Genomic DNA, 224,883 nt, shown 5'->3' with positions numbered 1-224,883 from the left:
GTTGAACATGGTTCTGCAATATGGATTTCTGCTAGTTTTGTATTGGAAGTGTTATTGTTACTTGGCCTATTGTCTCCTTAGTCATGGAGATTCTGCAGATTTTTGAAACCCTATAAAGTTCTGCAAAAAAATTTAAAAAAATAAATCCATTGTTTGTTCTATGTCTACTGCTACTGTCCCATAGCTTTTTAAACAGAATTTACTGAGCTTTTTTGAGATTGGAATTGTAAATCTTATGTGGAATAGGAAGGGTGACTAAAATATTACAGAACTGGTCAAAACACAGGCCATAAAAACCATTATTTTCTTTAACCCTGTGTGATTGTGTGTATGTGAACTAATGGCCGGACAATATCTTTTCAACCCTGTGCAAATCGGAAATGTCTACCATAGCTACTTCCATTAAAAAAACCCTCTAATGCAGATTAAGATCCCCATCTCCTAATATGACATACTCTAAATAATCTTAAGTAACTACTGCAAAAAATAATAATAATAGTGGGCACTACATTGCTTACTCCTGGTTCAAAACTTTAATCACCATTTAAAAATGGCAAATGTGGCGAGTTAGTCTTCTCACCATCATTGTTCCTTCTCTGTAATATTCTCCTAATTAGAGTACAAGACAACATGGCTAGATGGTGCCCGTGGGGCCCTTTTAACATGATAAATAAAAAACAAACCAATCTTTGTAAGTATATATACATCATGATATCAGAATCTCTCTTCCCAGACTTTTACTATTATCCTTACCAAGTGTGAATTGGCGGTGTATTTCTTGACTGCTGGTTTTACAGTTGGCAGTCAGTACTAAAATGCAGAAGTCATCTACTTTCAACGTCTTCATTGTTGTTATAGGGCTAGTTGTGGTATTTGTCGTCATTTGTTTGGTGTTTTTTAGATATAATCATTCTTTCACTATGTTCCTTGGCTTTCATTACTAGGGTCCCAGATGCTTTGCATTGCTTACCTTTTAGAGTAATGCCACCAGCACTGTACTTGGATTTCAAAATAATGCTCACCTTCTTCAATCCAACTTCTCTTGATATATATTCAACATGTAAGTAAGTTGACTAAATAAGGAGAGAATATACAGCTTTGATTGTCTTTAAGTCAGACTTCCGTTTGGATTGTGGCTTCCTGCTCTATATATACGTTTTACATGAAATATTCTGGAATTCTTATTTTTCTAAGGACCTCCCACAGCTTCATATGGTCAACAAAGCTGAGGCTCTTTCTGAAGCATATTGACTTCTTGGAATTTTTTGGTTTTCTCAAAAATCCAGCAATAATGCCTTCCCAGGAAAAAAAAAGCTTGAATATCTGGCATCTCCCTTTCCATGTACAGCTGTAATCTGTATTGGATGATCCTAAGTATTATATTGCTAGCATGAGAAACTAAGAATTTACACATTCTGTTAATTCTCCTTTCTCTTGTAGACTGTACATTTTCAATCTGTTAGCCACTGGATCATTCCCTAGAATTTGCTGGCACAATTTAGTCGAACATTTATTAATTCTTCTTTGCTTGCATTATTTCTGCAAATACACCATTAATTCCAAGAAACTGCCAAGGTTTCTTGGGAGATCACCAAGAAACCTTAAGTAGTTCTTCTGATTTGGTAATGACAACAGTGCTAAACCAACTTTATCTTCAGCGTTAGAGGTATTTTTTGTTTGTAAAATCAGAATATCTTCTAGCAATATTATTATTTACTCAGTAAATGACCAGCAACGTAAAATAATAAATAGGGTATAGAAGATAACAAATACAATCAGGATCAACAAAAAGAAATAAGTACAATGATATATTGGCAACTCTAAAGTAAATCAAATATGGTATACTCTGGACACCCCTCGACAATAATATTTATTTACCTAACATTAATAAATCTAATATATTAAAGTTATACTTTAACCTAAATGTCCTCTACAATTATTTAAAATAACTGAATAAGATGTTGATGAAAATAGAAGTCTTTATTTCTTTAATTGGCTTTCCCTTATTAACACCTTGGGAGCATAAAATTTGACTACTGCACGAATGGTGGCTGGATTGGAGTCTTCCAAGATGTGTTGAATGTTGACAACCTTAGTGTGCAGAATTTCAGAAGTTCCACCTTTGATCTTACTTGAACCCGTTACTGCGGTCCATTGACTTCCTTCAGCATGCAAATTTGAGAGCTGGAAGATTTCTTGGATGACTCTGTTGTCTGTGTCTGTTTTTAATGTCTTTATTTGTATAGATGTAATACTGCTTCTTGTCTCTTCTCATTGGTCTTTAAATTTTATTTCATTTTATTCCCTCTTGATATCTTCGCCTTTTGTGTCTTTATCCAATTCCAGACTATTTTAATTCGCTGATGTGTAAGACACCAATGTGTGTTTGAACCGTTTAATCTTTTTTACTGAGTTTCCCTGTGTGTTCATGCTGTTTCCACTGTAATCTTGCCTTTAGCACAGCCTGCATGACTAGTGACTAAATGACAGGTACCCAGCAAACTTGGTGACCAAACCTAAATATCATCAGAGCAAATCCAACACAAGAAGGGATAGCGGTGGGTTGCTAACAGAGAAAGGTAAAGGTAAAGGTAAAGGTTCCCTCTTGCACATACATGCTAGTTGTTTCTGACTCTAGGGGGCGGTGCTCATCTCTGTTTCAAAGCTGAAGAGCAAGCACTGTCCAAAGACATCTCAGTTGTCATGTGGCCGGCATGACTAAACGCTGAAGGCGCACAGAACACTGTTACCTTCCCACCAAAGGTGGTTCCTATTTTTCTACTTGCATTTTTTACATGCTTTCGAACTGCTAGGTTGGCAGAAGCTGGGACAAGTAACGGGAGGTCAGTCTGTTACGCAGTGCTAGAGATTCGAACCGCTGAACTGCTGACCTTTCTGATCGACAAGCTCAGCATCTTAGCCACTGAGCCACTGCGTCCCTAACAGAAAAAGAAACCAACTGGAAGAAAATGAAAAGATTTTTTTTTAAAAAAAATAAATAAATGGGAAAGTTGGAATGAGGAAAGCAGCCGGATCTTGTGGGGAAATTTACAATAATTAGTATTAGGCAGAAAACAATCTAGACAGGGATTATATATATATATCAAAACCTGGGCAAGATTGTTGTAAGCAGATCTTTGTAATGGCATAATATGAAGCATCAAGAAAGGAGCCCTTGCAACAAAAGCTATAAGAGACGGGAAGGATTCTGCAAATACTCTGATGCTGGTATTGGATATTGTTTGCTGTCCCACTTTACTTAGAGATACAAAAGGCAACATTTGGGATTCCATTACATACCGTATTTTTCAGAGTATAAGACGCACCAAGATTTTGAAGAGGCAAATTAAAAATAGTTTTTGCACTCTGCAGACCTCCCCAAAATGGCCCGTTTTTCACGAAACGGGCCCGTTTTTGGCAAAAAAAAAAAGGGGGGGTACACATAGCCTTTAGGAGGCTTGTAGAGTGCTCCTGGGGGCTGGGGGGGGGGCAAAAACAAGCAAAAACGGCCAGTTTTTCACTCATTTTTGCCTTCCCCAGCCCCTAGAAACTCTCTGGAAGCCTCCTAAAGGCTATGCACAGCCATTTTTGCAAAGGGGGCGGGGTTTTGGGAGGCCAAAAATGCTGTATTCAGTGTATAAGATGCACCCAGATTTTCACCCTCTTTTTGGAGGGAAAAAGGTGTGTCTTATACTCCGAAAAATACGGTGCTTTTTTTTAATCTACTTGCAGAAAAAAGCAATAGTGAAGTATTCTGGAAAAACAATTCTTGCATCCAGTCCAATTAACTGGATTGCCTAAACGTCCGTGTAACCTCAATGGTAAGTATATCCCAGTCATGAAACTAAGGCTGGTGCTTGATTGACAACAGCCCCCTTAGTAGAGAATCATGGTCATAGGCAGACATAGTGCAGTTTCAAATGTTGTCCACAAACCTTTTCCTCTGAAGGTCATTGTAGAAAGGTGCTAGTTAAATATATTGAAATTATTTGCCTTAGATTAGAATGATGAAAAAGTACAGCAAATGCACACAGCATATCCTCTTATTGACAGGTTACAACAATGCTGTGGCACTGTGTCCTCCTCTAACACATAGTTTAAAAACTAAAGAGTTGTGCTTGCACAATGACCGATCTTCCACATCTATCTTGGTATTACAGCACTGGATATATCTGGTGATAGCCTTCTGTGTCACTCATCCAGACAACTACTCATTTCAATTTGGGGGAACCTAGTCCTGGAGATTAAAAGTTTTTTGTGGCCAGAAAAATCCTCTTGGCAGCAGCACTGCAACCCCACCAGGCAAGCCTGTAGGCCTTCTGTTCAGGTTAGCTATTTCCCTCTGATGCCTTTAGCCACAGGGTCCTGACTGGCCATCAAATGCACCTCCCTGGAGCATCTCAACTTCCCTGTGTCCCCTCAGAGCTTAACATCGCCAGTTCTTCCCATCTTTGCCAGGAGGGTTTGCCCCATTCACTGTGACATAGTTCAAGCGTGGAGGGTATTGACTGGGCTGGCTCGTTTTCTTGGAGATGCCACTTTGATGGGAAGCAACAGAATGAGAGGAGGCCTCACTGGGACCTGAAGGAATAAAACCAGAAATGAAAAAAGGGCAACCATTAGGGTTTGTATATGGCTGCTTCACAAGCTGGGGAATAACTGCATAGCCCCTTAACAGTTATCATTCCTTAGGCTGACCTTCAGTACAGCTGTGTCATCCCCAAAAATCAATCAATCATCAATCAATCTCTATCATCTCTCTCTATCTCTTTCTGTCTGTCCATCCATCCATCCATCTATCTATCTCTATCTCTCATCTCTCATCTATCTATCTATCTATCTATCTATCTATCTATCTATCTATCTATCTATCTATCTATCTATCTATCATCTATCTATCTATCTATCTATCTATCTATCTATCATCTATCTATCTATCTATCTATCTATCTATCTATCTATCTATCTATCTATCATCTATCTATCTATCTATCTATCATCTCTCTCACTCACTCCTTTCTTTCTTTCTTTCTTTCTTTCTTTCTTTCTTTCTTTCTTTCTTTCTTTCTTTCTTTCTTTCTTTCTCTCTCTCTCTCTCTCTCTCTCTCCCTCCCTCTCTCCCTTCTTTCGCATTCAAGTCACTTCTGACAACTGGACTAGTCCCTGCAAAAAATTTTTTTGTCAATGTTTTCATCAGTGGTTTGCTATATTGAAAAAGAGAGTGACTGGCCCCAAGTCACGCATCTGGCTTGGTACCTAAAACAGAACTATAACTCATGGTCTCTCAGTTTCTAGTATTGACCACTACACACCACTACAGCTGGCTTTCAACCTTCAAAGGCAAGCTGGTATAATGATTCCAGACCTATTGCTCTAAAGTGAAAGTAAAAGAGGTAGATCTAGTATATGCAACTGCAGGACAGACTTATCTGCTGCAATCAACAGAGACTTTGCTATAGTGAGGAGCAATAACAGGAAATTGTGATTTGGTTGATCCTGACATACCTGAGGAAGGCTGGGCTTGTAGAAGTCTCACCCTGGACAACTGCACGGAAGCTCTTCCAATGCCACGGATATTGTGCATCCCTCCTGCTGCTGTTATCTTGTGCTCAGAACTGCTTTCCAGGGGATGTCGTCGAAAGGCATTGTTCTTTGGGCCCTGGAGCTGCCAGGGGGCAAGAGATGAACACACTGGTACAGAGGGTATTTCAGGGATAAGGAAATTCTTTTACCCCACCACGAATTATTAAAGCACAGGTTAGGCTCCATAAACCAAGAAAAACACTCCAAATTTCTTCTAAGCAGCTTGCTTTATTGTTCCTCACTTATAAACAGAAAGTTTGCCAAACTGAAGCAGACTACTTGCACTATTAAATACAAATAAATAAATAAAAGAACTCCTAGGGAGGAGCAGTCTTAACACTCTTCCTCCCAACCAAACTATCTAAACTTAACTGTCTCTTGTTCCTCTAGAATGCAACCCCTCCCTCCCTCCCTCCCTCCCAGGAATTCAGGCTATGTTCCACCACACCTTCTGCATGGAAGATCTGAGTGGGAGGATTTGATACCAGCTGAGAACAGGGACAAGTGTCCGCTGGAGTGGAGATGGTGTGCCAGTCTCATGTACTCTTGAAAGACCCATTTTCTGATTTGCTACAGAAAGGAAAAGTGGTCAGATTGATGGCTGGACTTTACTTGAACAGAAGGCACTTCCTTCCTCCAGGTGTGCATGACTACCATAGCCCTATCCAGTTGATCTTACGAAGGACTGTGAGGCTTATGCAATAAGAATTCTGGTAGAAACCAGTTCAGAGGAAGTTATTCTATAACTCCTATGCTTCTGATTTTGCACCTCTGTGCTTTCATTCACACTTGTCATTTATAGTTCCCAAAGTTACCCTATGCTGATCTCAGGAGAACTGTAACTAGGGAAGGGGCAACATTCATTGCACACTAACTCACGGCACTAATAATTCATTCATGTAATTTCTGAGATCTCGGAATTGAGGTGGACCTCACATGAGCTTTGGCAGCCTGCCTTTAGGAGAAAACAGGGGAAGCCTATTACCTCTTCGGATGTTTAATCTGGAGTTTATTAGGAGAAATAATTAGCTTAGGGCATTGGATAGCATCACTGTAGCAGAATAAGGCTTCCTAAGTGGACCTTGAAGACAGCCGCAGAAGCTCAGCAACTGAGTTCTCAACAAACCTATACTTGAATACTGCTCACCTGCCTGGAACCCACACTGCATTTCAGACATTAAAACATTAGAGAGGGTCCAGAAGTATTGTACAAGAAGAGTACTCAACTCCTCTGCTCATAATAAAATTCCTTATACCACCAGGCTTGTAATTTTAGGCCTGGATAACCTTGAACTACGCCGTCTACATTCCGACCTGAGCTTAGTACACAAGATTATCTGCCATAACGTCCTATCTGTTAAGGACCACTTTTATTTCAATGGCAATAACACAAGGGCTATCAATAGATACAAACTAAATGTAATCTGTCCTAACCTTGATTGCAGGAAAAACGATTTCAGCAATAGAGGAGTAAATGTGTGGAACACCCTACCTGTTCCTGTTGTTAGTTCCTCTACCCCCCGTAACTTTTACCTCAAGCTGTCTACCGTGGACCTTACGTGTTTCCTAAGAGGCCCCTAAGGGGGCGTGCATAAGCGCAACATCGTGCCTACCATCCTTCTCCTATTGTCCCCATTTATATGTACTCTTTTATCTGTTTATGGCTAGGTTTTGCTTATTTATATCCATTTATTTGTGCCATTTTTCATGTGTCCGTGTCTATGTCTATACTGATATTTGTTTCCTTGTAGTTGTTGACAAATAAATAAATAAATACATAAATAAATAATAAATAAATAAAACTGGGATTCTGATGCAGCCTGCTAGTGAATTCCTACTTAGGCCTGATTATAGCAGAAGCAATCTGATGGAAGTTAGCTTTGGCCCTCAGCTATTGAAGGGAAACCACCAAGATACTGTCATTGATTGTTCTGCTGTGAATCTTAAACTTAGCTAGTCATACTGTTGGGACAGGGGAGACATACCCTCTGGCCAGTAACCTCGAACGAGCGCGACCGCCGTCTCCTCCTCTTGGCCTCTAGTGATTCTTCCCTCTTTTCCAGGTTCTTGCTTCCCTTTTGGTTAACCCGCAGCCAGGGACCAGGGGAGCGTCTGGGGACATGTCTCCCAGGAGCAGTATCCCCAGTGCTGCTCGATAGATTGTCCTCGCTGATGGCATGTTGCAGGCTGGGGCTGGCGGGCAGAGGGCAGAGGGCAGGGGTTTCCCGGCAGAGGGTATCCTCGCTTTCACTGAGAGAATGGAGGGAGAGGTTGCTGAGCTCCTTGGTTGGCTTCTGCAGGTTCAGCCTGTCGGATTCCAGCACTCGTGAACGGCGCCGGGCGGCCTTCACCGCAATGTTTTTGATGCCGCTCGCCATCTCCTTGTGCTCTGCCAGGGGTGGAAGCATGTGGCAAAATTAAAAGCTTTTCCTGGGTTCCCTTTGCTTGGGTGCCAGCGGCCCAGCAGAAAAAAGGAAAAGGCGGAAAATGCCAGAAAGCAGCTTACAGTCTTTTCAAAGTGGATGGGAGAGCCTCATTGCATTGTCTTTTTCTGATCTGATACAGAGGTGGTATTCAGAAGGTTCTGACCAGTTCTGGAGAACCAGTAGTGGAAATTTTGAGTAGTTTGGAGAACCAGTAAATACCACCTCTGACTGGCCCCACCCCCATCTATTCGCTGCCTCCCGAGTCCCAGCTGATCGGAGGGGGGGGGAATGGAGATTTTGCAGTAACTTTCCCCTGTGGTGGGGAGGGAATGGAGATTTTACAGTATCCTTCCCCTGCCACACCCACCAAGCCACACCCACCAAGCCACATCATGCCCACCAAGCCACGGCCACACAACCGGTAGTAAAACATTTTGAATCCCACCCCTGATCTGATGGGTAATTGGGAAGAATGAGGAGGAAGTAAGAGTTCCCAGTAAGTCAATAAAATAGGCCTCAGCTGCAGACTGCTAGCAGCCTAACTACTCATGGAGCTCCATGAGGAAACACAGAACCTTTACATATTTAACGATAGGATTTGCATCCTGCCTTTATTTTGTACAACTCAAGGCGGTGTACCTAATGTCCCCACCTATTTTTCCCACCTATTTTTCCCACATGAGCTGAGAGAGAGAGTGATTGGCCCAAAGTCATCCAACTGGCTTTCAGGTTCAAGGGAAGACTAAAACTCATGATCTCCTGGTTTCCAGTCTGGTACCTTAACCACAATGTCAGCTTGGCTCTCAATAAATACCTTGCATACGCTATACCTCACCTCCATGCATCAAGATGCTGTCAGAACAGTGATCGCTGCTGTCAGGGGAAGAATTCTGGTGGCTGCCCAGGATAAGCAAACTTTCCTGGGGGGTATACTGTGAAGAAGGAAGGAGGCAGGCCATGTTAAATTATACAGAGCTTTCCCAGGAATGTTATAGCTCCTCCCCTAGTGAAGTGGTGAGATCATGTTTGAAGCCAACCACCATATGCATGTCAACCCCCCCCTTTTCTTTACTCTTCATACCTCTTGACTGATCATGCCATTGACATGGATAGGGGGTGGATTCATCACAGCTGAATGCTTCATCTGCCGGGCCCGAGGACTCGCCTTGAACACCTGAACTGCTTCACTGTTGAGAAAAGAAAGATAAGTATCTGCTGATTCCGGCACAGCACTAGGCAAACGGTTTTCACGTAGCTCCAAACTCCCTTTTTATGGGCTGCTGAGCCTCCACCCCAACAAATTGAACTGCCAAGACTGCTTAAAAATCAACAGCAGGCTGATTTTTAAAGGGAAAACTCACAAAAAAATGTGCTATAAGTTCTAACAAGGCTTGAAAGAAACAACTCTGAAAATAAAATCCCTGTCCTGTATGTGTATATGATGCACTCCTATCCATTGGGAGATCTGGTCTGAATTAGATCTGATGAATACCCCGATTGTGACTGAATGGGCTTGGATGGTAGTTGTTGTTTTTAACCCATTCTCCCAACCTTAAAAAAAGAGGAAGTGGCCTTTACGACAAACCATTTCAAGAGAAGTGGGGATGCATATGGGTAGAATGGAATAGAATAGGAACAGGAACAAGAATAGAAGAGAAGAGAAGAGAAGAGAAGAGAATAGAATAGAATAGAATAAAATAAAATTCTTTATTGGACAAGTGTGATTGGACACACAAGGAATTTGTCTTTGGTGCATAGGCTCTCAGGGTACATAAGCAGAATAAAATAGAATACACTAATGAAGAATCATAAGATACAACACTTAGTGATAGTCATAGGTTACTAATAAGCAATCAGATTATACTAGGAAACAAACACAACAATCTAAATTGTAAAAATACAAGCAACACGGTGATAGTCATGTGGGATGAGATAGGTACTAGGAAGGATGAGAATAATAATAGAAAGACTGTATTAGTAAATAGTTTGACAGTTTTGTGGGAATTAGTTGTTAAGCAGAGTGATGGCATTTGGGAAAAAAACTGTTCTTGTGTCTAATTGTCTTGGTGTGCAGTGCCCTATAGCATCGTTTTGAAGGTAGGAGTTGAAACAACGTATGTCCAGGATGTGAGGGGTCTGTAGCCGTGGTGGGTTACAGGCAGTACACCCCGGTACGGCTGTACCGGAGCCTGCTTGGAGCACCAGATACCATTTTGGTATGGTGCTCCGGAGGGCCCACCTGCCCACGCGAGCTCCTTACTGGTCTTTTAAGTCTTTGGCGCTTCCTGCACGTGCACGGCCCGTACAGCACCTGCGCAATGCTCCGCTGAGCAGCTGGAGCATTGTGGAGGCTCGCGGAGGCGGTAAGACACATGTGTCACGCGTCCATGTGGACGCCGCCGGACCCGTTCCAACCGGTACAGTTGGAACGGGATCTGGAACCCACCACTGGTCTATAGATATTTTCACAGCCCTCATTAAGGGATGAATTGAAAAAGAAGGGAAAAATGATTAAGACAAAGTAAGAGCAGGGAGGCCGAGAGCAGTGATGGAGAGAAGCATGAAAAGAAAAACGCGACATCTAAGAAAATGAAAGACAAAAGAGAGTGGAGAATATCTGAACGCCTGTGGAAATTTGCACTCGTTCTCTTAACTTGGCTTTGGTTCCAGGAAGCCTTTCATGCCTTTCACTCCAGAGTTTTCAAAGACCCGTGTTTCATACACGTAGTCCTCATCTTAACAACAGCTCATTTAGTGACCGTTCAAAGTTAAAACAGCACTGAAAAAAGTGACTTATGAGCATTTCCCCACTCTTACGACTGTTGTAGCACCTTCATGGTCCTGTGATCAAAATTCAGCTGCTTGGCAATTGACTCGTATTTATAAAGGCTGCAGTGTCCCTGGGACTGTGTGATCCACTTTTGTGACCTTCTGACAAAGAAAGTCAATGGGGAAGCCGCATTCACTTAAGAACACTGTTACTAACTTACCAATTGCAGTGATTCACTTAAACAACTTTGGCAAGAAAGGTTGTAAAATGGGGGGAAACTCACTTAAGAACTGTCTCACTTGGCAACAGAAATTTTGGGCTCCACTGTGGTCATAAGTCGAGGACTACCTGTATTCTGTTGTGCGTGATCCATCCACATTGGAATGCCACTCTTCTACCTCCCTTTTGAAGAGTACCGAACAGTTCTTACCTGTCTGATGCTGGAACAAGGGGTGGGAGGGTAGTCTTCCGAGAATCCCGCCACGGCAGCTGCTGACCCTCAGAACCCAACGTCTTGACGCTCTCTTGGTCTGAGTCCAGAATGTTTTCTGCAGGGAGCGGGGGAAGCTTTGGCACAGAAGACTCCTGCACATAAACATTTTCTTCATTTTAGAAACTCTTTCAGAAACACGTTTGATAACAAAAAATAAGCTAACTTTAAAAATAATTGGAGGGCAACGAGACTACCTGAGAGATCCTTCAAGCAACAAAGTACGGAGAGAAATCTATAAAAACCTTATGAAGGAGATAAAAAGAAGACTGACACCACAATTGGCAAGAGAGATAAGACTGTTTTGTTATTGGAAAGATACAGGTTGACAATGAAGGTTGATAATAAAAAATTAGTTAATCTTGGTTGAGCAATAAGTAGGAATTTAGTAATTTTTAGATTGTTTTAGATTGTTATTCAATGTTTATTCGTCAACAATTAAATAACTATAGTTAACAATAATGGAATGATAATAGATACAACTTAATGATATATACTATGTACTGTTAAACTAGTAAAAGAAATCTGGATACAGATTGCAAATTGTGACCTGGGAAAAAGACCTATAAATTTTACCAACAAACTTCTATTTAGGTTTTGTCATAAAGGTGCATTTATTTTTGGGGGGTTTGACGAGAGGAGTTGGGATATAAATAGTAAATGATTTTTAGCTAATTGTAATAACAACAAGGAAATGTTAATGGATATTGTTTAATAATATATACATGCTCTGGTATTGGCAAAAGCAACTTGGATATAATATTCTAAACAGCGAAAAAAAAAAAGCTTAGAAACTTTATTAATTGATTTTTTGTCAGAATATGTCATAAAAGTGTAATGTTATTGGAGGATTTTTGAAATAGCTAACAAGTGCCATTATGTGGTTGTGTTTTTAAGTATGAATAAGTTCAGGCAGAAGCACGTTCAAATAATTGTAGTCAAATGAGAATTGTGGTATATTGATAGTAAAATACATAAAGATTTTTGATTTAAAGTGTATAATCTATGATGAACTACAAGTAATGACTATGGAAGAAATGCACGAATGTTATTTGTAACCAATCGACACGCTTTCTACAAGATGTATTGAAGGATGATTCTTTTTTGTGTGTTTTTGTTCAATTAAAATAAAAAAAATCTTTTATTTAAAAAAAAAACATTTTCTTCATTTTAACTGTTTTTATATTTATCTTTTTACCATTTTGTCAGTCACCCAGAGCTACCTTATTGATGAGGTGGGAGGCATATAAGAATAGAATAGAACAGAATTGAATTCTTTATTGGCCAAGTGTGATTGGACACACGAGGGATTTGTCTTTGGTGCATAGGCTCTCAGTGTACATAAAAAGACAAGAGACATTCGCCAAGAATCATGAAGTACAACACTTAATGATAGTCATAGCAGAAGTGGGTTTCTACCGGTTTGGCAGAGTAAGTAGCAACTCAGCCTGCCATGCCCCCAAACCGGTTCTATCAGTGGCAGCACCATCTTGATTTTCAGTTCTTCCCCATGCGCAGAACAATCTTCATTGCAAAAATTTATTTTTCCCCCTTTTCTAATGTTGTGCGCATGCGCAGAACTTTTTAGGTGCAAGTGTGCACACATGCCGAACTGTCAGTAACGCCAGTAGAAACCCACTCCTGAGACATAGGGTTTAAATAAGCAATCAAATCATACTAGGGAACAATCACTATAAATCGTAAGGATACAAGTGACAAAGTTAGTCATACAGTTATAAATGGGAGGAGATGGGTGATGGGAACGATGAGAAGATTAATAGCAATAGTAATGCAGACTTAGTAAATGTAGTTGGACAGTGTTAAAGGGCTTACTAAACTTACTAAATTAAAAAAAAAAAACTACCGGTAAATAATAAAACAAAGAAATAAGTGAATAACAATTTGGAATGAAACGGAAATGGGGCCAATGTAGAAGAAATATATTTTGGAGATTTTTCTGGGAACAATAGTGAAGGGCGGAATTGAAACAAATGCTACAAAGGTTTATGTCCAAGAAAAAAGATGGATGAAAAAGAAGTCACAAATCCTGTGAGAATGTTGAAAAACTCTACGGCTCCAGGTGTAGATAATGGAAATGTCAAAATAAGGAAATGGTTTGTTTATATGCAATAAACACATAATGCGATTATTATTGTTCATTGTGTGTGTGTGAGAAGACCCATCTGTTCTTGACCATGGGAAAATACTGTCACTGGGGAAAAGTTAGCAACTGAATGAAAAAAAAAATACACAGGTTATTTGTTAAATATGTCTAGGAAGATGTTTGACAGAATTCTAATCAAAATGGTAGGAGAGGTAACAGTGTGCAAAATCCAGGAAGTCTAATAGGGCTTTATGCAGGGCAGAGGGTGCACATGCCAATTTTTTTTATTTTTCAGCAAATCACTGAGATATGTATGAATGTGAGAAAGATTATTGTAGAATGATTGATTTAGAAAATGCATATGATGGGTGCCTTAGGGTTTGGGCCTCTTGATCGCCTCTTCTCTTTAACATCTACATGAAACTGTTGGACAAAGTCATTTGATGGCAGGGGTGTAGTATTATCAGTCAATTGGCATCCTTCAGTCTAAAAAGACTATTGTATTGTGCTCTGGAAAGAGGTCCTAACGCAGCATCTGGTGTGGCTAAAAAGTCTAATTCGGGAGTGGCAATCCATTCCACACTGAGGGAAAATACACTCTTAACCCTGCCCAGCCCCCAAATTTCACTGGTTCCAGGACAGCCTCTTTGCCTCAGCCTGCTGAACAAATGTCTCTTTGAAATGGAGAAAGCCATGCTGCGTCTTTAGCCTTGACATCTGAATGATCAGAGGTCAAGGTTTCCCAGCTGTTAATGCCCATTCCCAAGGCCTTTAGATTCCTCTTGCAGATATCCTTATATCCAGCTGTGGTATCCCTCTGGGGCGCTTTCCCTGCACTAATTCTCCATACAGAAGATCTTTCGGAATCTGACCATCAGCCATTCTCACGACATGCCCAAGCCAGCGTAGATGTCGCTGTTTCAATAGTGTATACATGCTAGAAATTCCAGCACGTTCCAAGACTGCGCTATTTGGAACTTTGTCATGCCAGGTGATGCCAAGGATACGTTGGAGACAGCGCATATGAAAGGTGTTCAACTTTCTCTCCTGCCATACGTAAAGGGTCCAAGACTCACTACAGTACAAGAGTGTGCTCAGGATGGCAGGCTCTGTAGACCTGGATCTTTGTATGTTTCGGAGGCTGGGAGGGTTTGAATGGGAAGGAACCGGCTCCAGCTCAATTCTGGAAAGATGGAGTGGGCTTTGGTCCTCAAGGTCTGGTCATAAGTCATCTTTCACAATGGGTGGGGTTACATTTCCCTGGACCGAACTGATCTGCGATTTAAGGTTATTGCTGGCTTCCCAGCTCCTGCTCAAGGAGCAGATGACTGTCAAGGCTGGGTCGGGGGAAATCTGGACAATCAAAAAGCATATCTTTTTTGAAATGTCTTACCATTCCGTCTTACAGAACAGTAAGAAATTTATCATGATTCCTTTCTTGTTATATCACGTTTTCCATCTTGTTGGCTCCTGTGCTCTACATAACATTGCTTATCTTGAAAGGGATAATTGAAAGTGATAGACAATAAGGGGGGAAAACAATTCAGTAATAGTTTTTATGTCCAACATTCATAGAAGATGACATGAAGAGATTTTCAGGGTGGTTTAATAGGATTTTTTAAAAAAAATCTATACACTCTTTGCTTTGCCTTGCCTTTTATTGGAAAAACTGATTGGTTTCTTGATACTCAGGAGTTTTTTTTTTTTCTGGATGCATCGTTAAGTGCAATGATGGGTTCAAGAATAAAATGAGAAGTGAAATTAGGTTTTCATTCAATATTCAGAAGAGAAAAATGTGAGACAGACAGCAGAAGAACGAATGAACTGTAAAATTGATATTTATCACGGAATCTAAATGACTTACTGGAAAGGGTGATGGGCAACTTGGACCCGAGGGCCTTCCCTTTCCTTGATTTAAAAGTCTACCCTGACCCCCATACTGCATTTTCTTTATCCAACAAGGATAAAGATGTAAGAGCAATGGTGGCGCAGTGGTTAGAAGGTAGAATTGCAAGCTGACTCTGCCCACTGCCAGCAGTTCGATCCTGACCGGTTCAAGATTGACTCAGCCTTCCATCCTTCTAAGGTGGGTAAAATGAGGATCCAGATTGTTGGGGGCAATACACTGACTTTATAAACTGCTTATAGAGGGCTGTGAAGCACTACAAGGTGGAATATAAGCCTAAGTGCTACCCTGTTTCCCTGAAAATAAGACCTCCCCGGATAATAAGCCCAATCGAGCTTTTGAGTACATGCGCTAAAATAAGCCCTCCCCCAAAAGTATTGCAACACAGCAGCAGCCATGAGGTGACCACGCTCGCCACCTCCTGCAGCTCAAAAATAATAAGACCTCCCTGAAAATAAGGTCAAGTGCTTATTTCGGGGATCAAAAGAAAATAAGACACTGTCTTATTTTCATGGAAACACGGTATTGCAATTGTCATTCTCTGCATAATAGGACACCTAGGTTTCCTCTGCTGGTGCAGACAGTTTGGTCTAAATGTGGATACTGCTGAGGCCCAAAGATATTACTTTTGGGTGAGGTGAAAGGATTTCAGCAATGAGAACATCGATGTACCTTAAGAGCTCTAACAGTTGCTTGATCCATGACTGCCATTCGATCTAAGGCCCCTTCTTCCAGCTCATGCAAGTAAACCTGATACAGTTCCTCCAGATGGGATGGCACCACTAGGTGAGACTCTGGCAATGAGAAGGGCAAGCAGAAATGAGGTCACACAGGAGAGGCAAACAGACCACAGAAGCTTCAACACTGGTCTACAACTGAGATGGCAATCCCTTGTAGTATGAAGGGAATGGGACAGATGCTATGGTTAGGAAGGTATTAGAAAGACACCGAATTCTTTTGATGAGAAAAGCATCAATGCCATGATTGAATAAGCTAAGACAGGGTGTCAAGCTGCAAAATAATCCTTGGGTCGCACACTCATGACCTGTACGTGGCCCTTCAGGATGATATTATAGAGCCAGCATCAATACAGATAAACCAGAAAAAAGAACACCCCTTGTTTACATATAGACAAGTATAGCAACTAAAACGTTCCATCAACTTCTATACTGTTTGCTCCTAAGGCTACTTACTCACTAGAGATTTGAAAAGACTCCACTACTGCAATCTTCAGATTAATGAACTAGTGTTGATGCTTCTCCCATTAAGTTTTGCGTTTGAGACTCCTGAGCATAATACTGGGGGAGGCCACAAAATTGTGAGGCAAAAAGGTTTTACTATTACGTTTGAGAGAGGCCATCAATAGATTATAAGCAAAGGTAAGGCATGTGAATCTGAAAGAAAGGATAGAGACCTCTATTGTGCCTCAGAGAAGTCTGGGAAAGTAGATGATTATTATATAACATCTTTTATTTTCTTACACACAACTTCCTCGATGAAAGAACTGGGAGCACAGAGCCCTGCCTCTACCACATTGTATCAAGAATGTATGTGTGTATGTGTGTGTATCCCTGTGCCCATGACATACACATATACACATCCATCCATCCCTCCCTCCCTCCCTCCCTCCCTCCCTCCATCCATCCATCTATCTATTTCCCTCCCTCCCTCTACCTACCTATCTAATCTACCTATCTATCTACCTAATCTACCTATCTACTTATCTATCTACCTATCATCGTCTGTCGTCTGTCTATCAGTCTGTCTGTCATCTGTCTGTCTGTCTATCCATCCATCCATCCATCCATCCATCCATCCATCCATCCATCCATCCACCCACCCACCCACTCACCCAACCAACCAACCAACCAGTAAATCTACATCAGTTCTCCTCAACTGGGTATTAGAATCCAACACCTCTGGAGGGCACTAAATTGTGAAAAACTGATCTGCAATAGGCAATGTAGGTAGTCATACCATGAATTATCTGTCGTTGTTCTTGGATGATGCGGTGACAGAGGCTGCGATAGCGCTCAAAGCGACGCACAGCTCTCTCCTGATGACGGATGAAGTTGTCCTTGAGAAACGTACTCGACTGTATGGCTGTATTCTCCACTTCCAGTTCATGTACCTTACACAGCAAACTCAGAACCTCCCTCTGCTCTTCTGAGCTGATGCACCACGGCAAGGTCTCCTCTAGCCGCTGTCCACGCTGCCGTATTTCCCAGAAGCGCCTTTCCAGCTCTGCCTGGCACAGAGAAGAGGTACAGAGTCACAGAGCCAGTGAAAGCCATGGATAGCGGATGGGAGGAATGTTGCTGACTGCAGACTGCTCCACTCTATAAAGTTGCAACATCCCCATTCTCCCTTCCCTCCCTTCCTTTAGCTAATATTCTGTCCATCCCACCGGCTTTTGACACCTTCTGCTTATGAAGTTTATCCTGTTCCCCCAGGAGAATAGCGATGTGTTCCCGAGCTGCTGCTACTTCTTGGGGCTCTGGCACATCTGAGAGTTCGTCCCCAGTGTCAGAGTCCTTCTCGTTTTCATCTTTGTTGTAACTTTCTTTTCTTTGCTCCTCTCGCCACTTTTGTGCTCGACGTGTCTTCTCCTGTTCCCAACTGCAAAGGGGGGGAGGGGGGGGGAGAAGGGAAGGAAGAAAGGTTGAAGAAATGCCTTAGGGTCAAGAGCCAGCAAATGACAGGCAACTGGCACATCTGGTCTAATCTCTCAAAATAAGATGATGGAAAACAGTGAATTGCACAACCAAGGTCCTAGGAAGGTGTCCTGTTTGTTCTCTACTGTCTGCTTACTCAGCAATGGTGAGGAGATGGCGAGAGCTCTCAATCTGTATCTCCATGTAATTATTCTCCAGCTCCATGAGGTGGCGACGCACATCCATCTGTTCCCGAAAGGTGCTGATCAGCTGTTCCCGGAGCTGATCCATCTCCTGCCTCTCAAAGTGATTCCCACGGAGCTGTACTTCAGCTATACAGAAGGTGGAGAAAAGAAGTGTAACTGATACGGGAAATCCAACCAAAGTGCTGAGAGACAAGAAGCTACAGAAGAGCCAAGTTTTTGCTCCCTTTCTTCCATGCCTTTCGGTTTCAACCATGTGTCTAATTGCCTGCATCTGACTTTTACAAAACTTTCGGGTGCCTCATCAAACCTATCAATCAGGAGATCCCTTTGCAATCTGTAAGACAGAAATATCAACCTTACTCAATCCATGGCCCACCCACACACATACATACATATACACACACACATACATCTTTCATATTTCTCTTTTCTTCTTTTTCTACAGGTGTCAAGATGCCATGGCAGTGATATTTCTGGAATGCTTGAGGAATGGGTAATGTAAGACTTTAAACTCAATTGTGCTGGATCAAGCAAAAAGGCTGTATCTTTTAGTGCCCAGTTTATCATAGTGGCCAAGCAAGTATCAACAAGGACAAACACAAGCAGGATGTGACCAATGGATCTCTTGCTAATGTTCCTAAGCAATTAGGCATTATACAAAGGAATGTCACTTCTAATATTAAAAATAATGCATAGCTGTGCATCAAAGTGATATGCCTCTGTATAATGCCTAATTGCTAAGGAACATCAGCAAGAGGTGCCATTGGTCACATCCTGCTTGAGGTTTTCCTGGTGGATACTTACTTGTCTGTAGGATTCTTGGAAGATTAAGTTATCCACACTTCATATATGGATAGCCTCATCTTCCAGGCATCTTCTACAGTTATCTTCATGCTATCACAGCAACTCAGCCTACCTTGAATACTCCGGATGTCTGACCGCATTGGACGGGGCTCTTGTTCCTCAATTTTGCATTGCAGCCGATGAATTTCACGATGGAGTTCAGCAATGATACTTGTGTACTGAGCAATGTGGTAGGAGACGTTGAGATGGTTGCGCTTCACCTGTCAGGCGAGTGCGAGAGAGAATTACTCCGAACAAATGTTGTGTGTGCAAGGAGACTCTGGCAGCATCCAAGACTGGTTAATTATTTAAGACTCATGAATCCAGAGTCTTACAACAATTAAACACTTTGTTGTAGTGAGTAAAGAGAATGCCCTTGAAAAATAGAGAAAAGATCCATGACCAAGGCAACAATAAGATAAATGAGACTTAAAACTCAGACTAGGAAAGTAAGTTTGAAAGGATCTCAGAACCACCATCACCGTCTTCTATTAATTCTCATGAAAAAGCACACAAGACTTGCAAGATTCTATTGCTATAGTTGTTCGAATACAACTTCAGGTCTGCACAGTGTCTCTTAGTGTGGTCTACTTTATAGGGCTGATGCTTTTCAAATACTAGATCATTCCATAAAATAGTAAAGATGCAAGAGTCAGAATCAATATATAACATAAAAAACATTGGTTAGAAAATCAACTGTTTAATTTAGTAGAGTCAAACAGATCAAGACTTTCTATTATCTAGTAAACAGGCCAGAAGAAACCAACTGAGTCTCAAAGGGCAAATAAGTCTGTAATTTGATTGTAATTATGAGGAGGATTTTTTTTTCTTTTCTTTTTTTGGCAACTGAATCTGAGCATAAAGAAGGATTTCTTTGTCACATTTTTGCTGCAATTATCGATGGCATCCTCCTCAATCAACTCCATGAACCAGGCAGTGTTACAATGAGTTTCTGCTTAAGTCATGAGAAGGATTTTTAAAAAAAGATTGCAGGTTGATGTCTAGAAGCTTGTTGTACAATATTTTAAGCTATTGCCATGTCTCCAAAGCTATTTCATGTTTATGTGTTCATGTAGCAATAAATCTTGACTCCTAATTCTCAATCCTATACTCGGGAACTTGCTTAAAACTTGCTCAAACAGGAGACCATATACAGTGTAGTGATATAACACAGCTAGATAAGTTGCTTTGTCACAGATTAAGACAGAAGTCACATATATACATAACATCTGTCAATTGTAGAACATAGGAATCAAGTTCCAATTATATTGTATCTGCTCTGAGATTTCAATTTTAGACCTTTTCCTCCTGCCTAAAATTAAATCTCTTCAAATTTGGCCATTAATTACTTATTCTTCTAATTGGAAGGCATTTCTTCAATGCTTATATAATGGTGTGCCCAATTTTTGTTCCTGCCTTACCAGCTCCAGCTCCTGCATTGATTAGAAAATATATTGATGATAAGGCTAAATTAACTAATGTTTTGATGACCAGATGGTTTCAGGGTGAAACAAACTGTGTTATCTGAGCAACTTACAAAAGTTGGAATTCTAGACAAAGCAGAAGAAGCAATAAAATGCCAAGAATGCGGCCTCCTACCGTGGTGCGGATGTTCTTAGCACGTTCCGCATAGGTCAAGGTGCTGCGTGACTCCTCAAAAGCACTACTTGCGGGGCTGATGTGAGCAATCATGACAGTACGGCTGTTCCCACCTAGGGAATCCTGGAAATAGAAACCACAGGACTGAATATATACTGTATGCAAGGAAGCCATACTGGACTTTCCGCAGCAATCAGAACTGTCTGCAGAAAAGGAGGAACCACATACACCTAGGTAAACCATGATGATTCTAAATCCAAGCTCTATTACAAAAACTGATCTGACTAGCCAGGCACCTTCCTTCAAGCCCAATCCCATCTTCAGCGCACATTTTTAAAGCCAGGTTTGCTTAGGGAACCATGCTCTTCATGCTAGGTATTTGAATATTCAGTTTTCACCTATGGACTTTTTGGGAGTCTAGTTCGAGAAATATAAAAGCTTTAACTTGAACCCTTAAGTTTTAGCCATAGTTACCAGTATCTGCTTGGAACTCTCCAAGGTCCTGAAACTGTAGCTTGATCCATCGTATCTGTACTGCACAATAGGTAAGCGTGAACATTGCCTTGTCTTACACAGGTCCAATAGATCAACTCTTATCTCTTCCCCATCTCCCTCAGTTAGTTTAAATTATTCTTGCAACATATGTTTCCTTTTCTACCTCAGAAGAAAGTGGGCTGTACCAAACTTACAACCAAACCAAATAAACCAGATTGCTATTTTGTTCATTGGAACTTTTAAAAAAAACATTTCTTTTCCTTTATTTTAGCTACATGACACTTTAATGAGGAACAATATTATTTATTTAACTTTTTAAAAAAAACATATATACAAAAAATACTGATGAGTAGCTACATAAAAAATAAGAGCAATACCACATAATACTACAAGCAGATTCATCAGCAGCTCTACACTCAAATGATGTTGCATATTTCTCTCATTGGAACATTTCATTCAACTTTTAGGGGTAGTACAATTAAGCACATATTAACACAAATACAGCCCCCCACAAAAAATCTTTCTATTCTGTTTTGCCTATATTGAAAATACATAGCTTCTTTTAGGCTATTCATACTCACTGCTTATTTGCCAAACCTGCAAAGGAGCAACCTACCTTTAGAAGGCGAGTAAGCTTGCTGTCCCGGTAATTAACATATTTGACGCCTGTCCTGTCGCTGAGAGCATTGATGCAATTGCCAAGAGCCAGCAGAGACCGGTTGATGTGAGCGCCCTCCTTCATACGCTGCCCTCGATTCTGCGTCTATGGAGGTGGGAAAAGTAGAATTGACATGAGAATGAAATTGGGGTTCTAACACAGACCACTCTTGAGGCAAGCCCTATTTTTCTGAGATATAATTCTGAGGTCAGATTGAAATATATTTTCTCTGTCATCATTCTTCTGGCACTAACATTTAAGCAGCTTTCACCAAAGGGAAAAAAAACTGATGGAAAGTAGATGTTATCTAGAGTCAAATTAAGTTCCTGATTTAAGACAAAACATGGTGAGCCACAGAGGACATTGAAGCAAAGTGGTCTTGATCCAAATATTGGATGCATACTATATCATTAATGACATTCCCATAAAGCTCTATAGAATGATTCTTTTAAATGACTAATAGTTGTGGCACAGTGGTTAGAATGCAATTACAGGCTAACTCTGTCGATTGCCAGGGGTTCTCTCCTGGCTCAGCATTTCCATCCTCCTGAGGTCAGTAAAATGAGGATCCAGATTGTTGGGGGCGATATACTGATTCTGTAACCTGCTTAGAGAGGGCTGTAAAGCACTTTATATTGCTAGTGCTATTCTTGCATATAGGAAGCCTGTGTTCACTGAAGAGAGACATGAATATTCTATCAAGTTCTCAGTCCCAATACACTTTCATTAGTATTTCTCATTTCAAACTGGTCATTTAGAAGTGTCATTAAAAAGGTAAAGGTTTCCCTCACACATATGTGCTAGTCGTTCCCGACTCTAGGGGGCGGTGCTCATCTCCATTTCAAAGAGCCAGTGCTGTCCAAATAAGTCTCCGTGGTCATGTGGCCAGCATGACTAAATGGCGAAGGCGCACGGAACGCTGTTACCTTCCCAACAAAGGTGGACCCTATTTTTCTACTTGCATTTTTACATGCTTTCGAACTGCTAGGTTGGCAGAAGCTGGGACAGGTAACAGGAGCTCACTCCATTACGCAGCACTAGGGATTCGAACCGCCGAACCAATAATAATATTGCACTTATGAGACTTAAAGCAAAGTAATCATACAAACCCAGCCCCCAAATTGGAAGTTAGCCAGTTTCCAGTTTGCCACTGCAAAGGCTGTTTCAATACTGAGGTTTCATCACCAAGTGCTTCCTATCTCACTGCTTCCCTAATCTCTCTCTTTCTCTCCAAAGGAGTGTTTTCATTTTTGAGGTGACTGGCCTTTTCTCCCCCACATCCATACCTGAGAAGCCCGCTCTGAGCCTGCTAAGTCAATCATGAAGAGTCGGCCTATGCGCACCTCCTGCATAATATTTTTGATGCGGCTCTTTTGGCGCACGGTGACCTGAAGCACTGCATGGGAACGTGAAGATGTTCGGTTGGCTGCTGTCGGCTCCTGTGTCCGTTGCTTATTGCCCTTCATCAGCAACTGCATTATCTACAAGAACAAGAAGAATGCAAGTCTGACCAAAACTGTTTGGTGTAGGTTAAGACAGCTGAGGTGCCTCCAGTTAAGCACCAGGGGGAGGAACAGAGCAAAAGGGCAGGTTTAGCATAGTATTCAAACTTTCCTAGCACATGAACAAAAGCCAAAGAGTCAGACATATTATTGGGTGTTCTTTGGGAATATGCATTTTACTTCTGAAATTTTATCATACCTTAGTATCTCACAGCATATTATTTTCCAGTGAAATGATAAACCTACATAGTCTCCTGTCTTCTCTGCTTTCCAGAAAGATCATCTATCTCTTTTTCCCTTACTGGATTTACTGCAACAGATTTTACCCTGGTAGCAATAGTTATATGAAGGGACAATTCTGAAACAGAAACACCTTTTTCCCTTTCCTCAGTGAGGGCAGGATATGGGCTAGCATATTGAAGACCTGATAATGGAAAGTAGGTAATTGTGAGCATTGATTAGGCTTTAGTCAGCAAAAGGCCTTCTGTCTCTAATAACTTTTCAAGCCAAAGTGACTTCTATCTATAACGGGGAACTGTGGGTGGAGAAAGACAAACAGACATCACCACCCGGAAAATACAAAAGGGAACTTTGAGTCCTAGAATGGGGAATTTTATGGAAGTTCAGGGGGATTCAAAGTAGAAGAAAATGGACAATTGAGGAAGCTAAGCTATACAGAAGAGCCACAGACACAGAATAACACAGATGGAAGGGATCTTGGAGATCTTCTAGTCCACCTCTTGCTCAAGCAGGAGACCCTATACCATTCTGGACAAATGGCTGTTCAATATCTTAAAAACGTCCAGCGATGGAGCACTCACAACTTCTGAATGCAAGCCATCCCACTGGCTAATAATTGTTCTCACTGTTAGGTAATTTCACCTTAGTTCTAGGTTGCTTCTATCCTTGATTAGTTTCCATCCATTGTTTCTTGTCCTGCCTTCAGGTGCTGTGGAGAATAGGTTGACTCCCCTCTTTTTTGTGGCAGCCCCTCAAATATTGGAACACTGCTATGCCTCCCCTAGTCCTTCTTTTCACTAGACTAGACACACCCAATTCCTACAACCGTTCTTCATATGTTTTAACCTCCAGCCCCCTAATCATCTTTGTTGCTCTTCTCTGCAATCTTTCCAGAGTGTTAACATCTGTTTTATATTATGGTGACCAAAACTGGATGCAGTATTCCAAGTATGATCTTACTAAGGCTTTATAAGGCTTTTTTTTTTTTTTACTAATTGCTAAGAGAGCAACTTCAATATGTTTCTCCCAAAAGCCTGTTGCAATGAAGTGAATACTAACTAAACAAATTTGGTCTACAATGCCCATTATTTTTAGTTCAAACGGCTTGGGGAAGGTTGCCCCAAACAATCTTCTTTAACTGAAGAGAAGCTAGGTTACGGGATTTGCAGCAGTGTTTTTTGTAACTAAATCAGTTAAAACTGCACATTTGCTTGGGGTTACTACTTGTGAGATGGACTTTTAAACAAGCAAAAATTACACTTTGGCTGTCTGTTCTTTGAAATGTCTGTGCTACCAGTTGCTAGGGAATACTGGTCTGCTTTTAATTCTTTTCACTAATATACAGTGAAAAAGACTGAATTTCTTGTTCCACCTCAATTGTACTTCCCCTTGTGTTTCTTCTCCTGCCTCCAAACACAAACAAGAAGCCGTGTCATATTTCCCAGCTTAAAACATGTCTTATATCCCACCAAGTGACAAAAAAACCCAAGTGAAGTTCCCAGCTCTAGTCACGAGATATAGTATGAGAATTAAAAAGGGAAAGGAAAGAAGAGGTTTTGATTTTATTTATGGGACATTAAACAGAATGCTTTCCGGGGATTCTGGGTTGACAACGTCCTCTGAAGACGAGTCAAGGAGTCACAGTCATTGTGAGAAACAAAAAAAACTGGGTTAGGAACTGTTACTATAACCAAATTTGCCAGTTGTTTAAACCAAATGGACTGATTTGGATTTTTAATCAGAGCAGACTAGCTATCCATGGTGACAAATCCATGGTAGTCTCTTGAAGAAAGTTAAAGTAATAATTATCTTGCAAGACTGCATTTGGCAACAATGGATTTTTTTCGTAACCTTTGCAGGGTTTATGAGTCACAGTTTGCAGTGGTTAGAGTGCAGTACTGCAGGCTCCTTCTGCTGTTTGCTGCCTGCAATTTGGCAGTTCGAATCTCACCAGGCTCAAGATTGACTCAGCCTCCCATCCTTCCGAGGTTGGTAAAATGAGGACCAAGATTGTTGGGGGCAATAGGCTGACTCTGTAAACCGCTCAGAGAGGGCTGTAAAAGCACTATGAAGCGGTATATAAGTCTAAGTGCTATTGCTATTATTCCAATTCACCTCCTTAGCATTGATGGTTGAGACTTCTGTGATTCCGGCCACTTGGATGAAACCTTTAGCATCTTCACGCAGATCCAGGTAGCCCAAGGAAGGGTTCAGGAGGTCTCGGATCATCTCATTGTAAATCTAATTAAAAGAACAAGAGAAAATGTCCATGGTAAGAGCTGGGGAATTATAAGCAGCTTGGAAAAAAATTATATACTGGTAGGCTTCAGAATAGACAGAAATTGGTTTCTTGGTCACTGCCTTCTTAGATGCATCCTTCTCTTCTCAGAGATGGGGGGGAACACCTTGTTGGAGGTGAAGGGAAGAGCTCAAAATGTCAGTGCTTAAACACTCTATGAAGCAAAATCACAGAATAGAAGCATCTCCACATTCGGGTTCCATATCCTAGTACCAAACATCTGGAATCCCATCAACAATAACTTACTGCCATGATGACGAACCTATAGCATGCATGCCACAGGTGGCATGCAGCACCCTTTCTGTGGACACGTGGGCCACCACCCCAGTTCAGCCATGCTGCACATGCGCTTGCGCCTCCTGCCGGCCAGCTGGTTTTCGGGTCTCTGCCGCGCAGGTATGGGGATGGGGCTGCATGCACATGTGCAGGGAGGGGGGGCGCATGTGCATGCGTGAGGTGTGGGGCGCCTGTACAGGGGTCACGTGGGCTTTGCATTTCGGGAGTTCGGGCATGAACGCATGCATTCACGTGCACGCACGCTTTGGCCACTCGGTCTGGAAAAGGTTAGCCATCACCGTCTTACTGGATTGGAGAGATTAGCTGGCAATCAGGCAGCACCACCATTACTTCTTCTGGGCATTGAATGCAGCCTGGATTTGGTATCTGAAATGCTGCTGAAAATGCTGAATAAAGGTCACAATCTGAATCACATCGTCAACTAGATTCAATGCGGTGCAGACATATGTAAACACGAGAAAGTTGATTCGAGAGAGAAGAAGATAGAAAAGACTGGATTTCCAAAGTATAGTGGAAGCAAAATGGAAAGATGATCACTCCCCTTTCAAACATTTGGCCAGACTTGAGGAGAAGGAGAAAGAATCCTTCATTCCTTCAGGAAAGACTTGTTGTGCTCAGGGTTTTCTTCCAGCCACTACTTCTTGCCTTTCCTGTTTTGTTGCTGAGTGCTGCTTGTTCCAGGCTGCTAATGTGAGTCAATATTATACTAGCATGAGTCCTAATGGGTTGCTATGGAAATTATCTCCACATACCATATGAAGTATACATCAGCCTGTAAAGGCGGAAAGGCTGGAGAGGACAGGATATATTGGACAAAGGAAACAAAAATGGCAGAGTCCCGTATAACCTTTCATCATTCAGGCAAAGCAGAAGGAAATACGGGCCACTTAATGTGTAAATAAATATGAATTCAATGCATGCCTGGGACACTAGCTACTGGGAAGTATGTCACTTGGTATACATGTCCCTTTGTATACAGGTAGTCTTCAACTTATAGCTGCAATTGGGACCAGAATTTCTGTTGCTAAGGAAGGAAGGTATTAAGTAAGTCGCACCAGATTGCACAAAAATTAATGGTAAAGTCCTCAAACTTAGGAGCATGTTAAAAACATGCACAAAATTAACAGAAATTGGGAAATCAAACATGGCATAAATGAAGGATTCTCTCTCTGTTCCTTGGGAAGATAACTGAGCAGTTTCAGACTTTCTTATCATTCATTCATTCATTCATTTTCCTTTCTGACCCCTTCAAAGTGACGTACCTCCAGATAGGACATGGACACTTGATACTCCATGTCATTGCTGGTCTCCTCAATAGCATGGAAGAGGTCATTGAGTGTCTGGACATAAATGCCAGGCTCGTGATCAGTGCCAAGCATGGTGTAGGTCTTTCCACAGCCTGAGATGTAAGGAGAGAGATGAGAAAAGAGATGGTTGATAAAATGGGGGAACATTTCTATTCTGGGATGATCTAAAACTATCATTACATTTTCTTTGAAAGGAGACTTGCATTCTTTTTTACTTTTTATAAATTCTGTCTTTATTATTTTTATAAATTATTCAAGATGATGAACATACTTAATACTCCTTCCTCCTCTTGTTTCCCCCTCAACAACAATCCCATGAGGTAAGTTGGGCTAAGAGAGCTTTCGTGCCTAAGAGGGGACTAAAACTCACAGTTTCCCAATTTCTAGCCTGGTGCTTTACCTACTACAATAGCTGCTAAAAATGTTTGTGTTTTCTGAGGTAGGCTAATCTATGAATGAAGGTATGGAACAGAATAAAGGTCAAATGAACAAATGACTTTGTTTATGAACAGACATTTATATCTTTGTGTTTCCAGTTATCCTGCAATTAATCAACTAGGGAGTTCAGTTTTCAAACAATATTGAGTTACCACATGGTATCACTGTAGCACACAAACCAATTAAAGACCTCCAAAACATCCTAAGTAAACCAAAAGACTCAGCAGACCTAGGAAAAAAGCCAGGAATTATCTATAACAGTGGTATCCAACCTTCCTGGACCAACAGTGGCAGTAGCAGTGTGTGTGGGGGACGGACGGACGTGTTTTAGCGCAAGTGTCTGCCACTTGTGCATGTGGCATTTTGCATGCTCACCCGCTGCTTGCATAGCCCAGTTCCCAGCAGGTCACAGATCAGTACCAGTCCACAGACCAGAGGTTGGGGTTCCCTGATCTCCAATATACAGGACTGTTAACAGCCACTACATTAGACAAACAGGCAGAAGACTAGCAGAACGCATCCATGACTACCAACTGGTAGTCAGAAGACACGGTGGAAATTCCTTAATTTCACAACACATGGACGGACTTAACCATAGTTTCGAATGGGAAATCATGAGCATCCTAGATCAAACCAAATCCAAAAACTCTAGAGAATTCCTGGAAGTCTGGCACTCAGACAAATTGTCCATCAAGTTACATAGCGATAAATAATATCTATGTGCCATTCAAAAATGACAATAAAAAAGCTAAAAAGGAAACAAAAAGACCAAAACACCTGACCAGAACCAACACCTAAATGAACAGAGATTAACACCAAGAGTAACGATTGACTAACAATTAAGAAGCAAAGAATACCCCAATCAAGGAACTACCAACTCAGACAAGTAAGTTAATCATAAGCAAATAGTCCAATTAAGGAACCACCAATACCACTCTCACTGACAGTAACAAAGCAAGCTACCAGTATATAAAATGAGAAAAACTTCACTCTCTCCTCCCCACCGCGAGGAGGCGGAACCAAACTGTCCAAGTTGGTACCGCCCCAGGCGCCTGATGGAACCGGATAGGTTCCAGATGGAGCTTGGGCCATTCCCTGTAGCCCTGACCCGCTCTCGCTCCGAGAACCTAGTGGCCGCCTGGAATAGGGCGGCCGCTGGGGCCCTGGACCGAGTTGCGCCTTTGCGGCCTCTCCTGCGGCGACGACCCATCAGGGCTCCTTTGTTCACCGAGGACCTGAGGGTGATGAAGCACCATAGGAGACGCCTAGAGGGCAGGTGGAGGTCTTCACGCTCCGAATCTGACCGAACACAAGTAAGAGCCTTTTTACGGACTTACCTTGTGGCATTAAGAGTGGCCAAACGCAGACATTGTGCCACTCTTATTGCATCCGCCGATAACCGCCCTGCCGCCCTGTTTTGGGTGACCCGCTCTCTCTTATCACAGGGGACGCGGGAAGCCCCTCTACAGGGCAGAGCAGAGGAGTTTGGGGAATATCTGCAGGACAAAATTGCTCAGATCCGGAGCGGATGGACCCCCTTCAGTGGACCAGAAGAGCCGCCAACAGTGAGTCTTGTGAGACCACTCTGGGAGGAGTTTGCGTCTGTTGCCCCCAAGGATTTGGATAGGTTGCGTGGACGGCTGCGACCGACCACATGTTTAATGAACCCGTGTCCCTCCTGGTTGGTACTGGCATCCTGGGAAGTGACACGAGGCTGGCTACTGGGCCTGGTGAACGCCTCTTTGAGCGAGGGGTCCTTTCCTGCCGCCTTGAAAGAGGCGGTGGTGAGGCCCTTACTCAAGAGGCCTTCCCTTGACCCGATGGAGCTATCTAATTATCGTCCAGTCTCCAACCTTCCCTTTTTAGCGAAGGTTGTAGAGAATGTGGTGGCACAGCAGTTTCCACAACACCTTGAGGAATCCGAATATCTAGACCCACACCAGTCCGGCTTCCGGCCCGGACACAGCACGGAGACGGCCTTGGTCGCGTTGGTCGATGATCTCTGGAGGGCCAGAGATAGGGGTTGTTCCTCTATCCTGGTCCTATTAGATCTCTCGGCGGCTTTTGATACCATCGACCATGGTATCCTATTGCGCCGGCTGGGGGGGATGGGAGTTGGAGGCACCGTTTTGCGGTGGTTCGGCTCCTACCTCTCCGACCGGACGCAATGTGTGTTGGCAGGGGGGCAGAGGTCGACTCTGAGGCCACTCACTTGTGGGGTGCCTCAGGGGTCGGTCCTCTCGCCCCTTCTGTTCAACGCATATGTGAAGCCGCTGGGGGAGATCATCCGTGGTTTTGGGGTGGAGTATCATCTGTACGCTGACGATACGCAGCTGTACATTTCCACCCCAGACCACCCCAACGAGGCTGTCGAGGTGATGACCCGGTGTTTGGAAGCCGTCGGGGTCTGGATGGGGGACAACAGACTCAAGCTCAACCCTTCCAAGACTGAGTGGCTGTGGCTACCGGCACCCCGGTTCAGTCAGTTGATTCCATCGCTGACCATAGGGGGCGAGCAATTGCCCCCTGTGGAACGGGCGCGCAATTTGGGCGTCCTCCTAGATGCCCGGCTGTCAATGGATGACCATGTGGCAGCCGTGGCAAGGGGGGCGTTCCACCAGGTTCGCCTGGTGCCCCAATTGCGCCCCCTACTGGACCGGGATGCCCTACGCACGGTCACTCATGCACTGGTGACGTCTAGGCTGGACTACTGCAATGCCCTCTACATGGGGCTTCCCTTGGGACGCGCTCGAAGACTGCAGCTAGTCCAGAACGCAGCCGCGCGGGCTATTTTTGGGAGTACTAGGTACTCCCATGTAACACCGCTCCTGCGCGAGCTGCACTGGCTGCCTGTGGTCTTTCGGGTGCGTTTCAAGGTGTTAATCACCATCTTTAAAGCGCTCCATGGCTCAGGACCTAGGTACTTGCGGGATCGCATCCTACCACACACTTCCCTGCGACCGATTCGCTCTCACAGGGAGGGGCTCCTCTGGGTGCCGTCCACTAGGCAGTGCCAACGGGCGACACCTAGGAGTAGAGCCTTCTCTGTGATGGGCCCAACCCTCTGGAATGACCTCCCCCCCGATATCAGAACCACCACTGACTTTCTCTCCTTTCGACGAAAACTGAAGACTCACCTGTTCCGTTTAGCCGGCCTGGACCATTCATAATCTCATTATACCTCTTGGCAGATATATTTTAACTGGGTAATTTTAATTGGGTATTTTTTAGGATTGTTTATATACTGTTTTTTATCTGCTTTACCTGTACAGTGTTGTATTGCCTCCTCTTCTATGTTTTTATGTTTCCATGTTTGTAGTCTATTTTATCTATTTTATTTGACTGTACACCGCCCCGAGTCCCTTTGGAGAGAGGGGGCGGTATAAAAATCGAAATAAAAGGTAAAGGTAAAGGTAGTACTGATAATGCTACCTTGTTTGGAAATGAAACATCTGCAAAAAAACAACTGAGCTCATAGAACACCAAGGACCCCACAGTTCAACCCTGAGCTACACAAATTCTCTTCTATGAATCCTGGGGTATGCATGCCTGAAAAAAGCCACAAGTTAAAACACTTGGTCCAAATATGTTTCCTTTTTGACCCTCTTCTATTTCCCATGCAAAGAATATTGCTCCGCATTCATCACCGCAGAGGAAGCAGCATTTCTCAGTTGAGTCCAATTGCTTCCAGGACTACACAGTCTATGCTTGCAAGACTACAACAGCCCACAGCTATAGCAACCAGAGCTTGGTTGTTACCAACTCATTGGAAAATGAAATAAGACATCTTCAATCAGAACTGAGCCCATGTGTTTTACCTGTTGGGCCATAGGCAAAAATGGTTGCATTGTATCCAGAGATGATCCCTTCTATGAGTCCTTTAGTGGTGGCATGATAGACCATTTCCTACAGGGAGAGATGAAGAGGTATGAATAGATGAAAAACATGAAATAACTTACTTTTAGGGAAGAAGTAATTGCCCTAAAGATAAAAGGATGGATGGCAAAGAACCTTATCAGAGGCATCTACAAAAGGGATAGGAAAAGTCAAGATGGCAGTTACAAGTGCACAGTTGAATACCTGTGTGTGAAACTGACACATGTATAATAGAGGTGAGGCTTCAACTGCACAGTCATGATTGCCAACTTGACGTTTTAAACTCTTTACTATGGATATCCTTGAACTTTATCTATTCCTCTTATGCCAGCAGCTCTTCCGTTTGGCTTGGCCACTGCCTTGCTATCTGGCGTGCAATCTAACCAGTCTGCCCATTGATCATTGACTGAAGAAGCTGGAATTTATCTTGAGATGCAAATAAATAAATAGCACACAGAGCAACTATTTGGGACAGTCCCACATGTCAGATTTATTGTTTTGGGCTTGACAGTGGTTAAGCAGTCCAAAATGAACTAGATTTATAGATCTGAAACAGCTGAGTTAAAACAAGTCAACCTACCCACACTTCCCTTTGGCTGGATAGTCAGTAAGCTGAAACTCTGCTTCTGAGCTAAATCAATAAAATAAAAGGGACTTGATTCTCTCTCCCCCTTGGCACTTGTCGGCTCTTCTCCTCTTGAAATGCTCATATCTCTTCTTTAACAAATTCTTGGTTTAAGAAACACGGCATGTTGATATTGGCTATATATACATCAACACAAAGTGGGCCATGATGACTCATAAAAGGAGAACCACATCTTCTCTTCAAAAACATCCTGAGAAATGATCAATGGTTGCAAAAATATGTTCACCCAAAAGGCAAGAGATTTTGGTTCTGTATTTCCAGTCATCTATATCTCACAAAGCTCTTCTTACTCTACTCCTTGTCTGCTCCCCTCTCTGATTCTCAGCCCATGAATAACACTTGGCAGAGGAGAAAAAGATCTCACTCAGAAGCTTCAGTTTCAGTCTATGTGCAAATTATTTCAAAATGGAGCTCACAGTTTGGCCAAGCCGTCCCACCAGATACTTATACCACCTCTGACATAAGCAGTAGCAGGCGTTAAAGCAATAAAGTTGAGCAAATGGAGTCCAAGACAGAATTAGGGTTAGGGCATCATTTGCCTTGTTTTGTATGATTCCCCCCCCCCCCCCCCCGGAATATGAGATTAGAAAAAGAAGAGCTGTGTGAGAAACTGTTTATGTGTTTTTCTTCTAGCAATGTCTGGATGTGCTTCTTCCCATCCCCACAACTGAGTGGGCCAAAGTAGATGGGACTCCCTAAATGTTTCTCAAAAAGAGAAGTGTGATTTGTCTGAAAATTAATAACCTCCCCACACAAAATAACAAGCATAAACATCCACATATTGTAAGGGGGAGGAGGCAAATATGGCCCTTTTATGACCTTTAACTTTAACTCCCAGAATTCCTGAGCATAGCCGGCTCGGGAATTCTGGGAGTTGAAGTCCACAGGTCTTGAATTTGTTGAATTCCTCTCTCTGTCAATCTGCTGCCACAAGTTCTTGGCCTCTTGACACTGCTTTTCATCTATGTATTTTAAAAAGACTGGGTTAAAAACAAAAAAGTCCTCTTCTGTTCTGAATGCCTGGGGGCAGGCCTCACCTGAGTAGCAGCAAAATCAAAGGCTGCATCGAACAGATAGGATTTCTCTCGTGACCGGTTGGCACGGAGCACATCATCAGGGTCATCCAATGGGTCCATTAGCACAATCATCTGCAGGAATGGATTGGGATTTTGATAAATTATGTTAGGTGTTTTTACTGAAGAGGCAGGAACAAATCTTAGCAAGGGAGATAAAGAAATGAGGAGTATGCCAAATATTTTTTTTTTATCGAAGGGCAACATTTTGCAGTCACAGCCCATTTTTAATTCCTTTTTCTTGCCCTTCTGTTGCAAGGGAGCAGCAGATAAGATGCATGCCAGAACTCGCAAACAGCAGACAGGAAACAGGCAATAACTGGGACACCAAAGAGTAAAACGGAAGGAGATGTAATCACAGCACAAGGTAGGATGTTTGTTAATAAATTCTCTTCCACCTTTGTCTCTGGCCAAAGAGAACTGGCAGCATTTCAAAACTCTGCAAATTGGTTTGCCACTAGAAAAGAGAAACAAAGAAAGAGGCACATTATAGTGGCAACAATGCTTCAATCACAGATCTGGATTTTATACTATATTCATCTCTGGCCTTATTTTAGAAAGATTCTGGGCAAAACGTTACCTTGCTTCAGGACTCGTTATACGTAACCATGAAATGTAATACCCTCAATTGCAAGATTTCCCCCTCAAGCTCAACGCTAGTTGCCTAGTAACTGGTTTGCTGGCTCAAAGGGAAGCAATTTAATGTACCTCAGTAATTATCCATCACCTATCACGTTGCTAGGGATTTATGAAAGGCATAATCCAAAACATATGGGGGGCAAAGCCTGCCTACCTTTATGTTAATTCCTTCTAATCCAAGACTAAATATACCCTACTTTAGGAGTCTATATTTGTTCTTTAGACTTTATGACCTCAAGGGGAAAGAAGCCAGTAGGTTGAAAAGTAGAAATTGGAAAAAATGGCGGGGCAGGAAGGTTTCCAGGATTGTAATATGTGTTCCAAGTGGTCTGGATTGCCATCCAGTTATTTTATCTCTCATCATCTCAAAGGTATGTACAGGTACAGGTGATCCTTGACTGATAACCACAATTGAGCCTGAAATTTCTGTTGCTAAGCAAGGCAATTGTTAAGTGAGTTGTGCCTCGTTTTATGACCTTTTCACTACAGCTTATAACTCAGTAATAGTGTCCAATTTTCTTCACTTAATGGTTCAGTAGCGGGAGTGTGCGTGTGTCTGGGCATGCGCGGAACCTTCTGCGCATGCGCAGAAGGTCCGTGATGACATCATGGTGGGTGGGCGGAGCCTTGCACCACTGCCACTACCGGTTTGCCTGAACCAGTCTGAACCGGCAGAATACTACCTCTGTTATAATTACTATCTAGTTTTTAACTGTATCATGGTGAGTTGGCCGCAGTGAGTTGTCTTAGACTCATGGTGATCTAATGGGCAGAAATGGGGGAGGAGTTAGTAGGTAGATGGGGAGGAGTTGAAGGGTAGGCAGTCCCTTGCCATGGAAAAACTGAGGCTTGAGGCTGGGAGGGGCCAAGTCAGAAATCGCTTGGCTTGGGGTGGGTCTTTGCCTACTGACCATGTGGGTTTTGTTCAATAATGGCAACAGGTACTGCCAGAACAGCTGTCCCTAAGCGAGGAATGTAATGTGATGTTTTGCTTAATGACCACTTCACTTAGCAACAGATTTGCTAGTCCCAGTTAGGGTCATTAGATGAAGATTGTCCTTACTTCTAAGAGAAACTTCCTGAGTTCTTATAAAAGTAAAGGCTTCCCCCTGTCTAATCATTTGCAACTCTAGGGGGCGATGCTCATCTCTGTTTCCTAGCCAAGGGAGCCAGTGTTGTCTGAAGAAATCTCTGTGGTCATGTAGCCAGCATGACTACACGTCAAGGCACACATAACATTGTTACCTTCCCACCAAAGTAGTATCTATTTATCTATTCGCATTTGTATGCTTTTGAACTACTAGATGGGCAGGAGCTGTGACAAGTAAGGGGAGCTCACCCCATTGCGCAGTGCTCAGGCCTCAAACGGGGGTTTTAAGCTTTCCAGATAACAAGCTCAATGTGTTTAGCCGCTGAGCCATTGTGACTCCTTGAGGTCATATAAATAGAGTAATCTTCATTTACCAATGGACTTGTTTAGCAACCATTTGTAGTTACAATGGTGATGAAAAAGTAACTTTGCAGCCAGTTCTCGCATTTATGACCTTGGCAGGTCTGTAAAGCAATGGAAGAAGGAAGATCATAAGCACAGTCATGGTTTCTCTTAGCAACTCAACAACCAAATTGCTGGTCCCAATTATGGTTGATAAATGAGGATTATATTTATACTAAATAAAAAACAAACAAATCATACAGACGACAGCCAGTTTGGTCTGGTGGTTAAGGCACTAGGCTAGAAAGAGGGAGATTGTGAGTTCAAGTCCCACTTTAGGCATGAAAGCTTGTTGGGTGACTTTCAGCCAGTTACTCTCTCAGCCCAAAGCTCAAAATGAGAACCTAGCCTCAATGCAAGCTTTGATATTAAGTTAATTTGGGAAGCTGATGACATCCTAGTCATTACAACTATATAACTTTCATCTTCTCCAGTAACTACTTGTATTTTCTTTGTCTTTCTTCCTGACGTCATCCCCACAAGGTATAAAGGCTATTAATACCCAGGCAAAGGGCCCGTGGATCTCTTGGGTACTCAGTCTGTGGCTGTGAATTGGCTTATATCTAATTAGACAGCCTAGCTATAATAGGAGAAGATGTGCTGGGAAATACTCGGAGGGAGGAAGGTCAAGTAACTGGAAGCTGGGATGATATTCCATTGCATCTCAGAACTATGGGTAATGTTGAAGATGCTAATCCTCAATTCAAGGACAGGTCAGGTCTCAGATGAGATTATTTTGATTGTGGTGTGTTAACATCCATCCCTTATCATAGACAGATCACTATTTCTTGTATCCAGAGTTCTCTGTACCTGTTCCTCACTTCAGAGAGGAAGGATCTAAGCTACTCCAGGTGTTTGATAGATCCATTAACGTTTCAGAGGGGCATTATTGCTGAATCTCTGGCACAGGAACTTAGTTGCAGCTTGGAATGAGTATGTAATGAGGGTCTTATATTGGATCACACCTGTACAGATTCTCTGTGATCATGGATCCTAGATAGCCCCCTGATTTATGGACATCTGGGAGATGATGTGATAGACATCTAGAACAGTGCTGGAGAAAAACAGAGTGAAATCAACCAATCATATTTGTGATGATAAGAATGCTTGCTTTTCTGCTTATTGCACCCACAGACAAAATAGCCAGAGGCCCTGTTCCTTCTGTTTAAGGAGTAACAAGACAAAATACTCACAGAATTGCTGTGAAGGTTATTCTAGGTTTCTGTTGGACAAAATCACCCAGTTTCACTTGGAGTTTAACTTGGTTGGGCATGTCCTAGCTCATTATCTAGGAAGGTTTGAGTTGATTGATCTTGAAGAAGTAGCATAGAGTCCTTGTTCTTGTGAGCATAGCCACCTGTGTTCCAGAGCCATGCCCCTCATGATTGCGGTAAAGCCTCCCAGAAGGTTGTATGAAGTTGGGTCCAAGTAGTAGTCAATGCCTCTTTGTGGGAGAGAGTAGTTCTACTCGCCTGGAAGAAAGTGGTGGATTTCCTTCTCTAGAAATGATTCTTGGACTTGACAATATTGAACAACTTTTGTCCAGTTCCAACTGGAGATGGTGGTAAGTGCTCTTTTTAGATGGTCCTGGATGACACAGGTATCTAGACCCTTTTCAATTAGGGTTCAGATTTGGTTATAGCATTGAGATAGCATTTGTTAGCCTTTGAAGAGATTGGGACGAAGATGGTATGTCCAATCCTGACCTTCCTGAATTTAACTTTTGTAATATTGACCATGCTATCCTTCTGGATTGGTTTCAATGGTTGGAAATGGGGAGCATTATTTTGCAGTGGTTCTTTTTTCTCCATAGCTGGTTCCAATCACTGTTAATTGGTGCAGGGAAGATCTACCCCTAGGTCCTTTTATGTGGGATGCCTCTGGGCTTGGCCTTCTCAACAGTTCTGTTTATCATTTGCATCAGGGGTTCCCAACCCCTGGGCCACAGCCCACTACTGGGCAATGGCCTATTTGTAACTGGGCTGTGCAAATGGTGGGCCGATGTGCACACAGGTGCAGCTGAACTTGTGCAAGCAGCAAGCTGGTGCACACACATGTGTGTGTACAGCTCAATTTACACAAGTTGAGCTGTGCATGCATATGCATGTGCGCCAACCCACTGCTTGCACAAGTTCAGCTGCATCTGTGTGTGTGTATGCACATTGGCCTTGTCCCCCCCTCCACCAGGCCACCAAGCCGCAAAGTTTAGGGAATGCTGATCTACATGAAACTGCTGTGTGAAATCAATCAAAAGCATGGAGGCGGTATCATTAGTATGCAACATATACTTCTTATTGACTTCTTACCTTTGTCTCTTAAAGGGGTAGGTTTCCCCCAGAAAAAGTTGGGTTGCAATTTAGGGGTTCTCCTAGAGTAGACTCACAGCTCCTGCTCAATGAGTAAATGGCAGCTCTGGCCAGGAGGTTTTTGGTATAAGTTCATCTTGTGTTCTGTACCAGGAGGTCTTGCTCACAGTCACTCCTGCCTTAGTTACTTCTCAACTGGATTATATAGCATTATCTTCATGGGACTCCCCTTCAAGACCATGTAGAAGCTACCACTAGTCTAGAATGTAGCAGACAGCATAATCACTCCCTTTTAGTCCAATCTATCATACAGCAAGTATGAATCGAGGGAGAACCCCATGTAAACTGTCTTGAGTTCTGGAGTAAAAGTAGAATATAAAACAATATATACTGTAAGAATGTTAGTTTCCATTAGCGTCTTGAGAAGGAGTTCCATTATGAGACCATCTCAAACATCTGTAAATACCACTTAAAGTCCTCTCAAGAGTCCTTCAATCATAGCACCCTTATACTGGATCAGATTTGTCCATCACTGACAGTGGCTTTCTGGGTCGACCCTATCTAGACATTAACATAATGCAGTAAACATCGATCACAGAATAGCCCATGACCTAATTATAGCCAGCATTAACGAATGGATTAATGAGTTGTCCACCCATCTAATCCTTTTAGGGATAATTAATTTTCTTTTGTGTTGCTCCGATTCCTGTCAACTTTAATCTGGAATGACAGAAAGGACAGGTCCATACTAGCCAAGGGACGCTACTGATCAGGTGTCTCTTTATTAGGCTTAACTCCCACAAGATCAGCAATGAGAGAGTAAGAGGGGGCAGGAAGACGAAGGCATGCGTTTAAGTTGGTGGGTCAACAGTGTTGCCATGGGACACAACTGACTTCCAGCTGCACAGTTGGGGTTTCTATCAATGCTGCATATTTACTGTATGTTTTGCAGTGAAACTTCAAAACATACAATGCAATGTAAATGTTAATATATTTGAATATTTTTATGCTTTTTAAAAAACACAAATAATACAAACAGCACATATACAACTGAATACAAAAAAAGAAAGACAAAGGAAAAAGAGAGAAAAAAAACATATTACAATGCACTCCCATCCCCTGGAGACCTTTCCCCCCCCCTTTATATTTCTTAAGATATACAATATATTCCATTGTGCCCTTATACCCTCCAAAACAACACATATTCTTGAGTAGGTTTATTCCCTTTGCCTTCCACCAACTCTGATTTTATTTTAAAAAATCCATATTTCATTATAATTATTTACTTTAATCACCCCTTTTTAAAGTTTACTTTTTGTTGTTAATTTATCATTTGTTGCCATACTCCAAATTTCATTATACCACTCATTTCTTTGAATATATTTGAATCTTGGGAACATTTGCTGTAGGGTTGTGCCTGATCTTTTGGATAGAATTCTTAGGTTCTTATCATAATATTTGCTCCAGTAATATCCCCAATAGCTGTTGAAATCGATTCTCTACCCGTATATTCAGTAGATGCTCAGTGCTTTCACCGAGGATTGAACAGTGGAGAAGTAGAACTGGATACCTGCTATAGAAGCAGCTACTAAAGGCATAGTAGATGTCAGCAAGTCTCCCCCTCCTCCTTACACCCTGTGAGCACAGCCTGTTGCCTTTGTGTATGCAGAGATCAGATTGCCTTTGACAGCAACATTGGGTTGGGTTTCACCATTTCCAAGAGGCCTTTAAAGGGACTCTGTGTAAGGCCATCATTAATATCAGGGAGCAGAGAGGCTGGTTTTAAAAAAGCACAAGAACAAAGTAACCAGTGGGACAGAGTGGTTAGATCTCAGAATAGTACTGTAGAAACCTGAATTCATGATATTATTTAGTCTTAAAGATATCTCACAAGGGTTCTCGATTTTTGTGAATATTCAAAGTCAGATATGTGAAGCAAATGATGAATAATGCCTTACACCACCACTCCAAGACAGGTGTAGCTAGTAAATTATGTAACTGGTAAACTATGGAGGATATCCTGGGGCTTCCCTAATATATTATATCTAATAACTGCTACAGTCAATAATCACTTTAAATCAGGCATGTCCAAAGTGCGGCCCGGGGGCCAAATGTGGCCCTTTTTCAAATTTCAAGCGGCCCGCAGCCTCTTCTCCCCACTGGAGTTATTTGTTTAGTCTTTCATAAAATACTGTATTTTTCGAAGTATAAAGATCCATCTTTTCCCCTCAAAAAAGAGGCTAAAAATCTGGGTGCATCTTATACACTGAATACAGCATTTTTTGCCTCCCAAAACTCTGCCCGCTTCACCAAAATGGCTGTGCATAGCCTTTAGGAGGTTTTCCAGAGTGCTCCTGGGGGCTGTGGAGGGCATAAATGAGCAAAAAACGGGCCATTTTTTGCTCAACTTTGCCCCCCCCCCCAGCCCCCAGGAGCACTCTAGAAGCCTCTTAAAGGCTATTCATGCCCTTTAAAAAATAGGCCCATTTTCGTGGGAGAGTGCAAAAACTTTTTTTTTAATTTGCCTCTTCAAAATCTTGGTGCGTCTTATACTCTGAAAAATATGGTAGTTAATTCACATTTAATGTTAAGGGTTCAAAGAATGTCAGGCTGAATGATCGGCCCCACACATTTTCACCTCACCAAATCTGGCCCTCCTCGCAAAAAGTTTGGACACCCCTGCTTTAAATAGTCAAAAGCTCCACCTTATTTACACTATGAGCTACTGAATAACATTTCAATAACCGTCAACTGATTTAAAGTATGAGAATGAATGAATGTATGTTAAAGGAGGGAGGTAGAACATTTGGCTGGGCTGAATACCCCTTGTTATAGGATTTTGTGCTATAAAGGCAGTAATAGATAACTTACAGCTACCACCTTTTTTTTGAGTCCCTAAACCCCATAGAAACATGCTGTTAAATTTTATCAGTAAGCAGCCCAGCTGAGTTTTAGAGAATGTCTGAAAATTATTATATAATTGGTCCCTTTGGCCATTGGAAGAGGGGAGACGGAATTGCACAAACTGACTATAAACGGGAAAGGAGAGAGTTGTTCTTGTTAAAGGGGTCCAAGGCTACTTTAGTTTTCATATGAAGCCAAACATTGTTCTGTTAGGTTCATATTCATTCTGTCATCACAGGTGTGCCAAGGACAGGATTTCTACAGCAACACTGCTGCATGAAAAGGAATAATGCACTTCTTTGTAATGAATAAAAAGCTCTTTAAAGAGAAGCAAGAGCCATTTGTTGTAGTGGTTAAGGCATCAGGCTGGAAACTGGGAGACTAAGAGCCCTAGTCCTGCCTTAGGCACAAAGCCAGTTGGATGACCTTGGGCCAGCCATTTTCTCTCAGCCCTAGGAAGCATGCAGTGGCAAAACACTTCTGAAAAACCTTGCCAAGAATTTGACATGATTTAATGGAAGGAAAGAGAGAGAGAGAGAGAGAGAGAGAGAGAGAGAGAGAGAGAGAGAGAGAGAGAGAGAGAGAGAGAGAGAGCGAGCGAGCGAGCATCTTTGGTAGGGAATATATTGGTAAACCCTCAAACAGGTATGGCACCTGCATTTCAAAAAAAAACAGTAGGAAGGATCCAAAGAAAGGGTTGAGTGGTTGAGAAACTGATCTTTTCATGTGAAGGCATAATGACGATTGCTTCTATGCAGAGAAAGTAGAAGGACAATTTCCATTCACTGCATGTAATTCAATCCTCACAACAATTCTCTAAAATGGTAGTAAGGATGCTGTAGCAGGCAATAAATAAAATGAGGCCAAGGATTCACGCAACTACTTCTGTTCCTCCTTCCCACTTCAGCTCATTTACACTGCAATGTCTCTTGTCCAATCAGTCATAGCAGACAACCATGAGAAACCAAAGGTTCCATATGCAATCTGCAAACTTCAAAAATCTGATGCGGCTTTTAACCCATGTAAACAACTTTTCAAAACCAAGCAGATTATATATTTATAGATTATATAATTATAACTGATTAATCCAGTGGTGGGATTCAATTTTTTTTACTACCAGTTCTGTGGGTGTGATTTGATGGGCGTGGGATGGCATGGCTTGGTGGGCATGGCTTGGTGGGTGTGGCAGCGGGATACTGTAAAATCTCCATTCCCTCCCCAGCCTAGGGGAAGGATACTGCAAAATCCCCATTTCCTCCCGATCAGCTGGGACTCAGGAGGCAGATAAAAGATGGGGGCGGGGCCAGTCAGAGATAGTATTTACCGGTTCTCTGAGCTACTCAAAATTTCCGCTACTAGTTCTCCAGAACTGGTCAGAACCTGCTGAATACCAGCTCTGGATTAATCTTAATATACTAAAATTTACACACGTACACCTACATAGACAGGGCACATAACTGGTAGCTCACATTGATACTTGTGATGTAATTTAATATTGCATTCTGGCAATGCAGCCTTCTTGTCAAGCTAACTGAGTTTTGAATGAAGTGTCATTATTGGACAATTAGGCAAGGTTTCATCTCTTAAATATGGTAACCAGAGGCATTCACAAGCTCTGACCTTTGGTATGTATGTTCATGTGATGCCATGATGCATACACAGAAGAGGAGGAGTTTGTAATGGTGTAATATTGCTTCTTCTTTTTTATCTTTTGTCTCCCTCTGCAGATGCCTATACTATATTTTGCAACTCCCAAAATGTCCCAGGGTTATGCCACTGCAATCTGATAGCAAATCATTGTAGCTTATTTGGTCAGTTTTGTGTTATTTATGCAGATGTATATTGCCCCAATCAATTGATATTAAAACAGAAAACAATGATCCACAGTAAAAATCTAATCCTCCATATAAATAGCTGGAAATGGCTACCCAATTCAGGGGGGAAATGATCACTCAAAAAGGAGTTTTTTTCAATTTGGGATTTCTTAACAACAACCATGCTGGTGCAACCATGAAGAAGGCCTGACTTCTGGTCTGCATTTTCTTTATCTGTCACAATCATAAGAAGTTGACTATTTAAAATGTAAACTAGGAATGTTGAGCTTGTTAAACACCTTGCTGTTGTTCTTACCATTTATTATCCCGTTTGGTTGTGGAATCTTCTTCTGATTTTGCACTGAGGTTAACTAGTCCTTATAGTGAAGCTTATCAAGGCATGTTGCAAGGCTGAGTTTTTTCAGCCTGCTAATTTGGGCTGAGAGGGAGTAAATGGCCCAAGAACGCACAACTTGTTTTGATGCCTAAAGGAGGATTATAACTAGATCTCCTTGTTCCCAGGCCAGCACATTAACTAATAGACCGCCCTGGCTCTATCTTGTTGGAAGATTTAATGTGCTTAATTTGGGCAAAAAAATAATAATCCTTCAATCACCCATATTCTCCAAAATTGGCTTAAACATTGGCTATCCGTATATGATTGGTTACAACTCTGCAGTCCTTAGGGGCCAAGAAACAATTGAGGCCAAGGCAACGCTTATCCATTTCAGTCAGCTAAAGTATCTTTTTGCAGAGTCCAAATTTTCTGGTTTCCGAAATATCAGATGTACACCCTTTACACTCAGCCCTTACAGGATGCTGATATGAATAATTATTTAGCAGAGTCTGCATATCTCTGTATTTTAGTTTCAAAAGGGGATTTGTACAGATTGATATACACTATTAAATATCAAAAAGAATGCTACTAGTCTTAAACACAATGAGGGAAGTTATTTAACATTATCAATTTTGGATTCTAAAGTGGACTTGATACGCTATAGAGCTTTCAATTAAGTTGAAGGCAAATACCCTGGGGGTAGACCATCTGTTGCCATGTAGGAACCAATTTATACCTCCCCTCGCTCCCCAGCATGCAGAGACAGAATCACCCAAATATGGTGGCAAAATAACCAATTTCTGACTGTATAATGCCTCCTCATAAAAGCAGAAATAAAAGGTCTCCAATCCATTCCCAAATTGCCTGAAATTGTATTGTGGTAATTCAGCGGCAAAATCAAAATGCTGAGCCTTTGTAAACTTTTCAGTTTACAAGGTAAACTTTGTAGACTTCAGAGTTGTTGCTCTGTTTACTAGCCCTTTTGGCGCATAACAGTGCAAACAATCTTTTTTAGATCCTGTTACTGGAAGCATTCCTAAGAAATTCTTACCATTTTCACAGCATTAAATTAACCAAGGATCAAAATGTGGAATTCCACAATAATGCATAGCCATCTACTTACATGAATAATTCTTACTTTTATGCCTGAAAATCAATGTATTTGCACACTAGAGTGAATTTGGGTATCTTTTCTGCTATTGGGGATGGGGAAAAGAATTTGTTAGGTTTGTATTTTGATATTAACTGACGTAGCTTGTGCTTCTAAAACTAATAAACTATTATACTTTGGTATTTATACTTCTTCAATTGATGCGATTTCATTTTTTGATTTAAAAGTATTTTAATCAAAAGGCTCAGATAATGGACAATTGTCTACCAAAATTAAACCAAGTATGGAATTAGCCATTTTTGTATATATAACAATGAATACAAAATGACCTCTGCATGTTCATGGACTCTAGTACACCTAAAGAGCTGAACAATTGAGTTAATCTTACCTGAGGCAAAGCGCATATTAAAAAAAATGCATGTTTTTAAATCATCATAAACTGAAAAGGGCTAATTATCCTTTTTATGTGGATATAGTGATAAAATAAGCAACGGAAAGACCAAGCTGAGAAACGCCCAACATATTTTCTTAATTTGGAAAAGGGAATCTGATACTACTTGACTGGAAATAATTTCTATTGTGGATATAATGTTAAGTGTGTTCTGACACTTTGGAATGAAGCTAGCAAGCACCAACAAAGACTGCTTGGTAACTTTTACTTTGTGGCCCTGAAAATTACTTCTGATTAAAATGAAGTCCTGGCTCACGGCCAGACCAAAAAGCATTAGTCTTGAGGAAATGCACTTCAGCTCCAGACAGGGATGTGGTTGTATATCTACTGCCTGATATCAGGCCCGGAAGCAATTCTGGTGTTGTTCCTTCTTACTGCTTAATTCCAACCCTGTTTTGAATCCAACACCTCATTGTCATGACGACAAATCACTCCTGTAAACAATTTTCTGGCATGGTCCATAAAGCATTGTCCTCAGCTGGATGGGGCAGTGAGAAAGCTGTCTCCATGGCAACCTTAGTTCTAAGAAATAAGAAGCGACCCCTTCACACTGTATTAATAGGGGTACACAAATAACTATAGTAATCAGTTCAAATTTGCCTCTTTTTTTTTTAAAAAAACCACATGCTCCTGTTCTTAAAACAACAACAAAGATCTACATGGTTTCTTTTCATAATGTTGTCACAGAAACTCCCTCCCCTCCTCCACGTACACTGGTCAAAGAGCCACGGAAATAGTACTATAAGGCATGATAATTGAATACCTTGGAGGAATTGTTAGATATTTGCCATTTATCTTTGATTCCTTATTTTCAGACTTGCCCCAAACTTTGGGCTACCTCAACAACCATCAGTTTTGCTAATTATTTCCTAAATGAATATTATTTTCATGATAGCCCATACTTATTTGTTTCACCTTAGGCTAACAGTGTGGACGTACAATAGGAAGCTATAACTAATCAGAATATTTTGCAACCTTCCAATTAAAAAAAAAACCTTGAATACATCAATGTGGCTGAAAGCATGTTATAAACATGCCAATTAATTTTAAAACTGGATTTTTTTTCTGATGGTCTAGAACTGAAACTTCATGGCAGTTCTCTATTTTTAGTTTCTTCCGTGGTAGTTTCATTATGAATAAATCAACTATCTGGATGACATCATTTAGAACAGCTGCCTTTTTGATGACTAGACATAAATCGTAACTTTGGAAAATGATAAAATAATATAATAAAGTATTCTGCTTCTTGCTAACTGCAATTAGCTATCTTTTGAAAGCATTAAATCCAAGTCACCAAACGCATCTGCACAATTTTTATCTTTTTCAATTGCTAGCATTTTTATTTAATCCACAGTTTATTTGTTGTTGTTGTTGTTGTTATTGTTTTTATTCATCTACTTTCCTTATTAACAGATTGCCTAACTAAGAGTATAGAAAGGACTGATTTGTTTGAAGAAACTGGAACTTTTATTGGTATCTTTCAGATTTTTAAAATACTCCCTTTGCTTAATTCCATTCCATTTTTTATTATTTTGTGTACCAGTATATATTTGTAGTAATACGACATGCTGCCCCTACGAGACACACATTTAATCACATAGTTTTGACCTGTAAATCTTAGCAGTAGCAGATTATTAAAATGCTTTGGCTCTCTTCAGTGGACAATGTATCAGAAAATTACCCTCACTCTTAAATAACAAGATTTAGTTCAACTGCTAACTCACTTTTCCTTCTATAGGGAACTCAATCAGCATACACAATATTATTTGTTTTGATCTGTTACTGCACCTACAAATCCAGCCAAAAGTGTACAACTCAAACAAAATCTATAATTTAATCTCAATTATTAAAATTATAGTTTAGTCTAATTTCCCCTCTTCATGCTAACTGGGTTTCAGCTTGTCCCTCCTCCCTAAATACTGGGTTAGAATTGTCCCATTTTGCTTGCTAGATATGGGGGGAGGGGGAAGGCAACAGATTCCCCCAAGAGATTAAAAAAGACCAACCCATGGTTTGATAAGATCCAACAGTGGCAGTTGACACTTGTTTTTAAGAGTTTTAGAATTAGCATACCATGGCACACACACAACAGGTTTGTCTGTACAATAAATACAAAGTAGACTTACAAAACTCATTTCCCCAAACTGCAAAAACTACCTGTCACAAATGTTGAGCCATGATGTAATTTCTGCACCCTAACAAATATAGCATGTAGATACAACATTGTGGGTCCCACAAGGGATTGTCTGGGTCTCAGGAGTCAGACTTGTTGGGTCAATCATAGTCAACTCTTCTCATTAGTTCTCAAGAGAAGAGAAAATATATCCTTTTAATCAACATACTAATTTCCCTCCTGACTTCAGCAAATGGGAACTGAGCAAGGCTACTTAGCAGTTGCTAATAAGATATATTTCCAAGAGCTTTGATAGCCAAGAAGAGCCTCAACTAGCTAAGTTCAATTTTGGAAGAAAGTGAGAATCAGCCTTTAACATCCATGCTCTGAAGAACTTCAGAAAAGCTTAACAGCCACCCAGAGCTAAAGAGGAAAGCTACGTAGGACACATCATTTGGGAAAAAGTAAACATTCTCAAAGTTACAGATGACAAGTTATTTTCTTCAAACTCCAGTTCAAAGGATCAGACTTTGATCCATTATGTGCTGCTGTTTTTTATTTGCCTGGTTGCTGCCAGTCAGAGTATACAATAGCAGGTTAGATGGATGCATAGTCTGAGATCTATAATAAAGGCGTTTTTCGTGTATATGCCAAGATCGGCAATCTAGTATCAGGCTTTGGGCTCTGTTCCATTAAAGCCTTGCCAGAATAGACAGCGGCAAAAAATTATAGACTGTAACTCTGAGCTCTGAACAGGACAACTTTTTCCGTGGATAGAATACCTTTTCTTTCCTCGTCTCTGGAATTTAGGATAACTTTCGGATGAGGGGGTACTAACCCAACAAACTTTATTTACGTTAAATGGTAATTCCTCCCCTCGCTACTGGCGCCTGTATAAAATCTGAACTTGAATGTCAGAATTGCATTATACTGTATTGATGTGTTTTTAAACAACTGAAATGTGTTTCCGCCTCATGTGGGAGAGGGAGCATCTCCTGAAATTCATTTTAATTTTAACTTCAAAGATCAGTTCACAAAATGAGGTCTCAACTAAATTCTACTCATTTATCAGAAAGGGTTCTCACAATACCTGGTCATCCACTTTGTGAGCAATGAGTGTGGCTCCTTCTTCCAGCTCTGCCATGCTGATTGGCCGTATGCGAAGTGCCACCTAAAATATAGCAAGATGGATGAGTGGCTGAGGTATCTCACCATTCGTGAAATAGCCAAAGAACAAAAGAGAGAGAAATGAGCACCTGCATGGAAGTCCTCAGTCTCCGTGCCCTGGCCATCCAAGGCCCAAAGTGTAAGCAGAGTTTCTTCAGCTCCCAAGTTCTTCCCTGCCCAGTGTGCCTCAACTGAGTCCTTCTATCACCACAGAGAGAAAACCATCAGTGTCTCTCTGAGGCTCTGGCAGGTAGCCGCAAACAGACAATGAGAGGCTTTTTCTTTGGGAGGAAAGGAAACACCACCTGGATAGCAGCATTTCTGGAACAACATATCCAGCTACAGCCACGTCAGCCTATAAGATTCATCCCATTCAAACTCTAAAAAAGCCTCCAGAGATTTAGTGACTTCAGTTCACTGCTTCCCATACGGACAACAAAGGGGTGAACTCCAAAGCACAACTCCCTCGTCCTATCATCAGGGCTTTTATCTGTTATCCTGAGATGAATTTTAACACAGGATCTCAACCCATGGAAAATATCTTGCTTTCTGTTCCTCATGCTGTTTGAGTAGAAACTTCTGGCCATCAGCCAAAATTTGCTGAACCACAACTATTAATTTCACTCACCATTGGCAATTCTATAGTCTCTGTTCAGAGTTGTTCAAAAATTGCAATGAAGGGTCCGGACAGTTTCCCTGCTCCAAACCTAGAAAGTACGTCCCATGGCATTGTTGATGTTAGAGACAATTAAACTATTTCTTGTGAAGCTAGGCAAAATTTCTATGATGAATTCATTCTTCCTTGATGTACAAATACCTCGGCAGCTCTGAAAGGATTCTTTAAGGAGTCTTCTTTTACTTTTGAAATCTATTCCATACACTTTACTCCACACACACACCCATCATAGCAGTCCCAAAAGTGCTTTTTCAAGAAGCAACTGAACTTTCTGGTTTTTCTTTGAAGACGTTGTGCTTCTCATCCAAGGAGCTTCTTCAGCTCTTCTGAAGCTTCTTGAATGAGAAGCAAAACGTCTTCAAAGAAAACCAGAAAGTCCAGTTGCCTCATGAAAAAGCACCTTTGGGACAACCATGATCTGGATGACTGAGAATCTCCATAGATATCCCCCGTTATAGCACTGATGATAAAACTAATCACTTCCAATGCTCCAGTACAATAGCAATAGCACTTAGACTTACACACCACTTCACAGTGCTTTACAGCCCTCTCTAAGTGGTTTACAGAGTCAACATATTGCCCCCAACAATCTGGGTCCTCATCTTACCGACCTCGGAAGGATGGAAGGAAGGATACAACACATTTGTATTCCAATGCAATATATTTTCAAAATAGTTTTACAAATGTTGCCCTTGAACTGAATGTTTAATTGTACATTAATGTGCAACATTTACTTACAACTTTCATTAAAAGGCAGCTGAGTGATTTAAATTACACAACACAGGTTACAAACCATGTTTGAAAAAGCTATACACATCCTCAGCAAGAGATAGCTATTTCCAATTTATACTTTTTTAAAAAACTCTAGTGAGCAATCAAGACACATCCTTTCCATTCATATTTCTTCTGGATTCTGCTGTCTTCGACAACTGCTTTATTCTACATTGGAAGCTCCAGGGAATGAAAATCTTTTTTTACTTTTCTTCCTATTGCTCAACTATATGTACTAAATATGCAAAACATAATAAACTGAATGACAGCAACACTGAATCTGACCAGGAAAGCCCTTTCTTATCTGAGCATCAATTTATAAAGATAAAATTGTACAATTAACATTTGTGCTTATAACATACATTCCATGAACACAGAATTATGATCTGAAAACGCCCACTATTTTTGAAAGGCCCAGCTAGGAAAAACTTTAAAACAAAGAAGCTGAGCGTCACTGACTCCCATTTTTTGGCACTAATGACACAGATCATTGATTAGCCATACAAATCCAAACAACTGTGTCTAGGTAACAAAACATCATAATATGGAGAAAATGTGAGTATTGTTCTCTTGAGCTGGGCATTATTTCTAGTGCAGTTCGACCACTCTATGGCAGTGGTTCTCAACCTGTGGGTCGGGACCCCTTTGGGGGTAGAATGACCCTTTCACAGGGGTTGCCTAAGATCATCGGAAAACACATATTTTCGATGGTCTTAGGAACAGAGACACCAATTTTATGGTTGGGGATCACCACAACATGAGGAACTGTATTAAAGGGTCGCGGCATTGGGAAGGTTGAGAACAACTGCTCTACGGCATAAGATTTAATTGAATTTTAAGTATATTGCTATTTCAATTTATGGGACAGATTATGTTGATGGAAACAGGTAAGGCCAGATCCCTCTTGAGATGGGACAGCTCCCTTAAATCCAGAAGACAGCCTGACAACCATCTAATCTCTTAGTTTGTGTACTTATTAGCAAACAAATCAAATAATTTCATTCTTCTGCATTTGGTTGTTTCTTCTTGCCACTAGAATGGAAGAAAGCAGTTTTAACAAAAACCCTATTAAATGTTCCTCTCCGATTTCTAATACAATTCCGCCCGCTCTCTTTCTCAAGCTACACCAACTTCTTGCTTTTATTGATCATACTGGCTGGGGATCCTGGGAATTAAAGTCCGATCCTTTGGGGTCTCACTCTCCAGGCTCCCTAGCTTTTTTGCCCCCGTTCTTTTTTGCTGCCCGAAAGAGGCGAGGAAGTCACTTCACTCACCGTGAGCTGCTGATCCTTGGACTCTCTGGTCTCCTTCATGATGGTAACTAAGTCGGCCAGACAAGGCAGGCTAGGGCAAGCGAAGCTACAGCACGTGTGGATCCCCCCCGCGCACTGCCAAGATTCCCGGGACTCCTGGATCTCGTCGGGCGCGGGTTCCACTCTGCGCTAGATTAAATCTCCCCGCGAAACCAATGACAGGTGTTTGGGCGCCGCCATTCAATGGGTACTGGAGTCCCCCCCCCAACCCAATTACATCGCCCTCCCTTTGGAGACACAGCTGGCAAGCGGGCCTCCGGGCTGGGTCTCCCCTCGGAGACGTCTGCCGCCGCCGCTCTCCATCTGGGACCTGTGTGCAGGGAATCTTCCAGTGGCCGGCCGCCGCCTCTCCTCGCCTGCCTCCTGGTGTTTCGAGTCCCCTGGAGATCTTTCCAAACTGTACACAACAACCGGGCGCGCGGAAGACTTCCTCCGACTCATTCGGTAGCGCCCCATTGGCTGAGTTGGGGTTTGAGCGGCTCTCCGTCGCTCTCTGCCGGCCGGCGTGGAAGGGGAAGGCCGAGATCGCCTGAGTCCGACCCGCGACTTTTGCAGTGCAGGAACCGGAGGCCGGAAGGTTTGACGGCGCCGTCGATACCATAATTATTGCTCTCTTAACCTGCGCCAGGACGCCCTTCTTTCCCCCCATAAATCCAGAGGAAGATCCCGGTGAAGGGATGGAGTTTACGGGTGGGAGCTCTTTAATGTGTAATTGGCGCAAAAAAGGTGAATGGTTTACAATAGTCCTTTTTTGGTTCATTACAAATAATTTCATTAGGGATGTTTTTCCTTTGATGCATTGTTTCCCAAACTTTCTTGGGCTGAATAAACTGAATAAACATTTGGGAATGCAGGGAACCTCCAGTGACGCCAAGAGTCCCCTTTCTATTATTTTTTGTTTTGTCTTAAAGAGCATGGGAGTTCACACTTTTTGGTGGTGGAAGAAATGTCCTTCTGGGTTCAATGGGAAAAAAGACACTGGAAACATGGAGGCTGCTTGAAAAGATGGTTTTAATGATGGACAAGACCACAAAGTTTGAGGTCCTGGGGAAAAAGGTGACCACATGGTTCCAGATGTTGGGTGAAGAAGAAAAAGAGCCAGAGATGCTGAAAGTCCCTGATTTTGTGCCCTCTCTGACCTTTGATCTTGAGCTTGTATTTTGGTTGGTTGTCAGACTCCCATAGGGCCTTGCAGGGGGCAACTCTGCAGGCTGTGCTTTGAGTCCAAGTTTGGTTGAGCATTGCTTCATCCCAGGTGCCCTGTAGTGAGATGGATAAATGGCTAATACTATCATGCCTTAATCCCATCACCCTGGAGCTGAAGGGGGGATCTTTGTTATGTAGAATACACTGACTGAGGCATTTTAATGGCTCATTGACAAAGGTGGGGACTATTAAGAGTGAGTCGTTTCTCTCCTAAAAAACATGTTTCTCCATTTCTTATCTAGGGAAATATAATATTCTGCCTTTTCAATATTTCCCAGGATATTTCATTTTTCTAGGAGAGGGGTGGTTTTTAACTTCCTACATTGAAAAATAAGATAATTATGGTGGCATATATGTACACTTCCTCTAATATAAAGGCTTTTTAAAATAGATTTTATACCCAAAATGAAATCTAAAATTAAGTTTATTTTGAATTTGAATTATTGTATGTAAGGGATGTGGTGGCTCAGTGGCTAAGATGGTGAGCTTGTCGATCAGAAAGGTCAGCAGTTCGGCAGTTCGAATCCCTAGCACCCTGTAATGGAGTGAGCTCCCGTTACTTATCCCAGCTTCTGCAACCTAGCAGTTCGAAAGCATGTAAAAAATACAAGTAGAAAAATAGGGACTACTTTGGTGGGAAGGTAACAGTATTTTGTGTGCCTTCAGCATTTAGTCATACTGGTCACATGACCATGGAGACATCTTCGGACAGCGCTGGCTCTTTGGCTTTGAAACGGAGATGAGCACCGCCCCCTAGAGTTGGGAACAATTAGCACATATATGCGAGGGGAACCTTTACCTTATGTACCTCTTGGTATAACAACAATATTTGTTGGGGCAAACTTGCTGGTCATGAATATTCTTTAACAAAAGGAGCCAGGGCAGGTGAAATCCTCATTCATTGTATTTCATATTTGTACTTTTTGTAGTGATTGTGGAATAAGGATGCTATGGAAAAAAAACACTTAAAATAAACACCTGAACACCATATGGTTGATAATAGTTTCACTTGAGAATCCCTGCTCCAGTAGTTTAAGGTATACACACCATACACATAATTCTGATTTTTCCCTCAGGTTGAGAGGTGTCAGACACAGAGAGATTTGTACTTAGTCTAAAGTCCCCATACTTTCCATGGGGGAACCTAGGTCTCCCTATCGTAGTGCAAGAGGTCCTGTGGGAAGCCCCTCAATTTATGCTAATTCAGGGGAAAGAAACTTAAAACAAGAAATGGATACCTGAGGAGGCAACATGGTAGTCTGACTTAACATCTGACAGAAAAGGGGGGCCTAATATAATCTAAGGAGACTCCTGTTCCACCACACAGAAGATCACACCTGCTATACTAATAATGAGATTGTGCTCAAACACAAAGGTATTCTGTAGTGTGGTGAGATGTTCCCATTGTATCACACAGTGGACATACAATAGGCACAGTCATCCATTAATTGGGCTGATCCTCTTTCAAAGCCAAGTCTGGGCACAAGAAACCAGCTGAAAAGATCCAGACACTCCCACTGGCCAGAATAGTCAAGGAGGGTTGCATCCATGGCTAAGGAGGGAAAATGCTAAAACAGTTGGAGGACATAACGAAGGCAACATTGTAAGAAAAAACTTGTAGCAGTATTTTGTGTCATTGGGTACAACAGTGGAAAAATATGAGAGCTAGGGTGATATAGTTATTCATTTAGAATAACAGAGTTGGAAGGGACCTTGGAAGTCTTCTAGTCCAACCCCCTGCCTAGGCAGGAAACCCTACACCACTTCAGACAAATGGATATCCAACATCTTAAAAACTTTCAGTGTTGGAGCACTCACAACTTCTGGAGGCAAATTGTTCCACTGATTAATTGTTCTGTCAGGAAATTTCTCCTCAGTTCTAAGTTGCTTCTCCCCTTGATTAGTTTCCACCCATTGCTTTTGGTTCTACCCTCAGGTGCTTTGGAGAATAGTTTGACTTCCTCTTCTTTGTGGCAACCCCTGAGATATTGGAACACTGCTATTATGTCACCCCTAGTCCTTCTTTTCATAAGACTAGACATATCCAGTTCCAGCAACCGTTTTTTATGTTTTATCCTCGAGTCCCCTAATCATCTTTGTTGCTCTTCTCTGCACTCTTTCTAGTGTCTCAATATCTTTGTAGTAGCATTAGCATTAGATCCCTTTTCTTAAAAAGGGAGCCTAACCTATTTGCAGTACTCAAAAGACTTGTAGAAATCAGATGTCTGGTATAACTCAGTTATGAATAGGTGGAGAAAAGAGGGAAAACAAGGAGGTGTGTAACATCAAAGGGCTAAAGGAGGACATATTTTTACCATTTCTTATGGTCTGTAGAGATTCATCCAGGTCATGGTTGTCCCAAAGGTGCTTTTTCAGGAGGCAACTGGACTTTCTTGTTTTTTCTTTTGGAGATGTTTCGCTTCTCATCCAAGAAGCTTCTTCAGCTCTAACAGGATAGTGGGGAATGGAAGGATTTATATTACTTGCAGACAGCTGATCATTTGTATCCTTTTAGAGGGTCATTGAAGCACTTGGAGGTTTATCTGTGTCCTCGGGGTCACCGGAGTAGTGCTCCTAGTTCCTGTAGTCTGCAATTTTTCCTCAAAATTCTCTTCAAAAGAAAAAATAAGGAAGTCCAGTTGCCTCCTGGAAAAGCACCTCTGGGGCTACCAATTCTTATCTTTGAATAGAGTTATCACTTTTTTCCAATCACAGAAAATCTGGTGCCTTTTAGAATTGAGTGTCAACAAATATTACTTTCTTGCTCACTATTATCTCGACAGTATTTAGGCCCTCGCTTGGTGAGTGTGTGTGCTTATTTTAAAAGTATAAGAGCTTTGTCATTGTAAAACATGCACATAGGTATATGAAAAAAACCTGGAGCATGAAGGGAACAAGGCTCTTGATATGGTCAGCTAGCAAATGAGTTAGTTCAGAGTGGAGAAATGGATACTCTAAAGTAGAACTATCCAAACAGTGGTACTAAGATTTGGTTTATTTTTAGAAGACACTCCAGGAATCTCTGATCGCTGTGACAGTATCAGTCAATGTCAAAGTATCTTTTAGCTATCGTACTACCAACCAATGGAAGAGTCTAATGGCTTGAGTTGACTTGGCTAATTAGCAGTTTGAAGTTAGCCTAAATTTGTATATGTTTATTTTTTTGGACCACCATTGGCCTGTTAAGGTAATTAATCTGCTACCACCACCACCCACTCCCAAAAGGGGATTTATTATACAATGCTGGCAGGGGACGTTGGGAGCAGAATTTCAAGGAGTTATACCACACTGGTATTCAGGGGAAGTTTGCCTTTGTGTTTTATAGTGGGGCCACAGATGCCTTTCTGGAGCATCTGATGATGTTCAGGATCTTCTACAATGAAATATCCTTACATATTCAGAAGAGGCCAACAAATCCCATATATTGCCAAAAGCCAATAGTTCCCATGGCATTTCTAGATAGTTTGGTGCTCACTGGAGGTAACTAATCAAATATATACTTGAGCTTTTTACAATTCACTCCAATGTCCATGAATGCTTAGGTGAAATTATCCAGGCCAAATGATGTAACAATAAGATACGCCAGTGAAATAAGCATGGAGCAAGGTGAGTGTGTATGTGTGTGTGATATCTTACAGGTTTCACACTGCTGGCTAGAGCTACTGGAAATTGTAGTTCATTCGGAGACTTACAGGTTTCCTACATTCAGTTACTTGCTTGATAGGTTGTATGATTGTCACCCCAATGCCTCCACTGTGGTATTTTACAGAGAGTTTAATTGCCATTATCATTACTCCTAGGCAGAGAGCTGGTTGGGAGTGTTTCCCTCCAAGCATATTTTATGGGTGGTAGAGTGAGGGATGCTGTCTGTTCAAACATTACCTTGTCCTTTGAGAAAAAAGGTGTTTTCCTGTCATTCTGGAAACAATAAATATAAAAATTACAGATGGACCAGATGCTTTAATATAGTGGTGGTGGTGGGAAACTTTAAAAAAAACACATAGTATAGGAAAGGATACTGCCTCTCCCACGTACTGTTGATACTGTGATAGATAGTCCTGTGAATGGGAAAAAGAGAAGATAATTATTGTCCCCCCAGCTTCTCATTTTCTGTGGTCAAAACAAAAAGAAATTTTACCCCTTCTTCTTGGGGAAAAAAGTGTCTGTAATGCTGAAAAGAAAACCTATCTACTGGGAACCATAATCATCAACCAGGACTTTACATATCAATCTTTCAGGTTAACATTTATAAAGCAACAGATGGGCACCGTATAGACTGCCAAGCTACTCCTCTCCCTATTGCCCTGTCATTCAATCCTAGAGAAAAGTAGAGATTATCTTTCTCTTCTCATTTCTGAAGCTGTGCTCTCTTTATAGAAGTTTAAATACAGTAATAATTAATACAAAGAGAATAATGCAAAAATAATAACTAATACAAGCATTTTTCTAACACTCACGGGGAGAAAGATTTACCAGCTCTACATATCCAGCTAGCAGAATCCAAAATAAATTAAGGGGGCTCAGGATGGGGATATGGGCAACTAGCAGTCATTCTGCCTTTCAAAAGCTGTTACTCTACCTGTTGAGAGAATCAGCTCTGGAAAGAATAATATGATGTACAATTGGCGGAAATCAGTAAGGGGCAAATCAAATTCAAAACATGGCATGCAGTTATAGTTTAGAGGGCAAGCCCAATTTGCAGATTTCCGGTTTGGATGTGATAATAAATTACAGTTTGCCACAAGCAAAGAAGGACTTAATGAAGCAGAGATAAGGGGAAGCATTAATCATTAAGTCAGATGGGGTTTATGTATTACTCTAATTATGAGATTTGTATGGTTTTATGGTAGCTGTGTGTGAATACAACACTATGGTTTGTAAGCCATGATTTATGGCCTCTTTGCTCTAGTGAATATAACATGAGTCCTCAAACTATGGCCCGCGGGCTACATGAGGCCCACCAAAGCCATTCATCCAGCCGAGACTGCCCCATCCACATCGCTCCGCCCACCCTTCGGCCGAGCGCTGGACTTGCCTTCACGAGCCCTGTGGGCTGGAACTGAAAGGTAAGGCCAACAGTTTTGGCCTGCAGAGACGTTCTGGAGGTGGGGAAGGTGAAAAATGGGGTGCATGGATGCCCCAGGAGACCATAAAACAGATGAAATTGGCACATTTTTGCCCAAAAAGTGGGTTTTTTGCCCATTTTTTTGCCTACAAAATGCTTCTGGAGGTGGGGGAGGTGAAAAACGGGGCACACAGAAGCCCCAGGAGGCCAAAACCTGGGCCCATTTTTCACCTTCCTTATAGTAGATAGATAGATAGATAGATAAATAGATAGAGACAGACAGAGAGAGAGAGAGAGAGACAGACAGACAGACAGACAGACAGAAAGAGAGAGTGAGAGATGGGGAGGCGGGAGAGAGAGACAGAAAGAGAGAGAGAAACAGAGAGAGACTTGTCTATTTTAAGAATTGTTGCAAAACTGAGTTTCCTGAGTTTCCGCTAGACTCCTAAGCAACTGAAAAAAACTATCTAGTAAAAAGAAAAGTCAACCAAAAGAGCAACATGCAAACAAAAGCAAATAAAACACCCCCAGGAGCAAAACAAATTAAAGTTTAATTTGTGTGCATTGTTTAATGGACTGTTAAATTGGCCACTCACCTAGTCACATGACCTAGCCACTCCCACCCAGTCACATGATCACCTAGCCACGCCCACCCACCCAATCCGGGGCCGCCCCAACAGTCTGAGGGACCGTGAATTGGCCCCCTGTTTAAAAAGTTTGAGGATCCCTGGAATAGAAAGTCTGCTAGAACAATTATAATCACATAGCTGACACATATTCAGCTTGCTCTTTTCTCCCACCCCACCCCAATTCAGAAGCGCTAGCTTGTTTTCCTATTTTGTATGTGTATGAATTTGGACCAATGGGGGGGGGGGGGTGTAGATTCATGTGGATGCTTTCTGATCAATTGACTAATTACACCTTGTTTTTATTTTTTTCCCCTTTCAGATTAAGAATTAGTGTGTTTCCTTGGTAGAGACATTTAAAGCTAAGTTTGCTGGCTCCCATTAAGAGTAAATGGAGGAGAAAAAAAGTACAAATGTTATTACTTTTATTGAGTGTACTTTTTATGTAGAAAAAAATAACAAAGAGAGAAAGTAAAGCACCAAAGGAAATGAAAACTTCATGAAGGTAAGACAACATTCACTCCTCCTCTTCTTCCTTTTCATCCTATAGAGGAAAAAAAGAATTATTTCACTTCCCAAATTTTTACTAATCATAATGACCTATCAAAAGGAAATACCATGTTTTGAGTTCTAGATTAGTCACAATTTTTTTCTGAATTTTCCATCATAAAAAAACTCACCACCAAAAAAAAATTAGAAGCCACAAATGGTTTTATCATCTTTTAAGTGAGAGTTGCCAAAGAAAATTGTTTGAAAATGTGAGCAGCAATACACTGGAAAATGAAATACCTGGAGCCTTAGATAACACTACCTTTGATGTTGTATAGATCCGGGATGGCGAACCTATGGCACACGTGCCACAGGTGGCACGCAGAGCCATTTGTCAGGCATGCGAGTTCACTCTTTTTTAAAGCCATTTTTCGCCCTCCCCAGGCTCCTGAGGCTTCATAGGAGCCTGGGGAGGGCGAAAACAGCCTCCCCGCATCCCCCGGAGGCTTCATGAGCTTCCCTGAAGCCTCCGGAGTGCAAAAAACCAGCCCTATGGGCAAACCGGAAGTTCAGGAACGAACTTGCTCTGGTTTGCTCGGAGGGTCGTTTTAAGTGCTCCGGGGACTTCAGGGAAGCCTCCTGAAGGTCCCTGAAGCCTCCAGAGCACTCAAAACGACCCTCCAAGCAAACCAGGAGTCACTTCCGGTTTGCTCATAGGGGTATTTTTTGGCCCTCTGGAGGCTCCAGGGAAGCTTCCTGAAGGTCCCTGAAGCCTCTGGAGGCCCTCGGGGGGGGGGGAAGGCTTTTTTTGCCCTCCCCAGGCTCCTTTAAAGCTTCTGGAGTCTGGGGAGGGCAAAAAAGGGATGCAAAAAATGGGGGGGGTCGCACCTGTAGTGCGCACGTGCGCACTGGTGAGGTGCGCATTGCATTATGGGGGCGGCACACCCGTGCACAACCCCCCTGTGCTCCTCCCACTTATGGCACGCGAGCCAAAAAAAGTTTGCCATCGCTGGTATAGATGGTTTCACCTGACTTAGCTGAATGTGCTGTTCAGACGTGAATGACCACTGGGGCTATATTAATAGGCAGAATGGAAACAATACTAAGTATAGGTAATCCTTGACCATTCTTTTATTGACTGTTTGAAGTTTGAAGTTACAACGGCACCGAAAAACATGACTCATGAATGTTTTTCACATGACCATTGCAACATCCCCATGATCACACGATCAAAATTCAGGTGCTTGTCTATTTTAAATGTAAAAAAATAATAAAAATATACTACAAAAAAATTCAGGTGCTTGTAACTGGTGGGTATTTATGATAGCTGCCCTGTCCTAGGGTCATGTGATCACCATTTGTAACTTTCCCAACTGGCTTTGAACAATCAAGGTCAATGGGGGAAATTAGATTCACTTAATGACCAAAAGATTCACTGAACAACTGCAGTGTTTCAACTGGGCCAAGAAAGGTTGTAAAATGGGGCAAAACTCATTTAACGACTGTCTTGCTGAGCAACAGAGATTTTGGGCTTAATTGTGGTTGTAAGTCGAGGACTACCTGTAAGGCAATTCATACCAAATTTCCAGTAATGAGAGACTAAGAGGGCACTCTCATCTAGTGTAACAGTTAAGATATTGGGTCTGAACTGTACACACAAACCCATACATGTAGTATATGCATCTATGCCCACATGTAGCTGTATAAGCCTGTATATACACATGTGTATGGGCAGACATATCAATTTTGTACAATTAAATGGCACTCTTTTCCTCCCACTTACTCACATGCCTAATCTCCCCCCTTGCTTTGAGAAATCCTGGTCCTGCCTATTAACACAAAACTTTAAAAAGTGTCAAACCTACTAACAAACGGTTGGTCTCCTGTACCAATGAAGGAGAATATTTGTAGCTCAGGGTGTGAAATGTGGGGTCCTTAGTGCTCTCTGAGCTTGCTTGTTTTCTGGCAGACCTTTCATTACCCAAACTAGGTAACATCATCAATGCTGGTTGTCTCCTGTGTTCTAGATAACCACCGATTGATACAAGTCTGTATCCTAATCAGGGTGATACATAAGTATATTGATTCTACTTGAAGTAGTTTTTTATTATTTGGTCAGTCGGCCTATCTTCTAAAATTCTGTAGTTATTTTCTGTAGTTATTTGTTTTTTTGAAAGAGCCACAGCGTAGTTATACTCCACTTTGTATCAAGGCTGCAGTTGTGGAGGTGGTCAATAGTATTAGTATCTGGGGGTGTAGATAACTAACTACCTGACTTGGTCTCTTCATACATTATCTTTAGTGAAGCGTGCAAACCAGCATTTGCATTTCCTGTGTCGGATGAGGAGAACAAATCTTTCTCCTCCTGTTCTGGCCACTTTTTACAGAGGCACAATTGAGAAGGTTTTAACAAGCAGCATCACTGTTTGGTTTGGTGGCAGCAGAGCCTCAGACAGAAAGTCCATACAGAGAGTGGTAAGGACAGCTGAGAAGATTATAGGAAGCTCGCTTCCTGTCATTCAGGATACTGCTTATAAGGGCTATGTGCTTAGAGCTTTGTTAGAGACCCCACACACCCACTTCACAGTTTGTTTCTTTCTGTTCTCCCCTCTGGGAGGAGGTTTTGAAGTATTTCTAGCAGGACTATTAGATTCTGTAACAGTTTTGTTCCCCATGCCATCCATCTTATAAATTGACAGGTTTCTTTTTTCTTTTGCCATGCGTATGTATACTTTCGAACTAATCTGTGATGTTTCTCTTTGTCATATACTGTATGTATGTGTATGTGGGTATTTGCATAATGGTTATCCTTTGAGAACTGAATGCAGTGAAATTTCATTTTAAGGTATGCTGATTACTGTACATTTAAAGTGACAATAAAGTATTCTATTCTATTCTATTCTATAGATTTGAAACAGCATGAACAGAATCTATAATCTGCTTATAGTGTCCTTCAGAAGTTTTGGAGTGATCTCCAGGGAAAGTTCTCAATTATTAGAAGAATGATTCATCACAACATGTGGAAAGGGATACCAACCTTAGGAAGAAATATTTCACTGTCATCATCTTCAAACTCCCGCTCCTAAAACATAAAGAATTTTCAATACACGAAGTAACATGAAACTGATCCATACATTTTTCTTCATATACAGCACTTTGTTACTCCTGAGCTGCCAGGAACCTCACTGCCTACAGGAATACCTTCACCCACATGAACTTGCTCAAATTTTAAGACTGCAGTCCCTCCTGTTTGATCCCCCGTTAAATTAGCCCTGTTTAGTGAGACCTAAAGAACACATTACCCAGATTACAGAACTAACTCTTTGGGAAATCCAGCCAATCCATTATTTGGTGCTTTTAAGCAGGCATAAATTTAAATAAAACTCCCAAAGATGCCAAGCATAAACAAATGAACAAAGAAATAATTGAATATAAAGTATTTCCAGTTTTGCTGAGAGAGATGAAGTTTTAGCTGATACATATTGATGCTTTTTATAAACTTTATAAATCCTTTGACACTGAGACACCATCTTCTCTCATATGAACAGTTGCCAAAATCATCATTGTAAGCCGTTCATGTTTGCAGCACAGGAGAGTGCCTACTGGAAACCTGGTTTTTTTTTTCTGAGTGCATCCTGATGTTAGAATTCTGCCCAAAGGGGGATTTGTTAGATGCTGTATTTTGCTAACGGACAAAACACATCCTGTTCTTCTGAGCTTTAAAGTGATTTATTGTGTGATTTGAATTACAAAATGGTTTAATAATAATAATTTAATAATTTATAATAATTTATTTAAGCAAATGCCACAGTCATTAAGCAAATCCATTGTCTCCAATGAGTGTTTTTTTTGGTCAGAAACTGAATGTTAATGCTGGGTTTTTGCAAAAATAAAAACTATAATAAATCGTGGTCACATGATTGTGGGATGCCGCAAATAGCCATAAAAGTGGGCTGGTTGCCGGGTGCCCAAAATGCAGTCACATAATAGTGGAGGAACTTTGATTCTGGGTGGTAAGTACCTTATTTCTGGCTCCGCTGCAACTTCAAATGCTTATTAAGAAACCAATCATAAGTCGCGGGCTACAAATTCTCATCTTTCCTCAAGAATATAATTAAATAGTTATCATAATTATGACTATCTTTAGAGTTCTACCCTTTGCTTTGCAAAAATGCTCCTGTATCATACAGTAATCTAGAGCAGGGGTGTCAAACTGAAGGCTCGGGGGCCACATCCGACCCCCAAGATGCTTAGATCTGGCCCGCGGGGCCGCCCTGGAAACAGCAAAGGACTGGCCCACGGTGCCTCTGGCAGTGAAAATGGTGCTCAGCCCAAGCTCTGCTTTAATTGGCAGAAGGTTGCAGGAGGCTGTTGCAGCTGGCAATGGAGCTCATGAGTGCTACAAGTAGCCCTCCCTAGCTCCGTTTTCACTGGCATAGGAAGCCATCACAGCCACAAATGGAGCTTGGCAGCCTGTTTTTGCTGGTAGAACACTCGGGCTTCCACAGGCGCCCCCGAAACAAGTGACATTGAGCTGGCCATGCCCACCCCAGCTCCCCAAGTTCAAACAAAACCGTGATGCAGCCCTCAATGGAATCGAGTTTGATACCCCTGATCTACAGTATTGGGAAATTGCCTTTCCCATTTTCATTCTGAGATGGGATTAAATACATTATAAGTACCACCCAACAAATATTTTTGTAAGACACTCCTTCCTTTTTTGGTGTTTTGATTTGTACCAGTGGTGGGTTTCTACTGATTTGGCCCGGTTCGGCTAAACCGGTAGTAGCTTGGGGGCCTGGGTCGTTGGAACCAGCAGCGACCCAAGCCTGCCACGCCCCTGAACCAGTTCTCTTGGCAGCGCTGTAGGTGCCACCATCTTGTTTTTTGCTAGAGCAATTTTAGTTGCACAGCACGCCTCAAGCGTGCACGTTGCATCCCTGAGCGAACCAGCAGTAGTCTTTGCTGGAACCCACCCCTGTTTTGTACCCATTACATCTGCCACCGAGCTTCCTGTTACCAGTTGCACAGTTACCGTTTCCATTTTTAATTTTGCTTGAGCTCGCTCCCGGCGCCGGAGTTCTCCTTCAATTATTTCAAAGAACTCTTTATGCACTCGTTTCATAACTTCCTGTGGCTTTTCTTCCTCAACATCTTCTTTGGCCTCTTCATCCTTGCCTTCCAGCTTGGTTTTCTCCTTGAGACGCATTTCACGGTGGCGTGCCTCCAGAATCTTCTCTCGCTTCGTCTCCCGCTCAAACATCTGAGATGCACATTGTTACAGGTAAAAAGTATTCAACTAAGTTCTGCCCATACTTATTGTGATAGTAACACACTTCTATTCTACAGGGTACCAACAACAGGTAGATAGTGGGAAAATTGCCTGTCCCAATAATATATTATTGAATGTTTGTATTCCACCAGCATCAGCACTCTTACCAATGGAAGGGATCTGCTGCTCACTTACTGGCTCATAAAGCAATAATTTGATGAAACACTGTTGCTTGTACACAGTGGCTTAATTCTTTTGAAGTACAGTGTTAACAGACTATCTTGGCCAGTTTATATCAGTAAAAGTAAAGGCTTCCTCAGGCCGAACTTGATACCTGATAGCCACATAGCATTTTCCCCCCCTTGGGAGCAAGATGGAAATGTTCATTTCTCTTCCAAATATTAATCAGCTCTGATTCTGGTTAGCTTTTTTTTTATAGATCCAATCCAGATTGGCTAGGAACTATCATATGTTATGGCATTTATGCTAACAATATTTTTTTTAAAAAAATAAGGATATAGAATACATAGATGGAAAACTAGAATTCAACCCAGAGAAGGAACAATCTCACTCCAGTTCTCAGAGGTTTGCTTGCCTGGCACTCTGCCCATTTGTGACAAGCAGGAGATACTCACTGCTGAGGCCAGGTTCTTCTCATTCCGTTGCAGAGTACAGAGGCCAGAAGAAAATTCCAGAAGCGTTACTGTGCCCAGCTTGGATCCACAGCCAATAAAACGCCCATTATCCTGCAAACGCAGACTGAAGAGAGGGTCATCGCAAACCTGGTGGGGGGAGACCAATTCAGGAAGCAAAAAATATATATCCACATCAACTGTTTCGCATCTTTAAGACAACATGTAGACTTACCATAAAATATATGTAATGTTTATTAGAAGGACTCATATGGGCCATTGAGACCAACTTCCTACTCAGTGAAGGAATCCTAGTTAAAATTATCCAGTCTCTGTTTGTGTCAGACCTGGAAGCCATCTTTTACATTTGGACCTTCAGGCCTGGCACATTTTCTACTGTTGGAAAATTGGAGGGGAGATTATATGGAGTATGGGTGATATACAGCCATAATAACATTCTTTCTCAAAAAGTCAATGTCGACTGGCCCTGCAGCTGCGGATGGTGCCTGATTGGACCATGTGTTGGACATGTGGGTGCTGGGCAGGGACTTGGACTTTCACTTGGGTGGGGAAAACCTGGAAACTTTCAGATTCGGGTTTTCTCAGATGTGCCGATATGACATTTCTAATAAAATGGAACTTTGTTGCTTGTACACAGTGGCTTCTTTCTTCTTTCGTTGGAGGTGTTGCTTAGAACCCTGACAGTTTCGAGATATCCAGTGAGGGATAATTCACCACCTTCTTAGGTAACTGACTTGACATTTGACTTTCTGTTAACTTTAGTGCACTGAGTACTAGAGTGCAATTTCAACCTGTTTTGAAGACCTCGGATCTTATTCTAATTCAATTGTCAAACAAAATGGGTTTCCCTCCCCATATCTTTCTTCTATAAAGTTGTTTTTTATATTATCTTTCGATAGTAAGATGAGTGGCATATACACTTAATAAATAAATAAAAATAAGGAAAAAAACCACAGATTTATAAATTGACATTTCTATTTCAGCAGTGATTATCATTATTTGCAAATAGTCTTACACTGAAACTTTAAAGCACGCACACCCTTACTAAAATATGAAACAGGGCTAGTTTCAGTTATGATGATGCACACTGGGCTTCAAAATTTTCAGGATCCAATTTTGCTGGGACCGGAAATTTAGTCTTTTGAGCTTTTGCACGTGTACTGGAGCCCATCTTCAGAGTCTGAAAGACTGGAAGACTACAACTTGAGTCCTGGTGACTGACCAAGATAGGATCCTCCAACATTATCGTGGGACACATATATTTGCCTTCATTCATGCAAATTTTCACCTCAATGAGAAAGTGGCAAATTGTGTGATTGACATGCCAGTACAGCAGCATCAAAACAAATGTACTGGGCATGAATCCCTACAGAGCCAGCAAAATGACCTCAGTAGTATGAGTTGATAATTAATGCAACTTAAGAGAGAAGAACAACAAAAAGATCGGGATACAGAAACTTGTGGGGCAAGGCATGTGTTCCATGTCCTAAAATTACCTTCAGGTTGAGTGTAGGATCATTTTGTTTGAAAAGGAAGTCCCAAACATCAAGGGTCCCATCCATTTTAGTAGTGAAGAAAACAGCTGGTCGAGTTGTGCTCCAACACGCATCTGTGAGGTAAGCCATATGGTATCTGCCGGAAAACATACTCCTACTTTGAAAGATGGCCTAGAAATACTCTAAATAAGTAAATGTTTGTTCTCTTCTATTACAAATGATTCAATTAAGATAGCTGCAACTTGTAAGTCCTTTTGTACAAAGTACATGCGTACTTGTAAATGTTGAGGTCTGAGCTTGAAATACCTGCATATTGTCCTTGACTTACAACAGTTCATTTAGTGACCATTTGAAATTACAAAGGCACTGAAAAAAGTGACTTATGACTGTTTCTCACACTTAATAACCATTGCAGGATCCACATGGTGATGTGATCAAAATTCAGACACTTGACAATTTACTCATGATTTTTGCAGTGTCTCAGGATTTATATGATCACCTGACAAGCAAAGTCATTGGAAAGCCAGATTCACTTAACTGTGGTCAGGAAGGTCGTAAAATGGGGCAAAATTCACTTAACAAATGTCTCGCTTAGCAACATAAATTTTGGATTCCATTGTGTTCGTTAAGTCGAGCTTTACCTATATCAAATACTTCTATAGACATTTCTTTATTCCCGATATTTATAGCTCTCCTTAATCCTAAGAGATCCTGCGGTAAGTAATGGCAAGATAAAATATACAGTGTAAAAACTAAAAAGGTAAAATTTGTAACAAAAGTCAACTATCAGCCAAAAAGCACATTTAAACAAGATGGTTTTAATTTGTTTATAAAAAGCATGCAGGTTTGGGGTCATCTGCTCTCCCAGGAGAAAAGAGGAAGATATTCTATTCATTCTTCCTTTCATCTAACCAACCATATATGGTATGTGCATATGTGCATCATCTATGGGTGCGGATATGAGAAAAGTGAGAAAGAGAATGAGGCAGAACATGCTAAATAACAACCAATAAATTATGTAATACCAAGTGGAGGCAGGGAGGAGAGAGGTTTGGATAGAAGGGCAAACCATTAGTGCCGTCAGTTCTTCCTAACTGGAAGTGTTGAAATTTATATAAAACAATAGCCTTCCATGTGTTTTCAGTAAACAAAAACATTTCTGACAGAATAGTTGTAAAAGTTCTTCATCCAAAGCATTTCAATGTCTGTAACCCTGAGTTTCAATTCATGAAATCAGCAAAATGGTTAGCTTTGATTTGGAAGGGAGGCCTCCCCTCCTCCTCCCCCCCCCCCCCCCGCCTCAGCCTGGACTTCTGGTTTCTAAACAGAAGATTGAAAAAATGATTGCCGTAGGGATTAGGCTTCAGTCAACCTATGAGACAATGGACCAGTGTGAAGAAGATACAAAGTTGGAGACTTCTGGTGGCTCTGAGCCCAGAATGTACTGTGATTAAAAAAAGGATTATATGACTACTGCTCAGACAAAAGGGAAGCTGTTCTGGGACAGTGAAAAAAAAAGTGATATGATTTCCCCCCCTCACAACCTACCATCTCCTAACACAGGACCTTCTTCTTTTTAGTTACTGTAATAAAGGATGAGGGGTGGGAGTAATGAAAAAGCAGAACGTATCAGAAATAGAAAGAAATTAAGGAATGTGAGAAATAGAAATTATCTCTTCTTTACCAGCTCTTTTCACACTACAATTAATGTGTTAATTACTTTTGCAGATTTCACTTTGTTATTGTAACACATGCTTGTGATTTTTACTTAAAGAAGCATTTCTTTATTTAAATCTAACTTGGCAGATAGAATCCATCTAAATTTAATTGCTGGTCTCACTGTTCCGTTTCCTACCCATGAAGAATTTTCAAGTGAAACTCAGAATTGGCTATTTTTTTAAAAAATAGTTTCTTCATTTGCTCCATGGATTAAGCTGGATACTTTGCTTTGAACCTCCACGTAATGCCTCTACAATATGCCTTCTTCCCTTTAAATAGGAATGTATATAAAACAAAGTTATGCTATCAGACAGTGGTGGGATTGAAGTTTTTTTACTACTGGTTCTGTGGGTGTGGCTTGGTGGGCGTGGCAGGGGAAGGATACTGTAAAATCTCCATTCCCTCCTCACTCCAGGGGAAGGATACTGCAAAATCCCCATTTCCTCCCGATCAGCTGGGGCTCAGAAGGCAGGGAATAGATGGGGGTGGGGCTAGTCAGAGATGGTATTTACCAGTTCTCTGAACTACTCAAAATATCCGCTACCGGTTCTGCAGAACTTCTATTAGATGCCTCTACTATCAGAACTGGAAACCCCAAAGGATGGGGAACTAATGAGGCGGCTGCATTACTACAGACATCTCCATTTGTTATTCCCATTTAACTGTTTTTATAGTTTTTAAAATGCTTTTAATATTTATTGACGAAATTTATTTTAAATATTTATTGTTTTAGCTTTGTTATATGCTGCCCAGTGTCACTTGCACGTGAAATGGGCACCTCTATAAGTTAGATAAATAAAGAAAATGTAAGGACTGCTTCACTTTGCTCTTCAGTGCAAGCAGTTCCCCACTTTACTTTTTATTTAATATCACATTGCATTTTATATGAAACACGTTCACATATGAAGATGCTAATAACACCTTTGTGGTTAAAAATGTGTCATTAGATATGTTTTTGCGAATGAATTTCAATGCATTTTATCAGATGGGCTGGGATCCACAAAAAACTATGCAAGAATAAAATGTTAAGACCTCTTTGATATTCTTATAGAAAGTGCCCGTAGGTGAAACAAATATTTTACCTGCCTTTTGCTTTCGGTTATCAGTATTATTGACAGCATCTAGGAAGAGGGCCTTTTATACTGCTGCCCCTGCATTGTGGAATACTTTGCCCTCAGAGGTGAGGAAAGCCCCCAATTTCTTGGCCTTCTACAAAGGGGTCAAAACTTGGCTGAGTAGCCTTGCATGGGGACACAGGGCCCCACACAACCATAGGGATGGTTGGCCCCATGAGAACATCTCCCCCCAAGCACCTGTAGTCTAATCCCTCATCTTGGAATACTTCATTTTTTAAATGTTTTAAATGTTTTATAATTAAAAACAATAATAATCCTAAATTATTCTGATTATAATGTATAATTTTACTGATTAAACTATACATACCCAGAGCCCTTCTTCTAGGAGGAGGGGCAGTTAAGAAATATGAACTATAAATAAATTAAATGAAAAAGAATGGCTTTGCAGAGTTACCTACTTAGTCCACATGATGCATGATTCTTTGCTCTCTTCTGACCAAATGCGTGCTGTCCAATCCCCAACGGTCAAAAAGTTCTTGGGGTAGAAAGGATTTCTTGACAGAGAATAGATGGGGCCATGGTGGCCACTGAACGTGCAGACAATTTTTTCAGCAGGTGTCTTTGCCTTGCGGTTACAAGAAATTACAATCCCTTGCTCTGTTCCCACCATGAATTTGGTTGGCTGTGGAAGGCCAATGAAAAGTTACAGATTATTTACAGGTGAAATTCAAAAAATTAGAATATCGTGCAAAAGTTCATTTATTTCAGTAATGCAACTTAAAAGGTGAAACTAATATATGAAATAGACTCATTACATGCAAAGCAAGATAGTTCAAGCCGTGATTTGTCATAATTGTGATGATTATGGCTTACAAAACCCCAAAACCCCAAATCCACAATCTCAGAAAATTAGAATATTACATGCAATCAATAAAACAAGGATTGGACATAGAACAATATCGGACCTCTGAAAAATGTAAGCATGCATATGTACTCAGTACTTGGTTTGGGCCCTTTTTGCAGCAATTACTGCCTCAATGCGGTGTGGCATGGAAGCTATCAGCCTGTGGCACTGCTGAGGTGTTATGGAAGACCAGGATGCTTCAATAGCGGCCTTCAGCTCTTCTGCATTGTTCGGTCTCATGTCTCTCTTCTTTCTCTTGGCAATGCCCCATAGATTCTCTATGGGGTTCAGGTCAGGCGAGTTTGCTGGCCAATCAAGCACAGTAATCCCACGGTCATTGAACCAGGTTTTGTTGCTTTTTTGGCAGTGTGGGCAGGTGCCAAGTCCTGCTGGAAAATGAAGTCAGCATCCCCTTCATCTGCGGAAGGAAGCATGAAGTGCTCCAAAATCTCCTGGTAGACAGCTGCGTTGACCTTGGACTTAATGAAGCACAGTGGACTAACACCAGCAGATGACATGGCTCCCCAAATCAACACAAACTGTGGAAACTTCACACTGGACTTCAAGCATCTTCAAGCATCTCTCCATTCTTCCTCCATACTCTGGGTCCTTGGTTTCCAAATGAGATGCAAAAGTTGCTCTCATCAGAAAAGAGGACTTTGGACCACTGAGCAACAGACCAGGTCTGTTTTTCTTTAGCCCAGGTAAGATGCTTCTGACGTTGTTTGTTGTTCAGGAGCGGCTTGACAAGAGGAATACGACATTTGAAGCCCATGTCCGTCTGTGTGTGGTGGCTCTTGATGCACTGACTCCAGTCTCAGTCCACTCCTTGTGAAAGTCCCCAACACTTTTGAATGGCCTTTTCCTGACAATCCTCTCCAGGCTGCGGTCATCCCTGCTGCTTGTGCACCTTTTTCTTCCACACTTTTCCCTCCCACATATATTTCTATTAATGTGCTTTGATACAGCACTTTGGGAACATCCAACTTCTTTTGCAATTACCTTTTGAGGCTTTCCCTCCTTATGGAGGGTGTCAATGCTGGTTTTCTGCACAACTGTCAGGTCAGCAGTCTTTCCCATGATTGTGATTCCTACTGAACCAGACTGAGAGACCATTTAAAGGCTCAGGAACCCTTTGCAGGTGTTATGGCTTAATTAGCTGATTAGAGTGGAACACTTTGAGCCTAGAATATTGCACCTTTCACAATATTCTAATTTTCTGAGATTGTGGATTTGGGTTTTCATGAGCTGTAAGCCATCATCATCACAATTATGACAAATCAGGCTTGAACTATCTTGCTTTGCATGTAATGAGTCTATCTTCTATATTAGTTTTACCTTTTCAGTTGCATTACTGAAATAAATGAACTTTTGCACGATATTCTAATTTTTTGAGTTTCACCTGTACATGTTTGGAACTTCTATTTGCTTGACAAATAAAACTTCCCAAAAAGGAACAAACTACCCATCTAAAACCAATATAAGCAATGAGATATTGGTGGATAATCAAAATTTGAGATGACTGACTATTATATCACACTACTAATTTATTCTATCTTTAAAACCTTAAAATACTATAAGATATTTCATACTTAATTTATAGTCAAAACATTTTTTCTGTTGAGCTTTAAGATATTAGTACACATATTGCTATCCTTAGTTTCTGATGCTGTAAACAAAAAACTTGTGGGAAGGACCAGGCCTGAGAGATTTGGATTGAGTAAAGACTGGACCGTACAGATGTTTAGATTTACTGGAAGTCAAGTGTGGTAGAAGAGAGAACCTTGCAGGATCTGAATAAAATAAAGTTGAGATGAGGCCTGAATTGGAGATTTATTTAAATGAACTTGAAAATCTTTCTTTGCAAAGTCAATGTCTAAAACAGAAATTGCTGTAAAGACTCCATATCTTGTTTTTGTCTACTGAGCAGCAAGATCAGAGCAATGTAAATAAAAGCATGTGGTTTATATTCACATCAGGATTTGGTAGACAATATTTAATCAGAGAAATATATATGTTGAAGTCTGAAGATAACATATCTGCCTTTCTTTATAATTAAAATGAACAAGTGAAATATATTTTAGTTTATAGTACCTCCATTTGACCATGGATGAATACTACATTTACTACAATATATTGGACTATACAATACTAACAGACAGAATGAATATTAAGAAGAATTTACATTGCTGTTGCTAAATTATGTTTAATGGTGTGTCAACACTGTGAAATTACCTTTTTCATATTGTTCTGTAGGACTCTAATATTGTGTTATTTTAATAGAACATTAAAAATACAAGGGTAATTTTATCTTCCTTCAATAACTTTGAAAGCCTCAGCTTTGAAATATTTCTCTCATAAGCAATCCATACCAGTTCATTGGGACATTTTTCTATCCTGCACTTATGTTTTTTTTTTAGTTTTAACTATCACAGTCCGAACAAGGCAAATTGAATGAAGAGGGTTTGGAAATCAAAGACAAACCAAACTAGATCGCAGTGCTTCTTTTGATTAATCTTGCTTTGCAAGATTACACAATATTCTTTATTGAATGCATGCTATTCTTTATTATGAACACAATATTCCTTATTACGAAATCATGATTTTCCATGACTTGCTACCAATTCATATAATTTTCTTTTCTTTTAATCTTAATTCAATTTTATTTATTTTTTCAAAGGAAAAAAGAACAGAGCTTTCATTATTGCAATTTCACTCAAGGATTTTATATATATATATATATATATATATATATATATATATATATATATATATATATATATATATATATATATATATATATATATATATATATATATATATATATATATATATATATATATATATATATATTCCTGTTCTAGTCACCTATGCTTTTACTACAAGCTAGGAATTATGATGGATATTCTACTGGCATCCAAAGCCTAAGAACCAATGAAAGATTTCAGAGAAAACATAGAGAATATCCAACAAATACTTACCATTGTTGGCTCAAACTCCAATGCAATGGCTCCTAAAGCATTTTCTAGGATGCCTTTTCTACTGATATCCATAACAAGTGTCTCAGTGGGCTCAGATAGTTTACGAATGTCCCACCACAAAACCTGGCCAAAGAGAAATGCACGTTAACTGCTATTTGATTTCTTGAACTGGCCCATGTTTATGTGCGTAGCTTAAACTGAGGCGGCAACAATGTGATTGCATGAGAATTGTTTGCTATCCTGTACCCACCTATTGATTTACTCAATTTTACATCTGGAACTAGGTTGGAAGCTGAAATTATTGTAGCCTATTGCTTTTAAGGTTGGTTTAATTATTTAACTATCATCATAGATATATTTAAATTCACATTTTCAGCAGTCTAAACTTTAAGGAATATCGACTGTATAAAACTATGTCCAATGTGGCTTTATATCCCACAATTATTCTAGAGTATTTTATGTGCTAAACAATTACTCTAGTTTTTACTTTATTTCTAAATTCTGCTATTACTCTCCCAGCTCAGAGCTTTGTGTGAAAATTTAATGTTTCATAGCTGAATAAATATGTGATGGATAAAGACACAGAAACTTTATTTACTGCACTTGGTGTGTACAAATCATCTAGATTCTCCTAGACACTGGTATTGTAGATAATTTATCAAATTATAATAAAATGCTGGGATCAAATTATTAACAAATGTCATTTGTCACCGAGTTAGCCAAGACTATGTAATGAATAATAAGTGCACAAGCTATTTTTAAAACAACAGGGCGAAGAGTCAAACTATTGCAAATCAAACTGGCTCCTATTTCTCTGAGCTCAGGAACCATTGTTGCACCTATTTTCTGATTAAAAGACTACCAATTACGTTACAGGCAATTGTGACAAGCCACATGATCTATGCCTAGCTTTCTTCATTGTAACCTGTCCGTCAGTGGAGCCTGAGAAGCAATCGGTTCCTGTTTTTGACTGCAGCCAGATGGCATTATACACAGGATCTCGATGACTAAGCTCAACTGCAGTTAATTCCACGGGTAGTGATCCTTTCCGGGTGTCCCAGTAAGCTGAGAGATAATGAAAGACAATTGAGAAACATTATTAGTGTTTCATTTTTACTTTATTCATTGCAATTATTTTAAAATAAAAATAATTGAAAATGGCTTGCAAGTAATACAAACAATTGCAGCTAAAATTGCAGTAAATAATACAGTAAATAGCAATAGCACTTAGACTTATATACTGCTTCACAGTGCTTTCCAGCCCTCTCTAAGCGGTTTACAGAGTCAGCATTTTGCCCCCAACAGCCTGGGTTCTCATTTTACCGACCTTGGAAGGATGGAAGGCTGAGTCAACCATGAGCCAGTGAGAATCGAACTCTTGGCATTGAGCAGTGAGTTAGCCTACAGTATTGCATTCTAAGCACTGGGCCACCACGATTCCTCACAGAAAGAAAAATCCTGGAAGCGTCCTCTTCACACAGCTTTGAAAATAGCCTGATGGATCAGTAGCAGCGATGATGGCATGAAGAGCTCAGCTGAGCAGACTCCAGGAATGATCTTCACCTTTCTTCTCTACTACCCACTCTCAATCCTGTTATTTATTTCTTAAATTTATATGGCACCCATCTCACCAAGAGGTGACTCGAGGTGGCTTACAACCAAGTAAAACCAGATAAAACACTAAATATTAAAATAATAAATATCAACATTAAAATGTATTTTAAATTAACAAAGATGGCAAGGAAGAGAGCAGGGTGTAAAAAAAAAGCATTATTAAAGCTGCCTCTCAGCTATCTTCCTTTAAAAATTATGTTAATACAAGTGTCAGGCCTGGAAGCCATCTTTTGCATTGAGCCTTCAGACCTGACACATTTAGTCTGAGGGAAAATGAGAGGGAGGATTATATGGAGTATGGGAGATGTATAGTCTAAATAACATTCCTTTCTCAGAGAGTCAAGGACATCTTGCCCTGCACTTGGAGTGGTGTGACTGGGAGGCATCTCCAGTTGGGGCGGTTGCCTGATTGGACCATGTGATAGACATGTATGGATTGGGCAGGGACTGGAACTTTCATTTGGGTGGGGAAACCTGGAAACTCAGATTCAGGTTTTCCCAGATGTGCCAATATGACATATCTAATGTGTCTTATACATCGAATACAGCATTTTTTACCTCCCGAAGCCCCGCCCCTTCACAAAAATGGCCGTGCATACCCTTATGAAGGCTTTCACAGAGCTCCTGGGGGCTGGGGATGGCAGAACTGAGCAAAAAATGGACCGTTTTTTGCCCCCCCAGCCCCCAGCAGCACTCTATAAGCCTCCATAAGGCTATGCATACAATTTATTTTGACAGAAAATGGAGCTGTTTTTGTGAAAAATGGGACGTTTTTTGCTCGTTTTTGGCCCCCAACCCCCAGGAGCACTCTGTGAGCCCTCCCCAAGTCTATTCATGCCTTTCATTTGAAAAAAATGGGCCCATTTTCATGAGAAACGGGCCATTTTGGGGAGGTTTGCAGAGTGCAAAAACTTTTTTTTTCCTTTTGGAAAGCTCTTTAGTTAGAGTGGTTGATGAGAATTACATTGATCAAGTGCTGTGCCAGCAGAAACAAATCTTAGGTGCTGCTCAGATTGTCAGGGATTTCCTTCTCCAGCACATGGATAAATACACCTGGAAACCAATGTTCCCTCTAAGGTGCGCGGCTGTGCGGCCGCGCACATGGCAAGAAAACACCGCGCAGCAGTTTGCAACTGCCGCACAGTGATTTCTATTGCCACAGGCCGGAAGCTGGGGAGGTCCTTTGCAGGCGGCTAGAACTGGCAGCCCGCAAAGGACCTCCCCGGACTTGTTTTGATGAGCACGGGGCGACTGACAGTAGTTGTGAAGCCCCAAAGCCCCCGCCGCCACCGGAATAACTGCTTCCACCTCCTCCTCCTCTAACAGCACTGCCGGATTTGCCGCCCAGCGCTGCGGCTGAGGTGAAGCCGCCAAAGCTCCAGCTGGCATCCCCGCGCGTGGCAGCGGTGTCTCACCCTCCGCTCAGAGCACCTGAGCTGAGCCCCGCGTCACCCCTGCCCCCTCCTCCTCTGCCGTGCTTTGGAGGAGCCATGAGGCTGCGGGAGCCAGTAGGAAGGTGGTGGGGGGGGTGGGAGCAGGGGAAAAAAAGGCCTCATGGCTCCTCAAAAGCATGGCGGAGAGGAGGGGGCAGGGATAACGCGGGGCCCAGCTCAGGTGCTCCAAGCGGAGAGGGAGGCGCCGCTGCCACGGGTGGGGGCGCCAGCAGGAGCTTTGCCGCTTCACCTCAGCTGCAGCGCCGGACAGCAAATGTGGTGGTGCTGTTGGAGAAGGAGGAGGAGGAGGTGGCAGCAGTTATTCTGGTGGGGGCGGGGGCTCGTCAGCATCTTCAGCTGCAGCCCTGCCCACGATGAAGAAACCAAAGATGGAGCAGATCCATGCAGATGACTCGCTGCAACATGACTGGAGGAGGAATTCTGGGAATTGAAGTCCACAAGTCTTAAAGCTGTCAGGTTTGAAGACCTCTGCGTTTTTTCCCCCTAAAGTGTTAGGTGTGCAAGGATCCTGTAACTTGACAGCTTTAAGACTTGTGTGCTTCAATGCCAGAGTTCCTGAGCCAACATGGCTGGAGGAGGAATTCTGGGAGTTGAGGTCCACAAGTCTTAAAGCTGTCAAGTTTGAACACCCCTGGGGTTTTTTTTTCTAAAGGGTTACGGGTGCAAGGGTCTTGTAACTTGACAGCTTTAAGACTTGCACACTTCAAATGCCAGAGTTTCTGAGCCAACATTTTGGTTGCTAAGCAGGAGCGTTGTTAAGTGATACTGATATTATATAACACTTTTAATTAAGCAGGTACCTTGAGGAAACATAACTTTGAGTTTTAAATAATACTGATTTCGTTGTTGTCTTAGGTGACATCTGTGAAAAAAATTCAGGTGCTCAGACATGAAAATGTGCCGCTCAAATACTATACTTTTCTGCTCACATTGAAAAAAAATTAGAGGGAACATTGCTGGAAACATCTACCTACCTACCTACCTACCTACCTACCTACCTACTCTCCCTCTCTCCCTACCTACCTACTGTATTTCTCTCTCTCTCTATCCCTCTACCTACCTACCTACCTACCTACCTACCTACTCTCTCTCTCTCCCTACCTACCGTTTCTCTCTCTCTCTCTCTCTCTCTCTCTCTCTCTCTCTCTCTCTCTCTCTCTCCCTCCCTCTATCTACCTACCTACTTTTTTAAAAATTTGCCTCTTCAAAACCTTAGTGCGTCTTATACTCCGAAAAATACGGTACATCAAATAGGGGGCAATTCATCCTGTTTTCAGCAATTCATCAACCAAGAGTACAATTATTTTTTATTTACATTCATTATCAGATTTTTCTTACCGATCTGTCCATTGTAACATCCTCCAATTAGGATATGTGAATCTTTGGGGTTGTACTCTAAGCAAACCAGAGGCGAAGCAGGCTGGATAACCATATCTGGTTTATTGGGGACTTCTAATTAAAGGGAGAAAAAAGATAGATATATGAGAAAAAAAGAAACAAGCATAGCATAGTTGCCTCTAAGTTTCTAATTATCATGAAATGGGGGATGAAGTATCTATTTTATTCTTCCTCTTCTCACATTTTATCTTTCCTTCCTAGGTGTTATAGGCAGTCACCTCTGTTCCCCAATTTGCTTGCACAAGAAAATAGGGAAAAGTCATCTGGAAAATGAATGTGCTTCAAAAGGCAGAAAAGAAAGGGTGAGACTGGTTTGCATAGCTTATTAGTAAATTTAAAATAAATTTAAAATAAAATAAAATAAAAAAGCTGTATAATTTTTTAAAAATACTGTATACAAATCATAACCGCAGTGTTTTCACCACTTACCAAGGTCCCATATATATGAGTCATAGGACATATCTTTTGAACTCCGTTGGAACTCAAGGTTGGAATAAGCCACAGCCAACTTCCGGCTTCGGTCAGGGTGCCAAGAGAGATGAGTGGCAGTTCTTTTAATGGGGTTCGGGTCCCTTTGATATAAAGCCCAAAAAATAAACACTGAAGAATCATTCATTTGCCAAGATGGATTGTACTGTGACATTTCTCTGGGAAATGTGTTTCATATACATCTGTCATAGCAGATCATGCTTTAAAAAAAACGCAGGAGTACATTCAGTGGGGAAAAAATACATTAAAATGTCCTTTTTAAAGTCCCAAATGCCTATAAATTCTTACACTGAAAAGAAATTATTTAATTACTTTAAGACCACATGACTTGAACATAGCATGCTGCCATATAACTTAAGAATATTGATGTATTCTTTTCAATACTTTCTATATGCTGCCAACAACTCTTTTCTGTAGTCTACATTGAATAAATATATATGAGATTTTCTATTGCAATAAATTAGCACAAATAGGTGTCAAAATGGAAATTTTCAAAAAGCGGTAAGAGAAAACATTACCAATGGAGTTTAATATAATTATCTTGAACAAGGGAACTTTCCTTAGGAGATCATACTGCAAAACAACTGAATTATAGTTTAAGGATAAAACAGCTGAAGTACAATTATCCAAAAGCTTCAGCTCTGCATTCTAAGAGCTAACTTTAAAAAATGCAGAGTTATCCCACTGCATGTGTCAATTAGTCTTTCATTTCAATACAAGACTGTAACTGCATCCATGCTCCCACTACTGGCAACCAAATGTCAATATGAAGTTCTCAAGCAAGAAGTACCCTTGTACTCTCATTTTCTTTTGTAACCAATATTACAAACTATGGCCTCTCCTACTTGGAGGTAATACCTAGGCAATTTGACCAGTAAGCTATTATTTTTCTAAAATGTGTGTGATCAATGTGCTTTTATTGATTATCACTATTAAAAATCTGTTTAATATGCTACTATCTGTTCTTTCTATATTTCATTTTCTTCTGGCCTCATTCATAATCCATCTGGGTGGCAGCAACTAGCTGATCTTGACTGACTTGGAAAAGCTAAGCGGGGTCAGATCTAGTAGTATTTGGAGGATGAATCACCAGGAATGCCCAGCTGGATTGGGAAATTGAAAAAAAAACATGAAAGAAGGCAGTAGGTGGTCTATATTGTTGCTAAGAGAATGACACGGACTAATTCATGCAGTCACCAGAAAGTAAGCTCAGCTTGAGGGAAGGTTTATCTCTCACTGTTCACAATTTTCTCCATCCCTCATACATTCTGCTGTCTGTCTGTATCTATAAATAAATCAGACTGCAATCTGTGAGAGCTCCATGCATCTATAAAAGCTGACCTCACAAATGCTTGTGCTACTGTTTGTTCATCTGTATAGGGTCACTTTTTGGTTACAGTAGATTAGCATGGGGCTCTAACCTTTAAAAGAAATAGCAGAGATTCTTCAACTTTATTTATTTTATTTTATTTATTTAGTTTGTCAAACATGTACGAGATAACAGGTATAAGTATAAACATGGACATGAACACAGGAAATGGGTATGAATAAATGGGGACAATAGGGCAGGGACGGTAGGCACGCTGGTGCGCTTATGCACGTCCCCTACAGACCTCTTAGGAAAGTGGTGAGGTCCACGCTAGACAGTTTAAGGTCAAAGTTATGGGGGTTTGGGGATGTAACAACAGAGTTGGGCAGTGCATTCCAGGCATTGACCACTCTGTTGCTGAAGTCGTATTTTCTGCAATCAGGTTTGGAGTGGTTTACCTTGAGTTTGTATCTATTGTTCTATTTAGTTCTATATCAAAAATTGGAAGAAGGATAAATGAAGAATCAGTTTTTAGTCTGCCATTTTTTATCTTCCTTGGTTATTTTGAATTATTTGCTAGTAAAAAGGATTTCCAACTCACATATCCTTATGGCATAACATTTCAGGCTATCAGAAAACTAACAATTTGAAGTAACTTGCATTCTACAAATAGAGTCTCTCTAGATAATTTAGTATGATCAATGTCCACTAACCATATTAGAACAACAGTCTGCTGCTTTTTTCACGATATCAACAGCTATAACCACCATTCTAGCAGCAGCTTCTCTGATGGGATTAAAGCGAAATTTGAAAACATGTTTTTAGCCGTTACCTGAAAAGATTAATAGTTTTTGCTGATGGTGCCTCATCGGTAACTGCTGCTGTCTCCTCCTCCTCAAAATATTCCTCGTAGATATTGATGGCATTGTTCTGTTTGATGCAGTGATCCATCAACTATTTTAATAAAGCAACAGAATCAATCTATGGATGGCCATGTAATTATTTGGTAAATGTAACAGGAACAAAGATGGAAAAGAAGATAAAATAAAAAAAGTAATATTCAAGGTTTTTTTTAAACAGAGCAATACATAACTAAATGGAATTAAAGATGCTTACAGTGCCAAGCTGTGTAATGACATTGATATAATTCTCATCCTTTTCCACTTTTTTCCGGAAACGAATGGTCTGTTCCATTTCTAGTGGGTTGACATCTTTAGGCCAACCACCTTCCAAGTGATTAATACCTCGGGTTTCCATTTCAAACCTTTCTGTGTTAACCTAAAATGGAAAAAAATCAAAGCTATTGGAGTTATTTGTTTGTATATTTCATCATGAAAAGCTTCAGATCTAAAATGATTATCAATGGTGTTAGTTAACACCACTGACATATTGTATATCTCCAGTACTTTGCTTGCTTTTTGAAGTATACACATACAGCAAAGCTTTACAGTGATCATTATAAATGTTGCAGCACAAGTGAATCATCTTGATGGCTCATTGGATTTTCCATGCATCATACGTGGAGAAGGAACAGCAGTGTATAAAGAATGAATTATGAAGTATGTGAAAATATTAGATGCAACCATACAGCACATTGCAAAAATATAAAAACATCTGTTTACCGATGATTATCAAAACTATCTCTCATCTTACTTTATACTTCACTATTTTATACATACTAATATTCTATAGGCAGGTTTGTACCCAGAAATGGCTGTTTATTTTTGGAACCTGACTTTCCAAAATAACGTCCGGAAAATGTTCACAGAGGGTTTAGCATAGAATGTGTCAAACAAAGATTATTTCATTTCCTGTCTGAGATTCTTTAATAAGTTCTAGCACAACGTATATAAGTGCCTAGTATGTATTTGGATTCAGAACTAGGGGTTCTCTCCAGAGATATGCGATGTATATGGCTATGGACAGCTACATGAATGAAAGGAATTTAATGAGGAAAACAAATAGTCAGTTCCTCCAAGTGAACATGTACTATATGCTTTTAAGAGGAATTTTATTTGTGTTCCTCTCTCTGCGTTTTTGTCTACAGTATCAATGAGCTGGTTAGTTCTATGATCAGACTAGAATCATCTCGCTTCTCAGATTTTAGTAGTTTTATAATGCATTAAAGTCCTGCACTACCTACATTTGAAAATGGAATAAAGGACAACATAACAAATCCTCTCATCTTTAAATGTCATGAAACCATAGTCAGCTGTAAGAATTTACACGGTAAGGACTGAAAATACCACCTTTGATTGGATTTAATCTTTTCTATGACTGCACAAAACTTCATGGTATGAAAGTAAACCTTGTCTTGATTCTCTATTTTTTCTGCTATAGATGGGCAGTATACAATGATTGTGCTTAATTATTAATACTAGAAGAGAAAATATAAAAGCAATGAAATCTTATGTGATTGCTTTTGTTCAAGCTTGGGATGATAATGTAGTTTTTTTGTGGTAACATATTAACACATGAAACTGCAATTGTTTTAAAGGCTGTAGAGAGGACAATATGTTTTTTCTTAATTATTATTATAGTTCAAGCAGGAGTGGTCTTAAAAGAGGAACTCATCTATATTTTACAGAGAAAACAAAGCAATTTGGTCCAGTGGTTCTAGTGATTAAGGCATCCGGCTAGGAGGCTGTGAATTCTATTCTTGCCCTAGACTCGTGATGGCGAACCTATGGCATACGTGCCACAGGTGGCACATGGAGCCATATTAGCTGGCATATTTGCTGGGTCAGCTCTGTGCCAGCTGCTTTTCAGCCTTCCAGAGGGCTGGGGGGAGGCCATTTTCACCCGCCCCAGGCTTCAGGAAAGCCTCTGGAGCCTTGGGAGGGCAAAAACATTTCCTCCATGCGCATGGGTGGGCACATGTGCATGAGTGATAGCACGCGCACGCACAATTTGGGCACACCTTTAGAAAAAGGTTAAGCAAACTGCCCTAGACTTTGAAAGCCAGTTGGATGGCTTTGGGCCAGTTACTCTCTCAGCTGGACCCACCTCCCAAGGTTGTTGCTGTGGGGGAAATAGGAGAAAAAAGGACTATAGGTATGTTCACTACCTTGAGTTACTTATAAAAAAAATCAAGTCGGATAATAAATAAATAATGTCTATATTATGGGTGCCTGTTCATATACAGTATGGCAGATAAATTCAACAAATGGAATTCTTCTCAGTTCTGTGTTAGAATAAGCTACATATCTTGAAAGTATTTTGACCATTTTCTGTGTTAAAAGATATTCTTAATGATCATATAGATAGCAAAATCCAGCAGATAATGCAGGAGAGGGCAAGTATATCCTTAACTTTCCTCATCTTTTCTCTTTTCTAACATTCTCAAATGGAGTATCTTTCTCATCTTCACAGGCCGTTTCTTATAGGAATAATAGCCACAGCACTTACGGTAACAGTTACTTGAGGGAGGAAGAATTTATAAGGGTGCTGTTTTTGAGGGTAGCTACATGGCTTCATTATCATTGAGTTCCAGTCTAGATATTACACCATTCCCATTCTTCCTGATATCTTCACTTGGAAAAGTGCTTCTAGATGAAAACTGTCTCTCCAAATGGATAACCAATTTCATTGTATTTAAGTACAATGACAATAAAGATTATACTTGTACTTCTACATATGTGGAACACCACTCTTACAATCTCATCCTACATTTAGTCTACAATATCTGGAAATTATTGAAAATCATCATATCTATGAAGTGCCTAGATAGGGCTGATCAATGGCATTAAATTATCTCCACATTTATATCAGATGGAAGGTGGATGGAAAAACACATATTTCTGGATGATAAGGTTGCAAAATGTTGCTATTTATTAAGAAGGCTAATAAAGGATTAGAATTTTCTGGTCCTATCCTTTGAATAATCCTTTTGCTTAAAACAATAACAACAGCAACTCACATTGTACTGTCGGCAGAGTTTACAGTGCATAAAGATCACTTTTTTTACATGGAGAAAATCTATCTACGTGGTCACTAGGAATTGAAAACAACTTGATAGGACATAATCAATCAATTTTACATGCATGGGTGAACAATAAACTTATATTTCTTGCTTATACAAATTATGCAAATTATGAGATTAGCCCTGGATCTTGTCAGATGATTTCCTTTGAGACAGAAACAAATGTACTGTAGAAGTTACTCATTCAAGATCAAGCAATTTACCTCATGTTCTGACATGACACCAGCACATTGTACTCCAGTATCAATGGGATCTTTTTCAATAAAATTTGTTGCTAACACTGGATCTGGCTGAATGTCCACATTGATCTCTGCTCCCCGATCGGAAAAGCTGCATTGTCGACCAAATTCACTGCGCTTCTTCAAATAAACATAGACAATCTCCATGCTGCTCACTTCAAACGAAAGAAAAAAGTTAAACTGTTTTCTGGTATTACTCGGATAATTTTCTACCTCAAAATTTGTCAATTATTGAAGTACAGGAAGCTTGGCTCAGTTTATGGTAAAAGCTGGATCAGATATGAGGGAGATCAGTATAGCATGTTATCTTGACTATTTTTATGAAATTATTTGAAATGGTCACAACACAACTCTGAGCATCTTCATCCAAGACAACATTTCTGTTAAAGGAACTTTGTAATTTCCCAGCAGTCAAACTACAAAGTTTTGCTACTAGGAAACAGCTGGAGAACCAATTAATCTAGCAATTTCCAAGGGAAAAAGTAAGTTATTTGTAGGCATCACCTGGATGATGATTACGACTTCATTGGCAAATAATGATGCAATATCTTTAAAGATGTTCCTTGAATACTTACAAGAGTACAGTACTCTTGGGAAATTAAGAATTTTGATAGCAGCTGAGCAAGTTTATTTTTTAGTCTAATATAAAAAAAGAGGCAGAACAGAAATAGCTAAAGCAACTAAACCTCCTAATATTCTTATCTTTTAACGAGATAACAAATGTAGGAAACAGTATGGGAGAACTTGGGGGCAGAGTGAAAAGAGGGATCAGCCTTGAATCCCTATGTAGCCACAAGTAAACTAAGCCCAACCCCCTCCTCCCAGTGCTATTGACCCTTATATAACTAACCAGGTGGTGATTGTTAGTTGAGAAGATTCCCATGCATAGATTTTTAGCAAGAAATCAGCTATTGAACCTACAGTGCATGCATGGACCGGGTCTTTTGCACCTGACAACAAAGGAAGAAACAATGAAAAGGAACAATGCTTTTTTGTCCTGGAGAAGAGCAAATCAGGCTAAAAGTCCTGGAAAGAAAATTTTCAAATTTGGACAGGTTTCTTAAAACAAAGCTTTTCAAGGATGGTCACTAGTTTTCCTCTGTTAGCAATGGCAGTAACCTACTTTGGAACTGTTACCAAAATAATTATATGGATGTATTCATAATTCAGGAGGAAAGTTAACTTGAAGATTTATTATAGTTATACTATCCAGTTATTAAAACTTCTATAATCTTCTGTTTAATATGCCATAACTTTTGGTAGATCACTTCATGGGATGAAAGTCCATTACTACATGTGGCAGACTGATCGTCAGAAGATTATGTCATACCAAAAGTAATATTTAAAAAGCCATAATATTGTACTTGGGTACAGAAATCTGTTGTCTAGTTGATACAAACATTGTAGTGTTTGGGTACTACAAAGCTGAACAATATTTTTAAAAATCCTTGAGATGTGGTACTCAAAAAGTCTAACTTCAAAGACCTATGTCATATAAGTTAAAATTCTTGTAGTTTCAGAATTATTTTGTCAAAATAATTATACCAGACATAGCATGCTCAGCAGTGAATAGACTTTAAAAATGAAATATAAAAATATAGAATAAAATAAAATAATAAAAATTATGTATAAGCGTAGTTTAGTTCATCAAATTCATCATGATTCTCAAATACTGTGAGGAAGAAATAATTTATCATTATCTGAATGCAACCTCCCAAGGGAAAGAAAAAAAGATAAACATTATATGGATATATGTGTGTGTCTATACTGTGTTTGTGTGTATCGTCAGGCTTGGAAGCCATCAAGGGATAGGGCCTCAAGCCTGCCACATATTCAAACTTAGTTACTATGGGAAACTGAGATGGGGGATGGTATGTGTCACGATGTTAAAAAGTTTGCTAGGCATGAACTGACATTCAAGAGTTAAACTAAGAAAGAGTTATTGCGCAGGTCATAAAAGTTCTTATCTGAAAGTGATTTATTGCGCATGCGTCACACATTCCAAACTATTCCTTTCTTCTTTGTTCGGCTGCCAACTTGGCAACCGGAGCTTTTATTATCAAAATGTAACCAATTAGTTATTTTCTATTTTATTTTATTATTAAAGTTTGTTTATTAATTAGAATACTTCTTAAAGACTTTTATTTCTTTTCTTAATATCTCAAAAGATATGCGGAAGGGAATCAGCCCGGTCCATTGATCTCAGATTTCTCCAGGGCGTTTTTTCCCCTGACAACTTGGTATGCAGAGGTTGGTTGATGATACCAGCTGAGATGGCTACAATTTATGGCTGTATTTTCCCTTCGTGCTATCTTATGATAACCGACTAAAGCTAATTAGCAATGTCGGAGAAAAAGAAAAAGAAAAAAAAGAAAGATGGGGCAAGCACAGATGGATCAGCTTCTTCTGACAAGGAGGCTCCCTCAGACACAGAGAAGCAAGATCAAAACGTGTTTCAGGAACAACAAATTCCTTCAGGTGCCGAGCCAGATGTGGGGGAAGGAGCTACAGGACGCGACATCTACGAAACGAGGTCAGTGGTTCCTCCTTCTAAAATATCTCCAGGAGATTATGAATTTTTGGGGGCCAAGCCAAAACTTCCCACTTTACCAAAGCCACTCCATTCCCAGACCCTCGCAGATTATCAGACACTTGATGAATGGCAACTGCCGGCAGAAAAAAAATCCTCCCACGCAGAAAGCAGATTTTATGAATCCTCCCCAGATGATGACGAAGAAATGCAAAGCTACCTTTATCAATTAAAACGTTTTGAAAAATATGCTAGGGAGGCGAGAGAGTGCTTTGAGGAGATGAAGAGGAGTAGGAGGAGCTCCCCCACTCCCAAAATGTCTGAGGACGCCATCTTGTCTTCAAAACAACAGCCTAAGACACACCCCACAGAGTTCATTGGTCAATTAGAACAAAGAGATATGTACACGTCACCGAGGTCACGTGGTCCCTTTGAGTCAACTGAACTTCCGCACACGTATAGACGGCTGCAGCCAAAAAGTGAGGCTGCACTGCCATCTGCTGGCGGAGAAAAATTATTAGAGCAAAAGATGATGCAGCTTCATGAAAGTTTTAAAGAATTAGCTATGAGTCCTTTAGAAGCCAAAACTTTGCCTCCAAAGGTTAAGTCTTCAACACCCCCTGGTGGTGCTGAATCCTCCCTAGATGGAAAAAGGCAAAGTCAAAGGCGAATACAAGGAAGTCAATTTGATGTTGCCATGCAAAGGCCAATGATGCAACCCCAGCATCCCCTGGTTCAACAACCAGCTTTGCAACCAGATCAACAAATTGTTCCGATGCACATTCCTCAGCAGGTACTCACAGTCACCCCCTTGACTGGTGAGTCCAAATTAAAGGAGTCAGGAGAGAATTATAAAGCCTGGGTCAGTGAAATTGCGCTCTTGCTTCGAAGAGAAGGCACACATTCCATGATTTTTAATCCTCCTCCTCAACCCTGGACACCTGCAATGAGAGACCTGGAAAACAGAGCAATCACGACTTTACTCATGTCAATGGAAATTGAGATCCAAGGTATCTTTCCACCTGATGCAACTGCCCAAGAAATTTGGGCTATTTTGGAAGATTGCTACAGGCCCGTTTCAATTGAATCTTCATGTTTGCTCATGTCTGAGTTCCATGGTTCGAAGTTGAAACCTGGTGAACGAATTGGTGGACATTTGACCAAACTGAAAAGAATGAGAAGTGAATTGAGACAAAATGGCCATGTAATCGATGATATCCAAATGATTAGCATCATCATTAACTCATTGAATTATGAATGGAAAGATGCTGTTGCAAAGATTAACTACGTGCCTATTGCTCAACGCACAGTTAACCACGTTTGCAGACTTTTAGTGGAAGAGGAAGCTATCAGGTTAGCTACACCACATCTGCAACGACCTCCAGCATCAAAGGCTCCAGCCAGACGTCCCTTCCGAGGAAGAGGCTACGCTCCAAGGATGCCAAAATGCTACACCTGCAACCGTGTGGGACATGACACCCGGGATTGTCCCCAACGAGTTCCAGCTCCCGCCACATACCAGCCCAGAGGAACAGACTCCAGAGGCAGAGGTAGAGGCGGAAGACAAGGTCGTTGTGGTCCAAGGCGTGATCCACAAGCTCCACTTGTAACACTGGCCATAACCAACGTTCCACAACCTGATCCAAAGTTCGACAGACATCTTTTGTGGACTTTAGACAGTGGAGCAGCTGTGCACGTTACCCACAGAAGGGAACTTTTCACAGAGATGGGCGAACCAGAGCCCGAGTATCGAGAACTGTATTCCTTCACCAACCACACTTGCAAGGTTATGGGAAAAGGAACTGTTTACATTGAAGAGCTCGATACACACATCCCTGATGTTTATTATATACCTTCAGCAACCAGTAATTTGCTTAGTCAAAGTCACTTGTCTAGAGATTTAAAGTTCCAGGTTCACCACCTCGAAAAAGCAAGTTACCTAGTTAAAGATGGAGATATTGTTGCTGAAACTATGCTGATTGGTGGTGTTTATTACTTAAAGCCAAAGCCTAAAGGGCAAGCACAGGCTGCTTCATTTGCAATAGTTATGGCTTCAAAGCCATTGCATAATGGCAATTTCCTATAGTGTACTGTTCAGTAATCAAGAACAATGCAATATTTGAATTTTCAGAGGCCTTAGGTCCCCATATTTTCAGCTCTTGGAGCTTTCCAATATCATGCTGCCAAATTACCAAATAATAAAATGTCCTGCCAATTCCAGCAGGAAATGCAATAAAATTAATCCCCCAATAGGTCCAATGCATCTTTTATATCATAAATAGGCCCCCAACTTCCATCCTTTGCCCATTCTCAAGCGACGTCACATAATATCACTTACTGCTAATACAGTGACTGTCAGTTGGCAAAGTATTTTTTAAAGAAAACCTCATCTGCCCCTTTTGACAAATTTAAATGCACTCGAGGTCCAAAGGATAAGGAAAGGTGGCAAAATTAGTTTAACAATTCGATAGAGGTATGATTGCACAGGAGGAGGATTGGGATTTTAAAAAAAATATTGTAATCATAATATAGTAGTATCCTGTTTCCAGCCATGGTCTGTCAGACAGATGCCTTGGGAAATATACAAAATGGCAATGATGCAATTGCTCCGTTTTTGTTCATCAGCATCTGATGTTATGAGGCATAATTGCCTCAGCATGAAGTTCTAGTCATGATTCATATACGTGCTGTAGTAGGCAATCAAAGCTATTTTGAATTTGGAATATTTGGTGAGCAACTCTGATAAAAGAACAGCAGAACAAGAAATGGAGGGATTAGAGAATTGATCCTGAAAAAAAATGACCAAAGGCTACTGAAGAAAAAAAAAAATCAAAAGCGTAAACAAATGATTTGTTGGGTTTCTTTTCTTCAGAATTTCAATCATTATAATTGTTAAATGCCTGACACAATTTTGAGATGGGCAACTATATGAATCATATATATTTCTTTAGTAAGCTTCCTGTATTGTTTTCCTTAATTATTGTGGGTACTATAGGATACTGTCATGATGCAATGATCTTGAAACTATAGCTAATGTGAATAAAAATATTATAAATCTTACAAGATCGAATCTAGGTTGGTCACCAGGACCAGAGGTTTACTCTTCCACAAATCTTAATTTGAGCTAAGCCTCCCTTGAAACTGAATTCTGGTTATTTCGTTTGTTGAAGACTAGAGTTTATCTTTGAAAGATAAACTTTGATGTCCTTAAAGGATAAAGTATCAGATAAAAACAGTATCCCTTAAGTGTCTATGGAGATTCTCAGTCATCCAGGTCATGGTTATCCCAAAGGTGCGCCCCCCACTTTAAGAGGCAACGGAACTTTCTGGTTTTTCTTTGAAGATGTTTCCCTTCTCATCCAAGGATAAAAGAGTCAAAAATAGTGAAAATATTTACTAGACCCCTCGCATCCTGGACATAAATTGTTTCAACTCCCACCCTCAAAACGACGCTATAGAGCACTGCACACCAAGACAACTATCACCCATCTCCTCCCATTTATGACTGCAGGACTGTAACTTTGTTGCTTGTATCCTTATGATTTATATTGATATTGTTTCCTGATTGCTTATTTGTACCCTATGACTATCATTAAGTGTTGTACTTTATGATTTGTGACGAATGTATCTTTGTCTTTTTATGTACCCTGAGAGCATATGCACTAAAGACAAATCCCTTGTGTGTCCAATCACACTTGGCCAATAAAGAATTCTATTCTATTCTATTCTATTCTATTCGAAGCAAAACGTCTTCAAAGAAAAAACAGAAAGTCCAGTTGCCTCTTGAAGGGGGGGGGGGGAAGCACCTTTGGGAATACCCCCTAAGCATGTACAGAATCCTCATCCTTCCATCACACAAAAACTGGAATCAGCATCCTGGGATCAAATTTCGACAGGAACAAGATCTGATCCTGGAGGTCATCCCAGCTAGCAAAAACCCTGGAAGGAGGGGGGGGGGTGGTTTCGCGTGGAAGGAACCCAGTGGCAGAAGCAGCGAGGAGGTAGGAGCATGTTCCCTTCTCCTCCGGGATCAAACCCTCCATCAAACTCCCGCCACCCCGGTTCCCGCCTCCTTACCCCGTTCTTCTCCCAGACAGTCCAAGTTTTCACCTCGGGGAGGTAAGCGTTTACTTGTCTCCTAGCAACGGATTCTTGGGGTCACGTGACAGCGACAATTCATTTTTCCTTAGAAGCAGGGAGAAACCATTTGCGAACCCTAGTAGGGGGTGTGTGGATGAACGAAGCGGAAGAGAAACAAGACATCACACACACCCTCCCGCCGCCCAAATCAATCCGCTCTTCAAATGTGGCCATCAGGGGGAGAATAAAGACTCCCAGATCCGATAGGCAAGAAGCTTGTCTTCTGAGTAAGTTCAGAGTGCGTTAGCGCTATAGCCCAGGCTCTTAACAGCAGAGAATGGGGAAATGCATAATCAGATTTTAAAAAAACCACAGATATTTTGTAGCATTACCTTTAGCTTAGGGCCCAGGCTTATTGCAAATATTAGGACAACCACCAGTACAGGCTTTTTGTCTCATTTTTTTTGTCTTTGCCGGGTTGTTGCAACTCGGTAGTCCCCCCCTCCCTCATTACGTTTTTAAAATAGAATAACAAGAGTTGGAAGGGACCTTGGAGGTCTTATAGTCCAACCCCCTGCTTAGGCAGGAAACCCTACACCACTTCAGACAAATGCATATCCAACATCTCCTTTAAAACGTCCAGTGTTGGAGCATTTACAACTTCTGGAGGCAAGCTGTTCCACTGATTAATTGTTCTGTCAGGAAGTTTCTCCTCAGTTCTAAGTTGCTTCTCTCCTTGAATACTTTCCATTCATTGCTTCTTGTCCTGCCCTCAAGTGCTTTGGAGAATAGTTTGACTCCCTCTTCTTTGTGGCAACCCCTGAGATATTGGAACACTGCTATTATATCACCCCTTAGTCCTTCTTTTCATTAAACTAGATATACGCAGTCCTTGCAACCGTTCTTCATATGTTTTAGCCTCCAGTCCCCTAAGCATCTTTGTTGTTCTTTTCTGCACTCTTTCTAGAGTCTCACCATCCTTTCTACATCGTGGCTACCAAAACTGAATGCAGTATTCCAAGTGTGGCCTTACCAAGGCATTATAAAGTGGTATTAACACTTCACGTGATCTTTTATTCTTTTTCCCTTCTGTCTCACAGAAATATGGAAGGGAAAAACAATGCCCAACGAAGCAGGGACAGAAGAGGGAGCAACACTGTGCAAAACTCACAATTAGCACAATCTTCCCACCTTTACAAAATTTATTAAGAGCGGAAACTATCAAGATTCCTTCGATGCCTCAGCAAATGGAACAAATCGTGAAGTCTGATTATTTTGTCTCACGCTGCAGACAATTTCCTTTTTGATAGGGGAATGACAACTTTCGACAAATTAAGCAATGGAGTTCCGCTTAAAAGAACATCACACTTAGACTGTTCTGTGTAGAAAGAGCCGTTTCTGAAATAACTACTATTTGCAACAGAAGAGAATGTCAGAAGCTCAGGGTTGAAATATGGAGTCTCTGGTGCTTTCTGAGCTTGGTAGTTCACTTGCAGACATTTTGTTACCCAACTAGGTAACATCATCAGTGCCTAAGTGCAGGACTAGCATTGATAATGTTACCTAGTTGGGTAATGAAGCAAACAGGCATCAAGCTCAGAGGGCACCAAAGACTCAACAACCCTATATATTATTTTCTGTATATTGTTCTGGTACAAGCCAGAATTGCATTGCATTCTTATGCAATGCTATTGACAACTGCATTTGTTGAAGGATTGTTTGTGTATATGCTTGTTTTGTGATATGATCTTGTTGCAGGTCTATGTAAATAGTCATCTGATCCTGTGAACAATTAATATAACTGTTGGAATGGACTACGGTTTATTACAGATCACTGATAAGTAACAGATGACTGATAATCATCTTTTTTTCCAAGTCTTTACCTGACTAACCAGGTTGAGCAGAATGGGCATGCTATGGATCCTACCAGGGCCAGGCCAAAGAATGTCAGCTGACTGTGGCCAGAATATAAGCCTTTTCAGCAATGGCTCATGCTCTATGGAATATCTTCCCTTCGGATATCAGAATGGTCCCAATTCTGTTAGCCTTTCACAAGGTCTTAAAAACCTGGCTATGTTTCCAAGCCTGGGGTGCTGAATGTGCCAAGAGTCTTGTTTCCTGGCTATATTACTAATTGGCCAAGTCAGTCACTGACAGAAATGGGCAGCCATAGAAATTGAATGAATGTATGAATAAGTGAATGAATTTATTGGAGCTTTATTGCAAGGGGATAGATTTTTGTGTCATGACCAATAGGTGGAAAGTGTGCAAAGCAGATTTTGGTTAATACAGTCAAAGAAAATTATTGTTGGGAACTTGATGTTTGTGAACTTTATTCCCGAAATGTTTCATTACCAAAGTAGAGAACGTTGAACAATGCCGACATTGACTTTTGAATTGTATGACCTAATAGATTGTCATTTCCACCTTCATCACCCCAAGGTTTGATGCATCCTGACCCTGCTAGTTTTTATTTTTAAGAAGGCTTTGAAGATGTGGCTGATCCTTTGTGTGCTGAGCTAGGATGTTTAATGAGCGTTTCCTGCAAGGTGTAGTGTATATTGTGATTTTTTTTTAAAAAAATGTGCATATTGTAATTCTGTTGTTATTGTTGTATGGATAATATGGGAGCAAAGACCTGGCAGAGAACTTGTGAGAGATTTAGATGGAAAACTTGTATTTTTTTTACTGCTTTTTGTTCAAAGTAAAACAAAGAGTTTAAACATCCTTTGATTAGTGTTGTCATTTAGCACTATTGTGTATTGTTATTTCCATACACAATTGCTTGCCAAACCACATTCCCATGGCCCCTGTCTCTGGAAAAAGAATCACATTACCGTATTTTTCAGAGTATAAGACGCACCAAGGTTTTGAAGAGGCAATTTTTTTAAAAAAGTAGGTAGATAGAGGGATAGAGAAATACAATAGGTAAGAAGGGAGAGAGAGAGTGTGTGTAGGTAGGTTGGTAGGTAGAGGGATAGAGAGAGAGAGAAATAGAAAGAGATAGAAATACAGCAGATAGGTAGGTGTTTCTGCTGGCACAGCACTTGATCAATGTAATTCTCATCAATCAGTTAAAGAGCTTTCCAAAAGGAAAAAAAAGTTTTTGCACTCTGCAAACCTCCCCCAAACGGCCTGTTTTTTTCAAATAAAAGCCATGAATAGCCTTGGGGGTGGGGCTTGCAGAGTGCTCCTGTGGGAGTAGGGGCAAAAAAGAGCAAAAATGGCCCATTTTTTGCAAAAACGGGCCTGTTTTTTGTCAAAAAAATTGCATGCATAGCCTTATGGAGGCTTATAGAGTACTGCTGGGGGCTGGGGCAAAAAACGGCCCATTTTTTGCTCATTTCTGCCCTCCCCAGCCCCCAGTTCTCTGAAAGCCTCCATAAGGGTATGGATGGAACGTCTGCCAGTTTGAACTGAGGTAACAGAATGCGAAGCAACTGACAGTTGGAACAGAGTTCTTTTCAGGTGGGAAGGGGGAGTAGAACTCCTTAGCATCAGTGTGTGTTAATTAATGTATAAGAAATACTAATGATCTGATGGTCATTTTGAAAAATACTTTCTTAGCGAGCACCTAGAAGCCAAGAGGAACATACTTGCCAAATTTCAAGTTTGTAGGTTTTATGGTTCTGGAGATTTCATGATGAGTGAGTGGTACTTGGCTTTTATATAGATAGATAAGCAATAAATCCCAGCATGGATGATGTTACCTAGTTGTGTAATTAAATGTATACAAGCAAACAACCAAGGCTTCCATCAATACATCAAAAAGGTCAGTTGATGTAGTAGGGGTTTGTTGTCATCAAGAAACTAATCACATATTGTCCATTTTGGACAAAGCTAGATGATAGACTACACATGCACATTATGCTTTTAGCAACAATTATTGGACCCACAGTCAGGACAAAAATTGTACAGGATCTTGCTTTTAACCCCTTTCCTCACTGTACAAAAGATATGTTTAACTCGCACATCTCATTCCAGTTGGGGAAGGGAAATTTTTTGATTTTTAAAAAAGTTAAGTACAGTAAGTAATGCCAGGTTGCTTTAAGAAAAGAGAACTGGAGTCCATTTTGAAAGTGTAACACTTGACTTTCTTGGAGAGCTGAATTAAGACACAGTAAATAGCATTTATCAAGCTTCAATATTAGGAAGGCGGGTATGAAGGTCATGATGTATAATTCAAATATTTCCAATTTGAGATTTAAATTTTGCTGCTCACTGTACATTTTCTTATAAAAGAGCAGAATAATTCTAATGTTCTATTGTTGTCACCAAAGTATATTATGATATTAAATTGAGAGTCTGAAAGACAATACTTACTGATTGTTAATTTATGCTCACTGTAGTTTTAAACTACTGTTTAGCATACTATTTTCCAAATCAAGGCAAATCTTTTTTTGCTAGGCCTTGATTACTGTATAAATTACACACATTGCAGATAACTTAAGAAGCATCTGCTCTGCTTATATATGCTTGCATTTTCAGGTTTTCTTTCAGATTTATAACACCATATACCGTAATACTATTTTATTTAATAACGTAATTAAAATAATGCGTGCATCTACATAGAGTGTTTTTTTTTAAAAAATTGCCATCAGTAGTACTTAAAATACATCTAATAATAACTAATCCCAAACACAAAGCTCTGCATTGAAAACAACTGAAATCAAACTAAACTAAAAACAAAAAACAAAACAGGAAAATGAAACTCGTATTTTTGGTATGTGTTTATTATCAGTTTCCCAGTCAGTACATATAAATCAGGCACAGCTCTGAAGTAGTCTGTGATAGTTAATTCACATGCATTTTTTTTTGTTTGTTGAAAAAAAAAACAATTTTAATTGTACTGTTATCAATAGCATCACTCATAGCATAAAATTAAGATTCTCTTCTCCCTCTGCCTTAAAAATGTAGCCAATCACATATAAGATGGATATATAAATTATCTTGCCGTACATGATAGGTACAAGTTATCCTTGATAGAAAGACACAGTATGTAATTGTTGTCAAGTAATTAAAAAGTCTCCATGTCACATTATCTTGGAGGCAACTGTCTACCCATGCAGCTGTTAACACTGTAGTGGTTGTCAGTGGCAATTTTGAACAATATGCAAATTGTCCAAATATTATGTTGACACCACTGGAAACACACATTTTCAGCAGCCTGTGAAGATATTCTGAGTTCTTTGAATTTAGTTGAAGAAACCCACTTGTTTTATGTTTCCAAGAAAGTGCTCACGTATTGCTTTCACTTCCAACTAAGCCTAAGTATAAAAAGGTAAGCATAACCCAAGAAAATGTAACTTGTTAACTTTAAAAGGAGTTGCTTTTGGCAAAAGTTGAAATTACACCAGTAAGAGGCTTTGATACTTCAATTTGACATACTCTACTTTGATTCCCTTCCTTCAGTGCTTCTCATCTCCTTGGAATGCCTCCTGTCCAAATGTTTTTATTTCTTTTACTTTCCAATAGTAGGTACAAGAATCGGATTCTGTTTCAGAAAAGCCCACAAGATCTTTGTTACCTGAGGGAATGATATGACGGTCTCTCCTGCCCATGATTGCTCATACATATGGTGACTAGACTGGAAAATAAATCTTAACACTGGTAGTCCAAAATGGCTGCTGAGAGAAAGGACAGACTGCCTGGCACTGTTTTAACCACCAACGCTTTGTCATTGCTCATCTCCTTGTGGCTGAGATAAAATGAGAGCCAGCAGTTCTCAGGGCAGATACGTCAACAACTGTTCTACTTCAAGGACACGAAGAGCAGGATAAAAAGCAGTGGGAAAGGCAGAAAGAACAGCAGTGGCTATGAGAAGGAAACTACATCTCACAGTGACAGAGAGAAACTGACTGCTTACAGCAGTCTGGGTTCAGTTTAGTTTGCAAGGAAGAATCTTAAAAAATTAGACTGACTATATGAAAGACTTCTGAGTTTAGGCCTGATTAGCAATCTTGCCAAGCTGTGTGAAGCAAGGGACTTCTCTTTGGCCTTGATCTGGGGAATCTGAAACTTGCCTCGCAAGGCACAATGATAGGACTTGCCCTAACAAGAGCCAAATGTGTGCAAGTAACAATGTAGGTTACGAACGATTTCTAATTTCATGATATTGCAGTTCTTTCATGGATGGCAAAAGCAAGACATTATTCGGAAGAATACTGTCACCTTTTCAACATTATGTGTGTATTAGAGTAGCCAATCCAGCCCAATCCAATGTTCCCTGGTATTTTTGATTCCCTCACATAGTAAGAAAAATGTATTTTTTGAATATGTCAGCATTTGCCATACAAATACATTATCTTGGAAGGTTAATTTTCGCCTTTACTTTTAATTCCCCTTTGGGGAAAAAAAACCAGTGCCAAAATCAGAAGTTGGCTTGCAAAGTACATAAAAAGGTGTAATCCTTAATAACAGAAAACTATAAAAACAGTCACAAAAATTATGTCCTTTGGATAGCTAATATAAAACATAGACTTAAAAAAATAGCAAACCAAATAAAGTATGTAATAGAACAAAAAAGCCTTTTGTTCTAAATAATACCTGAGGCCACCACAAGAAGAGTTGGTGAAGTTCATGTCAGTTCTTGATGCAAAAGAGTGACAAGTGACAAGTGGTAATATTGTGCATGGACTTTTGTATCACAAAATGCCAAACAGGTTCTATCAAAAAGGATGATGGATGATACAGTGCCAAGCCAACAGTGCATTCTGTGCAGAGGCCTCTTCAGAGGACACTAAAAATTCACTCTTCTGTCAGCATTGCATGTGATTCAGGAATGAGGAGCATCTTCTCTCATGGCAAGCCCCTGCCCCCTTTCTCTGAGGTTAGCATTGTACACCAGGTGTCAAGTGTTCACTTTACCTGTACAGTGTACTGGTCTTATTATCTGCCTTAATAAAACAAAAAGGAAGACAAAACCACCCTATCAGGAATGAACAAAACTGCCCTGAAATTGTGCAGAAGAAAAGGAAACAGGATTTATGGCGTTAATTGCAAACCCATGGCAGGCCTTATTCTAATTTCACATCTCCCGGCTTCCCCCAATATAAGAAAACAAAGTTTGGGGAGGCCACTGTAGTAGTGACAGGAAATGAGCAGGAAATCAATAGACCTCTGACCCTTAGCTCATTGGATGGAGGATCCGGGTACCATCCTGGGTCTGCAACAGAGGAAGACATAATATTGGAAGAAGAAAAGCTGCCAATCAAGCACACAAGGATAATCCTTGGAAGAGTACCTGGATTGCCAGCAGGGGTTTTCTTCATTGGATCTGTTTTCAACACCTTTGAACACCTGACCAGTTTGCTAGGGAAGCAATCTTATTCCCAGCAGTCTATGTGCCTTGAGTTATTATTGGGTTTCACTATAGCATCGTGGGTGGCTTCTTCTCTACGATTTGAGTGCTAGGCTGGAAATTCGTTGCTAGGCTGTCGCCGGAAATCATCATTAACCGCAAGATAGGTGGCTCGCATACTTGGAGAATACTAGGCAGAGGAGAGAAAACGGGAGAGAAGTTATACATTGCGGTTTCAATGACAAGCGTAGGATTTTACTGATAGAAACTACAGGAATGAAATTCTAGCTCCAGAACCAACCAGAAATAAATGTGCTGATGATGTTTGTACCATCAGGAACAGAAGAACATGCTTGACTATTAGCAGCAGAGGTGGAGTGGGATGAAATGACAACAGAAAGGCAACTAGAAAGCAAATGTTGGCAAGGCCTAAAGATCTTGTGATTCCAATGAGAAACTGAGATAGGCATCCAGCTGCTATTCTCCACTACTGGGAAACAGCAGTAATGGAGAAAAGGAGAATCTTTCACAGGAAAGTTGTGAGTTGATTACACCCACACCAACACTAAAGTACAATTAGACCAGTATTGAGCTTTGTACTTTTTAAAATTCAACAAAAAGTGTAAACAAGTTTCTTTTCCATTATGGATACAGAATATAGAAGGGACCTTGGCGATCTTCTAGTCTAACCCCCTGCCCAAGCAGGAGAACCTATATCATTCTGGACAAACGGCCATCCAATCTCTTCCTAAAAACTTCCAATGATGGAGCACCCACAAATTCGGAAGGCAAGCCTTGAAGGAGTAGAGTAGAACAGAAACAGAATAACAGAATTGGAAGGGGCCTTGGAGGTCTTCTAGTCCAACCCCCTGCTCAAGCAGGAGACCCTATACCAGTGATGGTGAACCTTTTCGGCATTGAGTGCCCAAACCGAAACGTGCGTGCATGCATGACGAAGGGCCAGAAACCCGAAGACCAGCTGGCTGGTGCGTATCGGTGTGCTGGCCAGCTGGTCTTCGTGCACATGGGAGCAACGGAAAACGAGGCCAGTTGGCACATGCAAATGCCTGTTTTTGGCCAGTTTTTTGCCCATTTTCAGGCTGTTTTTCAGCTGTTTTCAGGCCAAAAATGATGGCCTGTTTTTTGCCCATTTTGGGGCAGTTTTCAGGCACTCCGGCACCCGCAAAGACCAGGTAGCCGGTGTGCATGTGTGTGCCTGAAACCAGATGAGCAGCTGAAGACAGTGTGTGTGCCCACAGAGAGGGCTCTGTGTGCCACCTCTGGCACACGTGCCATGAGGTTCGCCATCATGGCCCTATACCATTTCAGGTCATCTCCAGTCCCATTATCAAGAAAATGATAATCTTTATAGAAGATGATAGAATTAAATTAAGTTCTTTTCACTATTAATTTCCCTATTCCGCGCTACTATCTAGAAGACCTCCAAGGAGGAGAGGTTAGAGTTGGTTTTATTAATACAGACAACCCAAAAAGTGTTAGGAACCAAATGGGACCACAAATTTCTGGTATACTGGAAATACAGCACTAAAGAACAACTGTGTGCCTATTTACACATACTTTTCCTAATTGTATCAATGCCTCATAATAAAATTAGAGAACAAAAACCTTCTCTAAATCTGTATCCTCCAAATGAGTTACAATCTGTAGAAATCCTGTACGGAAGGGGACAACTCACCATGGCCAACTTACCGCAGCCAACTCACTGTTGCCAATTCTCCATGGGACAATCCAACAATTTTATTTAATTATTTAAAAGAATTTAAAACTTTTGCTCGTAAGCAAGTTGGGCCCGCGGCAACTTGGCCATGGCGAATCATCCCATGGCAAATTGACCATGGTGAGTTGGCTGTAGTGAGTTGTCTTAGACCAGGGGTGTCAAAATCAAGGCCCGGGGGCCAGATCCAGCCCACGGGGTTCTTAGATCTTGCCCGTGGGGCTGCCCTGGAAACAGCGAAGGACTGATCGGCAGTGTCTCTGCCAGTGAAAATGGGCTCCAAATTCAGTTTTTGCTGGCAGAGGGTTGCAGGAGGCCGTTCCAGCCGAAAACGGAGATTGGGAGCCCATTTTTGCTGGCGGAGCACTTGGTCCACTACACGCGCCCTCAACACGAGTAACGCCAAGCTGGCCACACCCACTCCTCTCCCCCCCCCAGGTCAAACACAACCCTGATGCAACACTCAATGAACTTGAGTTTGACACCCCTGTCTTAGACCCTTTCTGTAGTTTCAGGATATCTGGGGGACATTAGATTAGAGAATGCAGGCCTGGAAAATATAATTGGTATATATGAGTGCAAGAATTTATTATGAGAAAGTTATGTCTTTCCAATCACAGAAAATTATTCACAGATTACTTTTCTGGAACAGAATAAAACTTTAAAGTGTTTCCTTAAGTCATTTAAATCTTATTCAAATTGGACTACTTGCTATATGGAAAAGAGCTACATTTAATTTTACCATCATTTTTGAGGTTTTTGCAATAGCAAATATCTGCAAGAGTGAGATTAAAGTCTCCAAAAACTGGCACAGACCCAACATTTAAATGCCCAAATTAGAAATAGTTCCTTGAATATTCAAACAACCGTTAGGCTTGAAACTAGATTGTGGCAGCTTGTAATACAAATATCAACTACCATATTTTTCGGAGTATAAGATGCACTTTTTCCCCTCAAAAAAGAGGCTGAAAATCTGGGTGCGTCTTCTACACTGAATACAGCATTTTTTGCCTCCCGAAACCCAGTCTCCTTCACCAAAATGGCCGTGCATAGTTTGTAGGAAGCTTTTAGAGAGCCCCTGGGGGCTGGGGAGGGCAGAAATGAGCAAAAAAAGCCCATTTTTTGCTCAATTGTACCTCCCCAGCCCCCAGGAGCACTCTATAAGCTTCCTAAAGGCTATTTATGCCCCCCCCCAAAAAACAGGCTGTTTTTTGCTCGTTTTTGGCCCCCGCGCCCCCCAGAAGCACTCTGCAAGCCCCCTAAAGGCTATTTATGCCTTTTGGGGGGGGGGGAATGGGCCCATTTTGGGGAGGTTTGCAGAGTGCAAAACCTTGTTTTAAAAAATTGCCTCTTCAAAACCTTGGTGCGTCTTATGCTCCGGTGCGCCTTATACTCCGAAAAATACAGTAGTCTTAACCATTCATCAAGCAGGCAGCCTCTCTACATATGCTTTTCACCTTTCAGGTAGATTGATATTAATTTTAATAGTTCACACCACAGGGCAATTACTCCATGAAGCATATACATTTCTCAGAATAGTATATGTATAAAAATCAGGGCTGCATTTAAACATGGATTTAATTTGCATTTTTCTAGAACATTACAATATAAACCTGAGTATGCTTACACATCGGATGAGAACCCAGTGTCAGTGACTATGCAGAATGCAAGAATTCAGTTGTGGCATTAGAAAGGGCACCTGTTATTCTGTTTAAATCCTAGTGACTGAACTAAAATGTACTCCTCTGTTTTATGAGGCATGCAAAGTTCATCCATACAGAATGATGGCGAACGGCTTAGGATTTGTCTGTCTAGGAAATCGCTTGTCTCTGGAAAACTGATTCCATTAATAGATCAGCAGCTTCAGCTTCCTGAGCTATAGAGTAGGATTATTCTGCTTTGTCACCTCAGAAGAGAAACTCAAGGTCTTCCCCATTTGTGGCCGAGAGGGCCAGAGGCAATCTTTCTACATTCCTTCTTGAATAGCCTCTCCAAATGTACAATAGGTACCAACTCTGATCCATTTCAAGAAGGCTACTAAGACAATATTGCTCCCCAGAGTTATTAATAGCTAATTTAAATGTCACCATTGTGATGTGATTTAGTAGGTGGCTATTTAATTTATTGTAACCGTTTCATTGATTTAGTGTTTTGTTTTGTGTAAACCACTGGCAGTCACACCTAGAATATATATATAAAAACTTTAAATAAAGTGTCACCCTTTGAGGTTCACCTCTCTCTTATTTATTATCAGAACTGTTAAGACACACATTAATCACAGAGGCATAATTTGTATTTGATGTTTCATTAACATTAAAGTCTTATTTTTAATAACTTATGAGAGCCTGGTCTGGGTTCAGTTTAGTCAACTACTTTGGTGGTCTCTGCAGCTAAATAGCAAATGACTGATTCACACATGGGGTTGTCATAACGTGCTTGGTTTATGACTTATCATGAATTCATGGTTATGGTCTACACTCCATGCTTTTGCTATTGGGATGGATTCAGACATCTTGTAAAGCCAACCCTTCCCTCCACTCCAACACCTCAGGAAAGAATTCAATGAAATAAGGCTGTTTTTCAGGGCTCAGGAAACATGCCTTCTCTGTGGCAATTTGTACTTTTTGCAGTGATGTCCCCCCAGAGATTCATGTGGCTCCTACTCTTGTATCACTCAGGAAACTATTAAGACTTGGGTGTACTGATTGGGGACAGGATAATTTTGTCCTCCCGTTTTACTGTGTTTTGAATACTCTGAACTTCCAGTTAGTGGTATCTTTTATTGCTTTCATAGATAAATTAGTTCATGGTTGTAAGCCGCTCAGAGTCTTTTAGGGCTCAGGTGGCCTACATATTAAACAAATAAGAAGAAATAATAGTGTGGCAAATGACAACTTCAGATAGGGACATAGGAAGTGAAAAGGCATTGGAGTTTTCCATTTCTTCTGTACTTTACATGTGCTTCTGCTCTAGTTTATTACTTATCAAAGGCTAGGGACATATTTTACTCATTATGGACTAAATTGCTGAATAACTTTTCCAATAATTTTTCTGTTCTTTTAATTCATGTTTAGGGCTCATTGATGTAATTATTCATTTTTATGGTAGTGTTGAGCATTTCCATCATCAGCCCAGAACTGACTGTAGCTTGGTTGGTTTTCTTTTTTAAAAAAGAAACACAAGCTGTCCAGTGCCTTGGGTCCCTTTTTTTGTCTTCCTTGTAAACACCACTTCTTAATCTTTCTACTTTTGCACTTTTGTTCTAAGTGAAACATTTGAATCCAATGGAAAAATAAGTAAGGTTTGTACCGGAGGGAGGGAGGGAGAGAGGGAAGGAAGGAAGGAAAGAAGGAAGGAAGGAATTAATTTTAATTTCATGGTGATTGGTATTATACTAAAACGATGTCTTCTGAATTAGAACTAGATTCATGGTAAGCACTATTACCTTCAGTTGGCAGTAGAAGCTTATGGGGGAAAAGTGATCAAGTGAAGTTAGGTCTTCACCATGCAAGAAATAGTCAAGAACTGAATGCAAAAGTAATGCAATCCAAACAATAAAATATATCAATCAATATATTGCTAGTCCTATAACATACATAAGGAGAAAAAGAAAGAGATAGTATTACCATTTTCAATACTTACCAAGTCTTAATCTGTGCATAAACACGTAAATAACTTCTCACTTCAGAGCCTCATACTGTATCATGAGTTTTTCCACAATATTTTAATAGGAGGGAACAATCAAATTTACTTTGGACACCTTTCACACAACTACAGAAAGACAGCAATTTTCTCTTGCGCTCTGCCTTTGTAATATTCCCCCATTCCACTTCTCTATACAGATAATCATGGGAGAAACACTTCTTGTAACTGATGAAGTACATTGTAATTTCCAAAGTTGTAGGCTTTGTTAAATCTGTTTGGCTTCAAAGGCCCCTGCTAGTTTGATGTTTTATTGAAACATGGCTGTCCTGTGGGAACTTTCCAAAAGGAAATCTCCAGCTGAGTAAATCATAACAGTAACAGACCATTTGGAAAGCTCATCGCATCAAATTCAAGAGCTTTTACTTATTGACTATTTAAATCAGCATGACTGGAAGTCTGGAATAAACTTCTTAAAAAATGTTATTCCCAGCATGGGTTCTCAGCATGAAGGCAATTGGGGAAGCAGCTCTACTCAAGAGGGTTTTTAATTTTGCCCATTTGAAACACCACACTCAATCCATATGCAGCATGCATTCTTATGGGGAAAAGTAAATAACCTGAAATTACCAGAAATTTCCCCCACAATTCTGCCCTGCAGAAACCTTGAAAATGTCTCCATTGTCAATTAACATAATCCACTCTGGTAAACTTTTTCAAAATATGGCATTCTCCAGATGTGCAGGGACTGCAGTTCTTTGAATTTTCAACCAGCAAGATCAAATGCAGGGACTTATGGACGTTGCAGTCCAAATACTTCAGGAAAGGAACCAATTTGCGGAAGGAGGCAATTTTGAATGCCCACAGTCCATAGATTCTACAGTATTTGTATATTGGGAAGTTGGGGATATTTACAGCACAGGGAAATCTCTTATGAAAAAGTGGGGTGGGGAAGGAGGAAAACACCCCATCCTTCCCAAGGTATTTTAAAAATGCAAGCACCTTAAAAGGCAATATAGCTCCAAAACAGTTGATTGAAAAACAAAACAAGCATTGCAAGCAAGATTTTTTTTTAAAAAAACTTATGTTAAACAAAAAAATGATATGCATTATAACATTATATATTTGAAAAAAAAACAGTTTATAAAAGCAGAATAAGATGGGGAGAAAATTAAAAAAAGATGCCCACTCATTTTCTAGAAACTTGCAATTCTTGCCTCCACATACAAAAAACATGTTAAAGATGCAGGAGAAAGCCAATTTGATCTCGTGGTTAAGGGACCAAGGTTAGAAACCAGGAGGCTGTGAGTTCTAATCCTGCCTCAAGCATGAAAACCAGCTGGGTAAGTTTTAGCCAGTCACTCTCTCTCAGCCAAGCCACTTCACAGGGTTGTTGTTGTTGTTGTGGGGAAAATAGGAGTATTAGGTATATTTGCCACCTTGAGTGATTTATAAAAATAATAAAGGTGGAATTAAAAAAATATATATCTAAAAAACCCAACTGAAATATACAAACTGTATAACATGCATTGAACAACACAATCGCACAAGCTATAGAAACAACAGCCAAAGTCTGCCGATGTGTTAAGAATTGCAGCACAGTCTCGCATAGCAGTTTGCCTGAGTGACTAGCAGCCAAATAGCAATGCAATGCAATGCAACACAATGTTTTCTGCTCTTTCGCTATACAGCTGCCTGAAGCCAACCAGAAAGATGCCATCTCAGTGGGAGATATATTCTACACTGCATCTCATTGATAGAGCTAAAACAATTGTGGGAATAACAATAACAACAACAACAAAGTCAGCTTCCAGAGGGCAGCATTTTTCATCTTCAGATAGCAGTCTAGATTCTGGATTGTTGTTCCATTGAAAAGCCTGCATTTAAATCATATACTGCCTGTTTCTTCATCTCTAACATCAAGGGGGGGAGGGAGGAAATCCCATAAACGAGTATTTCATATTTTCTGACAAAAGCCGAAGGGTTTTTCATCCCAGTTTTTAAAGAAAATGTGTTTGTTAAATTGAACAGGAGTGTTAGTAAAAGCAGGGATTGGGGGGGGGGGGGGGTGTAGATAAAGGGTTTGTTATAAAAATGATTTAGCCTCCGGAGCCCACCATACCGTGGGGGGAGGTGATCCTCTTCCAATCAGGGGGACGTTTTCATACCGTGGATTCCCACCAAAGAGCACAGCTTGGTTCCTGCAGGTAAAGAGGAGTCAGATCAGGAGGACAATCTATTAAAAGGAAATCTGTTATGGGCTACGAAATATTCCTGACATTCTTGCAGAAGCAGGGGATCCTTGTTGGGGGCAGAAGCCTGTGGGAGTGGGGAAAAAGTGGGAGTGTGGATACGCTGGGTATTATTCACGCTCATCTTTGTGTCGGAAGCACTTATGGTGCTTCCAAGTTGAAACGATTAGTGAGTGACATCACTGTTGCTTGGGGGACATCTGGTTGGGGGTTCTTTCATGTCTTCATTAATGTGCCCACCAAAGTGGTATCTACCTACACTATATTGCCGAAAGTATTCGCTCACCCATCCAAATAATCAGAATCAGGTGTTCCAATCACTTCCATGGCCACAGGTGTATAAAATCAAGTACCTAGGCATGCAGACTGTTTTTGCAAACATTTGTGAAAGAATGGGTCGCTCTCAGGAGCTCAGTGAATTCCAGTGTGGAACTGTGATAGGATGCCACCTGTGCAACAAATCCAGTCGTGAAATTTCCTCGCTCCTAAATATTCCACAGTCAACTGTCAGCTGTATTATAAGAACGTGGAAGTGTTTGGGAATGACAGCAACTCAGCCAAGAAGTGGTAGGCCATGTAAACTCGTCCAACATCAGTGTGTGACCTCACAAATGCGCTTCTGGAAGAATGGTCAAAAATTCCCATAAACACACTCCTGAACCTTGTGGACAGCCTTCCCAGAAGAGTTGAAGCTGTTATAGCTGCAAAGGGGGGACCGACATCATATGGAACCCTATGGATTAGGAATGGGATGTCACTTACAGTAAATTCATATGCGAGTAAAGGCAGGTGAGCGAATACTTTTGGCAATATAGTGTATCTCCTTGCGATTACATGCTTTCGAATTGCTAGGAGGAGCTGGAGCGAATAATGGGAGCTCATCCCATCATGCAGCAGAACTTGGATCTCGAGCCATTTATTAATTTTTCCCCTTGCAGCACTATGAAGATATTTTAGAGAGGGAATCATTAAGCATTCATAAATGCCCTGATCACAAGTCTTTTTTGCCCTGGTATTCTCCAGATGCATTACATGGGAACTTACATCATCTCTAGTTCAATACTCAAAGATAGAGCTGGCTGAGGAAAATACAAATGTTACTCCCAACACATCTGAAGAACGCCCGATTGGGAGAAGCTACACCAGCTCTCATGAGCTGTCTCCCTGATCTGCAAAACACAGTGCGGAAGGAATTCATTCTGGAACAAACTCCTCTACATTCAGTGAGCACCATGTACTGCAAAGAAAAACTGAGCCTTGAGAACAATAGCAAAGGACATGCATACCCTCTTTCTTTTATGCGCAATGGTTGTGAGAGGAAGGACATCCAGCAAAAGTCACCCAGGGACAGATAAAAAGAACCGTAGTTAACATTCTGCCCCTCTGAGGCCTAGCAATACTCCAAGATTATTTTACAACATCCTCCAAAGAGAAAGAGGATGGGAAGAATAAGATGATGACTGGTTGCTTATCAAGTCAAAATGTAAGGTTGACTCAGCCTTCCATCCTTCCGAGGTGGGTAAGATGAGGACCCAGATTGTTGGGGGCAATAGGCTGACTCTGTAAACAGCTTAGAGAGGGCTGTAAAAGCACTATGGAGCGGTATATAAGTCTAAGTGCTATTGCTGTTGCCCTTTTCCATTGTTAAACTTTGCTCAAATTCAGTAGGCAATTCAATGATAACACCATCTCCCTGAAGGAAACACTAACAACTTATGAGGATACTGAAGATATGGGTTCAACAGCTGCCTGAAATCCAAAGTAGGATTAAGTAGTACACAATAGACATCTGCCTAGCGACAGATGGGATATGATGCCATCTCCAGAGCTTCCCCACCATGCTCTTTTCTGGTGGCTGCTGGCATCTACAGCCAAAGAATCAGTACTGGAGCTAGAAGTTACTAGATTTTCACCGAAAAGATGGCAGCAGCCATGTATATCTTCTCATGCATAGATGAAAAATAAAGATTCATTTGAGTCAAAATAAATTCCTAATGAATTTATGTACACCCCCGTGTATTTTGCTTGACCAAAATATGGAAATGATTGTCACCGTCTTCAAAATTTAACTTTCAGCCTAGCCTGCAACCTTCGGATTTCTTAATAATCCCCCATCCTAAGCAACTCCAACGATGTTTGATTTTTTTTTGACATCAAACATTCCCCCGATTTTTCTTTTTTATTGCTATGCATTATTTCCTTCCAAGCCATGTCATAGAAAGGTGCAAAAAGGAAGTACCATTTATACTTGTAGATGAGCTGAGAATTTTGGGTTTCAAAATACACTCCCAAAATTGGGTTCAGCTTATCTGCAGACCAGTCTGTCATGGCTTTAAAAACCATAGCTTTATAAACGCTGACATAACACTTTCAATATTCTGTCCATTGCTGTGACTAAAAATTCAAGGATTGACTTATCCATGGCTGACCCATTTTTCATGTCATTTTGGTAGAAATTTCAAGGGTTGGTTTATCTGCAATTATAAACGATAAATGGGCAATACTTTCTCCCATCAAAAGTCAGCGCATTTTCCAGCCAATCAACCAATAAACAAAGATCTTTTTATAAAAGGGTATGCAGATGTATATGACAACTCAACAAGGGAAAAAAACCCTCCCGTGTTAAATTAAAGGATCGCACCACAGTAATTAACAAATAATAAAACATGCAAAAAATAGAACAACAGCTTGTTTCACACATCTCTAGGGATATTTTAAGAACTGCACCTAGGCTTTAGTTTTAAAAATGTTTTCTCCAACATACAGTTCAAAAGTACAGTTTCTCAACGTTTTTCATCTTTAAGGCCACCTTCTTTCTATAAGAAGGCAATTGCTAGAGTTTGAATAGCTAGCAGCTGTAGAAAGCTGGATTTTGCATCTCGTGGCTGGGATGTCAGGGCTATGGGGGGGGGGGGGCATGGGTTGACAGATATTAGGTTGGTAAAATGGGAAAACATCATGGTTTTCAGAGAAAGATGGAATGATGGAAGAAACAACAAAAGGCAGCACAAATCTGAACAGGGCCACAGTACCAAAGTATAGTAAGTTAAGGTAAAGGTTCCCCTCGCACATGTGTGCTAGTCGTTCCCGACTCTAGGGGGTGGTGCTCATCTCTGTTTCAAAGCTGAAGAGCCAGTACTGTCCGAAGACGTCTCCATGGTCATGTGGCCAGCATGGATAAATGCTGAAGGTGTACGGAATGCTGTTACCTTCCCACCAAAGGTGGTTCCTATTTTTCTACTTGCATTTTTACATGCTTTCGAACTGCTAGGTTGGCAGAAGCTGGGACAAGTAACGGGAGCTCACTCTGTTACACAGCACTAGGGATCTGAACTGCCGACCTTTCTGATCGATAAGCTCAGTCTTAGCCATTGAGCCACTGTGTCCCTATAAGGTGGAGAACACCAAATAGCAGAGGTTATCTGTCTTGTCACCTTGAAAACTTCACAGGAGAGAATGTGGGCTTAAGTACTGATTACTGCTTAACCTCTGCGTCTTCTACTAATTCCATGCATACTTACATGTACTCAGACACTGGTGCATTGGAGATGGTCTGGGCAGGAGGCTGAAGGCTTGTCTGACTGCCCAGGCTGCTACTATAGCTACAGAAACTATGGAGTTGCCCACGGTTGGGATTGTGGGCAGCAATACGTCGAGCCTGTGGGTTGAAGGGGTCTTCTTCGTCTATGTCATCATAATCCCGATCCCTAGAAGGAAGAAAACCCAACAACAATGGTCCATCTTAGAAAATAAAATAAACGCAGAGGATAGTTATGAACAAACTGGCAAGTGAGAAGATGTTAACACCTGGAGGGATGGGATATTTCAGTTGCTTCAAGTATCCCTTAATTTTAAGGTTTATTTTGTAATGTTAGCAGAGACCAGGAAAGGAACCACAGTATCTGAAAAAAGAGAGCTTTTGTTCCACCGTAGAAAACCCAACCCTAAGGGACAGTTCGGTATTAATCAGGAAGCAGGGAGAAAAAAAAGCAGAAATAATGGATTGTGTCAGTGTAGTATTCATGAACTGGAATAGGGCTTAGTAACAAGGTCAGCCAATGGGAGTTGAAACAGTTTGGAGCCTTGGCGTGGCTTAGCTCTGTATCTCTGAGTCTGTGCTGAGCTCTAAACTAATCTGCTGCTCTGAACTGAAACTGTTCTCTACTCTGCCTGTGTTTGCTTGCATTTACTACCATGTTGGAAAACCTGCATTTTGGTATTGTATATTTACTTCATGTGTTATATTATATATAAAGAGAAATTAATGAATCCTGCTGAATCAATTACCTGTGTGTGCTTTCTGGATGTGATTGCTACTGCAAACTCTGACAGATTGTGTTTCCTTCACCATTTTTAGGTAATGAAAGAAGAACGAACATACAGAAGTTATCCAAAAATTGATGTTTTGATGATCAGGAATGTATTATTTATTAAATTTATATGCCACACATCTCAATTGTTGAGTGACTCTGGGGAGCCTAAAACTAAGGAATGCTAGAGACAGCCTGTACGTGATGCTAAAATAATGGGGAGAATATTCTTTTGTTGTGTTTTTCTCCCTCATAGATGAATTGTCTGATTCTCTCCCCCTCTTACTGTTCTCTGCATCCTCTCTCAGCAAATTAAGGGTGAATATGAGAAACCCGGAAAGACACGAAAGGTTTAACTATTCAAAAATTGATGAATTCATTCTGTTGAGTGGCATTAAGTGACCATAACATTACTAAATAACCTTATGCTGTGCTATTTAGTCAATATCTCCCATCGCATAATCTCCAGAATGCTTCTTTAAGTTCGTCAACATGCATAGCTCTCAATGAGGAACTGGAGAAAGATCAGCTCATAACTCTGCAACTTTATTGAAGGAGAAATCAGACTGATGTTCTGGTCATTGCAGAAAATCACCCGTTTTTATTTATTTTCAAACACATCCTTCTGTCGTCAGCAAGGTTATTTTGACTTTGTGGAATCCCTGGTATTCTGTTTTACCTGCTGGCTAAATGTTTCCAGGCTCGAGGCATGGCACATATGATGGTGGAGAAGGATACAGCAGCCATCAGAGAGAAGAGGGTGAGGTAGAGCAAGCCTTCCACCCCATCGTAGCAGATCCCAACCAAGGCATCCAGGTAATCCTTTAGTGAAAGGAAGGGGGGGGGGAGAGAAGAAAGGAAGCATCTTGCTCTTGTGCTATGAACACCTTTGTCCCCAAAGCAGAGTGTGTCCTATGCTGCTTACCTTGTGAAGGCCCCTGCAGTCCAGCATGGCAGTCAGCTGGTGGAGGTTGATTTCAGAGTAGTTCAGTAACTTCTGCATATCAAGCAGGTCTTTCTGTAGCAAGGGCAAAAGCTATCACAGAAGGGGCATATATTCTATCGGAAAAGGAACGGTGTTCACCATACCTAGAATAACCAGCCATCACTGTGACTAGATACCTACTGTACTGCAGTCGTAGCCGATCCCTTCCGGCTGGCATACACAGTACCGCCTCTCTGATTTTATCTTGTGATATCAAATTGGGCTGAGAAATGGTGAATGGCCCATTGACTTTCTCTGGCTGACTACAAATTGGACCCGTTGTCCTTCTGATCTTAATTTGATTATTGCTCAGCATTGGTTTTATAGAAACATGGATAACTTTAGAGCTATAGTGGTTTTACAGAACCTCGTGAAGAAAAGAAAAGGGCTTCGTCTCTTGGTACCGCTATTTGTTAGTACCAGGGATTCTCTCTCATTTGATTAAACGATAAAAGAAAGGAAAACAGAACTACATTATTGTTCACCTGTGGGCAATAAATATACACAGAAAGTCATCTCACTTATGCACGGAGGCATTGCTTGATTTCAAATACTTTTGCTAAAGCTCCCGTGGAGTTGGCAAAACTGAGGAAGCAAGGACAACCTAATTTTCAGGAAGATATCAGCAATGTTTGTCTGAGATAACATTTTTTTAAAGCCACAGTCATAGCAATTTATTAATTTGGAGTTTCTTTTGAAACACTTTCTTCTCACAACTTTCACATCGGGACCTTTTAGCCTCTTCTCAGATAAGCCAATGACTTCATCCCTTGCTCACAATCCCTCACAATGCTCTAGGACCGTAATGGCAAACCTATGGTACGCGTGCATTTCTGGTGAAAAACCAGTTTGTGAAGCAACTGGCTTTTTTTTATCTAGCAGAAGAAGGCTTTGACATTTCATCTACATCTGAAATATACAAATAAGAGCTCCCAATTGCTAATTCTCTTCTGTTCATATAAAATTTCATTCCACCTGTTAAAAATGGCTTCCAGTCACTACAGTACTCTGTCCAACTTTATATTCTCTGGATATGTTGGGAATACAGCTCATAGAATTACTACCTGGAGACACCAAATCAGTGAAGACTATGATTACAGGGGGATCCTAGACCCTGTAACCTCTGTTACTGTATAGTCATGGCATCTGTGTCCTGTCAACCATAAACTATGATTTTCCTGCTGCTTGCTTTACCTTCAGGTAGTCCCTAAGAATATTCAACATTTCCCTGGTTAAATATGTGCCCATATTTTGTATTTGTCAAATACTGTTTCTGAAAGCAGCAGGTGGGACCCACTTCTAAATGTACGTAACTCAGAAGCTTCCATCAAAGAACGTTGCCTGCTTCCAGGGGAAAAGACAACATTGCGCAACTTACTTTGGCTGTAGGGAAAAAAGGCACTGCAAACTGCACAAGACCCTGAATCTGGATCTGCATGGTTGTGAGAGAACGCTGGTAAATAGTCAGGGCCTACAAATAAAGAACATATGATGCAAGGTATTAGCCATTTTTTTCTACATAAATCTTAACTTGGGGTACAGGTAATCCTTGACGTACGACCACAACCGAGCCCAAAATTTCCATGGCTGAGCAAGACAGTTGTTCCCTGAATTTTGCCTCATTTTACAACCTGTCTTGCCAGAGATATTAAGTGGATCACTGCAGTTGTTAAATTAGTAACACAGCTTTACGTGAAACTGGCTTCTCCATTGACTTTGCTTGTCAGAAGGTTGCAAAAGGTGGTCATATGGCCCTGGGACACTGCAACCATCAATACACACATGACAGTTGCCCAGGGTCTGAATTTTGATCGTTTGACCACAGGATGCTGCAATGGTGGTAAGCCTGAAACATGATCATGAGTCACTTTTTTCATTGCTGTTGTAACTTTGAATGGTTACTAAACTAATGTTTGTAAGTCAAGGATGTCCTGTAAACAGCTTAAATGCTATCCTCTTTCAACACCTAGGAGTCAGTCCACACGCGAGGCGCTGCCCTGTCAGCTGCCCAGCGCGCATGTGCGCGCTGGCCAGCTGAATTCACCTTTTTAAAAGCTATTTTTCGCCTTCCCCAGGCTCCAGAGGCTTTATAAGAGCCTGGGGAGGGCGAAAAGAGCCTCCCCCGCCCCCCCGGAGGCTTCAGGGACCGTCCCGAGGCTTCCCTGAAGCCTTCGGAACACTTAAAACCACCCTCCGAGCAACCCGGAAGTGACTTCCGGGTTGCTCGGATGGTCGTTTTAAGCGCTCTGAAGGCTTCAGGGAAGCCTCGGGACGGTCCCTGAACAGGCACGAGACGTGCGTCTCCATCGCCCGGGCCCGGATCGCCTCCACCGCGCGGCGCCTCAGGCTCAGCATCCTTGCGCCGCTCCGCCCAGCCTCTGCGCGCTCACCAGGCCTTCACATCGCTGCCGCCACCGCCGCTAGGACGGGCTCGGCCGAAGGGAAGTCCGTCAGGCCTCGGCCGTGCCGCCCTCGCCTCCTCCTCCTCCTCCTCTAGCCGCGCCATCGCAAGGATTAAGGCGAAAGGGGGGGGACGGGGAAAGCGAAGGGGGCTTTGTTGTCCTCCTTCTCCTTCTCCTCCTTTCCCCCTCCGGCTCGAACGCAGCGCCGGGGCCCGGCAGGCAGCGAACGAGTCGGAGCCTGCCGACTGGAGGAAGAGGGTGAGAGGCGGGTCCTGTGAACGGCGGCGGCAGCGGCGGTAATAGTTGCAACTCGGCGGCGGGCCGACCCGGCTTGGAGACAAAGGAGGGGAAAGGCGGCAGGCAGCCGAGTTGCGACTATTGCCGCCGCTGCTGCCGCCGTTCACAGGACCCGCCTCTCACCCTCTTCCTCCAGTCGGCAGGCTCCGACTCGTTTGCTGCCTGCCGGGCCCCGGCGCTGCGTTCGAGCCGGAGGGGGAAAGGAGGAGAAGGAGAAGGAGGACAACAAAGCCCCCTTCGCTTTCCCCGTCCCCCCCCTTTCGCCTTAATCCTTGCGATGGCGCGGCTAGAGGAGGAGGAGGAGGAGGCGAGGGCGGCACGGCCGAGGCCTGACGGACTTCCCTTCGGCAGAGCCCGTCCTAGAGGCGGTGGCGGCGGTGGCGGCAGCGATGTGAAGGCTGGGCCCTGGCGAGCGCACAGAGGCTGGGCGGAGCGGCGCAAGGATGCCGAGCCTGAGGCGCCGCGCGGCGGAGGCGATCCGGGCCCAGGCGATGGAGACGCACGTCTCGTGCCTGTTCAGGGACCGTCCCGAGGCTTCCCTGAAGCCTTCAGAGCGTTTAAAACGACCATCCGAGCAACCCGGAAGTCACTTCCGGGTTGCTCGGAGGGTGGTTTTAAGTGTTCCGAAGGCTTCAGGGAAGCCTCGGGACGGTCCCTGAAGCCTCCGGGGGGGCGGGGGAGGCTCTTTTCGCCCTCCCCAGGCTCCTATAAAGCCTCTGGAGCCTGGGGAGGGCAAAAAATCATGCAAAAATGGGCGCGTTGTGCGCGCATGCACACTGGGGGCGCGTTGCATTATGGGTGCGGCACGCCCGCACACGCTCCCCCCCCCACGCTCCCCCCACTTGTGGCACGCGAGCCAAAAAAAGTTCGCCATCGCTGTTCTAGACTATAAACAGACCAGAGAGTGCTATAAAACGCTATGGGGCGGTACATAAACCTAAATCCTATTTCTATTTTTATGGAGAGTAATGCTCACCAATTTTCCCTGCCCTATTACTGAAAGCAAGCTGACTCTTGGAATAAAGAGCCATGTTTCTCTTTTCATTGTTGTTGGGGGATCCTTTGCCAATAGTGTACAAAGGCAAGCAAGTTCTTACCTGTTGAAAGGGGTTGGTCAGACTCTGCCTACAATACAGGTAGTACTGTACGATTTCTACAAAGCAAAGTTCAAGAAGAACAGAGTTAGTTATTGGTTAAAGTGTGACACTTTTAGCAACTTCTAAACCACACTGGGTCAGCACTGATCAGCATCAGTTGAGACAGCACTGTATGGGGTATCGCAGTTTTTCAATGCTGGCATTGTCTAATGTATGTTGAAAAAAATAATGCTGCAGAAAATTTTGTATCTAAAGGTTTTGGCAGACTTTTGACACGAGCAGAATGAGAAGCAATATTTGAGTAAATCTATTTTCATGTGCCACATAAATCATAGCCTGCCATGAATGTATTACTTTGCAAAAATTTCAGCTTTCATTAACGATAACGCTACATCTTACACCATATCTCATAAATACTGCCCATAAAAGCAACTGCTAAGGATACCTAATAAATGATTGGTTCACCAAATCCCTACCTTACTTAACCCTTCCTCACTTGATGATTCTTCCAAACTAATCTCCGCTCTTAATCTGAAGTTCTGCCTTAGTATTTTAAGAGACACAGCAAATGCCAAAGATAATTAGCAAATGGTAACTTCGCATAATCTCCTATCCCTACTAAACTTACTTAACCTTTTATCTTTTGCAGATCCTTCAAAACAAGTTGGAACAACTGCTAAGCTGTGGTTCTACCTTAATAAAAGGAAATAAAATGAAACCTGAGTCCCTAGCTTACGGAAAAAAAAAATCTCAGAACTTCAGCAAACATTAACAAAGGGGACGTTTGGGCACAGATTCTATAATCAGGAGTATTCTCTTATTTTCTTTGTTCACTGGATATGTTAAACTGTTTTTTACCTCAAGCAGCCAGGGGATTCTTGTGGGGTAAATTAACTCTACTTACTGTATTTTTCGGCATATAAGATGCATCTTTTTCCCCTCAAAAAAGAGGCTGAAAATCTGGGTGCATCTTATACACTGAATACAGCATTTTTTTGCCTCCCGAAACCCCGCCCCTTCACCAAAATGGCTGTGCATAGCTTTTAGGAGGCTTTCAGGGGGCTCCTGGGGGCTAGGGAGGGCAGAAATGAGTGAAAAGAGGGCCATTTTTTGCTCAATTTTGCCCCCCCCAGCCCCCAGGAGCACTCTATAAGCGTCCTAAAGGCTATCCATGCCCCTTTTTTAAAAAAAAAATGGGCCCGTTTTTGCAAAATTTTTTTGGCTTGATTTTGCCCCCCCTCCTCCCCAGAGCACTCTACAAGCCTCCTAAAGGCTATGCCCTTAAAAAAAACGGATCTGTTTTCACAAAAAATGGGCCATTTTTGGGAGGTTTGCAGAGTGCAAAAACTTTTTTTTTTAAAATTTGCCTGTTCAAAACCTTGGTGCACTTTATACTCCGAAAAATATGGCAGTCAGTGTTCTCATAAGATGGCAATTCATGGACTCTTAAGATTAGACTCGAAGACCTCCAAAGTCCCTTCTAACTTTTTGATTCTATGATCTTTCCATGCTACCAAATCAGAAGTAAGTTTTAGAATGGCCCAACAAAAGAGGTCCCTCTGAGATCTACTTGTGAGCTCCTTGTTTTTTTTTTAACCCTTCCATACATAGTCACAAAGTAGGTTGGAAAAGCACAATCAAGATTCTGAGTACTTTCCACACAAATATTCACAGCTTCCAGTCCTACTAACATCTCTCTCCCTCAATTCAAATGTGGCACCTTAAAATCTCTGGATTTTATATACTGATGTTTATCTATGCAGAGCTGGGTCTAAGCTTTACATCAGTTTCATTTCTCTTCTTTCAATTTTCACTTAAGGGGTTGTCCTCCACTACTCAAATGATGGCAAAAGCAATATTTTTACCTGCACTTAGGTCACTTTTTGTCATATTCAGAATGAATTTATCTGGAGACACGCAAAAGTCACTGGTACCCTATAAGAGGCAAACATTTATTTATTTATTTTGTATATTTTTATTACATATTTTTTTAAAAAAAGAAGACAAAATTAATCTTTTAAAAAAGGAAGTTATCATTACTAGACGTTGTACTTAAGGAGGTTGCATGCTGAAGAGTTAAGAAATTGTTTCTACATATCCCATCATTACCAAGTGAATGGATAGACTGCACAGGTAGAATGTGCATATGAATTTAAGATATGAAAACTTTCTATGGATATGCATTTGTTTTAACTTTTATTCTTCTACATTGAATATATACACCAATTATATCTATATGAAGACAATGCACATGTAAAAATCAAGGTGTTTATAAAAGTAGGCTTCTCAGATAACAAAGAAACCAGACCAATAAGGATGCTGCAATAATTGTTAAATATCTCATGCTTAGATGAAATTTACTTTCTGATACTCCCATCTGTCAAAAAATTAGAATAACCAAAGTTTGAAAATATAACATAAAGGAAAACATTTAATCTCTTCCTGGCTCCCCTTGAAATCTAAATTGGCAGTGCTGAAGGTACATGGCAAATTAATTTTTCTCTGCCTGAGGAAGCAGAGCAGGCAGGCAACCAAGCAAAACACCTTCAAGTTGACATCTGCTCGTTTTAAATAACCAATCTCCTTATGCTCAAAATTCCTCCTGCTAAGTGTGCATTGTGCTATGATAAGGTATGATTCTGGAAACACAAAAGCAGGAAAGGCTGCAGGAAGCAAGGCAAGGAAGAACAAAAAAAAAAAGCCTCCCCAAAGAACAGGCCTTTTAGCTGTCAGAAAGTTGGAAAGAACAGTTCGGCGGCCTCCGGTGGTCAGTGACCGGGGACCTAAGGCATCACAGTAAACTTAGTACACTGAGCCCTTAAAACAACCACAGTTTGAGATTAAAGAGACAGAAAGCTCAAGTTCAAGTGTCGGGCTTACCACTGCTGCTGAAACATCGGCTGCAAAGGAAGCCCAGCTGAGACAAAGTATGAAAAGTCCACAGCACAGCATCCTGTGGGCAAAAAATAAACAACCAAGAGTCAACAGGAGACTTCAGAAAGGTGACAGCAAGACTCTGCACCATCGGTCTGAGCGCTGTAACAGGATAGAGGCTTATGTTGCCATTGTTCTTGCTCCTATAACAGTGAACCTTTTCAGCACTGAGTGCCGAAACTGGAGCATGTGCGTAGTAGACTGCCGGAAATCAGAAGAGCAGTTTCCCAAAGTGCACGCTTGGGAGTGCCGGAAACCAAAAGAGTAGTTCCCCGGCGTGCGCACCAGGAAGCTAAGCTTCCAGTTTCCTGGTGCGCGCATGCATGACAGGGAACTGCTCTTAGGGTTTCCGGTACTCCCATGCGCACGAAGACCAGCTGGCTGGTGCACAGGTGCTTTTCGGAACCCGGAAGAGCAACGGGTGATGGATTGCCTGCCCGGAGAGATGGCTCTGCGTGCCACTACTGCCAAGCGTGCCATGGATTCGCCATCATGGTCCTATAACATGTTCTAGGGCAAGTCTTGATTATGTCTATCACAGAGATGCAAAGCATAGCCAGATGCACAGGGAATGTTGCCTGTAAATCAAATGGTGCAGGTGGGAACTGAATTTAAGAACCTGTAATCCAGTTCCAATTAATCTGTCTGCACAAACTGATTGTCCTGGGTATTTTGATGCAGATCATCACAGCTTCCAGTGCTACTAACATCTCTCTCTCTCTCTTTCACTCTCTCTCTCTCTCTCCCTCACACACACACAGAGAGAGAGAGAGAGAGAGAGAGAGAGAGAGAGAGAGAGAGAGAGAGAGAGAGAGAGAGAGAGACAGACAGACAGACAGACAGATACCTGCACCGGAAAAGATATGTTTAAAATCAATACCAGAACAGATATCCAAGAAACCAGTTTCCTCTAACTTACAATTCTGGTAACTTCATTCATACTAAATTGGGGTGCTTTTCCTGCCTGACTGGAAACAGCAAAGTCCATATGGAGTGGGAGGTAACAGAAGAATTATCTTCAAACACAAGAAAACATATTAGTTTTTGCAGACTCAAGCTGGCTATACGCTAGAAAAGCTATGCCATGGTAAGACTATCAATCCCCCCTGAAAACTATTATCCTTTATTCTGTCTTTCTATTTTGTTGTATTTGCTTGTTGTGGTGCGGTCACTCTAATGTAAAGTAACACTCACAGGGGGAAAAGAGAAAGCTATACATATCCTATATCACAACTACAATGCATTCTGGAAACAATTTGTAAAATTCCGATGGAAAATTGCTGGTTGATGTTTTCATCCATCAAGTGTAGTCAGGTAGGGTTGTGTTAGGTACAATAGAATCAGTGGTAGGATGATGAGAAGACTCAGATCACAAAAGTAAATTAGAAAAACATTGCAATTGCTGATACAATGAATCTTTTTGTTAGATACAAAGTAAATGATTGAATTTATTGAAAGATACAATGTAAAAATAAGCTGTCAAGATTTAGTTAAGCAATAACATTTTGTTTATCATTTTGTAAAGGTTATGAGACTTTGGGGGAATACCATTTCCTGCACGATGTAGCTGTCAAAATTTGTACCCATACCCATTACCCTTTTCCTTAAAATTTTGTAAAACCAATAAAAAACCTTTAAAAAAAAAAGAATCAGTGGTAGGATTCAAATTTGGTGGGCTTGGCTTGGTGGGCTTGGCTTGGTGGGTGTGGCAGTGGGAGAGGATCCTCATTCCCTCCCCACTCCAGGGCAAGGATACTGCAAAATCCCCATTCCCTCCCCACCCCAGTAACCTGCTTTCCAACTCCGTCCTCCTGTGCTGGGCAAGAGAAGAAGACCCAGCCAATCAGCTGGGACTCCAATCAGCTGGGACTCGGGAGGCAGATAATAGATGGGGGCAGGGCCAGCCAGAGATGCTATTTGCCGGTTCTCCAAACTGTCCGCTATCGGTTCGCCAGAACTGGCTGAATACCACCTCTGAATAGAATGCGATGTAGGCAGGATGGAACTCTTCGATCCCTCTCATGGCAGTTTACCAATTCTAAGAAACCCTCCCTAAATCTCACAAGCGGAGACCTTTGCCAGGTGGTATTTCTTCAGGGAGGACTCTCTCTCAGGGCCCAAGATCACCAGACTGCATTAAAAGATACCTTTCCTTCCTGCCCCTCTGGTGAGACGACTTTGTGTACTCACGTAATGAGCAGACATCTGGAGTGCTTAGTCAGCCCCAGGCAAGCAATAAGGCAAATCACCAAGTCCAGAATGAACAGCAAGAGGTAAGAGAGCCATCTGGAGAAAAAAAAGAGAGAGAGAGAGAGAAAGAGAGAGAGAGAGAATGCCTGGGTAACTCATACATCCCTGGAGAAACATGGCAGGAGGAAGGATGGTGAAATTTAAGCAGGGCACTTTGGGGGCAACACCTCGGCAGAACCATGGAACAACAACAACGTGGCATTTCTACAAATTATCCAAGTTTGTGAAGGGCAAACTTCACTTCCTCTAGAGACTTGAAGACAGAACTGCTGAAGTGGAAAGCATTTACGGCTAGCAAAATGAAGCAGATGTGAGAAGCTGGGACTTCTGCAGTGCAATCATATTTACTTGGGAATAAGCTACACTTACTTTGAAGCTAGCAGGCAGGCGATTATAGGTAATAATCGACTTACGACAGTTCATTTAGTGACAGTTCAAGGTTACAACGGCAATGAAAAAAAATGACTAATGACCAGTTTTCACACTTAACAACCGTAGTAGCATCCCCATGGTCGTGTGATCAAAATTCAGCTGCTTCGGGGGTCCCCGTGATCCCCTTTTGCAACCTTCTGACACGCAAACTCAAGGGGAAGTCCGATTCACTTAACAATTGTTTGACTAATCTAACCACTACAGTGATTCACTGGACCACTCTGGCATGAAAGGTCGTAAAATGGGGCAAACAAATGTTTCACTTAGCAACAGAACTTTTGGGCTCAATTGTGGTCGTAAGTCGAGGAGTACCTGTGCTTTTCTTTCAAAATCACAAATACTGACAAAATACTGGGCAGGAGAAAACATTATGGATAGCTACAAAGCTAATGGGGGGGGGGGGGAAACAAGATGAATGAACTAAGCAAGGAATAAACAGAAGGGCAAAAGAGGATATGGGGACTGTATGCATTTATCTTATAAGGTTTTATTTCTCAAAAAGAACACTGTCAAATGTTCTCATGGTATTCCAAGCGCTGGCCTAATGCAGTTTGCCTGCAGTCCCACTTAAGAGTGGGGTGGGACAAGTGATTTTTTTTTTTTGCCTCCTGCATGAGAGAGGCTCTCCCAAACAACCCAAGTGTCTAGTCTAGCATGTTTTTTTTTCATTCAGGCGTTATTAAGGTAATTTTGAGAATGCCTGTTTTTAAATATTTGAGCTGTAGGTGTGTTAGAAATGATGAATGTGTAATTTCAGGAATGTGTAATTCATGTAAATCGAACCATTTACATCGGCTAAGAAAATGCAACACTGTATATACTTCTGGGTATAATCCAGTGGTGGGTTCCTAACGGTTTGGCCAAACTGGTAGTGGTTTGGCGGCCTTGGTCGCTGGAGCCGGCAGCGACCCAGGCCTGCCACACCCCTGAATCAGTCCTCCGGGCTGGGCCATCATCTTGTTTTTTGCTTCTGCGCAGAACAATTTTTATTTTACACACACACCAGCGAACCGGCAGTAGTATCTGCCAGAACCCACCTCTGATATAATCCTATTTAGTGGTTATCTGGCTTGCTAATGTTAAAGTGCCACCTGGTCAGCAGGGATTCTCCCACCTGCGATATAAAGCAGTTTGCACAATGCTCGGTGTGTTTTGTGCTTGCACATGCATGCGATTACCTAATAATCCATGTAGCTCATTCCTGGAGCACATGAACGAGAGTTGTCTTTCTGCATTTTTGCCAAAGGAAAGGTTTTTAATTGTTCCGACCTTGCGTGTACTATTTATTCACAGATAGGGGTTTTCTGCTTCAACAATATTAGAGACAAAGAGGAAGAGCAAGATCTCTATTTTAGTTAGTGTCTGAACTAAACTGGAATCGGATTAAAATTCTTCCACGTGTGGCCAAGAGCTAATCACTGGCAAGCTGCAGCTTTTGGTGCAACTTCACTACTCCCAAGAGAATTCAGAAAGACTAGGGGGAAGAAAAAAACCAACCACCACTTTTTAGCATTCAGGGCAGTTCTGGTTTCATTGTGCCCTCTGAGCAAGTTAAATAAGCAACTATATCTATTTAAAATAAACTATGTTAAGTATAGAAATTAGATGTGCAAATGGGATGAATTTGAGAAACAGCCCATGAAATAAATCAAGTGCATATTTGTTTGCTGCAGAACAATGTTTATTCCCAGAGTGTGATGATACCTTACATTAGCTTTACCCCACCTAAAACTCAAGCGTGGACATTAATTCTATCAGAATTCAGCTTCCATTTATAACAAATATTCAACGAAACCATGTTGATCAGAATGTCTCCATTCTGAACTTGGTGCCTATACAACTTTTCATGATGAAGCTGGACCTCTCCAGAGTTGCAATCATAAGAACGATAGAGAATCTTTACCTCTAGCATGCAGCGATATCGTGGAAATGTTAGCATTTTAATCATTTTCTTATATACCTACATAATTTGTTTTTATTTTTTAAGGAAAGCTGTCTCATGCTGGAAAGAAAGAATTAAGCAAAAACACAGTCACTTGACCAGGATAAAGTTCCTCCTCCTATCTGTCCAATCACTGCCCTCTTGGATCCTGCGGTAAGTCAGAAAGATTTTAGGCTAAGGCCCATTCATTCCATCAGGGGTAAAAGAAAAGAAGGGAAAACAGCAATAGCAATAGCACTTAGACTTCACAGTGCCTTTACAGCCCTCTCTAAACTGTTTACAGAGTCAGAATATTACCCCCCCAACAATCTGGGGAAATGAATGAAAGAAGTCCCATCTCTGTAATGGTGTAATGAAATCCACAAAGGGCTATTTTAAGGAATCAATTCATTGGTACAGACACGATATCATCTCTGCTGAATAGGAGTAATTCTGCAGGATATCAGAGCAGGCACTTCCCCCCCAGCAATTAAACTATGGAGCTACTGTAGCTTCAGAGGCCTGAAGGGAAAAATCCCCTTTGAACTTTCAAGACTTTCCAGATTAGCTCAAACAGTTTCTAACAAGAGACCTCAATCTTTCTCCAGCCGAGGACCTCTTAAATATATTGACTTCATTTTCTGCATTTCTCAGTCAGGAGTCATCCTGAGTTGGGATCATGAGGAGGAGGACATCCAGCTCAGAGAAGGCTGAAATCCACAAACTCTTCAATAAGTCCTTACTGACAATGTATGTCTCTTGCCACGATGACCGTGCTGACTTACCTGTAATATTCTACATAGCTGACATCATTGGCAATCATGGACAAGTCTACAGTGACATCACTCCACACAGGAAGCGCTGACAGTTGCAGCACAATATTGTCTGCCATCTGCTGCATGAATTTCAGCGTTTGTACATATTCACCGTGGGTTGCAAATATCTCATTCAAGCGGGCCACGTGCTGCTCCAGAACTATTTTCATCTGTGTCCTAGTGCCTGAGACCTGCCAAAAGACAATAAGCAGACCTCTGAGAACCAGCAGGCAGACAGCTTCTAATCACTTGCACAGCAGAATGAATGACCACAATGACCTTGACTTATATAGGTAGTCCTCGACTTACAACCGCAACTGACCCCAAATTTTCGGTCGTTGTGTGAGAATTCATTAAGTGAGCTTTGCCCCATTTTACGACATTTCTTGCCACAGTTGTTAAGTGAATCACTGCAGATGTTACGTTCGCAACACGGTTGTTAAGTGAATCTGGCTCCCCCATTGGTGTTGCTTCTGAGAAGGTTGCAAAAAAAAAGTGATTACATGACCCTCAGACACAGCAATGATCATAAATACGAACCAGTTGCCAAGTGTCCGAATTTTGATCATATGACCATGGGGATGCTGCAAAGGTTGTGAAAAATAGTCACAAGTCACTTCAGTGCTGTTGTAACTTTGAACGGTCACTAAAGGAACTGCTGTAAGTCAAGGACTACCTGTATATTGATCTGGATAGGCCAAGTCGTCTTATGCAATCATCACCCCAAGAATAAAGACAACACAAAGGGGATGGTGACTAACTTTCATCAGGCGTACATATTATAATCTAAAACAGCTTTCCTCAGGCTGGTGTCTTCCAGATGCATTACATATCAATTCCCATAAATCCCCAGTGAAAAGGCTCTTCTCACAAAAGCAGATAATGAAATTGTCCTTCTCAAAAGCAACTTAAGTTAAATTAGCACCATGTTCACAGGCTCATCTTTCAGCTATCCTCTCATCCATTTTTTTTAAAAAAAAATTAAAGGCACATTGGGAAAGGAGACCCGGGAAGAAAGGAGGGGCAAAGCAGCAACAAAAGGACATGAATCTTGCAGGAACCCCGCAAAGCAGTGGGTGAGGGCTGGATCTCCCGTCTCCTATTAACACTGATTATTAGAGTAGAAGAACAGAGTTGGAAGGTACCTTGGAGATCTTCTAGTCCAACCCCCTACACCATTTCAGGCAAATGGTTGTCCAATCTCTTCTTAAAAACTTCCAGAGCATTCACAACTTTGGGGGCAAGTTGTTCCACTGATTAATTGTTCTAACTGTCAGGAAATGTCTCCCCAGTTGCTTCTCTCTTTGATCAGTTGTCCTTTGCCCATTCTTTTGTAAATTTACTTGTACGTTTGGGTCACTGACTTATTCGACTAACAGACTTCCTGGTATTATTCTGTAGAATTACTCCGAAACAAACCAAAATTTATTTATTTATTTATTTATTACTTGAACTTATTAGTCGCCCCCTCTCCCCACAGGGACTCGGGGCGACGTACAAAAGTATTATATAGCGTACAGAGGAGGTAAGAATAAATAAATAAGTTACAATACCTAAAAAAGTTAAAACCCCAGTGAAATTAACCCTTAAAAACTAAAATTACCAATTAAAAATGCCCAGGGCTGGAGAGGTTGTAGAATTATGCCAGGTCAGCTAGTCGAAACAGGTAGGTCTTCAGCTTCATACGGAAGGAGTGAAGGTCGGTTGTAGTCCTGATGTCTGGGGGGAGGTCATTCCAAAGGGTGGGGCCCACTACAGAGAAGGCCCTACTTCTGGGTGCTGCCCTCTGGCACTCTCTGGAGGACGGCACCCGGAGTAGTCCCTCTCTGTGTGAGTGGACGGGTCGCAGGGATGTATGGGGCAGGACGCGATCCCGCAGGTAACTAGGCCCTGTGCCATGGAGCGCTTTGAAGGTGGTAACCAGTACCTTGAAGCGCACCCGGTAGGCCACAGGAAGCCAGTGCAGCTCGCGCAGGATAGGTGTTATATGGGAGAACCTCGATCTCCCCATAATTACTCTTTCTTCAACAATGGTAAGTCACCTAGGCCCTGAAGCTGCAAACCATTCCCAAACCATGACGTTATTACCACCATGCTTGACAGCCGAAATGTGGGCCTTCTTGTGGAGCACAGTGTTCGTTTCTATTAGTCATGAACACATCTGTGTAACCTGAGATGTTTCACTTTGGGTATTTGTTTATAGAACATTTTGCCAAACATTTAAGGAGTAATCAATGGGGGGGTTGGCGGGTTCCTGGTAAACCTGAGATGAACCTCACTGTTCTTCTTAGTGATTAACAGCACTCAAAGTATTAAAACTATCATGAATCTTATTTTCATTCAGTGCTTCTCTGATAATAGTCGTTAACACTAAATTTAGCCAAGTTGAAAAATGCCTGCATATCTCTGTATTTCTTCAAGACGTTTTTGTGGTTTCCTGGACAATTTTGCTTCAATTTGCTTGATTTTGACAACCCCCTTTAAGAAAGTGCACTATTACCACAATTTTCCTCATTGAAAACATGTTTCCGATTGCATGTCTGGAGTCTCAACGCTTGAGAAATGGTTTCGAAATCTCTCCCCCCCCCTCCTCTGCACAATTAATAGGCAACAATTTTGTTGAAATGGCAATCTTAACAGATCAGATTTCTTTGAGTGGGGCATGGCTTACTTGAGACATATGAGTGGTGACCTCTGTGACGAGGGAGCCAAAGTTAGTAGTGTATTTACTTAGGATTGAGTTGAGTCAAACCACCGCTGATTATTTAGTGAGATACACAATTGGCCTTAGTTATTCTTTAACTGAATTTACTGTTTCCAGTGAACAATACTAGAACATCACATTTTTGGATAACTCTATGAAATAAATGAAACAAGGATCCTATGTTTGTCCTCTTCCTTCAGACTCCTTTTATATGTTACGGGGATCCACATGAAACTCTGATATCATTTGTTGGCAAAGATATGTAAAATTACAGAAAATCCCAAAGGGATCCTATAGCCATGCAGCAAAAGCAGGATGAGACAAATAGAAGGATGTTAAGTCACCATCACTCCATGGCTACATTCCCACTCACTCATATCCTTTTGCCCCTCTCAATGCTTCTTTGTTCAACAGTGTTCCCCCCCCCCTTCTGTTTCAAGCAATCCTTTTCTCAGACAATATGTTTCTCATGGGTTATCTCAGCCCAAATCCTTACACTATGATCTCAGCTCCCTTCAACAGCAATAAAATAACTTCAGATAACTGCTCTGAAGTTAATCAGAGCCAAGGCTTTTCTTGATAGTACAAAAGTCCATTTAGTCCATTTTACTGACTAACCAAAGTGGACGTTTCCAATCTCATATTCAGATTTCTGACTTTCCGTTTTTGCAACCGATATGCCAGTGTATGATGCAACTACCTCTTTCACATGATGCCATTCTGGAGTACAGATGATAGTAGCTTCAGGGGAAAATATAATGATAGACTGTGGAATTGTTGATATGAATCAATTCTTTGTCCAGTACTTACTGTCAGTTTCACCTCACCGAGAGGAATGAACTACTTAAGTAAAATTGCAGGAAATCTGTGAAAACCATGCCAAAGAATTTCAGCGGCTGTAATGATCCAAGAGCAGCCCTTATTTAAGTAAAGGGTATTCAAACCCATTTAGATATAATTTTCCTACCTGCACTCTTCTCATTGGCTCTCTCTCTCTCTCTCTCTCTCTCTCTCTCTCTCTCCCTCCCTCCCTCCCTCCCTCCCTCCCTCCCTCTCTCTCTCTTTGGTTCAGGTTGGCTTATCTTCATCTGCCCTTTATTTTACAACTGCCCAAATTGCTATCAACTTGGCTATGAAATAATGCATTTCCTTGATCAAGTCTGCCAGCTTCATTGGACCAGTCAGAGAACATTTTCTTCAAGGCCCCCACCTATAGGAGGTGTGACCTATAGGAGGTGGTATAGGATCTCCTGCTTGAACAGGTGGCTGGACTAGAAGACCTCCCAAAAGTCTCTTCCAGCTCTGCCCTGATTAACTGACAACAAATACCGGAAGGTTGACATTCTGTAGCATTCTTATCCTATTGGAATAGCTTACACAATTCTTATCCAAAAGATCCAAAACTTATCCAGAAATATTAACATCAAGCTTTCCTAAAAGGTTATTTGAGACTGATTCTAGATCCATCAATATAAAATTTCCGGAAGTTCTTAGTAGGAAAGCTATGAAGTAGAGGAGAGACCTCAACAATGGTAGGCCTCTTGGTATTAAGCTATTCCAATGGATGACCATTCCAATGGAATCTTATTCTCAAATAGCTGCTTCAACTTCCAGCACTCCACAAAACCCATCTAAGGCTGTTCCCCTCAGAAGAGAGGCCTTACCAGTGAATCAACCCCTGAGAGGGTGTGATTAGCATTATCAAGGGCGTAGATCAACTGATAAATCCCATCGTTGGTTTCACTGTTGCCATAAAACCCAATGCCAACAGCCGCACTAGAAAAAAGAGAGGAAATACAGAAATGTGAGTAAAAAAGAAAAAGTTACAAATCAGAGCCATTTGATTGTAGCAGCATCACCAAGGTTCAGACTGAAAATCATTAAGGTGTTCCATCTATTGAAAGGAGAAAATTTATTAAAAAATCCTACAAATCTTTCCTATAATGGGGTGGTCTCTCTCCTCTGTGTGTGTGTGGGAGGGGGAGAGGGAGACCACCCCATTATAGGAAAGATTTAATACAAGGTTATGGATTAACAGGAAAAATAACTGCTTTTCAGAAAGAGGTGATATTCCTCACTCTCACTCTGTGAAACAGAAAGCTTGAATTTCTTTAGATGTTCATTCTCCCCTTCCCTGACAAACAACAGCAGACTTTTGTTTTTCGGTTTTTAAAGACCAATGGTAATAAAGGCCTGATGAATCTGTGAAGGCCCATAAAGGCTTTCTGTACGCCAAACTGATTAACTATTTTCGTAAATTCAGATTCTTGATATGTTTATTTAACGAAATGTACTATTTCACTGTATTTTTTTAAAAAGTCAACACATCATTTCTGACTATTCTCTGAGTCATTTATAAATAGTTCCGAATGGGAGTTATTAACTCGTTTCATTTAGCTTAAAGAATGGCTTATCCTGCAAGTCAAATATCTGACTTTTCAGGAAATTCAAAAGGAACTTCAGAAAAGAATTCTACCTCTCTCTAGCCAAACATAATCCCAGATTGTGTGTTTAGATGACAGTTAATAAAGTAAAGATAAAGGTTCCTCTTGCACATATATGCTAGTGGTTTCTGATTCTAGGGGGCGGTGCTCATCTCCGTTTCAAAGCCGAAGAGCCAGCGCTGTCCAAAGATGTCTCCATGGTCATGGCTGGCAAGACTAAATGCCAAAGGCACATGGAACGCTGTTACCTTCCCACCAAAGGTGCTCCCTATTTTTCTACTTGCATTTTTTACATGCTTTCAAACTGCTAGGTTGGCAGAAGCTGGGACAAGTAACGAGAGCTCACTTCATTATGCGGTATTAGGGATTCGAACCGCTGAACTGTCGAACTTTCTGATTAACAAGCTTAGCATCTTAGTCACTGAGTCACCCTTTGAGGGTTAATACTACCATAATACTACCATAATTAAATCACACAAATTATGATAGCCCTTTTACCTCTGAGGGTGGGTTACTTCTTGATTAACCCAAGGAAAGCAGAAGAGAATTTCAGAGTGCATGCCACATGTCATCATGTAGGTCCACAATGACAATTGTTCTCACTGGGGAATGGCCTGTATCCCACAGGAAGAAAGCTTTGGGTTCTGCCATAATGAGATTCTAAATGGCAGAACCTCCTGCTTGCTGTATCTAAATGAGAGCTAACTGCTTAAGAGCCAGTTACTACATAAAGGACCTTCATATAAATTTTAGAAATCAATCGATCAGTTCATGCCATACGTCTCATGAAAGTTCCCTGAAAGGAAGCTGCTAAAAGAAGGGAAGATGGAGAAACTAGCTTTTGGGAACATCCATTCAGTCAATGCAATAATGAAAGTAACCTAAAAAAATTCCTTCTTTTTGCCATGATATCCTCACTTGATACAACTTTTTAAAATTACAGATCCCCCTCCTCCCCCTAGATATTCCTATTAGGGAAAGGGAATATTTTTGGGAGTCTGCCATTATTATCATGGGAAATCTATTTAGTAAGCCATTTGGATTGAAGAACAGCTTTACCTCAGCCAAATTTCACTAGTTGGATTCAAGAATCTTGGACACATTTCACATCTGACCTTAAATACATGATTTTCATGTTTATGATAAAATAAAAAATAAAGGTTATGCTTATGTGACACCCATATACATATTACACACACACATTATTTTTTAAAGGTAATTCTTCATGGCCTATATGTAAAAAGAGATGCAAAGAAAAGGACAAGCAATATGAAACAATTGTCAGATACAACAATTACAAGAGACCTATTTTGGTACAGATGAGCAGAAGAGTGTTTTTTAAAGTTTGTTTTCTGTCCAATATTCAGCACACAGTGCGCTCTGTGAAATACTTTGCTTTTAGCTGATTTAATTTTTAAATTATATACATATGGGAGAAGGAGAAAGAAGAATACCAACCCTCCTTTTAAAAATATAACAATATGTATACCCATTGCAAAGTAGAAAGCTATGCTGCATTTTCCAAGTTTTCTTATTATCACTTCTCATAACTCTTTCAATCCAAATTTTGCTGAAGACCTTCTTCAGGCACAGTTAAGAAATTGATCTCTATTTAATGTTTACATTCACTCTTTCTACTTTTTTCTTTTGTAGAAGGGAACAATAATAGCATTCTTCCAATTGTCATGCACACGTGCAGCCTTTTACACAAACAAGCTACATAATCACTCCATAAACAAACCACATCCATATTTTAAACATTTTTTCAGCAACACCTGCCACCTTTTTATTTTCAGCCTGCTCATTTTGATTTCCTTTTCATCCATTTTTCTGGAATATTAACATTTATAGCATTCATTTCAAATCCATTTTTATACCACTCGCATTTCATATAAGTCTCCATTCCTTCCACAATTCTCTTCCTTCAGCTTCATCCCAGATTGTAGTTCAACATTTAATTTTTTGCATTTACTCTCCTCAAGGCTCCAGGTTTATGCCTTTTCACTCATTTCCATCAAAAATTGTTTGCAGCTTTTTCCTTTTTATATACATTATGCAATATAATTATAATTATCTTCATTTTTAGAGAATGACCATTGGCTTACCTGAAGGGTCCTTTTCTGTACACCGCTGGAGAGTCCAAGCAATGGGTTAATTCAGTCTGCTTGCCCTTAGGACTGAGGAACTATTTTTCCTTTAGCCACACCTCCTCCTGGTGTGATCAATCCCCCAGAATTCTTAGAAGGAGTCAGTTCGTGCGGACGGAGCGAAGCGTCCAAGATGATGTACTGTTGACACGAAGAACCCGAATCCCGGCCTTGAGAGCCAGGGTGGGTTGGACTCTCCCGCGGTGTACAGAAAAGGACCCTTCAGGTAAGCCAATGGTCATTTTCCTGTACACCGCTTGGAGAGTCCAAGCAATGGGACATACCCAAGTTATTGTCCATCTGGGTGGGCAGAAGAAGGCTCCCGGGATTCGGTCTCTGACACAACCGCCTGGAGCACACGCCTGCCGAAGGACGCCTCAGCCGAGGCGAAAATGTCCAATTTATAGTGTCGCACAAAAGGAGAAGGAGAGGACCACGTAGCGGCCCTGCAGATGTCCAGGATCGAGGCCTGGGTGGCCCAGGCCGCCGAGGTAGCAGCACTTCGTGTGGAGTGTGCGGTGATGCCGCGCGGAACGGCTTTGGATTGACTTTCATAGGCTGTCGCAATGCAGGCACGAAGCCACCTGCCAATCGTGGAGGAAGAGACCTTCTTCCCTAGGGAACCAGGCTGGGAGGAGAGGAAAAGAGCCTCTGACTTCCTGAACTCCGCAGTACGAGCAATGTAAACCTTCAGGGCCCTCCTGACATCAAGATTGTGCCAGGAGCGCTCTCTGGGATGCGACGGATGAGGACAAAAATTTGGCAACACAATGTCTTGCGCTCTATGGAACCATGAGTTTACTTTGGGGGTAAAGGTCGGGTCCAGCCTTAAAATGACCCTGTCAGGGTGGATGACGCACAGGTCCTGGCGAACAGAAAGAGCCGCCAGCTCTGAAATCCGGCGAGCTGACGTGATGGCAATCAAGAAGGCCGTCTTCAGCGTCAGGAATCGAAGAGAAGTAGTGCGTAGAGGTTCGAATGGAGGGCTGGAGAGGGCCCGCAGGACCACGGACAGCTGCCAAGTGGGGTAGCGATGAACGGTGGGAGGGCAAAGGTTAGAGGCGCCCTTGAGGAAGAGGCGCACCTTCGGGATTTTGCTGAGAGGCAAAAGATAGTCGCCCGACCAGACGGTGGACAAGGCCGCCACTTGGCGTCGAAGGGTGTTCGGGGCCAGGCCCTTGTTGAGTCCCGCTTGAAGAAGGTCAAGGACTCTGGAAACAGGCGCGGTCGTCGGCTCGATGAGCAGCTCCCCACACCACTTTGCGAAGGCGGCCCAGGACGCATCATAAATCCTGGTGGTTGAAGGGCGTCTCGCTGCCTGAATGGTGTTCACTACCTCCTCTGACAAGCCTTGGCCTTTCAGTTGGTCCCCCTCAAATGCCAGACGGCCAACTGGAGCCACTGGGGCTCTGGATGAACCACGGCCCCCTGGCTGAGGAAGATCTGGTCCGGAGGGATGCGCCACGGAGGAGACACCGACAGGTGGACAAGGTCGGCGAACCACGACCTGGGGGGCAAGTGCGGGGCCACGAGGAGGACTTCCGCTCCCTCTGCGATGACTTTGGAGATGAATTGAGGAAGGAGAGGCAGGGGAGGGAAGGCATACAGTAGCTCGCGGGGCCACTTGCAACGCAGTGCATCTGTCCCCTCCGCCCCCGGGGTGAAGAACCGGGAGTAGAAGCGGTCGAGCTGCTTGTTGTCCCTGGACGCAAACAGGTCTACGGTCGGATTTCCGAATCTGTCGGACATCTGGTGGAACAGGCGAGGGGCCAGTTTCCACTCCGCAGGATCTATGGTTGTCCTGCTCAACCAGTCTGCCTGTGTGTTGTCCACTCCGGAGATGTGGTCGGAGCGGAGAGACTCCAGATGGCGCTCCGCCCAGCGGCCCAGGGACTCCGCCTCTCTCATCAGTGCTCTGGATCTGGTGCCGCCCTGGCGGTTGATGTGGGCCTTGGTGGCCACATTGTCCGTCATCAGAAGTACATGTTGACGATGAATGGACCGGCTGAAATGGCGCAGGGCCAGGCGAGCAGCTCTCAGTTCCAGCAGGTTGATGCTGTAGCTGGTTTTCACTTGGGACCACTTGCCCTGGACAACCAGGGAACCCATGTGGGCTCCCCAGCCGGAGAGGCTGGCGTCTGTGGTGATGATTAACCTCTCGGGCTCCTTGAATAGGTGGCCCTTGAGGATGGCCGGAGACACCCACCAGCGGAGAGACCTCTTCACTTCCGGCGTAACTCGAATCGGCCTGGGAGAGTTGCTCCTGGATGCCCTCTGGTGCGGCAGCAGCAGCCACTGAAGCGCCCTGGAATGCAGGCGGGCCCACGGCACGATGGAAATGCAGGAGATCATTTTTCCCAGCAGCTGCGACAGAAGGACCACTGGAGCCTGCCTCAAGCTCATCACCTTGTGGGTCATGGATCTTAGACCGGCCAACCTGTCTTGGGAGAGGAAAACCCTGCACAAGTTGGTATCTATCACCGCCCCCAGGTGTACAAGTCTGTTTGTTGGAGTGAGATGGCTCTTCTCTAGGTTTAGAGTGAAGCCGTGATTTTTGAGGGATCTCATAGTGATTTGGAGATCCCGCAATGCCTGCTGCCTGGACGACGACTGGATAAGGATGTCGTCCAGGTAGCACTGGAGCCTTATGGGCCTGCGTCTTAGCTGGGCCGCCACTACCGCCAGCACTTTGGTAAACGTCCGAGGAGCGGACGAGAGGCCGAATGGGAGAGCTTTGTACTGGAAGTGACGACCTGCATAATAGAAGCGCAGGAACTTTCTGTGCTGAGGACGGATGGGAATGTGGAGGTATGCCTCTTTGAGATCTATAGATGTGAGTAGATCTCCCTGTCGAATCCCCGCCAGAATGGTCTGCAGTGACTGCATCTTGAACCTCCGGTAGGCGATGTGCCTGTTGAGGTTTTTGAGGTCCAAAATGGCCCTCCACCCCCCCGAGTTCTTTGGCACCAGGAAGAGGATGGAGTAAAACCCCCTCCCCTCTTCGCCCTGGGGAACTGGTTCCACGGCCCTGATGTCTAGGAGATGTCTGACTTCCTGGTCCATACGCTCCCTCTTTTGGGGGCAGGATGGGACTGGGCACCGGATAAAGGTCCGGGGGGGGAGGGACAGGAACTCCAGGGAGAGGCCTTCCCTGACTATCTGCAGAACCCAAGCGTCCTTGGTTGTCTGGGCCCAATGGGAGGCAAACAGCTGGAGGCGACCCCCGATGGGCGCCGAGCCCGGGCAGTCACTTTGACTTACGGAACGGCCTGTTGGAGGCCCCACCGCGGTTATACTTGCGGAAGCCGAACTGCTGCCTGCCTCTGTCCCGAAAGGGCGCCCTGTCCTGGGACCTGTCGCCCTGCTGACCGAAGGACCTATTGGAGGGAGAGAAGGAAGAGGCAGAGGTGGAAGGCTCGGAGGCACGAAAGGACTGCCTCCTAGAATAGGGAGCGGTCTTACGTTCCTGCTTCTTGTTTAGAGAAGGGAGGATCTTCCTCTTGTCCTTGGACTCGATGAGGAGAGGATCCAGGGACTCGCCAAATAATTTGGACCCCTTAAAGGGGGCGGAAGCCAGTTTCCACTTGTTTTTCTGGTCCGCTTGCCAATGTCGGAGCCAGATCAGCCGGCGAGAAGTGATATTAGAGCCGAGTGCCCTGGAGGCGAATTTAGTGGTATTAAAGGATGCGTCAGCGGCATATTGGGAGGCCGCGATTATTTTAGACACGTCCTGGTGGAGGCGGACGTCTCCCGCCGGGAGCTTGGTTAGGAGCTCGCGCAGCCAGATCACAGAAGCCCTATTGAAAAAGGAGGCAGATGAAGAGGCCCTGATGGCCCAGGCAGCCGCCAGGTGGGTCTTGTGGCACGCCTTTTCCGCCTTCTTGTCCTCCGCCTTAAGGCCTTCCAGAAGGTCGGCCGGTAGGGAGGAGTTGGAGGTGAGTGCAGCGATGGGCGGGTCGACAGTGGGAAGGGCCAGAAGGTCCTCCAGCATTGGCTCCATAGTATAAAGCTTCCTATCTACCCCACTGGGAGAGGACTGCGTGGCTGGTTGAGCCCACTGGCGCTGGATTAGGTCGAGAAACAGCCCCGGGACCGGAACCAGCTCTTGTTGGGGTGCTGGGACATCAAACATGACCGCATTGGGATTAGCCGGAGTGGCATCCGCCGCCGGCGCGGCCGGTTTGGGCTTGATCCCCACCCTGGTGGCAGCCTTGACCTTGTGAAGGACAGATTTGAAAAGGCTGGGCTTGAACAGACCCGCAAAGGCGGGCGCTTCAGGGGGAAGGTCCTCGTCGTCTGAGAGACCTAGCACCTCCGGGTCAGGGTCCTCAATGGCAGAGGCCTCGCTGACCACCGAGGATTCCAGGGAAGGATGGCGAGCATGCTTGCTTGGAGGGGGAGCTGCCTGATCGGGTTTGGGACCCCTAGGGGCCACTGCAGTGGGACTCTTAAATTTCATGGCCTCCGTGATGCCCTTGGCAATGGCACGGGCCATCAGTTCCTGCATGCGGGGAGATAATTCCTCTGAGTCAGAATCAGGATCCAAGCCCACCTCTAGGGGGGGTGAAGCCTCACCCTGCATGTCATCTATGCTGGCATCCCCAGGGGGAGGGGCCTGCTCACAGGCCCAAGAGGGTGCCGGGGAAGCCGGCTCTGCAAATGACCTATTTGGGGATAGGTCCTGGGACTCCACCTCCTCGGCGAGGACCATCTGGAGATCTTCCCGGGAGGGAGGGATTCCTGAGAGGGACTGCTCCCTGTCTGCCTGGCGTCTGGCCTTCTCAAACTGCTTGTCAAGGGCCCGCTGGCGCCTTTCAGCATCCTTGGCCTCAGCCACGGAAGGGGTTCTGGAACGCTGTTTCCCAGAGCTACCCCCACCACTCTTGCCCGCACCCCCACTCCCCGATGAGGAGGAACCCTTGCTAGGGGCCTGAGAGAGGCTCGGCCTAGTATCTTGGGAATCAGGGGGACTGGGCAGGTCCATAGTCAATGACCACACAAGATGGAGCAAGGCTATGACAAGGCAGAAGTTAGAGAGAGAGACTGGTTGCTGCAAGGGGAACAAAACAAAAAGATTTGTCAAAATTGCCATATGCACAGTAATTGAGTCAATACGTATGAAAACATCCCATGCTTAATACCAGTCAGAGGCCCAGGGGTAGGATTGGGGCCTGCACCGAGGCGCAAGGCTCCGCAGGAGAAGCAGGGAGGAGAATGACTAGAAAAAAGCTTTGGCCTGCGCTTACTTAGGCCTCCTCCCTGAGCCGGTATGATGACCGTTGGAATGGCACAGGAACCAGCACCGCTCGCAAAAATAGGCAAAAAGACGAAGGTGGCGATCCCAGCCTGAGAAACCCTTGCTAGGCCCTGCTACCTCCAGCGGTCTCCTGATAACGAGGCTGATGCAAAATGGCGGCCATGGCTGGGCGCGCTTTTTTTCGCGCCTAAAATGGCCGCCGCAACAGCGTGGGGCTAAGGGAGAGCGAGGAGCGAACGCGCCTCGAATGGCGACGATCGCCCACTCCTCCCTGCGGCAGAGGTCCTCTAGCAGGCCGGGGAACGAAGAAAACTTCGTCTAAAACAACAAACGAGGGGCCTGGGGACGTAGGAACCTCGCCGCTGCAGCTGCGCCGTTTTAAACGACAAGCGGCAGGCCTCCGAAGCCGTCCCATAAGGATCGGCTGAGGGGCACCCCCCACCACCTTCCAGCTTACCTCCTGGCCTTCAAATGTAAATTCTGCTGGAGAAAAGCGCAGCGATGAGGATAGAAACGTCTCACAAAGTTGGGGAAATGTTAGGAAATAGAAATAAAACGCAAATAGAGAGTCCAAGCCAAAAAAGGATTAATTCAGCTCAGAGCTCTAGCTAATTACGTCCAAACGGGCTGACTGAGGAAGAATTCTGGGGGATTGATCACACCAGGAGGAGGTGTGGCTAAAGGAAAAATAGTTCCTCAGTCCTAAGGGCAAGCAGACTGAATTAACCCATTGCTTGGACTCTCCAAGCGGTGTACAGGAAAACTTGCTCTCAATTCTTTTTTTTCTTCATCCACAATCTCCTTCACTTCATTTCTTCAGGCTCTAAAGACCGGTCTCTTTGCCAAGGGTGATAGAAATCCTCTTTTCCTTTGTTCCCATTGGTTTCCTCATTTCTGCCTTCTTTATTATTCTTTGTACAGGCAGTCCTCGATTTATAACAGTTCATTTAGTGACTGTTTAGAGTTACAACAGCACTGAAAAAAAGACTCATGACTGCTTTTCACACATGACCACAGCAGCATCCCATTGGTCACGTGATCAAAACTCAGAGGCGTGGCCTGACTCATATTTATGACGGTTGCAGTGTCCCGGGGGGGTCATGGGATCAACTTTTGCAACCTTATGACAAGTAATGTCAATTGGGAAGCCAGAATAATTTAACAACCTTGTTACAAACTTAACAACTGCAGTGATTCGCTTAATAAGTGTGCCAAGAAATTTCGTAAAATGGGGCAAAATTCACTTAACATCTGTCTCACTTAGCAACATAAATTTTGGGTTCAATTGCGGACGTAAATCGAGGACTACCTGTACTTTCTTGTTTCCTTGTTTTTAAAGTTTTAACCATTTGCAAACCGCCCAGAGTTGCTGGGAATTGAGTGGCATATAAAGTTAATACACTTTTATTATCCATCAAACATCCTTTTCATACTTCTCATTATTGCAACCTCACACCCCCACACGGCAGTCCAAAATATTCTTTTTACTCCCTTCCAAGCCATTTCTACATGTTGTTTTCTTTCATCCACTTTCCATTTATTCTGTGAGGAGAGTATAAAAGATACTCATTCTAAACAGTTTTATTGTCTGAAATGCTTTACAAGGAAGATGACAAAGAAGGGATGAGAAACGGAGACATATTGAGCCAACATGAGAAATGAACTACTTTACAGAGAGCATGGATGGGCACTTGAAACTACCTATGATTCGTATAGTTTTTGTCCTCCAAAACAGGGGTCTCCAACCTTAGCAACTTTAAGACTTGGGGACTTCAATTCCCAGAATTCCTCAGCCAGAATTCTGGGAGTTGAAGTCCACAAGTCTTAAAGTAGCTAAGGTTGGAGACCCCTGCTCCAAAAGACTATATGATGAACTGATGATCAACACAGTCACTTGGCTACTGTTTGGAAAAGGACTGCAGGTTTTCTGCTGACATAAATGGCATGACACCAAGCAATCTAATTTCTGCCAGCTAACTGTAATGTAATAGTAATAAGAAATCAGTGAACTGTTAACAGCTAGGAGAAAACTTCATTACTTTCTCTTTCTTCTGAGTAATTCAAGACAGCAGCACAAGGGGGGAAGAGGAGGGAGAGAGAGCCAAAGTGTCTCAGGGGAACTGGGTGGTGGAGCTGTGAAAGGATTCTAATCCGAACTGTTTCAAATTAAATATAAATCAAATCAAATTTAAAACATTCTGCTTTGAATAGAGAAGATCTGCTTGAGTGCAAAACAGGCGGGTTTAAACATTTCAAATATGCTACAAGTTTGAATTGGATCTGTTACAGTAACAGAATAACACGAGTCAGAAGAGACCTCGGAGGTCCTCTAGTCCAACCCCCTGCTGAAGCAAGAGACCCTAAAAAAGGTAAAGGTTCCCCTCGCACATATGTGCTAGTCGTTCCCGACTTTAGGGGGTGGTGCTCATCTCTGTTTCAAAGCCGAAGAGCCAGTGCTGTCCGAAGGCGTCTCCGTGGTCATGTAGCCAGCATGACTAAATGCCAAAGGTGCACGGAATCTTGTTACCTTCCCATCAAAGGTGGTTCCTATTTTTCTACTTGCATTTTTACATGCTTTTGAACTGCTAGGTTGGCAGAAGCTGGGACAAGTAATGGGAGCTCACTCCGTTACACAGCGCTAGGAATTCAAACCACTGAACTGCCAACCTTTCTGATCGACCAGCTCAGCATCTTAGCCACTGACTCCCTCAAGAGTCCTTATACCATTCCACAAAAAAATGGATGTCCAATCTCTTCTTAAAAACTTCCAGTGATGGAGCACCCAGAACCTCTGAAGACAAGCCATTCCATTGAATAATTTTTCTCACTGTCAGGACATTTTCTTTAGTTCTAGGTTGGATCCTTTGATAAGTTTCCCACCATTGCTTTTTGTTCTGCCCTCGGGTATTTTGGAGAATAGGTCAACCCTTTCCTCTTTGCGACAGCTCCATAAACATTGGAAGACTGCCATCAAGTCACCCCTAGGCCTCCTCTTTGTTAGACTAGACATACTGAGTTCCTGCAACTGTTCCTTGTTTTATCCTCCAGGATCCTAATCATCTTTGTTGCTCTTTGCACTCTATCTAGCGTCTCAACATCTTTTTTTGTATTGGGGTGACCAAAACTGGATTCAGTATTCCAAGTGTGGTCTTACTAGTACAATATAAAGCGGTACTAACACTTCACATGATCTTGATACGATCCCTCTGTTGATGCAGCTTAGGACTGCATTGGCTTTTTTGGCAGTTGTAGCACACTGTTGACTCATACCTAAGTAGTTATCCACTAGGACTCCTAGTTCCCTTTCAGTTACTGCTGTTGAATCAGGAACCACCCATTCTATACATGGGCTTTTGGACTTCCCTGCCAAAGTATAACATCTTACTTACCTTATCACTGAAATTTCATTTTATTAGATAGGACTCAGTGTTCAAGTCTGTCAAGATCCTTTTGAATCTTGAGCCGATCTTAAGTGTTCGCTATTCCTCCTCAGCTTGGTATTGTCTACAAATTTGATGAGTTCTCCTTTTATCTCATCATCCAAATTGTTTATGAAGATGCTCAAGAGTACTAGGACTAAGAGAGAACCTTGGGGTATCTCACTGCATCCTTCCCTCCATGTTACAATACAATAGAAGAGTTGGAAGGGACCTTGGAGGTCTTCTAGTCCAACCCCCTGCCTAGGCAGGAAATCCTACATCATTTCAGGCAAATGGCTATCCAACATCTTCTTAAAGACTTCCAGTGTTGGGGCATTCACAACTTCTGGAGGCAAGCTGTTCCACTGATTAATTGTTCTAACTGTCAGGAAATTTCTCCTCAGTTCTAAGTTGCTTCTCTCCTTGATTAGTTTCCACCCATTGCTTCTTGTTCTACCCTCAGGTGCCTTGGAGAATAGTTTGACTCCCTCTTCTTTGTGGCAACCCCTGAGATATTGGAACTGAGATGTTTTTTTTAATTAAAAAGTTTTAATAAATTTTACAATTATCACCCCCCTTACCCTTCCCTCTTCCCACCCTCCCTCCCCCCGACCTCCCAGAGCAAAATACAGGGTATAAACATTTAACAACCATACGCTAACATAAGCTAACTAATTTTAACATGTTACTATTCTTGTGCTTTAACTCCCCCTTTATTAAACTAACTTTGAATAAATTGTAAATACTTTATGCTTTTATTCATAAGCTAACTGAAATTTTTTAGTCTGGTATTTGTTTTGAATAGAGTCAATCCATCTTCTCCAGTCCAGCTTGTACTTCTCATCTGAGTGATCCTTCAGATACGCTGAAATTTTGGCCATCTCTGCTAAGTTTACTACTTTTAACGTACATTCTTGAATAGTGGGCAACTCTTCCTTCTTCCAGTATTGTGCCACCAACAATCTTACTGCCGTCGTTAGGTTCAAGATCAGATTAGTCTCTATGACAGTACAGTCTGAAACTATGCATAACAAAAACAACTGGGGTGTGAACTTTATCCTCTTTTTCAAAATATTTTGAATAACCCACCATATTTTTATCCCAAATGCTTTAACTTTTTTACAAATCCACCAAATATGGTAGTACGTGGCACCAACACAGTCACATCTCCAACATTTAGATTGTAGATTCGGATACATACAGGCTAGCCTTTCTGGATCTAAATGCCATCTGTACAACATCTTGTAGAAATTCTCTCTCAAGTTCTGAGCTTGTGTAAATTTTACATTTCTTACCCAAATCTCTTCCCATGTTTCCATCATTATTGGTTCTTCAAAATTTTGTGCCCATTTTATCATACAATCTTTAACTAATTCTGTTTCTGAGTCTATTTCTATCAGTACATTATACAACCTTTTTATGCACATTTGACCCTGGTCCCTGATTTGTTTTATCAAGTTATCCTCATTTTGGATAAAACTGGATTTCTGGTCTTTTTTCCATCTAGCCTGTAACTGACCATACTGGAACCAGGTTTGAATTACCCTTTCATCTCTTAATGCATTCAAAGATTTCAACTGCAGTGCACCTCTATCCATACTAAGGAGTTCTGCATATGTAGTTACATCTTGTTTTTGTTCTATACTTATATTCTCTATAGCGTGTCTAGGCACCCCCCATATAGGTATCTTGTTGTTTAGCCGATATTGATATTTTTTCCAAACACCCAGTGAGGCATTCCTTAAAATATGACTTTTAAAGATCTTGTCTTGGCTGGCATGCTTATTTAATATATGACAGGAACTGAGATGTTGATGAAGGCCATTGAAGGCTACATGTTGTGAGTGGTTGGTCAGAGAGGTATGAATCCATCTGGTGGTTAAATTGTCTATCCCACTTTTTTTCTTTTCTACCAAGAAGTAAACTGTGGTCTACTTTGTCAAATGCCTTACTGAAGTCCAAGTATACAATGTCCGCAGCATTTTGCTGGTCCACTAATTTAGTCACTTTGTCAAAGAATGCAATAAGGTTTGTCTGGAATGATATGTTTTCCAGTAATAGCTTTATTTGTTTCAAGGTGTTTGCAGATCTGTTGCTTATCTTTTTCAGGATTTGATGCGAGACAGATTGGTCTGTAGTTTCTTGGATATTTTCTTTCCTTTTTGGAAGACTGAAATAACATCAGCTTTTTCCCCAGTCCTGTTAGTTCTCAGGGTCTTTGAAATATATGGTTTAGTAGTTACAACATCACATCTGCCAGCTCCTTCAGAATTCTGGGATATAATCCATCTGGTCCTGGTGATTTGAACTCAACTAGGGTAAATAGATGTTGTCTTATCCCTTCTAGGACAACCACTGTTTTTGAGCAGAAACCCAAATGAACCCATTTCCAAAATGCTCAATGCAACCACCTTAGCTTCAAGCACTCTTGCCTCTATGTTCCTAACGGGGTGTTACCCATTAAAAACAATTCAATTCATATCCCTAGAACATGAGCACATATAAGGAATACACGTACCATGTTGCCTTTAAGATAGGCAAACTTGCAGCCAATGGATTGCTCACCCATGAAACTATTTTTATGTAAAGAATATTCTTAAGCCCTAAAGGAGGGTGTGTGGTCTCATGTGCTGTCTGTATCCCTCAGATGGGGCTTCGCTTGTTTGTGCGGACCAGCTTCTGGCATGTTGTGGACCAGTGCCCAGGGACTAGAGACCCCTGACCTAAGTAACGTGCATTCAAACTATTTGGGAACTGCACTTGATCAATGGATAAAGGCCAGAGTAGAATTTTGCTGTTTGGTTTTAGGCTAATGGAGTAATTAAGAAAGATCAAGTGAGTTCTCCAACAAATGGATTTTAGTTCCCTTTACTTATCAAAGTTAGAAACTGACCATCTCCCTCATAAAATTTAAAAAGAGGGGAAAAAATAAAAAAGGTAAAGGAGTTCGCGCAGGTTTTATTTTGCTTGTCTTAAGTGGGCAGTGCTCATCGCTGTTTCAAGGCCATTGAGCCAGCGCTGTCCAAAGACATTTCTGTGGCCAGCATGATGTCACAGAGAACTGTTACCTTCCCAATGAAGTGATACCTATTGTAGTTATCTACTTGCATGCTTTCGAACTGCTAGGTTGGCAGGCACTGGGGCGAGAATGAGAGCTCACCCTGTCATGTGGAACTAAGGTCTCAAATCTGGGCTGCTGGCTTTCCAGCAGACAGGTCCAGTACTTTTAACCACTGAGCCACCACTAAAAGAGGCATGGATGATTAAAATTTAATGATAGAAATTAAAAGGCAAGGGGGGGGGGGACTTCCAGAGCTCTAACTGACCCTACATCTGTCTGCTCCTCTGTAAGCCCCACAAGAGGCCGCAGAGCCATGTTTTCACACTTTTTCAGAAGGCCAGAAAAATATGGGTCCACCTCAATTCTGGAAGGGGGGGGGGCAATGTTCCATAGGGTGGGGGCAATGACAGAGAAGGCTCTTTCTAGATCCCAGCAGTTGTGGTTCTTTAGCTGACATGGTCTGCAACATAACTCGCCTGACTGAACAGGTGGGATGGGCTGATGTAACAGAGAGAAGATGGTTCTGTAGATAACCTGGCCCTATGCCAACATAAGGTTTGGAAGGTCATAACTAACACCTTGATTTTATATCCCTCTGGTCCCAACATTTCATTGACATTGGTGCTTGCTTTTATAATGCATGCAAAGGCATTTCTGGTCTGATTGTATGTTTCACTGAATCCAGGGGTAGAATTCAGCAGGTTCTGGAGAACCAGCAGCGGAAAATTTGAGTAGTTTGGAGAACCGGCAAATTCCACTTCTGGCTGGCCCCAGAGTGGGGTGGGAATGGAGATTTTGCAATATCCTTCCTCTGCCATGCCCACCAAGCCATGTCCACAGCACTAGTAGTAAAAAAACTTGAATTTCTCCACTGACTGAATCCCTATGTCTGTGATGGCGAAGCCATTTGTTAGGGCACACGACGTGTTGCCCTGTCAGCTGGCCAGCAGTCATGTGCGTACTGGCCAGCTGACTTCGGTCTTCTTTTGAGGCTGTTTTTTGCCCTCTTGAAGCCTCAAGAGTGCAAAAAACCGGCCCTATGGGCAAACTGGAAATTTGGGAACAGACTTCAGGTTTGCTAGTAGGACCGTTTTTCACCATCCGGAGCCTTTAGGAGGCTTCCCTGAAGGCTTCGGAAGGCAAAAACTGGCCCTACAGATAAACCGGAAGTCACAATTTCCAAACTTCCAGGTTCCCTGTAGGTCCGTTTTTTGCCCTCCAGAGCCTTCAGGGAAGCTCTTGAGGCCTCTGGAGGGTGTCCGCGGGGGCGGGGGGAGGCTGTTTTCACCCTCCCCAGGCCCCTAGAAAGCGTCTGGAGCCTGGGGAGGGTGAAAAACCAGTGCCAAAACTGGTGTGTGTGTGTCGCTGGTCGCGCGTGCATGTGCACAGGGTTATGTGTGTCTGAGGATAAAACCTGGCAAGTTTTTAAATCTTCTTTACGATTTTCCTACTTTAAAAAAACAAACAAACACTATTGTGGTTAATTTCTAGTTTCCTTGGTAGAAGAGAAAGAAAACTCCGAAGCTTCTGAAAAAAAAACACTTGGTTGCTTAGGAAGACAGAGGAAATGCAGGAAGGTGAATGTCATGGTTAATCACTTAGCGATAGATTACACGGGAAAGCTATTTAGTTTGTGATTCCTGTTCAACTATCCTTGATGCCTCAACCAATAAAAATGATTCATGCTTGCCAGCTTTTTTCCTTTTATTTTTTAATGGTTTCCCTGTTTCAGATGGGCTGCACTTTCTAAACACTGATGTACATTTCTCCAGTTGAACTGTACAAGAAGAGTACTCAGCTCTGGCTATGTTTATATCTCCTGCTTATTAAACATTGATGCCAGCTTTGAATTACATTCCCCACGTGGAACATTGTTTTAAGACTTCCCGTGTGGAAGTATGTTGTAGGAGATTACAGACCATTTTAGAAAGCATCCCTGGCAGTTCCTCTCTACTCTTCCACAAAAAAACAAGCAATATTGGCTTGGAGACGCTACAGGGCATGGCCTAAACATTTGGTTAATGCATCTCACATGCTGGCAATAACATATAATATCTCACACACGCAGAGTCAATGACACGCAAGAAAAAAATTGTGGTCAATCATAGGATACTCACTGAGGCAATTTTTAACATAGAGGAGCAAATTCTGTCCCATTACTTGTCCCAGTTTTTGCCAACCTAGCAGTTCGAAAGCATGGAAAAATGCAAGTAGAAAAATAGGAATTGGTGGGAAGGTAACAGTGTTCAGTGCACCTTTGGCTTAGTCATGCCGGCCACATGACCCACGGAGACATCTTCAGACAGCTCTGGCTCTTCGGCTTTGAAGCAGAGATGAGCACTGCCCCCTAAAGTCGGGAACGACTAGCACATATGTGCAAGGAAAACCTTACCTAATGGTTATCTGGATATCTGTAACCTAGATATAACAACTGTTCACTCAATTGTAAGTAGGTTAAGAAGTAAACCTGAACCTAAAAAGAATCTTGTGTTTCTCATCTGCATAGAGCAAATAAATAAACATTATCAATGGCCAGCTCAAAAACAAAAGGAAAACAAATTGTGACAGCATGTTATAAAGCAATGATTCATTTAAAATCTAACATGTCAAGTCAATGGAACTGAAGTAACTTTAAGAGAGGATTCATGCCAAATATAAATTTCAGTTTGATCATATATCAAGACTCCCCACTGATGTTTCTAAGCATATGGCAAGCAGAAAGTAAGACAGAGCTAGGTATATGGCATAATATGTATAACTTCATTCAGACTGTCTTTGCTATTCATTTAAAAGTCAAAGAACCAGATTTCCAGCTATTTGTATTGAGCTCCTTACACTAAGCAGCTGCAATCAAGGCACCCTAGGGAACTTAAAAGTACTTAGGTATTTTATTTCTCTGCTTCCTCCCCATCTTATTTGTTCAAAGTTCATACATTTATCTGATTCCATGGAGATGGTTTTGCAAAGTTTTTAATCAGCCCGAAGGTCTGGAAATCACGTGCCTCTGTTCTGGGGAAGGAAGCAAGTCATGGGAAGAGCATGCTGGTTTAATCATTATGTTTATTCCTAAATACAGATAGTTCTATTCAGCAAAGAGAATTAGAGGGTGGGGGGGTGGGGAACCCTCCTTCACCTTTGGAGGCTCAGATGACTCTCAATTAAGAACTAAAATCCTTGTAAGTCTTGGAACAAGTAACTGAATGATCTAATTGAGAACAGTGTTTATATAAGAGCAACCAGCAGAATTCAATGGAAACCCATCAGAAAACACATGGAAGGAAATATACGAAGCACATATGTGGATGTCATTTCCTCTGTGTTTGTTGCTAGGATTAGCCAGATGGTGAAACAGAACGCCTATTTCTAACATTACAAGTTCTTAAAAATACTAAAAACCAAAACATTAGCAATAAAAGCAACAAGCAATCTGACTGGCCTGGTTTACTTACTGTGCTCAACTACCCCATAGTTTGTTTGATTTTGATTTAAGATGTTATCGGGTTCATGTTTTCACACAACACTTTCATGTTTACAGGCTTTATCTGCTGCTCCAATAAGAATCAATCCTGAGCAGGTTAATATATAAATTTGGGCACTGTGATTACTTAGTAAACATAGTCAGAATAATCCATGGAAATGTATGAAGCCAGCTACTGTTTGAAAGTCTCAAATAGCAAGATAAATTTAGGGCACATCTATTACCAGTCTTTTATGCAAAAATGTGATTAACAATTGAAACATCAAATCTGCTTGGAACAGGGCAGCATAGAAATAAAGTAATTTAAAAAATCAATGATGAAAGAAAAGAGTTTATTTTCTCTAATGTTCTGGGTATTCTTGCATAAAAAGTGGTTATTTCTCATTGGTGATGTGGAGGAAAAGTCAGACAGAATATACAAAATTCTGCTTTCCATCACAGTGAACAATTCTTGCCACTTTATGTAATTTCACAAAAGTCTTCCCCAATTTGCAGCTCTCCAAATGTTTGACTACAACTCTTATCAACCCTAGCCAGGCCTAAATGTCTATGGGGATTCTCAGTCATCCAGATCATGATTGTCCCAAAGGTGCTTTTTCAAGAGGCAACTGGGCTTCCTGTTTTTTCTTTGAAGACATTTCACTTCTCATCCAAGAATCTTCAGAAGAAGCAGCTTCTTGGATGAGAAGCAAAATGTCTTCAAAGAAAAACCAGTAAGTCCAGTTGCCTCTTGAAAAAGCACCTTTGGGACCTAGCCAGGCCTATTATTTTGCTACTTAGAAATGACAGCAGTTAAGTAACTAAACATATCCAGAAGACATTCTTCCTTTGCATTGATTGCCACTATTTGCAAAGTGCATCACTCTTCCATGGTTCTTTCATCCTATGTTTCTGTATTCTGCTTTACTGTAAAGTATAATGCCACTCCAGACAAGAAATCATACAGAATAATTGGTTAGTGTTGGTCCAACATAGATGCGTAACACGCCATCCAGAAATAGGGAAGGAATACAAAGGTCAATTAAAAAAAGGAACAGAAACACTCATTAAGTTCAATGAGCTATAAAAAATGAACTTCCTTTGGTTGACTTTCATCATTTGTTCACATTCAAGAAAGTTGCAAAAGAGGTTTAGCAGAACCAGGTTGATTAGGGGTTGAGGGGGAGAAGGCCTACAATTGTCTTGTTTCTGTCTGGACTTTGTTCAACTCTTCCTAATCTTTAGCTTTTGCTGAAGCCTTTAGATGAACTAAATGCCTTTTGGCAATGTATGGCCTGGGTGTCTTTATCAGTGATAAATCTGGAAGACATAGGTGCACCAATTTATAGGTTGCTGAGTAAAGATAAGATCAGCTGGTTAATGTTTTACATTTAAACTGACCCAGTACAAAGGAAACAGAATGATACTATCAAAAGGTACTGGAAGCTGTTGTTGTTTGCATATGCGCACACTTGTGCCTTGAACCACAACTTAGAAAGCAACATTTGACCCCATCTCTATGTAAGTTTAGGAAGAGAAACAGTCTTGTTTATAAGATGGTAAAATGTTCCTTGATCTTGCAGGGCATGTAATGTAACATTTGAAAACCTTCTTTTTCCTCAGATTTCTAAACATAAAAAATGAAGAAATCCCTATGGATGAGAATGTGATTAGGAAAATATTAGACTGCGGAAATAAATAGATTAACACTTGAAATTGAACAGGGGGAACAATCTGATTATTACAATATAAGGGAATTATTTTATCAGTGGTTAGAAAATAAATACGAAAAGTGGAAAAAAGAGTGAAACAGAGAAAATGTTTTAACAAACTTAAATAAGTTAAGAGGAGGATTGTTATGGTATTAGGCCTGATATATATTAGTATTAAGTTAAGAATAGATAAAATAATAAATATGGCTGTGATTTGTAATTGTTATTGTATAAAATATTAGCACAAATATATGTACCCAGATGACACACAGCTTAATGGAAGATGATGTTTAAAATAAAAAGAAATGTATACAAAAAAAAAAGGTTTCTAAACAGAGCAAAACAAAATTCAGTTGTCCGTTTCCAAGTTTAAATTATTATGGATGTTCAGGCGCTGAAGAAGACTAGGTCCTATTTATACGGACAATTCCTATGATACAGCCATGGTTTAACCACTTAGCTTTATCAAAGGACTGGTGGGATTACTTGCCCATTTTCATATCTTGGGTTTAAATTAATCATGAGGATAAGATTTCCTATCATGTGCAATGTCTATGGCTATAACAGTCTTATTCAGGGGGATGGTGAAGACGGTCTCACTCAGACAGGAAATGTTTAGATGATCACATTCGAGTCCAGGAGACGAAGATATCATCTCTCTTCCCTGAGGCTCCCAATTTCATCCTCCTCTAATTCAGAGCCTTATATGCAAAGGTCATATGACCTTTGGAAACCAATTATGCCATCCCTCTGGAAGAAAAAGTAAAACAGATCCCTTCAGTGTTTGATTTCTTTTAGCCTCTTGGAATTTTCTACAAGGGAGATGAATATTGGAGCACAATAAGGCTTCTCAGCAATATTAAAGCAAAACTTAAGAATTATGTGTGAAGCTTTGGGGCACCTACAAATGGGCCTTCTTCTCTGAGTCAGGCATGGAAGTGAAGCCCAATGACTCTGTCCTTTACATGGGTAGCAGGGAGAAAAAAAGAGCAGGTAATCAAGCACTTGGCTAACAGAAAGATAGTGAGGTGAATCATTATTATCATTTCATTTACAGAATTGGGAAGACAGTTTCTTTGAAAGCATTGGAAGGTTGTGGTGAATTGATTACCACCATAAATGGATGAGCTCATCTTTCAGGTCAGATGCCCAAGATAAAAATTGTTTCCTGGACCACTTACTTCTTGGTGATCAAAACTTGCGGCTTGTACAATTACCTTTCTGAAAAGCATCCTCACAAAAACATAAAAATAAAAAAAAAACTTTAGAACAGGCACAAGCACAAAGAACAATATTGCTAGGGAAGTGATGGCTAACCTTTTTCTGAAGGTATGCCAAAATTATGTGCTATCGCGTGCACGTGCCCGCCCACCTGCGCATGTACACACGACCCCCCCACCCGTGCATGTGAGCGTGACCCCCCGTGCGTGTGTGTTTGTGTGTGGGGGAGAGATTTTGCCCTCTCCAGGCTCCGGAGGTTTCCCTGAAGCCTGGGGAGAGCAAAAGCGGCCCTCCGGAAGGCTGAAAATTAGCTGGCTTGCACGTGCATGCGCAATGGAGCTGAGGGCTGACGTGCCGGCAAATATGGCTCCGTGTGCCACCTATAGCATGCATGCCATAGGTTCGCCCTCACAGTGCTAGGGTATCTATAGCCCATGGCACAAGAACTACTAGAGCAGGGGTGTCCAAACTTGGACACCCCTGTACTAGAGGCAGAAACCAGATTCAGGGTAGGGGGCACTTGAGATTCCATGGTTAACATTCGATGCGTAATGGAGGAGGAAAGAGGGTTCATAAAAAGAGTACTTATTGCTTCATTTGCTTTTAACTGTGTAGATCAAGGGTGTCAAACTCAAGGGCTGGGGCCCGAATCTGGCCCGTGGGGTGCTTAGATCTGGCCCGCAGGGCTGCCCTGGAAGCAAAGGACCAGCCTGCAGTGCCTCTGCCAGCAAAAACGGAGCTTGGGAGGGCTGCGTGCGGCCAAATGGAGCCTAGGGAGCCCGTTTTCGCTGGCAGAGCACTCGTGTCAGGCCTGGAAGCCATCTTTTGCATTGGGACCTCCGACCTGCCACATTCAATGCAGTGGGAAAATGGGAGGGGGGATTATATGGATGATGGGGGAGATATATAGTCATAATAACATTCCTTTCTCAGAGAGTCAAGGACATCTTGCCCTGCACCTGGAGGGGTATGACTGGGAGGCATCTCCAGTTGGGACGGTGCCTGATTGGGCCATGTGACGGACATGTGGGTGCTGGGCAGGGGCTTGGACTTTCATTTGGGTGGGGGAAACCTTGAAGTTTTCAGATTCGGGTTTTCCCAGATGTGCCAGTATGACATCTCTAATAAAATAGATCTTTGAGGAACTCTAAACCTCGGAGTCTTCTTTCATTGGGGGTGTTACTTGGAACCCTGGCAACTCGGACCATCACGGGCACCCCTGACACAAGTGCATTGAGACGCCCACGTCCACCCTGGGCCCCCAAGGTCAAACACAACCCTGATGTGGCCCTCAATGTAATCACGTTTGATACCCCTGGTGTAGATCACAAGATATCATTGATAGCTGTTAAAAATAGGATGGTACCAAGTGGTCACATCTGCCTATAGAACAATGTACAGGCTGATTAGGAAGCAATCAAAGCAAATGGAGCAAATAAATATCCCCAAATTAATGGAGGAGTGCACTGACATTGTTTTATTGCCCCCTTATATTCTGCATATAAATGAAATAAACGTGACACTGGAGTAAAGGAAATGGAATTTCAAATTGTAATTCTAGAAAGAAATTTCAACAGCATCAGATATGCTAATGATACCACTTTGATGCCTAAGGAGTCTTTTGTTAAAGGAGAAAGAGGAGAGGAAAAAAACAACAGTCTCCTTCTGAATATTAAAAGAAGTACATTATTACAAAGCCAAGCCCATACAAATAGGCAGAGTAGTAGAATAAGAAATAGATTTTATCTTTCTCGCTAAGAGGATGGTAACTTTAGCTATGAAATAAAAAGGCATTTGCTGCTGGGGTGAAACGGTATGATAGATCTACTCAAAAGATTAAAGTGAGGAGATATGTACTGACAACAAAACTGTCAGCCTCTGCTTCGCTTACTTGCTTTCGACTGTCATGGAAACGGGGAGGGGGGCATGGTATTTGGGATGGGAATATATGGTACAGGAGTGATAGTCAAAAAGTGAGTTTTGTTCTCACCATCTTCTGCGCATGCTGATGGACGATGTTTGGTCAAGGCCAACCATCCTGCATACCAACCTGATGATGGTTCTTGGAGATGCTGCCCACATGACACCTAAGGGAGTTGCAGATTGGGCAATGGGGTGGGGGTGGTTGGAGGGAGGGGGCTGGGCAAATGTTTGATATGTATGATTTCGTGCTTTTCTGACTCAGACTTTACTTTACTTCGCTGCTATCTATTCATAACCAGTAAAAGTACTTTTAATTCCACAAACAGTGGAGTTGGAGGATTTCTTTCTTGGGTACTGAAGGAGGCACTCCTGACAATAAGCAAGGTCTCAGTTTGTGCTCATCCCGGAGCTAACACCTTCCAAGGGGAGTGCAATAAAAACAAAACCTCCAAAGAAATGTCCAACCCAGGCAGTGACCAGGACAGCATGGGGGCTGCTGGATCCTCATGTCCCTTGGAGACAGAGCGGATGGCGGAACTGGACTTGGAGGAAAGATCTGTTCGCCCTAGGTGGTCGTTGGGAGTGGGGCAGAGATATGATCTTGAGGAAATTCCTGCCGGAGTTACCACCAGCCGATGTTAGCGACCTGCTATGTATGATTTCGCACTTTTCTGACTCATACCTTGCTTTACTTCTCTGCCATTTATTCATAACTAGTAAAAGTACTTTTAATTCCACAAACAGTGGAGTTGGAGGATTTCTTTCTTGGGTGCTGAAGGAGGCACGCCTGACAAAAGCCACGCATTATGAAGGCCTTCATTGAAAGTTGGACCATCAGGAAAGCCGAATGGGAAAAAATTTTTTTTTTGAATTATGTGGCTGGAGAAAAAAAATTAATACCACCTTAGAATGCACAGACAAATCATGAAATACTAGATACCATACAAATAAGGAAGCAAAAGCTTAAATAACTTGGAGAATCACAGGAGAAGAATCTTCAAAACAACCAACAGAAGACAAGGTGGTTACATATTCACTAATGATAAAAGCATGGATTTAATGGAACAAATGTTTACTTCTTCATCAGAAACACTGTAAGTTTTTGTTCAGTTGCCAGACCTATATAGGTATTATTTGACTTACAACCATTCGTGAAGCAACAGTTCGAACTATGACAGCACTGAAATAAGTGACTTACAATGGTGGTTCTTGCACTTACAACTGTTGTAGCATCCCCGCAGTCACAACTGTGGATTGGGCGCTTAGCAACTGACATTTATTTACTGCAAGTGCATCCTAAGGCTATGTGATGGCCAATTGTGAGCTTTCTAGGTGGCTTCCAACAAGCAATGGGGAAAACTGGACTTGCTTAATGACCACTGGGAAAAAGGTCATAAAATTAGATTTGTAGACATGATAACTCACTTAATGACTTCATCACTTAGCAATGGATGTTTCATACCAATGTGGTCATCAGTCAAGGACTACATGTATAGTAGCTGACATGAAGTGAAACTTCATGTTGCTTCTTTGTATTGAGGTCATAGCATGTGATGTAAAAAGTCAGGAAAGTAGAGTGAGTCATGGAAACAACAACAACAACAACAACATCATCATCATCATCATCATCATCATCATCATCATCATCATTATGTTATTATGAAGTGTTAATACTAGTTATAATGCCTTGGTAAGACCAACTTGGAATACTGCATCCAGTTTGGGTCGCCACAATATAAAAAAGATGTTGAGACTCTAGAAAGATGTGGAGAAGAGCAACAAAAATGATTAGGGGACTGGATGTTAAAACATGAAGAACAGTTGCAGGAGCTGGGTATATTTAGTCTAATGAAAGCAAAGACTGGGGTGACATAATAATAATCTTCCAATATTTGGAGGCTGCCACAAAGAAGAGGGGTGGTCAACCTAGTCTCCAAAGCACCCGAAGGCAAGACAAGAAACAATGGATGGAAACTAATTAAGGAAAGAGCCAACCTAGAAGGGATAAATTTCCTGACAGAACAATTAATTAGTAGAATGCTTTGCTGTCAGAAGTTGTGGATACTCCAATCTGGACGTTTTAAAGAAAAGACTAGACAACCATTTGTCCAAATGTTATAAGGTCTCCTGCTTGAGCAGGGGGTTGGACTAGAAGACCTCTAAGGTCCCTTGCAACTTTGTTATTCTATTGTCACACTTCTTTTCCTTTCAAACTATAAACTAAAGAAGCAGAACTCTTTGTTTATACAACATATAATTTTAGTATATAATACGCTATAAACTCTCACTTTTGCAATAACCATCTATCTTAACATTCCAGAAGAAAAAAAGTAGAAAAGCTATGGTAATAATACTCAGTATCTTATTTTGCAGTAACTTCAAATCCATGACAGCTTGGGAAAGTTTTCTTGGACATAGATTTTATACTCTTTGTTTTGTTTCAATCATATACTATTACACAAGAACAGGTGAAAACTCAGCGGGAATTTATAGCATCTTCTTCTTCTATAGATATAAAAATGGCTGTGTGTGTGTATGTTCCAGCATAACTCTGAACGCCTCGAGCAATTTCAACCAAACTTGGTACACAGATGACTTACTCTATGGAAAAAAATACCGTGGAGGTAAGACACCCCTAAAACCCATTGGTGTGTGTGCGCGCGCGTTCTGTTAAGATACAGCCTGTTGTGCCTTAAAACGACTTCTACTGTACTGCCATAAAATGGCTTCTACTGTGCAGCGCTCTGGAGTTGCCATGGGAACAGCTTCATAGTACTCTACAGGGGGGCTCCCTCTGGTAAGGGGGAAAATCCAACATTAGAAATTAGTTTGGTCCGGACATTTTCCCTATAAATAAATACCCGTGCAACACCAGGTTATCAGCTAGTTTAGAATAAAAAACCAGTGGGTTTTCCTATGGACTCACTTTTTAAATGAACGCTGTACTTCTTGAGGAGAATCAGCCCTCAGGATACCAAGGCTCTTGAGTTACAACTTTTCATAGAGGATACTTTTAAAAGCTGTCACTGAAGGAAGCTTTCAAAGCTTTCCCACACCCTTATTACAGATCAGACTGAAAAAAAACTCACCAACACATGAGAGCAGCTACCACAGCAGTCCAGGTGATGCAACAAGAATTGGGCTTCTTAGTCTCCGATTCTTCCCCCTTCTTGCAGCAAGATAGGCAGATGAGATAGATGCCAAGGAAAACCAGGTTGAGACCCAAGAATAGAACTCCGGTCAGAGCCAAGAGGATCAAGGACTATGAGACAAGAAGGGGAGAACTCGCTTTAAGCCTCTGTTTCTGGCTTTAAAAAAAACACAAGTAAAACATTTTCCTGCCAGCAGTCAAAACATACTGTATATTTCATGCCATAATGCTGATCTCTAGCTTTGGTCTTACCATAATTTCAGAACTAAAGACTTGCTTTTTATCATCACTTGATTCTTGTAAACAAATGGTCAAAGGATGGATAGAAACAGGGGTGGGCTTCAAAATGTTTAGCAAGGGGTTCTCTGCCCGGTTGCTGGGTGGGTGTGGCCATGGTGGGTGTGACCTAGTTGGCTTCCTGCACCACAGCAGGGGGGGCATTTCCCCCCAGGCTCCGGAGGCCTTCTAGAGGCCAGAAACGGGCCCATTTCCAGCCTTCTGGAACTTCCGGTAAGCCGATTTTTCGCCTTCTCTGAGCCTCCGCGTGTGCCTTGCACTTACCTGCATCCAAAACAGGCCGCGTGGGGACTCCTGGGAGGGGCGGGGTGGGCGAGGCCAGCCAGAAGTGGGATTTGGAGGTTCTCTGAACTGCACAGAATCTTAACTAGAGGTTCTCCCGAACCCCTGTGAACCCCCAGCAGCCCAGCCCTGGATAAAAAGATTCAGCAAGTGGACTTCTTATATACCACAGCATATGAAGTTAATTTAAAAATAGCCTTTCTAAAATGAAGTTCACTTGGAATTTGTCTTGCTTAAACTACTGGAAAGCAACGAAACACAAAAGATATCAAATGTGTTAAGATCTATTTTCATCCACATGACAACCTGCGTGGTTTAAATTTGGCAATTCACCAACTAAATTGTTAAATTCTGCTACAGCATCCACTTAAGCAGATATTTATTTACTACATCAAATATATACTTCTCTGGTAGTTAAACAAACATGGCAAATTAAATTTCATGGAACTTAAATAAGAATCCCTGTAAACTCGGAAAGTTGGGAGGTTAAAAATGATCCTATTTCATTTTATTTTTTTAATATTTTATTTTATTTATTTCTACCCCGCCTTTCTTATTTTTACAAATAACTCAAGATGGCGAACATATCCAGCACATTTTTCTCCTCACCTCCTCCCTATTTTCCTCATAATAACCACCCAGTTAGGTGGATTAAGCCAAGAGAAAGTGACTGCCCAAAGTCACCCAGCTGGCTTTCCGGGTTAAGGCATGACTAGAACTCATGATCTTCATAAAAGATGCTCATATTTCAGACCTTAAGGCTCATTACATTTGCAAATAGGCATGTGTGATAAACACAATTCACAAATATTAGAGATACTAGCCACTACCAGATGTATGCCCAGCTCTATCAGTCATTTGTGATTTGAGAAGTTGAAAGGGAAAAAATTATGAATCATCAGCTGTTTTCCAAAATCGTAAGAATTGGTCTTACTTTCTGGGCATAAGTAATTAAATGATCATTAACAATGCCTAAACAGAAGTGCCATTCTCCTATAAGAGGTAATTCTGCCTCAGGCAACTTTACCATTAATAGCTGCACAAATATAGGCCAATTCAAGGACCATTTATGGCTGGCGGTGGGTGATGCAAATGCCTACTTACTGATTTTTAAAAATGTTTTCCAACCCATCATCCAGTTAACTCTGTAACACGGAAGTGGTTTTAGTTCTGCAGGCAGAAAGCACACTACATTTAGAGTGCCTGAAGCCAGCCAAATGCTCTACATGAAAGATGGACTTCTCTTACCGTGGGAAACAATTTTTTGGGTTATAAACCATTCTGCATTTGTAGGATTGCAAATGGGCCATAATAAACATTAAGAAAAGTGCAGTGCTAAAATGCAAATGAAATCCCCAGTTAAGCAGGGAAAAAAATTGGATGGCCTCTGATAAATCTTTAATTTGTTCCTTAATTCGTTCTACCATGTCAGAGCTCACATCCTTCTCTCAAAATATGGTGCCTATACACTGTTATTATCTCTTGAGTCATAGAAATTTTAGGATAATTCTGCTAAAACTCTTTCTATGTTTTGTGATTATTAAAATGTTGGTTCTTTATATTTTAGAAGAGTTGGTTCCAGAAAGCAGGATCAGTCATGCCTTTCTTTCAAAGGTAACATTTGATAATGCTTCCCAAAGTTTTTCCAAAAGCCTACCCATTTTTGCAGAACCTTTGCTGCCATCCATACTTTTATTCGAAATATATTGTTTATTACAATATGGTATAGGTATGAAGGGGATGCAGTGGCTCAGTGGCTAAGACGCTGAGCTTGTCGATCAGAAAGTGGTTCAGTGGTTCAAATCCCTGGCGCCGCATAACAGAGTGAGCTCCCATTACTTGTCCCAGCTTCTGCCAACCTAGCAGTTTGAAAGCATGTAAAAATGCAAGTAGATAGGGACCACCTTTGGTGGGAAGGTAACAGCGTTCCGTGCACCTTCGGCGTTTAATCATGTTCGTCACATGACCACGGAGACGGTTTTGGATAGCGCTGGCTCTTCAGCTTTGAAATGGAGATGAGCACCACCCCCTAGAGTCAGAAATAATTAGCACATATGTGGAGGGGAACCTTTACCTTATAGGTTGGAAGCATGTGGAATGTTTTAGCTTATGCCACTATTACATTTCTATACAAAGTAGATGTTTTATTAATGGAAACACCAAGATTGGAGAAAAATCTTATTGCTGCATAATGCAGTTTAGGAACAAGATATATAAACTCTATTCTGACTCAATTGATTTACTTTCTCTTGAAGGCTTTGAACAAGATACTAAACTGTTATGCAGATTGTACAGGTACTCCTCGACTTACAACAGTTCACTTAATGAACGTTCGAATTTACAATGGCATTGAAAAAAGTGATTTATGACAGTTTTTCACACTTACGACCATTGGAGCATCCCCGTGGTTATATGATTTACATTTGGATGCTTGACAACTGACTCACATTTATGACAGTTGCAGTGTCCTTGGAGTCACATGAACACATTTTGCAACCTTCTGACAAGCAAGGTCAATGGGGAAACCAGATTCACTTAACAATTGTGTTACAAACTCAACAACTGCAATGATTCACTTAACAAACATGGCAAGAAAATGGGGCAAAACTCAGTTAAAACCGTTCTCACTTTGCAACATAAATTTTGGGCTCAATTGTGGTCATAGGATGAGGACACTTGATAATAGATTGGCCCATCAAGCACATTATTTTTTCAGATGGATTATTTCCAGTCCTTTTCTTACCCTTTCACCTTAAATCTCTTATTTTTCATAGAAGTTGCATTTCCTTACAGGTAGTCCCTGACTTACGTACGACCACCATTGAGCCCAAAATTTCCATTGCTAAGTAAGACAGTTAACTCAGTTTTACTGCATTTTGTGATCTTTCTTGCCACAGTTGTTAAATGAATCACTCCAGTCGTTAAGTTAGTAACACCCTTGTTGACAAAGTAATGAAGCTAGTGGCTTCCTCACTAACTTTACAAAAGGTTATCACATGTCCCTGGGACACTACAAATGTCATAAATATGAGCCAGTTGCCAAGTGTCCGAATTTCGATCACATCACAATCGGGATGCTGCAATAGTTTTAAGTGTGAAAAATGGTCAACAGTCCCTTTTTTCACTGCTATTGTAAATTCAAATGGTTGCTACAAGAATGGTTACAAGTCAAGGTTTGCATTGGTGGTATGCTGCCGGTTCGAACTGGTGGTGGTGCTAGTCTCTGCCCACCCACCCAGATGTCATCAAGTAACTTCTGCGCATATGCGTGCTCCCGCTACCAAACCGGTAGTGAAGAAAATAGAATACCATTACTGAATGTTTGCCTGTATTTACCTCCCTCCCTTCTTTGTTCCTTCCTTTCTTCTTCCCTCCCTCCCCTCCCTTCCCCAATCTGGAATAATTTACAGTGATATTTTACTACATCAAATGAAACAGTATATAATTAACAGAATACATCAAGGCACAGAATAATACAATAAAACGAATAAATAACAACCAGATTGCCAATATAATCAATTACGACACCATAACATCAAACTCCAAGTGCCCTGAATAAAACTTTTATCTTAGCAGCCTTATGGAATGATGCCAGAGTCATTGCCAAATGATCTCTGGGGGAGTCTGTTCTACATAGTGGTTAAAAAAAAACACTGACTGTAATAGACCACATACGTCTTACGTCCCTTACAAGGGGGCCGCTGAGCGTCCCCAACTAGGACGAGCACACATTTGACACTGCTTACAATTGACAATATGGGAATCATCAGGGCTTGCTGGGAAATATTGCTGATGGGATGCCACAGTTGACATCAAAGATCAATGCCTATTAGGCATTTAAGTAGAAATGCAGATAGGTTCACACTGCTTGTACATTACAAATGTTTGGTGAATCTAGTTTTGCGACAAATAGAGATCTACAGTCCAAGAAGTTATTGTATAGTGGAGAAGTACACCTGCCCTCCCTGACATATAGGTTGCAACTCCCCAGAACACAGTACAGGCAGCCCTCAACTTATGACCTCAAAATTTATGTTGCTAAGTGAAACATTTGTTAAATGAGTTTTGCTCCACTTTATGACCTTTCTTGACACAGTTGGGTGAATCACTGCAATTGTTAAATTAGTAGCACAGTTGTTCAGTGGCTTCCCCATTGACGGTGCTTGTCAAAAGATTGCAGAAGGGGATCACATGACCCCAGGACACTGAAACCGTTATAAATGACTCAGTTGCCAAGTGTCTGAATTTTGATCATATGACCACGGGGTTATGCTGCAATGGTTGTAAATATGAAAAATGGTTGTAAGTCACTTTTTTTCAGTGCTGTTGTAAGTTCAAATGACTACTAAATGAACTGTTGTAAATTGAGGACTACCTGTAATGTAGCTGGCTGAGAATAATGAACTGTTCATTGTCTTCTTTCTTTCATTTGTTGTTAAATTACTACGGCTAATGCCCTTCCCAGCAGATATTCTTTATGACAGTATCTTCAGCATCTTTGCAGCTTCCTGCACTCTCGTTCAAGTGTTTCCTTGCCAGGATATTTACATCAAAACTATTTAGGACATTAATGGAATTTATACTACCTGTCTTCCATAAAAGAGCTCAGAGGACTTTGCAAATAACTTTCCAGATACTTATCAGTTAAATTACTGTGCCAGACTTCTTTAATTATTACAAAGAAACTGTGATACTTTCAGTGCAAAATTAGAGGTCTCAAAACTCAAACTTTCAGCCTTGTTGCCATGATTTCACTGTCAGAGGGGTGTGCATATGTTATGTACGTGTACCGTGCATGCATTTATTGTTACAACATAGCATACGCTTTCTAAGAGCGCAGGTGAAGTGCAGATTCTTTTCCCCCCCCGCATTATTTATCTTAAAGAATTTTATTGATTTTAAAAATTTAGGGGGAAAGGGTAAGTGGATATACAAAAATTTTTGGCAACTCCATCGTGCTAGAGGTAGAAATCTCTCCAATTCTCACAACTTTTACAGAAAAGAAAAAACAAAAGATAAAAGATAAGCAGAAACAGCATCTTATTATACATTGTATCAACCATGTGTTCAATATCTCTTTTGCCACTTTCTAATATATCAACAATTACAATGATATTTCAAATACATTTATTTTTGTGACCTGAGTCTTTCCAATATTGTTCCCTCCCCCCTGTCCCCAGGTGGAGCAGCAGCCCCTCCCTCCTTCATGTCTTGTATATTGTCACCTTTTTCACTACCTGTTATATTTTCGTCCTCTAGGAGGGCACTGTGTTTTTTAATGAAGGCCTCTGCCTCCACAACTGTATTAATTCTAATTCTGTTTCCCTCCCAGAAGATCAACATTCCTTCTCGCAATAACCATCTAAACCAAACTCCTTTATTATATAAGTTCTTTGATAAGGAGGAATACTTCCTCCTCTTATCTCTTATTTTTTTGCGAATTTGCTTAAGAATGGTAATTTGTCTTTATATTTTAGTGCTCCCCCCCTTTGGGCCCCTCGCACCTCATCCCCCGTGGTCTTCCTAAGAAATTTAACATGTACTTCCCTTGGAACATTATGTGTTCTGGCATATGCTGAGTTAATCCTGTAAACCAGATCCATATCCCACCACAACTGTTCTTTATCTCTCTTAATATATTCTGCTAAAATTGTACTCATAATATCCTTAAGATTTTCATCTTCTGTCTCCGGTAGGTTCTGGAATCTGAGAAAGAAGGACATTCTTTCAAGTTCTATCTTTACCATAAAATTTTCCAATTCTATATTCCCCTTCTGGACTGCCTTAAACTCCTCCCCCAGCCCGGCCGCACCTCCTCCAGCACACCAATTCTTTGTTTATTTTCTATTGTTTACTGCTGTACAGCTTTGAGCTGTTCTCTAAAATCTGCCACCTCTTTTTTCAACTCATTTTGTCCCTGCATAAGAGCCTGGAACATTTGTATAACAGATAAGTCTTTTGAATTCTCTCCAGTCCCTTCTTGTTGTGAGAATGATGAAATTTTTGTCTGTTGAGTCATAGGGCTGGATGTAGAAGATGTAGGTGCCGAAGCTGCCTTGCCTGAAGGTGTCTTTCTGGGCCCCATTTGACTGAGTTCAGAGATGACTGTAAATCTTTTGAAAAGAACTCGCGTCTGTGAAGCGTGCAGCCGAGCAAGTCCGAGAAGACAAGCAAATCCAAAAGTGAAAGTTAATCCTCAATCACAGTTCCAAACCAAAAAGTCACAAGAAAAAAAAATCAAATAATCCAAATCCAGAAAGACCACATAACAGGAGAAGCTCCAGGAATCCTTCAGGAGGGAGTAGTAATATAAAGCCAGACTTTCTTCAAAGGTAGTTTCAAAAGGCAGACTTCATTTATAAGTGCGAAGAAGAAGACGGAAGCAGGCCATCTTAGCTCCCCCTTCCACAGGGAACCAGGGAGCAGAACATCAAAAATTTCCATAAAGTTTTTAAAACAACTCAGCAATCGCCTCTTGCAATTGTAATATAAATCTTTTCACAGTTAGTACAAGTGACTAATTCAACTTTTTTCTCTCTCTCTCCATTCCGAGATTGAGAGATAGTCCAAATGCTGCTTTGCCTGAGAGGGTGAAACCCCCCCCTCCAATCCTCCAACTTCAAATAGATTGAATCCACAACTTACAAAAGGCTGCTGCTCATCAATTAAAAGGGGTCAGGGAGATTGGAGCAAACTTCTCACCTCCAGCACTTCAGCCGCTACTTCTAATTAGTTACTTCCTTCCGGAATCCATTCAGCGAAGGTGCTGCTATGCACCCCCCACGCTCCCCGGCTCCTGAGGCGAAGCTGGAACCCCTCCCCCATGACTGCCGCCGATCTGGAGGTTCCAGCAAGCCGCCCTACGGCAGGTGGTCCCTCCAAGACCACCTGTGCTCCTAAAAGGAGCCCACCGGAGAAGCGAGCAGCACACCAACGTCCGTTACCTTCAGAAACCGGAAGTCATGAAGTGCAGATTCTTAATCACATGGAGCAGTGGTGGGATTCAAAATTTTTTACTGCCAGTTCTGTGGGCGTGGCATGGCTAGGTGGGCGTGGCAGGATAAGGTTACTGTAAAATCTCCATTCCCACCGCACTCCAGGGAAAGGTTACTGCAAAATCCCTATTCCCTGCCGATCAGATGGGACTTGGAAGGCAGAGAATAGATGGGGGTGGGGTCAGTCAGAGGTGGTATTTACCAGTTCTCCAAACTATTCAAAATTTCCACTACTGGTTCTCCAGAACTGGTCAGAACCTGCTGAATACCATCTCTGACATGTTAGCTATTTAGTGACTATAATATGTACTCAATTTTTTCAAGCCTGTCTTCAGAGATGCGGACTATTCAGAAAAAAAAAGATTTTACAAGAGCTTTTTAGAAGCTTACTTGGACTGTTGTGGTATATCCTACAAATTTATTTTAAACATAGGGTGTATTGTCTTTGCATACTATACAAATTCCAGTTTTCCATCTTTCCTTGCAAACTGAAATGTTCCAATCTGATGGACTCTTGTCTTCCCTTGTTAGGTTGCTAATTATATATTTTTTTTGCAAAGCAATTTTTGAAAACAAAGATTTTACTGGGAAATCATAAAGGTGGGGAAAATTTTAACTCCATCACATTTAGTTTCCCGGTCTTCCTAAGTGTTGAGAGCCCACCCACTGAATCTGAATTTTTTCTCACTTTTCATGATCAGAAAACATGTGCATAGCAACTTCACAAGTGTTGCTGTTTTAATCACAGTGCTTTCCACTCTGCATATAAACATATCCCTGTAGCTTTAGTTTCTGATGACATGTTTGAAAGCAATATGTCACCCAAGAGAGTCAGATGAATGTTAAGAAAGTCCATAACAACATGGTACCCCTTGTCTTGGCAACTGGATACTCATAGTCTTGACAAACACAGTTGTGTTTTGGCTAAAGCCAACAATAGCCTCCCTTGGAGTCTTTGGACAACTTGCTTATATTATACTCAACCCAATCTACCCCCTCCTCCCTGAATTTTTTTTTAATAGGAAGAGGGAATGCTATGCAGGCTACTTTCAATTCCTAGAGAGAATCAAATTAAGGAAATGTTCATTTCAGAGCCAAAAGATAGTTCAGCTCCAAGCACAGAAATAAACTGAGAAAATAATGGCAATGGCAATAGCACTTAGACTTACTGTATATATCACTTCACAATGCTTTACAACTCTCTCTAAGCAGTTTACAGAGTCAGCATATTGCCTCTAACAATCTGGGTCCTTATTTTACCAGCCTCGCAAGGATGGAAGGCTAAATCAACCTTGAACCAGTCAGAATTGAACTGCTGGCAGTCAGCAGAGTTAGCCTGCAAAGCTGCATTCTAACCACTGAGCCACCACGGCTCTTGCAGTGAAGAATGAAGGGCCTTGGAGGATATAATTCACAAAAAAGGGTATTTGTCATAGGCTGTAAGAGATCAGTCTCTCCCTACAAGTCTCATAGGACAATATGGAACAGTGGCAGTCTCCATGCAAAACATTTCTAACAATGTTCCATGTTAACAATCATTGCAAGACAGCAGTCACTAGGCAAGTGTGAATGAAGCTGCTGGGAGGTAAGGTCATTCTACAGTACCAAACATGCACTTGCTCTAATCTCAATGAAGGGCACTGGATTTGAACTTTAATGCCATTACAGTCTGCAATCTGGCTACCTAAAGACCTGCACTCACCCTGTATGAACTTAGTGGGACTTTTGAGACATCACAATTTTTCTTTGACATGTTCAAGCAGACCAATTCATCAAATATCAGAGCAAATTTCTCTTTATTTTTCTAGAGTACCATCCGTGAGTAAATTAAACAAGCTCTTTTCGGCCTGCTTTAAATGCATTCCAAAAATAATATTTAGGTTTTATTAATATTTAGAATGGTTTTCAATTAGCTTTCGGCCATTCCATTGTGATTAAGGACAGTTCAATAAATTTGTTAACAATGTCCAGCACCGGGCCCTCAGTATCAAAATACTGTAATCAGATGGACCAGATGTTCTTAGCCAAATAAAGAAATGCGTAACATTTTATTTATTTATTTATTGAAATGTATTGGCTGCTCATAGGGACGCAGTGGCTCAGTGGCTAAGACGCTGAGCTTGTCGATCAGAAGTTTGGTGGTTCGCATCCCTAGCACCATGTGACGGAGTGAGCTCCCATTACTTATCCCAGCTTCTGCCAACCTAGCAGTTCGAAAGCACATAAAAATGCAAGTAGAAAAATAGGAACCACCTTTGGTGGGAAGGTAACAGCGTTCCATGTACTTTCGGCGTTTAGTCATGACGGCTCCATGACCATGGAGACGTCTTTGGACAGTGCTGGCTCTTCGGCTTTGAAATGGAAATGATCACCGCCCCCTAGAGTCGGGAACACCTAGCACATATGTGCGAGGGGAACCTTCACCTTTGCCTTTATTGGCCGCTCAATGTGGGCGGACTCTTTAATCCAGTAGCAAAGAGGGATTGTATTAATGGATGCATTAAAACAGTTCTCTCAAGAAAAATAAAACCTTTCCTTTTTTCCACTGACTACAGATGGTTTGGTACTGCTTCTCATCAACCAAGCCTTGTCAAACAGAGAGACTTGCATGACACCGGGGCCAAGCTGGAGTCCCCAGCAAGCAGCAATTTGTTTAAAACTAAATCACAAGGATTGCTTCGGACACAGAGCAGCTTTTTTGTTGCTGAAACCCAGTTGTTGTCAAAAGGCATCCCTTGACCACATTAGGACAGAAATATGCTTTGTCGGATGGTGTTAAGACCCGAGGTTCCCATTCAGCACCTTCCAATGAATGCTGGAGCGAAGGGAAGAAGGGAAGTGCAGACACACAAATCCCTTAAAAGCACAAACATCAGCCAGGATGACAAAGGAAGTCAAAGGAACCCTACACAAAGGAACCCTACACAATAAAGGCATTTGTAAGGCCACGCTTGGGGGGGAAGAGGTAGTTTTCACAGAATCAGTGGTGAAATTCAATTTTTTTAAATACCGGTTCTGTGGGCGTGGTTGGTGGCCGTGGCAGGAGAGGATACTGCAAAATCTCCATTCCCTCCCACTCCAGGGGAAGGATACTGCAAAATCTCCATTCCCTCCCACTCCAGGGGAAGGATACTGCAAAATCTCCATTCCCTCCCACTCCAGGGGAAGGATACTGCAAAATCTCCATTCCCTCCCACTCCAGGGGAAGGATACTGCAAAATCTCCATTCCCTCCCCACTCCAGGGGAAGGATACTGCAAAATCTCCATTCCCTCCCACTCCAGGGGAAGGATACTGCAAAATCTCCATTCCCTCCCCACTCCAGGGGAAGGATACTGCAAAATCTCCATTCCCTCCCACTCCAGGGGAAGGATACTGCAAAATCTCCATTCCCTCCCACTCCAGGGGAAGGATACTGCAAAATCTCCATTCCCTCCCACTCCAGGGGAAGGATACTGCAAAATCTCCATTCCCTCCCACTCCAGGGGAAGGATACTGCAAAATCTCCATTCCCTCCCCACTCCAGGGGAAGGATACTGCAAAATCTCCATTCCCTCCCACTCCAGGGGAAGGATACTGCAAAATCTCCATTCCCTCCCACTCCAGGGGAAGGATACTGCAAAATCTCCATTCCCTCCCCACTCCAGGGGAAGGATACTGCAAAATCTCCATTCCCTCCCACTTCAGGGGAAGGATACTGCAAAATCTCCATTCCCTCCCACTTCAGGGGAAGGATACTGTAAAATCTCCATTCCCTCCCTGTTCCAGGGGCCAGCCAGAGGTGGTATTTGCTGGTTCTCCGAACTACTCAAAATTTCCACTACCAGTTCTCCAGAACCTGCTGAATTTCATCCCTGCACAGAATGCAGCCCCATCATAAAACAACCACAAGAATTTATTAGCCAAAAGCCAGCGTTCTGTGGCAAGAAAAAAACCTGTAATTTGACGTTGAAAGAAGAACAAAAGCTTTCTTGTGGTCAATGCAGTATTTTGGGCCTTCGGGTGTGAAAACCTCCAAGTTCCTCACAGGAAATATCAAGAATGTGTAATCTTATGACTGCTTCCTTTTGATCCACATCACTCAGTTTTACCCACCTCACTTTAAAATATTTCAGGCCATCTTCAAAAGAATCCAAGTGGCAGTAAAAAAAAAAAAAAATCCAGACGGAAGAGTTTTAATCTACACTTGCAAGAACATTTCAAGGTGACAAAGATCTCATTATACTTTGGTAATAACTGAATGTACGATTTTTTTTTAAAAAGGACATAGGCTAACATAGGATGATGATGATGTTTCAATAAAACATATTTTGAAAAAATAGATGATGGGCAGAAACAGTGACAGGTATTAATCACCTTTTAAACACTGTAATTTGGTAACTAACTGAACATGAATTTTGTCAGCTTCACTCATCAGCTGTCTTATTTAGAAACATTTGGCAGTGGTATTTTAAAAACTAATAATAACTGAAAAGAATCTTCTATGAAACAGAACTTGGTTTCTTTTTCTTTGTAAGGAGATAGTAATCCAAAAGCATAGTCATTCCATTGGATTCCGAACAGCTCCAATTCCAATTTATAACAAAGTATATTTTTAAACCATTCTAATGCAATCAGTTATTAACTTTATTAACTTTATCTTCTCCATATCAGACAAACAGTAACCATGTCGGCAGAAAAGAAGAAAGATCCACGAAGGGAGTCCATGTGGGGGATAAGGGCTGGTATAGATGCTGCAATGCCAGGGAAAATCACTGAGATGTGGTGTCTGAAATTTCCATGGTCTATTCAGAAACAGGCTTCTCACACACTGATTACCGGGTTTTTTGGAGTATAAGATGCACCTTTTTCCCCCCAAAGAGGATGAAAATCTGGGCGCGTCTTATACACTGAATACAGCATTTTTGGCCTACCCAAACCCCGCCCCCTTTGCAAAAATGGACAAGCAGAAGGTTTGGGAGGCTTCCCATGCCAATCAAATGCCAGTTCTGGGACTGCAAGGGGTCAACATGCAGAGCGTGATGGAATTGGAAGATCTAAGAGTGCGCGTGAAACAAAACAAAAATTTGTGTTTACAAGGCTCTAATCACTTGACTTGACAATAACTATAGAGAGGGGAAAACAAGGCTTTTACTTTTATCAGTGCACATCTTGGAGACATGTTCCTTTGCAGAGTGTAATAGCCTGCCAGAATCAGAGCAGCAGACAAAGGATGCTTGATCATGTGAACGGGCTTGTCATTGGCAACCACTGTCACCATAGCCTACATCTTTTGCCTGCAATGAAAAAGCATGCAATACACATTACCCTGCCACCATCAAGTTCTCTTGAGATGAGAAACAAACATCAGAAATCTCCTAGAGTGGGCAGCTGTGCCATGCACCATTGTTCACTTCTTTGCTGGCGTAAATCTAGCCAAACAGTGCCAGGTTTCTATGAGGCAACAATCCACAGCCTGGGCAGTATCTGTTTCTCCTTGGGTAATTTCCAACCCTGAGGTCAGAGGAGTGTGGGAGGAAGAAGAAATCTTTCTACTTCCTTCCCAAGCCACCAACTTCACATGCTCATAAATGGCTGCTCAGTCTCATCTTGGCAGGATGTTCTTTAATGCATGGTCAGCGATGCAATAGTACTGCTATCTGTTATCAGCCAGGACAAGACCAATTTTGCAAACAGCACCTCTTACTCACTCTTTCCTAAACTTACAGTCACCACAAACCTCAGTAAGAGAACAATGATGCACCGTTAAATGAAATATTCAGCCTACCAATGAAATGTATACTGTATTTCCCCGAAAATAAGACATGCCCTGCTAATAAGCCCAATCGGGCTTTTCAGAGCATGCGCCATAATAAGCCCTCCCCTGAAAGTAAGCCCGACCCCAACTATTTAAGCGTATGCGCAACCAGTCCCCACCATTATCACTGTACCACCTACCGGTACAGCTTGCAGGGCAAAAAGAGGGCTTGCTGCAAAAACAGCGGCAGGCAAAGCAAAGTGCTTCCACCCCCCCCCCCCCGCCCTTCCCTCCTGCTCAAAAAGAGCCAGCCGCAAAAACAGCGGCAGGCCAGCAATGCAATCACCCCCTCCCGCCTGTTCCTTCTCGCGCAAAAAAACCACCACTCACCCCAATGGTAAGGCGCACCTCTTACCTTTCCAGCTCCGTCACATTCCTCGCCCTTTGAATCCCCTTGTAAAAAAAAGGAATAAATGGATGAAAGGGCGAGGAACGCGATGGAGTTGGAAAGGTAAGAGGCGCCTCTCGAGGCCCAATACCGCCCACCTCCCCCCAATGATAAAGGCAGCCTGCCTGGTTCCCTTCCCCGCTGTCCCTTTAGCGAGGGGTGGCAGTTATGTTCGTGTGTGTGTGTGGGGGTGTTAGAAGCGAGATGCGTGTCCTAGCACTACCAGAGACTGACAGCTCCGCTGTGTTCCTCCCCCTTTAGCCCATTGAATCCCCTTGTAAAAAAAGCCTTGCAAGTTGAACTCATGAGGCTTTTTTTACAAGGGGATGCAATGGATGAAAGGGCGAGGAATACGACGAAGCTGGAAAGGTAAGAGGCGCGCCTCGCTTCTCCCCCCCCACCTGCCATCCCCGCTAAAGGGACGGTGGGGAAGGGAACCAGGCAGGCTGCCTTTACCATTGGGGCGAGGTGGGCCACCAGCGGACCGCTACATCAGTAAAGAAGGAAGAAAATCAGAATTAGCACTATTTTTTGTTAACTCAAGAAGGAAGAAATGTCATTCACTGTATCGCAGGAATATAACCTGCATGCTGACTCCCAACTTTGATTGTAGATTAGTATCAGTATCAACCCAACTGATGTGACTTGTTAAACCAAGATTGATGGCAGAGGAATACAGCTACTTCATAGCTGAGGGCCACGCTTGGCATTTAATTGTATCTCAATGGCCATATTCTGAAAGTAGTGACAATGTTAGGGCAGTAATTTGTATTCAGTTGTAGTTAAATAAAGTTTATATGATTACTACCTACTTAGGTACTGAATAATGTTTACCTTCTACTGCGTTACAAATTCCAGTTCAGTAGTTTTTGAATTTGGGAGGTTATACTGTCAATTGTTGGGGACATTAGGCCTCGGGGTTTCACCTCTAATTCAGGGCTTAACATTATGCATAAGATCAGAATTTAAAGTGAGCCAGACCATTGACACTTGTTCAGTACACCATCGTTAAATAAACAATGGCTAATGCATTATACAAATCCTACCACACAAAGCGATGAACACATTGGCTTGGAACAGACTGAAATGTGATGTGACACAAAAGAGGGTCTGAAATCTGACATTTAGGAGCTCACATAAATTGGTCTGCATGAGGATTACACACTGAAAATGGAGACATTCAGACTGAAATTTATTTGATTCAATAAAGACATAGGAAAACCCTGAGTATGCAAGCCTTCGTGGTGGCTTTAGAAAAAAAAAAGAAGCAATTTTTTCTCTGGTCCTGTTTATTAGATGGAATGTTTGACAAAGGCCAGAGGAAAGGGGAAGTAAGGAAACGGGAAATTATAACTATTTGGAGCCAGCGTATACAATGCAGGCAGATGTGCATAATTAAAAAGATTTTTCCTTTTGTGCCTCTCCCTTGTACCTCCTCACAAAGTTTTTGAACTGTGCCTTTTACCAAAGTTTAAAATAGATCTGCCCACCTGGCATGTGTAGAAAAATAAATAGATTCTTGAGAATCAAATTAAACTAAAGTATAATCCTGTGATTTTTTTCAAGATTCAAAAGGAAAAAAAATCTAATATTTTTCTTGTCACTTATATTTTGCAAAGTATTCAACTTGTATTATAAAGAAAAATCCCTAATTCCAGCTTCATCAAAATATGTGTGTGTGTGTGTATGAAAGTTTTATTAATGTTTTTAATTAAGTTTAAAAACATTAAGAAATAAATACATTTGAATTCTGGATCAACCAAAATGTCCTTCCATCTTATTGGGAGTGAAGAGTTATTACATTTGTTCATAGCTGTGATGAAGAATTAAAATTCTTAATAAAATTATATTCTTTCCTTATACCATAAAATGCTAGATACATTATTTGGACAAATAGACAGAAGAGACTAGTCAGCTCTCCCATCATGTTCTAAACCTGATTTTTAAAACATACAGTTCTTAGAATTTGGATGTTTATTGCCTGGATGTGCTCTTTTTCTGATTTTATTGTGTTAGAGTGTGTGTGTGTGTATTTAAATGCTTCCTTATTTGAAAAACTCTGAAGTCAAGTGTTAAGAGAAAAACAAACATTTACTTATATTGCATCCTTGTCCACAGAAAATTTTCAGCGTTTATTATGGGATATAATTAGAAAAATTCTGAGAAATTCTACAGTTATGATTATGAAAAATTCAGACATTTTGAAAACAACAGACCAATAAACTTTTTCATTTCTAATTATAATACTGTTGATCACATACAATATGGCAATCGTTCTGGAAAATCATGATAATTTTAAGGACGCTATTAATAGTTTCTAAATCTTCAGAATGTAATACTAAGCTGTGGTTTGTTGTGATATACAAAACTGAAAGAAGCTGCAATAAATGTAGAGTTTAAAAGCTCCTTCTCAAACTCACCGTATTTTTCGGAGTATAAGACGCAGCAAGGTTTTGAAGAGGAAAATTTCAAAAAAAATTTTTTTGCACTTTGCAAACCTCCCAAAAACAGCTGGTTTTTCCCCAAAACAGGCCCATTTTTTTTTTCAAAAAAGGGCATGAATAGCTCTTAGGAGGCTTGTAGAGTGCTCAGGGGGGAGAGAGCAAAAAACAGCCCGTTTTTCGTGAAAAAGGGCCCGTTTTTTGTCAAAAAAAGGGCATGGATAGCCTTTAGGAAGCTTATAGAGTGCTCCTGGGGCCTGCGGGGGGGGGGGCAAAATGGGCTGTTTTTCACTCATTTCTGCCCTTCCCTGCCCCCAGGAGCTCTCTGAAAGCCTTCTAAAAGCTATGCACAGCCATTTTGGTGAAGGGGGCGGAGTTTCAGGGGGCAAAAAATGCTGTATTCGGTGTATAAGACACCCAGATTTTCACTCTCTTATTTGAGGGGAAAAGGTGCGTCTTACACTTTGAAAAGTACGGTATATAATTTAGATAAGGGGCTTGCTTCTGCTTTTAATTTACTCAAAGCTTCCCAAATTACCTGAGTAGGAATTATGATTAATATAGATAAGAGTTAATTCTGAAGCACAATTCAGAAATCATTTTTGGAATGGGCCTATTTGAACTATCATTAATGCAGGTAGTCCTCGACTTAAAACAGTTCATTTAGTGACCATTGAAAATGACAACAGCAGTGAAAAAGTGACTTATGACCGCTTTCCACACTTACGATCGTTGCAGCATCCCCATAGTCATGTGATGAAAATTCAGATATCTGGCAATTTATGACGATTGCAGTGTCCTGGGGTCCTGTGATCAGCTTTTGTGACCTTCTGACAAGTAAATTCAATGGGGAAGCCAGGTTCACTTAACAACTATGTTACTAACTGCAATGATTCACTTAACAACTGTGGCAAGACAAGTTGCAAAAATGGGGCAAAACTCACTTAACAAATGTTTCACTTAACAACAGAACATTTTGGACTCAATTGTGGTTGTACTAGACAACCCATGATCTTTGGGACATCATTTCATAAATAATTCCTTATCAGTTACCTTAATTCCTTCAACAATGATAGAGCTTCTAAAAAAGTACTGTTTTCACTGGGGAAATTATTAAAAATTCAGGGAGATATTCAGCGATGTTTCTGCCTTGAATAGCCCATGTTGAACAGCATAGCCCTGTCATAGATCAGGAGATGATCACAGGAAATATTTAATGACATTTTGTTTTATATCATAAAATGTTCTATGAACATGTTCATGTCATAAAATGATTTATAAAATTTGCCAAAATTTCAATTCTACAGGAGTCATAGGTTTTGGATGTATTTTGTAAATTAATCCATTTGCAGTAACTTGGTACTTGGTGCCTGGTACTGGAGAAGACTCCTGCAAGTCCCTTGGACTGCAAGGCGATTAAACTGGTCAGTCCTAGAGGAGTTCAACCCTGACTGCTCTTTAGATTGCCAGATCCTGAAGATTAAACTTAAATACTTTGGCCACCTAATGAGAAGGAAGGATGCACAGGAGAAGAGCCTAATGCTGGGAAAGACTGAGGGCAAAAGAAGAAGGGGACGACAGAGAATGAGGTGGCTGGATAGAGTCACTGAAGCATGAGCTTAAATGGACTCCAGAGGATGGTAGAGGGCAGGAAGGCCTGGAGGAATGTTATCCATGGGGTCGTGATGGGTTGGACACGACTTCTCAACAAACAACAACAAAGTAATTTGGTGGAAAGGGTTTTGCCATATGATGTCCATTTCGCCCAGTAAAAGGTAGATACAAAAAAAAATAGTAGCATATATAGATTAGCTATCATATATTACTATATCTAGCATAATAAATCATGACTGAAAACAGGCTGATGAAAAATTTGTCCTGGAAGTTCAAGACCAGAACTGCAGGGCAACATGTAAGGTTTGTTCTAATTTCTTCCTTGTAGTAGAGCTAAGTTAAACAATACACATATCTCTAGACCAGCATTCCCTAATCTTATCATCTTCTGATATGTTTAGACAGGAAATCTTCAAACTTTATGATATTGCATTTTCCAAAAATGATAAATGAATATATACAACTGTGCCATCATGAATCAAACAAGATATTTCATTGTACATAATTAGGAGTGGATAAGAAATAATAAGTACTGGTAAGTTTAATCATACTTTAGGCTTATTTTTATCAGCACTCACATTTTGCTTTCCTCCAGCCACTCAACACAAACCATCATTTTAAAAAGCTACAAATTTTAAAAGAAGAGCTAAAAATACTGGACTTTACTTACATATATAACAGTCTGTTGGAAACAATCTGCCTTCACAACATTTGATTGCTGGAAGTTTTTAATAGGTAGCTAGATTCACAGATTTAGGCATCTCTCAAAACTCACTCTGGGTTTTGCTTCTCGCTCTGCTTGCTCCCATTCAAAGTAGGTTTGTCCAAGCAATGTGACAGCATTGGTCCAAAAGAAAGAAATTGACTGTCCTGTTTTAACTCATGTCCACTCCACAGATTCAAAGAGATTTGGGCTAAACAAGCCTGATTCATTTTATCAGGTCTAAAGGTTACATGTCTTTGTGCAGTTTCAGACTTTCACACACACAAATTCTTTCTAAACGATATTTCTTATCAGCAGCAATATTTTACAGCTACATCTTGAAATCATGTTCTGGACTACATCAGAAATAAATGCCGATCATCTTTTTTTTCAGATAACATGCTTGCAGTGTTCCTCTGAACATCTTGCAGTACAAATGTCAGATTAAATATCCTTTGGGTTTAATAGTTTTTTTTTCCAGATTATATAAGCAACATGTCCATAACTCAATAGTCAATAAACTGTGACTGGTAATTTATGGGATACTGTTCTGGAACAATAGAAACTATTAATTATTTTAACAACAAAAAAGCACATTTGCTTTCCTGAATTTGTATGAAATGATGCTTCACAAATTCTTTCTCCCTCTTTCAGGAGATTCTTATGGAGGAGTAAGAGAACTCTGAAAACCTACCACAAAAAGGCATCAGGAAACATTTATTAAAATTCTTGCTTTAACCATAATCAGATCCAGAATTCTCACTATTATAAATGTTGCTATAATGTGCCCATAAAATAGGTTAGAGTCACTTGTGCCAGTGTTTGCTTTCCTGCATATAAAGGCCATTAGATGGTTTTCCAGGTGAACCCCTAAAGAGTTGCATTTAACAAAATTGCATCAATTTTCCACTGTTCTGATTCTTTCCTCTCCAGACCTATTAATGACACTTCTCTTTACCATCTGTGGCACTAACTCCTAGCATATTAGAGATGCGCATGTCTCAATTATATGGGAATTATTCAAAATCCTGGACTCAATTAATCCAGTTCTAATTCTTCAGACCTGCCCACACAATGGGAAAATTTTCACTCACAAGCCACAAATCTCCATCGTGGTATTTTGAAAAGTGCAAGCACGATATAAGCCTGAGATGGCGAACCTATGGCACACATGCCAGAAGTGGCACACACATTCATCTCTCCGGGCACACGAACTGTCGCCTGTTGCTTTTCCGGGTTCCGGCACCCCGGCCAACTGATCTTTACGTACGTGGGAGTGGCGGAAACCGAAAGAGCAGCCGCCCAGTACACACGCATGCACCGGAAACGAGAAGATCATCTTCCTGACATACAAATGCGCAGCACCGGGTGGCTGCTCTTCCAATCCACGCATGCACACGGGCCAGTTGGTCTTCTCATGCATGTGTATGCCAGTGCATGTGCACACGCCAGAAACTGGAAGACTGTGGCACGTGTGTGCGCTCCCATTTTGGCAATCGGTGCCAGAAAAGGTTTGCCAATACTGATATAAGCTATGCAAAGGATCAAAATTATGATTCTCGTTCTCACCCCATGGTGAAACATATCCAGTTCTCATGGATGGCGTTGCATTCAATCAATGTGGTGTATAAAAAGGACAAAAGGGTATTCATCCTCTACATTTAGGTCAGCCATTTCCAGTGAGGGGGGGGGAACCCCTCACTTACAAGAACATTCATTATCAATTTGTCCCCTGATGAAAACAACCTACTTAGGAAAAGAAATTTGGTTAGAATAACACTCTTGAGTTTGAAGACCAAGATCAGAATATTGGGATTCTCAAATGATGAATCAGGAAAAGAGATTGCAAGTGACTTTTGGAAGGAAATTCAATTTTTTAAAAAACCAGCCTGATCAAGCTTCCCAGGTAAAGTGGCAGCACTGTGAAAACTTGCTCTTGGTAGGTAAATGGCTTTACTACAAACAATAAAGAAGACCCTTGTGTGTGCCCCTTCATGTCAGTGTTGACTCATGGTAGCTGCCCGGACAAGTCCCTTCATAGTTTTTTTTGACAAGAATTTGGATGTAGGTTGCCACTGCCTCCTTCCTAAGGCTGACAGAGAGTGATTGCCCCAAGGTCACCCAGCCAGCTCTGGGCCCCAGGCAGGACTAGAATTCCCGGTCTCCTGGTTTCTAGCCCAGTGCCTTAACTACTGTACCAATTGGTTCTAAGGACTTTGTGATACATGCATAGAGATACATATTTAATCTCCTGCATTTATTCATGAAAGCTGATTGTACAAAATTGCTTGTGACATTGGAGGGTTATGGAATTTGTAATGGTACAAAATGAACACAGCAGATACACTGAGTCAAACACAAAAGGAACACCGATGAACAATTCATGGTTCTTCTGGCCAAAATCATCTTGTCCCAACAATGCTGAGATCCTATACGCTTTTTAAAAGCAAAACATGGCTATTACATATAAAAAAACAAGCTGTAGAAATCTGAAATGAAATAATAGGGAAACAAATCAGGTGAAAGCAACAAAGAGAGAGAGGGAGGGAGGGAGAGATTGATTCATTCAGGGGGAAAAACATGTAAGCTGCAAGGCTCTTGAGAGATTTATAGAACATGATTGATTAGAATATATCTGGATTTCCAGTAAGCATCTGACAATATATACTGAAGACAGTAAAATTACCATATTTTTTGGAGTATAAGACGTACCCTTTTCCCTCAAAAAAGAGGCTGAAAATCTGGATGCATCTTATACATTGAATACAGCATTTTTTGCCTCCTGAAACCCCGCCCCCTTCACCAAAATGGCTGTGCATAGCCTTATGGATTGTTTTTTGCTCACTTTTGCCCCCACCAGCCCCCAGGGGCACTCTATAAGCTTCCATGAGGCTATGCATGCAATTTTCTTGATGAAAAACGGGCCTGTTTTCAAAAAAAACCTGGGCCTTTTTTGCTTGTTTCCCCCCCCCCCCCGCCCAGGAGCACTCTGCAAGCCCCCCAAAGGCTATTCATGCCTTTTTTGGGGGGGGGGGAAATCACTTTAGCAAAAAATGGGCCGGTTTTGGGAGGTTTTCAGAGGGCAAAAACATTTTTTTTTCCTTTCGGAAAGCTCTTTAGTTAGAATTACATTGATCAAGTGCTGTGCCAGCAAAAACAAAGACTTCGGTGCTGCAGATTGTCAGTGATTTCCTTCTCCAGCTTATGGATAAATACACTTGGAAACATCTACCTACCTACCTTCTCTCTCTCTCTCCCTACCTATCTACTCTCTCTCTCTCTCTCTCCCTACCTATCTACTCTCTCTCTCTCTCCCTCCCTCTACCAACCTCTCTACTCACTCTCTCTCGCACTCTCTCCCTACCTATCTACTGTAATTCTCTCTCTCTCTCTCTCTCTCTCTCTCTCTCTCTCTCTCTCTCTCTCTCTCTCTCTCTCTCTCTCTCTGCCTTTATCTACTTAACTACCTAACTACTATCTCTCCCTACATACCTACCTACTGTATTTCTCTCTCTTTCTCTCTCTATCCCTCTACCTACCTACCTACTTTTTTAAAAATTTGCCTCTTCAAAACCTTTGTGCGTCTTAAACTCTGAAAAATATGGTAGTAACATTGTTTGTCTATTTTGTAAGAGTTATCTGTATTTTTTTAAAATAATCAAATGCAAGGTAGCAAAGAAATATATAGAATGTCCATTTCTTAAAGTGAAACTGTATATGTAAAAAGAGCACGATAGGAAGAGTATTGGTGCTTTTGAATGTTGGAGGAAACGTCTCAGAATATCACGGTCAGACAAGAAAACAAGCAAACAGATCACTGAACAAAGCAACCCACAGTTCGTACTCAAGGGACTAATGATCAGGTTCACATTACCCTAGCTAGCTCTCTGGACTAGCTCTCTAGAAAAGGCCCTAATGCTGGAAAAGATGGAAAGAAAGAGAAGAACAGGATGAGCAGGTGATTGGCAGATCTTTAGAAGAAGACCTAAAGGGCCTGGTTAGGGACAGCTCATCATGGGGAAAATTCATCTGTCTGGACTTGATGGCATATATGGCAATGTGCATATCTACATTCTCATAAATAAAATGCCAAACACTTAGTCTGCTGAGCAAATTACACAAAAATATGGATAAAATTTAAGCTCTCTAAGGCCCTCCTTCAGTGGATCTAAATGAAGGGTTGGCAAACTGTATTGCTTTTACGGGTCATTCCTTGAGAGTCTACCATCTGGGGCCAATTTTCACAAAGTGATGCCAAACACATTGACCTGCTTTATCCCCTGAGTCATACTGTGAGGCATAAATTCATAACCAAGAGGTGCAGATCAAAGAATTCAACATCAACTCCTAAAAACACCATACAATCTGTGGGCAATTCAGTTATATGCCAATCTTCACTACCTCATTGCAAAGGAATCATTGATCCCGCCCCCCCGCCCCCCCAGTGGTAGTAGCCAATCTGTTTGGCAGAATGAACTATGAAGCTATAACAGTATAATTTTAGCACGCTTATAATACTAATCTCAAGAAGTAGCAGAAGTATCAATATGTACATTTGGGCTCCCTAGAATGTACGACATGCCGCAGTATAGGCAGGAAAGGAAACGTTACAGAATGTCTACACTATTTTAAATGAGTTTACATTTCCAGGACCAGGTAAAAATTATATCTCCGGAGGCTGAAGAAGACTGAACAATTTCTATTTCTAGGTTGTGTGTGAGGATTTCTGGAGTGTGATGAGTTGGGAGGATAGAAAATAGACAAATCACATAAATGATCCCCAAAAAATTCAAACCAGTCTGCTTGTCACATGTGCCCTAGGTTCTTCTTTGGAAGAAGTGATGTCAAGAGAGTGAGAATGAGGAACCAGGTGATCTCCTGTGGCCCAGAGTTGAGGACATGTCGTGAAACCAATTGATCAGACACTGCAGCTCTAATCCCTTTTTTTAAAAAAGTTTTTATTGAACATTTTAATCTTTAAAAACAGAAAGAAAAACACAACAAGAACAAAACACAAAATGTACATAACAATGTAAAGTAATTATACAGCTGTATAATTACTTTGCAGCTCTAATCCCTAATCAGCTATCCCTGAGCAGAGGAGCACCAGATTCCAGGGTTGGCATGCTAGGAGAAATACAGTAGCCTCCTCGGGACTGTAGGACAGGATGTGCACCAGTTTGGCCAGGGGGAGAGGGCAGCTGGGACATTTATGGCACTCAGCATCAGATGATTAGTAGAAATAATACTCCTTTAAGAATGGCTACCATAATTTGTTTTCTTGGATATAGCAACAGCTGCTGCCTGGAGTGTGACCTCTCTCCTTGTCTGACCCCACTGTGGATCCAATATAGGTAGTCCTCAACTAACAACCACAACTGAGCCCAAAATTTCTGTGGCTAAGCAAGACAGTTGTTAAGTGAGCTTTGCCCCATTTTATGACCTTTCTTGCCACAGTTATTAAGTGAGTCACTGCTGTTAAATTAGTAACATGATTGTTGAGTGAACCTGGCTTTCCCACTGAGTTTGCTTTGTCAGAAGGTCGCAAAAGGTGATCACATGACCCTGGGATACGGCAACTCTCCAAAATACATGCCAGTTGCCAAGCATCCAAATTTTGATCACCTGACCATGAGGATTCTGCAATGTGTGAAAAATGGCCATATAGCACTTTCCCCCCCACTGCCATTGTAACTTTGAATGGTCAGTAAACTAAGCGTTGTCAGTCAAGGACTACTTGCATATAATAAATTAGGACCCAAATAACTCTTTGCCTATAGTGTCTCTGATTTACTAGGACTTATCCATGACTATCCTTTTGATCCCTGGACCTCCATAGAACAGAACACTTAGAACCAATGACTGAAGATGCAGAGAAATAAATCCTGGACTAATTATTTGTCAAGAAAGCCTAAAGGTGGAGCTCTTGCCTCACAATCAGGAGGTTGTGAGTTCAATCCTAGGTAGAGGCAGATGTAGGGTCTCCTGCTTGGGCAGGGTGTTGGACTAGAGGACCTGCAAGGTCCCTTCCAACTCTGTTAATCTGTTCAAATCTGTTAAATTGGCTGACCAAGACACAGCCTGCCTCAAGTGAAGGGTCATCTTTTAAGAATGTTATCATTTTATCCCACATTATAAATCTAGCATAGAGCAGGAGACAAATCAGACGTGTTCAAGAATCCTTCCAATTCTATGGACCCACTTAGGCAGCAAGATGACATGGGGGGGGGGAGCAAAGGACCAAAAGGATACCCAACTGGAGAAAACTGAGAGAGGAAGCCCACTGCCCAAAAGGGTTTCTAACATACATTTTATCCAGATAAGATAAACTTTGTTTTATTTTTGTAACTTCGAGGAACAATCGATGGGTACCTGGTTTTAAAGCAGCTAACAGAAAGCTCAGCTTCCTCCACCTTTTTTCCCACCAGGCTCGAAAATTTGGACTTGGACAACCTAGAACTACGGTCTGACCTAAGCGTAGTACACAAAATTGTCTGCTACAACGTCCTACCGATCAAGGACTACTTCAGCTTCAACCGCAATAATACAGGAGCACACAATAGATACAAACTCAAAGTAAACCGCTCCAAACTCGATTGCCGAAAATACGACTTCAGCAACAGAGTGGTCAATGCCTGGAATTGGATACCACGCCAACACCAAAGCAGAAAGGGCTAACACCCTAGCAACCAAAAATGCGAAAACGGCAAAATGTTACACGCCAGCCCTTAGAAAGAAAGGGGGAGGGGGGATCATAACCATTACTCGACTACGCCAACAAGCCAACCGGGCAGAAAGTACTCCAGACTTTTCACCACGCTTAATCGCGTCGCCGATCTCGAACGATTCAATGACCGGCTAGGCTGGGTAGAGCCAGAATCGTACAGAGGGTTACATACATACATACATACATACATACACACACACACACACATACATACATACATACATACATACATACATACATACATACATTTTATTTTATTTAGTTTGTCACTCATGTACAAGATAACAGAAATAAGAACATAGGAAATGGGTACAAATAAATGGGGGACAGGACAGGGACGTTAGGCACGCTAGTGCGCCTATACACCAGCATAATTATAATTACATATTATTTTTATATAATTATTTATATGTTTATATAATTATATATCTAAGTATACATTATTTTAGTTTCCCAAACCCTCCGCCTCGGATTATCATCGGGGAGCAAGGCAGACCCTCGAGGAAGGAAAGGGAGGCCGGGGGAGGAGGAAGTTGGAAGGTCCCTTGGCTAAAGATCTCTCGTTCCCAGAAAAAAAAAAAAGGGGGGGGGCGATTTTACCGACACGGACGGCGCAATCCGTCCGGTTTGTAAAGGCACAAGCACCGATTCTGGGGAGGGAAACCCAGGGCTCCCCTTTCAAGATCTTAGTTGGAGACCCGAAGGGGTGAAATCCGTATTTCATTAGGGATAACAAGACCAAAGACGCAGATCTGGAGAACATCCGGAGGGGGGTGGGATACGAAGACCCAGCAAACGCCTGAAGCTTCGTTGCAGCCTCCGGTTTGAGGGAAGGGGGCAAAGCGGCCAAGACCGAGATGGCCGAAGATGCTGCCGAAAGCCACTAAAGCGCACCTGCTGGTAGTCGTCGTCCCTCGGGCGGAAAGCGTTGGGCACGGGTCGCAGGCTGAAGCTCAAATGGGGGAGCCCGTGCAACCACGACGTCCACCAGGGCGCGAGATACTCGGCCCGCGCCGCCAGCAACATCGCTCCTGTCCCTGCTGGCAGCAGCGGGCCCTCCAAGCGTCCGCTCGCACCCGCTCGCGCCGGTTCCACTCCCGCACGCCGGCCGGGGACCCTGCCTCCCGCGTGCCGCCTCCTCGCGGAGCTCGCCCACCAAGCCCCGTCCCCCTCTTTTTCTTTTCTCTCGAGCGGCAAAAGGGCGCGGAAGCTTTCAGGGTTGCAGCCGACACCCCCTACAGGATGTCGGAGACGGTGCTTAATAGAATAGGAATAGTATACAATGCAATGCAATGCAATGCAATACAATACAATACAATGCAGAATAGAATCGAATCGAATCGAATCGAATCGAATAGAATAGAATAGAATAGAATAGAATAGAATAGAATAGAATAGAATGGTATAGAATAGAATTCTTTATTGGCCAAGTGTGATTGGAGACACAAGGAATTTGTCTTTAGTGCATGTGCTCTCAGGGTTCATAAAAAGACAAAAGATACATTCGTCAAAAATCATAAGGTACAGCACTTAATGATAAGTCGTAGGATACAAATAAGCAATCAGGAAACAATATCAATATAAATCGTAAGGATACAAGCAACAAAGTTATAGTCCTGGAGTCATAAGTGGGAGGAGATGGGTGATAGGAACAATGTGGAGACTCATAGTAATAGTAATGCAGCCTTACTGAATGGTTTGACAGTGGTGAGGGAATTATTTATTTAGCAGAGTGATGGCGTTTGGGGAAAAATTGTTCTTGTGTCTAGTTGTCTTGGTGTGCAGTGCTCTATAGCGTCATTTTGAGGGTAGGAATTGAAACAATTTATGTCCAGGATGCAAGGGGTCTGTAAATACTTTCGTGGCCCTCTTTTTGACTTGTGCAGTGTATAGGTCCTCAAGGGAAGGCAGTTTGGTAGCAATTGTTTTTTCTGCAGTTCTGATTATCCTCTGAAGTCTGTGTCTGTCTTGTTGGGTTGCAGAACCAAACCAGACAGTTATGGAGGTGCAGATGACAGACAGGCTCAAAGGGTTTCCCTGGCTCGGAGCTATTTTTGTTTTTCCTGTCAGTTGAGGGCACAAAGGTTTGCTTACCGGTCTCCAGGCGAAAAGAAAGAAGGCTCCCCCCAACCACCCCCGCCTGGAGGATGTCCTCCCCACCCGTGGGAAACCCACTCATGCCAAGTTATGAGGATTGCACACAGGAGTATTTCAAGGAGGTTGTGTGTGGGAGGAACAGAGGGGTGGGGATTACTGCTCCTGCCACTCCCTCCCTCTGAAATAGAATGCAGACTTTGGAACCATCATATGGATCATTGGTTTTTAAAAATATTTCATTCAAAGTAGTAAATTAGAATGCTTTCACTATTAGTATTAATATTAATAAGTTATTTCGGGTTTCTCACATGCTCTTAATTACTGGATAACTCTTCAGTGATTAAAAAAATGGAGAAAGGTTATACTGACATGGAATGAAGTGGAAATAATTTAATCTTATTCTTTAAAGGGCTCTGGAAAAAAAACCCATTTTAGTTCATTCAAGAATATGTTCTATTACCTGAAAAATGTATACTCTGGTTAGCTGGTCCTGTGGTGATTCACTGTGTTGTCATAAATACCATGAAACAACGAAGGAAAGAAAATATATTCATGTACCCGTCTTATTACCACAATTGAGCCTAAAATTTCAATTGCTAAATGAGACAACTGTTAAGTGAATTTTGCCCCATTTTATGACTGAGTCACTCAGTTGTAAAGATACTAATGTGATTAAATGAACCCGGCTTCCCCATTGACTGCGCTTGTCAGAAGGTTGCAAAAGGTGAGCACATGACCCTGAGACATTGCAACTGTCATAAATACAGGCCAGGTGGCAAGCGTCCAAATTTTGACAAGGTGACCAAGGGGGATGCTACAACGGTCGTAAGTGTGAAAAACAATCATAAGTTTTTTTCCAGTGCTGTTGTATCTTTGAAGTCACTAAAAGAATGGTTGTAAGTCGAGGACTACCTACGGTATTAAACCCGTACACTCCATTCACCTTTTCCATGAGGATTTATTTTGACCTCTTCCCCATCGGTCCCAGCTATTTCACCACACAGCTTGTCTGTGGTATCAGCTCCAGCAACAAGGCTGAACTATGGACAGAGATGTGTATAAGGGAAAAGGAGAATTTGCAGACACAGCTAAACAACTTGTTTTTTTCCCCCATGAACCAAGATAGAAGAGATGCTGATTATTCACTGCTAGGTCTTCTTCATATTCTTTGTTTGCCTTTGAACTGATCAGTAAGAGCTGAGGCTGACAGTATCCCTCAGTGGGCCAGGTTTCACCAAAGGACTCCCAGTTGTAGCCTCTCACTGTATTTAATTATTTAAATTTTTAAAAATTCCAAATGTAATACAATACAGATAATGTGTATGATTGCTACCAGTCCTCTCTCTCCATGTCTAAATTGTGTGCTATGGAAATATCCCTGTAGGTAATAAATCATATGCAGATTTCTTTTCTGGATTAGTACATGGAGTTCAGATTTGCAGTTCTTCCATCTTTTCAGTGACGTTCACACATAATTTTTAGCATGATAAGTATAAATAAATATAATCTAATAAAAGAAATAAGGAATAGGAGCCTCTTGAAACTCTAAAGCACAATGGATACATCCATCATATTAAGCTAAAAGCCATTGTGTTACTCGGTGTATTGTGTGCACTCCAGTTTCTTTCTACAAAAACTTCTTAAAATTTCAATGAATAAATTGCACTGAGATTCAGCTGGATCTACATGTATATACACGTACAGTTATGTGCATACATCAAACAGGACAAGCTTATCTGATTGCTTCTAAATCACTGACAGCATTATTTTTATGCACCCATCAGTACACATAGGATTTTATAGAATTGTACAGCAGCAACAAGAGTCAGATGCTTAGCCTCTGCACAATAAATCTGAAGAGGAGAGTGAAGAATGAACTTAAAGGCTACTCCTGTAGCCATCAAGGCCAGCACTATTTTCATTTCTGTTGTAACTGTAAAAGGAGATTTGTTCTTCTGTCTTATGATAAGTGAAAGGATAATCAAAAAATAGATTTAAAAAGAACTGTAAGAGACATTTTTTGTGAGAAGATACATTTTATGAAGACAACAATCCCATTTACTCATACAAACCAAGCTAACTCAAAGCTAGTAAAATAATAATCAGGGCTTACTGAAATGTGCTATGAGCAAGAGGCTAAATTTTGTGTATAGGGACTGGGTTATTCTGCTATGCAGTAAGTGTAAAGCTGCCCTTTGGAATCGCTTCCCTCTAAATAAGGGCAGTAATCTCATCACTTATTTAAGCACCATACATAAGTGATTTTCTGGGTCTAGTGTCTGTTCATCAAACAGGCTGCCCTTTCATCTATAGAAATTTAGCCAAAGGAGATGGAGAAGGGCCACAGAGTCAACCAAAGTTACTATTGTCTGCTGCCAATCCTTCATTCTAGTATTCAGCCAAAACAAACAATGGTAAAAAAATATTATGTCAATGGACACTAATGGAATGAGGAAACCTGGAAAGGCCAATTCATTTTCATTTAAGCCATCTTCAGGAAACTGCAGGAAATTTCTTTTTGACTTTTGGAAAAAGTATGTGTGAAAATGAATGCAGGCCAACACAACTTAGTTAAATTGACCTTAAGTGGTTTCTTTAGAGCTGGTCTTTTACTAGAGTACTTTCCTAAAAGGCTTGGCAACTGTGTAGTTTCCTGAGAATGGAATACCTGGACCTGCATGTCGGTTGGTTATGTGCCATCAAGTCATTTTCGACCCCTAGCAGCCACATAGATAGATTTTCTTCATGACAATCTATCCATTAGGTCGGGTAGGTGTCCCAATTGTTTACTCATCACTACCATAATAGGGCTGCTGGCCATTCTCTTCTTCTCTTTCCTTCCACCGTTCCCAGCATTAAAGCCTTACCTAGAGAGCTTGGTTTTGCATAATATGTCCGAAGGAGGATAGTAGGAATTGTAATTTCTACTATCTAGCTTTATAGTAATTAATTTTAGAAATGTACAGATTCACTGAAATTTATTTATTTTACTGGACAGATATGTTGCTGTACCAAGTGTGATTCTGAGCAACGTACAAAACAATAAGATCTAAGAACTAAGAACTCCCTAGAACCAAGGAGAAATGTCCTGAATAATTAATCAGTGGAATAATTGTTAATAATTATTAATAATTAATCAATGGAACAGCTTGCCTTCAGAGGTTGTGGGTCACTGGAAGTTTTTAAGAAGTGACTGAAAAGCCATTTCTCTGAGACAGTATAGGACAGCGATGGGGAGCGTTTTTCTGTTTGGGTGCCTGTTCTGACCCCACGCCTGTGAATAAACCAGAACACAGGCTTGGCTATTTGCCACTGTTTAATTACTGAGATAATGAATCCTTTGGCTGAGGGCCCAGACAACTCACGTTCAATAGAGTAACTCTGCAGCAACCCAGATAATTCAAATGAAGCAACACAGATAGTCCAAACGAACAGACACGGCTAGAATACACAGATAGATACTAATTTGAACGGTTGTTTCCTGCAAACGTCCCCTCCCAACGCCTCACCTATAATCTCTCTTGGGAGGGGCCAATCCACAACCACCTGTGCTTAATCATCTTCTGTGAGTCTGCCTACGAAGTTGCTGCCTCCGTTTCTTAGCCCTTCTCAATCTAGCATCAGGGACAAACTGCCTTTGATCCTCCCCACTGCTCCATGCCTCAAGTGCCTCCTGGTGGCCAACCAACCTCTCTGGTCCCTGCTCTGAGTCTGAACCCTGCACAGGGTCCTCCACATCGTCCAGGGCAGACTCATATGTTTCCTTGCTATCTGAGTCCATCAGCAGCTCAACTGGATCCTGCTGGGCCACAACAGGTGCCAAAAGGGCCCGCATGTGCCCACACCATAATGCAATGCCTTACGCCCTACACATGTACGCACAACCCCCCAGCCCCCCTGCACATGCGCACATTCCTCACTGAAGCCTCCAGACTTCTGGTAGGCCCATTGGGCTGTTTTTCGCCCTCCCTAGGCCTCAGGAAAGCCTCTGGATGGCAAAAAACGGGCCCAACGGACCTACCAGAAGTTCAGAAATTAACTTCCGGTTTGCCTTTGGGCGCATGTGTGGGGGAGGGCGGGGGGGCAGAGTTTTTTCCTGAAGCCTGGGGAGGGTGAAAAACAGCCCTACAGCAAACCAGAAGTTAATTTCTGAACTTCTGGTAGGCCCGCTGGGCCTGTTTTTCATCATCCACAGGCTCTGGAGGCTTTCCTGAAGCCTGGGAGAGCGAAAATGGCCTCCCCCACCCTCCAGAAGGCCGAAAATCAGCTGGCCAGCATGTGCATGTGTGCTGGAACTGACATAGGGCAAGCCTCACATGCCTTCATATATTGCTCCACGTGCCACCTGTGGCACGCATACCATAGATTCGCTATCATGAATATAGAGTCTCCTGCTTGAGCAGGGGGTTAGACTAGAAGACCTCTAAGGTCCCTCCCAACTCTGTAATTTTGTATTCTGTAGATTACACAATAATATAAGCATAATAATGTAAAATAACATTGTAATAAACAAAGTCTGTAGAGATTCTCAGTCATCTAGGTCATGGTTGTCCCAAAGGTGCTTTTTTAGGACTTCTTGTCGTTTCTTTGAAGATGTTCCGCTTCTCATCCAAGAAACCTCTTCAGCTCTGATAGGATAGTGGAGAATGGAAGGATTTATATTCCTTGCAGACAGCTGGTCATTTGCATCCTTTTAGAGGGTCATTGAAGCACTTGGAGGTTTATGTGTCTGCAATTTTTTTTCCTGGAAATCCATTCCTACTCCCACACCATTCAAAGGGTGTTTATCCCAAACTGCATAGCTAAAGGTCTGTAGAGATTTTCAACCATCCAGGTTATGGTTGTCCTAAAGATGCTTTTTCTGGAGGCAACTGGTCTTTCTTGTTTTTTCTTTGAAGACGTCTCTCTTCTCATCCAAGAAGCTTCTTCAGCTCTTTCCCACTATCCTGTTGGAGCTGAAGAAGGATTGTAATAAATAATATCCCACATGCAGAGGTTCAATCATGATACCATCCTGATCGGAGAGCTTAAAATGCTCCCTTAGCTCTCAAAGACCCCCTGAGACAGCCTGTTCTAAGTAGATTTATGAAAAGGATGTATCAGAAGGAACACTGTTCTACAGAAAGGATCTGTAACTGAGAAAGTCTAAATCTGGGATGCCTGCATAGACCATGTGGGGATAGGACCTGGGGGAACCATGTCGTCTGGATCTCAGAGAAGAAACAGATTGGTGAGAGAAACTGGCCCTGCAGATAGCCAGAACCTGAATCATGAAAGATGTCTACTATCAAACTGAGTTGCCCTTGGAAACAAATGATACAGCTCTTGAAGAAGTGTACATTGACATAGCAACAGCAATAGCACTTAGACTTATATACCACTTCACAATGCTTTACAGCCCTCTCTAAGCGGTTTACAGAGTCAGCCTATTGCCCCCAACAATTTGAGTCTTCATTGTATCCCTTTCGGAAGGATGGATGGCTGAATCAACCTTGAGCCGGGTGAGATTCGAACTGCCAAATTGCAGTCAGCCGGCAGTCAGCAGGAGTAGCCTGCAGTACTGCACTCTAACCACTACATTATCACAACATATTTTCTAAACCACAGTCTGAGATTGCATTTGGATTGGTTGCAGTTTCCAGGCAGTCTTCAAGGATAGTAAATAAGTGAGATAATAAATTAAGCTTGATTGATTGTCCAAAGGAGAGGAACAAACTTTTCCACTATGTAGCAGCACATATAAATCCTGGGATAGATTAGCAGATCTAAATTATAAAATACTGTTAAATAGTATTCTTAATTATTGTACAACACAATTCAAGGAAAATAAACTCATTTGATTATCAGATATGTGTTTCAGATCCCTGGATGCGTAAGGGTATCAAGAGACAGTTTGGCGAGGAAGAGTATAAATTACTTGTGACTCTAGGCAAGATCGGTGATATTTTTGTCACCAAACCAGCGTTCTGTTTTTTAAAAAATATCCATTTTATTATTTTTAAACAGGAAAAAAGATTTAAATTATGCTTAAGGAGCAAGTTACAATTCATTTCCATATATTATCTAAATAGCTTAAATCTGAGCAGTGATTTATTCTTAATGAGGACTTTTTCACAATTCTATCATATTTTCTCCCACTTCAAAGGAAAATTACTCTACTAATGTGAAAATATGCTTTTTCTGCACCTATCTCATTTGTGAAAAGGAACTTCCTTGGCATTTAAAGACTTGCTTAAAACAAATTGTATGTGTGTAAAGCTTTTTCAAAACTTTCATTTGAAAGAGAATATTTTGGTGGGGCAACAAGAGGAAATTAACCAGACAGCTTAACAGGCTATTCTTTGTAGGCTCTATGAATCATTGTACCAATGGTCTGTATTTATAGCTTCCAAGAATTTATATTCTTTAGTTAATAGAATGTATAAATCCCAAAGATTTTCCAGTCTGAGGTCATGACTTCCAGCCTGATGCAATTAATCTTTAACATCTAACTGAAGGGTCCTTTCAGGGTAATGGTAATTAGCACATGATTGGAATGCTACATCCTATGATGCTAGACAAGGAGTCTTTACATGCATAGTGGTAGGATTTATGCTCCATTAGATACTTCAGGCTTGTTTAAAAATAATAAGAGAACCTGAATCCTTCAGGTTTATTCTCTCATTTGTATGTTCCTTCCTGATTTAGCATGTTACATTTACATTGCACAAATTGTTCTTGTCTATAGACTAAAACTACAAATTAGTTCAAGAAACTGAGCAAATAAGGAAGTTGTGTAACAGCCATGATTTTCTCCCAAGATTTGTCATTATCTCTGAACTTAACTATAGCAACCCCTGGTGTGGTGCATGTCAATTCATGTATCTTTGTATTCTTTTGTAACCTAATGTGGTCTGACATAAAATGCCACCTATGCCAATGCATCTGTTCCATTTTGATATAATTCTTCCGGGACACAGGAATAGAAATACTGACAAACTTTAAAGCTTAGTCATTAAAATATATATTCTATATGGTATGGTCTGAAGGGTTAATATGCAGAGATTAACCCACTGAATTCAGATGTCAAACTGGTTAAAAAAGTAGCTATTTCTTCCAAAGTACTGTGCATTTATTGTTAGTGAAGACAAAATCATGTATGGCAAAGCTACTTGAGTTTCTTCTCCACTTTAAGTGGATTTTCTGAATTTAATAATATTTTGGGCCCCAAGTTTCTTTTCACAGGAAAAAATCTCCTCCAATTAGGTGGAGATAGCAGCAAAATCACTATTCTCTGTGTAAACTGCTGGAAAAAATTTTTTTTTGGTTCGTCTGCTGTATCTATACCTTTCTATTTGTGGAAATGGAAGTCAGAATCAAAGCCATGCCTTATTTCAAAAAGTACGAAGAAGTGACTAGCAAAAATATCTGGCTATAATTTTCCTCTTGGATTTAGATAAATTGTCCTAGAGTTATCAGTTTGTACCTCAGATGAGGACTACAGCCAAGAAATTAAAAGACACTTGCTCCTGGGGATGAAAGCCATGGCAAACCTAGACAGCATACTAAAAAGCAGAGACATCACCCTGCCAAGAAAAGTGCGTATAGCCAAGGCTATGATTTTCCCAGTTGCAATGTATGGCTGTGAAAGTTGGAACATAAGAAAGGCTGAGCGCCAAAGAATTGTGGCCTTTGAACTATGGTGCTGGAGAAGACTCCTGCGAGTCCCTTGGACTGCAAGGCAATCAAACTGGTCAGTCCTAGAGGAGATCAACCCTGGCTGCTCTTTAGAAGGCCAGATCCTGAAGACGAAACTCAAGTACTTTGGCCACCTAATGAGAATGAGATAATTCAGTCTTTTTGCAAATACACAAGACGGGAGAAATGCTACTCAAGGATGTAACTCAAAATGATGCTTAATTTAAAGAGTGTTTAGAGAAATTGATAACTCAAATCCATATTTAACATCTCTTTCTGCAGGCCTGACAGATTCTTTGCTGATTCCCTTCTTATGCCTATGCAGCATAAAGTGTTCCATTCACTTCTACCACTGGAACAATGAGCACAACCAACAAATGTTAATTTTCACAGGCAGATAAAAAGCTTCTAGTCTTTTTCTGACAAACAATTCCCTAGTGTAGAACAATACACAGTAGGAAGCATGGTTACTGTGTCAGTGACAATTAGAGACCAAGTGAACTGACCGGATATGAATTGTAGCTGAAGCTGAAGCTTCCAATGCATTACCTTCCTGCTTGATTTTATACCATCCACTTGCATTTTATAATATTGAGAAATTCATCTCACAAAACTTGCACTAGGGGCTTGTTATTAATGGGTTAGTGGTAGTCATAATTGTAATACTGAATGTATAATTACAATTCTGAGGCCTGGGATTTTTATTCTTTTCCCTCTAGGATGATGAGCCATCAAATAACATTATATATTGCAAGTTGTTATAATCCACAAAGGAAAATTTGTTGTAAAACAAGACCTTATTCATACTACTACATTTTACTCATTTAATTGGGTTCTCTTAATCTAGTTTTAGGACTTGTGTAGAGACAGATCAATTTTTAGGTCATATTTATGCAGAAATATTGGAAATTCAAAAAGGTTGACAAACACTTAAGCTTCACTGTATTTTCTGTGGCAGAAAAGTTACCAACCTTTTTTGTACTGAAAGATACCCAACACTACCATATTCTAATCAAAATGCTGCTCAGCAGCCTTAGCCTGTATCTTTACAATTAAAATGCTGGAGTATATATATTCAAAAATAGAAAAGACTTAGGAAGCCATTCTTACTGCATTTATGTTTCCTCTGAAGCTATAGAATTGTGTGTAAGACTGAGCAGTATCACCTCTTATTTTATCCCAATTACCCGTCAGATAAATTAGGCTAAGAGCAAGCAATTTAACACTTGTGAGCTCCATAGTTGAGTGGGAACTTGAATCTAACCATCCCAGCCTAATACTTTACCATCTCATTAGATAGGTAAAAAACTACTCTAGGATTAAATTAGAATTTGGCAGACACTCCCTATGAAAATCATATCATCCACATCAGTACTGTATGGCCAGCAAACTAAGATTTGTTTCTTAAGTCTTTTGCATTCTTAACACAGGATATTTATAATTTAGTCAACAAATTAAATAAGTTGTACGCTGTTGTGTGGTATGTTTGTAATGATCTAGAAACGTAACAGAATACATTGAAACAATTTTTCCTAAATCCCATTTTATTTTTGTAATCCAGCATGAAAAGCCCAGTTTTCAAGAAAATTCTTATAAACAGATGCTGGTAAGTCTTAACCACTGATCTGGTAATTATGGCAAGCAGAAATTCCATTGGACATTAGGAGGATGTTGAAGTATCATAACTTAAAACCTTACTGGTAAACTAGCATGAAGACTGAGGTTTCATCTCAGCTGAACAGTTTTTCAGGCAGCCAATAAACATCTTCCACATGTTCTTCCTCTGCAAGACCCTGCTATCTGAATCTACCTTTATCTTTCTTCTGGACAAGGAGACATACCTTGAAATATAGCATTGCTGTTTTTATTTTCCGCCTCTGGGCTTGATGAGTATCAAGAAGCATTCTTGGAAATAAAAATGCTAGGGGAATAAGCTCCATAGCATGCCGGTTTTCCATTTTAAAAGATATGAAAAACCTCTGTACAGCAAGAAGTCTGACAGCTGCAAGAAAATTATTCGTAGGTACCTTGGCGCCTATGGGCATCACAGCGTATCTTAAAATGCTGTATAAGATTATAAGATTTAGAACCCCTGCTTGCTATGATGACCAGATCAGTAGTTAGACTCAAGATTTAGCTATGGGAAGAAAGCTGGCAGTGGTCGATGGAAACATACTCTTGATATACTGAAGACCTTCCCCTGCATTATTAATGAACATCGTTTAGAGCCAACAAGAGGCTTTCAAAACAAGATCTGGAATGAATGAATACCCCCTCTGCAGGTTGCATGCTATTAAAACAGAAAGCTTATACTGACAATTCTATTATTAGTGTTTCAGCTTTCGAAAAACAAGTGAGAGGGAGATGCCTCCTGATCTTGGTTTGTTAGAACAGCCTCCCTAGCCTGGTCTACGCAGATGCACTGGGTTGAAATTCCCAATATATCTAAATATGCCTGCTTTGGAGAAGCTACTTAAGGAGGCTTCATGCCAACTTGCATCTTATTCCAATATTCAAGAATTATATTTGCAAGAGGTCATCTCACGTGCATCAGAACTGTAACCACTCTAGGCCAGAACTGCAGGTGGGAGCTGCACAATGCAGTACCCAAATCAATCCTATTTCAAAATTAAGAACAGATGCTTTTTGTCCATGCCTATTGATTTCACACTATGGAAAGTCAATATTAGGCGAGTTATATTTCCTTCCAAGCTACTCGCAGAAAAATATGACACTGACGAGAGAAAGAGTTCATTCCTTTATTACAATCCACCGGCCAAATTCCAAAGAGGACAGATTCACTTCAGTTCTTTTACTGCCAAACCTGGAGAAAAAAGAGAAACACATACTGAAGAAGAGCAAAGAGACAATATTCTCATTATTTCTGTTTGTAAAACTATCATTTTTAGCCATTTCCCCAAACATGTTGTCTAACTTTGAAAGGAGACCTTCCAGAGCAAGTGCAAGAGCATAATTTGCAGCCTCATAGTTTTTAATTGGTGGCTTGATATAAATGTCACTAAACATCTAAAATTATCTATGTTCTTCTTCAAAATGACATCTCTTTATTCTATCCAGCAGGGACCTTGAATCTGATGGCCTAAATGCAGCCTCCCAGCTCTACAATATTCCCTACTACACAAGTGACATTTAGACACAGGGTTTTAATGTCAGCTTATTAGGCTGACATTTCATTTGTATCTTGCTGCAAAACTCAAAACTCTCCCATTTGCCACATCCTTTGATAGATATTCATTACACTGCTTTTCAGTCATTTCCCTCTAAATCTGTTCTGCATGGTTAACGCCCCCTCCCAACTTGTTGTCAATTCTGAAACAATACTTGGTGCTCATATAAAATATGTATTATTTGGATTAATCTACTACAAATCTACTTTCTTCTTCTTTTTTTGGGAAAAGTTTTTTTCCCCATAACCACTCTTACATCATTAATCTTACAGTGTATCATCTGGGTACAAACCTATTGCTTTCTGTGATCATTTCATTTCATTCAGTCACCTTATATTTTTAACACGAACTAAGCACCGCTTTATTGTTTTCCTTAAATCTGAGTTATCCATTAAAAACAAGCTTTCATTTTGATATCAACAAGGAAAATATATTTCTATTTGTTAAGCAAACAGCACAGTAATTTGGTTTACAATGCAATGGGATTTAAGTGATTAAATCCCACTAACTTTGAAAGGATATGCTGTACTCATTGACTGAAATCAATGGAAATTAAACTTCCTTAACTATAGTTTTCTTTTCAGGGGAAAAACACTGTCCTTCTAAGAGATAATGCCTAATTAATTCAACAGTATCAAGTGACTTCAGCCAGTTTACAGATTCAATTTTAAGCTAATATACCTGCAGATTAGGATCAATTTCAAATCAGTTTTGGACATATAGTTTGGTTCTTGTTGAATGAAGAAAATGGCTTTTCAATTTATCACTCACTAGTGTGTGGCTAAATGTTTCATTTTATTCATATCATTTAACAGTTCCATAAAACTGTTGGAAGATTTCATCCTGAAATTTGCAGTTTGTGTCAAAATACAGATAATATTCAGACTGATTCTTTTACAGCCCTCCTAGAATTAGATCAAGAGATCCAATACCAATGCCTGGGTATGAAGCAAATCACCAAAGGAGTAACTCAGCCGTGATAGAGGCATTTTTATTTAGTAATGCTGACTTTGGAATAATAATTTAATCAATGCTGGATAAAATAAGCAAATGTAGTTCACAGCTCAGCAGTTTCTCTGCACTTGGCTTTGACCTCAGACAAGAGCTGTAATCGGGAATGCCTCCATCCATCTTAGGTGACTAGCGAGAGAAGATGTGGTCAGAATAACTGATGCCTTAATACTTCACATCTGGAGGATTGCAATAAGCTGAAAATTATTTAGAAATAACAATGGCCCATACCGCTGTAGCCAGGTTCTTTAGAGAAATTCCACTAGGAAAATAGGACTACTTTATCTAAATTGTTTCCAGGATCAATTCAAACTGCTGGCAATGATATTCAAAGTTCATTATCAACTAAAATATCTACAGGGCTGTTTTTCCTACCCATGACTACTTTGCTGGCTTCCCCATCCCACTTCTAATGTCTTGGATTGACATTAAAAGGAGGAACTTATAGCAATTCTGCCAGGCTCTGGAATTTCATATCAAGGTGGCCTCCCACTTTCATCTACTAAGGAGAAGTTAGGTGGGGGCTCCCCATTTTCTTTGATCTCTTAAAATGAATGAATCATCTAAATCAGTGGTTCTCAACCTTTGAAATGCCGCGACCCTTTAATACAGTTCCTCATGTGGTGTTGCTACTTTGTAACTGTAATTTTGCTACTGTTATGAATCTTAATGTAAATATCTGATATGCAGGATGTATTTTCATTATTACAAATTGAACATAATTAAAGAATAGTGATTAATTTGCCAATCTTGGTTTGGGAGCCAGGCTGGGATTTTCCAGGATAAAATGAACTCCCTGCCTCCCTCCAGCAGCAGTTCGTGGTTTACATGAGTTTCACTTTATTAAGTTTACTTTTTTTACATTCCGTTTCCCCCACCCACCCAGTTTTCTTTCTTTCTTTCCTTCCATTCCTCCTTCCCTCCCTTTTCTTTCTTTTTCTTTCTTTCCTTCCATTCCTCCCTCTATCACTTTTTTCTTTCTTTTTCTATCCTTCCATTCCTCCCTTCTTTTTTTCATTTTCTTTCTTTCTTTCCTTCCATTCCTCCCTCCCTCCCTCCTTTCTCTTTCTTTCTTTCTTTCTTTCTTTCTTTCTTTCTTTCTTTCTTTCTTTTTTTCTTTCTTTCTTCTTTCTTTAGAATCATTACAACCAGGCGTGGGACCGCGTAGCCGTTAATTCGTGCGAGCAATCTATTTAACACAGATTAAGAAGTTGCCCTTTAAATGGGATTTTAAACAGGTTTAAGATACATCGAACTGTGCTTCCATCCCGAGTGGAATTCCTCAGGACGGAAGGAATGGGTGGGTGGGGCCTGTCCTCACCTCCGGCCTCTCCTGCCAGCCCTTCCCAGGGGCCAAAAAGCCTCAGAGCTCAGGTTAGCCCGCAGAACAGGACCGGCGGCGGCAAAGGCGGCATCCAGGCCCAAGGGGGCCTTTAATCCCGGGATGCGCCTGCCTGGGCGAGAGCCCATCCTGCCAGCTGAAGCAGGTGGCCGAACTGCCCCACCAATCTCCTGCTCTCCGGGCACCATTGAGCCCGTTGGCTGGGCTGAAGCGGCATTGCCGACCACGCTCGCTTCGGATGTCCATCGGAGCCAAGGCTGATCCGCCACCCAGAAGAACCCGTCTGTCTCCCCCTTAAGCGCCTCGGCCTTTCCCTGGCGTGGAGACTGGGTGGGGCAGTGTCTGCGTTGCGCCTGGAGCCGGCTGCTTTGCCACCTGGCGCTCTTCATGCACCTGCCGCTTCAGGACATGCTCCTCAAGCAGCAGGTGCATGGGCGACGCCGGTGGAGGTGGATGGTCTTAGGCGACCTCTGTGAAAGGGTTGTTCGACCCCCAAAGGGGTCGCAACCCACAGGTTGAGAACCGCTGATCTAAGTATTCTCACTTTGATGTCACAGCATCCTTAAGCACGTAAAGTTAACTCTTCATACAAGGCAGTTTGATTTTATTTCTTCACGTTTATTTTTACGAAGCCTGTAATCATTTAATTTTTTCAAACTTGCCCAGTGCCCCAAATGGGGTTTTTTCATATACCATTCATAACAACTTAAGCCATTTTAGATTTATAGTTTGCCTTTTATCCAGGTGTTCAGAGCATCTTATATGGTATCCTGTGAGACAGGATTGGCAAAAAGAGTGACCCAATTAGAATACCCATCATCTTATGAAAGAACAAATAGACAAAACTATACACCTAAAAACTCGCAATAAGGATCAACTGGCTAAAATGTGGGACTATTTGCTTACTATTAATTTTATTGCATGTTGCACAATTCCACTTGTAAGTTCAACACATATGTGAAGCCATTGGGGGAGATCATCCGTGGTTTTGGGGTTGAGTATCATCTGTACGCTGATGATACCCAGCTGTACATTTCAACCCCAAACCACCCCAATGAGGCTGTCGAAGTGATGTCCCGGTGTTTGGAAGCCGTCGGGGTCTGGATGGGGGACAACAGACTCAAACTCAACCCCTCCAAGACCGAGTGGCTGTGGCTACCGGCACCTCGGTTCAGCCAGCTGATTCCATCGCTGGCCATAGGGGGCGAACAATTGCCCCCTGTGGAACGGGCGCGCAATTTGGGCGTCCTCCTAGATGCCCGGCTGTCAATGGATGACCATGTGGCAGCCGTGGCAAGGGGGGTGTTCCACCAGGTTCGCCTGGTGCGCCAATTGTGCCCCCTACTGGACCGGGATGCCCTGCGCACGGTCACTCATGCACTGGTGACGTCTCGCCTGGACTACTGCAACGCTCTCTACATGGGGCTGCCCTTGGGACGCGCCTGAAGACTGCAGCTAGTCCAGAACGCAACCGCGCGGGCTGTCATGGGGAGTACCAGGTACTCCCACGTAACACCTCTCCTGCGCGAGCTGCACTGGCTGCCTGTGGTCTTTTGGGTGCGTTTCAAGGTTTTGATTACCATCTTTAAAGCGCTCCATGGCACAGGACCTAGCTACTTGCGGGATCGCATCCTCCCACACACATCCCTGCGGCCAATTCGCTCTCACAGGGAGGGGCTTCTCCTGGTGCCGTCCACTAGGCAATGCCAACGGGCGACGCCAAGGAGTAGGGCCTTCTCTGTGATGGGCCCAACCCTCTGGAATGACCTCCCCCCCGACATTAGAACCACCACTGACTTCCGCTCCTTCCGACAAAAATTGAAGACTCACCTGTTCCGATTAGCAGGCCTGGCATAATTATAACTGTTACCTCCTGGCAGACATATTTTTAACTGGTTATTTTAGGGGAATTGCTTTTAAATTTAATTTATGTGATATTTTTAGGGGTTTTAAAATTATATTTATATATACTTTACTCAGCTGTACAGTTCTTTTTAACCTCCTCCATATTTACCTATCTACCTATTTAACAATTTTAATTGTTCAGTTATTTAATTATATTATGATGTATTTCTTGTATGGACTGTACACTGCCCCGAGTCCCTTTTGGGAGAGGGGGCGGTCTAGAAGCGCAGTAAATAAATAAATAAATAAATAAATAAATAAATAAATAAATAAATAAATAAATAAATAAATAAATAAGTCAGTTACCTGGTGGCAGAGACTGCTTCAGTTTTTCAGCCTTTTCCTTATCTGTGATGACCAGGGTATACAGATATCGGCTGCAACGCACCTTGAACTTTACATTGTCTTTATTCTTCTTGATCTTAACAGCTATTGTATAAAAATATCAGGGTTATCATTATGCATTGATTATACTAAAGAACAAACTACCTAGTAAGGAACAGAATTTAATGTAATTTTGAGACAGAACATTTTATTACATCCACTTCATCTCATGACGACAGAGACAGTTGTGAAGTAGAACTAAGTTATCATACCTCTTTAAAAATGTTTTTGTTTAAATACCATACTGGAATAATCTTGAGGCTAATACTTGTTTACAGACTCATACATATCAAAAATACATAAAAACAAGCCAAAAACTAGTTTCTGTGATTTTATTACTAATAACAAGTACTTTGGCTTACCGTTTTAAGAGAAAATCTTTGAGCCCTTTAGAATAATCTGTAAACCTGCAATATTTTGACCAGCAATGTGATATCAGCTTGACTTAAGGCCAATTGGTACCGGTAGATTTTTATACCCCAATAATATGCACTATACTTTTAAAGAACATTTTGAGGCAACATTCACTATCTTAGAGAAAATATGTGAAACCTTAGGATAATCTTACAAGTAAGATTTAGCTTAAGAGTAAACTAAACTTAACTGCTCCAGGAATACAATACACTGGGATATTACAAAGAATCCAGGATGGTGGCAAAAGATCTGTAGGCTATTCTTACAATGTCCAGTGAAAATATTCATGGGTCTTCCATTAGTAAGTTACTGCAATAATTTCGATGGACAGAGAAGTCAAAAGGAATTTTTGGGGAGAAAAATAGAAATGTCATTTTTTTGAGAAAACTATCACATTTCTGCAAATGATTTTCATCCCAACCAGCATGCCAGTTGTGCTATCATGATTTGGGGCTGCTCTGCACTTTCGGGATCAAGAGGGGAATAGTCTGGACTATACTGAGAAGTTGAACAGGAGTCTATTTGCCTATAAACTGAAACGTAAGTGAATTTGGGTCATGCAGCACAATGATCCCAAACACACAAGCATATCTACGGATGATGACTGAAGCAAGAGAAAGTTTGCACTTTGGTATGGCCAAATCAAAGTCCCGATTTAACTCAAATGAATTGCTGCATGACCTAAAGCCAAAAGTTTCAGGTAAAGTAAAGGTAAATGTTTCCCCTGTATCCGACTTTGGGCATGGTGCTCATTTGTTTCTTAGCTGAAGGAATCCAGCCAGTCATGTGACCAGCATGACTATTCGCCAGGGCTGTCAAACTCCACACCGACGCCCAGTTTAGCAAAGGGGGAAAAAATCCTGATACGTCACATGATGCCACCGTGGTAATGTGAGTGTGACATCCCTGCTATACGCCAAGGTACATGGAAAACTGTTACCTTCCCACCGAAGTGGTACCTATCATAATTGAGTTGAAATAACTCTTTAAAGAGGAAGAGGCCAAAATATCCCCAAATAAATTCACAGGATTAACAGGGACAGGAAATTCCTTTGTTGAAATCACGGCTGCTTCAGGAAACATCACTAGTTGTTATGTAAAGATTCACATACTTTTCCCATCAAGTGTTCAATTATGGATATTTCTAAAGGGCTCACAAGTTGTATGCAGTTCTGCAGTACATTTCTAAGTTTCAAAACCATTATAAAGAAAAGCTTTGATTCAAGCATAATAGAATTCCCAATCTGTTTCTAAAATCAAACATGCATAAAATTATGTTTAATGGCAATTTCTTAGCTGATTATAATGCCCTAGAAATTTACCATGGTTAAGTAATGCCAATGAAAGCTACTACAAAACTTTATGGTTTTTAAATGACTCTAAATGACGCAAATTAAAACTGCTTTGGGGAATGTTTCACTATTAAGCTTCCAGTCATTTACTTAATGATGTTTTATATATGACAAAATATTCAGAGACATCACTTAAAGTGGCAAAAAGAGCCATTGCTTTTAAAACATGGACAGAGGGAAAGAGAATGCATGACTAGGATTTGGACAAGACCTGGGTTGCTATGGAACTTTTTACAAAGTTGATAGTGCCCACAATTAATATTAAAGAATACCATCCTAACGTAATTGATATTATATTTTCAGCATAAACTGAAATACAAGACTAAATCACACAACCATTATAATTAGTGAAACAAAGCAAAGAGCCCCAATTGGTACTCACATTTTGCATCTTTCCTCCTGGCAGTCAACAGAAAATCTTTGATCTCTTCAATTTTTCGAGGCTATAATAAATACAAGAATCAACATGACTCTGGCATCTAGTGTATTGTGAAAATACATTTTATTCCTGCAACCAAACTACTTTCCCTTTTCTGCCATGACCTTCTATTAAATAGAAAACTAAACTTTATGAACTCAGTTTTAGCAAGAAGTAATGTCATATAAGGAAGCAGATAGGAATGAATGTTAGCAATAAAGAGTATCTGTAGCTCAGAGCTGAAATGAGGGGTCCTTGGTGCTCTCTGAACTTGTTTACTTGCAGATGTTACATTACCAAACTAGGGAACATCATCAGTACTAGTGCTGGGACTAGCACTGATGATGTTCCCTAGTTTGCATAATGAAAAGTCTGTAAGTCAGGGATGTCAAACTGGCGTCATAACATGACATATAGGAACTTTCCCCTTTGCTAAACCAGGTGGGGGCGGGGCCAGCACGTGATGCATCTGGCCCACGGGCCGCAAGTCTGACACCCCTGCTGTAAGTAAACAATCAAGCTCAGAGAGCACCAAGGACTGCTCAATGAATGTTAAGACATAACAACCCAGTGACTAAGAGAGATATTGTTATTTTATCTTATAAATTGTAACAGTGTAGGAGAGAAGAAATCTGGGAAACTCTTCACAATATTCTGAGTGGCTTCACCTTAATGAGTTCGCTAATAAATGAGCCTGGAAATTCCTCTGTTTCCATATTTGCTCCTAATACTAGCATTAAAGACACCTAACTGCTGTCTATGTAATTCTTGCCTGTTAATCTTGCTCACTATGACTTTGAAAAACCATGTTATATCATCTGGACAAGTCTACTTCCCCATCCCTTTTCTCCTGAAGAGAATACAGGGGGATTGGTTGAATGCCATTTGGAGAAAACCTAGCAATTTTTCAATAAAAATGTTCATCATAAATTGTTCTTAAGGATCAAGGGTCGCTTGGGAGAAAACAGGCCTGACAACTAAAGGTAACTGGAGTATCTTCAAGCATGTCAAAAAACCCAGTCCATCCCCATGAAAAGACTTGCTGGGATAACATATGGAACATTTGTTGAAACTGCTACAACTTTCTTCAAGCTATAATTCTAAATCTTTCCTGCTGTTCCAGAATTGGAAATGCTGATGGACTGATAAGGTTTTGATTAGTGTTTTATACAATTAAGACTTTTTAGATGCTTTTGTAATTCCAACCTTTCACATAACTTGGATTAAGTAAAGTGACGAAGATCAATCAGAAGTTAGTGAAAGATTTCCATCTCCCCTTCCAAGTGGCATAAAACTTACCAAATGAACATTCTACTCCATTCTGATTATCTAAAAGCAACAGGCACATGCATCAAAGCATCTAGCTACAGCACAAATGAAGATGGTTACCCTATTCTGCTTTTAGCCAGGAAAGCTCTCAATCAAAAGTAGCATGTTTCAAAAACAAGATAGTGCTCGACTTACAACCAATTAAACCCAAAATGTCTGTTGCTAAGCGAAACAGTTAAGTGCGTTTTGCCCCATTTTACAACATTTCTTGCCACAGGGGTTAAGGGAATCACATCAGTTGTTAAGTTAGTAACCCAGTTGTTTAGTGTGAATCTGGCTTTCCCCGCTGACTTTGTGTGAAAAACGGTCATAGGCCACCGTTTTCAAATGGTCACAAAATGAATGGCTGCAAATTTGAGGACTACCAGTATTTTCACACCAAACTGTGTTCTTCCAGTTTCTTCTCCCCCAGTGCTAGTAACAGTACCTTTCATACACTTTCCTTATAGCAAGCAGAGACGGTTTCTTTGCGGCTATGTTAACCCCTCTGGGCTCAGATACTAATAGGCTCAAGTCAGGGTTACTACATTGATGGGAAACTTCCAGGAAATACTACAGATACAGACTGGATCACTTAAGTTGAAAAAAATATCCTGGAAGAAGGCAATGGCTAACCACTTCCATGGTTTATCTGGACAGAGGTCTTCAAACTTGGCCATGACTTGTGGACTTCAACTCCCAGAATATGCTGGCTGCAGAATTTTGGGAGTTTAAGTCCACAAGTCTTAAAAGTGGCCAAGTTTGGGGTCCCCTGATCTAGGATAACCACATGGCCTTACAGTAGTAAGAGCCAAGCTACATCTGAAAACTTACATTTTTTAAAAGTTGCTTTCCATTACTACTCTCCTAGAATAACCCTCCCCTCCCCCAGGTTTTGCTGCATTTAATATATGGAATGGACATAAGAGAGAAATCGGATGTAATTATTTCTCTTACTTTATTTCGTTCCATATATTACATTTAACACAATGTAAAAAAAAACACCACAAATAAAACTATGCCTGATTTGTTTAAAAACGTGAAAACGAAGTACGGGAACACATTTAAACATTAATGGAGCCTGAATGATGTTAGTATCAACATGCCCTTCGCGGAAAAAGGCATTTTTCCCTGTATCTTTTTCCAAACGACTTCTTTTAACTTTGGCATCATCAAAATAACCACAGATTCAGGAGCATCCGCCGCTTACCATGGCGAAGGGATTCTGGCCGCAGCTGCCTGCAGAACAGAAATCAAATCAAGAGTTAAGCGAGTTAATTGCCGGAATAGGGGGGGTTCAATCGCCGACTTATTTTCCTCCCGCCCTCCCTTTTTCGCCCCCCCCCAACATTCACGGTCACACATTCGGCACCTTAACACTCCTCCTCCGCCCTCTTCCCAGCTGCCCCCACCTGGATTCTCCAAGGATGCCAACGGATTGTAACCGCTGCTTACCGAGAAGCTCGAAACAACGGCAACAGCACCCGGGAGAGAAAAGAACAAGCACTTCCGCATCCGGGTAGTTAAACCCTGCTTTGAGCTTAAGCTACGGGAGCCGAGGAAGATCATAATAGCTAGCGAGGCAAAACTAGCTGGAACTCGGTGGTGTTGGAGTGGAAATGCGTGGAGCTTCTAAGCACTTTGTAGCTGGGTATTAGGGATGCCGTACTCATTGTAGGTGTCAAGTCAGTCTTGTATGTACGTGCCACTAGAAGTTTCAGAGTAGAATTTGCTTACTTGTGAACTGTTCCTACTTGCGAATTTAGCGCAAAATGCGCACGCTATGAAAAGCAGCAGTGCGGGTACAATTTGCAGCAGCATGGATTAAATGCATAAAAAATTAAGCCACCACCACCATGAAGATTAAAAAAAGTTTTCGTTGTCTTGTTCAATCAGAAGCAAAACAGAAACCAGTCCCGAATAAGCCCCTAAACTTAAATTTTATATTTATACTTTAGCTCTTATACTTAAAAAGAGCAAAAGGTAATTGAGGAGAGGAGGGAAACAGCAAGCAGCGCTCTAACAGCAAAGACTTCTACAAATTTGCATATTATGCATGCTATTTTATTTTTATTTTTAAAAAAATATTTAAAAATTTTTTTGTTCTCTATATACAATTATAGGTATACATTCACATAGTTATTATTCTTTTTTTACATTCATGGTTCTTATACATTTGTCATTCCATTTATAGAGTTATACAATTCCATTTGGGTTGCTTTGTTTACCATCCCTCGCCTGTTTTGACACCACCTTCTTCTCCCTCCTTCCCTTCTCTACTTCCTTCCTTCCTCCTTTCCCTTCCTTCTTCCCTTACCTCTCCCCTCCTCCTCTCTTCCTCTTCCCCTTCCTACCCACTCTCCTCCTCTCTTTCTCTCCTCCCTTCCATCTTCCTCTCCTCCTCTCTATCTTCCTTCCCTTCTCTTCCTTTCATCTCATCTCCTTTCCTTTCTCTCCCTCCCTCCCTTCTTTCTTCTTTCTTTATCTCCTTTCCCTTCCTTCTTCCCTTACCTCTCCCCTACTTCTCTCTATCAGTTCCCCTTCCTACTCACTCTCTCCTTCTCCCTTCCATCTTCCTCTCCTCACCTCTCTCTTCCTTCCCTCCTTTTCCTCTCATTTCCTCTCCTCCTCTCTTCCTTTCTTTTTCTATTGTTGCAGGTGTCTCTTCCAGCTCTTAATTTATATTTTCTTGGGGTGGTATTTCCGCAAACCCAAAAATCGTTAAATATCATTTCTTGTTCCTTTTCCTTCTCTCTCTCTCTCTCTCTTTTAAAAAAAGGAATATTTTTCTTTTTTGGACAGACAAAGACAAACAACACATAACACATAGAACCTTCTTCAATCACATACAGCATGTCATTTGGTTGCAGAGTTTTTGTGCATCATTTCCATAGTCCTCACTTTCAATTTTATATAAAATCACAAATTATCAATCTAGTATATATGTATCCATTATTATCATTGTACATCATTTATTTGACTATAATTATTATTCCTTCATTTTGAACAAAATATTCTAGGTATTGGATTCATTTATATTATAATAATTCATTACATCATCCTAAATCTATTCAATGATCATATACCTTTGTATTGTTATCTGTATTATTCTATTATTCTTATATTATAAAAATTTCCCAACATTTTTCATTTCCATGTTTTTTTATCTAACCACTGGTAAAATAAATCCCATACCTTATAAAATTGTTCATCTTCATCTTGATTGTTGATATTCTCCCTATTAGCGATAGTTGTAAGTTTTCCCATTTGGCCAGGTCTGTCGTAATTTGTTGTTTTATAATAATTGTTCTCTTTAAGTGTACTACATCTTGCTGTCAAATATATCCCCAAATATTTAATCTTGTTCATGACCTGAATCTTCAAAGCTTCTGCCAATACTTCCTTTTGTCTTGCTAGGATGTTCTTTGTCAAAATCTTCGTTTTGTCTTTATTTATTTTCAAACCTGCTACTTTTCCATATTCCTCTATTTTTTCTATCAATTTAGGTGCGGTTTCCAATGGATCCTCTAAAATGAAGACTAGGTCTTCATGCGAATGCTTGCAATTTATATTCTTCTTTTTAAATTTCCATTCCTTTTATGTCTTTATCTTCTCTAATGTTTCTATTTAAGACTTCTAACGTTAACACAAACAACAGGGGTGATAGTGGGCAACCTTGTCTTGTCCCTTTCCCAATATCAATGGAATCTGTCAATTCTCCATTTATCATTATCTTTGCTGTTTGTTTGTGGTATATGGTTTGTATGGTTTTTTTTAATTATCTTTATTATCTTCCACCCAGTTTATATTATGCTTTCTGTAGAATGGCAAAATACAAGGATGTACAAATGTATTCTGAGTGGGATAAAACTGTCTGAAGTCCTTAGGTAGAGGAAAAAACACAAAGATAACATTTAGTGACAGAGGGAGCTTACATCGAGAACCAAGAAGCTCTGGAAGAACACTGGGTTCTAGTATCCACTGATTTCCAAAACTGGACTGATTCCAATTAGATTTGGAATGGATAAAGTAAAGGTAAAGATTTCCCTTGTCCAGTCCTGCCTGACTAGGGGGCAGTGCTCATCCCTTTTTCTTAGCTGAGGGAGCTAGTATTGTCCTCAGACATTTCTGTGGTCAGTGGCCAGCATGACTATACGCTCAGGCGAGTGGTAGGTTGCAAATATTTTTACTACCGGTTCAGGCACGCTCATGCAACACTTCTGTGCATGCACAGAAGCGTCCGGGTGGGTGGGTGGGGGCCCCTGCCGCCACTACTACCGGTTTGGCTAAACCGGGCCTAACCGGGAGCAACCCACTACTGGCTCAGGCACATGGAATTCTGTTACCTTCCCATTGAAGTGATACCTATTTACCTACTTGCATTTGCATGCTTTTGAACTGCTAGGTGGGCAGCAGCTGGGACAAGTAACGTGGCACCCTGTTGCGTGGCACTCATGTCTTGAACCCAGGCTGTACACTTTCCAGCCAACAACCCCAGTGTCTTAACCACTGAGCCATTGCACCCCTTTGGGGTGGGTATTATAATATGAGTAATTACATGCCTGAAAAATGGACCTTTTGGGGGGGAGGGGGAAGGAGGGGAAAGCAAGAAGAAAGCAAACCAGAGACTTCACCCTAGATATGAATGAAGGGAAAAATATTCTCTCCAACACCTACGCAAGCTTGAAAATGTAAGGTTTTTCTTCTTCAGCCGGAGTGCTTGTCTATAATCCTGCATTCGCCTGTGATTGCCTTCCTGTAGAATAAAACCCACCAGAATAGATTGTTGCTAATATAATGTGTGAGTGCATTCAATCTTTTTCTTTTCTTTCTTAACTCATATTGCCTGATAATTAGTAAAAGCTATATAGAGAGTAGGGAAATCAAACCTCTTCTCCCAAAATTACCTTTGTGCAGAACCCAACACAGGCTATTATAATGAACATCAACCAAAGACTTCACTGTGGTTAAGTCCAGAATCCTTTACTTCCTGATTATATGATACTTGAAGAGAATGTGACAGGAGCAAATTGCACTGCCTGATTGGGTAGAAGGAAGGGATCTCAGAAAGGGACGGCTGCATTAAAATCTCTGGCACTGAAGGGAATGGATAAAGGTAACTTAGAAAATGAATCAATACAATACAATAGAAAATGAATCAATACAATACAATCATATGTAAGTGCAGCTTTCTTTAACTTAGTGCTCTCCAGATTGGTTATATTGGATTCCCAACTACCTTGTTTCCCTGAAAATAAGACCTCCCTGAATAATAAGCCCAATCGGGCTTTTGAACACATGCACTAAAATAAGCCCTCCCCTGAAAATAAGCCATCCCCCCAAAATATTGCAATACAGCAGCAGCTATGAGGTGACCACGCTCGCCACCTCCTGCACCTAAAAAATAACAAGACCTCCCCGAAAATAAGACCAAGTGCTTATTTCGGGGGTCAAAAGAAAATAAGACCCTGTGTTATTTTCAGGGAAACACAGTACTGAATCAGAAATTGCAAAATATTTACATCTTCTACAATAAGTATATGGTGACTCATTTAGTGACTGCCTCATTTAGTGACTGCCTTGCTTAGCAACTTTTTGCAGTTATGACAGAAATGAAAAAAAAGGTTGAAACAATCTTCACATTTATGGCTTTCACAGGTCTGTAAAGCAAAAGAAAGAGGAAGTGAACTCGCAAGTACAGTCATGGTTTCACTTAACAACTGCTTTGCGTAATGACCAACTGATCCCAATTGTGGTTGCTAAAAAGCACTACTTACAATAGCAACAACGTTCATGTGGCAAATTTGAAGTATTCAGAGTGGTTCACACATTTGATGTTGGCAATTCTGATTGAAACTTAGCATGATTGACATAAGGTAAAGTTTCCCTTCACACATATGTGCTAGTTGTTCCTGACTCTAGGGGGCGGTGCTCATCTCTGTTTCAAAGCCGAAGAGCCAGTGCTATCTGAATAAGTCTCCGTAGTCATGTGGCCGGCATGACAATGCGGAAGATGCATAGAGTGCTGTTACCTTCCCACCAAAGGTGGTTCCTATTTTTCTACTTGCATTTTTACATGCTTTCGAACTGCTAGGTAGGCAGAAGCCGAGACAAGTAATGGAAGCTCACCCTGTTAGGTGGTGCTAGGGATTCGAACCGCTGAACTGCCGACCTTCTGATTGACAAGCTCAGCATCTTAGCCACTGAGCCACCGTGTCCCTAATGACTGACATAATCCCTCCCTAATTGCAGAAAGAGTTGAGGGCTGGCTTACTGAAGAAGCAGAGATAAATTATGGCTGAGGTGAAATTTAAACTGGCATGATCCCATTTCATATTCTCAGCAGTTACAAACTCCCAGATCTCAGTGCTTAAATATAAATGGATCTACTTGTGACTTGAATGCCTGAGAAAAATCAATGTAGAACAGCATTCATGTTTTGCTCTATCGATTTATACAGTATCTATTATGTTGGCCTCCTATATACATTAAGTTGAAGTGGTAATTTATATATTAACATTTGCTAGAGTGATGGGCATCTTTGGGCCATCAGAAATGACAGATGTTTACGTAGATAAAATGGGCACATGCCCCATCTTTACCTATCCACAAAGAAGCATGCTTCTGCACATCAGTTCTTATTGCACTGAAGTAGTAGTAAAATACTTGAGCTTATAACCTTAAACACCTACTTTTTGCATCTTTATAATGAGGGTTTTTAAAAAATTGTACCCTTTCAAGGACGATCTGTTGGAGGTTATCTGCCAATGGCAGTCCATCCCACCTCTTTTCCTCCTTTTACCACGGTCTCCCTTTCTGCCCGGGATTCAAGACAGAGGGCTCGTGTCAGAAACCTGAACTGATAGCTTAGACAGGCCTTTTGAAATTAGAGGATGGTCTACAGTCACCCTCCTTTAACTTTATGCAGGAGAAAGAGACGTAGGGCTAATGCAAAGTCCCTGCGTGTCCTTGGTTTATTTGTGTGCCCTTGTATATATTTGTTCCTCATTTCCTTTAGCAGAGCCATCTAGGTAGTGATAAAAATAAAACAGAAGGGGGCACTCTGGCTACAGCTTTGAAATAAAGTGGGCAAGGAAGAAAAATGGAAATGAAAAACAATCCATCCCCAAAGGGAGACTAATCATAGTTGCAATCCAGCTTGGCTTGCACAGGAATCATGTTCACCTTAGGAATTGCTTATTAGACTGTCATTAATCGTTATGCGTGTGCAACTACCTGGCGTATCATGGAACCAAGATCATCTGCCAGTAGTAATGGCCAGTCCTCAGTGAATTTAACCCTCAATGAGCTTAACTCACTGTATGTGACTAGATCACGTCGTTCTTTTCCTCTGTTTCCACACTACTTTCCCTTCTTTTTACTTACTGGAAAAAGGATAATCAAAATCAATCCATAGTGCTGCTTTATTCATAGGAGCCCTCCCTCTGTTATAGATACAAGATAATCCTCGACTTAAGACTGGCCACTTAGTGACTCTTTGAAGTTAAAGCAGAACACCCCAGAGCTAATTACGACCTAGTTTTGAAGTTATGATGGTCAGTCTCCCCCACTCCCTGTGACTATCATGATTGCATTTTGAGTGCTTGGTAACCAGCCTGCACTGATGGCCATTTGCAGCTTCTTGCAGTTATGTGACCACAATTTACAATGCTTTTTGTTGATAACCAGTGTTTCCTTCTGGTTTCTGGAAGAAAGGGAAATTGGTTACAATGGATTTGCTTAATGACTGTGGTGTTTGCTTTCCAAACACTGCAAAAAAGGTGATAAAATTGGATTAGGTCACATTTTAACTGGCTCGGCTTACAGCCCTAACTCTGGGGTCAGTTATGGTCATAAGTCAGTGATGGCTAATCTTTTCTGTCACCACGTGCCAACCTGCGTGCCGGAAATGGCACGCGAAACCATCCTGTGAGGAATGCGTGGCCTCGCTGGCCTTTGCCCATGCGGGAACGCTGAGAGCAGTGTTTTGTTGTGCATGCGTGCGCCAGCACCCTATCACAACACTGTGAAGAATTCAAGATGAGCATTTGATTTTCACAGGACTCCTCATTATTATCCTCGACCTAAAATGTAATTTTATGTTACCAATCTTACTTTGCACCTTGCTTCAGGATTACTAGGGTGATAATGAATGTAAATGGGTAACACATTTATAAATTCAGATAATTTCCATTTTGAGTATATCTTCCTTATCTTACCGAAGCCTCTACATTAGGCCTCCTCCCTCTTCTCTGTCATCTTATAGATCTGGAACTAAAGCTGAGATACAGAGATTTCCTAAGAATGATTTGTTGTTGTTGTTTTGGAAACAACATCCCCCAACTGCAAAGTGAATGCTGTTTAATATGATCTTTGCCATGAGAAGCAATCACAGCTTCTGGTGACATTTGGTGAAGCTTGAAGATGTTTAGAAGTTATCAATCAATTTTATTTCAGTCCCAGACCAGCATAGAACAAATAACAATTATGCAAAATAGAAATGAAAATAAAAAGTCATATGGATAGGCTCAAATAAGGTAAAGATAAAATTATTAATGTAAAATTTCAGAGGTCATGAATTCAAATGCAAAAGAATCCTATAACACTGCCATGGATTTTACAAGAAATACTCTAAATGCTATAACTATGATAGATAACTCCAAAAGGAGATATAAATACTAAAATTTCTAAAACACGAAGAGAATATAAAACGATGCTAACGTATATTAAGCTTAATATTTGCTGAAGGCCTACTACGATTTCTGGGATTAAGAACAGAGGTGGTATTCTGCCAGTTTGCTCGAACAGGTAGTGGAAATCTCGCAGGTGGGCCCCGCCCACCCATCCTGGCTCTATTTTGTCCTATTTAGGAATGTTTTTTTTTTAGCAAAGTCCATGTGTTCGGAAGGCTGGGTGTATGCGTGGATGCGGCGTGTGTGAGCAAAGCGCACCCGCATGCACACACGCACACATACATTTGCAAACCAGTAGGGAAGGGAAGGGAAAACCACACCTGATTAAGACTGTAATGGTCCGCCAATTATAGCTAAGAAGTAGCAAAATAAAACAGAGCAGTATGTGCATATTTAAAAGGAGAAGTGGGAAAATGGCAGGGTGGGGGATTGGGGAGGGGAGGTAGAGCAATGAAAGGGGGAAAAAAGGAAGAGAAATGTATTGAGTGATAAAAGTCTAATTAAGGTTCAGCTTTATCTCACTTGGAGGAGTTATTTATGTTTAATCAGAGTTTTGACAGAATCAGAGGACATTTCTCACACATTTCTATAAAAAACAACACAGCAATGCATAACCCATCGTTTCAATATCTCTCTCACCTCAAGGACAGAGCCACAGTATGTTATAGAATCTTCCCTCTAGGAGGACATTACAGTGAGCAAAAATAAAATATTTTTTGATGTTTCGGATGATGACAATATTGTAAAGATAGCGTGCAGGAGGAACACTTATTTTGTGGCTTCTGTGGATTAACATACAGTGGAGCCTAGCTGAGGTAATTTTGCAGAGCCACGTCTCTGGCACATTGCTTTGAAAGATGCGTTGGCCTGATCAAATTTCATTGGAATCAATACATTGGGGCAGAATCCACCAATGGCTTCAGGCGGCACTGCTAAATTTTTGCTATGAAGTCTGGGATTTGTCTGAAGAGTCAAATAAACAAGACAACCGGGGTTGAAAACTTTTATGAGCCAGTAACGTAATGTGCTATCTGGGCGTGGCTTTTAATTGGACAATTCCAGCTTCAGCCTGAAGGTTGAGCAAGGAACACAGTGTGGAGTCAAGACCAAATTCCTTAAGAAGCCTGAGTGTACAACTTCCAATGTTTCTAGAATCTTCTATGAACATACTAGTTGATAACCTGTGTTACCTGGGTATTTATTTATAGGGGGAAAATGTCCAAACGTAATTTCTAATGTTGGATTTTCCCCCTTACCAGAGGGAACCCCCTTGTGGAGTACTGTGAAGCTGTTATCATGGCAACTCCACTGCGATGTACAGCATAAGCCATTATGGCAGTACGGCACAACAGGCTGCATCTTAACAGAACACACACCCCAAGGGGTGTTAGGGGTGTCTTACCCCCACAATAATTTTTTCCAGAGAGTAAGTCATCTGTGTACCAAGTTTGATTGAAATTGCTCAAGGCGTGAAAAACATCTTAATGTGGTAGCTACACTTTTTCAAACTTTTGTTTCAAAGACTTAGAAGACTAATATTTGGCAAGGCTTGGAGCAATTTAAGGGCCTAAAGCTGCTGGATTATGTTCAGTGTGGGAGAATCTGGAATGTGCTTTTTGTTTCCGATAGAGTGCTAGGCAGATTTGAGGAACATGTGCTGTCATCAACTTGGCTAGATCTTCTCATCATAGGTTTCTGCCCTTCTCTCCATAGCTGCTGCAATTGAATTAGCTTGTTTTTAGTCCTTTAAACTCCAAAGAATGTTGGAAGGAAGGAATGCAGATGTTCTCCAGATTCTTTCTCTCCATCAGCAGGATAATTCTTGTCAACAGAACAGACTAGACCAAACGTGGTGTTAGAGGAGAAGCTGACAAGATAATGAGCCATATCTGGCCACGGGCTATAGGGAAAAATCCCAGAAAAAAAAAATCCCTACATCGTGTACCTTCAGATCATGCTCTGGCACAAATTATCTAACATTAATACAAATATAAAATCCTGTGTTAATTGTTGGAAGGATTGGAGGGCTAAAATAATTGGGGACTAACTACTTTGAAATAACATATAGGTGGTCCTCGATGTATGACCACCATTGGTATCAGAATTTCCATTGTTAAGCAAGGTGGTTGTCATGGTTGTTAAGTGAATTACTGCAGTTGTTAAGTGACTCACTCAGTCATTGAGCAAATCTGGCTTTCCCATTGACTTTGCTTGTTATAAGCCTTTTGGGAAAGTCGAAAATGGCGATCATATAACCCCAGATGCTGCAACCATCATAAATCATGATCATGGTCAAGTTTGATCACATGACTGTGGGGATGCTGAGACACTTGTGTGAGGACCAGTCTAAGTCACTTTTTTCGGTCCTGTTATAACTCTGAACAGTCACTAAATGAATGGTTGTAAGTTGAGGACTACCTGTATGATCATTTACTTTGCTGTGATAATACAGACCCAAAAGCTGCTTGCATTCAAACAATTGTATGGTACCAGTGGTGGTATTCAGCCAGTTCAGCCCGGTTCGGGCGAACTGGTAGTGGTGACCCACGCCGGCTGTATGCCGTGCTATTTAGCCACGTTTTCTAAGCTGTGTTCATGCGTGCAAGCCACATGTGCGAGGAAAGTGCATGCGCACTCACGAAGCGAGCGTGCACGCACACACCCTCACAATTTTGGTGCACAGCGAACCGGTGGTAAAATTATGTGAAACAAACCTCTGCATGGTACCATGTCTATGGTAATATCACTACATTTTCCCACAGTGCGGTATTCTCTCTTGTCTCTAAAAGGCAGCATTATGCCAGTTCAGTTGCTCAATTTCATGCTAAACTGGAGGTAAGAGAAACAGAACATTAGTTGAGAGATTTGGGGTAAGGATTCCTGAATGATCTCTTGTTTCAGGGGTGCCAGGATGCCCATGGATTAGCCCTAGGGCTGTTGATTGGTACAGTTTGAGTCAATGCAACAATGGTTGCAGCCCCAGATGGCTGGTAGGTGGCACCAGGGACCTTTCTACTTGACCATTCCTGCAGCTAAACAGAGCACTTTCTGCAATTACACTAGTGAAACTCCAAATGGGAAGGGAGAATGCCACACTGTGTGACCTTGACTTGATTAAGTCAAAATTAAGCATCTTTCTAAAAACACTTTAATGTAAGTGAGAAAGAGCCTGCTGAGTTTTGGCTAGGGGATGGAGATGGTATCTGACCTTTTCCAAGACTCTAAAACTGTGACCACTTAGCCTACATCCGCAGAGGAAACGAGGACACTTTCTCACATCTAGGGGAATTATTTTGGAGAGAGGAAGCATCCATCTTCAGTCTAAGAGAGATAGCATCATCCCATCTATCAAAATGTGACGGAGAGAGGGAACATGAGCTACGGGAAAATGTACTAGCCCTTCTGAGAGCAAGGGATGTGGGGGGGAAGCCTATCGCCTTGTATATCTCTTGCATTATGTGGAGGTAGAAAGGAAATCGATAGAGCTGTCATGCCATTAATGCATTTAGTATTGCAAACTCTCCAATCATGGCAATTGCCAGATGGATGTTTCAATTTTTTTTTAAAAAAAAGGTGAAGGAGATAAGCACCTGACATGTTGTAAGGAAGTCAGGAAGAAGAGCAACTCTTAGGGAAAATAGAGCTAATAAATCACAGTGACCTGAGCAAAATCTAGAACAGGTTACTGATGGAAAAGTCCCTTTAAATAAATAATCATTAAAAATGTGAAGTAGCTCCACATGAACCAGGTTAAAGGGACATTTGTGTAATCATCTTCCCAGGAGAGAGTTCTATTTTACAACAAGGACAGTGAGGAAGGAGGGACAATTCTGATCTGGGCAGGCTATACCTGTCTTCCATTCTGTTCTTATGAAGTATTGGTTAGTCCAGGATGGACATAATATAAAACTATGAATTGCTAATGCCATCTTGAAACAGATTATTAAAGTCTTATCAGAAAGACTGAGAGGTCAAATCAAACCAATCCAACCAAGATTGGTGTCTTTAAGTTTCAGGTTGTGTGCCTATTCCCTCCTCTTCATCCACTCACCACTTTATGCTTCTGGTGTTTTTGTTTCCTTCTTAACTTTTTTATTGTTTCTTTTGAATGGTGTGTGAATATGGTTTATCTCTATGAGTCTGTTGATGGCTGATTTGTCTGAATGCCAAATTGCCAAAAATTCCCTAGCATTTTTACACCAAATCAACTAATTTCAAAAGCACTAGGGAATTCCTGGAAGCTTTCCATTCAGACCAGAACACCTATTCTCCAGCAATCAGATAAGCAGGGATTAACACCAGACAAACAATCAAGTAGAAAACAAGACCCTTATCAAAGTTTTTGCTTTGTTTTGTCTCGGTTTTGTTTTACTTTATTTTTATGGGATTGCATGCTTCTTAATAGAGAATAAACAGGACGAGATGAACAGCCTGGTATTGTTACTATACAGCATCAGACACAACAGGTCAAGGTAATTAAAACAGTGCCCATACATTCAAAAAGTAATTACTGGAGCATCACTGCAATCTTCAAGGTGAGAAGATTTAAAAGACCTTTTAAAAAATACATAGTGGCTGGTTTAAAAGAAAGTCTTCTCTCTCTTGGCATAAATCCTAATAAGTAAACAAGGGTTGTTTATAAGCAAGTCATATGAATGATCACTGTTGGCCACCAAAATTTCAAAAGGACAATTGAATCCGCACTAAATAGCAACAAACATCTCAGAGGCTTCATAGGAGAAGACACAGAACTTGTAGATACTAAGAAATCAATAGGTTACTCATCTTTTCCCATTTAGAATGGGAACAAACTCTGTAAAAAAAGCTCAGATAAGAAGAGTCTGTCTCCCATAGAAAAATAATTGTGTTGGAAAAACACTTTTACATGACAATGCTGGTCAGAATTTGGCTGGAGAAAGAAAAGCAGATGAGCTGGCTTACTTTTAAAGGAATCATAATGGAAGATGATGAGTAATGGCCAGCTTCTGATAACAAGAGACTAATTGCTGTGTGACTGAGAGAAGCTTTTGACTTTGTACATACAGGGCAGAAAAGAAAAGATCTGTTTACATCGATTCCTGTGGTTCAGCTATTAAATGAGAAGCAGCATCCTTTCCTTTAATTAAGTTGTGATGTTGGCAGCTTAACACTCAGGCTGGACATGGAACATTCTTTGTAAGGAGCAAAGTTTTACCACTTCTAAATTGGCAAGGTGTCAGTCTCTTCTCCAGCCAGGCCATCAGTCAACTGACTAAGGATATAATATATCACCTGTAGCACCCCAAATATAAGCAGCACACATCCTGATCTGGAAACCACCCAAACCATCCAATTATCCAAATACTTTCTTCAAATCATCATATTTCTTTCTTTGAGGGCAGTCAGAATATTTGCCCTACATTACCATAATTTCTCTTTCTGGATGTCCTTTTAGAGGACATGGCACATAATTTCTCTTCTCTTCTCTTCTCTTCTCTTCTCTTCTCTTCTCTTCTCTTCTCTTCTCTTCTCTTCTCTTCTCTTCCTCTTCCTCTTCCTGCTCTCTTCCCTTCCCTTCCCTTCCCTTCCCTTCCCTTCCCTTCCCTTCCCTTCCCTTCCCTTCCCTTCCCTTCCCTTGTATCATGAATAAGCAATATCCAATTCACGGGAGAACTTTTTTGATATCCATCAGGTCTGTCTCCCGCTTAATTTTATTTATAAAGGTATTTTAAATATTTATTTATCATATAGCATAGTATACATGAACTAACAATATATAGCCTGTTTTCCCGAAAATAAGACCTCCCTGGATGGTAAGCCCAATTGGGTTTTTGATCACATGTGCTAAAATAAGCCCTCCCTGAAAATAATCCAACACAGCAGCAGCCATGAGGTGTCAACGCTCGCCACCTCCCACACCTCAAAAATAATAAGACCCCCCTCCAAATAAGGCCAAGCGATTATTTCAGGGGTAAAAAAAAATACCCTGTCTTATTTTGGGGGAAACACGGTATTAGCATTTCATTTAGATTAGTAGAACACAATGAAATACAAATGTTAAAAAGATCTATGTTCAAATACCCATGCCTAGGTCATGTAATGAAAATTCTGAGGATGAAGCTAGAAGGCTGCAAAACAAAATCTTGTTTTCAGCATCTTTGAAAGAATGCCCTACAGATGCCCCCTACAGATATTCTAAGAAAATAATGATGGTGGATGCCTCAGTCAGGTATTTTGGAAATTTGTCCACATGCCCAGCATAAAAATAATAAATTAGGGTTCTGGAAGCTGAAAAAAGCTTGAGGTCCACACCAATTTCCTACCTATTAAATGAATGTTTTATGATGGTGACATTCAACGGGACAGCTAATACCCAGAATATCATCCCCAACAGAACCGGTGGTGGTTTGGTGGCCTGGGTCGCTGGAACTGGCAGCGACCCAGGCCTGCCACGCCCCCAAATCAGTTCCCCGGTGGGTGCTGTCAACACCACCATCTTGTTTTTCAGTTCTGTGCATGCGCAGAACAATTTTAATTGCACTGCATATGTGTATGCAGCGCAGGCGAAACATGCACACGAGCAAACTGGCAGTAGTGCTGGCCGGCACCCACCCCTGATTTGCATCCATCTCTTTCCCCCCTCTAGGCTGAACTTGCAAACTATATGCCAAATCTGAGCAAAGTATACTTCCTACTGTAGTTAGATTCTGACTCAAAGCTTACTTTAATGGTTGAATTTCCTTCCCCGGTGCTTTCATCTTTGCCAACCAGTATAATCATGGGAAATAGAATTTGGCAGAACACATCCAAAGGACATCAAGATGAATAAGGCAACTAGGCCATTTTTTAGGCTCGTGGTGGCAGGTTTAAGTGTATTATCTACTGCATGTCTACAGCCTTTTAAAACCAAAACCTCAATATCTCATGATGAAAAAAAGTGATTTGAACTATACATATTGTAAACCTGCATCAGCAGTAAAATAAAGGATGCATACTTTGAAATAAGTTGCCCACAAACTGAACTCAAAACTTGATGAGGATTCTTTTTCTTGCCCCATCTAGACATGTAAACTTCCCCAACTGTTATTGACCACCAATGTTCAACTTTTGCTGAGATGTTTGACATAAAAAAATAACCCTATACAGTCTCTCACACAACACGGGGTGGTTGTGGTTTTTTTTTTTTTAATCTTAGTTTCTTAGCTTTGGACCAAAGAGGAAATTAAAAACAGAGACAGAGAAGCATAATATCTGTAAAATAAAAGTATTTTGCCTTCCCTTTTTAAACATTATTTTCCACAGAAAACTCCAATAGTGTAGTTATGAAGAAGCTTTAGAAAAAGGCAAAAAGAACAAAAAAAAGGAAAGAAAAGAAAAAAAAGACACCAGCCTTTCTGAACAGTGTTGGAATAAATTGGGAGGAGATGCCTGCTGTCCTAAAAAAGCGATAATTTTAACTAAAATCCAATTTCAGATTGAGATTTCGATAAGAAAAAGTTATTCAGCTGTCTTGTTCTTATGGAAGGCAATTGCGTTTGATGCTCTGTAGTCAAAAGCTGATGTTAAATAAGATAGAGAAAATTGGATGATTCCCTGATGTTTATACTGGGGAAAGAGGTCATCAGTGCTGAATGATTACATTTTTTGTCCACCGTTGTTTGAAGGAATCTCAGGACAAGCTACACACAAGCTTTTCCTGGTCCCATTTGCACAAACACCTTGTAGGGAGATTAGATAGAGAGGCTGTGATTACCAAAGAAATGTCAGGGCTGAGCAGAGATTTGTATATGGATTTAGATCAATTTATTATGATGATTAAAGAGCAATCCAAAATAGAACACATACATCCTTGAACATAAGACAAGATAACCAATATAGGAACTACCTGAGAATTTAATCAATCAGTTGCTGGGATGCACTATAATGCTAATCACCATATAAAATTAGCTCACTTTCTCAGTAACTGCTGAATCACGATCAGACAGAAAAAAAAAGTGCCTGTCCTTGTATAGTAGGGAACTATTCTGGGTAAAAAAAGCTAGTTTGAAATAATTTATTTATAGTAGGAATCAAAATATATATTTTGAATGCTTCTCTGCAGATATGGAAGGAAGCTGTTCTGGGCAGAGGTATTTATTCTGGTTCCCTGAGTTTAGGACCTGTTAGGTCCTTTCCAATTATATCCTCTCTCTCAAACGCCAGTTTGGTCTAGTGGTTAAGGAACCAAGTTAGAAAGCAAGAGATCATGAGTTCAACTCTTATCTTAGCCATGAAAGCCAATTGAGTGACATTGGGCTAGTCCAGGGGTCAGCAACCTTAAACACTAAAAGAGCCACAAAGGTCCTGACTGGAAGCCCCCTGTTCAATTCTGGAGCCAACCGAAAGTCCGGTTTGCCCACTGTAGAGTCTCCTCCTAGCATGGTGTCCATTTTCCTCTATCTGTCCTAACTGAAAGCCCTATCATTTGTGAAGTCAAACAATACTTGCCATAGAGTTTCCTCCTGGGGCTCTGTACTTTCCCTCTCCAACTGGAAGTTCCTTTCAAAATTGTGCCGCCGACTTGCAACAGAGAGCCGCAGCAGAGGGATGAAAGAGCCACATGTGGCTCAGAGCCACGAGTGGCTGCTCCTTTCAGTTCCTGAGCTATCACCGGGCACAGCTCACACTGGAGGAGGATGACATTGCTAAGCTCCAGATTTGTCAACCCAGATCCACTGGCTAGGAGGCTGTGCGTGGTTATAGCATGCACATACATGTAGCATGAACAGACACTGGCCAATTTGCATACAAATGATGGAAATACAAGAGAGTACCAATGTATGTTGATTTGGTTAGTGTGGTGGTTTCTGAGCATGCTCTTGATTCATTGCTGATGTTCAGATTCAAAACACATTTATATATGTTGTGGGCATCTTCAAGGGCATTCTGAAGCTCTGCAATCTGAAGGACAAAAGATTATGCACATCAACTCAGCAGGCCGTCATCAACCAATTCTCCTTCCTTCTAAGTTCTCATTTTGCCTGGAAGAAACTGATACTGGTTTTGTTTGTGTTTTTGTCAGTCTGCTGCTGTGAGGCTACTGAAAAAGGGAAGGGGAAAAAAATCAATCTGTAGGTGAACCTATAAATACCAGGGAAGGAGCTCATTCATTTTCCTGACTATCTTCAAGGTTAGGTTTTGGGCAGAGACAGGACTTAGAAGAGAATATCTGTTTTAATACTTGTTTTTAAAATGACCCTTTGCTAGGCTGACTGGAATTAATTGTTGTTATTCTTTTTACTGCCCTGGTGTCCTTCTGCTCTCAAGGAGATCATTGACTGAAAGTTGTATCTTTTATAAAAGCTGGTTTGGCCTAGTGATGGGATTCAAAATTTTTTATTACCGGTTCTGTGGGCGTGGCATGGTTTGGTGGGCGTGGCTTGGTAGGCCTGGCAGGCTAAGGATACTGCAAAATCTCCATTCCTTCTCCATGTCCTCAGTGGAGTTGTGGCAGCCTGCCTGTCCCTTTCTGACATTTCTGAGAAGAGAAACTTCTCCTTTCTCCTCCTTCCCCCCCCCCACTCCCTTCTAGCACTGATGATGTTACCTAGGCATTTTTTGCATCGGGTGAGCCCGGGATCCTTGCAAGGGGAATGGACTACGTGTGCAGGAGGCTCCTCAACGCCAGCCTCAGATCAGCGCAGCCGCGGTCCCCTTCATGTTGGCTCAGGAAGGAGGGGAATGGGACCACATGTGCAGGGGAAGGGGACCGCGGCTCGCGCTGATCTGAGGCTGGTGCTCCTGCACACGTGATCCCATTCCCCTTGCAAGAATCCCGGGCTCGCCCAATGCAAAAAATGCCTAAGTAACATCATCAGTGCTAGAAGGGAGTGTGGGTGGGGGGAGGAGGAGAAAGGATAACTTTCTCTTCTCAGAAATGTCTTCTCAGTGGAGCTGTGGCAGCCTGCCTGTCCCTTTCTGACATTTCTGAGAAGAGAAACTTCTCCGGTCGGGCTGCGCCCGTGCGATCGGAGCAACCACGCGATTTGATGACGTCACCAGCCTCACCAGCCATAAACCTCACCGCACGTCACTGCACCTTAGCCATGAAAACCGGCTGGGTGACTTTGGGCCAGCCACTCTTTTCTCAGCCCAAACCACCTCACAAGGGTGGTTGTTCTGGGGAGGAGGAAGGTGTGTTGGATTTGTTCACTGTTTTGAGTTATTTGTAAAGTAATAAAGGAAGGATACAAACAAACAAGTAGCCACAGAGCCAGCATCTCTCTTCACACTCCTTCCAGTTTTAACTCCCATGCCCCTTGTGCAAAGGGAGTTCCTGTCTTCAGGAAGGCTAATATTTTTGAGAATGGGATCTCTTAAATATCGGAAGCTTTCTCAATAGTATTGTAGGAAGTTAGCACCCACCCCTCTCCTAGAAAAATGAAATATTTTAGGAAATGTTAAAAAGGCAGATTATTTCCCCCCAAAAGAGAAGTAGAAACTCAGAGAGGCAGAAACTCAGCACCCCCCATTTGTTAATGGGCCATTAAGACCTGGGCCAGTCTATTCTACATAACAAAGATCTATCCCCTTTAGGCAGAGCCAGGGATGAAATCCTCCTGGTTCGGCCGACCAGTAGGGACGATTGTCCCTGGTTCTGTGAACCAGTAGTAAAAAAAAGCATCCGAATATCGCATGGCACAGCTGTGAGCCGTGTGATTGTTGGAACCTTCCCCCCCCAACACTTTTTAAAGCATTTTTTCTAGCCTATTCGCCTGAACCGGCAGGAAAATAATGCTTTAAAAAGTGAAAAAAAGTTGGCCATACCCACCCAGTCACATGACTCCCACCAAGCCACACCCACAAAACCGATGGCAAAAAATGTATATTTCACCGCAGAGCCATTTCATTGCACCACCCACCAAGTTTCAACCAAACTTAGCACACAGACAACCTACAAAGCTAGCTATGACCTCTGACAGTAACCAATCAGGATGCTCCAGGAAGTTCAAAGCCCAGAGAGGGCACAAAACCCAGGGACTCTCAGCATCTCTTCCCTTTTTCACCCAGGATCTCCAAGGCATGTGAACCTGTCTACCATTAAATCATCTTTCCAAACAGCCTCCATGTTTCCAGTGTCTTTTTCCCCATTTAGGACTGAACCCAGATGGACATTTCTTCCAACAGTCTCAAATTCCAGAATTTGGAAGGCCAGGTCCAGTAGGCTGTAGTTCTCTTCCAGGCAGAATAAATGCTAATGTCAACTTGTAAAGCGTTTCTATGAATACTATCAAGTTGACATTAAAAAAAAAAGGGAGTAGAATTCCATGCATACCTTTGGCCAGAGTCAGGTCTCATATTCCTACAGCTGGTGTGTGAAACGCACATGCTCATAGCCTGCTATAGCATCTTGTTGGTAAATGTGATTTATGACACAGACAGAAGGGAGGGGATACAGGGGGGTAAAGTTCAAACACAATTAAACAGAAATCAGTTTCGGCTCCGCAGAAGAACATGTCAAAATGTTGATCCTATTAAGTGAATGGATTTCTTTTGAACTTTGTCTCGAGGCTCGTAAATTAATTAGGTCATCCTTTGGCGCCTTCACAGCTAACTTATAAAATTAAAGATGCAGAACCACTTGCTATCTTCATTGGAACCCAGACCTTCCTTGCCTCCTTGACCTTTCATTGCAACACAACCACGTGCCAGCCCCATCTATGCATCCCACTACTCTGGATTCTACAGGCTTGTTATAAAGCCATCAGCTTTCAGCAATTATGTCAAGTACACATTTACAGTAATTAAGACATAACAATCTCCATCATGCAGAAAGTTGGAAAATTATCACCTATCATTATCAGTTTTTAAAGAGCACCATTAAAAGCCTAAATACAATTCTAAAAGACCTCAGATTTCTTGGCCCCTTATATATATATAGCCTTTATTGTCACTGTACAAAATAAATACAACAAAATTGGTTACTCACCCTCAGGTAAGTAGGCCCTCGGATTTCTTTTTCAAGCTGCTGTCATGGATCTAAGTACTATATTAACCGTACTATGGATATTAACATCCATCCATAGTAGAGTTATATTGAAATTTGCCTTGCAATTTCTAAAAGAACCCATGTTTTTTTTTTCCTCCTGGGGATGTTTCTGAGCCTATTTTATTAGAAACAGCAGAGAGTGTTTTATGGTTTGACGTCTTTTCCATCAATCCAAAGTCTTCCTAGCAGCCTGCACTACCTCCCTGTCTGAAACAATCCAACGGGAAAAAAAAGCTCTCAGGAATATATTTCATTGGAATTTTATTGGAAATCTGGGAACTGGACTTTGGAAATCCAAGGGGTTTGAGGAGTTGAAATGCATTAACACATATTGCTTGGATACCTTGTACAGTGGCACATCTGTTGTATGTTGACACCTGGAGTGGATCGGGGGTTCAACAGCAGCCGCAGGTTCCAGACTAGCATAACCATATAACCACCAGTCTAGTCTGGTCCATCTTGGTCACTGCACTGTTGATTGCCAATAGTGTGCTGACATCAGCAACTTGACTCCATACCTATCACCAATCTTCCAAATAGCCTCCTTGGCATCTTCAGCCAAAGTAAGAATAGACTAACAGAGTTGGAAGGGACCTTGGAGGTCTTCTAGTCCAACCCCCTGCTAGGGCAGGAAACCCAACACCACTTCAGACAAATGGATATCCAATATCTTCTTTAAAACTTTCAGTGTTGGAGCACTCACAATTTCTGGAGGCAAGTTGTTCCATTGATTAATTGTTCTGTCAGGAAATTTCTCCTTAGTTCCAGGTTGCTTCTCTCCTTGATTAGTTTCCACCCGTTCCTTCTTGTTCTATCCTCAGGTGCCTTGAAGAATAGCTTGACTCCATCCTCTTTGTGGCAACCCCTGAGATATTGGAACACTGCTACATTGTCTCCATAGTCCTTCTTTACAGTAAACATTAAGAGTTTATTATTTTCACTAAACAAAAAGCATTAAGAGGCTATGGTCATTTTTCATCTTCAAGTCATCAAAAAGCCTAATGAGCACTTTAGTTGGGTTAGTTAAAATTCTCTGCAATGTAGCCCACTTTGGCCCAGGATAGACCATTTCCACAACCTTGCATTTGGTAAGCCTCTGCCTTGTACTGTAATTAAATAAGCACAACAATAACATGCTTCTCCCATAAGAATTTACCAAATGTTTTGTCTTGTTTAAGAGAGAAGGATCTCAAAGCAGGCGCTTGTTCATTGTAGTGAATGACAACTGGTAAAAAAAAATGCATTCCCCCCCTACATAGCATCAATTCACAGTTTCCAAAAGGAATGAGGCCACAACATAGAAAAATATCTGCACTTTATTCTGGATTAAGAAAACAGGTTTTCTGAATACGACTCTGATCTAATTCCTTAGTCTGAATTACCATGAATTTATCTACATCCTTGAATCATTGTGTGAGGTGGTCTTTTGAAAATATATCTCAACAAAGATTCATCAAAGGATAAATATAACCAGGTGTTAGATAAGTGTAGCAAAATATCTTTCTCAGAGGGTTTCAGAAACCAACCTTCAGAGAATTTCAGGCTGCAATCCTACAGATGGCAGATCACCAACATGGAACCATTGTGATAGGGCCAACTCTGACTCCATTAGCTATATTGGCTAATCAGCACGGCCTCTGATTAGCCAATATTATTAGTCAATTTGGTCTAGTGGTTAAGGCACCAGATTAGAAAGCAGGCGACTGTGAGTTCAAGTCCTGCCTTAGCCATTAAAACCAGCTTGGGTGACTGGGTCAGTTACTCATTGTCTCAGTCTAACCCACTTCACAGGGTTGCTGTGGAAAAAAATAGGAGGAGGAAGGAACGTTGGATCTGTTTGCTGTCTTATTTGTAAAATAATAAAGGCGGGGCACAAATAATATATAAGTAAATAAATAAGAAAGATCATTGGTTGCCCATCCCTTTGGGGAAATACAATAAGTTCTGTTAGGGATGTAACCCTAGGCTTGGCTTGGCAATGTATATTAAGCTATGATTATGTTACTGTTACTGTAAATGTTAGAGAAATGTAATTGGCTTGTTACCTCAAGCAGCTATAAGAGGGAGCCAGAATGGTTTTTAAATCTCTCTCTCTCTCTGTTTTGTTAGAAGCTGATCAGGTGTATTTTTGAGGTATTGTGGTTTGCAACTGTTTAGCTATACTTTGTGTGTTAAACTGAGAATATTGATAACTAAATGACTGAACTGTGTATGACGTGGACTGTTAACTGGACTCTGAATACTTCTATATTTCTACATAGTAAACTACTATATTTTTATACTATTCAGTGTCTCTGTATTCTAGTTTGTGCGTGTTATTCCATATCACTCTCATTACGCTTCTCTGCATACTTGCTCTTCTAACGGGGAGCTTAATTACTTAACAAGCTCCGTTGAACTCTGTTGCCCCACACTGCGCCATAATGAGGCCTGTTTGATTTTTCCTTTAGGGGGGGGTTGCTTAGCTTTTTCTGGGATGAGGGATGTATTTGGTCTTTGAATGACATGCTCTAGGATGACCTCCAAGAAGATATAAATGGGGCTGAGAAAGCTTAATGTGCTTTCATTTATACTTAATTAGAATTATGTATTATGAACACGATTACCCTTTAATCAAATATATATTCAATAAAAGAGAATTTTGGTAGCTCAGGGTTGAAACGAGGGGTCTTTGGTGTTCTCTGAGCTTGCTTGTTTCCTTACAGATGTTTCATTACCCTAACTAGGTAACATCATCAGTGCTAGTAAAGAGTGCTGTTTGCTGTCAGTTTATATTCAGGTGTCTTGCCTATCTGTTTGGGTGGGGCCTGTGCTAAGGATTCTTTGTTTGGACTGTTTAATGATGACTCTTGGCCAGTATCGTGATTGGGGTATTGCTTACATGATTGTTGGTCTGAACTTAACCTTGGGGTTAATCTATGCTCATCTGGATGCTGATTACTGGAGAAGGGGTGCTGGAGTCTTTTTGTACTCTTTTGGGCTGGTTGATTGTCTCTTTTGCATAGTCTGTAGCAGAGGCGGGTCTGTAGCAGAGGTGGTTCAGTCCAATTCGACTGAACTGGTAGTGGTGGTGGAGGGAGGCTCCACCCATCTGCCTGGACACTTCTGCGCATGCGCAGAAGCATTGTGCGCGTGTGCAAGCACGGTTGAACCGATAGTAAATCAGTTAGCAACCCACCACTGGTCTATAGATTTTTAAAAAATGTCTATGGGTCTATTGATGGCTGATTTGTCAGATTTCCAGAACAATTCAACAGTTCCAAGAAGGCTCCACACCAATTTGCACCACTCAGGTAACCCTGATGACATAGACCAACCTCCAGGTGACCTTAATGGCCCCCTAAAAGAATGCAAATGACCAGTGATCTGCAAGGAGTATAAACCCTTCCATTCCCCACCATCCAGTCAGAGCTGAAGAAGCTTCTTGGATGAGAAGCAGATCATCTTCAAAGAAAGAATAGACAGTCCAGTTGCCTCTTTAAAAAAAAAAGCACCTTTGGGACAACCATGACCTGGATGACTGAGGATCCCCATAGACAGATTTCTAGAAATTCCCTGGCATTTTTTGACTTGGCCTGGTCTAGGAACGTCCCCACCCATGCAGATAGGCAAGACACTGACAGCAAACAGCACTCCTTACTAGCACTGATGATGTTATCTAATTAGGGTAATGAAACGTCTGCAAGAAAACAAGCAAGCTCAGAGAGCATCAAGGACTCCCTCACATACATATTCATTTTACTTTTTACACCCCATTAAAACAAAAATTGGTGATATCTGGGGATAGCATGTAGCCTTTTCCACAGTCCTCTTAGTGTGCAAAGTGTGCTGTTGTAGTCTTGTCTTGAGTAACAAAAGCACAAATGATAATTGGCAAGTAGATCCTCATTGGAGAGGAAGAGCTGCAGTTTCTCCTTGGAGGGTGTAATTTTGGCTACCAGGGCAACCTGACCAACTGGGTCCATTGCAGATGTAAAAATGCCCAAAGGCTGCAGACCTGAATCTGTCATCACCAGGATAAGGATGGCAGCAGTTTGCTTAGAAAAATAGATTGGTAGTGAACAATGATAATTATGGCTGCGTACCCAGGGAAATGTTTATAACTCACTAAAATCTACCTTTTCTGTTGTTGTTGTTGCAAGCCTATTAAATAAAGCTGTTTAACATAGAACAAGGAATTACAGCTCCTTGGAGGCCTTTCCATTCTGTAGCTCGTATGGCAGAAAGCCTGTGGATCTTGATGCCTGTGTTTTCTTTCCTGGGGGGAGATGTGATGAGAAATCTCTTTAGCTAGTCAATGCCAACTCTTCAGAGCCTCAGCTTAACTTCTGTTAAAGCGCATGTGGACATCTCATACATTTATGTATTTATTTACATTCTTCAAGTGGAAAAAATGTAAAGGTTTTCTCTGACCAGTTGTGTTCGACTCTACGGGGCGATAGATATCTCTGTTTCCTAGCTGAGGGAGCCAGTGTTGTCTGACACTTCAGTGGTCATGTTGCCAGCATGACCGTATGCTGAAGTGCATGGAATGCTATTACCATCCCACTGAAGTGGTACCTATTTATCTACTTGCATTTGCATGCTTTCGTTGGCAGGAGTTGGGGCAAGAATGGGACTTCACCCCATCACGCAGTACTTCAAACTGCTAAAGTTCTGATCGACAAGCCCAGCATCTTAATCACTAGGCCACCACATCCCATTTACATTCTTACTTTAGGCTTATATGCTACCCCAATCAAGAGCTCAGTCTTAGGCTATTGATATTTAGGTTTTCAGCAAAGCATTAAGTGACTCCTATTCATGGAACTGAGGACAACCGTGTTGTTATCTACTTAACAAAAGAAGAGCCCATTCTAGTTTAGAAGATGTTTGATCAGTTATCTATGTATCAGAGGTTTTCCAGTCCTGAGTGTTTTTCTTGGTGCCCCTGACACTTTATTTCCATAATTTGCACTTCCCCAGTTGCTAAAACCTCCTTCACAATCAATCTTCTTCCTGTCCGGGAATATGGTGTCTCCTATTCCATAGTCCAAATTGAGGTTTCCCTGGTCCTCTTTCTCCTCAGTTCCTTTTTTCTTCAAGTTTTGTGTCTCTTACTTTCCAAGCCTCTGTTTTAAGAGTGGCACATGCCTAAATATGTCCTATTTTTTTTGCCCCAATGTCCCCCATCTGTCTAGGAAGAAAAATATATATATCTTGAAATGTTCAGGATTAGAGGGTTACGAGATACCACAGTCATGCACAGCTTTCAAGCAATCATAAGGACACACTTGAGGAACGTTGGAAGAAATGTCCATCTGGGTTCAGTTCCAAGTGCGGAAAAAGACACTGGATTCATGGAAGTTGCTTGGAAAGAAGGTTTATTTATGGTGGAGAGGACCACATGGTTTGAGGTCCTGGGGAAAAAAGGGAAGAGATGCTGAGAGCGCCCTGGTCTCATGCCCTCTGTGGGCTTTTGAATTTGAGCTTGTATTCTGATTGGTTGTCAGACTCCCATGGGGCCATGCAGGGGCAATTCTGTAGGCTGTCTTGAATCCCAGGCTTGGTCTGGGTGATAGTATAATTGGGATTCTGCCTGAAGGAGGTAGATCTTTTTTATGTAGAATAGACTGGCTCAGGCCTTAATGGTCCATTGACAAGGTTTGACAGGGCTGAGTTTCTGCCTCCCTTTTAGGAAAAATATTCTGTCCTTTTAATATTTCCTAAAATATTTTATTTTCCTAGGAGAGGGGGTTGGTGCTAACTTCCTCCAGGAAAGAGAAGTCCATGTTTTGCCCTCCTGATTTGAGAGACAAGAAATGGAAAAGCATTGGGCTTTTAACGCTTGCCTAATTACAGGTGGGCAAAGCTCCTAGGCAGAAACTGCCCCTTAGCCTTTGCTGAAC

At 41.4% G+C, this 224,883-nt stretch overlaps 3 protein-coding genes across 7 annotated transcripts; all 3 read right to left on the bottom strand.

Moving 5' to 3' along the window:
• Positions 1–3,522: 3,522 nt before the first annotated feature.
• On the bottom strand, positions 3,523–89,585 carry LOC309384884 (dynein axonemal intermediate chain 2-like). 2 transcript variants are annotated; one of them, XM_081938728.1, is made up of 33 exons: positions 89,481–89,585; positions 89,086–89,224; positions 82,443–82,633; positions 79,374–79,535; positions 79,090–79,211; positions 76,889–77,031; positions 76,400–76,513; positions 72,919–73,058; positions 71,994–72,116; positions 68,567–68,790; positions 65,314–65,449; positions 63,800–63,946; positions 62,928–63,155; positions 60,930–60,974; positions 47,670–47,750; positions 33,377–33,487; positions 31,636–31,723; positions 27,335–27,471; positions 25,592–25,717; positions 23,021–23,215; positions 21,693–21,839; positions 20,582–20,704; positions 19,056–19,203; positions 18,091–18,265; positions 17,700–17,898; positions 17,257–17,527; positions 15,952–16,073; positions 11,210–11,364; positions 9,091–9,196; positions 8,845–8,941; positions 7,569–7,972; positions 5,506–5,665; positions 3,523–4,581 (listed from the first exon to the last, which is right to left on the bottom strand). In XM_081938728.1, exons 3-33 carry the CDS (start codon positions 82,623–82,625, stop codon positions 4,427–4,429), a joined length of 4,767 nt encoding a protein of 1,588 aa, XP_081794854.1. In that variant the 5' UTR covers positions 82,626–82,633; positions 89,086–89,224; positions 89,481–89,585; the 3' UTR covers positions 3,523–4,426. The 2 variants fall into 2 exon arrangements, with proteins under 2 accessions (XP_081794854.1, XP_081794853.1); XM_081938727.1 differs by lacking the exons at positions 3,523–4,581; positions 5,506–5,665; positions 7,569–7,972; ... (14 more) ...; positions 33,377–33,487; positions 47,670–47,750 and adding an exon at positions 57,812–57,947.
• A 4,215-nt stretch (positions 89,586–93,800) lies between these two features.
• Positions 93,801–178,332, bottom strand: TTYH2 (tweety family member 2). 3 transcript variants are annotated; one of them, XM_081939886.1, is made up of 14 exons: positions 178,094–178,332; positions 151,895–152,067; positions 125,829–125,940; positions 121,431–121,651; positions 118,233–118,328; positions 115,989–116,061; positions 114,974–115,043; positions 113,109–113,164; positions 110,691–110,783; positions 109,253–109,363; positions 109,007–109,149; positions 107,539–107,724; positions 103,888–103,966; positions 93,801–96,578 (listed from the first exon to the last, which is right to left on the bottom strand). In XM_081939886.1, the coding sequence occupies exons 1-14, from the start codon at positions 178,223–178,225 to the stop codon at positions 96,498–96,500; spliced, it is 1,626 nt and encodes a 541-aa protein (XP_081796012.1). In that variant the 5' UTR covers positions 178,226–178,332; the 3' UTR covers positions 93,801–96,497. The 3 variants fall into 3 exon arrangements, with proteins under 3 accessions (XP_081796012.1, XP_081796013.1, XP_081796014.1); XM_081939887.1 differs by having other exon boundaries at positions 109,253–109,345; XM_081939888.1 differs by lacking the exon at positions 103,888–103,966.
• An 11,386-nt stretch (positions 178,333–189,718) lies between these two features.
• RPL38 (ribosomal protein L38) lies at positions 189,719–199,873 on the bottom strand. 2 transcript variants are annotated; one of them, XM_081941194.1, is made up of 5 exons: positions 199,751–199,873; positions 199,506–199,534; positions 196,952–197,012; positions 194,726–194,848; positions 189,719–189,797 (listed from the first exon to the last, which is right to left on the bottom strand). In XM_081941194.1, the coding sequence occupies exons 2-5, from the start codon at positions 199,506–199,508 to the stop codon at positions 189,772–189,774; spliced, it is 213 nt and encodes a 70-aa protein (XP_081797320.1). In that variant the 5' UTR covers positions 199,509–199,534; positions 199,751–199,873; the 3' UTR covers positions 189,719–189,771. The 2 variants fall into 2 exon arrangements, with proteins under 2 accessions (XP_081797320.1, XP_081797319.1); XM_081941193.1 differs by having other exon boundaries at positions 199,708–199,825.
• Positions 199,874–224,883: the final 25,010 nt, after the last annotated feature.

Source organism: Natrix helvetica (assembly GCF_964273705.1).
Source record: "Natrix helvetica genome assembly, chromosome: 1".
Lineage (NCBI taxonomy): Eukaryota > Metazoa > Chordata > Lepidosauria > Squamata > Natricidae > Natrix > Natrix helvetica.
This window is presented reverse-complemented; position numbering and strand designations above follow the sequence as displayed.

What these genes read in the sequence shown, in the direction of transcription:
- LOC309384884 (XM_081938728.1), bottom strand. Translation starts at nt 82,625, where the DNA reads ATGGAGATTGTCTATGTTTATTTGAAGAAGCGCAGTGAATTTGGTCGA. An exon ending in AGAAGAACCTGGCCTCAGCA is followed by an intron (nt 63,156 to 63,799) that starts GTGAGTATCTCC and finishes TGTGCATCTCAG; the next exon opens with ATGTTTGAGCGGGAGACGAA. An exon ending in GTGAAATATTTCTTCCTAAG is followed by an intron (nt 47,751 to 60,929) that starts GTTGGTATCCCT and finishes GCTATATTTTAG; the next exon opens with GTGGCACTTCGCATACGGCC.
- TTYH2 (XM_081939886.1), bottom strand. Translation starts at nt 178,225, where the DNA reads ATGTTGCTGGCGGCGCGGGCCGAGTATCTCGCGCCCTGGTGGACGTCG. An exon ending in TGGAAACATTTAGCCAGCAG is followed by an intron (nt 107,725 to 109,006) that starts GTAAAACAGAAT and finishes TCTTCCTTCTAG; the next exon opens with GGATCGGGATTATGATGACA. An exon ending in GCACCAGTGTCTGAGTACAT is followed by an intron (nt 103,967 to 107,538) that starts GTAAGTATGCAT and finishes CTTTACCTGCAG; the next exon opens with GAACCAAGCTGTGCTCTTTG.
- RPL38 (XM_081941193.1), bottom strand. Translation starts at nt 199,810, where the DNA reads ATGCGGAAGTGCTTGTTCTTTTCTCTCCCGGGTGCTGTTGCCGTTGTT. An exon ending in GGCATCCTTGGAGAATCCAG is followed by an intron (nt 199,535 to 199,707) that starts GTGGGGGCAGCT and finishes TCTGTTCTGCAG; the next exon opens with GCAGCTGCGGCCAGAATCCC. An exon ending in GAAGCAGTCTCTGCCACCAG is followed by an intron (nt 189,798 to 194,725) that starts GTAACTGACTTA and finishes TTTTTTCTCCAG; the next exon opens with GTTTGGCAGTAAAAGAACTG.